The 250,377-nt window shown below is 41.6% G+C and overlaps 7 protein-coding genes across 8 annotated transcripts; 5 read left to right on the forward strand and 2 right to left on the reverse strand.

The window, feature by feature from the left end:
• Positions 1-53,032: 53,032 nt before the first annotated feature.
• Positions 53,033-56,161, reverse strand: LOC140358193 (neurogenic differentiation factor 2-like). Its single transcript, XM_072442881.1, has 2 exons — positions 55,624-56,161; positions 53,033-54,375 (listed from the first exon to the last, which is right to left on the reverse strand). The coding sequence occupies exons 1-2, from the start codon at positions 55,644-55,646 to the stop codon at positions 53,346-53,348; spliced, it is 1,053 nt and encodes a 350-aa protein (XP_072298982.1). The 5' UTR covers positions 55,647-56,161; the 3' UTR covers positions 53,033-53,345.
• Positions 56,162-82,749: 26,588 nt separating this feature from the next.
• Positions 82,750-130,192, forward strand: ppp1r1b (protein phosphatase 1, regulatory (inhibitor) subunit 1B). 2 transcript variants are annotated; one of them, XM_072442892.1, is made up of 5 exons: positions 82,750-82,910; positions 117,002-117,091; positions 119,367-119,442; positions 122,809-122,925; positions 128,111-130,192. In XM_072442892.1, the coding sequence occupies exons 1-5, from the start codon at positions 82,803-82,805 to the stop codon at positions 128,299-128,301; spliced, it is 582 nt and encodes a 193-aa protein (XP_072298993.1). In that variant the 5' UTR covers positions 82,750-82,802; the 3' UTR covers positions 128,302-130,192. The 2 variants fall into 2 exon arrangements, with proteins under 2 accessions (XP_072298993.1, XP_072298992.1); XM_072442891.1 differs by lacking the exon at positions 122,809-122,925 and having other exon boundaries at positions 128,126-130,192.
• Positions 130,193-134,615: 4,423 nt separating this feature from the next.
• On the forward strand, positions 134,616-154,750 carry stard3 (StAR related lipid transfer domain containing 3). Its single transcript, XM_072442882.1, has 14 exons — positions 134,616-134,825; positions 136,342-136,425; positions 138,807-138,884; positions 140,012-140,068; positions 146,023-146,143; positions 146,248-146,349; positions 147,304-147,359; positions 147,784-147,876; positions 148,230-148,292; positions 150,895-150,990; positions 151,067-151,146; positions 151,294-151,398; positions 151,494-151,587; positions 151,807-154,750. The coding sequence occupies exons 1-14, from the start codon at positions 134,616-134,618 to the stop codon at positions 151,927-151,929; spliced, it is 1,362 nt and encodes a 453-aa protein (XP_072298983.1). The 3' UTR covers positions 151,930-154,750.
• Positions 154,751-156,105: 1,355 nt separating this feature from the next.
• On the forward strand, positions 156,106-162,065 carry mreg (melanoregulin). The gene is made up of 6 exons (XM_072442156.1): positions 156,106-156,231; positions 157,339-157,549; positions 158,777-158,939; positions 159,658-159,748; positions 159,823-159,986; positions 161,254-162,065. Exons 2-6 carry the CDS (start codon positions 157,452-157,454, stop codon positions 161,455-161,457), a joined length of 720 nt encoding a protein of 239 aa, XP_072298257.1. The 5' UTR covers positions 156,106-156,231; positions 157,339-157,451; the 3' UTR covers positions 161,458-162,065.
• A 16,108-nt stretch (positions 162,066-178,173) lies between these two features.
• LOC140358195 (toll-like receptor 13) lies at positions 178,174-181,511 on the forward strand. Its single transcript, XM_072442883.1, has 3 exons — positions 178,174-179,133; positions 179,852-179,969; positions 180,987-181,511. The coding sequence occupies exons 1-3, from the start codon at positions 178,281-178,283 to the stop codon at positions 181,228-181,230; spliced, it is 1,215 nt and encodes a 404-aa protein (XP_072298984.1). The 5' UTR covers positions 178,174-178,280; the 3' UTR covers positions 181,231-181,511.
• A 6,182-nt stretch (positions 181,512-187,693) lies between these two features.
• Positions 187,694-189,318, forward strand: tcap (titin-cap (telethonin)). The gene is made up of 2 exons (XM_072442885.1): positions 187,694-187,939; positions 188,936-189,318. The coding sequence occupies exons 1-2, from the start codon at positions 187,791-187,793 to the stop codon at positions 189,309-189,311; spliced, it is 525 nt and encodes a 174-aa protein (XP_072298986.1). The 5' UTR covers positions 187,694-187,790; the 3' UTR covers positions 189,312-189,318.
• Positions 189,319-236,325: 47,007 nt separating this feature from the next.
• On the reverse strand, positions 236,326-237,486 carry rprml (reprimo-like). Its single transcript, XM_072442886.1, has one exon. The coding sequence runs from the start codon at positions 237,193-237,195 to the stop codon at positions 236,860-236,862; it is 336 nt and encodes a 111-aa protein (XP_072298987.1). The 5' UTR covers positions 237,196-237,486; the 3' UTR covers positions 236,326-236,859.
• Between the last annotated feature and the right edge of the window lie 12,891 nt (positions 237,487-250,377).

Consider the following 250,377-nt stretch of genomic DNA (forward strand, 5'->3'; position numbering starts at 1 on the left):
AATTTCGCTTTGTGTTTGTAATTGATGACATCACGTTAGGACATTATCCAGCAAACACTGGGCAAAAACTCATCTAATGTCACAGTTTTTTCTATTTGACCAAGAAAATGTATGAGAGCGACTTTATTTTGTTGAATTAATGTTAAGAGAGTGTCAAAAAAGCTGTTTATTTGAATAATTTATGCATAAACTTTGACTGGAATGAGTGTCCCCAGTGTGATGTCACTTCCTGTCATTTTCTACAGATTTTTCAACAATTTCTCCACAAATAGCTACTCGATTGGTGTAAAACTATCATTTATGCATACAACAGGTAAAAATACACCAAATAAAGTCAAATTTTGAAAAGCGTAAAAACCTGTCACGGGCCCTTTAAATTGAAATGTACAAATAAATCTTAATCTCACAATGAGGCATGAGCGCGTTTATACTAAATAAACACGAAAACACACGCCGCAAAAAACAACAACATGGTGCCAAAATGGAACCCTAATTTTGTAGCGTCACACTTTTCAAACGCAATCTACTTTTGCCATGGAAACGGTCAATTAATCTCCCCTACCTATCAAAAAATTAAAATCCCAAGATTGAAGTTTTTGCCTGCAATTACGCCTCGCACCTCCAGCGGATTCTCTCCCCACTCGCATCCCTCGCTCCTCTTCCTGTTTGTTTGTTTATTCATTCATCCCTATCAGACTCGCCTCTCTAATTTATTAATCCGCCGCCGCCGTTTGAAGTCGCCTGTCAAACGCGTACGTACGTTTTTATTTATTTTTCTGGAACGTGCAAAGCGTGACAGCGTTGGCAGACAGCGGTTTCTCTTCTTTTTTGTTCGCGTGCGTCCTTATTATCTGCTACAACGTAAACGCACACAAGTGATCAGCATTCTGTCTCCTCACTTTTGGTCGGGGGTTCGAGGGCTCGGTGTTCAAAACGCCGGTCGTGTTCGGCGGCGTCTTGTCGATATTCGTGTTCGACTCGTAGCCCGCCATGTCAAAGATTTCCTCGGCGATACCGCAAGTCTCGTTGACATGCGAGCGGCGTTGAAATTGAAGTCGGCGTGGGTGTCGGTTTTTTTTTTGTTGTTGTGGTGTTTTTCGATGGAGGAAAACAAATGAAGTGCGCGCATGTCATACTGAAATCTGCGTGTGTTGTGTGTGTTGTGTTGTGTGTGTGTTGTGTGTGTGTGTTGTGTACCAGCTTGTGTTCAGACAGCAGCAGTTTGCAGAGGGAGAATAAAAAAAAAAAAAGTAGGGAGAGGTGCCAAGTTAGTCCCCGGAGACGCATACAGAGGAAACGGAGAGGAGAAAGGGAAAATAAAAAACGCTTTTTTACGCAAATACATGCACCCGCGCTCGCACAAAAGAAGCCCCCCTAGTATCATCCTCCGCTGAAAATCTGACTCGTCCCGACGCGATTAGGGGAGGTGTGTTTTCCGATCGAGTGTCAAAAACAAATCCAAATATTGACACATGGGTTTTTTTTGCTAATTGGGTTCATTGCAATAATAATTAGTCGGTATTACGATTGCTGCAGGGGGTAATTGCTGTGGATGTGGATGTATTATTTATTTACATTGCCTCGTCACGGCCCCGACCAATCCGCCGAGGTTAATTGAGGGGCTGTAGTCGACTCGATGCGTTCTCGGTCGACCAAAGGCAAGCGCTGTGGCTCGATGAGGGGATTGGATGCGTGTTTAAGCGTTAAAAAGCGCTCAAAATAATCAGGATCTCATGCAAAAACTGCTACAGGAAAGTACTATTAAAGGGCCTATGACAGGTTTTTATGATTTTCTAATTTTGATGTTATTAGGTGTATTTCAACCCGTTGTGCACATGGATAATAGTTTTCACCAATCGAGTAGGTGTTTGTGGAGAAAACGTTGAAAAATAGGTAGAAAATCACAGGAAGTGACATCACAATAGGGACATCCAAAGTGTGTGCAGATTTTTTTTTTATTTCTTTGATCTGCTAAACATTAATTCAACAAAATAAAGGTGATCTTGTATATTTTTACTGGTTAAAAAAAAAAAAAAAAAAACATTAGATGAGTTTTGGCGGTTATTTCCTAGTGTGATGTCATCAGTTACAGGAAGTAAAATAATAAACCTAAAAAATGTGCTTTTCTGGGATAACATTTTTATAATTTTTTTGGCATTTTTTTCAATAAAGTTCAATGTGTTGTCCAACTTGTCGTAGGCACTTTAAACAGCGTCTTCATAAGAGAAAAGGCAGAATAAACTCCAAAAAGTCCAGCTAACTCACTCTTTTCTTCTGGGTTCCATACAAATCCTTTTAATACTAATAAAATGATTAGTTAATAGGACACTCGGTCAGCTAAGACGTTGACCGATTAATCAATTAAACGACTAAATAACTACACCAATTGACTGACAAAACCCTTTTCACACATAAATTTACAAAGTACAATGTGTTGTTCCTAGTTCCCCATAATCATATCCAAGTTGAGTTTTACCTTAACAAGATGGACGCCGATGCTGACGCTTTGGTGATCAGTATTTTACAGATACTATATTATTTCTTAATATTTCACATTTTATGACCTAAAGTGCACTCAACTTTTCTGGTGGGGTTGGAATTGCCTGGAATGTCCCATAATATGGCAGTAAACATCTCCTATCTTGCATTTATTAATTTATACGAGACAAATTGCACCTTCCGGATTATGTGCACTGTTGCCAGTAGAGGGCAGAATGAAGAAGTATAAATGTGGCTAACAACATTCAATAACAACAGCGCTGAATTGGTCTGAATGTATTACCACTGGATGACATCATGCAGAGGGGCCAGGCATTTTAAGGGACTGTGATACTTTATTGTTCAAATGTATGTGAATTGGGGGAGAATGATTTTTAAGAAATACCTAATTTTTACAAGTTTTCTGAGGGGCATTGTAACTAAACAAAAGTAACTCTACGAATGTTTTTAATGCAGTAACAACTTTATGCTCACAAAAGTCGGTTTAGTTTGTGCGGATTAGTTTAGGGCTTGGAATCACAGGCCCGTCACGAGTCGATACTTGGCTCACGATGCATTAATAGCACAATATTGCGATACATGCGACGATTGATATATTGAAATATTTCACTGTTTCAAAAGGAACAAATGCAGTTTTACTCCAGTATTTCATCGTCAAACCACGACATGCACATAAAGTATACTCAAGTGAAGGATCAAAACATTGAACGTCTCCAATGTCAAGAAAAAAACCCAAATTGCGACCTTAACCGCACAATTTACCGTATTTTCTGGACTATAAGCCTTTTTTGCGACTTTTTTGTGATATTATTCGTTATTTTCACACTGGCAACCGCATTTCACATGTCAATTATTTTCACACTGACAGCCACAAGAGGGCGCTCTAGGCTCTAAGCGACGCAGAAGAAGAATCTGCACTTCCTCTACCTCCAGAGTTTGTGGAGTTGTTTAGAAGTGACACAGAGGAAGAAGAATTCAATGGATTTAGTGATTTGGGGTAAAACTGATGCTTTGGTAAACTTGTTAGCATGTTCTTTATGCTATAGTTATCTGAATAACTGTTCATATGTTACGTTAACATACCAGACACTTACCACAGTTCTGTCTGTGCCTCATGTAGCTGAAGGTGTTAGCGTTAGCATACGTACACCTATTCACCATGTTCTCTAATCTGTTATTATTTTAAATTGTATTTCAAGATAAGATGTCTGTTCTTGGTCCTGGATTTGATCAAAATACGACTTATACTCCAGTACGCCTGTTTTTTTTCTTCTTATGCATTTTTTGGCTGGAGCGATTTATAATCTGGAAAATACGGTATTCTCGTTTCATGTACTGTAAATTGTGTCTCATTCCAACCCTAGTACATATGTTTTCTTCCTCTAATTAATCAATGTTTCGTACTGCCACAACGTTTTTTTTATTCATTTCTGTTGTACCAAATGTATGATCTTGGTATTTTCATCTCTAAAGTAGTTCACCTTCTTCTAAACATGTTTTGGCTTTGTAAGTCTGTCTAGCATCTACCATTGTCTGGTTCATATTTCCCACTCTCAGGCCCGCTTCCAGAAAGGCCCTGCTGTGTTCCTCCTCGCTCTGGTCCCCGTGTTGCACTTGTAGACACTGTGGAGCTCCTGTCTGACTCCGTCACCTCTCCTCTGTCCTGCCTATGTCTGTCTGGAGCTCACTGACAGAGCTAACGCCGCACCGTCACCTCCCACTCCCCGCATCGCACCTCTGCCCCCTACTGGGCCAACCCTGCCACGGCGGTGCCCAGGCGGTGCCAGCAGCTCCACGTCCTCCTCCTCCTCCTCCTCCTCCTCTTGCTTTTCTTGTCTGTTGCATCGTCGTGTGAAGAACTGGCCGCCAGAAGAAGAAGAAGGAAAATAAATCACTTTACGTCGTCTCGCTCGTTCACGGAGCTACGGAAAAGAATATGTGCGTTTGTTTTTTTCAGGAATAATTAAAGAGGTTGTTCTCAAGATGTTGTTTTGAGTAGGGAGGTTTTTTTTTGTTTTTGTTTACAGTTGCAAAGAAATATTCACAAAAATCAGCGTTGAATTTAGAGTTTCGTGGATAATTTTCATTTACATCTTAATTCATGGTTGAACGTTTTAATAAAATCACTAAAGTGTACTAAAGTATTGAAAAAATATATACTAAAAACTGAAAAATTAATTCTTGACTTCTGAGCTTTTCAGAATAAAATGTCTAGCAGGCAAGACCACATGTAATAAGAAACTATTATGTGACTGAAGATGTGAAGATTGAAAGTTATTTGAACATTTACTGTACTTCACTGAAGGACGGGTCAAATGCAGAGGAACAAAATCACTATAAAAGTGTGCCTAAAACTATTACATGCTATTTTTGTGAGTGATTTTTTATACTGATATTGAGCCTTTTTCTTAGTATTGAAATTGAGTTGCTTGATAAGCGTCTGATCAGCATAATGTACCTTTGACCAACTCTTCCTTTTAGTGTGTTTTACGTTTTTAATGTAGACTTCCATTAATTATATTTACATAATTTTACTCAAATCATGGATATCCTGATTTAAAGAGAAGTATTATGCTACGGTCAGCTTTTAATGTGAAGTGTTCTCCACCCACATCCCTGAACTTAGGCCAGGCCACAGCGTAGTAAGCTCGAATCCTGGCTCTGACATTTTGCTGAATGTCGTCCCTTCTCTCACCTCCCTTACACTACACTGTCCTGTCTAATAAATGTACTTAAAAGACTCCTAAACACCTAAATGACAATCTGCCATGGTAACACTGTATGATAACGACACCTTAATTAGCCTTAATAAAGCATGAACAAAGGTTATTAAGAGTGATTCAGGTTTAGTAACTACTTAAACTGAAAAAGTGTGCTGTAAAAGTGCAGATCTTCATTCTCAGTGGGAAATAGCAGACTCTTGCTCAAATAAAAAAGGTGTCACGGTGGAGTTACAGATAGATCATCTCTGGCAGCATGTTAAAACTGTTACGTACCATGTAAATATGTCACTGGAGGAAACCCGCGTGTTTATAAATGTGTTTTTGTCTCAAAGCTAAAGGCTAACATACATTAACTTACATATGAACTGTGATAAAAGTACATAGAATGCAAAGGTGAGTGTTTTTGTAAACATGTTTTTCAGTTTGAGGTGTTATTTTAACAATATTGATCATATGTATTGTATGATAGCATTAGCTTTGAGACAAAAGCTCTTTTATTAACATTATAAACATAGCTGTTTCCTGTGAAGTATTTACATGCCACGTAAAGGTCATAACATGCTGCCTGTGATTATCTGTAACTCACTTTCCGCTTTGTGTTAATTAATAATTGATTTATTTAGCAAGACTCCGCTAGTTCCCCATAAGGAGGGAATGGAGCAGGAAGTGGTGCTCCGCATTTTTAAGGCAAACGGAACCAAAACAAAAATACATGGTTAATCCCCTCATTCTTTACTCTTTGTTAATTATGAATTAAGTCTATGTTCATGCTTTTATAAAAACTACATTTACTTTGAAGTGTTACTCGTGTCAATCAGTTTCGCTTCCATTATTTATCCATTTTAGATCAATATTACTGTTTGCTTTGTTAGTTCAGCACTAATATGTATTCTTTATAAACACTGTTAATACTTAATGAGTGTATTGAACTCTGTCCTCGCAGTCTTTCTTTTGAAACACTAATGTCATCTTTCCTCCGCAGTGTTGTTAGTTCGAATCCCAACTCTGACGATTCACCGCGTGTCCTCCCCTCGCTCTCATCCCCCATGTCACACTATCCTCTCCCGTCTAACAAATGACCTACGGGCCACAAAATCTCACTTTCTGACCTCTTTTCAAACCGTGTGAATGGCGGGATCCGGAGCGCCTTCACTAGTGGCTGTAATGGATGCAGGCCCATGTCCGTGGCCCATAGACGAGTCCTCCAGCACTGCGCACTCTGCCCACAATCCTACTTGGGCCTTATGTCAACGCCTTGAGCTTAATTCCCCCCCCACCCACCCGCGCACTCGTCCCGGAGCCTCTCGATCGGCCCCTCTGCTCCGTCCCCTCGCGGGGGTCTGTCCTGAGACCACTCGCTCGGCCGCTGTCGGATTGAGACACGCGAGCGTTAGTCGGTGTCGGGAGTAAATTAGGGGTTAGATCTGTTTTCTAATCAGAGCACAAGCATCGTGTTAGAGGAATTAGGCCGACAGCTGCTGGGACGAGCTCTCTCTCACTCTCTCTCACTCTCTCTCCATCCTTCCTTCTCTCTCTCACACACATCAATCCCTCGCTTTCTCCTGTCTCTCTTCCGTCTCTCATTTTCTCTCCCCTCCCTCCCTCCCTCCGTCTTCTATGGCTTCGTCTCCCCTCTCCCTCTGCTTATTCTCTACCCTGCTCTCCCCTCTTTTCTCTTTCCTTTCTCTGTCCTCTAGCGTTCATTTCATCTCTCCCTCATCTCTCTCGTTCTTCCTGTCTCCTCCACTCTTTCTCTCTCGCTCCTCCCTTCCCCTATTCCCAATCTCTCTCTCTCTCTGTGTGTGTGTATTTCTCTCCTCTCGCCTCTTCTCTCTCTCCCTCCCCCTCTTCTTTCTCTTGCTCTCCTCACTCGCCATCTCTCTTTCTCTCAGTCCTCTTATGTCATCTCTCGCTTTTGTTCCTGGTTCTCAAAGTCTCTCCATCTCTTACTTCCTGTCTCCTCTGCTTCTCTTTTTTTGTCTCTCACTTGCCCTATTCCCCACCTTTCTTTGTTTCTATATTTCCTCTTCTCTCCCCTCCTTTCTTCCCATCCTCATTTCATCGCTCCCTTTCTCTTCTCTGTCCTCTCCTCCCTCATTCTCTTTCCCTCTCCTCCCTCTCTCTCTCTCTCTCTCTCTCCTCCCTCTCTCCTCTCCCTCTCCTCTCTCCACCCTCATTCTCTCCCCCTCTCCTCCCTCTCTCCCTCCCTCTCTCTATCCCTCTCTCCTCCCTCTCCTCTCTCCCTCCCTCTCTCTCCCTCTCCTCCCTCTTTCTCTCCTCCCTCTCTCTCTTCTCCCCCTCTCTTCTCTCTCCTCCCTCTCTCTTTCTCCCCCCTCTCTCTCTCTTCTCTCTCTCTCCTCTCTCTCTCTCCTCTCCTCCTCTCTCCTCCCTCATTCTCTTTCCCTCTCCTCCCTCTCTCTCTCCTGTCTCCCTCTCCACCTCTCTCCCTCTCCTCCCCCTCTCTCTCCTCTCTGCCTCTCCCATCTCTCCCTGTCCTCTCTCTCTCTCCTCCCTCACACTCCCTCTCTCTTCCCTCGCTCAGACCTCAGCTCGGGGACCACCTCTTTACTACAGCCACCTGTCGCCATGGCTGCTGTTCATATGTGTGTGCAAACATCACACTCGTACAGAGGAGCGCTGCATCAGCTTCACTGCTCATCAGATCTACAAAACAAAAAGTGGTGGTGTTTTTGGATCCGGGAACTGTCCTGTTTTGTCTGGAAAGTTCCACAAAATGACAATATCCTTGGAGACAAACGGCTGACTCCACCCAACCTAACCATTAGTGCCTGTAATTGAATAAATATTAATAAATACATTCAGTGTCATGTAAGTGTGTTTAGTTACAGAATACTGAATACCTGTATTAAAATGTACTTTGTAACATACTGTGTATTCTGAGCATTTAGTTACTCTCCAACACTTCTTGTACCACACTGTGGAACCTCTGAGGCAAAACAATCATATTTACACGACTGCTTTGTCAGAATATGCATCTGGTGTTAAACTTACAATTTGTCCACCACTCAAATAATTATTTCAATAAATCTTCCCCTATGGTAGTATTTTATAGCAGATGTGCATATTTTAATGTATTGAGCCAAGACTGTGAAATAATGAGATTACATCAACAGGTTTTACATTATACTATAAATATCTTAAATATATATTTATTTTTGCACGGTGGCAAAGGCGGTTAGCGCTCTTGGCTCCCAAGGAGGAGATCATGGGTTCGATTCCCGGAGCAGACCAACATCACATGATCTCTCTGGGTGATCTCTCCTCCCACAATCCAAACACATGCATGTGTCATCCATTGGAATTGGCAACTCTAAATTGGCCCTCGTGAATGAATGTGAGAGTGACTGGTTATCTGTGTCTATGTCTCTGTGTTGACCCTGCGACGAGTTGGCCACTGTCCAGGATGTACCCCGCCTAAGGCCCGAAGTCACTGGGATAGGCTCCAGTCACCCACGACCCCGAAAGGGAACAAGCGGTAGAAAATGACTGAATTAATCTTTTATTTTTTTACAAACACAAGGTGAACCGCTTCTGTGAAAAGAAAGACTTTTAAAAAAAGCATTTTGTCCGTCCCAAAGGCTTATTGGACAGGACAGTTGCAGTGTGAAATGGCGAGACAGAGAGGGTATGGACATTCAGCAAATGGTCCAGGGCTGGAACGACCACCTGCAATGCACAGACAAGTCAACGGAGCACAGCGTGAACGAGGAACGAGTACACGGAAGTCAAACAACCTCAGAATCATTATTTCTTCCTGATCGCACACAGCACTGTAGCGGCCAAGATCATTTGAGACATTTAAAGTTGTTCTTTTTGTGAATACAACAAATGCCCTCCTCCAGCTTAGATATTAGTGACACCGCAAGTTTTCTAGGCGCGATTTGTGTTATTATTGTGTTTATTTTGTTACCATGGGGGGAACAAAACCCTGTATGCAACATTAGTCTGTTCAGCTCTGCAGGTGTTAACAGCTTTGCCATTTTTTGGTAATTTATACTGTTTTTTGAGACCAGAAAAAACAGATTATACTAAATGTAGAGCGTTTCTTCTTTGGAAACAAGCTTTTGGACTGATGAGACGAATTGTTTATCTGCGCAGGCCTTTCCTGACCCGTCCCTCGCTGACCCAAAGGGCACAGTCTGTCTCCTGGATGTTAATGTTTCTGTCATTAACTCCATGCCATACTGTGAAACATTCGAAGGGAAAAGCAGTGTTTTCTGTTCTGGCTCGTGTCTTCCTTTTGATAGTTAGACACGATGGAATTCATACACATTTGTTTGTTTACAGCGGCGTTGCCAATACGCAGGACAACCTTGTCAAAACCTGTTACGCGCTCAGCAGCAACCCCTGTTTTCCTGTGTTACTCTGTAGCTTTGCCAGAACACAAATTCCCGTCCAAAGACACTTCTCATCCTTCTCATCATTATTTCATAAGTGCTGATTAAATTGTTGGCTGTGCATTTAAGGCTGGAAGGTGCTATTGGTAACAAAACTCTATCCCGATAACAACTGGATTACAGTATTTTAACTGTAAGTCGCCCCGGGGTATAAATCACACCAGCCAAAAAACATATATAAGTCGCATTTTTTTGGGAAATTTATTTGATAAAATCCAGGACCAAGAACAGACATTTAATCTTGAAATGCAGTTTAAAATCATAACAGATCATAGAACATGGTGAATAGGTGTACGTATGCTAACGCTAACACCTTCAGCTACATGACGCACAGACAGAACTGTGGTAAGTGTCTGGTATGTTAACGTAACATATTAACAGTTATTCAGATAACTATAGCATAAAGAACATGCTAACAAGTTTACCAAAGCATCAGTTTTACCCCAAATCACTAAATCTACTGAATTCTTCTTCCTCTGTGTCACTTCTAAACAACTCCACAAACTCCAGAGGTAGAGGAAGTGCAGATTCTTCTTCTGCGTCACTTAGAGCCTAGAGTGCCCTCTTGTGGTTGTCAGTGTGAAAATAATGAATAATATCACATATAAGTCGCCATAACGCGGCCAAAACTATGAAAAACGACTTACAGTATATTGATTAAAAGACAGATTTACTGCATTTGACTTCACAAACTTAATTACTTTTTAATAACTTTTTAATATTCCTCTGCTGCTCGACTGGATGTCTGTCACAAAAACAATTTCCCTTAGACAGTAATTCTGTTAATTCTATCAGAAATGTGCTCATCGTGCCTTTGAATTATGTCAACGTTGATGTTCAAGTATTGGACAAAAAGTCCAATAAACAGCTTAAAGTGCTATAACATCGGCTTACATCCTTGTTTAGAAGAGGCAAGTTTATAGTCTTTATCGTTAGCTTTTTTTGTATCTTTATCAGAATAGAAATTACATGGGTTTTCAAAAAATCAATGCCACGAATCAATACTAGCAAATTTGATGTTAATTGTACTAAAAAATGTACATAATGTTTACCTTTCTTGAATAGTTTCCGTATGTTTTACTTGCTGTATAAAATAATTAGTATAAGACCACAACGTATAAACTACCGTATTTTCCGGACTATAAGTCGCGAGTATAATAATAGCACAATAGAGAAGAAAATAACATATATAAGTCGCACTGGAGTATGAAATGCAGTTGCAAGTGTGAAAATAACATGTAATATCACATATAAGTCGTTCCTGAGTATAAGTATATAAGTATAAATATAAGTATAAGTCACACCCCGGCCAAAACTTTGAAAAAGGGTGCGACTTATAGTTCAGAAAATACAGTATTTTGATTTTTGTTGAAAATCACACTGTATGAAACGGTATGTCAGAATCAGTACTTTTCCGAGTTTCTTTTATTTATTTATTTTGTATTGTGACATAATAAGACAGCGTTTTCTAATTCTATAATCCTATCTTTTTTCCTGGCGCTCGGAGTGGTGCGCTCCGAGCCCCGGTTCGGAGCGACAGCGCGGGTTCAGGCGAGTGGGCTGAGGGCTGTGGGAGGGTGAGAGCCGGAGGAGGTGCCGATTCACACCGTGTCACACACTTCGCTGCGGAAATGTCACCTCCGCCGCAGAAGCCACTAATTTATATACTTAACTTCATGTGAGGGCAAAAAGCTGCACACTGTGACATAAAGGAAGTTCAGGCGGCACAAAGTTGACTGAAGACGAGCGTTGTGGAGTGCATTCATGTTAAGTTATGCATTATATACATACATCCTAACAGTAGCGGAAAATGTATGAATTTGAATTATTATCGTGGATCGTAAACGTTGCATTGCAGGCCTGGAACGGAGAAAACGTCCAGTTGTACTTTATTCATTGCATGTTGGCCTTTTGTGTACTCAACCTGCATCTCATTTATGTCTGATCATTGTCTAATTTCTGTGGTGTAATCAGATTATCGAAAGGTCTTAAATGAACAGTTAAATCGGATGTGAATAGTCTGGTTTCTCTCCGATTGTGGTTTTGACGGGGAAAATTACAAACTAAAAGAAAATTAATGTGGCAAAAACAAAATTTGAAAAACATTTAAAAGATTGACATGCTCTATTTTCCGGACTATAAGTTGCACCTTCTTTCATAGTTTTGGCCGGGGTGCGACTTATACTTATATTTACTTTTATACTTATAATATAAGTTTTTATACTTATACTCCGAAGCAACTTATATGTGATATTATTTGTTATTTTCACACTTGCAACTGCATTTCATACTCCAGTGCGACTTCTATATGTTTTTTTCTTCTGTATTATGCATTTTTTGGCTGCTGCGACTTATACTCCAGTGCCACTCATAGTCCAGAAAATATGGTAGTAACCTTAAACTCTAACTCTTTTAACTAACTTTTGTCAGTTAGTTAAAATCTGCTAATTTCTCACACATGTCACCAGGACGTTTGGATGAGCAGATTTAACTTGGACATGTAAATAAACATCAATAAATAAGCTTTTATTTTCTTGTATTGAGATTTGTTTTAATGTTTGAACTTTCCATAAAAGTCTTTTTATGGTTTTGTAAAGCAATTTGAGCTGCTTTTTGTTTATGTATTGCTATACATATACATTTTTATTGATTGATTATAAGATCTATGATAATTACGGGGTTGTTATTTAAAAAAAAAAAAAAACATGACAGTTTTTATGAGTTAAATTTACTGTTTTTTGGTAAAAACTAAAAAGAAAAATATAGTTTCAAATAATTATTCTGATCTTTGTGGCAAAAAAAAAATGCAAATATGTGTTGATGGTGGTATGTTATTTATTTTGCGTGCTTAAGTTCTCAGTTTGTATCTGTTCATAATTATACATTCTTTACAGCAGAGGTTAATGCATTCATAATACATGTTAAGTAACCTCTCAATCTAATGTGTTAATGAGTTTTCTCAATAAAAAAATAAATATATATAGCCCACCTTTGCTGCTTTTTATATATGCAACTTTAATTCATCCTGCTGCATCAAAATAAGTTATTTTTCCACCATTATTTTAAGACAAAGGTTAAGCGCAAAAGCAAATTAAAAAAGCCCTTATTTTATCGCTTCTTTACACACTGTACGGCAAGTGCGATGGCTATTTAAAGGCACATTAACATGGCCTTATTGTCCAGCATTTCACATTTAGCTCGAAAACTAGCATCACACCCACGACCGCCGCTTTATAACGCAAAACACGACCCCGGGTTCAATTAACACAGCCATCATATTGACCAAGTGTGGCGCTCGGCATGCTGGGAGGAAACAAAACACACGCACAAATAAACAGGCTATTATTACCTTGCGTGTTACATGTGTTTTAACTTAATTTAGTGTTTGCTCCTGTGCTTTCGGAGGCTAATTTGCGATTGGCCGCGTTCTAATCGGGAATGGCATGCATCTATTCGCCTCCTTTTTCTTCTTTTTTTCCCTCTCTTTTTTTTTCTGCACACGTCCCACACATGTGCGCCGCAACACACTGTCATAAATAGACAGACAGTGCCAATCTCGGGCCTGGACGGCAGCCAGCTCTGCAGCAGCTCAGTAGTTAAATTATTAACACCAACTGGGAGAGAGACACAAAGAAAGAGATGGCACGACGAGATGGAGGAGGAGGAGGAGGAGGAGGAGAAGGGAGGTGGTGGACGGATTGGATGCCGTTTTCTCCCTTTTGTCGGTCACGGTCGGCATTATCGAACTGGTCACAATGGTGATCTGGTAGGGCTTTTACGTCGGATGCCCTCCCCGAAACGCCAGAACCGCATTGAGAAACTGGGGCTGGCGAAGCGTTTTGTCCAACGGAAACGCAGATCATTCATGTTCGTCTTTCTGTCGAGGTTTGAACCGACGACCTTCTCGATTGGAGGTTGAATGCTCAACTCACTGTCACACAACAACATGTAGGTCTTTTACATCAGATGCCCTCCCCGAAACGCCAGAACCACATAAAGAAACTGGGACTGGAGTCGAAGCGTCTTGTCCAACGGAAACGCAGATCATTTATGTTCATCTTTCTGTCCAGGTTTGAACCAACAACCTTCTCGATTGGTGGCTGAATGTTCAACTCACTGTCACACAATGATTTGCAGGTCTTTTACATCAGATGCCCTCCCCAGACCACTAGCCATATCACACAAATATAATGAGGGGGCGTTTTTGTTCAAGGGCAAAATCACAATCTACATTAGGAGTCAAGGTTTGAACTGGTGACCTTCCCGATCGGAGGGTGAATGCTCAACTCACTGTCACACAATCGTTTTCAGGACTTTTACATCAGATGCCCTCCCCGAAACGCCAGCCATATCACACAAGTATAATGAGGGTTTTTGTTCAAGGGCAAAATCTCAATCTACATTTGATGTCGAGGTTTGAACCGGTGACCTTCCCGATTGACGGTGCGAACGCCGAACCCCCTGCGCCACTCCCGACATCCCACTCGAACCGAACGGCAAGCGCCAAACCGCGATGAAGATGGTCAAAGATGGTCTGAAAGATGGCAGCGTGCGCCGTAGATACGGGCGCGGGTTTGACTCCAGATCCGGAGAGCGGTTTGTGAAAGGTGTGCGCGGGGTTTAGCGAATGCTGAATGCTAATGCCAGCGAGCGGCGGGTACTTAGCAGAGGGAGGGGCGGGAACGGAGCGATGGAGAGAGATCTGGGGATGTTGGTTCCGATCCAGGAAGTTAATGTTGCGCTCATTGATGGATATGGTGCCAGCCGCTAGCCTCCGTAGCCACACAAGATGGATGACGCACCAACTTTGTAGCGTTCGCGAAAAAATGTTTGTTGTCTTAGCGTCTTGGAGGATTTTTTATGTGTGTGTGTGTGTGTGTTTTTTTTTTTTTTTTTTTTTTGTCAAAGCTAAGCAGTGATCAGAAGTTTTGCAGTCGGTGTCAGTATTGTTGGCAAGGAAGCGTTTGGAGTAGAAATGATCAGAAAGCAGCGGGCTACACCTGTAATCACTGCTCTGATTGAAGCACACAAAGGCACTTTTGAACAGCGCTGGCATCACTGGGGAGCCCGACCACTGGGGAGCTCGACCACTGGGGAGCCCGATCACTGGGGAGCCCGATCACTGGGGAGCCCAACCACTGGGGAGCCCGATATCGCAAAAGTGCAACGAATAAAGCGGTGATCATGTTAAATTATGTTTAGAGTTCTCTTCGTTCATGGTTTAAGTCAATTCGTTTGCGCAAAATTGCTCCAAAACATGCACAATGTCGCTTTCAGAGTATTGCACAGTGCGCAGATTGTGGGTCAAACTAAAACTATTGAAAAATTATCTAAAAATACTGGAAAATTATCTAAAAATACAGAAAAGTTATCTAAAAAACAGAAAAATATCTAAAACATACTGAAAAATTATCTAAAAAAAACACTACAAAAATACTGAAAAATACACTGAAAATACTGACAGATTATCTAAAAATACAGAAAAATGATCTAAAAATACATTCAAATACTGGAAGATTATCTAAAAATACTGAAAAATGATCTGAAAAATGCACAAAAATACAGAAAAATACACTAAAAATATTGAAAGATTATCTAAAAATACTGAAAAATGATCTAAAAATACAGAAAAATACACACAAAAATACTGAGATTATCCGAAAATACTGAAAAATACTCTAAAACTAACAATTTCTTTCATCACTGAACTTTTGTAGTTGCAGATTGTCAACTTTCCTCAATTCATCTTGAAATGAGCCTGAACTTAAACTAAATTGAAGAATCTCAAAGACGGCGGTCGTGGTTGTTCTATGACCAGAAGTTTGGAGGTCTGGGAAGAGTGACTTTAAGACTTTATAATACTCTTTGGATTTTCTTTTCTTTCCAAAAACTCACCTCAATAAAGTCACATCTCGGGGGATTTCCAGTCCACACATTTTCACAAAAGTATCTCAGCCGTACTGTGTTTATTCCCAAGTCGATCCGGTGTATTTGTTTATGTTTTTCTGTCCGTATGAGTTAAACAGCTGCTAATCTTCCCGCGTATCTAAAGTGTACACATACATGAGGGACATATAGCCACGAGAGCACATTTAAGCTTCAAACAGGATTTAACAGAGCATAAGAAAATGAGTAACACCACGCAACTATTAATATCCCGCGTGTGCACTTACCATGAATAATGTACATAAATTAATGGGTATTAAACATTTCAAAAGATGTCACTCGGCACATATGCATTTTGTCAACTAGGTTTGTCTCTTCAAGTCTGCGAGATGGTTCCTGTCACGCGGTGTTGATCTGTTACCACGGATACGCTGATAAGTGGACGCTGGACTGTCCAAAAATATGGATACGTATTAAAAGTGATCAATTCTAAAAGGAGATATTCATTTGAGCATGTATCGATAGTGAAAAAGGAACATTTTGACCTTTTCTGAAAGGATTTAGAAGAAAAGATCACAGCTAGGTTTTATATACATGATATTGTAAACCTATATTTTTTATTATCATTGTTGTTTTAAATCCTGGAATAGTAAAACAATAATGGATTTTTCAAAATGTGAACAAAACTAGGTGGCACCCAGACTATCACTTCCATTTACAAATATATAAATATTTATTAGGCTACAACATATTATTTTCTGTGTAAATGCAGTCTTTAAAAAATAATCCAACCCTGTTTTTATCAATGAATCTTACTGTCTGTATTTTTCTTCTTCTTTTTTAAATCTACATCATAAACATACATCTTAATAAATTATAGAACAAACTGTACATGTGTCACAGCCGTAATAGTAAAATTTAACAAAATATAAATACCTTACTTGAATATTTGAATATTTTTGTCTTTTATTCATGTATTATGTTTTTGTTGATTGGAAAATGATCTACAGTATTAAAAGTTCAAACTTGCTGGTGACCAAAAATGTCATTATTTACTCTTGACTTATTGCTTTATTTTAGTACGTTATATGAAAATCCAATCGCTGAATAAAAACAACTTTGATGAACTTTAAACCATGTTTTAACCGTGTTCCTTCATCGTTACATTCACACATGTTTGAATAATCCCCTTCCGTCCTGCATTAGAAGCTTGTGTGCGCTGAAAATGTCTGTGTTCACCTACCACCTATCCCTGCCCACAGCTTTTTTTCTTCTCAGACTCCGCGTTATAAATGTAGGGCTAAAAGAAGTCATGTTTACGGTGAAATGATATGGAATTCTGCAGTTTTGAGCAAGAAGTAATTTCAGATCAACATCGTGTTTTACAGTAAACACAATGTAAAGTAAAGATCTATGTATGTTACAGTTTAATACAAAATACCATAAAACCATGTCTTAAAGCCGGGCCACCTGATTTTCTCACGCAATCACAGCTTAAAGGACTTTTTTCAGAAGGCAAAGTGAAACTGGGGTGGTCCGCCCCAGCACAGCCAATCAGAGCGCTGCTTCCAGCTCTTACTTCCTGGTTGACGAGACGTAGGATACTTTATTAGATATAGACGGCGTACAGCGGTCTCACTTTCATCACATACGTCTGCTTTTACAATACTAACTACATTTACTCATGTACAAACAAACAAACAAACAAACAAACAAACACAAAAGCCTCATACTTCAGCTTTAATGCCCCTGGAGCTGTTTACAATGTGCACTTTAAACCAAATCCTTCTTTGCAAAGATAAAGTTATATCGCAAATCTGATATCAATATTTGCAGTAAAATTGCATTTAGATTTTGAATTCTTTCCAAAATAGTGCTGTCCCCCAGTGTTGTCCCTCAGTGTTGTCCCTCAGTGCTGTCCCCCAGTGCTGTCCCTCAGTGTTGTCCCTCTGTGCTGTCCCCCAGTGCTGTCCCTCAGTGTTGTCCCTCAGTGTTGTCCCCCAGTGTTGTCCCTCAGTGCTGTCCCTCAGTGTTGTCCCTCAGTGTTGTCCCTCAGTGTTGTCCCTCAGTGCTGTCCCTCAGTGTTGTCCCTCAGTGTTGTCCCCCAGTGTTGTCCCTCAGTGTTGTCCCTCAGTGTTGTCCCTCAGTGTTGTCCCCCAGTGTTGTCCCCCAGTGTTGTCCCTCAGTGTTGTCCCTCAGTGCTGTCCCTCAGTGTTGTCCCTCAGTGTTGTCCCCCAGTGTTGTCCCTCAGTGTTGTCCCTCAGTGCTGTCCCCCAGTGTTGTCCCTCAGTGTTGTCCCCCAGTGTTGTCCCTCAGTGTTGTCCCTCAGTGCTGTCCCCCAGTGCTGTCCCTCAGTGTTGTCCCTCAGTGTTGTCCCTCAGTGTTGTCCCTCAGTGTTGTTCCCCAGTGCTGTCCCCAGTGCTGTCCCTCAGTGTTGTCCCTCAGTGTTGTCCCTCAGTGCTGTCCCTCAGTGCTGTCCCCCAGTGCTGTCCCCCAGTGCTGTCCCCCAGTGCTGTCCCTCAGTGTTGTCCCTCAGTGTTGTCCCCCAGTGTTGTCCCTCAGTGCTGTCCCCCAGTGCTGTCCCCCAGTGTTGTCCCTCAGTGTTGTCCCTCAGTGTTGTCCCCCAGTGTTGTCCCTCAGTGTTGTCCCTCAGTGTTGTCCCCCAGTGTTGTCCCTCAGTGTTGTCCCTCAGTGCTGTCCCCCAGTGCTGTCCCTCAGTGCTGTCCCTCAGTGTTGTCCCCCAGTGTTGTCCTTCAGTGTTGTCCCTCAGTGCTGTCCCCCAGTGTTGTCCCTCAGTGTTGTCCCTCAGTGCTGTCCCCCAGTGTTGTCCCTCAGTGTTGTCCCTCAGTGCTGTCCCTCAGTGTTGTCCCTCAGTGTTGTTCCCCAGTGCTGTCCCCAGTGCTGTCCCTCAGTGTTGTCCCTCAGTGTTGTCCCTCAGTGCTGTCCCCCAGTGCTGTCCCCCAGTGCTGTCCCTCAGTGCTGTCCCTCAGTGTTGTCCCTCAGTGTTGTCCCCCAGTGTTGTCCCTCAGTGCTGTCCCCCAGTGCTGTCCCTCAGTGTTGTCCCTCAGTGTTGTCCCCCAGTGTTGCCCCTCAGTGCTGTCCCCCAGTGCTGTCCCCCAGTGTTGTCCCTCAGTGTTGTCCCCCAGTGTTGTCCCCCAGTGTTGTCCCCCAGTGCTGTCCCTCAGTGCTGTCCCTCAGTCATCTCTGTCTCTGCTGATGCTTGCTGGCTCTCCCTCTCTCTCCCTCTCTCTCTCTCTCTCTCTCTCTCTCTCTCTCTCTCTCTCTCTCTCTCTCTCTCTCACTCTCCCTCTCTCCCTCTCCCTCTCCCTCTCTCTCACTCTCTCTCTCTCCATGTCTCCCCCCTGCTCCCTTTAGCCCCTCCCTCCACCTTCCTCCTCTGGATGCCAGCCGACGGCCCTCACAGTGTGGCACGCCATCTGCTACGCCCCCCCCCATCCCTTACCCCCCCATCCCTTACCCACCTCCCCCTCCCCCCCACCGCAACACACACACACACACAACCACACAGAGGCGTGTTGAGCCCCCCCCCACCCCTGCAGACAGCCACAGCGCACCAAACAGGAGGCTTTAGCACAGATCACTTCACCCCCCGATGCCCCCTCCGCCAGAGCCGAGGCAAGACGAAGGAGTTTGTGTGCGTGCTAAAGGCAAAAACAAAAAAAAGAGAGATGGGGGAGGAAAAGGGGGGTAAGCGACAGTATATGAGGAGGATTTTTTGCATGTAAATAAGTGCGCACACTGACTGTACATGGTTGAGCGCACACGCACGTACCACAAACACATGGCAGAAAGAGTTCCTCGTGGTTTTTTTAGGAGGTCGTTTCTTGCTGAAGTTGCATTTGTCAAAAACAGGCAATAAGAACACACGCGCGCGCATATGTTTAAAGTTTTGCTGCTTATTTTTAGCTTCATTGTCTTTTTTTAACAGAAAACTAAAATGATTAAATAAATAAATACAAATCTACAGTTTTTTCTTTCATTATTAATCTCTGTCTTTGCAGTACAAGATGATAAATGGAGATTAGGGTTAACAATTTGATTAATTTTGTGTTTTAAAACATGCAAACCAAGGGCTTAATCGGGCCATAACATTTCTTTTTAACTAATAATTAAAATTTCTGCATCGCAATTCATTTTCAAACAATATGTGCCATTTTTTAAAGCAATCGAGACTTTTGAAATATTTGGATTCTGACCCACCAGTTGAAATTCCTTGAACATTTTTAATTTTGAGACAAATCTAATAATGTTTTTGTCCTTTTTTGTGTAAATGCTTATGTAAAAACAGCCTTTTCAGGGTTTAGTGTCATTTTAGACCTGATTTAGTCTCATTTTAGACCATGTTTGAGCCAGATATCATCCAAGTTTTGGTCTGTTGGTACCAAAGTGTAGTAATTGGCACCATAAAACTAGCACGGAACAAGACACTAATTCGAACAAGTGTCAATGCTAAAAAAACATACAAAAAAAATAATATATAAATCGCAAATAGGACCAAATTTGACCTTTCCTGAACAGTCGATTGGCTTAAAGACATAAAAGTTGCGACAGGAAGTGCATCTCGCAAACTGACACGTAGATCACTCCAAAACCATTTCTCGTGGCAAACTTCAGAGCGAACGCCAAAATAAAACACAAAAAACTGGTGCATAGTATAGATTGAGAGATGCCAAATTCAAAGTGTCTTCAAAGTAGAAAGTGTGGGAGAGACTCGTTTGAAATTCAACAAAAAGTTAGCTAACGAAACGCCATATGCTACGTGCCAACTTTGTGCTTTGTGCTATGCAAAAAGAACAGTGCTGGCAAATGAGAGGGTAATTTTCAAATAAGATGAATAAATGATTAGATAGTGGGCAAACTCTTGGCAAACATTAAGAACAAAAGTTTTGGAAAAATAATGTGCTATGTTCAGGTGTTCAAATGCCATGTTAGCTTTGATTGACGGCCGTGATTATTATTAGTGGTTAAAAACGAGCCAATTATTATCCAAAACTGTTCTCTTTATTCGTATGAAACGACTTGAAAATGCACTTGTCGACCCGCCCAAAGTCTATGTGCCCAAAATGTCACAAATTTCACATTTCCTTCTTGTCCGGGTGGAAATTTAGCTGTTGGCGATAAACTTTTTTAAAACGTACTGATTTTGTTTTTAAACTGTGTCCTATGGAGACAAAAAATAGAGGAATGTCAAACAAAACCTATCAAATTACAACGGAAAAGCAACACATCATCTCCAACAACGTATTTTACTACTGTTTATTTGATTTTAGTCTGAAAAACACATTTTTTAGATTAAAATACAATAACTTTTCTCAAACCGTTGCAGTTTTGTTTGCCGCTTGTCGCTTTGTTTAAATGGACGACAGCTGTTTGGATTGTGCAGTAATATGGCAAAATATGTCCCGTTTATGATTTATGATGGGTAATGTAATCAGACGGACAAAACATTAAATAATGCACGGATTCTTGTATTTCTAGATAAATCAAACGGTAAGATGTGAGAAAAACGAATGTGTGATTTAATGTAGTTCACACAAAGCGTTAGTCACTATGTCATGTTACAGCTTTAGTCCAAAAAGGATTAGATTCATTATGACAACTTAAAGGTTGTTAGAATTCTTTTCAAATTTGTTAAAAAAATAAATGAAAAATAAAATCTTATTGCCATGACTCAAAATTGAGCTCAAGAACATTGTTTTTCCACTCATCCTCCTTGAGATACTTCCACAACTTGACTGGAGTCCACCTGTTGTAAAGTCACTTGATTGGACATGATTTGGAAAAGCCCACACCGGTCTATATGAGCTCACAGTGTCAGAGCACAAAACAAGACATGAAGTCTAAGGAATTGTCTAGAGAACTTCAAGACAGGATTGTATCAAGGCCCAGATCTGGGGAAGGGACAGAAACAGCTCTGAAGGTTCCTCTGAGCTCAGTGGCCTCCATCATCTGGAAATGGAAATAGTTTGGAACCACCAAGGCTCTTCTCGAGCTGAGCCCGGCCAAACCGAGTGATCGGGGAAGATGGGCCTTAGTCAGAGAGCAAGAACCCGATGATCACTCTGACAGATCTCCAGCGTGTCTCTGAGGAGAGGAGAACCTTCTAGAAGAACAACCATCTACAGCACTCCACCAATCAGGCCTGCAGTAAAAGGCACATGACTGGCCCCTGAAGGACTCTCAGACCATGAGAAACAAACATTTCTGGTCTGATGAAACAAAGATTGAACTCTTGAATAGCAAGTGTCATGTCTGGAGGAAACCGCTCATCACCTGGTCAGTACCATCTCTACAGTGAGGCCTGGTGGTAAGCACACAGGCAGGGTAACAAAGGAGTAGCTAAAGGACAACTCTGTGAATGTCCTTGAGTGGCCCAGAGCCAGACTTGAAGCCATTTAAACATCTCTGGAGAGATCTGAAACTGGCTGTGAACCAACGCTCACCATCCAAACTGACAGGGGTTTAGAGGTTCTGCAAAGAAGAATGAGAGAAACTGCTGCTTTTTTGTTTTTAAGAACACAAACAACCTTCTTTCCCGTTGTCAGTATGGGTGTATTGTGTGTAGAATGTTGAGGGGAATAATGAATGGAATCAATTTTGCAATAAGGCAAATGTGGATAAAGTTGTGTATGCACTTAACTCACAGTAGGAAGAGCAACCAAAACCTTTACTCAAGTAAAAAATACTGTTCCAACGAAATATTACTCATTGGAACATTGAGTAATTACTCAAGTAACTCATTAGTAGTCTGGAGTCAGAAAACTAGTCTGAAAAGTACAATGTTTTTTTTAAAGTAACTACCTGCCTCTTTTGTCAGGTTTTAGTTCTTTCTAAAGCTAAATTATATTAAAACTAGTCAGAAATATCATGAAAGTTAAAAAGATAATTTTATCCTAAGCAATTCAAAATAACCAATGGTAGAAATTAATCAAATCCAAATTAATCTTGTGATTTCATGTAATTTCAACTCAGGCTACACATTTTTTTTGGCAACTAACTATTAAAAATAATCATCACATTTGTATGATTGTTCCATCAATCCAAAACCTTTTTACAACAAAGACGGTAGCAAAATTAAATCATAATGTCAAAAAAGAAAGACATTTATACATAAATGTCTAGAAGCCTTCAGTCATCATATTTCAACAGTTTTGATTGATTATTTATTTAAAAGTAAATTTATTTTATGTAAAATAGAAATAATTGTTTGATGCTCAGAAACACGGGACTAGGATCAATAAAGCGCTGCAGACATCATCATCCCACTCAATTTCAGATATACGTTTTTGGGGCCTCACAACTCCCTCCATGGATACAACCAATGGATACCTCTGGAACGTTCTCCTGGCTGCAAGGGAAAAAGACCACCACTCAGAGAAATGGATGACACAAACTCCACCAGTAGTGAAGGACTGGACCGACATTCAAATTCACATTCGAAATTTATGGGACAAACGTATCAGTTACTTTGGACCAAATGGAACAACTTTGAATTCGGTCTCTGTGTCTCGTTCTGCGTTTTATTGTTAGTCGCAGTCATTTGAAAAATTGAAATATTGTTCGCTGTGAAGTCTGACATTTTGACATGTCTTTGGATCCGTCGTTCGCGGCTAATTGCGTCAAGGACCAAACTGGGAGCTTAAAGTCTTTGAACTCCAAATCCCCCCCGTGACCTCTGACCTCCCCTTCTCCATCATCTCCCCCGTTTTTATTTCTGGTCGGGGATTATGCCACGAGTCCGGGCTGCGTCGTCCCCGCGGCACGTCGGCGTCTGGGGGGCGGGCGGTGGGACGGCCTCTGACAGAAGGGGAGGGCACCGGGGTTGGCATATGCAGGCCGAGGAGTTGACACGGGGGCGGTGACGAGTGCGACAGGATTTTGGCAGGGTGCGGGTCCCCGAGACTGGCACCGGAACGGCCCCGGCGCTGGCAGCGGGTTAGTGAGAGGTGCCGGGTGCGGATCCTCGCCCCGTCGCAGGGGTTACGGCCGGGCTTGGCGTCGAAGAGCGTGACGTTAAGCCTTTCCGAGTGTGCCGGCGACTGACAGGCGAAACAAAGGAAAGGAAAGAAAGGAGGAGAGAAAAGGAGGACGTGTTCGGTCGCGAGTTTGAATGAAAGCGAAGCCTGTCGGGGAGTTATTTGTGTTGTTTTCAGATGATGCACAGCTTGTATTCTGCTTCTCAATAAAGAAAGCTACAGTCAGTCCTCTTTTAATGAACACAGATGAAGTGTTTGTCCTGTTTATGTCCAGGAAACTAATCTTAAAAGACATTGTATATGTTGCTAATGAGTTAAAACATGTAAATTGATCAATACACCCAGCCCTATATTCTATAATCATCCTTTATATATGATTATACTCACATGTTGAAACCGATCGTGACAAGCTCCATTATTCTAGTTATATACTGTATATCCAGCTTCATTAAAGATCTTAAAGGTGCATTATGAGAGTTGTTGCTTAGTGCCTGCCCGGGATCACCCTGCCCTACGTCACGCCTCGAGTAGACCTCAAAACGTACGGCACAATCTGACGCGTTTATATCCAGGTGAGTGCATTTGTCCCAGAACACGATCTCGTCTTCTTCTCTCACCTCGCATGAACGACGAAGTTTTTCAGGCCCCGTGATATGTTTTTCTTCCATGTTTCTTTCGACGCGGACGGACCACGCGTGTCACTGATTGGCTAATCCCACTTGTCGATCAGTTCTCTGCATTTGACCCATCTTTACACCGGTGTCGCTGGTGTGGTTAAAGCCGTGGAGGACACATCTCCACGTGTGGAGCTGGGCCTGGTCAGGATTTAAGATGGCAGACTTGACCTTTTGTGTATGTTTTGTGTTTTGGTGAAACTGGAGGAAACTCACGCAGGCACAAGGACGAATATAAGCTCATATCTTTTTTGCATAATTTGTGTCATTAGAGGAAAAACAAACCCCACACAAAGATTCAAACCCGTGAAATACATCAATCTCACGTGATGACATCTGTGACCGAGCACTTGATAAGCAAATATATTTCATGTATATCAGTTATGAGTATGTGAATTTAAAAGTGAGTGAATGATGGTATAATATTTAGATGAGGATTATTTTCTTTAACTGTTGTTGTTGCTATGTTAATAATTGCCTAAACTTCATCCAAAAAACATCCTGCAGTTGTGTTCTGTTTCCTGTTTGAGTTATCCTCTCTTTTGCTCAACACAAATCATCTAAAGGCATGTCTGTTTAACGTATGTTATTACAAATGATCTAATTTAACCCGTAAACATCAAATCTCATATTTCAAAAATGGTCCTGATGCACATATTAATTATAGTCACAAGTTGCACGGTGCGTAACTTTTATGAGAAGAGTACAACACTGTATAATCCACAATATGGCATTAAATGGAATTCTAGCATTTATTTTATTACAGGTATTTTTATCATTCCAAAACATGCATTCTCACTGTGAGCACGGTCTCCTCTCCACAGATCTGATCCATAATTCAGCCTTCTGGCACCATCCACCCATAACACATCCATCCTGCAGTGAGCACACATTGGCTTTTACATAGATTCAGATTTTCTGGAATAATCTCATCAAATACGTCTCAATATGTAAAAAAAAAAAGATGATAATATTCAGTGACAAAGGGACAGTTTGTCACACGTTCTGAAATCGAGCCTCACCGAGAGCACAATTTTACGATTATTATTTGATGTGTTGAGCGGGACAACAAACAATAGGCTACTTGTTATAACATCTGTGAATTTGAGTGGATGCTGTCAGCCCTGACCGACACGAGCTCCACAACACAATCTGACCGTCCAGATATTTCATCCAAAGCATCGTTTTCCGCGGCACGTTCGCTCAGCAGCTCATTCCTGTTGAGGTGCCCACGTTTGGCAGATTCTGTGCCTTCAAAAGGACCTGCCACCTGCTGTACCGCACAGAGATGCTGTTTGTCTGAATGTTCCACAGTATGGCATTACACTTGGCCCTCTTTGGAGACGAGCAGGGCAGTTTTTTCACCCTCCGCAGTAAAAACAAGTGACTATGAACAAATGCAAGAAGTGTATAAGGTCGTTTTGTAGAGCATTTGAGGAAAAGCGATGGCATTTTAATGGTTTTGGACTCTCAAATGTGTAACTGAATCTTCAGGAAGACTGAGCACGTACTATAGCGCGAGAATCGAAGCCTCAAACTCTGCGTTCAGAGGTGAGAGCGACATGGTACTCTGAGTGGGACAGAGGCTCCGAGTGTGGGACAGAGGCTCCGAGTGTGGGACAGTGTGGGACAGAGGCTCCGAGTGCAGGACAGAGGCTCCGAGTGCAGGACAGAGGCTCCGAGCGCGGGACAGTGGCTCTGAGTGCGGGACAGTGGCTCTGAGTGCAGGACAGAGACTCCGAGTGCGGGACAGAGGCTCCAAGTGTGGGACAGTGTGGGACAGAGGCTCCGAGTGCAGGAAAGAGGGTCCGAGTGCAGGACAGAGGCTCCGAGTGCAGGACAGAGGCTCCGAGTGCAGGACAGAGGCTCCGAGCGCGGGACAGTGGCTCTGAGTGCGGGACAGTGGCTCTGAGTGCAGGACAGAGACTCCGAGTGCGGGACAGAGGCTCCAAGTGTGGGACATTGTGGGACAGAGGCTCCGAGTGCAGGAAAGAGGGTCCGAGTGCAGGACAGTGGCTCCGAGTGCAGGACAGTGGCTCCGAGTGCGGGACAGTGGCTCCGAGTGCGAGCAATGGTCAGGCAGTAAGTAGTACAGTAGTAGTACAGTAATTAGTACAGTAGTAGTACAGTAGGTAGGGCAGTAGGTGTACAGTAGGTAGTACAGTGGTAGTACAGTAGTAGTACAGTAGGTAGTACAATAAGTAGTACAGTAGTTAGTACAGTGGTAGTACAGTAGTAGTACAGTAGTAGTACAGTAGGTAAGGCAGTAGGTGTACAGTAGGTAGTACAGTAGTAGTACAGTAGTAGTACAGTAGGTAAGGCAGTAGGTGTACAGTAGTAGTACAGTAGTAGTACAGTAGGTAAGGCAGTAAGTGTACAGTAGTAGTACAGTAGGTAGTACAGTAGGTAGTACAATAAGTAGTACAGTAGTTAGTACAGTGGTAGTACAGTAGTAGTACAGTAGTAGTACAGTAGGTAAGGCAGTAGGTGTACAGTAGGTAGTACAGTAGTAGTACAGTAGTAGTACAGTAGGTAAGGCAGTAGGTGTACAGTAGTAGTACAGTAGTAGTACAGTAGGTAGTACAATAAGTAGTACAGTAGTTAGTACAGTGGTAGTACAGTAGTAGTACAGTAGGTAAGGCAGTAGGTGTACAGTAGGTAGTACAGTAGTAGTACAGTAGTAGTACAGTAGGTAAGGCAGTAGGTGTACAGTAGTAGTACAGTAGTAGTACAGTAGGTAGTACAATAAGTAGTACAGTAGTTAGTACAGCGGTAGTACAGTAGTAGTACAGTAGGTAAGGCAGTAGGTGTACAGTAGTAGTACAGTAGGTAGTACAATAAGTAGTGCAGTAGTTAGTACAGTGGTAGTACAGTAGTAGTACAGTAGGTAGTACAATAAGTAGTACAGTAGTTAGTACAGTGGTAGTACAGTAGTAGTACAGTAGGTAGGGCAGTAGGTTGTACAGTAGGTAGTACAGTAGGTAGTACAGTAGTAGTACAGTAGTAGTACAGTAGGTAGTACAGTATGTAGTACAATATGTAGTACAGTAGTAGTACAGTAGGTTGTACAGTAGGTTGTACAGTAGATAGTACAGTAGTAGTACAGTAGGTAGTACAGTAGGTAGTACAGTAGGTAGTGCAGTAGTAGTACAGTAGTAGTACAGTAGGTAGTACAGTAGTAGTACAGTAATAGTACAGTAGGTAGTACAGTAGGTAGTACAGTAGTAGTACAGTAGGTAGTACAGTAGGTAGTACAGTAGGTAGTACAGTAGTAGTACAGTAGTAGTACAGTAGGTAGTACAGTAGGTAGTACAGTAGTAGTAGTAGTACAGTAGGTAGTACAGTAGGTAGTACAGTAGTAGTACAGTAGTAGTACAGTAGTAGTACAGTGGTAGTACAGTAGTAGTACAGTAGGTAGTACAGTGGTTGGCTGCTGCTTGAGCGGATCCAGCCTAATTTTGTGATGCTTGTGCTCATAAGCTTTTGTGAATCTGACACGGAGCATCCCGTATGCGACGTAGCGTAATGTGATGTGGATCCAAATAAAGATTATGGCCACATGAACAGATAAATGTGTCCATATGCACGCAATTAATATCAACCCTATGATTTTAATTAGAGCTGATTGGTTTGGAAAAGACCAAAATAACACACGGTCCAAACATTTTTGCGCTGGGCCTCGATCGGATAAAACTGTTCTGATATCAGAGATTCAACTAATGAAAATATGATTCAATAACTGACATTTAATTTATATATGATTTGTGTTGTAAGGAAGAAAAACACCATATTCAGAGGTGGGAAGTGTATCAAACATTATGAGTAAAACGAGATTCCAAATGCAAAAAGTTATATGTATGAAAAATAAAAGTGAAAAGTGTTAGTACTGATATGGCACAGGAAATAGGAGTTTTTCTTAAAGCTTTTGAAATCAATAAATGGATCAAAAAAACAAACTCAATGGTTTGTTGACTGGAGCTGCCATTTGTTCAGAGCAGATTTATTCACAAAGGCCTTTTATCACCTTTATTTTCACATTCATTCACTTTTTGTACGTAAAATATGGGCTATTTTATTTCCTTTTTTAACCGTACAAAAAATAATCCTAGTTTGTAAATCGCAATATGCCTCTTTTTGGCATATTTTTATTGGAACGTATTCAAATATGATTAAAAATCCACATTACAACCAATTGTTTGACTAGTCGACTGATCAAAAAGTAAATCCCGAACTAGTCGATTACTAAATTAAAGTTATTATTGCCCCAAAGTTTATTCAAAACTGAATCTAGATTATGCCAATGGACAACTTTTTCAATAAATTAACTTCTTAAGCATGAAATTAAAACTCTTTATACAACTTCAAAATCAATGCAACCCAAATAAAAAAGCCCCCTGTTTATTCCATTGTACCGAACCCCCAATCGTACCGTCTTCGCTCCGCTCACCCTACACAATATTTACATTAAAACAGAGAGAAAAATGCACCTTTTCTCAGTGCCTTCCGTGGCCCCCGGGAGCGCCGTATGTTTACGCTTTGGCGAAACGACAAAAGCGCGGCACCTCAATATTTCATTCTCCGTTCACCGACACTAACCTACATTTCCCATGACGACACGCGCCCGACGCATCGGAGCGCGCCGCCGGGTCATTCAGGTTGACCTAGTTGGTTGCATCCTCTAATACACAGTACGACCTGCTGCCTGCATCGTGGCGCCGCCGATCGAAGCTATTGTCATGGGGAAGCGTCTGGGGAGGTTTCAGAGCGACGGGAAAACTGTGGATTTCGCAGGTGAATGGGCCTCCGCTCTTTCTGCGTTCATCGGTTCGGTTTTGGGGGGGGGGGTTCACCTGAAAGCGTTGTCGGGGAAGCAAGTCTCCGTCTCCGTCTAATTAAGGTGCGGGTAGCAACCGGCTCATCCAGCAGAGCGTGCGCACAGACGAAGGCACGACTCGCTGCTGCTGCTGCTGCTGTGCTGCTGCTAGGGTTGAACAGATGTTGAGGAATTTAAGATGCAAAGGAGAAGTGGGACTCACCCCCCCCACACACACACACATACCCACTAACCCCGGCCCCGCCCCCTTCCCCCCCCACGACGCTTCACATAAACACAGCAGCCCGCCGCGCTCCCGAATCTGCATGCAGTACATTACGGAGACGATGTATATCCGACGATCTTGTGTTAGCGTAAATGTTAGCCGCGCTGATTGGAAGGGCCCAGGTTTTTTGTTTTTTTTGTTCTGTTTTTGTTTCGAGTTCAACTTTGGTTTGAATGTGAAGCGTTTGCGCGTCAAACTCGGGCATCGCTTGAAGTCACCGTTGACGCTTCCGAGGGTAATCTGGCGTTTTTTTACCGTCAATGCCTCGAAATTGACAGTTGTATGCATTTCAGAAGCACTGTAAACGATGCAAGGAACGCGCCACGTCGAGGTAGCGATCATGCTAACGTGTAGCCTAAATTGTATTACAGAGTCTGATTTGTATAAAGTGTACGAAATCATATTGTTGCATTGACAGGAATTCAACTTACTCTGCCCCGTCCACTTTTAACCGCACTTCGTGTCTTTCTCGAGCTTCTTTGCTGTGGAGATTGATAAGAATAATAATACTAGCGGAAGGAGGGGCATGATTAATGGCAGGTGAAGGTGAAGATAGAGCCAGACTCCTGATATGACTGAGCTGTAGCAATAAACTGCACTGAACAGGTAAAGATCAGACCAAGATCCTCAATCCGCACTGAAAATCAGCCTGAATTTTGCCAGTCAGGCCTGATTACCAAAAAGACTAACTTAATAATAATACATTGGTTTTATATCGCGCTTTTCAAAGGACGCAAAGACGCTTTACATTATTGGAAGAAGCAACCAGGACAAACAGAACACGTAGAGGAGTAAAGCAGTCATTAGAGGGGATTATAGGTGCGTTTTGAGCTGTTTTTTGAACGTGGTCAGTGAGTCCGACTTCCTGATTCGGGGGTAGTGAGGTCCAGAGGTTGGGGGTATATACTATATTAAAAACAATAAAAAATATATATAAAAGCTTATCTTATTATCAAAAGTGAAACAATGATCTTTTCTTCCTTTTACTATTCTTAATGAACCTTTAATCGCTATTTCACTCACTATTTTCTGGCAAGCTTTTCCAGTTCAAGAACCGTATTTTCTGGACTATAAGTCGCACGAGCCAAAAAATGCATAATAGAGACGAAAAAAACATAATAAGTCGCACTGGAGTATGAAATGCGGTTGCAAGTGTGAAAATAACAAAAAGTCACTCCGGAGTATAAGTATAAGTATATAAGTATAAATATAAGTATAAGTCGCACCCCGGCCAAAACTATGAAAAAAGGTGCAACTTATAGTCCGGAAAATACGGTATGTGCCAAGTGAAGTATTATTCAACTTAATAATGGTAAACATGTAATTTGCTGCCACTTTTTTTACACCTCCTCATTTTATATTCCAATGAGTCAATTGTCCCGTCGAAACAATCCTTTTTTTCATGGCAAACAGTTCAAATTGCGAATCGAATTTATCCTTTTATCATTTACCTCGTTCACAGTCGTCCATTCCACCCTCAGAGCTGTTGTCAGTGGCAGCCTCTAAAACCAACACTCGCACCGTTTGTGATGCGTGACGTCCCTTTAAGCGTGCCCTCCTTTAGCGTGTGCTCTCCGTGTACAGTGTGCAGAGGAGCAGACACAACAACACGTGCCCATCCTGGCCTCGGCCCCCTCCAGGCCCGTCCCGCCTCAGAAGGGGGCACCATGTGGCACTCTATTCCCTCTGGCACCAGCTCAGACTCTGCCAGCTCCAGCATTGTCCTCTGCCCAAACCCTGGCCCCTTCTCCGGCTCTCTCTCTCTCTCTTTCTCTCTTTCTGTCTGTCTGTCCCGCTCTCTCTCTCTCTCCTTCCTCACATTCTTCACTTTTCAATCTGTCTGCCTCTCTCTCTCTCTCTCTCTCCTTCCTTCCTTCCATTCTTCACTTTCTCTCTCTGGCTAATTTCTAATTTCAATCTGCCTGTCTGCCCTGCTCTCTCCTCCTTTTCTTCCCTCAATACCTTCAATATTCCTCTCTCTCTCTCTCTCTCTCTCTCTCTCTCTCTCTCTCCAGCTCTCTCTCTCCTCCTCACATTCTTCACTTTCTCTCTCTGGCTTATTTCAATCTGTCTACCTCTCTCTCACCTCCTTTCCTTCCCTCCATACCTTCAACATCCCTCTCTCTATCTCTCTTTGGCCACTTACTCTGTCTCTTCTTTCTTCCCAATTTATATTTCTCTCTCTCTCTCTCTCTCTCTCCTCCTTTTCTTCCCCCCATACCTTCAACATGCCCTCTCTTTATCTCTCTCTCTTTACATTCTTCACTTTCTCTCTCTGGCAAATTTCAATCTGTCTGCCTCTCTCTCCTCCTTTCCTTCTCTCCAAATTCTCTGTTTGTCTCTTTTTTCATCCCAATTTATATTTTGTCTTTCTCTCTCTCCCTCTCCATATTCTTCACGTTCACTCTATGGCAAATTAATTTAAATTCTCTCTCTCTCTCTCTCTCTCTCTCTCTCTCTCTCTCTCTCTCTCTCTCCATTCTCTCTCTCTCGCTCTACTCTCCCTCTCCTTACATTCTTCACTTTAACTCTGACACATTTCAATCCGTCTGCCTCTCTCTCAAATCCTTTCCTTCTCTCCATACCTGGCCAGCTTCTCTCTGTCTTTTCTTTCTTCCATTCTTCCCAATTCATATTTTGTCTCTTCTCCCCATATTTCTCGTTTTCTATTGTACCTCTCAGTTTCAATTGGTCTGTATTTCTCTCCACCCTTTATCTCCCCCTTACTTTCTGTCTCCACTTTCCCATCCCTCTCTCTCTCTCTTTCTGACCAGCTTTCTCTCTCTCATTCTCCCATTGTCACTTCCTGTCTCTCTCCACCTCTTTTTCTCTCGTCAGTCGACCTTTATACTCACGACCTCTATACCAATTTCAATTTGCCATCCCTCTACCGTCTCTCTCCCTCCTTACTCTGCTCCCCTTTTCTCTCTGTTTCCCCCTCTTTTTCTCTCTCTCTCTGTCTATATCGCTCTTGCCAATCTTTCTGTTTGACTCTCACTACCTTCCCCTCTTTCTCTCACACTCTCTCGGCAGTTTCTCTGTCCATTTATCTCTCTTTGCCCCCCAACTTTCATCTCTCTTTTTCTCCCTGTATTCCCTTCCCTCTCTCTCTCTCTCTCTCTCTCTCTCTCTCTCTCTCTCTCTCTCTCTCTCTCTCTCTCTCTCTCTCTCTCTCTCTCTCTCTCTCCCTCTTTCTCCCCTTTAAAAGCATTTCCTCATGTTCACCGCAGTCGAACCGAGATGGATTCATTTGGGTCTCGGAAGTGCGCCCCCCGAACTTAAGATGAATGGGCTGTGTGTTCGGGACGGGACGCCGCTGGGAAATCTCCGCGCTCATTGTCTCTTGCCTCGGGGTCTAGCCAACTTTCGTGCAGGTTTTCGTCCAGCTGAAGTAGTAAATATTGTTGTAAAACGCTGGCGTCGGCGCGAGCAAACTTGGCGCCGGTCGGACACCAAACAACAACAGCGACAGAACAAGCAAAACTAATCGTGTTTCCAGCAGCCTCGACGACAACCCAACATCTATTATGGGCCCCGCTGAGGGATTGATTAGTGGAGTTGGAGAGGAATATCAACAGCCATTTAGAACTATTGCGTCGGTGCCATGGTGGAATGTAGCGTTGCCAAACCATATATGAGGCTTTCCATTGTCAGCATTGTCACACTCTGACAACTTGGCTTTCGTACTTTTTACTCCACAGCTCTCAACTTCACGCAAACTGCACGTCAAGGCGACATGAAAGGAAACACGAGTCAGTATTGAGCTTTTAACCATACAGCGTTGTTCCCTCAACAAAAGCACACATGGAGTTGTTTCTAGCTTCATTTGCGTTGGTTTTATTTATCCTTTTTACGAGATCGCCGTCGCTCTGAGCCTCAGAACACTCCTGGTTTAAAATTTCCCAGATACGTAACGTCCTATAAATCTGGAGGTCTCCTTCTGTTTCTGTTTTGTTTTACATTTTTTAGACTGTAAATGAATACACAGACGCAAAAAATGGAAAATACCGTCTTTTCCGGACTATAAGTAGTCGCACCAGCCAAAAAATGCATAATAGAGAAGGAAAAAACATATATAAGTTGCACTGGAGGATGAAATGCAGTTGCAAGTGTGAAAATAACAAATAATATCACATATAAGTCGCCCCAGAGTATAAGTATATAAGTATAAATATAAGTATAAGTCACACCCCGGGGAAACTATGAAAAAAGGTGCGACTTATAGTTGGAAAAATACGGTAATGATATGTGTTCTTTTACATGAACTACTTCAAAGGGCGACAGTGGTTCAGAGGGTGGAGTGGTCATATTCTGAACAAAATGCTGGTGGTTCAATCCCGGCGTTGCTTGTTGTTGCTGTGTCCTTGGGCAATACTCCCACCTTGCCTTTACCACTGTGATTTATAAACGATTGCTCGCTATAGGGATTGATTATTCTTGATTCTTGAACATTGAGCCCACATCCACGGATTTACGATGTTCTTAAGTCAATCTTCACATATAGGCCAGCTGACAAACACATCCTTTTACCCTTTACCATCGTCTTTGAGAGCTCGAAAAGTAAACTGACGCTTCGCCAGAACATCTCGTCTCGCCTCACGCCGCGTACCTGACGATCGCTCTCCCTTAACCGCAGCAATCCTCTCGTTAATCCCGCTTTTGGCCTGCTCCTCCGCGGTTCGCAGGGAGAGCCACGCAGCGTCGTCCCAGAAGACTCCCTCTCCTCTCCCGCTCTCCACGCCCCAGCTGCTCGGAGGAGGAACCCCGATCCGCCGGGCTCTCCGCGCGCTCGGGTGAGAATTAGCCAGCTTTAGCGCTCGCCTCGCCTGCTAATCCCGCTAATCTGAGGAGGCTGAGGAGAGGAGCCAGTGTGTGTGTGTGTGTGTGTGTGTGTGTGTCAACCCGTGTCCTCACGTCCTCCGCCGAAAGCGCCGAGAAGTTGGAGCTGTGGAGTTTAATAAATAGACTTGTTTAGATATTCGGCACGGGGGGATTAGTGCCGTGTCTGTCAAAAGGCAGCAGGAAAAAGAGAGTGAGGCACAAGATGGTCCTGTTTTTAAAAGGGCTGCACTCGATCGATGCAGCGATATATCGTCTCAGCGATACGTACGATATGAGATGTTTATTTTCATTGTAGGTATTTTTTGTTTGTTTGTTACTTTTTGGGGAGGATATGTTGATATAGATGAGATAAGATAAAATGAGATAACCTTTATTTGTCCCACAATGGGGAAATTCCACTGTTGCAACACAGATTAGACTCAGAAACAGATAAGGTGCAGAAGTATAATTAAAAAAAAAGTTGACTTAGAAAAAAAACTCTTATAACCGCTTATCCTCTTAATAAAAATTATGCTCTTATTTACAGCTGTTATATGGACAGAAAATATTGCACCAAGATGATTGACATGATGTCACAGTATTGCGCATGATTAGTAGCTTGGTGCAATCCATCATAAATCTGTTCAAATGTGCCAGTATTTTCACTTTGATTACGATTAAACTATTGCTCAAAAAGTGAATAAACAGTAAATTATACGCTGCCTGTCCAAAAAAACATTTTTGAAAAAAAGGGCCACACGCTCTAATATTTGGTGGGATCGCCTTTAGCTCTGATGACAGCACACATGCGCTGTGGCGTAGTGTCAATAAGCTTCTGCAGTATTAAATGATTTATTTCCATCCAGTGTTGCAGTATTTGTCACCAGTTGCTCTTGTATTGATGATGGAGAGAGTGACCTCTGCACAAAGCCTTCTCCAGCTCGTCCCAAACACTCTCACTGGGGTTCAGATCTGCAGTAGATTCACTTCTGCTTCTCCTCTGACGTTTTCTCTGCTCGATGCCAGTGAATCGCCACTTCTCAAACACACTGACATCTCATCCATGACCGCGGGATTCGTCTTTTCACATAGTTGTGTCAGAAAAGAGAAGCCGCTCACTGCATCAGTTGGGTTTAAATACTGTGCAGCAGCTGAAAGATCATCACCTGCAGCAGTTCTACAGCAGGAGGAGAGGAACCTGCTGGATTTGTTTAGCTAAAATAGATAAAAGTGTTGCATTATAACCATATAATGTATCATGCATATATTCAAAACAACAATATATTAAAATAACAATAGTATGATCTTATAATCTTTAAAATGTGTTTTATTGTCGTTATTTACCTTTGTTTTACTGTGAAATATATAGTGTAAACTGACCTGGTAAACATGAATATACATGAAAATTAAGACCAAAACTCGGGTCAAGGGTCGTGTGCATTTTGTGTCGCATAAAATGTTTAGGACAAGAAAAAGCTTGGGCCACTGTTGAAGAAAACATGTCGTTGGCCTTGTTCTTAATCTATGTGAAAAAAAACAAATGCTACATAATAAGTGGTATTGAAATAGTTGGGAAAAGCTAGTATTTGTGTTTTAGTTGAAGTACTTATTGAAATACTTGAAATACTGTTTTAAGTCTCACCGGTCAGTGACCAATGGCTGCCTCCACTTTGTTATAATAATGTCAGCGTTTGTGAGTGCTGACACGCTCAAACGAATTGCCAAATTGAGTGACAAATGGGGTCAACACATCATGACCCGACCTTTGACCTTTAGCCTTTCTGCCATTCAACACAAAAGACTCCCACCAAATTTGGCTTGATTGTTTTTTATCGGCCGTTTTTAGAATCGAACGAGTGGGGGTCCGCCACCTGCTCGTCTCCATGCAGACGCTAGTGCTTTGCCCGGAACGTTCCACAGTGTGGCATTAAACACGTCAGACTTGCGTTCACTGTTAAAAATTACCTTGAAACGCGTGCAATCTGACTGTGAGCGTGGTCACCTCTCCACAGATCTAAACTGTAACACTTGTTTTCTTACTGTAAACAACTACCCCATTAGATTTATGTAACTACACAACAAATTATATGTTTGCAACTGTCAATTTTTACAAATGTTTCCTTCCCACAACTCAACGGACAACTTTGAGGAGCAAAAACAGACGAGTGCCGTTTGATATTGAAAGCTTACGATTGACTCCTCGTGTTTTCTAAAGCAATTCAAATATTATTCCATCCCTTCATGAAAACGTGTTCTACTTTTGCCCATTCAAAAGATACAACATTTAGTTTTGAATAGGAAATTGCCATGGCGGCGGTGCTAGGTTTTCATCTCTGTGGAACTCACTGGTATAAATAATAAAAGATGGTTTCAAAAAGGAATAAACTGCAATATATGTTTTGGTTTTTTTTTTTGCAAATGAATTCTTGGTGTATACAGAGCGATGACATCATCCGAGACCCCGTCATTACCCCCGAGCCTCCACCCCGCGTGCGTTCACTTCACCCTCGCCATCACGTCCCATTTGACGCCCGTTTGATCTGTCTGCAAAAATACGAGTATTAGACAAACGACAACTGACAATTACCTGATGACAAATTATGGCTGTGGTAATGATCTATGAATAACAAAGCATCCCGACGTGTTAACACCGCCGTAGCCGCGGTAACACAGAGGGGAGCGCGGGGCTGGTCCTGATTGTGCAACCGCATGCAAATGAATGGCTAATGCGCTGGTGCGGTGGATACGCTAATGCTAATTCTAATTCTGTGCGTGTTCCGCGCCGGAAAGGCCCGCGTGACCCGCTCCGGTTCATCCGCACGCTTTATAACTCTTAATCGATTCATTTGAACTGCGTTTTTTTTCCCAACCGCGCCTTTAAATCGAGCGTAAATACGTATCGCCAACCTGTCATTGTCGTGCGTGATTCGCGCTCCATACCTGCCACACCTCTCCACCACTCTCCCCATTCAGAGTGACATATGTGAGCGCCCCGAGCGAGATTCTTCCCCCTGAGTGGCATTCCAGAGCAGGACGTCCCACGGGGGAAGACGGGGAGGCATGTCCCAGGCCGTGGAGGGGCTGAATGACACTGAGGGGGGGAGGGGAAAAGCTAAGGGGTATTGGGTGATGAAGAACTGTAAGAAGATTCAGACCAGGTAGAAGATTGAAGAACGTTTTACAGATATAAGTGCAGGAGGTTGAAGTAGGAGGACAAGGACAAGTTATTTTCACATATATTTATACGTATAAGTACTTTTGACACAATACTGGACATATATGGGTACAAATAGATACACTTCTTGCTGGACAATGACACCAACGTTGCCTGGAGCCTCTGTTGAAGACGTCTCTGTGGATAAAATGATCAAATGTAACAATAAACTGGCTAAAGATGCAGCGAAGTCCAACAGAAAGTAGATCCACCTGTAATAGTTTGTCAAACACGATGAAACTGAAGCAAAGTAGAGCTTGACTCATATGAAAACATGCCTTACCTAACTTTTCTCTTTTAAAAGTGTCTGCAGATTTGCGGATGCGATCGGTCTCGTTTGGTCCCGGTTTGAGCGCGGTTTGATCCTGATGTAGACTCGTTTTGATCCAGTTTTAGGCCTGGTTTAGCCCTGGCCTTCCTGCACGTGCTAAGTTCAGTCCTAGTTCAGTCCCAAATGAATGCGTTGTCTAAGTAAGAGCAGCACTAAACTTGCAATAAGAGTTGTGTGTGTGTCGCCGTACGATGCTTTGGGGTGAGAACTGTTTCACTTCCCTGCCTGAAAAAGCTTTTCTAAGTCTGTGCACGCGTCATAAAAATGTGTGTACGGGAATAATAGCAAAATGAGACTGGATTTAAACATCTACTTCCTCATTCCACAGTTTGAAAATCAGGTTCTCCAAGGTTTAATGTTGAAAAAATGTGACTTTTACATGCAATATTCACACGTTATGGGTCAAAATCAGTGCCTTCGTTTAGCTGGTTTATCACTAAAAAGTAATCTTGCGATGCTAGCTGGCAGAGAAAGCAGAAAGCATCTAAACAGAAGGTTATGGTACAGGAAAATAAATGGATAAACGTTGGCGCTCGAGCCCAATGCGCTAAAGCGAGAGTGTAATAGAATTAGTAAGGGAATCGTATCTGCATTGCATCTGCGATAATCGTCCGACTTTCAAACATTTAGACCGTCATGCGGCGTTCAAATAGGACAAGAAGCTGCGATTACTTTTTAAATTCAAAATACTTCATCGTAATACTTCAGTTGTCTCATGTACTGTATAAAATATGCCTCATTTACTCCACCGCCCCAACAAACTTCAACCGTTGCCGTCGACACTGCAAAACAAGGGATCGAAACGCTTCATCCGAGTGTTTCAAACTCGTCACGTGACCGAAGTCTTTTTTTCCTCCTAATGAATTCAAAAGTCGCTGCTCGTCTGTTTCGCAACGTCCCGGCGGCGTTGTTTTTTTTTTTGCGCGAGGTGTGGCACTCTTTCTCTATCAGCGAACAATCCAGACAGAAACATCTTCATGTCGAACAAACTGTTTCCACGCTCCAGTGGCTTCAAACCCGGGCTTTTCACGCTCCTCTTCCTCTCACGCACGCTCATACACGGATACAGTATGTTTTGCCTGGCGGATTTCTTTTGGTACTTTTTTTACTCTTTAATATTAATTACTTACTATTGTACTTTTACTGTTGGCGCTAGGGTTTTATACTACACTATTCTGTCCATATATTGTATATTTAAGCACTTAAAATCAACTCTGTTTTGGATTCTACGTTCATTTTGTAGCGTTTTTTATACTCACTTAGATTTCTGCCCTTTTATTATTCCTTATAGGTTTTTTTTAATTTTATGTTGTATTTTAGTCCCTTTCGTAGGGGTGGGACGAGATACAATGTCCACAAGACGTGATTTGAGATTAGATTAATAAAAACAAGATAAGATGACCTTTTTATATAGGAGTTATATCAATTAATCAAGCTCACTAACAATTTTGTATTGATTTATTTCATATTGTTGTCATTCAAACCTTTTTCGTTCAATCCAAATGTGAAAAATCAATAAAAAATCATTTTCACGTCATGTCACGATCGATTTTGTCTCGCGAGATCTCGTCCCATCCCTACTATTTAGTGTTTTTATTCTAAAGCATTTACATTGAAATAATAAAAACGCAATAGTTAAGACATAAAGCGCTGTTGTCATTGCATAATAATATAAAGGAACGAACATGCAATGAACGTCTAGCGCCATCTCGACCGCTGTAAAACCACGTGTTAAAACGGCACACACACAAAATAATCGTAAACATGTTTCTTGGCCTATTTCAATCCTTACTCATCTTAAATACGGAGCTCATTTTGTCCACTCTTGATCCTGCTCCTCGCATTTACAACGATGCAGTTCCCCCCATTGTCCGACGCATAAATCTTCCTCATCTCAATCCTGTTTCTTCACTATTTCATGAGCAAAGTCGCGGTGCACGGGGACATTTTTGTCACATTTTATCTTAATCTCCCACCATGCCCGTTCTTTGTCCTGTCTTGCCGTTTTCGCGTTGCCGCTCGCGAGTTGCTGTTAATATTTCATTGGCTGCGCGGCGGTGGAAGCAGGCTGGTACATTAGGCAGCGGTGCCAGTCGAGCTCTCTGCTTGTGGCTGGCTGTATAAAAATAAACACACTCTTGTTGTAATGAACAGATGTCACCGAATTTAAACGTGCCTCGCCCCCTTCCTCGCTCCTCTCGGCGGCAGCTCGTGCGGAAAACGTGAGGAAAACGCTCGCATCAAGGCCGCAGTCGTCGAGATCAGGCTGGAATCTGAAGTGGAATGCTAGAGCGATCGCAGCAGTAACTCAAGCCACAACACTTGACTCTGATGTTGACCGGCGTTTAGCATTTCCACACTGCAATTTAAGACAAAATGTGCATTAGAATGAACTAGACCAGGACTAGAACATAACCAAACCAAGTCAACGTCAGGACTAAACTGGCGTAGGTTGGATCGCATCGATGGATTTCGGTTACCAGCCCGACCAACGTTATTGTGTTTACACGACATTTATGGCTAAAAAAGTAATTCTGATTGAAATACGTACGAAAATATAAGTTTGAAGTGCTTGTGTTCTGTGTGAAAAGATGGCATTCATACACACATTAATAAAGTAATCCCCCATTACTCCTTGATCGATCCGTGGTGATTTCAACAGTCATCTGCATATGATTTCGACTCCCAATCTGAAGTTATGTGTTTAATCTGAAGCTGAATTATAATTGTTCTTATACTAGTATGATAACATTAAAGGTGCACAAGGTAACTTTTCTGGCGGAGGCTCGGCCACCTGCCTGTCTCCGTGGATGTTATTGCTTTTCCTGCACATTTAATCTCCATTAAGGCATGCAGGTGTTGTTATGGTGACGAGGTGACTTCCCGCACAGTAACGCTGAGAGGTTTGTTATTTTCCACTTGGACATAATGAGTTCCGACTTGAGAGCGTTTCAGCCGAATTAACTCGAATGTAAACAATATGGCTGAAGACGAGTAAGTGTTAAACAAATACAGATTTAACCTTCTCCATAAAACTCATCGCCTTCACCTTTCGTTCTTTACATCCCGTTTTTGGTGCACGGTCAATCTCCCCTCCTTCCGTCCCTCCTCTGTTCTCTTCTCCTCCTCTCTCCCTTTCTTCTCCTGCTCCCTGTTTGCCAGCTTGCTCGTGTTTTCTGGCTGGTGGGCTCCGCGTACAGACGATTGTTCCCGACGTGCCCAGGGACCCTCCCCTGCCAAGTCTGGGAACGAGCTCCTGTCTTTGGTGCTAACTCCTCACAGTGTGTGGCATCTCGCGGCGCCGCTCTGCTGGGTGGGAGGGTGCAAGCGGGCTAAAAAGTCACTCTGTTTTACACTAACGCTGCAACAAAATCCATTTATAGCAAGAGCGCACTCAAAATAAACCCCTCTCTCTGATGCACAACACGGGGGCCGACCAGTTGCTTACCAGAGACATTTCAAAGGTAACGTGTTTGAGGCTTTTTTTTGTACTCAAATAACATTGCTTTAATTAGTAGTAGAGAGGATACAACACACTGGGAGTTATTTTTATTTTAACTGTGACAAATGATACGCACTATAGACCCTTTCCGGTGTTTGTGAACAGAACGCCTGCATGGTCAAGGCTGGTATCGTTCCATAGATTGTTCCAAACATCACAAACTATGAAGAACACGGGACTGTTTTGGAGGACTGACAACCACTCAACCACATGTGAGTGACCCCAGAGACTCATTAGAAAACATTACAACGCGAAGAACAGTTCTGTATTATTGTGATGTATAGTGTAGATCGTTAGCGTCAGAGATTAGCAGCACCAATAAATTGTTTTGCTTTGTTTCAACAAGAGCCACAAAAATGGAGCTGAAAGTTACACATCAGCTTTAAGACTTGTTAATCATTTGTTAAATATCTTGTTTTTTGTAGTGTTTTTTTCTGCCTTGTTAAAATTAATGGGATAGAAGGTTTACATGACTACCTCTCAGCCTTGGAAGGGTCGATGAAGCAAAGAACCTCACGTTCAGAGTTATAAATTGGCTGCAGATGTTAAATAATAATTACGCTGTGCAAATGTTGAAAATATTAAAATAAATATTGTTATAAGAATTCAAATTCGGGTCAATGAAGAGAGACCGATATTTAACATCTCTGTTAAATCCTCACACTTTTAAGACCTATAGAATGAGAGAGACAGAGAGAAAAACAGGAGATGGCGAGAGAAGATAGACGGGAAGAGAGGAGATGGAGGAGCTGGTCGGACGGGAGAGGGAGAAAAGGTGAGAAGGGAAGAGGAGCAAGACGTTGGAGACAGAGACGAGGAGATGTAAGAGATCGAGACAGAGGAAGAAGAGGAGGAATATGAGAAAATTATGCAACAAGAGACAGAGCAAACACGAGACAGGGATAGAGGAGGCGACGGAAGGCGAGAGAGGAAGGAGAGAGAGAGACGTAGAGCTGGAGGACGAGATGAAAGGCTCAGACGGAGGTGTGGAGGTCGTCCGGGGGGTGAGCAACGAGCTGGACGTGATGCTGTGTGACAGGTCCAGCTGGGAGAGTGCCCGCCCCCCAGCGCTGCAAACTGGTCAATATGGAGGCCAATTACTGCTGCCCATGTGACCAGGGCATCATCCAACCCTATCATAACACACGGGCACGCGCCCACGAGCACGCACATGCCATCTGTGCAGACCAGCAACAACGCAAACTCCCCAAACTCGTTTCCCCCCCCCCCTCTCTGTCCTCCCTCGCTCCCCCATGTGATCCAGCGGTGTCCCAGAGCGCACGCCTACTTAACCTCTTAAACTGAGGCCAGACACACCCCCTTTCACTGGACAGGCACATGCCACGACCGGGCGGAGGGCCGGGTGGAGAAATGGTATGTATTATGAATATTTTGTAATCAACCAGGTTTGTTAATCTGCTTGAATGGACAATGGCAAAAGAGGACTGAATAAATTATAATCTAAAATGTAGTAATTCAATATTTTTTTGATGTGTGATCTTTGGATCTTCACTTATTTCTGACCAAATTCATTCAGAGACCTATTATGAAACTTTTCGGGTCCTGAACTGTTTGTCGTTTTGGAGCTGCAAAAACTCTAGAGCAGCCCAAAGTGAACCTTGAATTTACTGTATTTAGATTAATTTTAAATATTCATTAAATCATTAAAAATCTCCCAAACAAGGGTATAAAGTGATATTGCTGTAATTGTTGTGGTCAATTCACATTTTGTGCTAGACTTGAACCTCATCCAAGACATTTACAGTCACATTTGAGCATGTTCTTGATGCATTATGAAACCGTTTCATCCCCTAAACCAGAAGTTCTCAACTGATCTCAATTCCAGGGGGTCTCCAGATGAAGTGAATGAAAAATGGAGAATGTATATAATAGACTCAAACGTAAATCACATCCTTCAAATGCAGCTTCAAAGGCAGATAATTATTGACTGACATTCCAAAGTCATTGATCTTTTCCATATCCTCAAAATAAAATCAAGCATTAAACATGAAGCTATATTATCACTTTAGCTGTAGTATACTTTTATGTTTGTTATTTTTTGGTCACGGCTGAAATAGGTTGAGAACCACTGCTCTAAACAATTCTCACAGATCTCTGAAAACATATCTATGTGTCGTTCTCTTTGCTGTCCTCTTTCTCGAGCTCACATTATACGCCGTTCTTATGACACCGCAATGAACGCAACTTATTTGAATGTAATTAGCATCCGCCAACCTTCTCGTGAGCTACTGTACATACTTCCACTGGTAATTAATGCAACACTTCATAATAAATTACAGCTTCAAAATCTGATCAAAAATCTTCTGGGTCAACATCTGGCACCAGCCAAACCCCAGTCAAATATCACGTCTCCGCACTCTGGACTCCTGCCAAGTGTCTCCTGCCCGCGCTTCTCTTTCTCTCCTTCACTTCATCTCTACAACTCTCCTTCTCTCCATCTCTACAACTCTCCATCTCTACAACTCTCCATCTCTCCTTCTCTACAACTCTCCTTCTCTACAACTCTTCTTCTCTACAACTCTCCTTCTCTACAACTCTCCTTCTCTCCATCTCTACAACTCTCCATCTCTACATCTCTCCTCGAAGCCCCTCTCTACATCTCTCCTCGAAAGTCGAAGCCCCCCAGTGGAGGCTGGGGGGCTTCGACTTTCCTGGAGTCCACAATTATCTCCACCGTCTTCTGGGCATCGAACTTCAGGTTGTCATGGCTGCACCAGGACACCAGCCGCTCCACCTCCCTCCTGGAGACAAACTCATCCTTGTCTGAGATGAGCCCGATGAGGGTGGTGTCGTCATGGCGATGAGGGTGGCGTCGTCATGGCGATGAGGGTGGTGTCGTCCGCAAACTTGATCAGTTTTACAGAGTCGTGGCTGGAGGTGCAGCAGTTTGTGTACAGGGAAAAGAGCAGGGGAGAAAGTACACAGCCCTGTGGAGCTCCTGTGCTGATAGTCCAAGTGTCTGAGACATTCTTCCCCAGCCGGACGCACTGCCTCCGTCAGGATGTCAGTGATAACAGCCATAGAATATTAATTGTATTTGCACCTATCATCTGTCAATCTCCAACACAGTCCAATATTATGTTTGGACTGACCACCTACTTAAACGAAAGGCCTAATGGTTTATTTGAAAACTACACTTTTACATATTACACTGCTCTGTTACAGGTTAGTAGTGAAACACGGCTGTCTAAAAAACGTGAACATAGCTATCATTTGTCTTTATTGCTTCTGTAGGACCACACATGGACAGAAGTTGAGTTTTTGGTCATTACAAATCACTTATTTTGGGGGAAAATGATCAATTTGATAGAAAAATTGACATGACATCCTAACATTCATCCGGCCTACTATGTAATTGAGAGGAGACGGACAAAATGAGGTTTGCTACGGATAAGAAATAGTGGAATGACCTTGTCTGAAGTACATAAAAAAGGATTCGGTTCAATCGTACAGACGGAGAATACTGTATAACTGAGACGTGGAGCTGCGTTTGAGCGCGTGACGTGCCACAGTCTCTCCACACGACCCCTCGCAGTGACGCGCGGAGTATTTATAATCTGCGTCTTACACTTCTTCGAGTCTTCACCTTCTGCTGCCCTCACCCACTGCCCGTGTGTCTCTCCCCCGGCGCGACCCGCGGGCCTCCGAACGCTCTTGGTTTTAGCTCGCTCCGCGTCTTCTGCCCCGGCGCCCGCGCTGTACGCCGCGGCCCCCGTCGTGCCCCACCGAAACAGATGTTGCAGAATCTCTGTCCGGACGAGCCCGAGCCGTGCCAGCGACAGCCGCGCGTCTGTCTGGCCCGACGACGGGGGGGTGGGGATGGGCACTCCGGCGGTAATGCCCCGGAACGTTCTGCTGTGTCGAAAACGATGGGACAGTTTGTTTTCGTCTGGGTTTCTCCACTGACTTCTGCATCGAGACATTTATAAACGTCACGCGCCACCGAGAATTCATTGATTTCATTCCGAAGAGAGAAAACATTCCATAGCCTTCAGTTGTTGATATTCAGCAAGTGTGACATTGTAACAAATTAAGAAGTAGAAGTAGAAGTAACAATGGGAAAAGAGAGAAACGTGAACATTTGTTTTTTCACACGTCGCCTTTTGAATTTGTGACTGTTAGAATCGGGACTAAACTGGGATTAAACCAAGGAACTAAAAAATGGAACAACATTTGGGCTGGATCAGGACCAGACCAGGACTAGAACAGGACTAAACCAGGACTAGAACAGGACTAAACCAGGACTAGAACAGGACTCGAACAGGACTAAACCAGAACTAGATCAGGACCAAACCAGGACTAGAACAGGACCAAACCAGGACTAGAACAGGACCAAACCAGGACAAGATCAGGACCAAACCAGGACTAGAACAGGACCAAACCAGGACTAGAACAGGACCAAACCAGGACTAGAGCAGGACCAAACCAGGACTAGAACAGGACCAAACCAGGACTAGAACAGGACCAAACCAGGACTAGAGCAGGACCAAACCAGGACCAAACCAGGACTAGAACAGGACCAAACCAGGACTAGAGCAGGACCAAACCAGGACCAGACCAGGACTAGAACAGGACCAAACCAGGACTAGAACAGGACCAAACCAGGACTAGAACAGGACCAAACCAGGACTAGAGCAGAACCAAACCAGGACCAAACCAGGACTAGAACAGGACCAAACCAGGACCAGACCAGGACTAGAACAGGACCAAACCAGGACTAGAACAGGACCAAACCAGGACTAGAACAGGACCAAACCAGGACTAGAACAGGACCAAACCAGGACAAGATCAGGACCAAACCAGGACTAGAACAGGACCAAACCAGGACCAAACCAGGACTAGAACAGGACCAAACCAGGACTAGAACAGGACCAAACCAGGACTAGAACAGGACCAAACCAGGACTAGAACAGGACCAAACCAGGACTAGAACAGGACCAAACCAGGACAAGATCAGGACCAAACCAGGACTAGAACAGGACCAAACCAGGACCAAACCAGGACTAGAACAGGACCAAACCAGGACTAGAACAGGACTAAACTGGACTTAAACCAGGACCTAAATCCGATGCTTTAGTTTAAACATTTTTGTTCCCGATCCATAAAGTGAATTCCAGAATAACGTTTTTCTCAGCCATTCCTTTTACTGATTCTATATTTGTCCATCAGTAACAACTACAAATGTTGAATAAAATTACTGAACAGGTCAATTATGCAACTGTGTTAATCATAAACATTTCTCAGCAACGTTTATGATGTGAAATAAAACCATAGCAAAAACAATGAAAACGACTCAATTTTCCCAGTAATTATTACAGACGTTTTGTTAAAATAAACCTAGATGAACCAGAGCCTGTTTTTTTTAGAACTTTTATCATGAAATGTGTTGTTTTTTATCCAATCAGCATGTCTTTTACTGCCCATAATTCATCTCATTTCAGACGTATTGAAAAAAAAACTCCCTTCTCATAACGCAAATTGACTCGGGAAGGGCATCCAGCACAAAATCTGCACCACAACAACAACACCAACAACAACAAACCCCATGAAAAGACTACTTGGAACGCTTGAGATTCGTCGATTTATCAGAAAACGGCGCGACACAAACCACAAAACTCAACCCTTCCACTCGTCCCATTGTCTGCATAAATTAGCCACATTTTTCAACAACTTCCAACTCATTTGCTTTTGAAAATCACTCACAGATTGCCAACCAGTTTATGCCCCCTCCCTCTGTCTCACCCCCCCCCCCCCATATCTATAAAACTGTATCATTCGCAAAATATATTATACGACCAGATATTATTTTAGCTTGATGTTAATTGGAATTCACACCATAGTACTTGTGACATTTTGATAATCGCACTATTGACTGTTATGTCGGACAAACACTGTGTGGAGTTTTTTTTCTTCTCCTTCTTCTTCTTTTTTTTCTCCCTTCCCTCCACCAAGTTGAGTGAGAAAAGAGTGGGCATTGGAGATGATAATTTAAACAGCGAGATTCATTCAGTCACTTTCCACTTTGCAGAGCAGCACACGGCGTCGGCGCAAAAACTTGTGCGCGGACGGCGGATTGGAGTCGTCTCTTGAGTAGCTGGCTCCGAGTGAACTTAGTAGGACTTTTTTTTTTCCTTTTGGAGGAGGGAGAAGAAACATTAGTCAATAAATAAATTAAGTAAATTCGCAAAGGAAGCCGGCCAGGGCAGTTTGCAAAATGTGCAAAGTGTCAAAGTGGCGAAACTCCACGGTGTATATTAAGAATGTGCTGTTGTTTGTAGAGGCTTTTTCTTTTCTTTTTTCTTTTAATGTATTGAATAATGTGTGTTTTTTCATTCACAATTAGATTTTCCAGCACACTTCTGCAACGATTCCCAACTGTTGGTTCAGCGTCCAAAAGTGGTCAATGTTGTGCTTTTTTCACGTCTAAATTACGAGTCAAATGTGTGTCACAGCCTCATTAATATATAATAATAAACGTATACTTTTCAAGAATTATTCATTTTTCATCTTCCTGATACAACAAACACACTGAGCTCCAAATGCAGTGAATAAAGATCATGTTTTTCAACCTTTTTTGAGTTACGGTACACAAAGGTTAGAATAATACCGATTCACTTTTGGTAATGCTTTACAATACGGTCTGTATAAGGTGTTAAAAAGCTCTAGTTACTTGTTTTTAAGCACTTAGTTGATTACTAGCGTTTGCAGATGGTCTTTAAAACCTTATATAACCTTATAAACCTTATAAATGTTAATAAACCGTTCACCAAAAGTTTAGTTTAGTTCAGTTTAGACTTTATTTGTCTGGGACCAAGTACAAAGTCATTCATCTTCAAAAAAAAGATGATCCTTACCAGATTTAGTGACTTCTTTCCATCTGCAATCCGTGTGTGTGTTTTAATAAACCATGTTCAAAATGTTTGTGATAACCTTAATAAACTGCTTATTACACTGCTTATTACACTATTTTCAAGTGGTGCTAGTAATGCCTTATACGTGCTTATAAATAAATAACAGCTTATTAATGCATTATGAATAGTTTACTGAGGAGCCTTATTTTAAAGTGTTGGCGTTGTATAACATATTAACAATTTCACTGCGTCTGGTTCTTTAAATTTGGTGATTGTTTTGTTTCCTTTTTATGATCAGAAGTTCGTTCAGAAAGCTCCAAAATAGTTCAAATTGAATCCACGTGTGATTCTGTGAACTCAATCGTGAGGTTTTTGAAGGAGCACCTGCAATCCCCCGAGGTGCTCCTGTTCATAAATATTACATTCAGACAAGACAGGTTCAACAAAAAAAAGGATGCGAAGAGGTTCAAAACTGAACTGTACATGTCATGATTTATTCTCATTGAACAATCACACAAAATACTTCCAATTAGACTGAACTGTTGTGGGGAAATAACTAAATATTCTGGAGAAAAGTGACCTCTGCAGTGGGTTAAATCTCCAGGTGCTTATCACGAACACACCGTCTTGTTAATCCTCTTGTTTCTGTGACGTCTGACCGATCTCAAGCCAGAACAAGACAGGAAACTAACAATAAGTACAGTAAAATGTATTAATTGTAATTGCAGATGTGATTTAAGGCCTCAAACTCTTTCACATTGATGGATGGACTTGACAAACTGGACTTTATAGTGTAACCAGATTCTAACTGTCAACTTTCAGGCCTTCCCAGTCTTGCCATCGATCTATTAGTTTTATAACTGTGTGTGAAATGTGTCTGAAAAGTTGCTTAATTGATTCTCGTGCACTAACATTTTGCATATTTAATGAGCTTTGTGTATCTTAAATAATGCACTAATCATCCATCAGTTAATATATTCAACATTGCTAGAAGTTGACTGACGTGTAAAGTACAAAACCTGCTTAAGAACAATGGCTAAGTATCTGTTCTTTACTTTGTAGTTTGACAGCGCCTGAAGTGATTGAGGAGTTAGTTTATTTTAACGCTTTCATGGTCAAATCCAGCCTTAAAGTTAAGTTCAGTAAAGTCCCAGCTTTGAGCAGACAAAGCATTGTAAGTGAAAATGTGAAGAGAATTAAGATATCGATCACATAACTTCTTCTGTTGATAAAAAATCTGCTCAATTCTTCATCAAGATCACTACATATGACACTTTAACTGTTCTCAAAGTACTTTCTACTCTACAGAATGGGTACTTTAAAACATGTACTTAAGTATGCTTTAATTGTATGTGTGATATGTGCCTAATTTATGATCATATTATATATCTTTTTGAATGGACTCGTTATGGAGTTATAGTTCCTCTAGGTTAGATTATGTAAAATAAAGAAACAGAAATGATCACAAATAACAACTAAGTTAACATCATTTTGACATTGGTCCGCAACCCATTTGGAATTTGTCTAGGTCTATAAACCGCTTTTTGCAACGTTTTGGAACGAACGCGGTGCCGTGCGACCTCTGTTAAACGTGCAAATACGCGCTATACTTCTGGACGCGCCGCGGCTCGTGTACTACACAACATTAAGGCGCGTGCATGCATATTCATGGGCCCAAAACTCTCTGCTCTGAAGCCTCTCTGTGCTCGGTGTGTGTTGGACGGAGCGGCCACTGACTCGGGAAGAGCGCTCTCCTTTTTAAACGTCCTGGATAATGAACAGATGCTGCAAAAATTAGGAAAGAAACCTCGGCTCCTCCCAGCAGTGCCACTTTGGCCCGGTGAACTGGCACACACACACACACACACACACGCACACACACACACACACACACACGCACTGCTCTCCGGGTCGTCCTCTGCGGGGCTCGCGGTGCCGCTGCTGCCGGGGGAACATTAAGGGACTTGGCACGGTTCTCCTGTGCCAGTCTGCCGTGCCAGCCCCAGCCCCAGCCCCGGCCTCTCCGGACCGAGGCGAGAGGACGAAGAGGAAGAAGAAGTCCGGGGCTGTGTTGATAGATGCCCTGCCTTGGACTTCTCCTGGACTCGGCGGCGCGCTTTATTGATGAGGCCAAAAATAGCTAAGGCCCGGACACGGCAGACAGTGATGTTAAAGTGTTGGGACGGCGCGCGGGAGCGGGCCCAGGCCTGGAGCGGAGCAAAGCCGCTCTGTCAGAATCCCAGCGGGACATTTACAGGTAGCCGCCCCGGTGCCAACGGAAAACGCCTTGTTATAAGCGTTTTACATTGAATTGCGTGACCCACCCCCTCTCCCCCAAAAAAGACTACGAATTCAAGATTGTTGAGTGGGAAAACCAGTGCTTCCCCTTCTTCTGATGCAACGTTTGAGGAATGATCCAGCTCAGCGTCGCAAGTAACGCGTAAAATAAACGTACACGCGTGAAATGACAATGAATTAATGTATCAAGAAGACCCCATTAAATGAAGTTTGTCATGTCGCCAGGTCGTTATTTAAATGATGTATTCAAGAAACGGATCGGTTTGGCTGTGTTTGGCATCATCAAGGTGATACTGAAATTGTTTTAAGAGCCAGCTCTATTGTATAGTAATGGCTCAAAATGCATTCTCCTTAGATAATGATTAATAAGATAAGATAAGATAAGATAAGATAATCCTTTATTGTCCCACTAATATCAGTGTCTCATGCATAGATACTTCTGCATTTTGAAATATCTATAGTAGTAATAATAATAATGCTCATGATAATTCCCCGTGTTATTGCTGCTGAGTGATTTCCAGCGCGGAGCTTTATAAATATTAAAGTTTTGTGGCGACTCGTTTGGCCTTGACCTCGCTGTGGTCACGCGTTCTCTCTTATCCGTCTGTGTTTGAGTCTGACCGATGATCAGTGATAAGTGACAGCCGTCTCCAGCCTGGTCTGAGCTCGGAGGAGTCGTGTGTGTCCTGCAGCGGCACCGGGACACTTTGGGAACATATGGGTCCCGGGGCAGCGCTCCAAACGCAGCCGGGTGGCGACGGCTGCCCCCTGCACCACGAGTGTCACTCTGTGTGTGTCAATATCACAAGGTTTTACTCCTGTCTGATGTAACTCCACATGAGAGAAGAGCCCTCTGCACGCCACTTTTCTCTTCATAATCTAAGTGGGTCTGGAAAGTAGGGAACTGAACCTTTGATTTAACGTTAAAACAATGTAATTTAACATTAGTTCCATATTTCTATTCTGCTTCTGTTCTTCAACTCGGCATTGCAACACTTTAATTTCCCCATTGTGTGACAAATTGTTAAATTTAAAACCAAAATACACACCGCATATAAAGACGTTTGTTAAAGAATTCTTGCCATGAAATGTATTCCATTATTCCAGGTTAAACTGTGAAAGAAGAGTCTGCGGATAGTTTATGTGCAATGTTTAATTTAAAACAAGAAAGAAGATCAAAGAATTACACATACACCTGTGAACTTAAGGATGAAAATGGAAATTGTGTATTTAGCAACATTGTTCTACATTTGCATTTCCGCGTGAACGTGTGCAATTTAAAACCAATTTTGGGAGAATATTGTCTTGGGGGAAATGTGTCAACTCAACAAGTAGACTAACGTTGCCCTAAATTTGCAATTCCCCCCCCCCCCCCTGTAAAACGGTTTAGTTTTGGGATTATTTCTGTTCAATGTTGTAAAATGTTGGCAAATACACGAGGAACTGGTTTATTTTCGGTTCTAGCTTTTAGTCACGTTATAGAGCATTACAAAAAAAACGTGCTTTCCCGGCTCCAAATATGCCCAAAACATAATGAGTATCCAATCTAATGTTGCCAGATGCACCCGTCGTGATGATGCTGGATCCGGACCAGCTTTTTAAGTCAGACCGTCATGAAGCAAACGGGCTGCTGAAGGAGCTCTCCGCGGTGCTGAACCACGTCCCATTCCCATTTTGCGTCTTAATGGTCAAAAAAGGCACTAGACCTTCACTGTTATCGCCCGCGCGACCTTGAACCGAAGCGCTTGGCTCGAGTTAATGCGATTTATTTGTTTACTGCGGGTTTAATCACGTGGTACATCGACCAACTGGTTAGAGCAGAGCAGAGCAGCGCGCCGGGTTCATTTCTAATTTTCCCGATATGAAATTATTAGGTTAAAAAGGATTAAGTTTGGGGGTAATGCAACTGCGTGCCATGAAACGTGGGACGCGTTCGCTTTAAGAGGGAGCTGGCCGTCCTCTGCGGGTTGTGAGCTGTTGAATGAAGGCCCAGAGCTCAGCGGGTTGCTGCACGAGGCCTGGCCACGCGCAACACATCCCATAATGCAAAGGGTTCGACATAAGGTTCGCCAAATAATATGTGTTTAACGAATATGGCCGGTACAAAAACGAATTAGCGTTAGTAAGTCGTTTATACTTTGGAATCCTTGATAAAACAAAGGGTCACTTCTTGTGCCTTTGGGGCTTTTAAATCGACATCTTAAAATTAAAAAAAGTCCAAATCCACAATGTGACTCATTTACGTTTATTTTACCACACAGTTGGTTGAATACAAAGATTGAAAGACTTGAATCTTCATGAAAAAATGCTCAGAGAAACACACTGGGATCCCTTCAGTTCCACAGACTATTAACATTAATTACAAAAACAACACAACAATAAATACGTGCAATAATAATAATAATAATAATAATAATAATAATATATAAATATAAATAAATAAATAACATATCATGAACATAAATTCAAATGTGCAATGGTTTACAATAAATTAATGAAAGTCAAACTAAACTAAAGTGGCAGATGTTGGTTGTAGTGGATGTGCGCGCGCGTGGACAGTGCGATGACACGTACAGTGACAGTCCCATGGGCCTCGCGCCTCTCCGGTCTGCTCGGGTTTTGCATAGATGCGAAACGATTGATTTGAAAACAGCCCAAGCACAAAGAGCATTTCACAGTTCATATTTTCCTTCTCAGCCCGTGATCCTCTCGACCTTCAGCAGTTTGTTTGATCAGAAACCACAGGATCCAGCTGCAGCAGTGCTCGAGGTCATTGCAGAGCAAAAACACATTTAAGACATAGACAGCTCAAAACATTTGATTCTGATTCATTTTTGCTCAGAGCTCGTGATATGATTGGCCCATCATAGATTTCAGCCTTAAACGCTGGATAGACTCTATTGCGCAACAGTGGATTGTCCTCCAGAACTTCTCTGACCAGAGCTCTGACACGAGCTGGACGTCCTGACGTCAGCCGTCAGTGCGCCGGGCCAGGGCAGATTCAACACACGCTAGTTGTGAAAGAAGGCGTTAAGTTCATCGTAGACCGGGGCGCGCTCGTGATGTAAGTGCATGTCGTGGTAAGGCAGTACGTTTTCAGAGTGAACACCACTGCGCGGCCCCGAGGAACCAAACACCAGGTTGTGCGCACTGGGAGCCCGGGGCCCGGCCAGGCCCGAGTAGTGCATAGAATAATGGTAGGGCTTCTCCTCTGCTGCCGACGCAGAGCCCGTGTGTTTGACGCACAGCGGCGGACTGAGCGCCTCATACTCGGGGCTATTGTACTCCGGGCTGGCGCCGTACACGGAGTCATAAGAGTAGCCGTGCGTCCGCAGCGCGTGCGTGTTGGAGCCCGGTTGGCAATGCGGGCTGGAGAGGCGCGCGCACTGGTACGGGTATGAGTGCACCGAGAAGGAGCCGGAGGGGTAGCGGCTCCCGTCCTGGCACTGCTGCTCCGTGAGGAAGTTCCGCGAGTTGAGCTGCAGGCAGCCGGCCACCAGGTTCGTCGTGGGCTGAGACAGGCCTTTGCACAGCGTCTGCACGTACGAGACCAAGTCCGGCCGTTTCCCAGAGCGCAGGATCTCGGACAGGGCCCAGATATAGTTCTTGGCCAAGCGCAATGTCTCAATCTTGGACAATTTTTGCGTCTTAGAATAACATGGCACTACTTTGCGAAGATTGTCCAACGCTGAATTCAGGTCGTGCATTCGTGTGCGTTCCCGGGCATTGGCCTTGACCCGCCGTAGCCGCGAACGCTCGATGCGCGCCTGGGTCATTTTACGCTTCTTTGGACCACGTTTCTTGGGCCTGTCTCCCTCGGTGTCCTCCCCCTCCTCGTCCTCCTCCTCCATGTCATCGTCTTCATCGTCCTCTCCCGCGTGCTCCGAGTGCGTGCGGAGGCTGTCCATGTCATCCTGGCCCTCTCCGTCCTCCTCTTTGATCTTGGAGTCATCGCCGTCGCTGTCCTCGGCCCAGCCCGAGTATTTCTGCACGTCCGGCAGCAGCGAGGGGTCACTGAACAGCCTCGTCAACATCACGCCTCTGCAACAAAAACACAATGTTAGAAATGTCACTAAAAAGACAAAGGAGAGCTCAAATATCTGTGACAAGTCCAAATTAGAGCGCTCTGCTGCAGGTAAAAGCTCCCGGGTGAAAGGTCACTCGGCTCATTAACAGCTGACACTCCAATGAGCGGCATTTTATTAAACTCTCATTTAGCTTTTGTCTTGAACAAAACCTCGTACTTTCTTTTGTGGTAAATAAGGTGGAATAAATAAACGCCACGGAGAGAAATGGTCTTAAAGCTGAGCCCAGGGCTCCATCCAGACGGATCCCCTTTTAATTCCCTGCTGTCATCCGTGTGCCCTGCCTCGTCCTCGCGCAGCGGGTCCCAGCGGCGGGGGCCACATTACAGGTCCCATGGGGGCCCCCACTCTCTCACTCCTCCTGATGCCCGCAAATATACCCCCACAAACCGCCTCAGAGCTGGCTACATTCCAGCAGTATTCACTGCTCTCCGTTTTATTTAATTTATAACATGTAGATGAAGTGGATTTTTGATCTTAGCTGATCCTGACACAAAGGACGCGTCTCACAGTGAAGGCCACAAAACAAGACCGCAGATAAAACGAAAACGCACGCGTCTGAAGCTAACTCAGTATTTTGTGGTAAATGCAATCGTACAGTTTGTAAAATGTACATAATAAGGGAGTTCTATTGGTGCGTATTTAAACTGTGCCAATATGAATATCTCTAACACCTGTGTCCATGTTTAAGATGCAAGAATTTGCCCTGTCCCAAGGCCGGTGACACCTGTCTCAAGTAACGGTCAGGATCAGCATAAGATCCATCACCCGTAACACCATTTCCTGCACACTTGCGACATTGTCTAATTCAATTCTGTAGATGTCATAAAATATGCACTAATTTAGATCGGATCCATTGTAAGCGACTTGCATAATGTCTTATTAAAACCCTGTTCTGTTTTACTGTATAATTTTAAACTTAAAATTCTGAAATGTATTTTAAAAGTTGTAACACAATCAAAATAATTGTATTTGTCTCATTAGTTAATCGTATTGAATTGTATCGTTAAAATATATTTTTTTTAAATAACAAGCATTATTTTACATGCAAAAAAACTGATTTTTAATTTACTGCATGCTGCAAAATATAACTTTCCCATCAGAATAAATCCTTTAAAACTAAATGATTGAAACATTTAAGTCGCTAAAGTCACATCCTTCCTTCTCTGTGCAAAGTAGTTGTAATTAGAGGTAAATGTCCTACCGCTCGCAGTGCGCGCGCTCCATCAGTGAACAGCCAACTGAGATGTGTGACAGCTCCAATAACTCTCCATTGGCTCGCTCCTTAACACGTCTCCTGTCCCATCTCTTATCATTACCACTACGCACACCCCGAGCGCGCGCTTAAGTAAGGTAGAGCTGTGTGTGATGGTTGGTTAATTATCTCGGGGGGTGTGCCAGGGGCAAAATCTACTTCTGAAATCTCAGGCTCGGGAGGTTTGCTCAATTAGATGTTAGGGGGAAAAACACAACAGCAACGTTTAATTAACAGACCGTGCAGTTACACGAAATAGATTTCACACATAATTCAGTATGCAAGAGTGCGCATTTCCGCAGCACCTTTTTCGCACTGGCTTTTACAGATGTAGCCTTTTAGCCCTCGTTAAAAATAAAAATACTTTAAAACGCCTGATCCAAAAAGGAAACAAATACAAGATAAATCACGGGCTGTCACACACTCAATGGCGCTGTCCCACCCTTTCGTTTGCTCCGAGATTAAACGCGCAAATCAGCAACAAAACCCGTCAATAAATCTCCTATTGCGGCTCGAGGACGTCCTTCAGGCTCGCGCCGCCACACAACCCGTGAAGGAGCAGAGAACTGGCACTGAACAACCATCAGTGTTCTCTGTCTTATCTTTTGTTTGTATCGCGTCTCTTGATCAAATGAGTATCTGGACTGGACCTACGCGTCTGCTTCTGTGTCGACAGAAGTCACGTAGAGAATGCAGATGCTGTCAAGTGCAGTGGACAGAGAAGTCTATTTTTATGGGTGTCAAAAGTTGAAGGGCATCACTAGGAACAATGATTAGAATTGGCTCTTTTACACACGTTGGTAGATACCAAAAACCCAGTTAATAATAATAATCCCATATGTGTTGAATCCAGTGCATTTACAGGCCTGAAAACATTAAAACGTCCCCTGCAATCACTGCATAAATTAGATAAAATTAAATACATTGTCGAATTGTGCACGTTTATTTGACTTAAATAGCCTGTAATTCAACTCACCTTTGGCTCGAGCTCTTTGCAAGAAACGGGAGGTTTAAAAAAAAAAGGAAGGATGGAAAAAAACTTCAGACCATCTTCAGGGACCAAACGACCCGCCGCTTCTCGTCTGAGTGAGACGCGTTTCTCTCACCGTCAGCTCGTCGTGGCTCTCCCGCAGCGCGCGCGCACCGGACTGAGAGCGTGAAGCCCGCGTGAACGAACCGTGCGTCTGGAGCGGGGCGCGCGGAGAAGTGCGCACAAGTGCTGTCTACGTGTGCGAGCCGCGCGCGTGTGCGTCTGCGTGTGCGCCTACCGGAGGACGAGGTTACATACCAGCTACGGTCTGTGATGCCAGCGCCCATATGGCTGGCACGTCACCGGCAAGAGCCATCACATGAGAGCGCCGTGATTGACATGCGCCCGCATTCGGAGAGATCTGCCCTCCCCGGGGGAAGAGAGAGAGAGAGAGAGAGAGATAGAGAGAGAGAGAGAGAGAGAGGGAGAGGCAGAGGAGGAGGAGGTGGAGGAGGAGGAGGAGGTGGAGGTGGAGGAGGAGGGACTCGCCATCTGTCACCGCGCTACCGCTCACACACCCAGAAAACAGGAGAAAATAAAATGGTGGAACAACAAAACTCATCGCAGTTGACCTGCGCTGTTGCTTCTGGGGAGGCTGCGGCTATTTCCTACCCAAATCTGACAATATGTGATTTAAATACGGCTGCATTGGCATGGCCTCGGCAGTGCTAAGTGAATCAAATCAGCCTTGTCAAAATAGTCTGCGGAATTAACCTTGTGTGGATTTTCCATTTTCCGTTTAAAGATGCTCAGTTTGTGGATGAGACTGTGGAACCAAGACACAGTGAAGACTAATGAGCACGAGGCATCAGAGCCACAACCAAAGACAGTTCAGCAGTCAACTAGTTACTGGTTCGTTTTTCGATTAGTCAAAGAGTTATTTCTATTGCACACAGAGGCTTTTAAAAGACATTATCAACTAATTAAAGGGTGAAATACAGTGATTTTTGGACAGAAAATACTTACAAATCACGCGTATTATTGATGAAATCCTGAAATAGTTAATTATCCTTTGACATTTTGGATTTAATAATGCCGCCGTCTTTGTTCATGTGTTTTTACGAGTCTGTACAATCCAGCTAACAATGATCAAAATACACTGATTATTATTTTAAAGTCAACTATAGTTACCGATTAATTTTTCGATTAGTCAAACAGTTATTTCTATTGCACAAAGAGGCTTTTAAAAGACATTATCAACAAATAAAGGGTGAAATACAGTGACTTTTGGACAGAAAATACTTACAAATAACGTGTATTATTGTTAAAAACCTGAAATAGTTCATTATCCTTTGACATTTTTGATTTAATAATGCCGCTGTCTTTGTTCATGTGTTTTTACAAGTCTGTACAACCAATGATCAAAATACACCGATTATTAATTGAAAGTCAACTAGTTACCGATTGATTTTTCGATTAGTCAACCAGTCAAAGAGTTGTTTTTATTGTACAGAGGCTTTTACAAGACATTATCAACAAAATAAAGGGTGAAATACGTTGGCTTTTGGATAGAAAATACTTACAAATAACATGTATTATTGTTAAAAACCTTGAAATAGTTCATTATCCTTTGACATTTGGATTTAATAATGCCACCGTCTTTACAATCGATGATCAAAATACGCCGATTATTATCTGAAAGTCGACTAGTCACAACTAGTCGCTTAACCGTTGCATCTTTACCAGACATTACCTCACAATTTTCAGCGATATCGTGCGTTGGGGTGTACTTTTTCCACTCTATTCTATATTCCAACTGCACAGTGCCAGTATCAAGCCTACGCCTCATCGTGTGCCACTTGTCCACGTCTATAAATAATCATTAATGGCTGAAATCTGTTTGCGGCGCGCACGAGGGCCACTATCCATGTCTTTATTTATGTAATGCCGCAGCCTCGGTATAGTAATTACCCTAATAGTGTTTATCCATCACCTTACGGCCACTTAATGTGTAAAGATCTGTTTAATGGCTGCAGACTCTTCACGTGTGACCCTAACGACCAGTCGCCGGGATAACACTTGGATTAAGTGTAGATCCCATCATGACGTTATTCCCACGCATGATTATCGGGGTTTATCTTAAGTCGGTGCGATCGCTGGGCAGTGGAAGCGATGAGAGGGGTGAAGGTAGAGATTCCCATGTAGAAAGAAATAAAGAATAAACGTTGGAAACAATTCAACGCTAAAGTAAAGAATGACAGATTTGGTAAATGTGTTGAATGATAAATGATAAATTTGATGAAGAAAAAGGCGGTCGTAACGAGATTGTGCCTTACTTTTAACGTGGACTCAACTTTTACTGTATACCAGATAGATTAAAGGTGCTCTGTGTAACTTTTCTTGTAGGGGCTTCATCGCCTGTTTGTCTCCATGGAAATACTTACCGTACTTTCCGGACTATAAGTCGCACCATTTTTCATAGTGTTGGTCGGGGTGGGACTTACACTTGTATTTATACTTATATACTTATACTCCAGAGCGACTTATATGTGATATTATTTGTTATTTTCACACTTGCAACCGCATTTCATACTCCAGTGCAACTTATACATGTTTTTTTCTTCTCTATTATGCTTTTTTTGGCTGGTGCGACTTATAGTCCAGTGCGACTTATAGTCCAGTGCGACTTATAGTCCGGAAAATACGGTACTGCTTGTCTTCACGTTCGATTACATCCTGTGGAATAATAGTGCACCTTTAAACAGAAGAACGTTGACTCGATATTGACCGGTTTATCATGGTGTTGATCAGTCTCTTGTGTGTAGCCCTCCTCAAAGCCCACAGTTGCAAGAATTAAGAGCATAAAAGGGAAAAAAAAACTGTAACAAACAGTGAATGTTGTCATGTCTGTCAAGTTTAGTCCCCGAGTGGTGTTAAAACTGCTTTGCAATGACACAAATGAGCGAGCCAGATAAATCATTTTAGCGAAAAATTACAACTGAATTACACGATTTCAGAACCAATCAAATTAATGTGTTTATGCAATAGCTAAAGTTCCATTTTTTAATCCTTTTACAAATTCCATGTCTAGCTGCGACACGGAGCCAAAAACACGTCCATGGACAAATTTGCTCGAAACAACTGCATCAACTATGAATAAAAACACAGAAAAATGATGTCGTATGAACGGGCTTTGGCGTCAGAAACAAATTTTACAACTGTTTCGGGGACAAACAAATGTATCACTTTCACATTTGCTGTAATGTAATTATTAGTCAGTCTCTTGTATTATCCAAATTGATGATTATGGTCCGTGCAAATATGCTTTATCTGTTTGAGAAGATTATGTGTTAAGTATATTATTTCCGCCCCTAATGCAATTACATTTAATAAATACTTTGCAAATGAAAGGTGGTGAACTGCAGGGTTTAGCGCTGGGAGGCAGCCTGGGTACACTTGGAGGGGGATGGGGCGGCATTATAAGTGCATTAAGGCCATGCAACAGAAGGCATATTGTTTATTTATTTACCTAATTGGATCAAATTATGCCTCCATGTATTCACGGGAACGACAAGCTAAACCGATTCTGATTCGCTCCGACTCTTGTGGGGCTCGCCGTGACCCACTTGCCGAAGCCGCAAAGGTATAGCGTTACATAGGGCCACTGCTGTCGGCTGGGTGGTGGTTGGTGGCCAAGTGTGGAGCGCCAGTGTTTTTTCCACGGCCGGGTGGTGCTCTGCCAGGCCTGGTGTGTTCCAGCCCGCGGGGGGGGGGGGCACGGAGCGCAGAGAGAACAGAGTGAGCGGGAGCGGGGACCCAGGTGTGCCCCACTCACTGGGGATGTATGAAAAATGAGGAAGGAGATCGGGGGGTGTCATGGTTTGGAGCTGGCAGAGGTGCCCGGGATTTCAAAGGCATGGTTGGCATCGCAGCGTGGCAATAATTCCTCCTAATGCCGAGCACTTTCGACTGATCGAGGGGCGCGGTTGTGCCGGTGCTAAGCCTGGTTAACTCACGGTAAAGGTAAACATGCGTAATCCTCTCCGTTCTGCAGACACGGCGTACGCGGGAATCGGATGGGCGAGGGTGTGGGTTTGCCAATGGGCCGAGCTAGGCTAACCCACGTGTTAGTGGCGGTCGGGGAAACGTTAGAACCTGCTGCACATGCAAAATACACAAGGAAACACCTCGCACTGTTCAGGAATGGTTGAACTTGTCGTTGATCTTATATCTGCAGTTCATTCTTATCGACTTGTTGTCCATTGACTTGCGTGTTTTATACGTTATGTGGAGCTACAAATGTGGTTATGTGACGTTTTCTGAATCTAAATCCGCTTGATGTTGTGCGAAAGTGCTAACAAATGTGCTACTGTGCAGCCAAAATGAAGACTGCTGTGCGGAGCCAGAATCGGCCATTGAGATATTTAAATAACTGCGAGTGCAATTGAACAGAACCATTTTTGTAAAGTTGTGATTTCATTAGAAGAGACTTTAGCTTTGCCCATTCCAACAACCATCCATTCAGAGCAACGAATACGACAAAATATTCCATTTTAAGAACAGTCAAAAGTTCTCAAAATAGCACTTATTCACCTTATTTAGGAAGTTGCCATGGGCGCAGTCATTATCTGTGGCCCTCTTTTCGGTCGTGAGATTTTGCACCGGGCTGACATCTCGACAGCAAATGCATTATTCACAGGCCACTCAGAGGAAAGCCGCATTGTTGACTCGTCGGTTCGTATGCATTTTTTACATTTTTTCGCAAATACTTTATACAACATTTTAGCCGCGAGACTTTTCTCTGGTTCAGGAATGCGTTGTCGGTCAAATGTAAACGTGCACTGGGTGGAATCGTGCGAATTACAATCGAAACCTACGCAAAAGCTGTCACTGCTTTCACTACCCAGTTCACCCTTTCGTCCATGTCCAAAGTCGTGAAACGGCCTACTGTGATCGCAACGCAAATCGACGCCCTTTTGCTCAGTTTACTGGACAAGCCAAAAGGAAATACCATCTTCCCATTGTGCTGCTCGGAGATCTCTCTATTTACCCGACATTAGTGGAGTTAATGTGGGAGAAATGAGCATGATGACCACGGCGTCCAACTTGGCACCGACTTGGGCGTGGACCTGGGGACCTGCCGGCTGAGAAATTGCTGATGGCGGAATCTTCTTCTTTGTGTCCTTGCGCCGCCACAGCTAAGGGATCATTTACCAGGCGGCGGGGTCATCCCTGGGGTCACCGGTCGCGTGGCAGCTGCAGGGACGGCCGCTAATGTTTCCCCCGTCCCCAAATGGGACGACGCTAACCTGGCACGAGCACAAGCGACGCCGGGCGATTGGGTTTTTTGTTTGTGTGTGCATGTGTGTACCGAGAAAGGAAAAAAAAGAGGATAGCAAAGGCATTAAGCTTGATTCTGGCCAAATTGCTGCCCTATCCTACCATGGCGCACTTCGGGGAGCTTTGGCGTACGACGGGAGATTCGCAACAAGTCCCAAACAACCTTCGCGTCACCTTGCCAAAATAAATGCTAAATGTCAACAGCGAGGCTTTAGCCAACGCCGGGGCCTCGCAGAGAGTCCAATTTAGGCAGGCTTTGATGTAATATTGAAACGCTGGAGGAGAGCTTGTTGGGAATTATGATATTTAAGAACGACTTTTCATGGTGTTTGTTTGTGGATTAGACTTAAGTAATGGCCACCTGCCGCGCTGGTTCTCCTCGACTAAGTCCACACGATTGAAATGCGAAGGCTCGTGTCGTCTTTTCTTTTAGATATCGAATATTTTCACTCCATTTTTTTTTTTTCCGGTCCAATGCTTCCAGTAGTCTCTCAAGTCCCCAAGCCACTCATGAGACCATTGCGAGATAGGGACACTGCTTTACGAGGTCGCTAAAGCATTGATCACACAATCCGAGGTGAAGAGCGGTGCAGAGATCAGAGCGTGGATCGAATCTCATACTTTTGTGTGAATACTCAATCTATGTTCTCTTAAACGGACAAATATATGCAAAATATACAAAAGTTAGACCATATCATTGATCTGGATCAAACCAGCTTTAATCTAGAGTTAATTTAGAACTAAACAAGAGTATCCTTCGTCCAAAATACATGTTTGTACACCACATGTTAGCAGAGCATATGGCCAAAACTACTGCAGTTATCACATTTGGTCTGCTATTAACAAATATTTTAGTACTTGACTATTCAACAATTGTCAAACTAGGATTTCTATTGGACATTGAGACTTTTCAAATACATTATAAAGGTTGAAATTTGAGGATTGAAGGCCTCTGGATCGTGAATATTTAAAAATAAAGTGTAAAAAACGATTATGATGATCAAATAGTCACAATTATTATTTTTTTATTGCCGACTAGTCACGATTAGTTGATTAATAATAATAATAATAATAGTAGTAACAATGATAATAATAATAAGGATGATGATAATAATAGTGATAATCATCGTTGCAGCCTTTCATATAACACATTAAAATATCAATGTATTTGATTCAGAAAAAAAGTTAATAGCTTTAGTAAAAACATAGTAGACGCTAACAATTCAGGCCAGTTATTGCTATACTGTCAACAATAAGTGTGTACAATTTCAAAACTCAAAGTACATTGTTATTGTGCATTTTATGATATATTTTTTGATTGTTTTTCCTGGTTAAAAGACATGGAAGTGCTCATGACATTCTCCTTCTCGTTCCACCTCATTGACGTCTATAAGAAGGTGACAACGTTTCCTTTGCCTTTCTGAAAGACGTAAAAAAAAAAAGACATCTTGCACATAAAAACAGCTTACACCCCCAAAAAACACCCTCCCCCCTCTCCTCCCACCGTCACCAGGCTCCCGGACCCCATCTGCACTCGCCTCTCTCCAGCCCCCTAATTGCATATGCACAAATGCAAATGCCTATTAATTAATTACTTGACTAATTAGTGCAGTGGTATTTTCGAGCGATAAATCAAGTGGAGATGGGGCAGAGGACGGTTGGGGCAGGGAGGAGGGTTCGCACGGAGCATCCACAATAAACCCTACACGCGAGGGGGGGTGAGAGAGAGGGGGGGCTGCACTGGTCCCATTGAACAACTGGCTCTCTGACTGGGACGGGGCGATGGGTAAACGAGAGCTCTGATGAAGCTCGTGAAGTGAAGAGGCGTTCGAAATCCACCCAGGAAGTCTGAAGTGGCAGCGTGTGAGAGTGGAGGGACTGGGAGTACGTTTGGTTTTAGGTGTAAAGAAGAAGAGGGAAAAAAGCAGAAAACGGAAGAGGAAATGTGTGTTTGGAAATGATTGAAATGAAAGAAAACAGACTTTTAGAGCCGGTCCCAAACCCAGGTATTTGAAAATCGCAAGGGAAAAAGATTGTGCCATGCAGCTGTATAAAAGTGACACAATCAACCAGAATTCTGATTATTTGCTGGATCAAAAATAATGCACAGTTTGCACAGTTGTAAACCTTTTTATTTTGTTAATTGTATTAATAGTATTTATTTTATTTTATGTATTTTATTTATTTTAGTTATTTTAGTTATTTTATTTTACAAACAAACAACAGAAACACATACGGGTAATTTGACTTTAAGACATTATTTGATGAATGTCTCTCACTCCCCCTCCCCCATTTGAACTTTATGATGTCAGCCAACCAAATGCTCGGTATTGATTTGTATGTTTACGAAACTAATTTTGTATTTTTGCCATTTTGTTTCATTTGTGATTGTGAGGACGGAACCAGGACCGGGACAAAACCAGGACCGGGACAAAACCAGGACCGGTACAAAACCAGGACCTGGGCAAAACCAGGACCTGGGCAAAACCAGGATCGGGACAAAACCAGGATCTGGACGAAACCAGGACCTGGGCAAAACCAGGACCTGGGCAAAACCAGGACCGGGACAAAACCAGGACCGGGACAAAACCAGGATCTGGGCAAAACCAGGACCTGGGCAAAACCAGGACCGGGACAAAACCAGGACCGGGACAAAACCAGGACCGGGACAAAACCAGGACCGGGACAAAACCAGGACCGGGACAAAACCAGGATCTGGACAAAACCAGGACCTGGGCAAAACCAGGACCTGGACAAAACCAGGACCGGGACAAAACCAGGAGCGGGACAAAACCAGGATCTGGACAAAACCAGGACCGGGACAAAACCAGGATCTGGACAAAACCAGGATCTGGACAAAACCAGGACCTGGGCAAAACCAGGATCTGGACAAAACCAGGACCTGGGCAAAACCAGGACCGGGACAAAACCAGGACTGGGACAAAACCAGGACCTGGGCAAAACCAGGACCTGGGCAAAACCAGGATCTGGACAAAACCAGGACCTGGGCAAAACCAGGACCGGGACAAAACCAGGACCGGGACAAAACCAGGAGCGGGACAAAACCAGGAGCGGGACAAAACCAGGACCGGGACAAAACCAGGACCGGGACAAAACCAGGATCTGGACAAAACCAGGATCTGGGCAAAACCAGGACCGGGACAAAACCAGGACCGGGACAAAACCAGGATCTGGGCAAAACCAGGACCTAGACAAAACCAGGACCTGGACAAAACCAGGACCAGGACAAAACCAAGACCGGATGTTGGTCTTTACCAGGACTCAGGACTAAATCTAGATCAGATACAACAAAATCCAGATTGGGTCGGGACAGCAGCCTTAAAAATAATATGTTTGTCTTTTTTGTTTTGTTTTGAAATGTAAAGTGTGTCATAAAAGTAAAAAAAACAATTATAAATTATGACACGCTTGGATTTTACATTTCGTTCATTATAAACCACAATATGGAGCTTGATAACAGAAACAGATCTGCTGCTGCCTCTTCTCGGTGGCATTTCCCTGTTATCGTTGACCCCTGCGTGTGACCGTGAATTCTGCAAGTACAGCGCAGTGGGCGGAGATAGTGGATAGGTAAAAACGGTCCTTTTCTGGGACTCTAAATCCATCACATTACAGCTTTGAGCGAGCTATGACGAGGAAGCATCGTTACAACTGTATATATATATATATATATATATATATATATATATATATATATATATATATATATATATATATATATATACAGTTGTAACGATGCTTCCTATATATAGTTTTCTACTTAATACGTCCCCTTTGATAAGGAACAGTCTTACAAACGATGTGTAGTTGTAAATGTTTGGCTCCTGAAGAACTAACACAGTCAGGTTCTTCAGATTCTTCAGGTTTTTCAGATTCTTCAGGTTCTTTAGGTTCTTTAGGTTTTTCAGATTCTTCAGGTTCTTTAGGTTCTTCAGGTTCTTCAGGTTCTTCAGGTTTCTTCAGGTTCTACAACTTCTTCAGGTTTTCAGGTTTCTTCAGCTTCTTCTGATTCTTCAAGTTCTTCAGGTTTTTCATGTTCTTCAGGTCCTCCAGGTTCTTCAGGTTTCTTCACCTTCTTCAAGTTCTTCAGCTTCTTCTGGTTCTTCAGGTTCTTCTGGTTCTTCAGGTTCTTCAGGTTCTTCTGGTTCTTCTGGTTCTTCAGGTTCTTCAGGTTCTTCAGGTTATTCTGGTTCTTCAGCTTCTTCAGGTTCCTCAGGTTCTTCTGGTTGTTCAGGTTCTTCAGCTTCTTCAGGTTCTTCTGGTTCTTCAGGTTCTTCAGGTTCTTCAGGTTCTTCTGGTTCTTCAGGTTCTTCTGGTTCTTCAGGTTCTTCAGGTTCTTCAGGTTCTTCTGGTTCTTCAGGTTCTTCTTGTTCTTCAGGTTCTTCAGCTTCTTCAGCTTCTTCAGGTTCTTCAGCTTCTTCAGGTTCTTCAGCTTCTTCAGTTTCTTCAAGTTCTTCAGGTTCTTTAGATTCTTCAGCTTCTTCAGGTTCTTCTGGTTCTTCAAGTTCTTCAAGTTATTCATGTTCTCCAGGTTCTTCAGGTTTCTTCACCTTCTTCAGGTTCTTCAGCTTCTTCAACTTCCTCCCTCATGCCGCTCTTCTTATGCCAGAGTTTGGCGAGCGTAAACAGTTGGCAGTGTTTATCCTGATGTGATAATTGTGGCGTCTGTGATTGGGAGGTGAAGAATCTTGGCAGCTCTCGCTCTCTCTCTCTCGCCGCCGCTGTACAGTACGTGTGTGTGTGTGTGTGACTGTGTGTGTGTGACTGTGTGTGTGTGTGTGTGTGACTGTGTGTGTGTGTGTGACTATGTGTGTGTGTGTGTGACTATGTGTGTGTGTGTGTGTGTGTGTATGTGCGTGTGTGTTTGTGTGTGTGTGTGTGTGTCTGTGCGTGTGTGTGTGTTTGTGTGTGTGTGTGTGTGTGTGACTATGTGTGTGTGTGTGTGTGTGTCTGTGTGTGTGTGTGTGTGTGTCTGTGTGTGTGTGTGTGTGTCTGTGCGTGTGTGTTTGTGTGTGTGTGTGTGTGTCTGTCTGTATGTGTGTGTGTGTGTGTGTGTGTGTGTGTGTGTCTGTCTGTCTGTCTGTCTGTCTGTCTGTCTGTGTGTGTGTGTGTGTGTGTGTGTGTGTATGCAACTGTGTGCCAGCCAGAAGACCCCCGCCGCCCCACCTTAGGTACCCGCCGAGATCTCCGGACTAAAATATTCATCCTTGTTCACTTGCCCAGACAGTGTGGTCCTAATTGCTGCATCAGAAAATTCCACCTCTTTTACACTCTCTCTCTCTCTCTCTCTAGTCTGTCTCTTTCCCTCTCCTCTTCTCTCCTCATCTTCCTCTATCCATTCTTTCTCTGACTTCCATTCTTTTCACTCTTCAGGTTGTGCTGTAGCTCTTCCTCTGCATGTGCTGCTGTAGCTCTTCCTCCTCTGCATCTGCTGCTGTAGCTCTTCCTCTGCATGTGCTGCTGTAGCTCTTCCTCCTCTGCATCTGCTGCTGTAGCACTTCTTCCTCTGCATCTGCTGCTGTAGCACTTCTTCCTCTGCATCTGCTGCTGTAGCTCTTCCTCTGCATGTGCTGCTGTAGCACTTCTTCCTCTGCATGTGCTGCTGTAGCTCTTCCTCCTCTGCATCTACTGCTGTAGCTCTTCTTCCTCTGCATGTGCTGCTGTAGCTCTTCCTCTGCATGTGCTGCTGTAGCTCTTCTTCCTCTGCATGTGCTGCTGTAGCTCTTCTTCCTCTGCATCTGCTGCTGTAGCTCTTCCTCTGCATGTGCTGCTGTAGCTCTTCCTCCTCTGCATCTGCTGCTGTAGCTCTTCCTCTGCATGTGCTGCTGTAGCTCTTCCTTCTCTGCATCTGCTGCTGTAGCTCTTCCTCTGCATGTGCTGCTGTAGCTCTTCCTCCTCTGCATCTGCTGCTGTAGCACTTCTTCCTCTGCATGTGCTGCTGTAGCACTTCTTCCTCTGCATCTGCTGCTGTAGCTCTTCCTCTGCATGTGCTGCTGTAGCTCTTCCTCCTCTGCATCTACTGCTGTAGCTCTTCTTCCTCTGCATGTGCTGCTGTAGCTCTTCTTCCTCTGCATCTGCTGCTGTAGCTCTTCTTCCTCTGCATGTGCTGCTGTAGCTCTTCCTCTGCATCTGCTGTTGTAGCTCTTCTTCCTCTGCATGTGCTGCTGTAGCTCTTCTTCCTCTGCATCTGCTGCTGTAGCTCTTCTTCCTCTGCATTTGCTGCTGTAGCTCTTCCTCTGCATCTGCTGCTGTAGCTCTTCTTCCTCTGCATGTGCTGCTGTAGCTCTTCCTCTGCATCTGCTGCTGTAGCTCTTCTTCCTCTGCATGTGCTGCTGTAGCTCTTCTTCCTCTGCATCTGCTGCTGTAGCTCTTCTTCCTCTGCATGTGCTGCTGTAGCTCTTCCTCTGCATCTGCTGTTGTAGCTCTTCTTCCTCTGCATGTGCTGCTGTAGCTCTTCTTCCTCTGCATCTGCTGCTGTAGCTCTTCTTCCTCTGCATGTGCTGCTGTAGTTCTTCCTCTGCATCTGCTGTTGTAGCTCTTCTTCCTCTGCATGTGCTGCTGTAGCTCTTCTTCCTCTGCATGTGCTGCTGTAGCTCTTCTTCCTCTGCATCCGCTGCTGTAGCTCTTCTTCCTCTGCATGTGCTGCTGTAGCTCTTCCTCTGCATGTGCTGCTGTAGCTCTTCTTCCTCTGCATCTGCTGCTGTAGCTCTTCTTCCTCTGCATGTGCTGCTGTAGCTCTTCTTCCTCTGCATGTGCTGCTGTAGCTCTTCTTCCTCTGCATCCGCTGCTGTAGCTCTTCTTCCTCTGCATGTGCTGCTGTAGCTCTTCCTCTGCATGTGCTGCTGTAGCTCTTCTTCCTCTGCATCTGCTGCTGTAGCTCTTCTTCCTCTGCATGTGCTGCTGTAGCTCTTCCTCTGCATGTGCCTTTACATTTTATTTATCTATGATTTTTCATTGTTTTATATTGCCAAAGCACATTCCCAGTTTGTTATTTTACATAGACGAGGAAAGTTTATTTGTAGAGCACAATTCATACACAAGGAAATTAAAAGTGCTTCACACAAAAGGAAAACATGCATTCAAATCACAAAGACTTGACCAAAATCACGAAACAGTTTAAGTCCTTTCAGTCATGCACAGCTAAACAAAACTGTTTTTAGCTTAGATTTGAACATTGTCAGAATAGAACGTGTCTTACATCTTCAGCAGGAGGCCGGTCCATGTTTAGTCCTGACCCTGGCACCAGCAGGAGGCCGGTCCATGTTTAGTCCTGACCCTGGCACCAGCAGGAGGCCGGTCCATGTTTAGTCCTGACCCTGGCACCAGCAGGAGGCCGGTCCATGTATAGTCCTGACCCTGGCACCAGCAGGAGGCCGGTCCATGTTTAGTCCTGACTCTGGCACCAGCAGGAGGCCGGTCCATGTTTAGTCCTGACTCTGGCACCAGCAGGAGGCCGGTCCATGTTTAGTCCTGACTCTGGCACCAGCAGGAGGCCGGTCCATGTTTAGTCCTGACTCTGGCACCAGCAGGAGGCCGGTCCATGTTTAGTCCTGACTCTGGCACCAGCAGGAGGCCGGTCCCTGAGGTCCTCAGAGTCCGAGATGGTTCATATGGCACTAACATGTCTGAGATGTACTTTGGTGCTAGGCCATGGAGAGACTTGTACACAAGCAGAGCTGCTTCAAAGTCTCTTCTCTGAGCCACAGGAGCCAGTGCAGAGACCTGAGAACAGGACTAATGTGATCATACTTCCTGGTTCTAGTCAGGCCCGAGCAGCAGCGTTCTGGATGTACTGCAGCTGTTTTACAGCTCGTTTGGAGAGACCAGTGAGCAGGCCGTTACAGTAGTCTAATCTACTGGAGACAAACGCATGGATAAATCTCTCCAAATTGGTTTAGACACTATATTTTTGATTTTGGCAATGTTTTTTAGATGTTAAAAAGCTGCTGATGTTATTGATTTGACGTGGCTATTAAAGTTCAAGTCTGAGTCCATTATTACCCCCAGATTTCTAACTTGGTTTGTAGGTTTTAGAGCGAGACTCTGGAGGTGACCGCTAACACTTTCACTTTGTTTCTGTGGGACAAAAACAAGGATTTTAGTCTTGTCTGACTTCAGCTGGAGAAAGTTGTTTTGCATCCACAAACTGATCTGTTGGATGCAGTGACAGAGTGAATCCACTGGTCCATATTCACCTGCCGATAGTGAAACATAGATCTGAGTGTCGTCTGCATAATTGTGATAGGACACATTTTCACTGCGTATCAGCTGACCTAACGGCAACATTTTTGAGCGTTTGAACAGAAGGGTCCCAGGACTGACCCTTGGGGCACTCCACAGGTCAGGGTCATGTGGTCTGAGACACAGCTACCGGCATCAAGACTGCTCTTCTTTAGGAGAGGCTTTATGACCGCAGTTTTCAAAGACATTGGGAATGTTCCAGATTGAAGCGACATGTTAACTGTGTGAGTGAATGGTGCTAACAAACTTTTCAGCACAGACTTTAGAAATCTGGTGGGTAACACATCGAGGCAGCATGTAGATGAACTCAGACTGGTGATGATCTCATGGACAGTTTTGTCAGTTACTGGTGCAAAGTGAGTTAGCTCTAAGTGTCTTGGTGGTTTTAGGGTTATTTTTTGCATTGTGGGATTGATAGCATTTTTAATGCCCTGAACTTTGTCATTAAAGAATAATGCAAACTCATTACACTTGGATGTGGAAATGAGTTCTAACGGCAGCTGAGCTGGAGGGTTTGTTAATCTGTTACTGTGGCAAACAGGACACGCCAGTTGTTACTGCAGCTTCCAATTATTTCCCTAGTTCTACATAAAATGAGGTTGTACATGTACAACTTCTCTCTGTAAATATCATTTTGAACCATAGTGCACCTTTAATGTAGTTGTATCATCGCTGAATAAGTTGAGGAATACTTCAAGGTATAAAGAAATGCGCTAGCTGTTCACACACAAAATTAAAGTAGTAAAAGAGGTGAGTAAACGTTTAAAAAGTGCATTATTTGTGGACAAGAAATGTCAAGTCAAGAAATGTGCACATTCAATGCACCGATCAAGTATGTTATATCGTCAGAGAAAAATACAATGTGTGTGTGTGCAGCAGTTACCACCAACCTATTAGCTTATTGGTTTCAACACGTTTTGTAATTGAGAGTTGCTGTAATTTGCCAGACTCAAACTGTGATGCTAAATCTGGTGATATAGTATTGAAAGTGTGGGCCGCATAATGAAGTATCACAGTTATTTTGTTGTTTGTTTAGTGAAAGAAAACTTATTTATATATATTATTTTCACATTAAGTTTGTGCGAGTAGTGATTTCATGAGCAGAATATCATGGGCATTATACTAGCAATGCAAAACATTGATATTATCGTATAGTGTGAGTGGGAATGTTACGATTTGAAAATGTTACGATTTACGATTATTATTGTGAGAGAAAACAGTGAAACCTTTCATTTTCTTTCATTCCTGTGGTCTAACACGTTACAGTCCCTCAAGTTTGTGAGTGGCTTTACCAAATCAAACTTTCTGACCGACAAAATAAAGTTACTGTATTTTCCGGACTACAAGTCGCACCAGCCAAAAAATGCATAATAGAGAAGAAAAAAACATATTTAAGTCGCACTGGAGTATGAAATGCGGTTGTATATAAGTATAAATGTAAGTATAAGTCGCACCCTGGCCAATACTATGAAAAAAGGTGCAACTTATGGTTTGGAAAATACGCTAAATGTGATAAAAACAGATACAAAAAATAGTAAGTCACATTTTAGTCAATTTTTGGACCATAGATTGAACTCAAAATACAAAAGTTTCCTTCTAATATTGTCAGCGTTATTATTTTTCCATTCTCATGATTGCATCGCCGACCTGAAATGATCGATTAACCCAATAACCTCTCTAAACCTGTGCATCCCAGCTCTTCATCATTGCTTCCTTGGTTACCGCGGGCCTGGTGTTTTTGACGTCACAATAGCCCTCGTTTGTGAAGCTCCATTTTGGCCACTTTGCCTCTCCGGTGCCTCTGTCTGTCAGTCTGTCCAGTGCAGGCCTCTTTCCCCATCAGGTCTCATGCCAGCGCTCGCACCCTTCGCCTCATCCTGGCCAAGCTCAACCATCTTGAGGGATTTTTTGGCTTTTAATTATAGTAAGAGAGGATTAATTATGCCAGTGGAAACAAGGGCCCATGCATTATTGATGCTATGAGTGAAAGGGCTGGAGGGTAGAGGGTGCTAATTAAATCAATGCCCTACTGCCACGTCCTCCTCTGTCACTGCGTACGCCGCGTGTCCCACCTGCTACGTCCCCAACACCTACGCCCGCCCGCCGCACCCACCGTCGCACAGCACCCATAGTCCCCGGACATGTGGAAATATAATTGGTCTTTTTAGCATGCAGTCGAATGTAGGAGCTATAGATGTAGTTAAACTGTCAAAAAACTTCACTGACAAGACTCAAACACTCGTTTGTAAGAGTGTTTTTCTACCACAAAAGGTTTTAGAAGTCTAATTTGTATCTATTGATCACCTTTTTGAAGACAAAGTGCACGAAAAAGAAATACATAGGATTCTGGCATGTGGATTGTTCAATGTGTTTTAAAATATCAGTGTTATGAAAAGGGGCAGATAACATAAGATTGTTCTTCTTTCTGCTCATTTTCATTCATTGTTTGTGTAAATGTATGTCACTGATAATGTATTGTATTATCAAACTTCACAGGCAAGACTCAAACTACTACTTCTGTAAGAGTGTTCTTTTCTCCCCAAAAGTATGTTAAAAAAAACAAAAAAAGTTTATATATATATTGTTTCAGACAGAGTTCATTTTTTGAAAACACACCAAAAATAAACACATCGGTTTTACGTTTATGGTGCGTTCACACTTGGTTTGGAACTAGTTTGAGTCCAAATGTAGATGAACGTCTAGTCCTAGTTTAGTCCTGGTCCGGTCCACGTTTAGTTCCGGGGTTAGTCCCAGTTTAGTCCTCATTGTATTGGAGATTGTGTCATCTCTTGTCAATTTACAGTCCCGCAAATCCTATGAGAGGCTGCCATCTACTGGACAAAGCATGTCACAACCTGCATCTTATTACTTACAAAAGCCAGTGGAGAATGTAGTCAATTAAACATTAAACCAGGTCAATCACAATCAGAATCAGAATTAGAATGTGTATTATTTGTAACACAGATGATTTTGGTTCATTGAGAGCTCTAAAGAATTGACTCTCTTTACACACTGCAGTAACAAATTACGGGCTTGCAAACCAGACAAAAATAACTTTCAAAACCTGTCATCTAATTTTGGAAAGTAGTTTATTTAAAATACTTTAGCACGGATATTTTGTCCAAACTACAGTAATTCATGTATCTATTGTAATGACTCAGTACAGCCACAAGAGGGCACCCGTGTCATTTCTGCAACCAGAAAATGCAATTTAAGTACTTTTTAGAACTTTTTACAGTACATTTCGATGATTGATATGTTTTTATTAGTTTGTATTGTGATGAGTGATGCATATTTTCTGTGTTTACCAATTTTGCTCTACAAATAATGTGTTGTTTTGTAAGAAAAAAACACCTCATCCGTCTCCAGCTGAAGCTACTGCAGCTTTTGGGTTGACAGGGCCTCAGTTCTCTTTTCATTTTGGTGTTGAGTGCGTGGCAAACTGCAGACACTGTTCCATTGTACCACTAAATAAGAGTTTAGTTGAGCTTTTTCCCCCTTATTTGTGGGACCGTGTACAAAAGAAAAGGCGACCTGTACTAGATTTACTGCTACTTTCCAACTATTCTGCTGTTTTCCTTCTATAACTTGGCTCCTTCTGAACCTCGGCACAGTAAACTTACTCAATAAAACATCAGCGTTTCAATATGTTAGATGTTTTCCTAAAAATACCTGCAAATTCATACAAATAATAAGTAGTTATGTGAGTATTACAAGTACAATTTAACTTGACTAAATGTTAAAAGTCAGTGACATGATGAAAGATGTTCAAGGAAATGATAAAAAAACAACTTATAAATGTTCAGAAACACTTTATCCAAAGGGAAATTAAGGCGTGTCTGTTTGTGGAGTTAGAATATGGAACTCTAGCATGAAGATCTTAAATGTGGTAAGAAGTGATCATAGCAACAAATGCAGAAGGAACTCAAGTTTGTACACGTAAGTAGACTAAGCAGTACATTATATTGTATTTAAATATATATGACGCTTAATATATCAAAGAGATTTATCAGTAAATTAGAATCAAACATGGCAGTGGTATGATTATTGTTAAAATACTGTGGGTGAATATGCGTTTGCTTCTTCCCACTATACTTTTCAGAATGTTTTATTAGTTGTATTATGTTCTTGATTGAAACAAAAAATAAGTTACCCAGATATGCTGCATATAACTTTTTAGTTTGTTTTAAATGTAAGAAATAATTCAAAATATCTGAAAAATCAATCTATTTATCTGACATAATTAAGGTTTTGCAAACAATTTCAGACTGCTTTGCAACATTATTCATACTTTTGAATGGGGTTCTTGGATTTTAACATATAATTAAATGATCTGAGCATTTTGTGTGTGCGTTTTCTTTTTGTCTCGTACTTTTAATGCCAGATGACTTCCTGCCTCGCTCCAAAGCTGATCAGGTTACACACTTTTTGATGTTGGCATTGGTTGTATTGTGGTCGTGTTTTGTGTTTCCCAGGCTGCGATTGTGATCTGAATTCCCGTCTAACAACAACACGTCTGTGATACGGGCGAAACCTCACGCGCGGCTGAATCAAAAGAAACAAACGCGAGCGGGTCTCTGGTGGACGAACCGAAGCCAAATCCCAAACATATCTGCTCGTTTGTATCATTTTTCTACAATAAAATCAGTTAAAATGGCATTTATTTCCATAGACCTGTTAATTAACTTTTGGCATTCAATTTATCTTTATTTTAGGCACAAAAAGTACATGTAATATCAATATACTTTCTTATTTCGAGCACATTAAGGCCTAAAAAGTAAAGCCAAACTTGTCAAAACTATTCAAATCAATCATTACTCAAGTTATTATGGATCAATGATTTTTATTACTCTTTGTTAGTAATAAAAATCATCTAAAATTGAGACTTTTCACAAATTTAGGTCACTACTGGTCAATTTTTCCATTTTATCCAATGCTGATTTATTATTTTCATCTCTTTTCACCCTCTAACTCCACCCGAGCCTCTTCTGGAGACCATGGACGGTCAAAAACCTCCCTCGGGTGAACGCTGTTTTGGGGGATTTACCAAAACCTCTCTTGATTGAACTGATGCAAAGACAGTTTTATTCCATTGTCCTCATTGTGAGTTTTGGGGGCTTTAATCTGCCCAGTGTCTGTCGGGACGTGTGCCACACCAGTTCACCCAATAATCCGGAAATGAGACGATGACGAGCAGTAGCTGGAGGAGGAAATGTAAATGAAATGGAAATAGTTGCAGTTCATACTTTTTATTCAACCAAATGTGTTGTTTTCTACTTATATAAATGTAGTTAGATCTCATCTCTGTAAATGCTGCTGTTGGATCTGTGTAAAACTGGGCACATGTCACTGTAACCGCTGTGATTTGGGCCACACAAAATATCCCCAACGCTGTTTCAATAAAATGAGTTAACACAAAAAAATAATCACTGATAGATTCATTTTTTTTTGTGAGAAATAACAAACAAATTACAAAATTGCCCCGAACAAGAATTAACCCAGAGCCAGACTAGGACCAACCAGGTCTGAACCAGGACTAACCCTGGATCCAAACGGGTCTAAAGCCGAGTTAAACCGGGACTAAACAAAGACCAAACCAGGTCAAAACTAGCGCTAACCCTGAATTAAACCAGTAAACAATATTTTTTTATTGTTTTAATATTTGGAAGCTGGGTCGTGGGCCGGATTAAATCACTTGGAGGGTGTGATTTGGCCCCTGGGCCTGATGTTGAGTAGCCCTGGTGTAAATGAACGAGTGAATGTGTTTTACAAGTTTGCACATCTCTAAACCTGAGAAGAACTGGGTCAAACCAAGTCATAGTCAAGACTAAATATGGACACAAACCAGGACCAAACCAGGACAAGTGTGAGCGCTGTCAGCCCCGGGGCAGCTGTGGCATTGCAGAAGTGACGACCTCCTCCAGTGAATTAATGTGTCATGTTAGGGTTTATAACACTTAGTGACAACTCCTCTCTTAGTAAATTAAGGAGTAAAGGTATTTATGAAGTCGCTCACTCATTTGTTCATTATTAAGTCTTTGTTCATGCTTAACTAGGACTAATTAAGGCACATTATATATATATATATATATTAAGGGCGACCATGCTTAAACACTTTATTTTATTTTAAGAGAAAGGCCATTTCAACACAACAATCTTAAATAACAGTCAAATAACGCAACGTGATGTTTACTAAAATCAGCGTTTCTTAAATATCCCGATGTGGTCTTTTATTTATGAACAGAAAGGACAAACTATCGATTTTTAAAGACATTCATATTTTAAGTGACAATTCATCTGGATAGGACGGTTAATATTATAAAGTAAGTCTTGTTTTCTGCCACATCTTAAAACACACAGGCCAAATATCACTCCACACTAAGCACCGGATCATTTATCAAGCAAAACTCTTCTCTCGACTCTTAACAATCGGCTCATTGTTGTGCTTTTCTTCTGCTTTTCCTTCGTCACTTCATTTGTCATGGCCCCGTATCACCCAAACATGTTTTTCCACTTCGATTAAACACTTACTTGTGTGCGTCTCGCTGACCTATTAAAGCGGGCTTATTACACATTCCTAATGACGTTGTGCAATTGTGGTGATGAATGCTACTCCGGTTACGCAACGGTCTGAAGCGCCGCCAGAAATGCCTACGAGGCCTTTGTGCCGGGGGAACGTTGCCGAGAGAGGACGCCGGCGTTAGATAAACCGGGGATGGGGTTTGCTTTGATAATTTACTTTCCAATTCGATGGCAGCCTCGCGATCGACAGAAGGCGCCGCCTCCGTCCCGCCAAAGAGACAACAACGGTTTTGGCCTAAAAGTTAAAGCTGCGCCGTCAGCTCGTTTCTCCGTTTGTTTTTTTGGATTTCTTTGGCGCAGTCGGGTTCATGGCGGCCCGTGTTCCCGCTCTGAAGCGCCTGGCTCGGCGTCGTGAGGCGGGAGACTTATGGAAACGCGCCTAAATCGGTCCTAAATAGAGCCATTTAGTTCTTGTTCAGCCCTAGTCCTATAGTATAAGTACTTTCTGGAGTATAAGTCGCACTGGAGTATAAGTCGCATTTTCTGGGGAACTTTATTTGATAAAATCCAAGACCAAGAACAGACATTTGACCTTGAAATGCAATTTAAACTAATAACAGATGAGAGAACATGGTGAATAGGTGTACGTATGCTAACGCTAACACCTTCAGCTACATGAGGCACAGACAGAACTGTGGTAAGTGTCTGGTATGTTAACGTAACATATTAACAGTTATTCAGATAACTATAGCATAAAGAACATGCTAACAAGTTTACCAAAGCATCAGTATTACCCCAAATCACTAAATCCATTGAATTCTTCTTCCTCTGTGTCACTTCTAAACAACTCCACAAACTCTGGAGGTGGAGGAAGCGTCGCTTAGAGCCGAGAGCGCCATCTTGTGGTTGCCAGTGTGAAAATAACTAATAATATCAGAACAGAACATTATTTTCAGTTTTGATCTGCTTGTTGACATCTTGTTTTTGAGTGAATGGTCTTTCTCTCTTGTCGTATCATCTCGTCGTGAAGCTCCTCCTCACGGGCTTTGCATCTCTCAAATGGGCCGGTTATAAATAAAGAAACATAAATACATCTATTAAAAAAAGAATAGACAAATAATAATAAATAAACACATAATAATAAATAAATGCATAATAATAATAATAATAATGAATAAATATACAATAATTAAATAAATACTAAATAAATGAATGAATGAAAAATATTTCCAGTAATATTTTAAATCCAATTCAAATGAAATGGTTCCGATGTTAATGACAGAAATGAGAAAATAAACTGCTTAACATCTTCAGGGTTTCAGACAAACCATCCGCCCAAACAGAGCGAGACATTACCGTATTTTCCAGATTATAAGTCGCACCTTTTTTCATAGTTTTGGCCGGGGTGCGACTTATACTTATATTTATACTTATATACTTGGCCTCCGGAGCGACTTATATGTGATATTATTTGTTATTTTCACACTTGCAAACGCATTTCATACTCCAGTGCAACTTATATATGTTTTTTCTTCTCTATTATGCATTTTTTGGCTGGTGCAACTTATAAAATATGTTTAATGTTACACGCAGAAATAATATGTTTCATACGAGGCCACAGGCTGCAGCTACACCTCGACTTTCAAGTGTAGGGACAGCTCCTCCTTGCCCCTCCTCATCCTCCTCTTCCTCCTACCCCTCTTCCTTGCTCCTCCTCCTCTTCCTCCTCCTCTTCTGACCTAGCCCCTTCTCCTCCTTCCTCTTCCCCTCCTCTTCTCCCTCCTGCTCCTCTTCCTAGCCCCTCTCCCTCTTCCTCCTCCCCCTCTTCCTCCTCCTTCTCTTCTTCCTAGCCCCACCCCCTCCCCCTCCTCCCCCTTTTCCTCCTCCTCCGCTTCTTCCTCCTCCTCCTCCTCTTCCTAGCCCCTTCTCCTCCTTCCTCTTCCCCTCCTCTTCTCCCTCCTCTTCCTAGCCCCTCTTCCTCCTCCCCCTCTTCCTCCTCTCCCTCCTCCTCCTCTTCTTCCTAGCCCCACCCCCTCCTCCCCCTCTTCCTCCTCCTCCGCTTCTTCCTCCTTCACCTCCTCCTCCTCTCCCTAGCCCCTCCCCCTCCTCCTCACCCTCCTCTTCCTCCCCCTTATCCTCCTGTAAAGCTCTTTCTCGTTCATTTTTGCTGCTGCCAATGCAAAATCCACTGCTTTTCACTGAGTCCAAATCCCTTTAATAACGGCAAGAACCTGGAAATAGCAAAGCTGCTCCAGTAGTTTAAGTCCCACTCAACCTTTTCAATGAAATACACATTATTTTAGTTTGTTGCATTGCCATGATGGTGGGAAATATGTCTAAAATGTTGACGATATTGCACTTGTTGTTTTGGTGATTAAAATTACAATATAGAGTGTTTTGTCCATAACTGAAACTATTACAAATGACCTACAACAGAATATAAAGTGATGTTTCTTTTATTTTACTGTCCAAAGGGGCTGCACAATATTGGAAATTATTGCGATTTGCAATATAACTGTTATGTACGATGTCGATATTTGAATATACACATAAATATCCGTCACATTAAAATATATTCATGCTTTAAAACTGTCAAAATAAACTGAATAAGGAACATTTACGTCATTTACATTTATAAATAGCACATTTCTGTCGGATGGAAGACCTTGTTCTCATTGCGATATATTTAGTCAGCTGCGATATCGATTATTGCCTTATTCAATATTGTGATATCGATACTTTTACCATATATTGTGCAGACTCCAAATCAACGAAGACATTTACAGGCAAATTTAAGCGCTTTGACGTTATTTAGATCATATAAACAAATGTTGGGATATTCATTTTTGTCGTCCTTTTATTGCAATTCCAAACCATCAATTTAAGGCGAGACACAACAGGTGAACAGGAAACATCTTAATCTTAAATCTAAAGATATCCTGTAGTTTAGTTTAGTTTGGTAAATTGTATTACAAGTTTTAAATCATGTAATCAAGTTTTCATTTAGAAATAAGTAAAAATGGAATTAGCACCTATTTGGGACATTTAAATCACAAAAATAGTCAGAGAGGTTTGATTTGTTGATGTATTAAACACACAAATAATTACAGAGATTTTGGATTTATTTTAACATTTCTGATTAAACTCTGTCTGAAAATTGGCCTAAAATGTCACATTTTGCTCATTTTATTAAATTAAACTAGTAATAAATCAGGCGTAGAATTATATATCAACAAGTCTTTCTGTACTTTCCATCACAATCTTGTTCAGTACAAGAGTAAAAGTAAAAGTAAAGTTTGCTGTGTGTAGATACTACTTTAATTGATGATCTTTACGTCCAAACAGGATAAAAATGCATTTTAACAAACACCCTTTGAAGTTACAAAAGAAATTCTGCTGCAAGTTGATTAGAATAAATCATTTAAAACATGTCGGAGTGGATTTGACAAAGTTGTTAGCCTTTATGCTGAAAGAGCAAACTGACTTAAAAATAAAAAATGTAATAAAATAAATGTCTTGTCTGTAATGTCTCAAATTAATAATGAAAATGCACTCGTCAAAATACAAAATGGAAGAGAATTTAACACATTTTACATCACTATCTCCTATTTCATAACTAAATCTTGTAGCTGTGTCCTCATAATAATGTCCTCTGCCCTTTGCAACCACAACCGGACATATCGATGGTTACCGTGGACACGTAACATCGCTCCCCGTGCGTTACACTGCGGGCGTCACACAGAGGGTCCACACTTCTGCTCTTGTTGAGTTTTTTTGATCCATGAAGCTGGATTAGGAAACACTTCATCTCGCGCACGGGTTGAGTTTTGATGTGATAAATGTGATATTACGAGTCTGTTTTCGTCTGTGTTCTTGTAACGGGGCCAAGGACTGGATCATTTATTTTATCAGCCTCACAGTGGAAAGATTCACACGCCATCGACACAAACGAAACAAAAACATAGAAATATGAGTATAATGGATTAGTAGATAAGGACAAAAACACATGCAGAATAAGGAAATGTAGATAACCAAAATCGACATGCAAGTAGGATTATTTAACTTGTCGCCTCGTCCGTAATTGTTCTTTTTTGATTAGTCGACTGGTCAAACGGGTAATTTTATTGTACAATGTGACTTTTTAAATACATTATCGTTCAAACAAATGTTGAACTATGATGTCTAAAGACTTTTGGAAGGAGAATATTTACAAAGAAAGTGTATATTGATGAAATTCTACATTATTTTATGAGAGTTTGACTTAATAACGCCACTTTTTTGTTGTAAAAAAGTCTTTTTGTATCTGTTTTTTAATCTGTATCGTCCGAAGTCGACTGTTACACAAGGAAAGTTTATTGTGGAACAAGAATATATGCTTTATAAACACAAAAAACATATAAATACATAAGTAATCATTATTAAATGTACTTTTAAAGTGGAGAGTCACGTGCAGAGCTGAACAGAACCGTTTGGAGCCACGTCTTCAACAGTCCCAAAAGACATTTCAGAAACGACATCACACGTAAAATAGCAAAGTACTTAAGTTCTAGTACATTTTCTGGAGCAGTTTTGGTGGTAAATCATCCAGTATTGCGACGTAAGACCAGCCTGGCTTGGCTTTTTTATACGTTAGACTAAGACAGACTTAATTCGATCCACAAGGAAAACGACGTGGACACAGTAGCTCACGCGAAGCTGTAAAGCCTTTAGTCTTTTAATTACGGTAACTGGCTGATGGCGTATTAGCCGAGTATTTAATTATTTCATTAAGATTATGAGAGTTTATATGGGACGACAGCAGAAAAGAGAAGGAGCTATAGATTTGGGTGCGACTCGTGCACTTAATCTTCACTTTTTACATCGAAACGAAGTGTTTCCGAGTACTTTTTTGAATAAATTGTTGTTTTTGTATTGTCTTATGAGTACAGTTTCACAATATCTGCAATATTCGTCGACAGAGAAGTGCTTTAGTACCACAGCCCATTAGAATATAATGACTAAAGTAAAATAAGTGGAAATTCAAACATAATCCCACATGTTTATAGTGCGCGTTTAAGTCTGACATTTGCATATATTAGCTAAAAAAAAACTGATCGACTTAAGTCACGCTCTACACTTCGGTTAGTCGAATAAAAGGGGCAAAAGCTCTCCAACCCATCGAAAAGAAGACAAATTGCACTGACAAAAACAAACAATTGCACATATTTGTACAGAAATCACTTGTAAACTGTGCATTCATTAGTAAAAAGACTCGCAAATTAACTCCCAAATCTCTAGCTAGCTCGCCGCTTTCCCTCCTCTGCCGTCGCGAGTACAAATCCCTTGAAATCCGAGCCAAAAATGATGTATCGGTCAACCGCCACACCGATTATCAACCGATTAATTGACTGGACGACTGTACGGCCGTATTAGTCACAACCGTATGACGTCAAATTAGACAGAATAAACACGATTAAACAAAACCGCATCTCATTTTGTTGATCCCAGCGCGCAAATCTCTCATTCACAAATAGGGGCCGGGAGCGGCTCAGCTGACGTGACAAGATTAATATTCTTTTTATTTTTTTTTTTTTTATTTTTTTTTTTGCTGATTACAAATCTACCTCGTGGCTTATGTGGAGGAATTCTGCCCGTCCTCCATCATCCCGTGCGGCCAATACACGGTTTTTCTCTCCTCTTTTTGTAACCCCGCCCGTCGCGAGTGCAGCCACGCCCCCCCTTTGCGGCAGCCACGCCCCCCTTCGCGCCGCGGCTCCTCCCACGCGTCTGCCTCGGCGCCGGATCAACGGAGACGCTTCATTCTGAGCCAGCGTCGGTGCGCACTGCATTCAAGAGTTGACAGCTTTGACTTCAAGCAGACTTTGTTGTTGTTGTTGTTGTTGTTGTTTTTTATTAGTTTTTTTTTGGACAATCCATCAATCTCCTCCTCCGCCTCCTCCTCCCTCCGTCGCCGCGGGAGGCTTGCCCTGAGACGCGCACATCTCCGGGAGAAGCGCCCCCGTCGTCCTCCGCCTCATCCGCGCGCACCAGAGCCATGGAGCCCGCCGTGTCCGCAGAGGGAGAGCCCAAGGAGAGGAAAAAGATCCAGTTCGCGATGCCGTCCTCCGCGCCCACCAACCTGGACCCGCGGCAAGTGGAGATGGTGAGTACAAATACAAATACAGCGCGTGTATTTGTGTGTGGATGAAGTTGATTTTTGCTCCATCTCTCATTTGCATTTCAACTTTCAAGCATGCGTTGACAAGAAAGCATTGCAGGTCTTCCATATCTTCATAAAATAACTCAAATCCTTGCATTGATTGGGTGAAGCGCATTGCAAAGTGGTTTAAGAAAGTGACTTCTCTAAACTATGGTCAGAAGTTAAGTAAGTTCCTTCTTATTTCTTGCCTATTGTAATGTGGGTTAGGCTCATTTCACCTTGTAACACTTTCAAATACGCGTGGTTGTTTTGGTGCAGCACAAATTTGACTTCCTTGCCACGGGAAGTCAAATACTGGTAAAATACTGGTAAATACTAGCAAATAGTGGTGAAATACTGATAAATACTTTAAATACTGGTGAAATACTGGTGAAATACTGGTAAATACTGGTGAAATACTGGTAAATACTGGTAAATACTGGTGAAATACTGATAAATACTGGTAAAAACTGGTGAAATACTGGTGAAATACTGGTGAAATACTGGTAAATACTGGCAAATACTGGTAAATACTGGTGAGATACTGATAAATACTGGTAAATACTGCTGAAATACTGGTAAATACTTTAAATACTGATGAAACACTGATAAATACTGGAAAATATTGGTGAAATACTGGTAAATACTGGCAAATACTGATAAATACTGGTGAAATACTGGCTTATAAAAGAGAGTTGTTTTGCAGTGTAGCCACAACTGATACAAGCACGAGCCGAAATTGGAACCAAATATCTGCGGAAAAACACTTCACCTTTGCACAAGGAGCTCAGAAGTATTGGTTATATTGTTATTGTTATCTTCTGCCTCTGATGTACTTGACTAAAACGATTTGCACCGCTGCTTTTGGAGATACTTTTGCACTTTTGTCACTTTTCCAAGGTCAAAAATAGTTCAACATTGACTCACCGAAGTTCATAGTGTTCATTATCACTGTATTGCAATACTACTTCAGCTGTATTACCACTCTCCTGCGTAAAAAAAAAAAAAACTGCACATGTTGATAGAAAATCTTTGAATGTGTTTCAGAATAATGAGAAATTAGGGCCGTTGCGATTTAAAATTTAAAATATAACACAGTATAGTATCTTTTGAATGGGGGAAAAGTCTTTTAGATAACAGGAAGCTGAAACATCACATTCTTATCTATACGGATATATTTTTGTTTTTGCATGAATGTTCCACAATATAGCATTAAACTTATCTCGCTCCATGGATATTAGCGTTTAAGTAGAATATATACTGTATTTTCTGGATTATAAATTGGAGTTTAAGTCGCACCAGCCAAAAAATGCATAATAGAGAAGAAAAAAACATATAAGTCGCACTGAAGTATAAGTCGCATTTTTGGGATAAAATCCAAGACCAAGAACAGACTTTAAATATTGAAATGCAATTTAAAATAATAACAGATTAGAGAACATGGTGAATAGGTGTACGTATGCTAACGCTAACACTTTCAGCTACATGAGGCACAGACAGAACTGTGGTAAGTGTCTGGTATGTTAACGTAACATATTAACAGTTATTCAGATAACTATAGCATAAAGAACATGCTAACAAGTTTACCAAAGCATCAGTTTTACCCCAAATCACTAAATCCATTGAATTCTTCTTCCTCTGTGTCACTTCTAAACAACTCCACAAACTCCGGAGGTAGAGGAAGTGCAGATTCTTCTTCTGCGTCGCTTAGAGCCTAGAGTTCCCTCTTGTGGTTGTAAAGTGTGAAAATAACAAATAATATCACATATAAGTCACTCTGGAGTATAAGTCGCACCCCGGATCGTGAAGTTTTTTCCCACAACAATCGCAACACTAGAATTCGACATAGCGACGTCCCTGACCCCAGAGATACTTTAGAGTTCTGAGAAGCGTTCTCTACGAGCCCTTGACATTTCTCCGCCGTAACATCTTTGTACAGTCACTCCCGCCCGGGCGCCTGACTCGGCAAACTCGTGTCGACATTTCAATCATCGTCGATGCTTTTGACCCTAATTCCGGCAGATCTTATTTTAGAAAGTAGGACAGAGCGGGCGTCGGCCGCCGGAGGTGCCTTGAGGACCGCGGCGCTCCTTTTGGGAACAGCAGAGGTGAGAGAGAACGGTATCGGTCTTACGCGGTGGAAAATGACATTAATAGATGATAAGATGAAAAGATGAAGACCTAACCTTTGTTCCGTATGGGTTAATTCTCTTTGCGTCTGTCCTGTTTTTTTTTTTTTTTTTAAAGGCTTTAATTTGCATTTTCAACTCATTTCCCTGGAGGTTACGCCGTAATCTCAGAAGGTGACGGCGTTATTAAAATGTCCCCGTCGTATTCTATCCCATATCTGAACCTATATTTGTGCCGTGATTGTCTTCTCTGTCGCGCTAAAGAAGAACGCCTGGGCGATGTTGACGAAAATGCATCATTTCGATGTCGATTTTCCAACGATATTTCAATAGCGCTTCAGGAATGTGCTAAAATGTGCCCGGTCAAAGTTCAAGTACGGCACGAAATGTGAACAAACCATGAAACGAGCCACAAACGTGCAGAAATATCACTTTATCATACACTTGTTTGGGAGATTACACCAGATGTTTTGGTTGATTTTATATTTAATCAGCAAATTTGTACGTATTACCAGTATTAGTTTAGCAATGTATTGAAATTTAGATCATATATTGTGAATGTTGTTTTGAATTAGGGATCAAAGTTTAGTGTTGCAATTATTGTGAGTAAAAAACGTCACAATTTAACGATTATTCACGATTATTGAGACCAAACACCTGTGAAATCTATAATTTTCTTAATTCATATTGTCTATACAGTTTCTGTTCCTCAAGTTTGTGAGCGGCTTTGCAAAATTTAACTTTCTGAAAGACAAAATAAAGTTAAATGTGACAAAAGCAGCCAGATAAATGACGTTTTCTTTTACATTTACGTCTATTTGGCTATAAATTCAACTAAAAAGACTTAATTTTGCTTCTAAAATTGTCAAGATTTTTTGGGTTCTTGCGATTATAGTGTACAGAGGCTAAATCTGACTATCGAGTTTATCGTTCATAGTGAAAAATGTACAAAAAATAGCTGATTTAAAAAAGCTAAATTAGAGTGAAAGTGTTCAATTTGACATAAATGGCAAGATATGAATGCATTTTACGTTTAGGTTTACTTTTTGAGGAGAAAGGTCTTAATTTTTCTGCTAAAATCGACACATGTCTTCACATTAATTTAACTAAAAAACAATTTGTTTAGTTTGAAAAAATGTCACTTTTCTGCAATTTGAATTTTGTGAAAAATATTTTCTCTTCTCTTCACGATTCTCATTTTTTAGTCTTTACGATTATATTGTGACTTAAATTATCACGATTATCAATTATAACCATAAAACGCTGAACAAGAAGAAGTAAGCTAATAATCTCGACATCTCTTGTTTGGTCTCGGTTTGAGCCCAGTTTAATTCTTGATTTGGTTTTATTTTAACCCATAATTAGCTCCTTGTTGTAATGTTGTAATGTGCTGTTCGTCGCGACTCAACTGGGCACAAACCAGGACCGAGCCGGCACAAGAGTGAAATCGTCCTGACATAACAGAAACAAAAACCTGTCGGTAGTTTGCATAAACACAAATGATTATAGCGGCGCTTCCTGCTGAAATGCCCTCGTAAACACCCGTCGCTACGATTCCATTTCACTTCCAAGAAACGGCGGGACATGGATTGGCCAAATGTCAGCTGTTCTTATGTATTTCCCTGCGCGTGTGTTTTACTTCATGTGGGAGGTTATGTTGTCACGGCGATATTTGCTTGTGCTGTTCAAATTGCTCCGCTTCATTGGACCAAAACCAGTGACGTTTGTGAATTTAATTTGTATAAAGCGCTATCTCATATTCATATTTGCACAACATTTCCCTGTGGCTGCCTGTGTTTGAAAGAGTTTGAATGGATAAGGTCCATAACTATATGAGAAAATACGGCTTATGGCGATAAATAACTTGTTTTGAATGGAGTTAATATTGTTCTTTTGTAGATATGTCAAGAATATTCGGCCAATCAATAATTGTGAGGATTCAGCACCAGGGACGTCACGATATCGAATGTTAGTGTTGCGATTATTAAGAAAAAACATCACGATTTGAGTTTGCAACCGAATTTTCAACTGAACTCTCTGAAAAAATAAATAAATTCAAATGTGACAAGAAAAAAGATTTAAAAAATAAATAAAAAAATAAACCAAAAATATTGAAATTTTCACGATTAAAATTTTTTGGTTCTTTCGATTGTATTGTAACCTGAATAATCACGATTATCGATTAACTGAATAATCTTGACATCCCTATTCAGGACACAACATAATCATAAGAACTGTAAAATAATAATAATCGTTCCATTTCAGATGCAAAGTTAAGTAATTTAAGTTAAATCTATTCTCTAAAGCAGTAAACCTGAACGTAATTTGGCTGTTGAATGAATGGAGTTAATATTCTGCTGTTGTAGATATATATATATATTTGTGAGGATTCAGGGCACAACATAATCGTAGAAACTATGAAATAATATTAATCTTTGCCATTTTAGAAGCAAAGTTAAAGTGCCCCCTACAGGTCAGACGACACATTGAACTAAAATGCAGTTAAGATTTATATATTTTAAATGTTGCTAAAAATGACAAAAATGTGTCCCAGAATAGCTCGTTTTTTAGGTTTATTGTTTAACTTCCTGTTTGTGATTAATGACATCACACTAGGAAATTACCCAACAAACACTCGGCAAAAACTCCTCTAATGTTACCATTTTTTTAAATTGACAAATACAAATATATAAGAGCAATTTTATTTTGTTGAATTCATGTTTAGAGAGTCAAAAAAAGTTGTTTCTTTCTGTAAATTCTGCATAAACTTGGGTCGCTTGGATGTCACTTCCTGTCATTTTATACAGATTTTTCAATGTTTTCTTCACAAATAGCTGCACAATTGGTGTAAAACTATAATTTATATGTACAACAGGTATGAATACACCAAATAAAGTCAAAATGAGAAAATCTTAAAAACCTGTCATGGGTACTTTAAGTCATTTCAATTAAATCTATTCTCTAAAACAGAAAACCTTTTGGGACAAGTATTCTATCGTCTAAAATAAGCCACTATAGTTTTGAGTGTAGTTTTGATTAAATTGCTTTTTCAACCAGTTCTTGAATTTTGTATATTATTTAAAATCGTCCCATACAAACACATTAATGGCTGCGATCAAATTAAAATCGCAATTTGAATGAACAACTGTGATAATTAAGTGACATAATATCCTGTAAACAACAACATATCCTCTTATTGTGTGTAAGACCTGCAAAACACTAGACTTTTTGGACTGTTTTTCTTACAATGTTTAGGAGTCTTCTCTCAAATGTCAGTGCAGATTAAAACTGTGAACTTTGAACAGAATTCTATTAAAACACAAATTGCGAATCGTTGAAATTCCCAGATGGTTCCTATGACTTTCTGCGCGTGACTTGAACAAACAACAGCTCAGAGGAAGTTTGTTTGGGCCGAGAGGACGTGTGTGTTTGTGTTTTCACATCTGATAACTTGTCAGGCGTCCCAAGGGATTTACTTAAAATCAGAAGCATTATTTCATTCCTGTCTCCTCCCAAAGCCAGCACTGGTCACTAATGAGCTGACCACTGTTTGTGGCCTCTGTTGTTGTTGTGGTTATTGTTGTTGTTGTCACGACATTTTAACAACCAACTGTCACTGACTCAATGGTTTGTCTCCTTTGACATTGAAGAGGTCAGCTTGAATGGAATATGGCAAAGTTATTGGCGGCCCGCGGGCCAAATCCACTAAGCTATAAGGTCCAGCCCATCATGATATAATGGGCCATGGGCCGGACCACATTGCATTTGTCTTCAGTAGAATCAGATGTGGTAATCTCAGTTACACTTCAGATCTTAGTCCTGGTTCAGATTGTGGGGTTTTATCCTGTGGTGTATGTGATCCAAAGAGAGCAGCAGGTTTAGGACCAGGTCTCGTTCTACTTCTGCTGCTTTGTACTCGTTCTAATGGTTACTAAGCAACACAGGGTTTGTCCTGCTTTAGGAGTGAGGATGTCAACATCATTTATGATTATTCAGGCCACATGGTAATCATAAGAACTGAAAAGAAATAATTGTGCCAATTTTAGAAGCAAAATTAATTCAATAGTCCAAAAAGTCCAGAAGGTTTTATTTTGTAAATCTGGTCAGCGTGTTAGTCAGCGTGTTAGACAATGTGAATGAAAGAAAATAAAATGAATGAGATCATTAGTCATGGTCTCAGTAATTAAGAATAATTGTTAAATTGTGATGATTTTTCTCACAATAATCATGACATGTGAACAGCCTCTTGTTCTCACCAGAGGTCAAATACCACTCTGTGACAGAAGAAAGACTCCTCTGTGTGCCCAGGCAAACATGTTCATGATAAAGTGTTCCCTGAAGTGAAGTGCTCTTTGTTCAGAGCCTTCTCCTCTGAACACGGCTCGTCTGGTGGAACGATGGACCTGGGACCTTCTGCACCCTCACAGAGGATGATAATGACTCTGCTGAGGGTGCCCAGAGGGTGCCCAGGTGGCATAGTGCCACTCAGCTGTTTGTGGACGCTCACATCCCCATCTTTAAGGCACATTTGACAAATTCATGCAGAGCCTGGAGGTATCTGAAATTGCTATTATAATGACCCTGACCGACCCTCAAATGAGCTCAAAACACTGAGACTACAATCATCCAGAATTGTATGAACCAATCTGAACGTATCTGTCCTCTTTTGATTATGGACCACCTTTGTGTCTGAAATAAAGTTAATCAAATATCATACTTTGAACTGTGCGTCAACAGGAGCCTCTTCTTTTGCTCATGTATGTGACGACTGGGTAAGTCATGTGACGTGTTGCACAGTTACAGCATGAAGAGGTCCAGGACAAAGCTGTCTCTTTACACTTGTACTAGAAGACGAAAGGTTTATTATGCCAATCCACATATATTATTTTCTTTTTTTTTTCATTTTAGTTTTTAATCAGCTTTTTTTTAACACTATAACTGATGTACTCGTTATTTAAATTTTGCACATCTTCAAAACAACATTCCCAATATTTAAACACTGGTATATTTCCCACCGCTCAGTCATTTATTTGATGTCTGGCTAGCGACCTGTCATTTTTGGACCGGTCAGGCCTGATTCCAGCTGAATAATCCTCACATTTTCTTTTATTTGCGCAGCCAGTTGTGCAAATAATGATTAGATTTAGCCAAGAACTTGCTGTCCTCAAGGTGATGCCAGCGCAGGATACCCAAAGGTGACATTATTATGTAAAAATTACTTAATTTTTAACCATTTTATAACGGCGTACGGCGGTTTGTAATTGTATTTCGACTGATTCATGCACGTTGAGTAATCCTGTATTGTATTGTGAATTTCAGTTTTCACCTACCCCCCACTTCTCTGTATTCACTCGCAATTAATGTAAAACTTGTAGGGTTCAAATTCACTGCTTGCTTCAATGAAATGCTTGAAATTCTGCAGTTTTGAAGAGGGAAATGAGTGGATTTGTTTCTATTATTACGTCTTTTTAGAACGAAAGATAAAATATTGATGCAGTTTATTACTTTAGTACGTTAGACGGCTCATTTTAGTCATCAAGGAACCCATTCATTTCAACTTAGAAGAGCTGCTCTGTCGCTCACTGTTCAACAACTACAAGCGCCAACGGCCGACTTTAATATACCGTATTTTCCGCACTATAAGGCGCACCGGATTATAATTCGCACTGTCAATGAATGGTCTATTTCCGATCATTTGTCATACATAAGGCGCGCCGGACTATAAGGCGCATTAAGCAAAACAAAACGTGAACCACACAAAATCGCTTTGAGGTCAGTGAGCACAACCAGAATGAATCCATATATAAGACGCACTGGAATATTAAGCGCACTGTAGTTTTTTTGAGACAATTGAAAGCTTTTAAGTGCGCCTTATAGTGCGGAATGTACGGTATATCTTGTGCCATATCCGGACACGAAGACACAGGGGAGGAACAAAGCGGTCGAAATGCCGCAACGCTAGTGCCGCCCACCGTTTTTTCACATCTACAGAACAATCCGTTTACTTTTCTGAGGTAACGCCGGGTCAACAAACTACATTAAGACTCAACTTTAATTAGTTAATACAGAATTCACCGGGAAAGGTGAATTAAACGAGTGAAAACGTTGCGCTTCCTATTGCGTCGACGGCAGATCACGGCCCCTCGACGCGACGCGCTGCCGACTGCATTAAGAGGAAAATGTTTGACCTTCAGGAACATTTACAACTTCCGCTTGGGTATAATCTGACGAGTGAAGAATGACGAGATTCTACTCTGCAGTGATAATAAACAAAGGAGCAAATACCTTCCCTTGACCCAAAACAAGCCAGTTCTGTTGCCTAAACGTGAACACGTTAGCATTCTGACCTTGGTGCTGTGACGCTAACACCACCTACTCTCACGTCCCCGGGCAAAGGCTGCAATTATTTAGGTAATATATGACCCAAGGCAGAGGTCTAAATTAGTCTCTGCGTCTGCACTGGGGTATTGTTACTTGTATGAGCCTTAGTAACCTCGCAGTTTCAACAAACAAACAGCAATCGTTCTGAAATGCATTTGATTTTTGTAGCAGGGACGAGGGCTTTGGAGCAAAATATCTAATTGTGATTTTTATTTTGATTCAGTTTGCGGTTTGTGCTTTAGAACATTTACAAAAACCTGAAATGAACCGACAAACCAATGAAAGAATGACATATATATGCTAATCTAAATGACGGGATTAGCAGTTTTAAAGTTGAGTAAGAGCAGATACTTTTGTGTCAGCGATTTTTCACTGCGACCACGATTAATCTGACAGCCCCACTAATAAATCTTGATTTTTTCAACCTAAAACGTGACGTAATCGCAGGTAGTTTTACAAAAATTGCGGTTAAACCTTGTTAAATCTAAATGACAGGATTCGCAGTTTTAAAGTTTGAGTAAGAGCAGATACTTTTGTGTCTGTGGAGCAAGTGTTTGTACTTTGCAATTTGCCAGTCGTACTGCGATTTTTCACTTCGACCACAATTAATCTCGCAGCCCCATTAGTGAATCTTGATTTTTACAACCTAAAACGTGACGTAATTGCAGGTAGTTTTACCGAAATTGCGATAGAACCTTGTCGTGGGTTGGTCCTGCGTCGGTTTAAAGAAAGAACAGAAGAGTGGCTGACTAAACCCTCATGTTTTTGCTCTTACTTTGCGCTTTTATGAACATGAATAACGACAGGAGCATATTTTTAGTGCTGACTCACAGGTACAGTACAAAACAGCATTCTGCAGCGGTGCGTAAAGGACATCGATTCACATCAGTCCCTTCAATTATTTTATTTCACACGACTATGGGCATTTGTAGTTATAGTTGTAGTTGTGCGGCCAGATGGTGCGATGCGGCCGTTTGAATATGCTTTTTGACACAATAATTTAATTAAAGCTGAGACATCACTCTAGGCTAATTCAGACTAAAAATCAAGGAAAATTCTTAGCTTTTTCTCAATTTTTTAATCTAAAAAAAAGTTTAAAAAGCGTCATTGCAATATTTTAATATACTTTTCAACACAATCATTTCAGACCTATTGATGATTCTTTACAAATCAGAGAAGAAAAAAGATTGACAAAACCAACATGAATACAAGCCAATTTAGATCTGAAGGAAAATGATGAATAAAAGGTCCCGTTTTCTTTTACAAACGCACATTTAGATTTTAAAAACAGTGCGTTTGTGACTATCTCGACCGCTGTGTCTTTGCGATACATTTAGTTTGTCGCACCATCGATATTGCATTCGAAATATTGCGCAAACTTCAAATATTTGCACGATTCATTGTGTGAAAGTCTCAGGAAGTACAAACAGTTCTATGGTTGAAATACATGAGTGATGGGGCATACTGTACATTTGAAAAGCAGAAATCCATACTTTATTGAAGTGTGGGACCGTCAGATATCAGATGTGGGTTTATCGAACGGCTCATATGGATTTGTACTCATAGACGCGTGCGACGGAGACAACGGTGCGGCGAATGAAGTGAATCCATGTGGGCACGTGTCAGAATATTATAGATTAAACGTTGCAAACGCAGAGAGTAACACGTTTCAAGAATCCACCGTACTTTGAGTTCATTGGACATCAGTTTAACAGTCCTTAAAGTGCCTATGTTCTAATTTTGATTTTATTTGGTGTGTTTACATCTGTCGTACATATAAATTACAGTTTTACACTAATCGAGCAGGTATTTGTGGAGAAAAAGTTGACAAATCTGTAGAAAAAGACAGGAAGTGACATCACACCAGGGACACACATTCCAGTTTATGCATAATTTACACAACGAAACAACTTTTTTGACTCTCTAAAGTTGCTCTCATATATTTGTTTTCGTCAAATTAAAAAAAAATGAATTTGCTCAGTGTTTGCTTGGTAATTTCCTTGTGTGATGTCATCAATTAGAAACAGGAAGTGAAATAATAAACATGTGCAATTCTGTGATGTTTTTTTTTTTTTAATCATTTTTAGCCAAATTCAAAATATAATTATCTTAACTGCATTTTTGTTCAGTGAGTCGTCCGACCTGTAGGGGGCACTTTAAAGATGCACGGAAATGTTATTGGTTTGCCCGGAATTTTCCGCAGCATGGCATTAACCGTTTTTCATGTATTCTGTTACGAGTGTTTTTATTGCCAAAACAACAACAAAAGACACAGATTGCTCACTTTTTTATGCAATTTTGTGGAATATCACAGGGAAAAGAATAACATCTTCATGGAGTCTTCACTTAAAAAAGCTGTTCATTTGAATTTTTTCCATTTTGCTGATATTTTTATGCCATTTTTATACGTTGCAGATTTTCATAATTTTATCATAAGGAAAATAATATTGATAGTTCTAGTTTTCCACCAATCCAATGCCATGTTTTACCACTAACACATAAGGGAGCTGTGCATTTTGTGCTCTGCTTTCTTTGCACTAAAGACTTCAAATAAATGTCTTCCCTTTAATGTCGGCTCAAGCTAAATATCGACTTTTCCTGAAGATTTAAGGTGTCAAAAATATAAATTAAAGTGTCTCTCTTTAGCCAGAAAAGATGTAATGTTTTGATGCTCACGGTCTCCTTCTTTGACTAAACATGCATTTTATATTGTGTAACAGTGATCTTTATTTCATCTTTGTTGAAATTGATTTTGACAGCGTTTAACTTATTTTGTCTCTATTTGGACTTAATGTTAGTGTAACAACAGTATTAAATTATTGTTAATATTGCAAACTAGATCTAGGATGGCGTTTTTATCAGGCGCATTCAGGCCTGTCACAGTAATTACTATCTTGACTTATCGTTCAAAATATGGTACATGGAACGTTGTGTTTATGTACTTTGCGTGTAGCTTCACTTTTTGTAATATCACAAAGATAGACATATGGATAAAAGTATGTCAAAATATCAAATTTTAGTGTTGCAATTGTCGTGAAGAGAAACGTCACAATGTTATGATTATTCGCGATTGTTTGACAACTTTGACAACTGTGAAATTCAATTCAAGTCCAGCTGTATCGAATCAAACTTTCTGAATCGAAAAATAATGATATTGTCACATAAACGGCAAAATAAAATGTTATATTGTTAAGTGAACAATTATCGATCAACGCAATAATACTGACACGCCCTGCTGATGAAAGACCCCGCCCCTGCCTTCTCTCCCATGTGTCACCGCACTGCAGCCCTCCCTGACCCTGACCCCGACCCCTGCGCCCTCCCCGACCCTGACCCCCCGTGCCCTCCCCCTCCCTGAACACCCGATTGCGCCCTGCCCGCCTCCGGCCCCGCCCTCTCTCCCGCGTGTCACCGTCCTCTCTGTGTTAAACGTTAAACAGCGACCTTTGAGGCGCGCTCTGTTTGTGGGCAAACACCGAGCGACTAGGGGACTGTCAACACGGCCGGACCAAAGCACGCCGCACGCTCCACCCAAAAGCATGTTCAAAAAGCGCCACGTAAAAGCAAAGTGGGATTTTTACACAATTAAAGGATCGTTGTGATGTTGTAGAGCACACATTTGTTATAAAATGTACACTTCGCTTTAGGCTTCAGAGTTACAGAGGTGGACAGTGAGTGCTCAGTTACTTCTGCAGAACTTTTTGGGAAATGCTTCTTTTTCAGACGCCATACTTATACTCCTGCTTGAGACATTTTTAGTTTGAAGTAACAAAAGCTGCTGATAATATAAAATCATTTGAACGTTGGCGTTTCTTGCGTTGCTCTTAGTTTTTCTCATTTTTGTGTCGGCCGGTACTTTGAAAACACCATTTTAAGCTTTATTTTGTGTTTCGTCCCTCAAATTATAAATCAGGCAGTTACAGTAGTTTCCACAAATACTTTTTTTACTCTTACTTTCTTCGACCACAACTGTGTACTCTTACTTGAGAACTATTTTTGGCTACTCGACCCTCCTCTGCAAAGTTATGATTAAATCTAAAATCTGATTTTGGAATAAGTCAAAGGGGTGGGGATATTATTGTTTTTTTTGTGATGTTCCACAGATCTATCAGACATCTATTGGCGATAGATCGACAAAAAGGTCAAGGTAATTTTCTTCTGCAATTTTTTTTTTTTTTTTTTAGAGCAGAATTTGCACACCAAGGAATTCAAATTGCTTCGCAGGAAAACAAATGCATCCGTTTCTCTCTTTGTTTTCGGGACTCTTTTCCAACAAATGTGAGCTAAAACCTGCCGTGGGGCGCCTCCATGTTTGTTTTCCTCGTTTGGTCAACTGTCCAACTGACTTCGAGAGCCCTGTGGCTATTTAACAAAACACAGCCTCGAGATTAGAAACGGTGGGAAGTGGGAAAGGAAGTTTCAACTGAAGCACGTATCGCGAGCGCACGGAGCTGTTTACGCAAAGAAAAAGTAAAAAAAAAGTGTCAAAAGTATGATAAATGACCCTTTACAGCGAGCAGGCCGTTACAAAAGTCTAATCTACTGGAGACAAATGAACACGTTAATCCATGTCCAGTTCACACACTTAACCTTTGATCTCTGCAATGTTTTTTAGATGGTAAAACGCTGCTGATGTCATTGATTTGACGTGGAAAAGTTACACAGTGCACCTTTAAAATCAAGCCCTGATCATGACTAACCTTTCCCACCATTTGACCAATATTTAAATCGAGTTCTCCTTCCGTGACGTCCGAGGAGCTTTTAGCCGTCTCTTTTTAAGCGTCCAAAACGAATTGCAGAGCGCTGACACTGCATGTTGTGAAGTGAGTTTGGAAACCGCTCACGATTTGTCTGTTTGTGTTTGTTTGTTCTTGTCGTCGACGACCGGCCAACGTTTTGACGCGTTAATGACTTTATATTAGCAATGTTACCAGCTGCCATCAACAATTTAGCTCAGAATGTTGCGTCATGTTCTTGGTTGACCTCGAAAAGCGACACTTTTAAGGCATCATTCTTTTTACAGCCTAATATAATAGTAATAATAATAATAACGTGAAGATATCCATACGACCTCTGTAAAAACGTTTGTGAATCAAGTCTTTTAACTTTATCAGTCTGACATTTTGGAGGGAAAACGTACACAAACTGACAATGCATTTGAAGACAGGTCATTATTTGCACATGAAACTATATATTTACCAAAAACCCTGCTTAATTTTCCTTAGTTTGAATGTTTTGGTAAATTTAAAGTGCCGATCACAGGTACAGATTATGGCACAAAACCACTGGCTCTGGCTGGGCGTGTGAGCTTTGGAGAGGTTCTGTGCGATGTTCTGATAAAAAAGTAAATGGTATGATGAGTGTGAAAGATGATTTTATGCCTCTGAGAGAATTGAATGAGGTTCCAGAATTTTTACGATGGACTGGTCATTATTGTATATTTTTCCTTGAATGGTTGTAGCAAAAGATTCTGTTGTAGTCATCTGGACATCTGTTTTTTTAATAAAAATTAAGTGTCTTTATTTGACACTCCAAACGTCCCCAAAAATCTAATTATAATTGATTTTGGGCCTAACTCACACAAGAGAACGAGAGCAAACAAGAGCAGCTTGTCTTGGAGTTTGACCTTTGACCTTCTGCGCTGGGTGGAGGCTTCTGTAGGTGTTCAGAAGAGGTTTTGTATCCGACGAGCACGGTTCTGGAGAAAAGCTCAATCTGGATGTGAGATGAACCAAATCAGGCAAATGTTCAGTTAAAACAAACATTTACAGCATTGTACTGGGCCTGTAAGTCACACAGCTGCTTATGGGCGGGTTCACCATCGTCCGGTTCGTTTGGGTAATTGTGAGTGCACCATCGAACTCTGATAAAAAATAGGTCTAAAACTGATAAGAATGAAACAAAAAAAACAAAAAAAAGCTTAAACTAGCTTTAATGTGGAAAAATGGCCTGTGTTTATAAAACAGCTATGATTTTTATCACATTCTCTTTACCCTGGGCATTCCATCCGGCTCATACTCGACTGTCGCAAAAATAGACTGTCTGGGCCACGTAAAGGGCCAGGTAGTGCACATATGAGCCAGGTAGTGGGCCAGGTAGTGCACATGTTAGCTAGGTAGTGGGCCAGGTAGTGGGCCAGGTAGTGGGCCAGGTAGTGGATTAGATCTTTAAAGGAATGAATTATTAAGAATTAATCCAAACACTACTAAAGTCCCACTGCAAGTTTTTGGTGTTGTTTGTTTTTGTATCAAATGAGACAAATTATTGATATGGTTGATTCTATGGTTGATTCTATGGTTGATTCAATAGCTGATTCTATGGTGGTTGATTCTTTGGCTGATGCAGCGCCTCTACAGTCGAGGTGTAGATGCATATTTCTACAAATTTGTTTTGATCGATAAAAGTATTTTTTTTTTATGTTAACCGACACAGCTCAGAGAAAAAACATGTTACATGTTACAACTGTGATCCCCAATCGAACCGAGACAGCTTCAATTTGTAGTGTGAAAGCAACTTAAGTCACTGGGCAAACAAACATGTTGTTTATGTTGTTTTGTGAAAAACAGCTATAGGTTAAGATGGTTAACTTTTCAAATCCTTGCTGACTTGGACTGGTTTCTTGAAGACGGTCCAGACCACATTCTCCTGACAGTCGGGCGTGGTGTGGGAGCCCGGGTAATGATTACAGCAGAAGGTCATCCAGAGATATGCTGGAGCTCATGGAGCGGGACTGGCCTCAGGACACATGCAGCAGACATACATGTGATTGAATGGATTGGACTGTGATTTACTGTAACACTTTGCCAACTTTCACTGAAGAATATTCATGATGTTTTGAAGTAAAACCACTGACTTTGTCATTGATACTTGTATTGTAGAAAGGCTATAAACACATGTCTAAAGATCAGTTTAAGAACCATAATATGTTATGTTTGATGTTAGGAAGCTGTGGCCCATGTTCCATGTGTAGTTGCTTTTTTGCCTGTCACATTTTAAACCCAAGCGCCTGCAATTTCACAATTCAATTTCACATAGTTAGTTTTGTAATTTTGTAATATAGGGCAGGAGGGAGGTGAGAGCCTTCAAGATGCAGTTTGTCCAGTTTTTTTCATCCACCTACAAAATTTAAATATTATATAAATGTATGTTTTAACATTAACATTATGTGCAACACTATAAACCACTGCGCCATCGACACCTTTACTGACTTTCCAAGATATCTAAAACATATGTCTGTAAAACATGTCCAAAGTACTTTTCACAACTACAGAATATAGTACTTTTTTATCTCAGGGAAGTAAATGTGTTTGAATTGATGAACAGTATTAGACTGTTGTATGTAAATAAAAGTCCCACATTGACTGTCAAAGGCCTCTGAGTATGGATGCTGTGCAGGGACATACTTCGCATGCCTTGTGTCAGCTCACGGGTTCACTAATGCGTGATTGTGTTTTTCCACCTCCAGCGGTGCTCAGTTGGCTCCGGGCAGCTGTAGAAACACAAAGCACCGGCCCCTCGTCATTAGTGCTCGAGTTGGAGACAAGTTTAAACTGTGGCTAAATATATATAGCTAAAATGTAATGTGTCCCCTGTACGTGACCCATCCTCCATTCTGCTGGGACCGCCCGGAGCAGTGTGTGACCGCACTGTAGTACCCGAGGGACTTACAGACCTTCAGCCCGGTTGTTGGTCAGGAGTCGAGCTGGGGGCGATGTTTTAGGCCAGAACAGTCGTAATACAAAGAATCAACGCTTACTGTTTTAATCATTATTTTGCAAAATTGCACTTTCTTGAGCCGTATAAAACGCACACGTCATATTTTTCATTCAACTTTTAATGCTGTCATCATATGGACTCACAGTAGGAAGAATAGGCAAACGGTTTACATAAAAACTGTTACTACATTTTGCTCATGTAGGAGTACAAGTAGATGGGGCCGAGAAGTACATTTTCCTCAGTACTTCCTCCTGTCATTTCACCATACAAGTAAATTAGATGTCCCCATATATTTGATAAAACCCACAAATGAAGTAAAAGCACTGATTCTTCAAAATAATAGAAGTGAAAGTGATATAATGAAGGAACACAATGAACAAACTGGCCTGATACTTCCTGCAGTGTCGTCAAATCCAATTTTCCGTCACACACAAATAAAGGATGAAACCAATGCCCACGTTAAAGTATTTTTTTATTCATTTCTTTCCGGATAATGATGTCATTTATCTGCTCTCCTCGCCAGTAAAATGTAGTGGTCACTAGAAGCACACAAGGGCAGACATTTCTATTTAAAGTTAGATAGACTTTGCTCAGATGCCAGTTTTAAACACGAATTATCATCTAAAACAACACACCGGGCTAATGCTAACAGCTATGAGATAAGATAAGACCGCGCCGGAGTCCTTCAACTCTTATCAGACCAGTTGCTACGTCATCGAAAGATTTGTATATGTGGCCATTACATGTGGGAGATGTATAATGTTGCATCTGTTGAAATCTGTCGTATTTGATTAAAATGATTAAAAAAGCCCCAAAAGGTGTCTAGGGTAATCTCTCAAACAAGGATATAAAGTGATATTTCTGTCCTTTTGTGGTTAATCTAATAGTAAAACCTAAACCAAGATATTCACAAGCACATTTTAGCACAATCCAGATTATTTGTGTCTGAATATTGACATCAAGATTATAAAATATAATCCACATACCGTATTTTCCGGATTATAAATCGCACCAGCCAAAAAATGCATAATAGAGAAGAAAAAAACATATATAAATTGCACTGGAGTATGAAATGTGGTTGTAAATATGAAAATAGCAAATAATATTACATATAAATTGCTCAGGAGTATAGAAGTATAAATATAAGTATAAATATAAGTATAAGTCGCACCCCGGCCAAAACTATGAATAAAGGTGCAATTTATAGACCGGAAAATACGGTATGCATTTATCGCATTTATCGTCAATATCGCCCACCGTAGTATACAGAATATTCCATTAAAACGACAACGACAACAACAAAGATCCGGCCCATATTTTCCCTTGTGAAACGGCCACGCTAACACACAAAATGTCAATTAGCATTTTGCGTCGCTTTGAGGCAGAGAACGAGAAAGCCTGTTGTCACATTATAAAGTCAGTGCCTGCAGCTCCGTGGCAGTAATTACATTGTATATTATTGGAAATGCCCCCCCCCCCCCCCCCCCCCCGTCCGGTTGATCGAGTTCACCTGCGACCTCCAAAGTGTTGCTGTTAATGCAAATGAGCGTGTGCTGTGCAGCCGTTTTCAACTCGAGGTCAGAGATTTTGCCTTTTAAAAGTCCTTGACCCTGTGCGAATACTTTCCTGAAGTACCCAAAACGTACTCAAGTGATAGTATTAGTAATATCAGCTTTGACCTTTAAAATAACAAAGAAGTAGATTATTATTATTATTATTTGTCTCTTTTTTTATTAAAGAGTATTAGAGGTTTTTTTAAAGAGTTTTGCAAGTGCTTTTCTACAATATCTGTTTTTTATTATTTACTTCTGCACCTAATTTGTGTTGCAACAGTGGAATTTCCCCATTGTGGGACAAATAAATGCTTATCTTATCTTATCTTAATACATATGTTGACTGGAACTAGTTATTCATTTTGAGTAGTTTCTGTTGACTTGTATTTGACTTATTCTGGCTGGTTTAAATACTGTTTACCTTGTTCTTGTTTCATGTTTAGGAATATTCTATTAGAGAAAACTGAACAAAAATGTGATTGCAGCTGGGACTAAAGATGAAACCAAAATCATTTAGATTTTAGGCCTCTCTGTCATACATGTCTGGCTTTCCAAGATCTAACCCAGGCCTGTAACAGCATTAAACCAGGTCTAAATGAGACATAAAATCCATGTAAAGGCTAAATCATGACCAAAGGAGCTCTAAAGGATTACTAAGCCAGAGCAGCACAGATGCCCTTTGAGAAACACTGGTTCGAGCCCTTGTAATCCATCATATCCCAACTAAAAATCAATATTTTTAATGTACCCACTTCCATTTTGTACCCTGAAACCTGTGCGCGCGTCAAAAACAACACAAACGTAACCGCGGGTGCACGTGACACATCGGGCCTCTGCGGCGTCCGTGCCCGCTGCAGGGACCACCGCCCGCCGTGACCTGCTTTCGCCCGTCATTCGCTTTAATCTGCCGACAGATTAGCGTGGCAAAACAAACAAACATGCGGCGAATCACGGCGCGCGGAGGCATGTCGTCGTACTCGTAGTCAGCGTTATTTACCCGTTTCGATTTCGCAGCGATATTGTGAAAAAAACGTCAAGAAATTAGAGCTGAATAATACTGGAAATGTTTATTAAACGACCGCTAATTGCAATTTACAGTCAAGTGTACCGTATTTTTTGTACTATAAGTCGCACGGGAGTATAAGTCGCACCAGCCAAAAAATGTATAATAGAGAAGAAAAAAACATATATAAGTCGCACTGGAGTGTGAAATGTAGTTGCAAGTGTGAAAATAATAAATTAAATCACATATAAGTCGCTCTGGAGTATAAGTATATAAGTATATGGCCAAAATTATGAAAAAAGGTGCGACTTATAGTCCGGAAAAATACGGTAGTTTAAATTCAGTGATTTGATGTGTGATGTATGTTTAAACACATCCAGGAGCTTTAATACTAGTGAGAAGACTGAAAGATGAATTGCTAAACTAATACAATCATACAGTGTAGTTTTGAAGCGGTCTTAACAAGCTTTTTTATTCTCTTGGCGACGCCTCAGAATGTCCTCAAACTGTCGCACGTAACAGGAAACTGAATTGATTTATTTTTACAAGTGCAATGTTGGTGACCCACTTATTTCTCCTTCTTCCTTATTTTCTTATATATAAAGAAATGGTTTCAGAAAGATGACATTACGCTTTTTGATGTAGCATTGGTCATCATTTTCCATTTGGTTCATTGTAAACTGGTCGAAAATGACTAAAATTAAACAGGCCCATTGACTTCCTGCCTGACATTTCATTGTTGAAAAATCTGCGGATTCTAATTATTTTTTCACACTTTTTTAATTTAAAACAATAGTGGCCACCTGACATTTTAGAACCCTACACGTTCCACTCTTGAGTCTTCATTTTTAAAATATAATTGCAACTAAGTGCACGCAGGGATGTGGGCGGGGACGGGGGGTGGGTGAAGCGACATTTCTGAGCACTCGAGCCTCAAATGCACGATTCAATTAAAACACAACTTAAGACGCAATTTTACGACAAGGGAACTCTGTTATAACAAGATGTGAACTGTACAGGAAATCGTTAGAAACAGGAAATGCTGTTGTTTGTACAGAACATGCTGCTTTATGTTCTCTTTATACGAGATGAAGATGGACGAATAAGATCGAGACTGAGGTTAAAAATGTACAGAGAAGGGAAACAGGAAGCAGGAGGACGATTTTGACTTTCTCTGACTTACTCCGATTGGATAACTAGCTGGTTAACCTACCGTACTTTCACTTTCATCTTGCACAGTAGTTTTCTGTTTACTTCGGCAATGCAGACTGTATCATTTGCATCGCTCTTTGGACCAATCAAAGACGGCACTGTCAAAACTCACCACCGTCAGTAGTTCTTCTTGTGCTGCTGCAACTGGGTGAAAGTTCATGTATATTATAGTTTAGTACACGCGATGTATACTTTATTTAACTACTGCTTTTGTATTTTTTTATTCAAAGCGATGCAGAGTCACAAATAAAGCAGCTAAACGTCCAAAAATGCCCACAATAGTCGATTTGACAGCTCAGATAAAATGACCTTGACGTGGACTGTGGTGTTTCCAGTTCAGGGGTAAATGCTCACACTACAAAGGAAACGCCTATAAGTTTATCGCACGGTGGTTAATTGTCTGTTTCACTGCAGTGGCTATGTTTATATAATCGTGATCTGATTGCTGGAGTTATCAGATTATTGAAATGTCACGTAAACGGTTGCGTCTGATGGGAGTAATCGGATTACTTTTGGATTGTTCATGTTTATGCAGATTTTGACAGGGAAAATTGTGAAAAAAAATAGAAGAATTAAAATATGAATGATGTGGCAATAACAAAAATGAAAGCGAAAATTTCAAACGCTATTTTAACACTGAAAAGCCACTGATTCACCGACGCGTGTCATCAGGTGTTTTTGATGATCACATTTGCTGTTAAAAAATCTGATTTTGTGTTCACTGCTTATTCTACTTAAATAATGTTGTCGACCCGTGTAAGTGTACCCAGTGATACAGCTCGATTCCAACTAGACTTTATTTAACTTTCACAATAAACGTACGATATTACAACCGACTTTATTGTTTGCACATTGGCACTGTCGAGCGTCGAACTGGTTTGTGGGACTGAGGCCAAGTCAAAAAGCGTCTTGCCCAAGGACATGAGAAGCGGTTTTGAAACTGTTTGTGGACGACCGCCTGGTCAGTAGCGCTTTGCTTTTGTAAACTTCTGGATCAGACCCAATGAGCTGCACAACTTTGAAAATGTACCAAAAAGCTAATACCGTGTCTTTAACGGGGTTCCAATTGAAATGATATCTTGATTTTCCCATGCTGTGCTGGACGTTGGGGTCACACCGGGGACGTGGACGCACTTCTAACGCGGCGTTTGTGATCGCGCTCGAGCCAAGCCTCTCCAAAACCCCGAGCTTCCCCAGAGACCACTGCGATCTAGTTTACTGTGTCCTACTGCGGCTTTTTATAGGAGCCGGCGGTCGCCGCGCTCAGATCCGGGGTCTTCGGGGAGCAGGCCCATATCGTCCACAGACTCCACCAGCAACAAGCGCCGAGCACACACGCGCGGGTCAGCGTTAAGCCAGCTGCAAATCAGGGGTCAGGTCGTTCGAAAGATCTCACGACCAATGACTCATCTGCTTTTCAACCCAGGCAAACTTTACTGAGCCACGAGGAAAATTACTTTGACACAGAAGCTCAAAATACGATACGAATCAATTCCTTCATCTGACTTTTGTAATCGGGAAACTCCAGATTGTGGCCCCTCGTACCCTCTAGCACTCGACCACGCGGCGCACCAAAGAGTCAACATTGGGCCCTGACTGCAGACAGACAGACAGGAGTCCAGAGTCCAAAATACGACAACGAAATCCCTCTTAATCCGTTCAGTCACCGCGCTGTAACTGAATAAGGTTTGATCAAGTGGGCGTTTGACATTTTGCCGTGGAATGAATGAATGGGCAGATTGTGTAAGAACAACTTTGACATTTCGCTGATTAACCATTCAAAGCTAATGAAATTTTGAATTGTGTTTGGAGGTCGGACAAACAATTAGCATTTAAGAACAAGCAATGGAAAAATACGTGCTTTTTCCGTTGCTTGTTCTTAAGGGTTCATGCGAGGGAAAAGTTGCATCTGGAGGGGAAAATAATCATGATAAATGTCACAAATGAAGGGCATCTTATGGATTGAAAATGAAATGCAGCTTTATTGTGTGATGAAGGTTTTGTTATTGCTGAATTTTAGGTTAGGGTTCTACGCTTTTAATGTTTGGTTAAGAGCACTGCCAATTAGAGGTGGCCGACGTCGACAAAAATGAATGTCTCTGTATTAGCATTAGCATTAGCTCGATAACAATATTCAGTGCATCACAGAAACGTGTCAAGTATCGCACAAAACGAAACAAAAAACAGTTTGTACTTTTTACCAGTCTGTTTTAATGTATTTTAACAGTTTTAATAGAAGGCAATATACTAGATGTTAAACTGTTGTCCCTCCCACATTTCACAACAGAATATAATTCAAGTATTGAAGAAAAGGGGCGGAGCTAATGCGTTTGTTACTTTCTCCCACTCCTCTTTTTTTACAAGGAGAAAGAAAAAATGCCATCAAGTCTGGTGTTTCACTTAACTGTTGTTTTGCACTGTCCAAAAAAAAAAAAGTCGCCACTTGGATTCAACTGAGCAAATCCAGCAGGTTCCTCTCCTCCTGCTGTAGAACTGCTGCAGGTTCTTCATCTTTCAGCTGCAACGCTGTATTCAAACCCGACTGATGCGGTGAGCGGCTTCTCGTTTCTGAAACTACCATGTGGAAAGACGAATCCCGCGGTCATGGACGAGGTGTCAGTGTGTTTGAGAAGTGTCTGATCACTGGCATCGAGCAGAGAAAACGTCTGAGGAGAAGCAGAAGCTAATCTACTGCAGATCTGAACCCCAGTGAGATTGATCAATACGAGATCAATCAATGAAACATAAAAGCAACACTGTATGAAAATAAATCTATTGACATCGCAGAATCTTGCTGAAAATTTGTCACTTTTTTTTTCTGTAGTGACCTTATTTTTTGGACGGGCTTTGTATGTTATATATATATATATATATATATATATATATATATATATATATATATATATATATATATATGTTATATTGTTTTTCTCTCCCCATATCATCCAATAAAAGTCTTTCTTTCATTCATATTGTATCAAATCGTTCCAGACGCTTGAAAAACAATATCTACATTTTATAGCCGTTATTTCGACTGCAGCTGAATCCTCCATAATTAGTGTCGCCTGTGGCCCACTTTCACTTCAAACGTTGTACTACTGTAGCTGTAGTTGTGTGTTTACATTTCTACTCAGTGTCGCTTCGTGAAACAGTCCACACTTTCTTCAAATGCGTCAATGCAAACCTACTTTTCCTGGTAAAAAACAAGCAAAAACGCCTCCGTCCGCTGCCCTGGCCCTGACGGACGTTTGACTTTTAGCCGGTCCCTTGTTGGATTTTCCGCCTCGGGGGTTCATTGTTGCCGTTTATTCTTCCCGGGCAAGTCGCATTGATTTGCGCCCAGTGGGGGGGCTTGTTTGGAGAGCTTTTAAACCGCGCCGCGTGGTACGAGCTCCACTGCACGGAGATGGAAAGGGCAGCGCTGATGTGGGGCTATTCGGGAACGGGCCCAAACTGCCACGTATTAGGGCTTTTGAAATACTTTACGGCTGGCGTGGTTTTGGAAAGAAAAGAGAAAAAACAATGTGACAGTTAGATATTTATGTTTTCAAAGTTGGATTCTGTTCAAAGTGCCTGTTTGAAACACTGACATTTGAACTGCTAAACAAGTACAAGAATGCGTTTGTGAACATGATCGTGGATGTTCAGTGGTGGGAAGTAACAAAGTACAAAAATAAAAGTAAATATTGTCGTATCTGAGCATGATGTATCTTTTACAGTGGATACTTTTTACTTTTCATGTCACTGCGTTTGAGAGCGGATGTGTGTGAGCAAGTCTGAAAAAGTACTTTCTGAAAGGATTTAGAGGTTATTTTATAGTGACTTTCGGGCGTAAGTTTTTGTTTTGGCAAAAATATTTAAACATTTTCGAAAAAGTGTAGAAATGTTGAGAAATTTATTGACAATTCGAATAGAACATCACCATAATTCACCCTTTAATAATCTCTGCAAAATACGTTTTTACTCTGACAGTAAAAATAACATTAAACATAAATAAAACATGAATTTTTCACTTAATTTGTTTTTTCTGTGTGATACTTTTACTTTTACTTGAGTACATTTTTGCTCCTGTATCTGTACTTTTTCTTGACTAACACATTAGGGTTTGCACATTTTCTGCATAAACAGATAATTTGTTTATTGCAGGGGGCATTACTTAAATAATTGCAGCCTTTGTGATTTGATAATTTTGCCATTTCAAATTGCAAATCGATTGCGATACAGTATTCCTTGCACTATTCATTCAGTAACACGTACTTGAGATTTAATTTAAACTTTCTTGACTGAAACATTTGGTCATAAGTTTCCCTTCAGGCTGTATTTGATCAAAAATAGGGTTTCTGCAGATCTTCACATTTTTTCAACGGAAATATGAATAAGTAAAAAGAAATAATAATAAAAATAATAATATAAATCGCTTGTTCTACATAACTCTACCGTCGCATGAAATAAAACTTTACTGGCGCAATTGAAAGGGAAAAATATTGAAAAAACTCTATTTTAAACAATGGGCAGTCATTTTTAACACTGAATAATACTCCTTTCTTATATATAACTTTCTTAAATATAAGTTCATATTTTGTCCTGTTTATGTGATTTCCTTTATTATCGATAGTTGTTCAAACATGTGTCATTCAGCTTCGTAATTATGTGCAATACTGTCATAATCATGTGCAATACCGTCATAATCATGTGCAATACTGCCTTAATCATGTGCAATACTGCCATAATCATGTGCAATACTACCATAATCATGTGCAATACCGTCATAATCATGTGCATTACTGCCATAATCATGTGCAATACCGTCATAATCATGTGCAATTCTGTTATAATCATGTGCAATACTGCCATAATCATGTGCAATACCGTCATAATCATGTGCATTACTGCCATAATCATGTGCAATACCGTCATAATCATGTGCAATTCTGTTATAATCATGTGCAATACTGCCTTAATCATGTGCAATACTGCCATAATCATGTGCAATACTGCCATAATAATGTGCAATACTGTCATAATCATGTGCAATACCATCATAATAATGTGCAATACTGTCATAATCATGTGCAATACCATCATAATCATGTGCAATTCTGTTATAATCATTTGCAATACTGCCATAATCATGTGCAATACCTTCATAATCATGTGCAATACTGTCATAATCATGTGCAATACTCCCATAATCTTAAAGTCAATCATCCTGGTACAATATTTTCTGTCCATATAACAGCTGTAAATAAGAGTGTTATTATTATTCTTAAAAGTTTTTTCTAAAAGAGGGTTTTTATAAGTTATCTGTTTTTATTATTATACTTTTGTGCCTAATCTGTGTTGCAACACTGACATTTCCCCATTGTGGGACAAATTAAGGTTATCTTATCTTAAATGAGTTTCGATACAAGTTTCGGTATTGATTAGTGTCTGATTTTCGATACCTTTGACAACCCTGCGTTTCACCATTCGGAAGGTTGTTTGCCGTACTTGTTTTCCAGTGGAGTGTAACTTTTCGTTTAAAGTGCCACAAAAGATCAGCCTCAGCTTTGACGAGCACAAAATCCCTCCTGTTTTTCTGTCCCGTTCCCGTCGCGTTCAAATGGACAAAAACAAAGATGTGGTTTGGGAGATCAGGTGCATCGGGGCTGACGGAGGGCCAGTGGAGGGGGCGATAATCTGCCCCGCGAATTACGTAACGCGGCCACGGCACGAAGGCCTGGATGCTGGAAAACTACACGATCGCCGGACCGATGCCGCTGCCGTCATCGCCCTGCGTGTTGGAGGAATAATACAACACGACCTGTTGGCGATGCGGGTCAATGTTTGGCATTTACACATATTTATACGATATAAAGACTAACAATAATAATAATCATTAGTTTTTCTTTTGAATTTTGCTATTAAAACACATTAGAGGTGGACAATGCATCAACATTTAGATAATATTGTGAATTTAGTTTTGAAGATGTGCAAAGTTTGACTATCGAGAACGTCATTCATAGCAAAAAATGCAATTAAAAAACCTGATTTAAAATACTGTTGAGTTGGAATCTTTCAAATAAGGTGATATTTCTGCACTTTTATGATTAATTTGGCAGACACTTCACCTTTTTCTGATATTTAAACCTCAACTAATGTTTAAAGACATGTTTTAACACATTACCGTTGGATTGGCATAATACTGTCTGGATATTACAAAAAGTATCTACATTTTTGTCAATATCATCGACGAGACAGCCGTTTATTAAGAGACATTTAATACAGACAAAATCAGATTTAGTTCTTCCAAAGTCTGATCTCTGCTCCAAAAAAATAAAAGACCAGGACTGTAGACCTCGCGATGACTGACTATTTGAAACTATTGGATATTGATTTAATTAAAATTTGCTGGGACATGATCTTGTACCATGAGATCTCACAAGATATATGTTCTTTAGATCGTGATAGGTCAGCAAATATTTGTTCTTTTTTTTTACAATATTAGCACAAATAAACAACTAAACACACATTTCTTTTCAACAAAAAACTCTAAATTTACTCGTTCCCTGTTTCATTTGAGTGTAATTCCTGCTGAGTCATAAAACCTCTTCTCTCTGCACATGTTATGGAGTCTGTGTAAAGTCCAGATCACAATTACTAAATTAGTTGCGAATTGATTGTGATTATTCGATCAACTTGTTTCAGCTCTTGTGTGAAAATCTCGTCTCTCTTACTATATCGGATACGATTGAAATAATGACATGTACCACCAGTCGATACACGGGTATTTGCTCAGTTGTACTTGTAAAATGTCTCGGTTGAAGTTCAAATATTGCACAAAAGTGAATGACTTGTAAAATTGAACCTCTAAGAGCAGAATTTATTTACACCCTTACAACTTTGTGAGAAATGACCGTACGTTTTTCTTCTTTTTATTGCTTATCACATGTTTTTTTGTTTCTTTTTTTAATCAATGGTGACACGCTGGATATTTTAATTCAACTTGTGTGAATGTCTGTGCTGCAAATCAACATCAATGCGCTGCTTTGGTGTTCAATTTAGCCGTTACAAGCTAGAGAACGATACAATCTGGAAATGTAAGCGCAGTAAGTTTAAAATAGTAGTTCATTTTTCGCATTACTTGTGGTCGGGGAAAAAAACAAAACTATTTACTACAGTCAAGCAGCCTTGCCTGTTTTGGACTTTCTTTGATTCAACACCTCCACGCTGCTCTAAAACAAAGACCGTATTATTCTGTCAAATCCCATCTTGACTGAGCATTTAACGACATGACAGACAGACGTACGTAAATTGTTATGGGCCCTTTAAACCACGGCGTAACACAATGTTGCTGTTGATGGGAGTTTGGCTCCGAGGTTTGGCCTTGCACAGATGTGGCGTCTGCTTTCTGTTCGTGTCACTCTGGGGCTTCCTGTAGGGGGAGATCACAGGTCCGAACGGGCCGACAGGGACGACAGGGGGACGACGGGAGGCAGAGCGACGCCAGCGAATGTGAAAAGGAAAATATGTGTGGAAAGTCTGAGTATTTGTGGATGCTATTTAAAGGTAATCAAAAGGTGTCTGTGTTGGATCCGAGGTTGTGCGGTTTAAAGGTCGCTGCAAACTTCACTCCCGCTGTACTGTAATGAACCAGTAGTGTAACGCAGTACTATGGAAATACTTAAGTCAAATACTGTTACTAACAAAATACATAGTTAGTTACACGCAACACTAACAACAATGCTTGAGAAGAGACCAAAACCTCTCAGATTATACGTCTTGACAGGTCTAATTTTCTTTTAAAGCATCATAGAAGTAATCGTTTGAACAAGTCCACCTTAAAAAACCTACAAAATAATCAATAGTTGCAAAGAGCCAATTTTGAATGTTTAAACATTAGACCTGTAACAAGGAGTAGAAGGTGTAAAATATTGTGTATACTGTAGGTGGCATTTCAATCTATTGTGTCCGGGTGTGTGTGTATATTTATTTATTTGCAATATATCAATCCAACATAAATGTCTTAAAACATGTTTTTAAACCTATTAGTTGAGGTTTAGTGCAGAAATATTACCTTATATTCTTTTACTACAGACGTTTACTACATAACCTTTTTTTTCTTCTTTTTTTTTCAATCAATCATTTTTGTAGCATTTTTTAATATATATAGAAATGATACAACCAATATTAAAATGTTCCATAATTTCAAAACAATATTCACAATATCCCTCTTTATAGGCAATGTCAAACCTTCAGTCATCTTATTCCTTTATTTCCCTTAATCAGACGGCCACAGAACCACAACTAACGCGACATATGGCTCTGTCACGGCTGCAGATGCTTCTTCTGCCCAAAGGTGTTGGTCTCAGCTCCATCTGCCTCACCAGAAATGGAAATAGGGTAAAACAAACCTTTTTGTCTGAGGACGGTCTGTGGCCTATAACCGATATCTGCTGATATTTAGAGTTTAAAATCCACAGCAAGACACACACATCTATTTATTTATTCTATTAAATTGAAGTTCACAAAATAACTTTTTGCTTATAAATGAATAACAACAACAAATATAACAGAATGTATTTCTCTGGGACTTAAAATAATTAGTTGCCTGATTGTGTAACAACAACACGTCTTATTTTTAGCCTACAGTACTTGCTTGTCTAGTTCAATTTCATTAGTCTGGTAAAAAAATATTGGCGCCTAATATCGTCCATTTTTTCCCTCCGATATCGCCCAGAAATATCGACCATCCCAGTTATTATACCATTTCAATAATTTCACAGTTTTAAAGCACGTAAACACAGCAGAATAATGTCACCGTGATGCTGTTGAAATCGGTTGCGTTTCCTTACCACCTCCTTTCGACTCCGAACAACCTCGTCAAAAGCAATCACGCGCCGCCGCCCTCGCCCCTCTCGGTCTCTCGGCCTGCCGTACGTAACGTTGAGATTTCACCGACAGATATTGAAAAGCGCAGAACAGTGAACACACGCAGCGCTTGTTCCTCCAACAGCAGCGACGTGAGAGATTTCCACTGACGATACTGAGTACTGAATGCGCACCTTAGATGATGCTTAACTGTTCCTAAACGCCGGAATTTACACTTTTATACACATTAGTACACAAGGCAGCACCTGTACCAAATAATCTGTGTTTATCCGAGGTCGTTTTAATAGTCCGAGGGCGTGCTATGTTACTTTTCACGCCGACGCTGATCTAATCGCCGCTTTCTCTCTGCCGTTTCTGCCCTCTCCTGATCATGGCAGCGTCAGGAACAATTCGTGCTTTCATTTATTCATATATGAACATTTTAATACTGATAATTTGTGGTTTAAATGAGTTGGTTCTGGTCAGGTCTGTAGATTGCGGGTTTGGTCTTACTTAGTCCCGGTTTGGTCTTTGGTTTAGTTCTGGTTTAGACACAGGCCTTGTTTGTGATGTCTGTTTTGAATCCCTTTGTCTTTAAATAGTCAATGTTAAAATGTCTTCGTAATCGAATATGTTTTCCAGATGTTTGGGAGGCTCTACTATATATTTTAATCCAGGTCTTGACAATATTTTTTCCGATCTTTTGGAGGATTTCATCAGGGACTCGGCCGACGTATGATCGGAAAATATGTGGGATTCTTGCATCAGTTGACCAGGTCGTACAATCGGTTGGATATTAATAGTCTGGGGATGTCACAATATCAAACTTTATATATAATTCATAATTATTTGAGACAGTAAGCAAACAGCTAACAGTGAAATCCTTGCTTTTCGTCCACTTGCGTGGTCTGAAAGAGCACCGTTCTTCTCGTGCGTGACCGCGTTTGTGAACTCAAAACATGCTGAATGATAAAGTAAAGTTACTGTGACATTAATAGACAGATATTTTTTCCCTTATCCTTTTTTTCTTTGAGATCCGATTGAAGTGACATGACTAAAATTGTCACGATTATTATGTTTTAGTCCTTAGAATACTCACTATTAACCGAATACTCTTGACAACCCTATTTTTTGGACGTATTTATTCCAGATTTTAAAACAAAACGATGGCAATTCTTTACCAAAACTATGCAGCTTTGACATATATTTCCTTTTTTCAGTTGCATTTTCCGTACATTTTTGTGCCTTTCTTTGTTCTCTTCTCCATAAACTTGAATGTATATGAATGTTAAGTGTCCCTGGCTGCTGGTTTGCACTATTTACACTGTAGTAAACAGCTCTGTCACAGAATAAACACAAGTAAATGAGAAACTGGCCCAGACACACCCCACGTGGTGCTCCCTGGAGAAAACAGGTTCTTAAGGGTTCGTTTGGCTCATGTCGGCCCACACAGTCCCCTCTCTGTCTGAGGACAAACGGCCTCCACAGCTGCAGGTCGAACCAAATCGTGCCCCCGACCTCCCCCGACCTCCCCCGACCTCCGCCGCTCAAATCTGGCACCCGCTCGTTTACAAAAGTAACAAACATGTCAAGGATATGTTTGCGTTTTGGACATTGATGTATGCGATATGTAATGGAATTGAGAAAGGTTACGTGTAAGGTTCAGATTGTAATTGCCATTTGATTAGTTTAATGCGACTGATGTGGAAAAAGTGCTAAACTAATGCCTGAACAAGCATAAAAGCGATCTCAACTAAGACTAAATTGCCCAAAAATGAACAAATCCAGGTCCAAATCAGGTCAAAGGACTAAACCAGGGCACAAGATGGACCTGTTTAGAGCTTTACACATTTTGTACTTAATTGTCAGGTATTTGAAAAAGAACATTGCACATGAATCAACATCAAAAAATGTAAATGTTCCAGACTCAGCTGATTTGAGCTATTTTGCTATGGTATTCCATTTGCCGTACTTTTTGTTTATTTCTTTGTTTATTTATTATTTGTTTATTTATTGTATTGTGAAGACAAAAAATAGGTTGTTTTTTAACCTTGACATGTTTTCGCTGAGCATCTGTCACCTTCTCAGAAGCATCATCCGACTTCTGTGACTTATCAACTGATCTCTGGAAATGACAGATCTGCCAGACATTGAACAGAGACAAAGGAGCTTTCATGCTCCCACACACTTCTCCAGAGACCACCGGATGGCAGGGGGCGTGGCCAGTCCTGTGAAGAAGAAAAATATACAATCAAAATATATATATAAATAGAGAAATACAAAGTCTATAATGAAGGAATTATTCTGCAATTTTTACACAATGTTTTACTTGTGTCCATAATATGCTAATTGTATGCTATGCTAAAAAAAAACGTTGACCACATTTTTTTTTTATTTTGTCTTTCTCAAAATCATTGCAGCTTTTGGCTTGACAAATGTTTTACTCGTAAACAAACTGTTGTAAATGTAATTACTGAAAGGGCAAACAACAAAACTATTCACTTTCAATATGTCTTTATGTCCTTTTATTTTTACTTCACTTAAAGCAGTGACTGCCTTTTCACAATCTATCTGGAATTGTTTAACCTTGTAAACTGTTGGAAAAAATGGCAAAAGAAAATCAGACCATGAAGCATATAAATCACACTCTTATGAAACTTTTGGGGCTTTACGTTTGAAATAAGGCACTGCGACCCTGGACATTTCCTGCCCGTAAAAAACCCATAAACTGCTGACATATTGTATATAAAACACCTCATTGGAAAAGTGCTCAACCAAATGAATTAGTGTTTCATTCCAGATGAGTGAATCTGGCAGTTCTCACAAACTCTGTATTGACTTTTGTGCGTGTCGCCGTCCGACTTTGCCAATTCATTTTACGTCACTAAAGAGTCACTTTGTACTGTACACGGGCTTTCTGTGTAACTGCTCTTAGGTGACTTGCGTCCTTGTCCTGCTGAAAACACTGCGTCACCACACGCTCAGCTGTTGCCAAAGCAGAGACAAGCTGCTGTCAAACACTACAACAAAACTACAAACACACTGATGGCTCGTGGATCTAGCTTTTATTTGTCTACGCACAGACACACTTTGACTGCAGCTGACCTCTCTTCCTGCCTAGCTTCCTTGTTATGGTTCATTCTGTTCTGTCTTATCTATGCTTTGGATAGTGGCGGTATCACTATACCGCCACTATCCACCCCCCCGGCCGGCGCCGTACCGCGTTTCCACAAAGGAGGAACTCATGAAACTGCGGAGAACAGTCGTCTTACCCGGAGATCGTCACGTTATCCCGTCGCAATACTGACCTAACCTAATACTGATGTGCAATTCTGTCGTATGTGCAATTACTGTGAAATTCATGTGCAATCTATGTGCTGTCGTGACACATATTCATGTGCAATTACTGTCGGGATCACATGCAATGGTATTTATTTATTTATTTGTCTATGGGAGTTTTTATTTATTTATAGGAGATCTTCTACTGAAAGTGTTTTTCAGACTTCCTATAAGTGATCTGTTCTTCTGTATCTACCTCTGTATCTACCTGCGTTGCACCAATGAAATTTCCCCATGTGGGACAATAAAGGATTATCTTATCTTATCTTATCTTATCTTAGAACAAATATCACAAAGCTGGCTTGTAGTTGTAAAAGGTTGATTTTATGTGTTGTCTGACAGGGTGTGCCCGGGTTACCACACCTCTGATGGCGAGCTAAGAGCCCCAAACGAACTTCAAAACTGATCTGAACTCAGCTCTTCAACCTTCTGCCGTCTGGAAGCAGGCTGTCCACTCCAGAACTTTCTCACACTCAAACTCTGTTACTTATAGACTTTTCATTTACACGGACAGTCTGGTTAAGCTGGTGGACAATTACGACCACATCGCTGTGGCAAATTCATTTTCTACTTGTGTGATTTGTTACGTCACTATTGCTGCGGCTACACCGTGTGTTAGATTCTATTGATGCTGTTGTTTTGTTGTTGAAGAACATGTGCCTTTGAGGTCATAAATCATTTTATCTACTTAAACGTGTCATAATTTGTGTTTTTACAGGTTCACTAATCATTGAAATATGGACATTTTAGAGTCCCTCGATAAAAATCAAAATACCAAACGCAGTTATAGCGTGTTGTGAACCAAAATGTGAAGTTGATGAGATTGAGGAGTTTCTGCTCCTGATGCACTAGAGAACTCAGCACTTTGTTTAACTCACCTGGCATTGAACACCATGAAATACCAGTATTTTAGTCTTACAGAAGCTGATGACCCAGATTAACAAAGTCACCAAACTGTGCCTTCTGTAAGCACCACCAAGTCAATCCACCAGAACTCAAAATGCAATTAACAACATGGCCGCCTTGGTGAGAGCAATATGAATGATTAAGCCTAATTATCCATTTTACATTACATTTGACTTACTTTGTGAAGGCTGTTGTCACTCTCCTCAAAATGCACTGATAAACACGCAATAATACTGTGAGTCAGTTCTTCATATCTGACCTGTAACTTGGCTGTTACCTTGTGCCACCTGCTTGTCTCTACGGCAATACGTTCAACGCCGTACTGTGGCACATAAGCAAAGTAATAGCATCTTGGAGACGAGCAGATGAAACGTTACATCATTTATTATAATATTCTTTGTTGCCAGAACATTTTTAAGTGAATGATACATGCAATAACATCTTCAGGGAGACAAATAGGTGACGCCTCCTATGCCAGAAAAGTTGCACTGTGCACCTTTAAAGCAACATGCGCGTTCCGGGCCAAGTAAGAACGGCTCCATGGCGACAAGCCCGTGGCAGGCCCTTCACACAAAAAACATTTGAGCTTTGAACCTCTAAACGTGACTGTGGAGGTCTAAGCTACAGCGTTAGTCGTATACATTAGAAGACAGATTGTTGTGTGCAGGGATTTCACTGGAACAATTGCAATAGTTGTTGATTGTGACCATCTTAACATGGACACATTTTAAGCCTTAATAAAAAATAAATTGACAATATTATTTCCTATAGGAACCTGAGTCCTGAAGTGCTCCTCTCGTTGTTATTGTTGACAGCCCTTAATGACTTCAGGGCTGAGGTTTTAATGCGACTGATGAGGCTTTGTGCTCCTGCTGCTGCTGCTTTTAATAATGCACAAATGCTCTGTACACTGTCTTATTTATTGATGCCTTAGTCTGAGTCTGTGCGTTTGTTGTGTTTGTGCAGATCCGACGCAGGAGGCCCACCCCTGCCACGCTCTTCAGAGTCGCAGACCAAGCCTCTCCAGACGACGACCCGGCCTCGCATCAGGTCAAGGTAACGTCACAAGGCTTACTCCTGGTTTACCCGCTCTACTGCGTTCCTGTTTGCTTCTATGTAGTGGTGTACGGGTATCGTGGCAAAAAATAATAAGAATAATCACAAATACAGAATAAAAATGGCTTTCAGTATGGATTCTAGACTTTTATTCCGTGCCATTTAACACAGAAATAGCCTAATTTCTTCCTTCAAAGTCTAATCTCTGCTGCAAATCACATGCTTTTACTCACAGAGGACTGACTGTGGACCTCTCGATTAAACAAACACAAGCGTATCATTGACGATTAGAGATGACTCAATGTCAAATCTTAAATCTGACGCATTGTCCTGCTTTATAATGTGTTATTCATTCTGATTCAGTCATTGTGATGGATTAGATAATACACTCGCTGTAGAAGGTTTGGTAGACAGTTTGTTTTAGTGTCAAGTGTTAAGTAGCATTCAACTTGTGTACAAGGAATGCACAAGCACAAGATTTAAGGATTTTTGAAGACCAATCACTTCCACGTGTATCATCATATATCAATCATTCAGTTTGTCTGTTTTGCACCACCTCTTTCGAGACCCCGACGTGCTCCACCACACACGCTACGCAGCCAGGACGATTGATATAGTGTCACATGATCCACGCGGAGGTGATTGGTCCTTAGAAATCAACAAATATAGCTATAAACACGCACGATGCACATTGCTTCTAGTGGCCATTGGAGGTAGAACAGCGCTATACAGTATACAATGTGTATTTCCCGTTTAAAGGAGAACTAAGTAACATTTTGACCTCATTAAACATCTTTGTATGTCCCTGTAATGGTTCATAATTTATTTTTGGGGCGTTTGATGTGCGCGTTGTCTTCCCCGGCTGTCTCTGGGGGGGAAACCAGCCTCATTTACTGACATCGACCCAGAGAGAAGTATCCTGGGAAACCCTGGCTCATTTGTTTCATATTTGGCAGTGTTAAATATCTTTGTATGTGATTATACTGTGTTATTTCAATTAATAAAATGCACAAACAAAAAACAAAAAAAGAGGAGAAAAATGTACAATGTATTTTCACAAGGGAGCTGCAGGGGGAGCTCTATCACTAAAGTGACATAATTCTTCTTTAAACGCATAATGTTTGCTGTATTTGAATGTGTGTGTAGCTTTTCTCATGGAGATCTTATTGCTCTGCATGTAACGTTCCACAGTATGGCTTTAAACTTTTATATCTTGCAGTGTTTTTACTGTTTTACTCCTGCTTGTCTCCATGGTGACAGATAAATGTAATGCTATGGTGAGATACATTTCCGGCAAAGCGATGACATTTCAATGGAGAAAAGCAGGTGGCGTACCTCTGGATATAGTATCTTTAACAGAGTATCTTTAACTTAGAGTATCTTTAACAAAGAGTATCTTTAACATAGAGTATCTTTAACATAGAGTATCTCTAACTTAGAGTATCTTTAAGAGTATCTTAGAGTATCTTTTTGAATCATAGACATATTTAGACATATCTAATGGTTCATACTGTTTGTAGTTTTACCTTCCAAATAACAATGAACACAAAAATACAGTACACGAAATACTTTTACTGGAAGAAAGACCTCGCTGATATGATTAACATCCTCGATATCTGACCGTGACGTATTGTACTTTCCGGCACTACTTTGTTTTTCTTCACATTCCTAAGACGTTCTGTACCAATAGAGATCTGCAGCACATCAAAACTATTTAGAGTATCTCTGGGATTTTGCTTGTGGCCAAAAGCAAAGCCCAAGATTTGTTACTTTATTGTTAGCACATACTTCAAATATACTTCTTCTATTCGGGTCATAACTGTGAGCAGACGTGACCTCACTTAAATAGTGAGTACAAACAATATTTAGCATTTTTTTATGAAGTGAATAGATAATGGACCAAGCTAAGTTTGTTTTCTACCATATATTGTCCAATAAACTCAGTGTTCTTATTTAGCATTTTATCCAATAACATTTAACGTGCACTATGTAACTTTTCTGATGGAGGGTCCGCCACCTGCTGTTGCTGCTTTGCCTGAAATGTTCCACAGTTTGGCGTTAAACTTGCCTATCTCACATGATGATGTGTTTTTATTGCTACAAATCTTGAAAACATGCTCTCTGACGTCAGCTGGCTCGCCTCTCCACAGACGTCTTCAGTTGCAGGGCGAACATTTTCACCGCTTTATAAAATAACTGACATTTTCACCACATTTTTATTCACTTTACGTGTTCTCTCTTTCGTTTACTCCTCCTCCGTGTCTGTTTTTTGCAGTGGGTGGTGGGAGAAAACGGCATCCTCAAACCAAAACGCATCAACCAGAACGTGTACCAGCCTCCGTCACTCAAAGGTCAGTGCCTTGTACGGGGCTGTAGGTGGCGCTGTGTTATTAGTGTTGTCTTGCTTTGCTGCTGTCTTGCTCTTCACGCTTTCAAATCAAATCAAATCATCAAATCAAATCAATTTATTTTTGTAAGGCCCAAAAATAAATTTATTTGATTTGATGAAAGCTTTCTGTATGATATGGCACTAGGGCTGTAATGGTGGAAGAAGTAAGTTGTGTATCTGTACTTAAGTAAAAGTACAGATACACAAGCAAAACATTATCCAAGTAAAAGTAAAAGTGTGAAATGGGGCTGAAATGCCAACTATCGATTATTGAGATAACTGATGACTAATTTAGAAATGGAATAATTGTTATCTGGACTATAAACAGACTCTTAAACCTGAAGTAGAGTCATCTTAACTTCATCTTTATCCAATTTAGTAAAAATCTGATATTTACAGGCCTTTCGCATTCAAAACCACTTGCAGGCTAATCGAGCAAAATTATTTGCAGCCCTAGTATAAAATTAAAAAAGAACCAGGTGAAAAATGCACTTTTAAAGTTAAAAAAAAGTTTATTTCAGACAGATTTTGAGAAATGTTATTTTTAATTTTGATTTATTTTAATTTTTTTTTTTTTTTAATTTTTAAATTTTTTTTAATTTGTATTTATTTTATTTATTTTATTTATTTTATTTATTTTATTTATTTTATTTATTTTATTTATTTTATTTATTTTATTTATTTTATTTATTTTATTTATTTTATTTATTTTATTTATTTTATATTGCGCTTTCAAATCTTTGTATTGGTAAATATAAGATGTAGTTTCAGTTGTTTACAATACTGACAAACCTGATCAAGTTAAAGGTGCACTATGTAACTTTTCTGGTGGAGGGGCTGCATGTCCCGTAAGTTTAAAGTGCCTACAACGGGATTTTATGTTTCTCTGAAGTAAAATTACAAACCGTAAACAAAAAATCTGTAAAAACGTCCAGCAAAATCTCAAATACATGTTAACGCTCTGCAATGAGACCTGTAATGTCGGTATGACGGAACACTTCAGGGGAAGGAATCTCGTATCCATGGAGACGAGCGGTCGACGAACGCTCCACCAGAAAAGTGACAGCGCCTCTTTAACACAGACGTTGTCGTCACGGCTCCCTTTACGCGCATTTCATTGTGTTTTTTTGCACAGTTTTGAATGATACAGAGAGTCAAAGAGATTAGGCCGTGTAACAGATGTGAGACAGTGAGTCTATGAAGCGCGGGATGATCCAGGATTACAGCCAGAAGCGCCGGCACACACAATAGAGACGCACGACCATGACCCACGTCTGCCTCTACGTGCGCTCATCAGGTGGACGACGTTTCCCCACAGAGCTCGGTTTAAAGGCGTTTTTTTAGATCTGTGCCTAAAAATTGCAATTGTGAAAATCCCGACTTGCGCCATAAATCGACCCGTTTGCTATTGTAAGATCTTGCGGCGTCCAGGTGGCACAGAAACGTCGCAAAAGGTTAAAGTTTTGTAAAAAAAAAAAGGAAACGAGAAGAGAGCGCGGGCATCGCTTTACCTGCTTATCTCATGGTTTTGTCTGAAATGTTCCGCATTATGGCATTAAACGTACCTATCCTGCATTTATTCAGTTACAAGTGTTTTTTTATTGACACCAACATACTCTGAAAAATGTCTATTCTTACTACGGATCTGTTCTGTTAGTCGACCGGCTGGCGTCATGGCGATAGATATGTTTAATGGAAGTAGAGCATTCTGGGCAAAGCAATAACATAAGCATAAATAAAGCAAACGGCGGACCCTCCTCCAGAAACGTGCACCTTTAAAATGCATCGTAGTAACACAAGTTGCGTGTTTGGAATTCGTTTTTTTGCTGTTTCAATCCAATTTAGACATTTCCAGATGAAGTATTTTGTTTGTAATTGTTAATTGTCATTGCCCCTTTTTTAACTATTACATGTTTCAATTTTTGTGTGTGTGTCACATTTAAGAATTTGCGGACCAAAATCAAGACACTTCTCTAATAAGAAGATTAAACATATTTGGGACAGGTCTCATTTTGTCCTCGTATTGTACATAGTTTTGATATAGTTTCAGTATTTTTACCTTTTATTATGTCGGTGTAATCCCTCATTCGTCCAGGCGTGTTCCATAGTAGAAAAAGCTTCAGTTGTAGTCATCTGAACTCAGTTAGAAAAAATTGACGTTTCGACTCTCATCCAAGAGTCATTGTCTTGCCTTTTATTGACAATGACTCTTGGATGAGAGTCGAAACGTCTATTTTTTCTAACTGAGTCCAGATGACTACAACTGAAGCTTTTTCTACTACCTTTTATTATCATGTTCACCAGATTCTAGAACGTTCCCTCGGGTGAAGTGCTTCATAACATGGTGGACTTAAAGGTGGGCTTAAAAGTCCTTTGAGTGCATTTATGAGTCAGCAGTATGAGTACAGAGGAAAGGAAGGGGGCGTTGGGGTAGTCCAGGTCGTGCACAATTATTCGATGGGACAGAAGCTTTAATGTACATTTAATACAGTAAATCTGGAAGCTTCTGCGTCTCGCTTCTCGCTTCGTCTGTTGCACGTGGTGTTTTGGTGAAAATGGTTGTTGTCCTTGTGGTGTGCAGATATATATTATGTACAGGTTGTTTTCACATCTTTCATGCACGTACTCAGTGGTGGAGAGTACTGAGCATTGCTACTCAAGTAAAAGTACAGTTACAGGGCTAAAAATGTACTCAATTATAAGTAGTACTGCCAAATTTGTGAGAGTACATATGAAAAACACAACTCAAAGTGCTAGTTCCTTGCTTTTAATGCTATTTTAGTAGCATTTTAGCCCCATATTTATTTATTGGCTTGATTAACTATTCCGTTTAATGCTGAAATAAGTTCTGGTACTCAAAAAAAGTACAAATATTCAAAAAAATCGACATAATTGCAACGTATAGTTGAATACTTACATTAAAGATCCAGAGTAAAAAATAACAATCAATCAATCAATCAATAAATCATGTTCAAGTAGAAGTCAAAATAGTGGTCCAAGAATTTACCCAAGTAGGAGAAGGAGAAACTGCTACTTAAGTACTGAGTAACAGTTTGGACTGTTCTAAAATCTGATTTATTGACTAATGTAATAAGACAAGAAAGGACACAAAAAAATACCAAAACAGATCATATCAAATGAGAAGAAACAAAACTTCTACTCAAGCAAGAGAATCGTTACTTAAAACAGAATATAACTTCAAAGTAACCGTAGGGCGACTCGTTGAAACCCGTGAAAACAGCCTGTGCTCGTGGTGACTCCAGCCCTTCTCCTTGACGTCCCTGTGTGTGGTTTGTGTCCGTCTCTCTCCTCCCGTGTGCTCCTGTAGCCGTGCAGAAGATGGCCGAGGCGCACATGCAGAACCTCGGGGTGTACACCGCCCTAGAGGAGCCGTATGAGGGCGACGAGGACGAAGACGGTGAGGTCCAGAACGTCCCGGCCACTCAAACAGTCCACATTGTGTTTGACCAATGACAGCTTTCTACTTAACCCTATATATGTATTTTATCTTTTAGGGGTTATTTTTTGCCAAACATATTGTTTTACAGATTTTTTATTTATTTTTTCAACTCAAGGGGTCGTGCAGAAGTGTAAAATTCAGACATTAAATTACTGTTTTAAAAGAGATATATTGTGTTTTTTAATGGGTTATTTTTTTTTGCCTTTTTTTCAATAATAAATCAGCAACATATGGTTTTATAGATTCTTTTTATCCAACTCAAGGGGTCATGCAGAAGTGTAAAATGCAGACATGAAATTAACATTCCTATTACTGTTTTAAAGGAGATATATTGTGTTTTTTTGCAGGTACTTAGTCTTGAACAAAAACATAAGTAGATCAGTATTTCACATTTTTGTTCCTCGTAAACGGCAATATTGATCGAAAACGGCTTGATAACAGAAACAGGTACATTGACTTCCTGTTCAAAACCGCAGAACTGATAAGCTCCGCCTCTTCATTGTGTTAAGCTCCGCCTCTTCACAGTGACGTTTCACCCTAACAAACAGCGGATTGTCAGTGACATGTTTTTATGTTTGAAAAGTGGCTGCGTGACATTTCATGACTCTGCCTGTGTCTCTAAAGTCTTCAAATAATCACAACAAAGTACTGGGAAGTGGGCGGGGATAGAGGGAAGGTGAAAATAGGACTTTTCTGTGCACTCGAGCCTCAGTTGCAGGGACAATACAGGATTAACTTAAACATGCAGGAATGAATTAAAACACAACTTTTGACTTAAACTCATTAACATTGAATTTAATTGATTATTTTGTCGCCTCAAGGACAAAAAGTCACGTGAGAACTATTTTATTTTCACTCTTTTCTCTGTTTGTAATGTTAATGTTTACATTACAAACAGAGAAAAGAGTGAAAATAAAATAGTTTCAATGTTAATGTCATGGTACTGTAAGTATTTAACAGATTAATCCAATATTTTAATTTAATTTGTGTTTGTTAAACATTTTATGGTGTTGAAAGTGCACATTTGGGGTATTTTTTCCTCTTTTTTGCTTCATGACTATGATATTTTCCCAACATAATGATAACAAAAGGGTCGATAACTGGGACAATATTTAAAAAAATAACTAAATTCAAAAATATATAAATACTTTTTCTTATACTTTTAATGTTATATGAATAAATATTATGTCTAAAAAAGAGAATTATACTTTGTTTTACGTGAAAACAACGACGCTCTAGAGGAAAACATGATGTATATGTCGCAGCTTTGTCCTGGCGGTAAAATGACAATTATCTTTGTTGGTGATTATAACAATTATGGCCTGGGCTTTTACAAAACGTACGTTATTGTCCAGCCTTTTTGTCCCGTGCCCATTGATTACCCAGAACCACCTCCAAGTGTTGTTTTTGTTGCATCAAACATGAGCAGACGCATAAGAAAAACGACAATACGACATGAAATTATACAGCATTTACCAAACAAAATATAATGTAAACGTGATTGTCTTTCTTTGATTTCATTTTCAATTTCCACCAGAGCCAGTTTTAATCAGTGTAAAAGTGAATTTATTGCAGGTTTTAGAGAGGAAAATTCCACCTGAAGAGAGTGAAAAGCAAACATATGGCTCTCTAATCCTGTCATACTTTGTTCCTTTTCTTTAATCAAATATAATAAGCTCACGGTTATATATTATAGTACAAAACGCAGTTGAGTTGCACATGTGTTTTGACTGTGCCGCTGAGCCACACAGGAATGCCCACTGATGGTTTTATTTCCTTTCATGCCTTTAATCACTGATCATTTCGCGATTATTCCAACTGCAATACTGCGAGATCAGGAGCTTGCCTAACATTGCATGATTGATAATTTATTCAAATATATTCAAGCCGTCGCCCACATTATGCAACATTATGGAAATTACAGACGCTAATTGCTCTGGTCCTTTGCCACAAAACAACAGACTCATGCAAACACGTGTGCAGAAGGAGGAACGTCATAAAACGTTTGCTGTTCATTGTTATTGTTCAAAGCATCGATTGTGACGGCGATAATCGAATTTCGCTAGTTTAATGCCGGAAAATGGCCAGTTTTCAGTTTTCTGTATGGCATTTAGAGTTGATTAATGAGTGATTATTATTATTATTTTTCATTTATAACAAAACAAAAATGCGTTTACTTTTTACATCGTTTTGGCCAGGGTGCGACTTATACTTATATTTATACATATATACTTATACTTATATACTATGCGACTTATATGTGATATTATTTGTTATTTTCACACTTTCAACTGCATTTCATACTACAGTGCGACTTATATATGTTTTTATCTTCTCTATTATGCATTTTTGTGGCTGGTGCGACTTGCATTATAATAAAGTCATGAAGTGAATCGATGAAGCAATGTCAAGCTTTGAACAATAACATGAACTGTAACATGTAAAATGTAACATGTAAAATGTAAACTATACGATATTAAATTTAATAAATCTGATTAATCTAAAAAAAATCGAATAAAAAAAAAAAAAAAAAAAAAAGATCTGATGAATCTATTAAATCAAAAAATCTGTTAAATCTAATACGTCTGATAATTCAAAAAAAAAATGTTTTGAAAGTTAAAAATGTACTTTATTCTGTGTAAATTCTGTATAAACTGAAATGAGTGTCCCTAGTGTGATGTCACTTCCTGTCATTTTCTACACATTTTTCCACTTTTCTCCACAAATACCTGCTCGATTGGTGTAAAACTATAATATATATGTACAACAGGTATAAACACATCAAATAAAGTCAAAATTAGAAAATCATAAAAACCTGTCTCACGCACTTTGCTTTTATAACTTTATCAATACTTTATCAATATTTTAATCCAACACAGGCTTTAAGAGCAGTAAATAGCATTACGTTGTCGATAATACATATTCATTCATCATTATTATCTATATCTAATTAGCTTCCTTCCAGATTACGTTCACGTCACTGGAAAAAAAACCTGATTAATGTCGGTGAATTAGCAGCAAAAAATATGATCGCTGTCAAACTGTGTATCCGTTTGTTTCGGTTACGTCCGGCAGCGCAAATTAAAAACACATGTCATCCGGAATAGAGTAACTGAGATCGAAAAGACGTGGGAAATGTGGCGGGAATAACCGATTTGTTCAGCGTGCCATTTTAGAGAAGGATTCAGAGGCTCAAGCTGTTACAACGTCACCATTACAGAAGCATTTAATGTTCTCCAAAAGCTTTCAGTGTTTAAGGCAAAAGTGAAAGCTTTTTTAGGTTGAATATGAGACAAAACTGGTTGAAATCTGTCTACATGCCGTTATATTTTCTGCACAAATGAAGCTAAGGCTGCGACTGATGATTATTTTGCCCATCAATTGATCTAGCATTTACCCGTTTGATGAAATTATTAGTTGTTTAAATCGCGAAAGGCCAGATAATATGAAATTGATACTACCATGTTTCCGGAGTATAAGTCGCAGCAGCCAAAAAATACATAATAGAGAAGAAAAAACATATATAAGTCGCACTGGAGTATAAAATGCGGTTGCAAGTGTGAAAATAACAAATAATGTCACATATAAGTCGCTTTGGAGTATAAGTATATAAGTATAAGTATAAGTCGCACCCCGGACAAAACAATGAAAAAAGGTGCAACTTATAGTCCGGAAAATACGGTATATTTGACCCGGATGAAGTGCTGCAGCTTGTAGTAGAAGTACTTCATGGAGCCAAAAGTGATGCAGAATCTGATATATTTGTTATTTTTACCCCAATAGTATTCACCAGCATTCTGTTGTCGAGTCTGATAAGCGTTAGTTTGGATTCAACCAACCATTTCCCCATAAAAGAGGAACTTACTCGTGACAGAAAAGTGACTTCTTGTGCCGCTTTGTCGCCGTTTTTCGCAACCCGACGGCGACAAAACGCCGAAAAACTCATATTTTACTGCAAATGTAATCTCGCGACGTCTGTGCCATGTTGATACTTCACAGCGCATCGTTCTTATCTTTAGTTTGAAAAGCGATTATGGTTCGTCTTTGTTCGTTGTTCGTCTTGTTCGTCATTTCACAGTGAATTACGGCTCTGTCATAAATCCCTCTGTGTCGTTCATCTAAAAGACTAAATGTCCTCCGGTCTGGACCCGTTCATCAGAATCGATTTGTTCTGAGCGTCTCCGTGGGGATCGTTTTATAACCGAATAACATCACCAAATATGGGCAACATGTCGCGACTCTAAACAGCCTTTTTACTCGTCCCGTTCTGTGTTACGGCTCCGGAATGTGTTCTGTTTCATTCACACATGTTTGAGGAAGCCTGCATTGGTTTTCGTCCAAACTAGCAACATTTGAGCAGTTTTTATCTATAAACCTAAATTTAAAGTGGATATATTGTGCAAAAAAACACTTTTAGAGAGCTTTTAACCTTGTTTCAACAGTTTTCGTTAGTTTACTCAAAGTTATATTTGGAGTCGTGTATATTTGAGTTAATCCTGTATTTCTTGCAACTGTGGTTCAAGTGCTCAGAAATGTCCTGTTTTCACCTTCCCCCTATCCCCGCCCACGCCCCTGTATTATGTTTCGATTACCGTATTTTCTGGACTATAAGTCAAACCTTTTTTTATAGTATTGGCCGGGGTGCGACATATACTTATACTTATACTCTGGAGCGACTTATATATGATGTTATTTGTTATTTTCACACTTGCAACTACATTTCATACTCCAGTGCGACTTATATCTGTTTTTTTTCTTCTCTATTATGCATTTTTTGGCTGGTGCGACTTATAGTCTGGAATATACGGTATTTCAAAACTCGAAGTGACGTGTGCAGGGTTCTAAAATGTCACGTAGACAGTTTTCAAACGTTAAAAAAAAACATGGGAATTAAAACCCGCTGCTCGTTACGGTGAAATGCCACTATGAAGAGGCGGGGCTTATCACTTCTGCGGTGTTGAACAGGAAGTCAACGGACCTGTCTCTGTTACTAAGCCGTTTCAGACCGATACTGTGGTTTACAATGAACAAAATGTGACATGACAATCTGCTTACGTTATTGTTCGATACTAAGTGCCTGTAAAAAAGCACTATACGTCTCCTTTAATGTTGTTGTTCAAGTTAAAATGTTGCACTGTGGACCAATCGCTTCTTTCTCGCTTTGACGCCACGTTTGTTTCCGCAGATCACCAAGACACAGCGGCCCCGGAGCAGCTGGACCGATTCAGTATCAAACAGATCCAGGATGCGACGGAGAAGGACGAGGAGGAGGAGGAGGAGGAAGAGGAAGAGGAGGAGAAGAGCTTTTCCAAACACAACATGAAGGGAACCACAGAGGAGCAGCGCCGAGGCTCTGACTGAAGTCTACACTAACGGGACAGGATGCAGGGGGCACTGAAAGGGTTAAAAACTGAAGGAATGTGTCTGAATAATTGAGTGAAGCGGAGGTAGTAATGTAACGTGTGAAGTCACCTCTGCGCGGGTCAAAAGAAAGACAAGTTAGTCCTTTATGAGGAGGTGAGGAGTGACGCACTGACAGGGCAGGCTTCTTCTCAATGTTTCCCTTGTTTTTAGTCTCAACTTCAGGGCTCAAGGTCATGTCCAAAGATAATGGTACGAACAAAATTCACACATGTTTATTCAAACTTTAGAGATGTCTCAAAATTCTCACTAGTTTGTGGGTTTTGCTCCTGGTAAAGTTTAAACTATTGAAATCTGTATTTTGCTTTGAATCATTCTGACTCTTGGATTTACATGTCTGCACTGACATCTTGTGGCCATTGCTTATAATTACAAGTCATATTCTGAATTTAAAACACATCACAGCCTCTATAGTAGGGCTATTTAACATCAGGCCCCTCAAGCCATTTAATCCAGCCAAGACCCATCTTTAAAATATTTAAAAAATAATATTAAAAATATGAATGTGTTTACTGGTTTCATTCTGGGTTAGCACAAGATTTTACCTGGTTTGTTCTTTGTTTTGTCCTTGTTTGATTCCATTTTAGACCTGTTGATTCTGGGTTAGTCCTGGTTCAGACCTGGTTGGTCCTAATTCTGGTTCAGAATTAAACTAGGACTAATTTGCAAAGCAATTTTGATAAAACATTTATTATTTCTCACAAAAATCAAATCTATCAGTAGTTATTTTATTGTATTAGCTAATTTGCTGAAACTGTGTTGGGGATATTTTGTGCAACCTTGTTGTGCACTTCCGGCCCAGAGGCCCTCATTAAATCTGGCCCTCATTATATTGACCAGCCCTGTCCCATAGCCACTCCCTTTTAAACAATATAATATCCATCCATGGGTTTCAAAGTGAAAACCATCTTCTGAATGTGCAAAAGTCCCCAAAAATCACCCATAAACAGGAAACAGAAACACATGAACACAATCTCCTGTATTCATATGTTTTTGTAAAACAAAAATGTGCAGTTAGACCTTTTATTTTCACTTTTCTTTCTTCACTAACTTAATTCTTGCCACTGTACTGGACGAACAATCGGCCAAAAATGTACAAATTTCAAGCAATGAATATCACAGAAGAATGTGTCAATAATAACTAACGTGTCAAAAAGGGATTAAGGCCTTTGAGTTAACTATCACAGTGGAGTCTAAATAAACTGCCCGTGTTCAAACTCTTACTCAAACAAAGCCGGTCTGTTTTACACACACAACGGTCAAAGTCCTCCATTAAACGTAACAAGTGTAGCCTGATTTTATTATAACACCGACGTTTCTTCAGGTTTTAAGGGACCAAACTCAAGTTTGAACACCGAAATAACAAGCAAGCAGTGTAACCTTAAATAAATAATACGGTTAGTTTTAGACATAACTGGGGTAAATTCTATAAAACTTACTCAAGAAAACTGACCCAAGAAATTAAACTTAAATTAACACTACCTCTTCTCGTTGTGCTCATAATGAACATATGCGAAACAAATTGTCATAAACATAATATACATAATAACTGACATTTCCCTTTTGTAAATGGACTATTTTCTATGGCTCTTCGTAGTATGTGTCACAAATTTGTCATGTAAGAAGTATTTTTCTATCTTGAAGGTTGCTGTAGTCTGCTCTATCCTGTTTCTACTGTATTTTGTGTGCATTAACTGGGAACTGATTTCTGGAACAAAATAGTGGTACATTTCTGTCAAACGTGTTTTATTTTTTTAAACCCGTTCGTTCATATTTAGACTGTTCAGTGGAGGGTGAGTGAGTCTTTGTGAAGCCTGCCTGTGATACAAACGGACGACAGATTGAGCTCCCCTGCCCCTGGTTCTCCTCACCGCCACGGGAACAAACGTATGACATTTTATGAAGTTTTATTTTTATTTTCCATTTTTTGGATTTCTTAATGTTTTGTGTTTTTTTTTTTGACATTAATGAAAAATAAACAACTTTTTTCGTTTCACCTTCAAACTCGTTGTGATTCTTATTAATGAGGTGTTAACACATATTATATAATGTCTATGTTTAAATTAAGCTCTATACTATGAAGGTTATTTTGTGTTTTATTAAAAAAAAAAAAAAAATTACATCGAATGAAAAACAAATATATAGATATATTGTACTTATTTACAATGAATATTTTTTACTAGATTCGATGTAAAAAAATAAATAATTCGATGTAAAAAATCGTAAGAAAAACACAAAATAACCTCATACTACACCTTTTTCATTGTAGAAGTTGTGAAATCTTAATCTTTATTCACTTAATATGATACTTCTATGGGTATGACACGTGGAGGTCTGATAGCGTTGTTTACTGGAAACGCTTCGACAAACCCGAAAGTAAAGGGTCATTACTTTTCTTGCTTTGTTTGCGGCTCTTCAGATGCGCGTGATGTTTTTGTGGAGTCGGACGTTTTGATTGAAATCACCTAATCAATATTTTCCAATCAGCAGGCTTCTAAAGAGAAACAAAATCAATTAATAATGTTCAATGTTTGAGTTTTTTTTTGTTTTTTTTTGTTTCCATTGCACGCAAAAAAAGCATCTAATGACTTAATGTTAAAAATATTCACGGATCGTAAACTCTGAAATAAAATAAACTTTGATTGACCCATGCACTCCTGTCACCTGAGGGAAGGCCAACTCTAGGAAAACGAAACTACTGTAACCAACTTAAACACGCACCGTTCCGGACGCCATGTTCTAACTGTGAAGTCTACTCAAGCACTCATGCAAACTAATCCTTGGGGTTTTCACAATTATGAGAAATTAGCACTGTTGCCATACCAACCAAGAATTCGAAACTACTTATGTTGCATTTTCAGTGAAATAACAAAAGTCCTCAAAATGTTGCATAAAACAGGAAGCTAAAACCCATGAATTGGAAGCTGTCTTTACACTAGTAAGTTTGTCCTCTTGGACTTTTTGGGTTCTTTCTGCTGTAGTTCTGTTTTACAGTTCTGACCACTCGACAATGGAAAGAGAAACTATGTGTTTGTTCACATAATTCTAAAGTGTCAGGAACAATAGTTAATGAGCTAATGAAGGAAATAAAAACTAAAATATATTGTATCTATTATTTATCATTTATTTATACAGGATAAACCAAAATGAGCTTACCTCTTTTAAAAATAAATAAATACATAATACATCCTTCTTTTATAGTAAAAGACGTAAAGTACACAGAATAATTATCAGTGTTTGTGTCCATGAACATAGCTGGCCTAGACCAAAGAAGAGTTTGTAGTTTAGAATCAGAATCAGAAAAGGTTTATTACCATTGTCACTGAACACAGATCTCAAACATAGGAACTTGTTTCGACGTTAAGGTTCAACATAAAACACTGAAAAATAAAATAATAATAATAGCAACGTTTAGAATCAAATATGGCATATACACATATACAAAAGAATATACTTATAAAATAGGTAAAGAAATACACTTGGTCTCCATATGTACACAGATATTTACACAACAATGTAAAGACATTAGAGGGTAAATTAATGTTCATAATTTGGAGAAACAATATCCTGACAGACACAGGTGATGTTCCCTCTAGCACAACTATACACTTCATACATTTAAATCCTTGAATTAATTAATACATTTTCTGTTCCCGTTTTTGACATTATTTTGGGATTTTTGCTGCTCTGACAACCACAAGATGGCCGCCGCAGTTGCCATGGCAGCAGAACCCCCGTCGCGCTCTAGCTGTTCCACGCACCACTGCGCACGACTCCCGGAAAAGCTGCAGCGCGACGATGATGCGGTGAAGCGAGCGGCTGGAGTCACACAAACTGGGCATTTTCAACATGTCCCGGGCCTTTTCCGACGGGCCCGCGTGTACCTCCTCCTGGATCACATCCCCGGGTCAATTTATCTGAGGTACATCCCTTTCATTTCTGCGTTTCCCCCGTGATTCCCCCCTTGTTAGCATGTGCACTTAAACAGAACCGAATGGTACGTTAGCCCCCGAGCTAACTGGGGCAACATGCTAATAATAACAGCTGACTGGTTAAGCAAGCTGCACCCGAACAAAAGATATCCATGTCAAAAAGTGCTTTATTTAGAGATGATTCGAGATTTAAATGAGCTGACGAATATTGTGGCGTTTCATTCTCCTAAAGCACAAGTTAAGTCTCACGAGGAGTGCTAAATATCTTCTTGTTAACACTATTAATTTAAATTGATTAACTTATATTGATTTGACTGATTGGTTTGACGAATCTGCTGTTGTCAAGCACAGTTTCACCAAAACAACGACGGTCCCGCTGCTGTTGTGATGTCATAGTTTCACACTGTAAATTGACAGAAGTACAAGATGAACTTTAGTCCTTCACGTATAAGAAAAGTATCACATATTATACACATCTGTAGTGATTTAAGTTTTGAAGTATGAGTTTTGAATGACCCTTTTAAATGTGCACAGATTATGTGGAAAAAACTATTAAAGCGTCAAATGTAGTGATCTTGATTAAAGTGCCTCTGACAGGTCGGACGACTCATTGAAATAAAATGCAAGTACGATAAATATATTTTTAATTTAGCTTAAAAAAAAATCAATTTCACTTCCTGTTTGTAATTGATGACTACACACAAGGAAATTACCCAGCAAACATTGGGAAATGTCAAGCTTTGTTTGAGGTACTTTGTTTTGTTGAATCATTGTTTAGAGAGTCAAAAAAGTAGTTTATTTTGTGTAAATTCTGCATAAACGTTGACTGGAGTTAATATCCCTAGTGTGATGTCACTTCCTGTCATTTTCCTGTCAACATTTCCTCCACAAATGCCTGCTCGATTGGTGTAAAACTATATTTTCTATGTACAACAGTTATAACTACACCAAATAAAGTCATATGCACTTTAAGTATTCAGCTGACTTTTGCTCAACAGCCATGACTTAGTTGATTTCTTGCTTCTTCATAAATGACAGCTACACACCTAAGGTTAGTTCACGGGATGATAAATGATGGAGGAAGCAAAGAGTTCTGCGGGAATGTTCTTATGTGACAATATGTGAAGGCCATGACCTGGTTTAAGTTTCAAAATATCTGTAATTATGGCTCTTTAAAATGCACTAAACAAAAGAGTTTACGTGCAGTTGCATAAATTAGTTATGATTAGTTTCCTTCACTACAGCATTAGAAAGCGGTCAGAATAATCAAAACTGCAGTGACTGATGTGTTAACTGAGGATTAAATCACACCGTTTATGGATCCAGTCAACGAAAGGTTAGATCAATACGGCTGCAGCTAATGATTATCTTTGAGTATTTGGCCAGACAAACAATTATTTCTATCGACAGTGACATTTTTTACAATATGTTGCTGCAGTTCAGAGCAAACATTTGTGGATTCTGGACAAACTATTCTCTAAACGCTGTCGTGTGTCGCGTGTGCAGGGACGTCAAATAGAGAAAAAATATCACGATTTAGCAATTGTTCACGATTATTGAGACTGCGACCAAACAACAGTGAAATCTTTCATTTTCTTTCATTTTCTGACATCCAATCCAACTTTATTTGTATTGCACATTTTACCAATACAAAGTGTCCAAAGTGCTGCACAGAGTACAAAACAAGCACAAGTAAAATATGTTCAAAAATAAATAGAAATTAAATAAATACGTACAAGCCAAATAAAAACGAATTAAAAACAACATAAAATATATAAAATCAAATAAAAACTAATTAAAAACAACATAAAATATATAGATATATATAGAGGATCTCACAATTCTCATTCACACTGTTACTCAAGTTTGTGAGCGGCTTTACCAAACTGAACTTTCTAAAAGGCAAAATAAAGTTAAATGTCCCTCGCCACCACAGACATTGTCTGACTTCATCGCCACCACAGACATTGTCTGACTCCATCGCCACCACAGACATTGTTGATTCATTTCTCCCTGTGGCCCTCAGAGGCAACTGTTGTTGTGATTTTGGGCCTTACAAAAATAAATTGATTTGATTTGATTTGATTTGATTTGATTTGAAAAACAACCAGATAAAAAGAGTGTATTTTTTGATTGAGGGATTGAACTAAAAACACTTAATTTTGCTTCTGAAATTGTCTTGTCACAGTGTCTTGTTCTTACGATGACACTGTTACCTGAATAATCACGATTGTCGATTGTGACCCCATAATCTTGTCGTCCTGGCGGCGTGTGGCGTGTTCCAGAGCGTGTTCCAGAGCGCGGTCACCTGCGAGCGCCGCCATGCGCGCCGGAGAGCTCCGAGAGTCGGGCAGCCTGCCGGCCATCGCCTCGCTCAACGCCTCCTACTCCACCTCCATGTCCATCCCGTCGCCGTACATCTTCCTCCCGCCGTCCGAGCGCAAGGCCATCTCTGACGTCCGGCGCACCTTCTGCCTCTTCGTGACCTTCGACCTCCTCTTCGTCACCATGCTCTGGATCATCGAGCTCAATGTGAGTCGTAGGAGCCGCAAAAAGTACCGTATTTTCCGGACTATAAGTCACACCTTTTTTCATAGTTTTGGCCTGGGTGCGACTTATACTTATATTCATACTTATATACTTATACTCCGGAGCGATATGTGATATTATTTGTTATTTTCACACACCCACATTTCATACTCCAGTGCAACTTATATATGTTTTTTTCATCTCTATTATGCTTTTTTGGGCTGGTGCGACTTGTACTCCCGTGCGACTTATAGTCCAGAAAATACGGTAGTTTCATTCGACTGTTTTGAGGATTTAGAACGAGATAAAAGACTTTGGAACGCCAACAAATTATAACCTCTCTGACCTGGAAGAAAACACTTCCTTATTTACTGTTTGTGCCTTTTCACTTCACTTTTTTTTGGTTTGGACGGCTGGTAAAATGTAGTAAATGATTAATAAAAAAAATTAAAAAAAGATTTTTTTAGTAACCATTTTCGTGTACAAAAAAACCACCACATTGTGTCAATTCAAAAATACCAACGGTCTCTTAACCCCTCCCACTACCTCCTTCCCCGCCCACTCCCCCCAATCATTTATTTATTTTTAAGTATTTTTGCGTAAATGTGTTAATTCATTTCAGTTTTGACCAAAAATAAAGAATTTGTATTAAAAAAAATACGGAAAATATCAATTAATAAATACTAACACATAATGTTTAGTTTTGTTTGGCCTATAGGCTTTATTAGACAGGACCACTCTGCGTGAAACGGGGATGAGAGTGAAGGGAGGACATGCAGCAAACTGTAAGATTCGAACTCGCAACACAAGGCCACACATATGTTCTCTAAACTATGACTGTAGGCTGAATTTATTTCTACTATTTAATCGGTTATTAAAGTGATTTCTGTGTAAACAAATCCCACAATCAAAATCCCACACGTTTCACCTCGTCTGAAAAGGAAAAACACAAATGACTGCCAAATTATACTTTTACAGTGTCAAAAACTTTATAATGACAGTCAAGTGGGCGTATAATAGATAATAATATAATAATAATAATAATAATAATAATAATAATATGATAATAATGACAACAATAATACTATGATAATAATTTAATATTAATAATAATAAAAGCCAATGTTGTTACTACCGTATTTACTGGACTATAAGTCACACCGGAGTATAAGTCGCACCAGCCAATAAATGCATAATAGAGAAGAAAAAAAACATGTATGTATGAAATGCAGTTGCAAGTGTGAAAATAACAAATAATATCATACAGAAGTCCCTCCGGAGTATAAGTATATAAGTATAAATATAAGTAAGAGCAATAAAAGATCAAAACAAGTATATGATAATTCAAGGCAATTAAAGAATTTTTGGATTTGCATTTACGTTGGAGCCACAGCCAGAGACAGATTTCATCATTTTATATCTGTGTATTGCTTTAGAAAGAAGGAGACGTCTCGTTGTTTTCTGCTGCCTGTCAGTTATCTGTCAGTTGTTTTATCGCTGATGTGTTTTGACTCCGCAGTATTCGAACACCGAATCCATCTGGGAACGTTTGAGCCGAGAAGTCGTCCATTATAGATTTGAAACGTCCTTCTTCGACATTGCTGTGAGTCACCCGAGCTTTATTTAATGCCAGAAATTCAGATTTAGCTTCATATTTACAGGAGGAACGCTTATTCTTCATATCAATACAGCGTTAACAGTCAGTGCAAATGATAAAATAACAGATGCAAAGTCAAAACAGAGAACCATCATATTTGTCAAAACTCAACTATTATTTAGATTTTTAAAGTTGCTATTATCTGATTAATCGTCACAGCCCTAATAAGCAAAACGTTCTATTCGTTTAACTAATAAATCATAAATTATAAAATGCACCTTATTGCGTGTCATGAAAATGCTGGTAGTTGTGCGTAGTGGTGTTCAACTTGTTTCATTATTGTACAGCCTAAAACACTAACACAATTTAGTGAAATTATTATTATACATGTGAAAGACCTCAACAGCTTCAGGCCAGTGGCTCTCACGTCCCACCTGATGAAGACACTGGAGCGGCTGGTCCTGGACCACCTCCGCTCCACCGTGAGCTCAGCCATGGACCCGCTGCAGTTTGCATATCGGCCTGGCATCGGAGTGGAGGGCGCCGTCATCTCCCTGCTGCACCGCTCTCTCTCTCTCTCACCTGGAAAAGCCTGGCAGCTCTGTGAGGATCCTGTTCTTTGATCTCTCCAGCGCCTTCAACACCATACAGCCGCTGCTCCTGAGGGACAAGCTGGAGACGGCTGGTGTGGAGTATGACCTGGCAGAGTGGATCCTGGACTACCTCACAGACCGACCCCAGTTTGTGAGAGCCAGGGACTGTATGTCTGTGTCCTCCCCCATCTCAAGTCCCTCACCTCCTCCCTGCTGGACCCCCTGCTGGACCCCCTGCAGTTTGCCTACAGAACCAACAGGTCTGTGGATGACGCTATCAACCTGGCACTCCACTTCACCCAGCAGCACCTGGACTCCCCGGGAACCTACGTCAGGATCCTGTTTGTGGACTTCAGCTCTGCATTCAACACTTCCTCCCTGCTCTGCTCCAGGACAAGCTCTCCCAGCTCAACGTGCCTGACTCCACCTGCAGGTGGAGCACTGACTCCCTGACAGATCGGAGGCAGTGCGTCCGGCTGGGGAAGAATGTCTCAGACACACGGACTATCAGCACAGGAGCTCCACAGGGCTGTGTACTTTCTCCCCTGCTCTTCTCCCTGTACACAAACTGCTGCACCTCCAGCCACGCCTTCGTAAAACTAATAAAGTTTGTGGACGACACCACCCTCATCGCCATGACGACACCACCCTCATCTCAGACGGGGATGAGTCTGTCTACAGGAGGGAGGTGGAGCGGCTGGTGTCCTGGTGCAGCGGTAACAACCTGGAGCTCAACGCCCAGAAGACGGTGGAGATGATCGTGGACTTCAGGAAAGTCACAGCCCCCCCTCACCATCTCAGACTCCCCCATCACCACTGTGGACTACCTCCACTTTCTCGGCACCACCATCACCCGGGACCTCAAGTGGGGCTCACCATCAGCTCCCTCATCAAGAAGGCCCAGCAGAGGATGTACTTCCTGCGGCAGCTGATGAAAGCCAATCCGACAGCGAAGCTGATGGTGCAGTTCTACACGGCCATCATTGAGTCACCTCACCTCCTCCATCACTGTGTGGTACGCTGGAGCCACAGCCAGGGACAAACGGAGACTACAGCGCATTGTGTGCTCTGCTGAGAAGGTGATCAGCTGCAGACTTCCATCTCTGCAGGACCTGTACGTTTCCAGGGCTCTGGGACGTGCAGGTCGGATCACAGCCGACCCTTCTCACCCTGGACACGGACTATTCGAACCACTCCCCTCAGGAGGGAGGCCATTCCCCTCAGGCAGGAGGCCACTCCCCTCAGGCAGGAGGCTACGGTCCATCCGGACCAGAACCTCCCGTTACAAGAACAGTTTCTTTCCCTCTGCTGTTGTACTCATGAACACTGCCTAAGCACTTTGCACTCACTGTTCACTTTTTATTGCACTACATACTTTATTTTATGTACATATCATGTCTATTTTTAACACTACTTACCTATTTTTATTACCCGGTAGTTATTTATTGTCCATTGTTTTTGTATTCATTGTTCAGTGTTTGATGTTTGTGAATCCTGTTCATTGACAAATGGCAATAAACTTTATTCTGATTCTTTAAAGAGTGTTTTTTAAAGTTTTTTATAAGTTATCTCTTTATTATTTACTTCTGTACCTATTTTTTGTTGAAACACTGGAATTTCCCCATTGTGGGACCAATAAAGGCTTATCTTATCTTAAATGGCACCTTTAGTTTGAGTATTACGGTAGTGTTTTCTTTTAAAAACTTGTCTTCCTCCAAAACTCTGTCTTCACACTCGACACGTGACGCGCATTTGAACACACTTTGTCGTTTTTGTTCTTCTTCCTCGTCTCAGATCCTCGCCCTGTTTCGCTTCCTTTGTCTGCAATTGGGTTACGCCGCCTTCAAGCTACGGCACTGGTGGATGATCGCGGTGAGACGGCACGCAAACGCCACGTACAAGCGCAAACGCCCCGCGCAAACGCCCCGCGCAAACGCCCCGCGCAAACGCCCCGCGCAAACGCCCCGCGCAAACGCCACGCGCAAACGCCACGCGCAAACGCCACGCGCCACTAATGCCACGCAACTGTCACGCAGACTTCACACGCACAAATGCCACGCGCAAACGCCGCAACGCCACGCGCAAACGCCACGCGCAAACGCCACGCGCAAACGCCACGCGCAAACGCCACGCGCAAACGCCACGCGCAAACGCCACGCGCAAACGCCACGCGCAAACGCCACGCGCAAACGCCACGCGCAAACGCCACGCGCAAACGCCACGCGCAAACGCCACGCGCAAACGCCACGCGCAAACGCCACGCGCAAACGCCACGCGCAAACGCCACGCGCAAACGCCACGCACCACCGCCACGCACCACCGCCACGCACCACCGCCACGCACCACCGCCACGCACCACCGCCACGCGCAACCGCCACGCGCAACCGCCACGCGCAAACGCCACGCACCACCGCCACGCACCACCGCCACGCACCACCGCCACGCACCACCGCCACGCACCACCGCCACGCACCACCGCCACGCACAACCGCCACGCACAACCGCCACGCACAACCGCCACGCACAACCGCCACGCACAACCGCCACGTACAACCGCCACGCACAACCGCCACGCACAACCGCCACGCACAACCGCCACGCACAACCGCCACGCACAACCGCCACGCACAAACGCCACGCAGACTTCACGCGCAAACGAATGCCACGCCACGCGCTAACGCCACGCGCTAAGAAACGCCACGCGCTAAGAAACGCCACGCGCTAAGAAACGCCACGCGCTAAGAAACGCCACGCGCTAAGAAACAAGAAACGCCACGCGCTAAGAAACAAGAAACGCCACGCGCTAAGAAACGCCACGCGCTAAGAAACAAGAAACGCCACGCGCTAAGAAACGCCACACACGCAGAAACGCCACACACGCAGAAACGCCACACACGCAGAAACGCCACACACGCAGAAACGCCACACACGCAGAAACGCCACACACGCAGAAACGCCACCCGCTCAGCCCAAAGTGACTATCTTTTCTGGCCTTTCAGGTGACCACTCTCGTGACCAGCGCCTTCCTCGTGGCCAAAGTGGTCAGAATCTCTCATGTGAGTTTGACTTCTTATTTCAGTCTTTTTGGACTTTACATAACAGATTTCAGTTCCTCGTTTTGACTCTGCCCGGCTTCGTGTCTGACCTTGTGTTACACTGTTGACTGGAGATGATGCTGTTTATCAAATAATAGGGTTATTCAGGTCAAGGAATAATAAAAAAACAAAAACAAGTAAAAGTGTGTTTTTAACTGGTTGTTTATGTAATCAAAATTGCGGCATCATTCAGAAAGTTTGATATTACATTCCAAATCACGTACTATAATCTCACAATCACTCAAATTGGATTTCTCTACAGTTTGGTAATAATACAATGTAAGATGTGATTGACTGAACTCAAACGCAAAAAGGGTCTGAAAAGACTAAGATCATCACTAAAGCTGCAGGAAGATGCCTTGGAGCAAAAGGTCCTGAGAGGGGAGAAATAGAAAACGCGCTGCATCAGAGAAGAGACATCCCGTCAGCCACCGTGGAACCACAAAGAAGAATAAAGTCTAAAGTCTAAGATGTACAACTACAGAATGAAGTCTGGCCAACCTCCATAAAACACCAAAGAAGAAGAAGAACCCCAAAGAAGAAGAGGAAAGCAACTACAACAATAACAACAAAAGAAGAATAAAGTCTGAGGTCTAAGACGTAGAGCTAGTGGGTGGCGGTAATGTAACGCCATAAAACTCTTCTTTGTTTTTTTGTGGCGGTTGTTATCCAAGTGTTACATTACCGCCATCTACTGTAGTTTTACTTCTTAGACTTTATTCTTTAGACTCCCCCCGCCCCTCAAAGAATACACGGAAGAAGAGAGCGCGAAAGAGCAGTCTGGCGGTAATGTAACCCTTGGATACCAATCGCCATGAAAAGCCGAAGAAGAAGATGAAGAAGAGTTCAAAGCACATGAGGTAGAATAGAATGCAAGCTGCGTCTTATGGCCTGACCACAGCTGGAGCTGTGTGCAAGGTCGTGTGCAAGGACGCGACTCAGCAACGGAAGGCGATTGGAACTAAACGTCTGGGTGGAAAGGACATTCTTGTGTCTGATGCTGAAAGAAACACGATCAGAGGAGTTATCGTAGGCGTCCCTACGGCGACGTCTGTGGATGAAGTAAAGGAGAATTTGACTGGACCTAAGGTGGTGGACGCTAGGCGGTTGAAGGTGACCCGGTTTGGGGTAAGATGTGACAGCTTGTCGGTAATGGTAACACTTGAAGGGAGGTGCCTGCCTAGTAAGGTGTTCATTGGGTTCATGTGCCATGGCGTTAGGCCATATGTTCCACCGCCCCTGCGTTGCTTTAAGTGCCAGCGCTTTGGGCATATTGCAGCGGTCTGTAGAGGGAGGCAAAGATGTGGTAAATGTGCAGGAGATCACGAGTATGGGAAGTGTGACGTGGGAGCAAAACTGAAGTGCTGTAACTGTGGGGAAGAACATAGCTCTGCCTACGGGGGATGCAAGTTTAGCAAAAGAGCTACTGAGGTGCAGAATATTAAGGTCTCTCAAGGTATTTCCTATGCGGATGCAGTCAAGACGGTTTCAAGTAATGAGGTTAGAGTAAATACAGAGAGAGGAGCCAGCGCTGCTCCCAGCCAGAGCGAAGTGAGTGAAGCCAGCGTGGCTCCCAAGAAGTGTGGAGGTCCCAAGTGTGGAGGTTCCAGAATGAATGAGAATACCCTGGTTGTGGATAGAGAGGATTTTGTACTCTTTATGGTGGATGTTATAAACTGTGCTGCTCAGGCTCAAAGCAAAACTGAAAGGATCAGGATCATTGCTAAAGCTGCAGGGAGATTCCTTGGAACAAAAGAGCTTGATTGGGCAGATATAGAAAACAGGCTAAAGGCGCTGAGTGTGAGTCAAAGTGATGGGGGTCTGCTTTTGGGGAGTCAGAGTGATCATAGTGACGAGATGGGGGTGGGGGTGGTCTCCTGTCCTCGTCCAGTCTCGTAGATGCACGGCTACCAAGCAGCGACATCAGTGGAAATATCAAAGCCTAAAGAATGAAGCCTAAAGAATAAAGCTGTACGGTGGAAGCACCGAACGTCAAAGAAGGAGAGGAAGATGAAGAAGAGTCAGCCCTGGAATAAAGCCGCTCGGACTCTGAAACAACAAAGCAATGGAAGGAGTACTTTTACGGACTACGACAGAGTCTGAGGACTACGACAAAGTCTGAGGAATAAAGTCTGGCGGTAATGCAACACTTGGATGCCAACCGCCACAAAACAACAACAACAACAACAACGACAACTATTCTACGACAAGGTCTGAGGGGAAGAAAGACTTCTAAAGGATACAACAACAAAGACATCTCATGACCTCATGGGTTTTGTAACACCAAAGCAATGGAAGGAGTACTTTTAAGGACTAAGACAGAGTCTGAGGACTACGAAAAGTCTGAGGAATAAAGTCTGGCGGTAATGCAACAATTGGATGCCAACCGCCATAAAACAACAACAACAACAACAACAACGAATACGACTAAGTCTGAGGAATAAAGTCTGGCGGTAATGCAACACTTGGATGCCAACCGCCACAACAACACAGCTGGAGCGCCCTCCATTGGACACTCCACAAGCTACAAATGCATGCCAGAGAGTCTTTTGTACAAGTTTAGTAACTATACAAGTTTAGTAATATTAAAAGAATAAGAAAAGTTGGAACAGGATACATTTCCCTCTTTTTTATAGGCCACTTAAACATTCATGTAAATAATGAGCTGCTTTATATATTGTTTAAACATGTTTTCAGACGTGGACCAATTATTTTAAGCCACAAGAGACATTTCTTGCAGCAGTAATTGGTAATGCTGCAGTGACAATTCCTAATTAGTAATTAATGACTTAATGTCCGAATAACTCTGATTTGATAATTGTCTCTAAACCAAATTAAACGGGTAAGTCCAGCTATATTTGTTTAATTCTCGTTAAAAGAGCTTGTTGTACGTGCAGTTGGAGCTAGTTGTACGTGCAGTTGGAGCTTGTTGTACGTGCAGTTGGAGCTTGTTGTACGTGCAGTTGGAGCTTGTACTTGCAGTTGGAGCTTGTTGTACGTGCAGTTGGAGCTTGTTGTACGTGCAGTTGGAGCTTGATGTACGTGCAGTTGGAGCTTGTTGTACGTGCAGTTGGAGCTTGTTGTACATGCAGTTGGAGCTTGTTGTACGTGCAGTTGGAGCTTGTTGTACGTGCAGTTGGAGCTTGTACTTGCAGTTGGAGCTTGTTGTACGTGCAGTTGGAGCTTGTTGTACGTGCAGTTGGAGCTTGTTGTACGTGCAGTTGGAGCTTGTACGTGCAGTTGGAGCTTGTACGTGCAGTTGGAGCTTGTTGTACGTGCAGTTGGAGCTTGTTGTACGTGCAGTTGGAGCTTGTTGTACGTGCAGTTGGAGCTTGTACGTGCAGTTGGAGCTTGTACGTGCAGTTGGAACATATACGTGCAGTTGGAACTTGTACGTGCAGTTGGGCTTGTACGTGCAGTTGGGGCTTGTACGTGCAGTTGGAGCTTGTACTTGTAGTTGGAGCTTGTTGTACGTGCAGTTGGAGCTTGTTGTACGTGCAGTTGGAGCTTGTTGTACGTGCAGTTGGATCTAGTTGTACGTGCAGTTGGATCTAGTTGTACGTGCAGTAGGAGCTTGTTGTACTTGCAGTTGGAGCTTGTTGTACGTGCAGTTGGAGCTTATACGTGCAGTTGGAGCTAGTTGTACGTGCAGTTGGAGCTTGTTTTACGTGCAGTTGGAGCTTGTTTTACGTGCAGTTGGAGCTTGTTGTACGTGCAGTTGGAGCTTGTTGTACGTGCAGTTGGAGCTTGTACGTGCAGTTGGAGCTTGTACGTGCAGTTGGAGCTTGTACGTGCAGTTGGAGCTTGTACTTGTAGTTGGAGCTTGTTGTACTTGTAGTTGGAGCTTGTTGTACTTGTAGTTGGAGCTTGTTGTACGTGCAGTTGGAGCTTGTTGTACGTGCAGTTGGAGCTTGTTGTACGTGCAGTTGGAGCTTGTTGTACGTGCAGTTGGTGCTTGTTGTACGTGCAGTAGGAGCTAGTTGTACTTGCAGTTGGAGCTTGTTGTACGTGCAGTTGGAGCTTGTTGTACGTGCAGTTGGAGCTTGTACGTGCAGTTGGAGCTTGTACGTGCAGTTGGAGCTTGTACGTGCAGTTGGAGCTTGTTGTACGTGCAGTTGGAGCTTGTTGTACGTGCAGTTGGAGCTTGTACGTGCAGTTGGAGCTTGTTGTACGTGCAGTTGGAGCTTGTACGTGCAGTTGGAGCTTGTACGTGCAGTTGGAACATATACGTGCAGTTGGAACTTGTACGTGCAGTTGGGGCTTGTACGTGCAGTTGGGGCTTGTACGTGCAGTTGGAACATATACGTGCAGTTGGAACTTGTACGTGCAGTTGGGGCTTGTACGTGCAGTTGGGGCTTGTACGTGCAGTTGGAGCTTGTAGTACGTGCAGTTGGAGCTTGTAGTACGTGCAGTTGGAGCTTGTACGTGCAGTTGGAGCTTGTACTTGTAGTTGGAGCTTGTTGTACGTGCAGTTGGAGCTTGTTGTACGTGCAGTTGGAACTTGTACGTGCAGTTGGGGTTTGTACGTGCAGTTGGGGCTTTTACGTGCAGTTGGAGCTTGTAGTACGTGCAGTTGGAGCTTGTAGTACGTGCAGTTGGAGCTTGTACGTGCAGTTGGAGCTTGTACGTGCAGTTGGAGCTTGTACGTGCAGTTGGAGCTTGTACTTGTAGTTGGAGCTTGTTGTACGTGCAGTTGGAGCTTGTTGTACGTGCAGTTGGAGCTTGTTGTACGTGCAGTAGGAGCTCGTTGTACGTGCAGTAGGAGCTAGTTGTACTTGCAGTTGGAGCTTGTTGTACGTGCAGTTGGAGCTTGTTGTACGTGCAGTTGGAGCTTGTACGTGCAGTTGGAGCTTGTACGTGCAGTTGGAGCTTGTACGTGCAGTTGGAGCTTGTTAGTGCAGTTGGAGCTTGTACGTGCAGTTGGAGCTTGTACGTGCAGTTGGAGCTTGTAGTACGTGCAGTTGGAGCTTGTTGTACGCGCAGTTGGAGCTTATACGCGCAGTTGGAGCTTGTACGTGTAGTTGGAACTTGTACGTGCAGTTGGAGCTTGTACGTGTAGTTGGAGCTGCTTGTACGTGCAGTTGGAGCTTGTTGTACGTGCAGTTGGAGCTTGTAGTACGTGCAGTTGGAGCTTGTAGTACGTGCAGTTGGAGCTTGTAGTACGTGAAGTTGGAGCTTGTTGTACGTGCAGTTGAATCTCGTACGTGCAGTTGGAGCTTGTTGTACCTGCAGTTGGAGCTTGTTGTACCTGCAGTTGGAGCTTGTTGTACCTGCAGTTGGAGCTTGTTGTACGTGCAGTTGAATCTCGTACGTGCAGTTGGAGCTTGTTGTACGTGCAGTTGGAGCTTGTTGTACGTGCAGTTGAAGCTCGTTGTACGTGCAGTTGGAGCTTGTACGTGCAGTTGAAGCTTGTTGTACGTGCAGTTGGAGCTTGTTGTACGTGCAGTTGAAGCTCGTTGTACGTGCAGTTGGAGCTTGTTGTACGTGCAGTTGGAGCTTGTTGTACGTGCAGTTGAAGCTCGTTGTACGTGCAGTTGAATCTCGTACGTGCAGTTGGAGCTTGTTGTACGTGCAGTTGGAGCTTGTTGTACGTGCAGTTGAAGCTCGTTGTACGTGCAGTTGGAGCTTGTACGTGCAGTTGAAGCTTGTTGTACGTGCAGGCTTCACAGTGCAGTTTGATCAATGCCGTTTAGAAGGTCCTCTCCCTCCGAGCCCCAGAAAACACTCCATTCTAATATTCCCAGTACTTGAACCTATGCGAGTTAAAAAAACAAAAAACTTCTTCTGAGCACTTCTGCCGTCAAATCCCGCTCATCACAGCCGCATTAGCGCGACGGCGGTCCAGGCCAATAACGACACAGATAATGCATCATGTTTGTCCTCTGAGTTTGAATGGTGTCTGCGTGTCCTTCCAGGTCACATCCGACAACAACGCGTTCGGCTACGTGCTGCTCATCACCTCCTTTGTGCTGGCCTGGTTAGAGACCTGGTTTCTGGACTTCAAGGTGCTCTCTCAGGAGGCCGACGATGAACGAGGTGAACATTTTTACCGACGGCTTTTAACCACGGAGCAACGGATCACGCGCAGACAAAGCGTTTCTCCCCGTTCACCTTCACACTTCTGCACTTTGATCCTCCAGCGTACTTGGCGGCGGTGAACGCGGCGTGCGAGCGGGCCCCCATGATCTACCCCAGGGCCGTTTCCGAGGGCCAGTTCTACTCCCCGCCCGAGTCGCTGGCAGGTACGGTCGAGCACGAGCGGTGATTAAACGCGGTGCGACTTTTCTGGCAGCGGTCGTTGTTAGTGATGACGTTCGCGTCCTCGCTTTATCCTCCACGTCTGGGCCATCGCACCCGATCGTGACACGTGAACCGTCAGAACCGGGCAAAGTATCGAAAATATTAGTCATATATATAACACAAATCCTGTCTTAAGAGCTGGTGAAACGTAAAAACCTCAAACATCGGCTCAAAAGGAAATGTTTAACTCTAATGTTGTAATCTGTAGTGAAAGTGTTGTTTTTTTGTGGCATTTTTGAGGCATTTCAAATTGTAAGTAGTACTATTGTCTGAATAATATAGTTCTCAAGAGACTCCCAAAAATATCCAGACGCAGTTCGTTTCAGTCGATATCGATCCACTTTCATGCACCAGGCACTTTATCATGTGAATGCTGTTTACAGTTACACTAAATCAAGAATGATTGATTATTTGCATTTTTATGCTAACGATGTCACAGTGTCAAAATCTTTCGTTTCAGTCTGATTATTGTGAGAAGAAACATCACTATTAGATCGCAGAAAAAGTCAAAACACAATCGCAATTGAACAGAAATCCTGTAAATCTCTCCAAATCATTTATTCAAAGTTTCAGAATTGAAGAGTGGATGAATTTTTTTTTTACAGATCCAGTACTATGACTTTTCTGTTGCATGAATTGAACTGAACCTAATGATCTCTGCTTCCTAATGATTCTCAAGATTATTATTTTTGAGGTTATATTGGTATCTTTACTCTATTGGCTTAAACAACAATGTAGCTCGACTCTTCTGCCCGTTTGTGGTTCATTTCATGGCTTTTCTCGTTTTGTGTGTTATTGATTCACATTTACAGGCATTGACTTCATTTTTGTCAATATTGCCCTCCTTTAACCATCTGTTTAGTAACACTTTATAATAATGTGTTTTTTGTCTTCAGGCTCAGAGGAGGACCTGGACGAGGAAGGGCTGGGGCGTCGTGCCGTCACAGCTCCGGTAAAGACACCACTGTAGTTATAATGTCATAGAAAAATCCTCTAAAACCCTCTAAAATCTACTTAAACCTTCTAAAGTCCACCAAAACCCTCTAAAATCTTCTAAAATCCTCTATAGCCCTTGAAAATCCTCTAAAACCCTTGAAAATCCGCTAAAATACTCTAAAACCCTCTAAAATCCGCTAAAATACTCAAATCCACTAAAACCTTCTAAAATCCGCTAAAATACTCTAAAACCCTCTTAAATCCTCTACAACCCTCTACAATCCTCTTTAGCCCTCTAAAATCCGCTAAAACCCTCTTAAATCCTCTAAAACCTTAAATCCTCTAAAACCTTCTACAATCCTCTAAAACCGGCTATAACTATCTACTATCCTCTAAAACCCTCTAAAACCCTCTATAATCCTCTGGACTTGTTTGTGCAGGAGAAGGAGTTTGTGCGTCAAGGGCGAGAGGCCATGTCCGTGGTGGAGCAGATTCTGTCTCAGGAGGAAAACTGGAAATTTGAAAAGAACAACGTGAGTCTAACGAGTTTTTAAATGGATAAAATCACACGTGTTGTTTTGGAGATGAGCAACATTTTGAATAGTGCAGAGTTGTGGGTTTTTAGTCGTGTAGATGATCGGTTGATGACGGATGCACTTTTTAATACTTTTTGATACTATACTTGTGTGATCTCCTGTGAGCGCTTGTACGTGCAGTTTGGGGCACATATTCTGTCAGATGATAGAGATACTTACAGCTCCGCACGACACCCTTTGCACGCATGTTTTTTGTCGACTACAGCCTTCGTATATATCTACTAAAATATGTTAAAAAAAAGTCGACTTGCAGTACATTTTGTTGAAGAATGGTATGATTGTGTGTCCAGGAGATGGGCGACTCCGTCTACACTCTGGAGATTCCCTACCATGGAAAGACTTTTATTCTGAAGGTACAGTGGGTCCTCAATGTCACTTTTTTCAACTCTTTAGTACAAATAGTTACATTTTATTCGTAACAACCTTAAGCTTAAGCTTGAATAGGCACAAAACAACAAAAGGAAATGGATTTGTGTTGTTCTGGATTTACTTCCTTCAAATCTTGTGTTCTTCCTCTTAATATTTGAGCATACTTTTAGCAAGTAGAATAAATAAATGGGTGTTTGTCCTTGAGCGTAACAAAACATTGATGTAATTTCTTGCCTTTATAAAATGTATCACTAAAACATCAAATCTAACTTGCTTTGGACAGGCTTTCCATAAAACATTTACTGCTCCTACGCACATTATTGGTAATATTGTCCATTATCTGTTGGACGAAAACAAAAAGGCATATATTTTGTATATTTTGTCTGCTATGCAGTTTTACTATATTTTGGACATTTTAAATCACAATATTGACCTAACCCTATTCTGAGATTATTCCAACAAGCATGATTCGCTCTGAATACAACTTTAAGTCTGAAAATGACAAACAATTATAAAACAAATAAAACATTTATAACATTGTTCAAAGCTCCTAAAAGCTGATTTTGCATGTCTGAAGTGTCATTTGTAAACTTTTGAATTGACATCAGTAGTGCTGCAGCTATCATTTCTTTTAGTAATTGATTAATCTATCGTTTTTTTCTTCGATTAATCGAGTAATCAGTGAATTTTTCTTTGTACATTCCGTAAACCATCTAAAAGCATGTTAAATTGTTTTTTAAATAAACGTTATAGTTCATTGTAATAAACAAATTGAGTTTCAGCCTAAAAAAAACTGATTTTATTCTTAATTTCACATAAGTTTGTCCCCAAAACGGCAACATTTCACTTCACCAGTACAAGTGTTCTGTTTGTATATAAAGAATATATAAAGAATATATAAAGAATATATAAAGAATATATATAAAGGGTTAATTAACTTGTTGTTGACTGTTAACAGTGACGGTATGAATTCATTTGCGTTTCTGTCACACAACTAAAAATAAGACATTTGTTTTTGTGTGGGACAGTGACGCTGGTGTTTGGAGCGGTGGCTCTACATTTAGTATTTTGTCACTTTACGGCGTTGGCTCCGTGTCATCGCGGACTTTCTGTTTCACATGAGATTATTATAACACGGTCGTGCTCCTCCTGCTGTTTCCATGGATGTATTGACCGTTTCAAGGCGCCGCAGACGAGCGTGTGGCATGTTTGAAACGTACTGGGAAGCAGAGTTGGGAGCGCGAGTGTGGAGCGGGGGACGTGGAGACTCGTTGTGGTGGTTGCTCGCAGCAGCTCGCGGCACCGTGCTCTTTTACACAACAAAACTCTTCCCGGTCGCATCTATAATTGATCCATGGGTCGCACTCGCGAGTTTAAAATACGCCGCTCTCTCTGTTGTGCTTCAGTTGCTTCAGGAAGAAGCTCCGCGGGAAACACAAGCGCCACAAGTCGTTCCGTGCGCTCAGCGCGCCACAAATTCATGTGTTTTTAATAAAATATGTAAGTTAAACAAAGCATCGAGGCAATAAAATAATAATCGAAGCATTTTTGTAATCGAATTATTCGATTAACTCGAATAATCTTTGCAGCCCTAGACATCATTTATTTATTTGAGATTGCTGTTGGTTTAATTTAAAGTCAGTTTAAAATACTGTTCACTAAACTGCATGAACAGAACTGTATCCAGGTCTCGACACATTTCACTTTTATTGTTCAGCACTGGAGGCGATGCGCGCTGCAGTATGTTTATATTCAGGGGATTTCCACCACACAATCCTGTAAAGTCGTGTGTCATTAAAACTACAGTGTAGCCATCCAGGGTTCAAACCGTTGTCATTTTGCTTCCTGTTTAGGTAAATCCATAACTATTATCGAGAAAACGCACTGTAAACAAGGACCAGAGCTATTCACACAATTGTATTATCTTTTATTGGCAGAAAAGTATGTTGGTTGCGCACATTTCCCCTCACCAGTTTGAACTCCGCTTCCTGTATTTAAAATCGTATCACACACATGTATTTCCCCACCAAACAGACTACTGTATTTTCTGGACTATAAGTCGCACCAGCCAAAAAATGCATAATAGAGAAGAAAAAAACATATATAAGTTGCACTGGAGTATGAAATGCGGTTGCAAGTGTGAAAATAACAAATAATATCATCTATAAGTTGTTCCGGAGTATATAAGTATATAATATAAGTATCAGTCGCACCCCGGCCAAAACTATGAAAAAGGGTACGACTTATAGTCCGGAAAATACGGTAATCACCAAAAAAAAACATTGAAGCATTTCCATATTTCAGCTAAAACGGGCTGAATCACATCCGTCTGCGCTCATGTTTATTTCGGTTGGTTGTGGTTCATTTCGACTGGTTTCCGGCCTTGAACCGCGACGCTGCCCGTGATTGGTCTGAACCTCTGGCGGTCCGGGGCCAATCGCAATCGACCCCCAACGGCGAGAGCCTAAAACGATGGATTCTCTAAAATTCTAAACTCGCACAAATCGTGAGAATTCAACTCGTCGGCAAAGTGAGATCAGAAGAGTCTTTATTATACGTTTGTGTTCATGTTTGTTCTGTTCCTAGGCGTTTATGCAGTGCACGGCCGAGCTCGTGTACCAAGAGGTGATTCTACAACCAGAAAAGATGGTGCACTGGAATAAAACCGTCTCAGCTTGTCAGGTACCTCTTCATCCAAACGCCTTTTATACACGTTTATTACGTTTGTTAAAATGTAAACGCTTGTTCTTGACGACAGATATTGCAAAGAGTGGATGACAACACTCTGGTATCGTGGGACGTCTCGGCTGGAGCAGCAGGGGGCGTGGTCTCTGCGAGGTACACGGCTTTAGTTATTGTTTCTAATTGTGAACCAGTTGATTATGAGCCTAACCCTAGAAAAGAACATATTTCGATCGCTAATGTTTTACGAATGCTTTTCAATTGCTAATTTAAATACACACCGTTTCGCGTCTCCTCCTTCAGGGACTTCATAAACGTTCGCCGGATCGAGCGTAGAAAGGACTGTTACCTGTCCGCCGGCATGGCAACGGAGCACGGCGCCAAACCCCCGAGCGGCCGCTTCGTCAGGTCAGAGTCCGGCTTCACCCCGCCGCGATTTTTGTCACCCTTTTTCTCATGTTTTTGTAATTGACGTTTCATTCTGTGCGTTCCATTTCCCTCAGAGGCGAAAACGGCCCCGGGGGGTTTGTGGTCCTCAAGTCCAGCAGCAACCCGTCCGTCTGCACCTTCATTTGGGTCCTCAACACAGACCTCAAGGTGAGACGGAGAGACATCCACCGCTTTCTTTCCGAGACTCTTTCGGAGTTAGAAGACATTTTTCATTTAACCTTTTAAATGGGTGAAAAGTACTACGCGTCGTTCATTGTCGCTTTGTGGTGGACTAGATCTTCTCTGGCGTTATCGGTCGTAGATCTGACGAGGTATAATGCCCCGTAGACGTCTTTCGCCTAACTTTTCTCTCTCGCATCCCCCCAGGGCCGACTCCCGCGCTACCTCATCCACCAGAGTTTGGCCGCCACCATGTTCGAATTCATGAGCCATCTACGCCAGCGCATCATCGAGATCCGGGGCTCGGGACGGTCCCATCACCACCCTTGACGATGGCGCAAACGCCCGCCGTGGAGCCCGCCGTGGAGCCCGCCGTGGAGCCCGCCGTGGAGCCCGCCGTGGAGCCCGCCGTGGAGCCGCCGTGGAGCCACTGTGGAGCCACTGTGGAGCCACTGTGGAGCCACCGTGGAGCCACCGTGGAGCCACTGTGGAGCCACTGTGGAGCCACTGTGGAGCTTTTCACCGCACTTTTGTTTGTCATCATCGGCCTGAACTTCACATCATGAGCCTTTTTTTGTTTTTTTGTGTTGCATAAATGGACAAGGTGCCACGGATATCGATGAACTTCTCGTCATCTTTCTCGACGAAGAACATTTCTGGGCCTTACTCGATCAGCTTTTAATTCTTTAAAATGAAGGCGGCCATCTTGTGTCAGAACGCACTCTCGTAAAGGAGTTTCGCCGGGACGCTGAAGCAATAGCGTGACTGAAAAATGTCCCACCCCCCAAACTATTTCTGAGCCTTAACTTGCAGCAAGCACGTAAATCCAGTTATGATTTGCCTCTTTTGTTTTATTTTTGTTGTCTTATCTTTGTAATTGTTCGCCATGACACAGCCACGCCTTTTCCACACTGTTTATCATTATAAATACACTGGTTTGGAGTCACGCGTTGGCACTGGAGCGACCACTAGAGGGCAGGGCCACTTTATCAACTGAAAAACATCTCATTATTCTGTGTTTTTAGTCTCATATTGAGGTGAACAGCCAAATTTAGTCACAGCGTTTACACAAAAAAACATTCACTTTTGCATGTTTTCGGCGCATAAATTCACTTGTATAATTGTTCTTTTTCACGGGAGTAAACCGCTCATATTATCTCTGTTTTATTTTTAAGAACAGGACGAATGGACTTTGTGAAGAATGCTGACATTATCTCTATTTTTGTGTCCATGTCCTCTAGTGGCCTTTGCAGAAAACAAGTCATTATCGCCGCCCTCAATTATCATTAGCTCCGCGACCACAGGCTACGAACGTGGCTTTCACTACAGGGTCTCTGTGTATCCTTTAGTGTTTTGAAGCATTTTGATTAGCTGAAAATCCATTACCTCGTGCGAAAAAACTAAAAAAATCTTGCCCAATTTGAGCGAGCTGTATATCCTATAGGTTGGGTTCACGTGACATTTTCAACAGTTTAAACCTCATTTTTTTTGAGCACTTTTAACCATGCAGAAGATAAACTGTGCGTGAATGCTGATGTTTTGACCTCTGACCTCACAAAAACATGGCACGTCTTCTAATACTTTTCTCACAAAGGGGTTAAAAGCACCACAAAATGAACAAAAATGAGGTTTAACGTTTGTTTTGGCGTCTTATTTTGTTCAAAAGCAGTGAATCGTCATAAATTGAATGTAATTGGCAAAACCCGCCATCTTCCAGAGAGCAGGAAGAAAATCAGCCAAAACAATGAAAGTCTAACAAAAGAGCGACGGAACAACCTCATTTTGTGAAAGAAGAAAGGCACAACTTTTGAATGAGCGCCAAATCTGCATTCATTAAACGTTAGGTCAGTTTGGCCATTTCTGCGTCAAAACCATCTTCTTGCTTCTTATTGACCCCTAACCTTTGGTGAGTGTTGAGTGACGTGAACACAACCTTTTAGGCCGAGGATATATCCAAACCATAGTCAAAAAGGTGAAATGGAACAGCGTTTGAACCAAAAGTACAATTTACAGGAGTCATGCAGTTTTCATATTAAACAGAACGTTACCTTTGATAATGCGCCGAGACATAGACTCAAGAGACAAGTGGGATTGTTGATTGAATTTATGTCTTATTTAGCTACTTTTACCACACAGCGCACGATTTAAAGAGTGTTTATTGTTACGAGAATGAATCGAAATCAGTTGAAGTCCCTTTTTTTGTATGTGAAAACAAGATAATATTCTGTATTTTCCACACTAAGTCGCACCAGCAGAAAAATGCATAACAGAAGAAAAAAAACATATATAAGTCGCACTGGAGTATAAGTCGCATTTTTGGGGAAAATTGATTTGATTTGATCCAAGACCAAGAACAGACATTTCATCTTGAAATGCAATTCAGATAACTATAGCATAAAGAACATGCTAACAAGTTTACCAAAGCATCAGTTTTACCCCAAATCACTAAATCCACAGAATTCTTCTTCCTCTGTGTCACTTCTAAACAACTCCACAAACTCCAGAGGTAGAGGAAGTGCAGATTCTTCTGCGTCGCTTGGAGCCTAGAGCGCCCTCTTGTGGTTGTCAGAGTGAAAATAACAAATAAAATCGCATATTAGTCAGGCTAAACTATGTAAAAAGGTGCTTTATAGTCTGAAAAATACGGTAGTGGGCTAACAATTGGCAACCCAGCTTACTACCAAAGTCTGGGCTTGTTTGGCGTGAGAGACGGCGCTTAGCATGAACTCTAGACTTAAAAAGCTCGTGAACCGCAGATCTTAATGGAGCGAGCGTTCTTCCTTGTGCTTCCGAGGTCAACCGAGATGAAAGCACTTGTGTCAAATACATCGAGCGGGCGAATGACGAAGCGGAACGGTGCGTGACCAAATGCACCACGCCATTGTGAACTTCCGATCTCTTCTCTTCATGTCTTTTGCATATCTTACGTTTTGCTGTACAGTCGACAATACGGTGCCTTTCAAATCTGCCTTTTTGAAACGTTTCTGGAGGAATCATCGACGTTGAGCTCGAGCGTACTGTCCGTATTGTTTGTAACGGTTTACACTTGCCTGTACTTGCATCAAACTTAACACGAAGCCATCTCACGACCAAATGTTTTAAGTCTTACAGATTTTCTAATGTTGATTAAAATGGTCAAATTGAAAAACTGCGTGTGCCATTTTCAAAGTTTTGTTCTTGTGGTTTTGTGTCAGAAGATCAATTTTCTTAGTAACAAAGCTCGAACTGACAAGCTCATCAAAGAATCGGGATGTTTTGTGGTTTGTGGAGGGAATGATGGTACTTCAAAGACATTGGCCTTTGCAATTTGCTGATTGAAATCTTTAAAATGTCTATTCATTTGTGATTAATCCTGCCGCCCTGCAACGAACTGTATCTGTTTGATTTAGCTCGATGCTAACAAACCCTGCACAGATTTGTTTGCAGTTTCGGTGTTTACTTCATTTTGAGTCGGATTCATCCACAATTTTGTTCTCCTTTGTGTTAGTCCTTGTTTCAGAAGTACTTTTTACTGCTTGTAGAAGTACTTTTTACTGCTTAAACCTGGAATCGTCCTGTTCTAAACCGGAGTTGGATCTGGTGGAAAGTTGAAAAGCAAAATGATTTTAAGTCACTTTTTTAATTGAAAGTATGGCGCCCGATGTTGGTCTTGTAAAATGAGTCAAATAATAGAATTAAATACAAACATATTCCTCCTTTCACAGTTTGAAAATCGGGTAATGCAGCTTTAAAGTTCACTTGTTCCATCGTCGTGTAAACTCAAAGGTCGCTCTACTACAGCTTCTTCATAATCATCAGTCGTCCCCCGAGGCAACTGCTGTTGTGATTTTGGGCGTTACAGAAATTAATCTAATTGAATAATGGCATAAAAAATCAATATATTATTTATTATAATATCGCCGAGCGAGTGTCTCCCCAGCTGTGTGTCTCCAATGGGTTTTTTGTATCGTCAATAAGGCATTTATTACATTTCTGATCTTTTTGTTGCTTAAAATACCTTTAAAAAAAACATGCATTCTTGCTGTGAGCTGTATCGCCTCTCCACAGATCGGACCTGTAACAATCACAGAAGCAGATAGACGGCGCTTTACCAGACGAGTCGTTTTTCTTATTGTAAAGCGTCCAAAAAGTGTCCAAACAAACGCTGTATCAGTTTGAAGTTTATTATGTATTATTAGTTACACCTTTTAACTGAGACTAAACCCGGGGCCAGACCAGGCTTGAACTCGGCCTTGAACGGGACCGAACCGGCTCTACAATGGCCCCACAATGGCCCCTTGGTCTTCTTATCCCCGCATTTTGCCCACATTCACAGTTAAATAGCCGCACATAACACGATCGACGCACATTCATAGACTCCGTGTGTCTAATGATGCTGTTCAGAGACGGGACATCCCGGGGGCAAAACACCAGGCAGGACCCGAGCGGCTGCCCTCATGTGATAAGGCTGTGACTGTCTCCTGAGCCAGTTGGTTTGTGTCTGAGGGGAACGAGCCGGCCTTCACTGTCTCCATTGTGCCTCCACGTGAAGCCAAAGAGGACGGCTGGAATCACAGATCTGGCCCGGACCTGCTTCTGGACCCAAAACCGGACGGCGTCACTCTGCGTGTGACGATGGAGAGCTGAACAAAGGTCTGGCGCTGTTCTGTGTTCTCTTGTTGTTTCGTCTCAATCTGCAGAAGTAGAGGAGGAAGTTGTGGTTATTATGGTCTGTTATAACTAGTTTGTGACCTCGTTAATCGTGTCAGTGCTCGGTTATGGTTTGTTTGGCTTGGATTTACTTCTACTTCCACTTCTTAGTCCTGATTTAGTCCAGTTTTTCTTCTGTTCAGGCCTGTTCTGGTTAAGACTTGCGGTGCGTTCTCGCTTGTCCTGGTTTAGTTCAGGGTTTAGTCCAAGTGAAGGTCTCTGTGCCAGTTTGAACACATCCTTAATCTTGGTTTTGACGGCCTAAACTTTGTACCGGTTTAGTCCTTGTTGAGTCCTGGATTAGTCCAGTTCTTTGGCCTGGTTCAGATTGGACTAGTTAGCTGTTTCAGGCTGCGTTCACAGTTGTTATTTAGTCCTAAATTGAATACATTTTAGTCGTGATGTGGACTTGATTTGGACCTGTTTTAGTCCTGGTTTAGTCCAGGTTTAGTTTTGGGTTTAGTCCTGGTATAGCCCTGGTTTAATCCTGGTTTAGTCCTGGTTTTGTCCTGGTTCAGTCCAGGTTTAGCCAAGGTTTAGTCCAGGTTTAGTTCTGGTATAGCCCTGGTTTAGTCCTGGTTTAGTCCAGGTATAGTTTTGGGTTTAGTCCTGGTTTAGTCCAGGTATAGTTTTGGGTTTAGTCCTGGTTTAGTCTTGATTTAGTCCTGATTTAGACCTAGTTTAGTCCCGGTTTAGTCCCGGCTTAGTCCTGGTTTAGCCCTGGTTTAGTCCTGGCTTAGTCCTGGTTTAGCCCCGGTTTAGTCCCGGCTTAGTCCTGGTTTAGCCCTGGTTTAGTCCCGGTTTAGTCCCGGTTTAGTCCTGGTTTAGTCCTGGTTTAGCCCCAGTTTAGTCCTGGTTTAGCCCCGGTTTAGTCCCTGTTTAGTCCTGGTTTAGTCCCAATTTTCCTGAGGTTAATGTGTGAGTGTGAACTTCCAGATCAAGTCCAAATCAAGGCCTTATTTTACATCCTTTGTTTATAGTATTTTTAAGTCCAACATGAATCATTTTGGGCTACGATACATTTGAACTCATTTCTCGGTCTTTGTCCAGGATTCTGAACCGTCACAATCTCAACTCCAGCCTCTCCTGGAAGAAGACCAAGACCTCGAATCCTGGAATTATTCAACATTTTGCGGCCCTCTTTGGCATTTGACCGTTTGTAGATGGGTTCAGCGTTCGGTAGATTCTGCATGCAGTTCTGCTGCTGCTGCTGCTGCGTCACAGACGAGGAGGATGAGGACGAGAAGGAGCCACTGTTGCCGTGAGTAACAACGACAAACCCCAAACACTACGAGCACAGAGAAACAAAATGGTAACATTGTGACACTAAATTACAACTACTTGAAACCTGAAACTAAACCTGGACTGATTAAGGACTAGAACCAAAGGACCTAGGACCAAACCTCGTCTACGTCAGGACTAAACTGGACTAAACTGGACGAAACTGGACTAAACGACTCAACTGGACTCAATTTAGGACCAAATGACAATAACTGGTCTAGAATTAGTAGCATTTTCCTTCTCCAGTTTTGGCAATACCGAATTTTTAAATATACAGTGGGATCTAAACTAAACTGAACCAAACTAAACCAAAACAAGCTAAACTGAACCAAACTAACCAAAACTGAACCAAACTAAACTAACCTAACCTAAACTAAACTGAACCAAACTAAACTGAACCAAACTAAACCAAAACAAACTAAACTGAACCAAACTAAACCAAAACAAACTAAACTGAACCAAACTGAACCAAACTAAACCAAAACAAACTAAACTGAACCACACTAACCAAAACTGAACCAAACCAAACTAACCTAAACTGAACTGAGCCAAACTAAACTAAACTGAACTTTACTGACCTTAACTATTCTAAACTGAACTGATCGTAACCAAATGAGCAAAACTAAATTGATCTTTACTGAACTAAACTGAACTAATCCAAACTAAACTAAATTGAACTTACCTAAACTAAATTGAACTAATCCAAACTAAACTAAATTGAACTTACCTAAACTAAACTGAACTAAACCATACTAAACTAAACTGAGCACAACTAATCATAACTAAACCAAACTGATCTTAACTGAACTAAACTAAACGTAACTCAACTGAACTAAACTGATCTTAACCGAATTAACTAAACTAAACTGAGCTTAACTGAACTAAACTGAACTAAACTAAACTAAACTAAATTGAACTTAACCGAACTAAACTAAACTGAGAGTAACTAATCTAAACCTAACTTAACCAAACTAATCTAAACTACACTAAACTTAACCAAACTAAATTTAACTGAACTCAACTATTCTAAACCAAACTGAGCTTCGCAGAATTAACTAAACTAAACTGAGCTTAACCGAACTAAACTAAACTAAACTACTGAACTGAACTGAACTGAACATCTAAAAACAAATCTATAAATATAAAATAATGCAAATGGAGTTTATTTTGAAAAGCTCTGTTGTTGTTTCCTCTCTCGCTCGTTCAGGCCTGATCCACTGGAGTATTTTAACCGTGAAGTCCAGAAACGCAGAGACGAAGAGACCAACCTGTGGAGCACCCCAGGGGACCCGAGCCACTCCGAGAGGGCCGACGACCGCACGCTCTACACCCTGATCCAGGCGCGGAACCACACGCCCATGGGGTCTACGGTAAGAGGGCCACGACCGGACACCCATGGGGTCTACGGTAAGAGGGCCACAACCGGACGCCTATGGGGTCTACGGTAAGAGGGCCACAACCAGACGCCCATGGGGTCCCATCCAGACGCCCCAGGGGTCCACAGTAAGAGGGCCACAACCGGACGCCCATGGGGTCTATGGTAAAAGGGCCATTACCACATGCCCATGGGGTCTACGGTAAGAGGGCCACGACCGGACACCCATGGGGTCTACGGTAAGAGGGCCACAACCGGACGCCTATGGGGTCTATGGTAAAAGGGCCATTACCACATGCCCATGGGGTCCCAACCAGACGCCCAAGGGGTCTACGGTAAGAGGGCCACAACCAGACGCCCATGGGGTCCCAACCAGATGCCCATGGGGCCCCAACCTATTTATGTACATATCATGCCTATTTCTAACCTCATTTTAACTTTACTTACCTATTTTTTTTATATATATGGCAGTTTTGTCTTCATTGTTCAATGTTTGTTGTTTGTGTTGCACCAAATCACCAGGACAAGTTCCTATGTTTGGGAATTTTGTTCATTGACAAATGGCAGTAAACCTGTTTCTTATTCTGGATGTGTAGATGGTATAAAGTTGGCTTTTTGGTGCTCTTCAGCGAAGCAATCGGTCGAATAAAAAAGTAGAAAGAACATGAGACTCTCAAAAAGGTCAATGTTTTTGTCTTGACGTTCTCCTTCAGGGTTACAGACGTTTAAGTGTCGACATTGAAGCCATGAGAGACACGCGACGAGAAGTTCGGGACAAGTGGAAGACAATCTTGGAGAACTTAGGTGACGCAGACCTGATCCAGAACACTGTGTATGTGTCCTTGTGTAAAAAGTCCTGACTGTTCCGCTGTCTTCAGGCTTCATGGCAGAGGCTGACGCTCTGCTGACCGTCTCAGCCGGAGCGTCACAAGACCGAATGAGGGACGCCCCCGCGGCCCGGGCCATGCTCCACATGCTCCACACCGAAACCTCCATCTTCGACAACAAGGCGCCTCCTCCAGAGAGATACATCTTCATTCTGGTGAGACATCCGGACGTGTATTTGAACTGGTGAGACGTGTGGGGGGCAAGGTAAAGACACAAAAGCAGGAAGCAGTGTACGGAACAATTTAAAACTTTTGGAAGTTAAACATGCTACAGGGAATTCAAAAGATAAGAGGGGAAATGCTCTTCACTAAACAATGAAGACGATATACAATTGTGCTTTACTGTATATAAGCCACTCACCATCACCAGTGCCTAGAGAGAGGAAGAATCGACTTGACTGTGCCTCATATAGACCTCAAGAGTCCAATTCTGAATGTGGATCATGCATGCACCTCAATTATGTCCAAAAGAATGGAACACACTCAAAGACAAGATCACATTAGATGATCTTTACACATAATGAACCTTTTACAAAAACAGCAAAACAGCAGTAATAAGTGTGGACGCTGAAAAAGCTTTGACTCTGTTCGCTGGCCTTATATATTTAAATTAAAATGACCGGTCACTTGACAACCCCCCTGACCCTGGAGCGAGGGGTGGGGCAAGGCTGTGCTTGGTCCCCGCTCTTGTTCGCTTTTTACTTGGAACCATTGGCCCAATATATTAGACAATTAGAAACAATCCATGGTACAATTCATGAGATGGAACATAACAAATATTTTCTATTGTTTTTGACTAAACCAGAAATGTCCATACCTAAAGTGACGCATTTCCTTGATAATATTGGTCCAATTTCTTGATACAAACTGGATACAAACAACTGAAATTCTTTCTTACTGGCGACTTTGAGTTTTAGAAAGATCCACCCATTTAAATGGCAAACAGAATCCCTCAAATATCAAGGTGTGGTTCTCCATAAAGACAATTTTAGACAAAAACTATACGTCCCTTTTTCCTCCATGAAGAAAAACCTTGAAAAATCAATCCCTATTTCATATTTCAGACTAAACCAAAGGCTTGAAACTCTAAAAATAAGTGTCTTTCCATCCTCAGTCGGCTCTTTTATGAGTGGAGTATAACAATCTCTAGATTTATATGGCTTGGTAAAAAAAACTTGCATCTGATTCAAGACCCTACAACTTAACTTAGAAATAACGTAATAAATAAAATGACTTGAATGATTTAACTGAGTTGAGTAGATTCTATGAACATCACTGTTAAAAATGCCGTCAAGGCCTTTGTTTTTCATTTCGGCTTCTGTCTGGGCAATTCTGAATTGTCAGACTTTCATAGAGTTTGGTTCAGTACTGAGAACAATCAAACACATTCTAATCTCATTCGATTTCTCTCTCTTTCTCCAGGATCGCCTCATATACTTAGACATTGCTGAGGATTTCGTGGCCAAAGCCAAACGCTTCTACCCTCCCCGAGGCGACGACGAGTCCGACGAGGACGCCACGGGGCTCGGGATCAACCTGCCGCTGCTGCTCGCCCGGATGAACGCCATGAACGGAGCCCCGGGTGACGATGAGGAGGACGAGAGTGACGGGAGTGACAGATCCTAAAAGCTGCAGTTCACCACACAGACGCCGGGGGGCAGTAGTTTACAAGCTTGAAGACTTCAGGAATTGACGCATACCTCCGAGTGTTTCTGCTCCCTAAAATAGAACTCTTTACACCCCGCATTTTCTTATACGAAAGTTTTATTCTAGTGAAATGCCAACGGTCATCTACATGCATTTTATCATAGAAAACTTGGGATTTCTCTAATAGTTTCTCTCTCTCTCTCTCTCTCTCTCTCTCTCTCTCTCTCTCTCTCTCTCTCTCTCTCTCTCTCTCTCTCTCTCTCTCTCTCTCTCTCTCTCTCTCTCTCTCTCTCTCTCTCTCTCTCTCCTGGAGGGCTGTTCTGTTCTTTTGACTTGCCTTTTCTCCTTTTGTCCTATGATTATCAGCTCCTGCTCCAGCAAAATCACATGATCAGGAATAACCATCCATAAATATCACAAGTCTACAATAGCGCCTTTTAATTTGCTCCGGAGTAAACGGCATTAGGCAGTGGAGGTGTACAGGAAGTCAATCATTTAAGTGGTGTATTTGAGAAGTATGTCTAGGTTTATTCAATTGTGTGCTCTTTGTAGGTGTGTAATGCTGAAATAAAGTGCAAACAGGTTGTAGTAACCTCTGAATGTGTTCTCACACTCTCCAGCCCTGAAACAAAACATATGTTCACATTATTTCAAGGGGAAAAAACACTCCATTCAACACTCTTTTGTACAATAATAAGCTGAAAAGGAAAATATATGCAATAATATAATACAACAATAATAATATACATCACATAGTTTACTATATGATGTACTTACATATATGTAAGTATGTGACATTTAAATAATGAAACCAAATTTAGGTATTAAAAGTTTTTCATCATGTGAACATTTTGGATGTATTGGCATTTTATGTGCCAAAACATTTTTCACATATTTTGTGACATGATTTAAGAAAAATAACATTATTAGTTGACATTTTAAATAAGACTACATTTGATTGCAAAAAGCAACTCAAGATTTTTGTTTTTAATCTAACTTTTTTAAGGATGTAAACCTGACCTGGGCATTTGCGGGCCAGATGTGGCCCGCGGCCTGTTTTAATTAAGATAAGATAAGATATTCCTTTATTGTCCCACATGGGGAAATTTCATTGGCGCAACGCAGGTAGATACAGAGGCAGATACAGAAGAACAGATCACCCATAGGAAGTCTGAAAAACACTCCTAGCAGAAGATCTCCTATAAATAAACAAAAACTCCCGTAGACAAATAAATAAACAATAAATACATAAATACCATTGCATGTGATCACAACAGTAATTGCACATGAATATGTGTCACGACAGCACATACATTGCACATGAATTCCAACAGCAATTGCACATATGACAGAATTGCACATCAGTATTAGGTTAGGTCAGTATTGCGAGTGTTCAGTACTAACAGTTTTTGTTATAAAGTCTGACAGCAGCAGGAAGGAAAGATCTACGGAACCTTTCCTTCACACAGCGAGGGTGGATCAGTCTCTCACTGAAGCTGCTCTCCAGAGAGGACAGAGTGTCCTGCAGGGGGCGACACTCATGGTCCAGCATAGATGTGAATCTACCCTCCTGTTCCCCACCTCCTGCACCGAGTCCAGAGCACAACCCAGGACGGAGCTGGACTTCTTGATGACTCTGTCCAGCTTCTTCCTCTCCCTCTCTGTGATGCTGTTGCTCCAGCAGGCCACACCGTACAGGAGGGCTGATGCCACCACAGAGTCGTAGAAGGTCTTCAGGAGTGGCCCTGTCACTCCAAAAGACCTGAGTCTCCTCAGGAGGTAGAGCCGACTCTAGCTCTTCCTCTACAGTGCGTCAGTGTTATGAGTCCAGTCCAGTTTGTGGTTCAGATGAACACCCAGGTACTTGTATGAGTCCACTCTCTCAATGTCCCGTCCCTGGATGTTCACTGGTGAGGGGGCAGTGGGTTGGCGTCTGCGGAAATCCACCACCATCTCCTTGGTCTTCCCCGCGTTGATGAGGAGGTGGTTCCGCTGACACCAGTCCACAAAGTCCTGCTCCAGTCCCCTGTACTCCTCGTCATCGTCGTCCGTGATGAGTCCGATGATGGCAGAGTCGTCAGAGAACTTCTGCAGGACACAGCTGTCCGTGTCATGTCTGAAGTCTGCAGTGTAAAGGGTGAAGAGAAAGGGCGCGAGGACAGTGCCCTGGGGCGCCCCCACACTGCAGGTCCGAGTGTCAGACACACAGTTCCGGGCTCTCACAAACTGGGGTCGGTCTGTGAGGTAGTCCAGGATCCACTCTGCCAGGTCATAATAATAATAATAATAATAATAACTTTTATTTATATAGCGCTTTTCAGTGACCCAAAGACGCTGAACATAATAAAAAAAGGGGAGGGTATTTACAGACAGGGGGGGACAACACGTACAATACACATTAATATACAGATAAAATGAAGACAGACGAAGTAGAGAGAAAAAGATGGGGATGTAACAGGGGGTAGAAGAGTAGGCAATGGGGTAGAGGAGGCTAGGGGTAGGGGAGGTCATAGGCTTGGGTGAAGAGGTATGTTTTTAGGCGGGATTTGAATGTTGTGAGTGAGGGAGAGTGGCGGACAGGTTGGGGGAGGGAGTTCAAGAGTCGGGGTGCTGTTCGGGAGAATGCTCTGTCGCCAAAAGTTTTGAGTCGGGATGTTGGTGCAGTCAGGGTGAGAGAGGAGGAGGATCGGAGAGCTCGGGAGGGGCGGTGGGGGATGAGGAGGTCAGACAGGTAGGGGGGGCAAGGTGGTGAAGAGCTTTGAAGGTGAGGAGGAGTATTTTAAAGTTTATGCGCTGCTTGATGGGGAGCCAGTGGAGAGAGCGGAGAACGGGAGTGATGTGATCACGGGACCGGGTGTGGGTGAGGAGGCGGGTGTGAGTGAGGAGGCGGGTGTGGGTGAGGAGGCGGGCAGCGGAGTTTTGGACCATTTGGAGTCTGTGGAGGGAATGGGAGGAGATGCCAGTGAGGAGGGAGTTGCAGTAGTCGAGGCGGGAGGAGATGAAGGCATGGATGAGGGATTCAGCAGCGGGGAGGGTGAGGCAGTGTCGGATTTTGGCGATGCGGCGGAGGTGGAAGTATGAGGTCTTGACGATGTGGCTGACATGGGGAGAGAAGGAGAGGGTGGGGTCCATGATGACACCAAGATTGCGTACCAGGGTAGAGGGGGTGATGGTCGAGGTGTCGATGCTGAGTGAAAAGGGACCAGTTTTATTGAGAGTGGATTTGGTGCCAATGAGGAGGAGCTCTGTTTTGTCACTGTTCAGTTTGAGGAAGTTGAGAGTGAGCCATGATTTTATTGTAGAGATGCAGGTTTCGATGTGGCTGAGGGGAGGGTTTTGGGTGGATTTGGTGGTGAGGTATATCTGGGTGTCATCAGCGTAGCAGTGAAAGTCCAGGTTGAGTTGGCGGAGGATGTGACCAAGGGGGAAGATGTAGCAGATGAAGAGGAGGGGGCCGAGGACTGAGCCCTGGGGGACCCCTGCGTTACTGGGGAGAGGGTGGATGAGTGACCGGAGAGGGAAATGAACTCTTGCCTGTTGGTGAGGTAGGATGTGAGCCAGTCAAGTGCAGAGCCCTCAACACCCAGTTGGCGCAGCCTTTGTAGGAGGATGGAATGGTTTATAGTGTCAAAGGCTGCGCTGAGGTCTAGTAGTAACAGGATGTTGAGGGCCCCGGAGTCTGCAGAGGTGAGGAGATCGTTGAGTACTTTGACCAGGGCTGTTTCAGTGCTGTGAAGTGGGCGGAAGCCAGATTGGAGGGGTTCATAGAGGTTGTTTGACTGGAGGTGGGTGTGAAGTTGGGCGGCGACGATGCGTTCCAGCGTTTTTGAGAGGAACGGCAGGTTGGAGATGGGGCGGTAGTTGGAGAGGTTGGCGGAGTCTAGGGTGGGTTTTTTGAGGATGGGGGTGATGGAGGCCAGTTTGTAGATGGAAGGAACATGGCCGAGGGATAAAGACTGGTTGAAGAGGGTGGTGAGATGGGGGATGAGAGCAGGGAGGCAGGCCTTGGTTAGAGTCGTTGGGAGGGGGTCGAGAGAGCAGGTGGTGGTTTTGGAAGCGGTGATGAGGTCTATGATATGAGAGGAGTTAACAGAGGAGAAGGTGGTGAGGGGAGGGAAGGGTGGGTGGTCAGGGAGAGGGGGGGACAGGGGTGGGGGTGGTGATGGAGTTAATAGAGACGGCAGTCATGGAGCTGTTGATTTTGGAAATTTTGTCATTGAAGGCAAGGAGGAAAGAGTTGCAGAGGTCAGGGGAGGAGGGTGGAGTGATGTCCGGTGGCTGGAGCAGCTTGTTGACGGTGGAGAACAGGGTGCGAGGGCTCCGGTGGGAGCTGTTGATAAGGGTGGAGAGGTGGGCAGATTTGGCGGCTTGGAGAGCGTCACGGTAGGAGGAGATGTGTAATTTGAAAGCTTCGGCGTGGACGGTGAGGCGGGTTCTTTTGAGGAGTCGTTCAAGTTGGCGGCCAGTCTGCTTCATGGTGCGGAGTTCAGGGGTGTACCAGGGGGCGGGGTTGATGTATGAGACGGAGGAGGTTTTCCAGGGGGCTAGGGAGTCAAGGGAGTCGGAGAGGGTGGTGTTGAGCATGACAGCATAGTCGTCGGGGGAAGAGGGGGGGGAGTCAGGGGGGAAAGCAGAGGATATGAGCTGGGAGAGCGTGAGGGGGTTGACTGACTTGATATTGCGGTAGGTGATGGTGCGTTTTTTGGGGTTGTGGGGCGAGGGTAGGGGGGCGGAGAAAAGGATGCAGAGATGATCAGAGAGTGGGAAGGGGAGGGGGTGGGGCTTAGATATGGGTAGGAGAGAGGAACAGACTAGGTCCAGAGTGTGGCCTTTGGTATGGGTGGGGAAGTCAATATGTTGGGTGAGATGGAAGCAGTCCAGGAGAGAGAGGAAGTCGGATGTCAGTGGGGCGTTGGGGCAGTCAATGTGGATGTTGAAGTCACCAGTGAGTAGGAGGCGGGCAGAGAGAGAGGATGCGATGGTGAGGAGTTCGGACAATTCAGTGAGGAAAGAGGGGTGGGGCTTTGGGGGACGATAGATCAGGATAGCGGTGATGGAGTTGGGGAGGGAGAAGGCGAGGTATTCAAATGATGAGATGGATGGAAGGTTGAGGTTCAGTTCAGTGATGGATGTAGATTTTTTATGAATAACAGCAAGACCTCCCCCACGCCCGGAGAGGCGGGGTTTGGCAGTGTAAGTGTAGTTGGAGGGAGTGGCTTGGTTGAGAGCATAGAAGTCCAGGGGCTGTTGCCATGTTTCACAGAGGAGAAGCAGATCAATGTTATTGTCCAGTAGCAGTTCAGATATAACAGGTGATTTGTTGGAGAGGGAGCGGCAGTTCAGCAGTGCAAGGGAGATGGATGGGGGCGCGGAGATGGATGGGGGCGCAGGGGTGGGGGGGGCGGAGGTTGCTGAGGTTGGCAGTGCGGCAGGTGGGGGTGACGGGGGGGCGAAAACTAGTCCAGAGTGAGGGGATAGGTGAGCCGTCGTTGGAGTGTTGGTTATGGGAGAGACCAGAGCCCCTGTGGATGTAGCGGGGCCGGCGAAGAATCCCAGCTGAGCTAGCTGCAGAGGCAGCAGCAGCTGGGAGACGGTGGTTATGGTTGAGGAGGTGAAGGTCAGCAGCGGCGTAGGTGAGTAGGCGAGAAGTTGGTGGAGCGGTGGCCTGGAGGCGCGGGAGTGATAGTCCGAGGAGGAGATGGAACGTAGCAGCAGATGAGAGTAATCCAGTTAGAATGTTGGCGGTGGCTAGAAGCTGGTTAACTAGAAGCTGGTGGGCAGAGAGTTGTGAAAAAGCAGCAGTGGACCGGGTGTTGAAGCTGGTGGAGTGAGTGGCGTTGGTTGCCCCAGATCTTGTCTGCACAGCAGGGAGGCCCCGCGATACCATGACGGACCTCAGCAGGTGTTAAGCCAGCTGTTAGCTGGCGGCTAGGGCAGTAGATAGTCCAGGAGTGAGGGAGGAGATGAGCGATGGACGGTGCAGTAATGTCTGATGAAGTGAAGGAACAGAGATGTAGACAGAAGACAACACAGAGACGCGGGAACAAAAAAAAACAATGGAAACGACTAACAAAACAAAGACGTTGGGACAGAAGCGGCAGTCCACATACCAGACGCCGGCGTTGCTCTAGCCCAATCAAGACGCATTTGAGTCCAGTTTTGTGACCAGATCGCCCCCGTCTGTGGAGCGGGGAAAGCAGAGAAACAGGGCTGTACCTTGGTTGTATGGGGCTGCTTTTCGCCGGGTGGAGCCGGTGCCCCGCTCTCCGTGTCTGCTCCTGTGGCGGGCTGGGGCCACACCTTCGCCCAGGTACAGACCTCCGGGGCGGCGGGTGCGGGAGCGCGGAGCCGGTGTTCGGGCGTCGAAACGCCGATGCAGCGGAAGAGAAGCTGAGCCGCGTGCGGCTCGTGGCGGTGCGTGCCGCTCGTGGTGGAGCCGGTGATCGGACGTGGAAACGCCGGTGCAGCGGAGGAGAAGCGGTGCCGCGTGCGGCTCGTGGCGGTGCGTGCCGCTCGTGGCGGTGCGTGCCGCTCGTGGTGGTGCGTGCGGCTCGTGGCGGTGCATACTCCACACCAGCCGTCTCCAGCTTGTCCCTCAGGAGCAGCGGCTGGATGGTGTTGAAGGCGCTGGAAAGATCGAAGAACAGGATCCTCACAGAGCTGCCAGGCTTTTCCAGGTGAGAGAGAGAGCGGTGCAGCAGGGAGATGACGGCGTCCTCCACTCCGATGCCAGACCGATATGCAAACTGCAGCGGGTCCATGGCTGAGCTCACGGTGGAGCGGAGGTGGTCCAGGACCAGCCGCTCCAGTGTCTTCATCAGGTGGGACGTGAGAGCCACTGGCCTGAAGCTGTTGAGGTCTTTGGGGCGCGGCGTCTTAGGCACAGGTACCAGACAGGAGGTCTTCCAGACCTGTGGTACCACCCTCAGCTTCAGGCTCATGTTGAAGACATGCTCCACGACTCCACACAGTTCATCTGCGCAGGACTTAAGGAGCCTGGGGCTGATGCCGTCAGGTCCTGCTGCCTTCCTCACTTTAATCCTCTTCAGCTCACTCCTCACCTGTGCTGCTGTGACAGTCAGTGGTTGGCAGGGGGACCGTGTGCTGGGGGGATGGGTGAGTCCAGGCAAAGTGGGGAGCTGATGGTCCGGGGCAGAGAAGCGAAGAGGAACAGATGCAGGGCATTGTCCAGCTGTGCAGGGGGAGGGGCGGGTGACCGATCAAACCTCAAGAAGTGAGCATTTAAATCATTCACCCACTGTAGATCCCCCTCTGTCTGGGCAGGGGGGATTTTGAAGCCCGAGATGGTTTTCAGGCTCCTCCACACTCCCTGAATGTTCTTTTGCTGCAGCTGCTCCTCCATCCTCCTCTTGTAGCCGGCCTCAGCCTGCCTGATCTTCCTCCTCAGCTCCTTCTGCACAGTCCTCAGCTCCTCCTTGTTCCCTGACCTGAAGGCTCTCTTCTTCTCCTTCAGCAGAGCCTTCAGTTCACGGTTAATCCATGGCTTGTTGTTTGGAAAACACCGCACCGTCCGGGAGGGAACAATGTTCTCAAAACAGAAGTTGATGTAGTCCGTGATGCACTCTGTGATGGTGTTGATGTCCTCCCCATGTGGGTCATAAAGCTCAGTCCAGACAGTGGTGCTGAAACAGTCCCTCAGAGCCTCCTCGCTCTCAGCAGACCACATCCTCACCTCACGGGACACCACAGGCTGCCTGCGCACAATGGGTTCATACACAGGCCTCAGATGTACAAGGTTGTGGTCCGAGCTGCCCAGGGGAGGGAGGGGGGAAGAGGAATAAGCCTCCTTGGTGTTGGCAAAAAACAAGTCCAATGTTCAATTCTCTCTGGTGGGGCAGGTAACATACTGGGTGTATGTTGGTAGAACAGAAGAGGGAGAAGCGTGGTTAAAGTCACCAGAGATGAGGAAGAGAGCCTGTGGATGCTGTGTTTGCAGCCTACAAGTGCAGGAGAGCAGTGCTTCACAAGCATTTTCAGCATTGGCAGACGGGGCCACATAGACTGCGATCAAAATCACATGTGAGAACTCCCGGGGCAGATAATATGGCCTCATGCCAATAGCCAATAGTTCAATATCCTTGTTACATAGCTGCTCCCTCACTGTGCAGTGTTCGGGTTTGGACCAGCTCGTGTTCACATACACCGCCAGACCTCCACCTCTTTTCTTTCCGCATTCTCTCGTTCTGTCCGCCCGCAGCAGATGAAAATTGTCCAAACCTACAATAGAGTCTGGCATTTCAGCTGTTAACCAGGTCTCTGTGAAAATCAAGACGCTGCTGTCCCTATAAATCGTCATTTTATTTTGAAGGGACCTCCTAATTCAGCCCCCCTCAAGATTTTAGTTTATATTCTTTATGCTTTACATTGTTAACCATAGGTCTCACTGAAACTGAGGTTTAATAAATCAGCATATCAACAAATTCTTCTGTCCTATCCATTTCAAAAGTACAGTTTTGTGTACTTTTAGAGGTCATATTTATGTCCATATGGGACAAAATGTTATTTTGAACAAAAAACAAATTTACAATGTTCAATGTCCCATAAATCTGTGGATGTGAGTTGATAAATTTAATAATAAATAATAAAAAATAATAAATATGTTTCAGTGGAGATAGGGCAAAAATATAAATGTATTTATTTTCTGATTAACAATGTGACATAAAACCATACTTATTATTACTTAATAATTGATCATTTTTGTGTCATTGGTGATCCACAAAACCAGTATATTTTAGGTTTTAAAACATCTTTCTGGGAGTCTTTTTTACCAAGACACAAACTTTGTTCAGTTTAGATCGATGGTGTTATGCTCATTAGCTGCAGTTTGAAGCATTTTTCTTAAAATAAATCAATTCAGAATCAGAATCAGAAAAGGGTTTATTGCAGTTTGTAAATGAACAAAAATTCACAAACATATGAACTTGTCCTGGTGATTCGGTGCAACACAGACATTGAACATAGAACACTTTATACAAAAAGTGCATGATATGTACATACTAAAATAAAAAATTAAATTGTGTAGTGCAATAGAAGTGAACCGTGCAAAGAGTGCAAGGTGCTAGGCAGTGTTCATGAGTCCAACGAGGGAAAGAAACTGTTCTTTTGACGGGAGATCTCGGTCTGGATGGACCGTAGCCTCCTGCCTGAGGGGAGTGGCCTCCTGCCTGAGGGGAGTGGCCTCCTGCCTGAGGGGAGTGGCCTCCTGCCTGAGGAGAGTGGCTTGAATAGTCCGTGTCCAGGGTGAGAAGGGTCTGCTGTGATCTGACCTGCACGTCCCAGAGCCCTGGAAACGTACAGGTCCTGTAGAGATGGAAGTCCGCTGCCGATCACCTTCTCAGCAGAGCTCACAATGCGCTGTAGTCTCTGTCCCTGGCTGTGGCTCCCGCGTGCCACACGGTGATGGAGGAGGTGAGGATGGACTCAACGATGGTCGTGTAGAACTGCACCATCATCTCAGCTGTCAGATTGGCTTTCCTCAGCTGCTACAGGAAGTACATCCTCTGCTGGACCTTCCTGGTGAGGGAGTTGATGGTGAGCCCCACTTGAGGTCCTGGGTGATGGTGGTGCCGAGAAAGCGGAGGGAGTCCACAGTGGTGATGGAGGAGTTTGTGATAGTGGGCGGAGCCGGTCCACCTCCCTCCTGTAGACAGACTCATCCCCGTCTGAGATGAGCCGAATGAGGAGGATGGTGTCGTCATGGCGATGAGGGTGGTGTCGTCCGCAAACTTGATTTGTTTTACAGAGTTGTGGCTGGAGGTGCAGCAGTTTGTGTTCAGGGAGAAGAGCAGGGGAGAAAGTACACAGCCCTGTGGAACTCCTGTGCTGATGGTCCGAGTGTCTGAGACATTCTTCCCCAGCCGCACGCACTGCCTCCGATCAGTAGTGAACTGATACAGGCTTGATACAAAAATTTAACTTTTGAGTTGACAAAATAAAGGTTACAAATATCATCATAAGTGTCACTGTCTGCATCCACTGTGTGTGAAGGGGTGAGTGGTCGTCCACTGTGTGTGAAGGGGTGAGTGGTCGTTTACTATGTGTGAAGGGGTGAGTGGTCGTTCACTGTGTGTGAAGGGGTGAGTGGTCGTCCACTGTGTGTGAAGGGGTGTGTGGTCGTTCACGGTGTGTGAAGGGGTGTGTGGTCGTTCACGGTGTGTGAAGGGGTGTGTGGTCGTTCACTGTGTGTGAAGGGGTGAGTGGTCGTCCACTGTGTGTGAAGGGGTGAGTGGTCGTCCACTGTGTGTGAAGGGGTGAGTGGTCGTCCACTGTGTGTGAAGGGGTGAGTGGTCGTTCACTGTGTGTGAAGGGGTGAGTGGTCGTTCACTGTGTGTGAAGGGGTGTGTGGTCGTTCACTGTGTGTGAAGGGGTGAGTGGTCGTTCACTGTGTGTGAAGGGGTGAGTGGTCGTTCACTGTGTGTGAAGGGGTGAGTGGTCGTTCACTGTGTGTGAAGGGGTGTGTGGTCGTTCACTGTGTGTGAAGGGGTGAGTGGTCGTTCACTGTGTGTGAAGGGGTGAGTGGTCGTCCACTGTGTGTGAAAGGGTGAGTGGTCGTTCACTGTGTGTGAAGGGGTGTGATAAAATGTGAATATATGATTATATTTCTGTGATGTATTTTATCTGCATAATAGTGATATATTATCTGCATCATTAGTCTAAGAGAAAAACGGGTGTGTGACAGCATTTGTTTGTGAAGGTGTCGTAAAGAATGTTGCCCCGGGGGGGGGGGGTGTAATGGCCCAGGGGGTTTGGGTAAATATTACCCAGGCTTTATCTCTACGGAAACTACCAGCTGTTGTAAAAGACAAGTGCCTTGATGTGAAGCTGACCAATGAGAAATGTGACCCGCCTATTCCAGAATATCTAATAAAACCAACCAGCATGAGAAAAAACGGTGTGAGAAGCAGGAGGATCACGCAGGCTGCTTACAACAGCCTGCGTGATCAGTCCCGCCGTTTTTCCCATGCATGCCATACAAATGTCTAATATTTCTGTGTCGTTTCATATTCTAAGTTGAATTGTGTTCTCTGTGTGTTAAGGAATAGCATTGGTGTATGTCTCATTCCATGACACAAATCTCACAACTATACCTCCTTCCCTTCTTGACCAGATTATTTATTAGCACAGCTGTGAGTGTCATAGCGCCCCCTACGTACTGAAAACACATTTAGTTTTTACAACCAAAGGTTAAATTCAGCACAGACAGTCTCACCTTTTGGTGTGGTGGTAACGGCCTTTTATTATGCACTTTGGAAATGTATCAGTCTCAGCTGGAAATAATAATACTCAACTCGTGAAGGAAGCTCGACGACTGAAGCTTTTGCCACATTGTACATCGAAGTCTTGTTTTTTTAAACAATGGTAGTATACCATTGTTTAAAAAAAAAAAAAGAACTAGCAAGGGGCTAATGAAGCTCCATGAAGTAATGGGGTGTCACAGCCCATTTCTTCACAAACATTTCAATTGAGGCTTCAGTTTAAGGTTAAAATCAGTTCTATCTGCAGTCCAAATGAATGTTTGCCTGTTTTATCATGACATGAGCGTGAATGTGGTTAACTACAGATTTCCATTTAAGGTATTCTGAGACTTTTAAAGGGAAGCTTTTGTTCTCACTTCCTTATAAAACAAATTTATTCAAGGAATTTCAGCTTCAAATGGCCATTCCAAATGCATTTGAGGTGAGGAACGAGAGCACAGCTGAAGAACTACACAGTAAGTAAAGGCGGGTAGACGAGGTTATGCTTCTAGACCCAAAACCATATACAGTATATCTCAATATGCATCTCCAATGGTTGTGTTTGTAGTTTGGCAGTTGTGAGTTTTAGATTTCGTTTTGTCTTGTGGTTGTATGATAGCTGCACATGCATTGATGTTTAAGTTTTTTGCATGCTTGTCTAAGTTGGTCAAGTCAGATTTGTTTGAAGGATTTACAGGAAAAGAAAAACAGCGTAGCAGCGTAGCTAAAGCTGTGGGTTTATATTTCTGTTCCTAACTGGTCTGACCATAAGCAATTTCAAAGAGGAACGTTTTAAGCCTGGACTTAAATGAAGAGACTATGTCAGCATATTTAACATGGGCCAGGAGCTGATTCCATGACACAGGCGCTTGGGAGCTAAACGCTCCACCTCCTACAGTACTTTTAGAGACTCTTGGGACCACCAGAAGGCCAGCATTCTGAGAGCGAAGAGCTCTGTTTGGATGATATGGTGCTATAGCATCTTGAGGTAGGATGGGGCCATGTCATTTATGGCTCTGTAGGTCAGGAGTAGAATTTTAAATTTGATTCTAAACTCGACGGGGAGCCAGTGAAGAGACTTCAGCACCGGCATAATGTGCTCTCTTCTTTTTGTTCCTGTTAGTAGGGTTGCTGCTGCATTTGAACCAGTTGAAAGCTTTTTATGGAGCTTTTAGGACACGCTGCGAGCAGGAGTTACAGTAGTCTAATCTAGTCGTTACAAATGCATGGATAAGTTTTTCAGCATCACTTTTAGGCAGGATTCTTCTGATTTTGGCTATGTTGTGCAAATGGAAATAGGCCGTTTTACAAGCTTGATTTATATGAGCTTTAAATGAGAGCTCCTGGTCAAATAAGACTCCAAGATTTCTTACAGTAGAACTGGAGGCTACACTAACATTGTCCAGTGTGACTATCTGCTCAGATAGAGCGTCTCGTAGATGTTTAGGGCCAAGCACAATGACCTCGGTTGTGCTGGGGCCGGCCCTGCCTGTGGCACACCGTAAATTACTTTAGAGCTTGGTGAGGAGCTCTGGTTTACATTAACAAATTGGTACCTATCAGATAAATAGGATTTAAACCAGCTGAGGGCTGTTCCTCCAACACTTACATCACATTCTGACCTCTGCAGTAGAATGTTGTGGTCAATGGTGTCAAACGCTGCGCTGAGGTCCAACAGAACCAGGATTGAGACCAGTCCATCGTCAGCGGCTAATAACAAATCATTATTGACTTTAACTAGTGCAGTTTCAGTGCTGTGGTGGGCTCTGAACCCTGACTGGAAAACTTCAAATAAGTTATTGTCCTGCAGGTGGTGACAAAGCTGTTTTACTACAACTTTTTCAAGGATTTTAGAGACGAAGGGAAGATTTGAAATAGGTCTGTAGTTTACCAATAGGTCGGGATCTAGATTAGGCTTTTTCAGAAGAGGTTTAATGACTGCATTTTTGAAGGACTGTGGAACATAGCCACTTTCGAGTGAAGTATTTATTATAGTAAGGATAGGGTCTATAATTAAGGGGAGAATGTCTTTGAGGAGTCTGCTATTTGACATGACCGTGGTTTTTTTTTATGTCCAAAATTGAATATTTTACATTAACTGTTTAAATACACATTTTAAATACACATTTACAACTGAATGAATTAAGTAAACACACTTTATTTCCACGTTTAGTAATGATAATACAATGACTTATATAATTATACTATTTGTGAAAAAGGACATTTTACACTTTATAAAATATCAGATTGAAAATAGCAAAACAAAAATCTCAGTGATACTGTAACTTATAGTGCGCATAATAGCAATTACTACATTAAGAGGAAATAAAAAAATATTAGTGTTTCATAAAACAGCTTCTAAGTGCCATTAGTTACTCTGAACTGCATGTGTAACATTTTACATTTTTATATTTATTCATCACATATTGCTGTATGGAAAGTTAAAGACATGTCATTTATAGCATTCTTTCATAGGTTTTCTAATAACCAAAGCATATTTTAATTTTTTTTATATTATAAGTTAGGCCACACTTAATGCATATAATGCTTTAGCCTTATCCAGGTAATAAACTAATAAAACACTCCTCTTTGGTGTGTTTGTAGTCAAGGTAACGGAGCACGAAGTTTGACACATCTCGGACTGATATGAAATCAGCCGCTTTCACTTCAACATGAAGTTTCTATTCACAGCAGCCACAGTCGAGCAGCTCATTCTAAATCGTTTTGGACGTACCTTTTGTACACAGACGTCTGTAGATGCAGTTGTAAGACGTAAACACGAAAAACACAGCTGTGTCTCCAGCGTAAACTGTGTAGCTCCGTGGCGTAAACACTACACTGAAATGGGACAGACAGTCCCATCAGACAGTTTTCCTACGACTTTTCCCATAGTGACTTTTCCCATAGTGACTTTTCCCATAGTGACTTTTCCCATAGTGACTTTTCCCATAGTGACTTTTTCTCGGAATGTGATTGGCTAAAGATTCCCATGTATATACACATATATACATACATATATATATAATTATTTTACACATTTAAACTAATAACAATATAGTATCATTCTGAACAAATTATATTGTTTTTTGACAAAACAATTGTTGAATACCATTTGACATAATTGGCTGATTGCCAGCAGGGTCGTCGCCCCATCGCCCTTAATGGACCAGCCACCACTGCAGTCAGATAGTAGCTTACTTGCAACAACAGCAAATTAAAGTCTTGACTCTGGAGGGGAGACATAGAACGTGTTTTTATGCTAAGGAGAACCCACCACTACAGTGATCTATCTTCATGTTCAACCAAAGCAGAAGAGCATTCAAATTCCACGCAGAAAGACCTCGACTGTGAGTCAAACACCGGCTTGAATCATAACATCATATTCACTCCAAACACAGGTTGGGTGCGACTAGGCATGACATCTAAAGCCAGTGAGGTGTCTGGGTAAAAGTCTGCAGAAAGAATCACAAGGACAATGCAGACTTCTAGAATAGTATAGTTACACGAGTAATCAGCGTTATCACATGAACCCAGGTGAAACTGTAGTTTGTGTGACTGACAGCTCAAAAATATGTCCGTGTTCAGTGTGAACCTGGTGTTACTCTATTTTCACAAAACAGTGCTATTTATAATGTATGATAACATAAAAGGTCAAATAGAGGAGGAATGGGCGCTGCATGGTGTTTGGGTGAAGTACTGTACAGGAGGAACTTGTGATGTGAAGATGAGAACAACTATTTATCTAATCAAAGTACAATATTTGGATTCTGTAACCAAAAACATGCTTCACAAAATGCTACTTATGTTACACTGCACTCACCTCTGAATGTTGCTGCAGAGTATTTACTTCTTTTTTTCTGTAAATTCCAGGAGTCAAAGCGGAAGTGGCACTTTTTCAAGAAATGGACCATAAGTCAAAAGATGTGAGGTCCATCATAAAAGACCTGATCGTTGTTCTGCTTCTGGGGAACTGTGTTCTTGGTGCTGAAGGATACAGCATTAAGGGGTGTTACATCTATGAAGAGAAAGCCAACTGCTTGAAGCAGAAACTCACAGAGGTTCCTGCAAACATCCCTTCTTCTGTAAAGAGCATTGATCTGACCAAAAATCATATTACAAAGTTACAAGTTTTAAACTTCACAAATTTCCCCAATTTGACAACTCTTGACTTAAAACAGAACTTAATTTCATATATTGGCAAACAGACTTTTTATAATTTACTTTCCCTAAATCGACTATTATTGAACAGTAATAAAATCGTCAACCTTGAAGATTATGTGTTTGATGGTTTGTCCAAACTCACAGAGTTATATCTGGGCTCTAATCATATTAATGACGTGGCGCCGAATGCTTTTAGATCCCTGAGCAGCCTCAAGATCCTTGAACTGTCCAAGAATCATCTGCAAACCATTGAACAAGTTCATTTTGCCATACAGCACATGCCGCTGTTGAAAAACCTGCAGATTCAGGACAATGGAATAAAGACTTTCATTTCCAAAGATTTGACAAACTTCTCGACCAACATTTCATACCTCCATCTGTTTGCAAATCCACTTGAGAAGTTTGAGGTTACAGCTGCTGTTTTTCCCAAGCTGTCTTTCCTGAACATTGGGGGGCCATCTAAGAAGCTCAACCTGACGTGGGCCACACAGAGTGAGGTCGGGAATGTTACGACTTTGGACATCAGCGGAGTTCGACTCACGTCCAGCGATGAATGGAAAAGATTGTTTTCATCATTTAACTCTTCCTTGACGTTCCTTAAGTTAAACTCAATGAAATACAAACCCACTGCGCTAATTAACATGTCCTGTTCCATCCGCTCGTTGTCGAAGCTGCAACTGCAGAACAACGAATTAATGTTTATCGCCTCATCTTTTTTCCAAAAGTGCCATAATATAACTGAGATAGATCTCAATAATAACAATATTAAACACATTGAAAATGGCTCTTTTTCCAAACTTGATCTCTTACAAGTCCTGAGCATCAAACGTAACAAACTTACAAGTGTCCCATTTGCAACAAGAAATCTGCATTCACTTCAGAAACTTGATCTTAGTTTCAACTTTATTGGAATAATTGACTGTCAAGATTTTGCAAAATTGACAAATCTTATAAAGCTTAATTTGCAGAAGAACAATCTCACAGCTCTAAGTAAGTGCTCTTTTGTCACTCTGTCCAAGTTGGAAGTGTTGAAACTCCGTCTAAATTTAATTTCCAATCTTGGTGGTGCATTCGAAAATAACTTGCCAAACTTAAAAGTCCTCCATTTAGATCAGAACAAACTGGTTGCTATCAGAAAACATGACTTCATGGGCTTGACTTCACTTCTGAACTTGTCATTATTTCAAAATGAAATCCAAACCCTTGACCAGAGCTGCTTCTATGGTCTTAAAAGCTTGATGTTTCTGAAATTGCAAAATAATGAGCTCAGAATAGAAGTGCTTGGCCACAATAGTTTTAAAGATTTGGTGAATTTAACATGGCTAGATTTAACAGGAAACCATCTTTAAATACGTGTCGAGCAAGCCTTTGAAGGTGCCTCCATTTATGAAGCTGTCTCATTTAAAAACGTTATTGTTTTCTGCGCAACACTCCAAGGGGAAAGGCTTTTTCCCTTCAAACTTCCTCCAGGGTCTGACAAGTCTATCAACTTTTATTTTCCATGCAAACCAACTTTTATCTTTTCCCGATGACTCCTTCACCCACACACCTTGTCTCACTGACCTGGACATCAGCAGCAATCAACTTTTGGACGTTTCGCCCAATCTTTTCATTCCAATGCCCAACCTTATGCACCTTAAAATGAACAGCATTTACCTTCGCTCTCTAGACTTTCTCATCGATGCCAACCTTACGAAGCTAAAGTACCTCGACGCAATGAAAAATGCCTTTTCCGTGCTCAGTAAAGACATCATCCAATCGGTACCAAGTCTTTCGGTGTTGGACCTGAAATTCAACGGCTTCATGTGCGACTGCGACAACTCCTGGTTCGTGGAATGGATAATAAAGAATGATCAAACTGAAGTGGTAGACGCTCACAGCTATACGTGCAGCTACCCGCCGCAAACTAAGGACAAAAAACTTCTGGATCTCAAGGTCCAGTCCTGCATTTTGGACGTTGGCTTCATCTGTTTCATCACCACAACCTGCACCAATATCCTGATTCTCGTCGCTACTTTCACCTACCATTTCAGCCGATTTCAGCTGATCTACGCCTACTACATCCTCTTGGCATGGCTTTATGACAACAAGTACAGAAATAAGCGAGCGGCGAGTCAGTACGACGCTTTTATCTCGTACAATACCCACGATGAGCCCTGGGTTTACAGAGAACTGGTGCCCCACCTGGAGAAGACGCAAGGCTGGAAGCTCTGTCTGCACCATCGAGACTTCCTCCCCGGTAGGTACACTACACTGCACAAAACATTTCTGCTGTTTTAATGAATTTGCACTCGTAGTATCCCTGACGATATTTATATTTAGAGAAGCTTTATGTTTGAAAGAAGCGCTATAAAGTTAACCATTTACTTAGTATGTATGTGTGCCCTCTCACATGTTTGCAGAAACGTTCTTGAAATAGAATCTGCATATGTCTTCGGCAGACTTTGGTCATATCGACTAACGATACCTAAACATGCAATGGACTAAGAAAACTGTATTTCCAATGTCGTACTTGTCTCCTGTCCGAGTCCTTTGCCTTCCATTCCTTCCTAAGCCATTCCTATAAATAAACTAACTCTTCTCCTTTATCTGCTCCCTTCTCTCCTCGTGTATCTCCATGGCAGCACCAGAAGCATTAGCCGCCTCAGCCTTTCCTTTTATTCCTCTTTGTCTGTTGTTGACATCTCTAACCTCAAGAAATGTAAATATGTAAATAAATGTTATTGCTTTGTCTAGAATGTTCTTCAGTATGGTATCACCATGGGCACAAGCATATGACGCCACTAGGCCAAGGTGCTTTAAAAAAAAATATGTATGTACATGTATTTATTTTAGCAATAAAACACCTGCAATTGAATGAAAGCAAGATGGATCAGTTCAATGCCGTTCTGTGGAACATTCCAGGTAGATCACAGTGGGCACTTTTAATAGTTAATTGACTGAATTTCCATCCACAGGGAAGCCTATTGTGGAAAATATCGTTGATGCCATTTATGGAAGCAGGAAAACCATCTGTGTCATCAGCCGCCGATATCTGCAGAGCGAATGGTGCTCCAAAGAGATGCAGCTGGCCAGGTACTGCACTATGTCCTAATGTACATCTGTACATCTGTACATTAATGTACACAGGAGGTGTGTCTCTAAACTCAAGGATTCAAGGAAACTCAATTGTCATCCTGACATAAATCTTGAAAACAAGTCAATGTAATCCCTCATTTGTCCAGGGGTGGTCAATGGTAGACAAGGGTTTCAATGGTTGTCATCTGGACACTGTTTTAGGAGCCAAGACATTTAAACTTCTGTATGATAACAAACCCAAAGTGTGAAACAGTTCAACTTGGGCAAGTATCAGTTATAACTCCTCTCTTTGGACAGGGTCTAATTTGAGCACAGGTGAGTTTAATGCTGCTTAAGCCATTTCCATCACATTGAAAGTAACTTTCTGATAGAAGTTGAAAAAGATTTCTAAAACAGTAGCTCCATTGGTAGAGCGCTCCCGACACAAACATGGAACATCGGTAGAGTGGTACGATCCACTGACCCACAGGTTCACAGTGCGCTCCCAGCTTCCACAGGGGAATCCTGCCATCGTGTCCTGGGGCAAGACACTTACGTCCCCAGTGTCTCCGTTCTCTGGTAGGTGAACGTTTGGGAGGCTCCTCGATGTAAAGCGCTTTAGGTGCTTTGAAGATCGATAGATTGATTAAGATTATTTGATTCCTAATGGGCAATTCTAGCGCAGAATTTCAGCAGGGGACGGTAAATGAGGAGCAGGATACAGTTACGCAATAAGTTAGTACAGGTAAAGGTAAAGCGCAGCAGTGACAAGAGTTATTGAGAAGGCCAGTAGTCGTAGGGGTAAATGTGACTACTTCTTTTGAAACGTCATATGTCTTGAAAGAACAAAAAAAATGTGCCATACCAACATTCAGATTAAGTACAAATCAACCGTCTCCCTTGAACAAGACATATTACTCGTCTTTCTTCCCATGTCTACTCGATTGGTACGCGAGTAGTTGGGTGACGATATGAACGTCAAGGTTTTTTTCTACCATTTCACAAAACCAATTTAGCTGCGCCTTTGCCTTGCAGTTTCCGTTTGTTCGACGAGCGCGAGGACGTGTTGATCCTGGTGTTCCTGGAGGAGATCCCCTCGTCTCACATGTCCCCTTACTACCGCATGAAGAAAGTCCTGAGGAAGCGGACCTACCTGAGCTGGCCCCGCGCCTCCGAGCAGGAGCAGCGCTTGTTCTGGGAGAAACTACGGCAAGCCCTGAGGTCCACGAACACGGCGGCGGAAGACGTGCTGCTCCTCACCGTCTCTCCGTCGGCCTGATGCTGCTTCCAGGGGCAGAACGTGTACATAAGAACAGCACAAGACGTCCATTTCGCTTTGCAGAGGAGGGTCTTGTTCAGCTGCATGGTTTTATTGGGGGTCCCTGACTGTAAAGTTTGAGAATCCCTGGTATAGTTTTTTTTTCCTGGATTTTGTTCCGCCCATGATATTTCCAGTTAATGCTTGGTTTGCATTTGAAGCAGCTTATACCGTATCATTTTATCCCCATGTGAAGTTTATAATATAAGACGGGACAGTGAGCAGTGAGAAATGAGGGTGAAGAGTGGGGAGAGACATTCAGAAAATTGTCAGAACTGCCGTACTTTCCGGACTATAAGTCGCACCGGAGTATAAGTGCACTAGCCAAAAAAACGCATAATAGAGAAGAATATGACAAATAATATCACATATAAGTCGCTCCAGAGTATAAGTATAAATATAAATATAAGTTTCACCCGGCCAAAACTAAGAAAAAAGGTGCCACTTATAGTCCAGAAAATGCGGTAATCGATCTCACCGGGCCGATGCCAGCGCAGATCCTCGTTTGGGTTGCGGCTCAAACCCAATATAGTAAATGATGTGCATAACTGTAATTGTTGATAGAATTACTTTCATTAAATGCGTATATGTTATCTATACCTTTCACATTTACTAATCAACTTTTTTTTTGTAATACAATTGAAGAGTTAATTTGCAAAAAACAGACACGTGACATTTTAATAGGACATCGGAGGCTTAAAGTTTACTCTTTGTTCAACTCTAGTGTTTTCAAAAGCCAAACGTATTTTACTGCAATCTCATTTTCAATCCGTCCCTCCTTAATTAAATCTACTACGATATTATTTTCATTGATGATATCTAAATGCTTTTTGACAAAACACGGAGATATCTGTTCATGCAATTTAACTCTTCAATTAGATTTTAGTTTTAGAGCTAATAATCATTTTATTCTGCTGTGTATTGCTTTTTAAAAACATTGTACATTAAAAAGGATTTCTGCTTTAATTGTGTCATTGCTGTGGTCTTGTGATATACTTTTATACCTGGAATAGGGTTTTCAAAAGTATCAAAAATGAAATACTTTACTAAAACTAGTATCAATTCTAAATCTAAATCGATTCTAATTTCAACAAGAATCGGTATCGCGAAAAAAACTCGTGAAACATGACTTTTCCGACAATTTATAGCAAATTATCTTAAACTGGTAGACGACAACATGGTATTATGAAAGAAACTACGATTACTTTGTGTTCAAAATGGCAAAATGACATAATTTAATATTCAATTTATTGTCAATGTCATATTAAAATCAGTATCGAGCCTTTTCCTTTGTAATGAAATCAAGTTTGAGCATCGTGACAACACCACCACAGCGCAGTACTACCGTATTGTCCGGACTATAAGTCGCACCGGTCAAAAAATGCATAATAGAGAAGTAAAAAACATACATAAGTTACACTGGAGTATGAAATGCGGTTGCAAGTGTGAAAATAACAAATAATATCACATATAAGTCGCTCCGGAGTATAAGTATAAATATATAAGTACAAATATAAGTCTCACCCCTGCCAAAACTATGAAAAAAGGTAAGACTTATAGTACAAAAATACGTTTTTTCATCTCCAATTTGAGTAGACTTTTTCATTTAGATGTGAACTTCAGTGAGGAAACCGTTGCTCGTCAAGTGTATTCGAGCACACTGGTCTTGGGGGTTGGTTCAGGTCGTCCTGGCCCTCACGTTGTTGGCAGTGGGAGCTCCACATGTGGGCAGAGGTCCACTGTCCTGTCCTGTCCTGTCCCTGGCTCCAGACGTCCTGCTGGGACCATGAGGAGGGCGGCGGCCGACCCCCCCCTTCTGTTTTGGTGATCAGCTGTTGTTGTGGCTGTTACATAATACTGCATGAGAAGGCCACATGTCTGCCCACCGTGGCACAGACTGTGAACGCCACTCAACACATTATACCAAAGACTTTAATGACATCTTATGAGCAAAAAGGACTTTCTTGAGATTTTAACCACGTTGTAACAGTGTTCCCTCGTCAAAAACTTACCTGCTGTTGCATTTAGCTTCACATGTGCTAGTTTGGAACATCCTCTTCTCTCTGGACGTCAAAATAAAGCTTCTGTGCTGTTTGAATCCATAAATCCTCTCATGACCAGCCCTGAGCATTACTATATGAGAAAAGCCAGCGCTGTGATGTCATGTTGGTTTTGTAAACTTTTTTATTTCTTCTAAAACATAACAGGCCAAAGTAAAGGTACTCAAGAGCAAGTTTAAAGGCCAAGAATACACATTATACATATGTTTTGTTCTTAAAGATTGGAGGTTTTCACCCAGACACAGTGCCACGAATGTCACAGAAAATAGTTGTAACAAAAGACTATTATTTTTGGATATAGATTGAGTCTGCAAAAAAATAAAAATTGCATTATGTTTCAATCAACACTCAGCATGTCCTTCTCCCCCTGTCTCCACCCCCCCCTCTTACTCTATCTCCCCCCTCTGCCCCCCTCTCTTCCTCTCTCTTCCTCTCTTCCTCTCTCTCCCCCCTCTGCCCTTCTCTCTCTCTCTTCCTCCCTCTATCATCACAGTTGACTCTTTGCCTGTCGCAAATACTGTGTTGCCTCTCTCTATCCCTCCCTCCTCTGCCCCTCTCTTCCTCTCTCTCCCCTATCTGCCCCTCTCTCTCTCTTCCTCCCTCTGCCCCTCAGTCTCTCTTTCTCTCTCTCTTCCTCCCTCCATCATCACAGTTGACTCTTTGCCCTGTCGCAGTGAGACTGTGTTGCCCCTCCCTCTCTCTCTCTCTCTCTCTCCCCCTCTGCCCCTCTCTCTCTTCCTCTCTCTCTCTCTCTCTCTCTCTCTCTCCCTTCCTCTCTCTCCCCCTCTGCCCCTCTCTCTCTCTCTTCCTCCCTCTCCCCCCTCAGTCTCTCTCTCTCTCTTTCTCCCCCTATCATGACAGTTGACTCTTTGCCCTGTCGCAGTGAGACTGTGTTGCCCCTCCCTCTCTCTCTCTCTCTCTCTCCCCCTCTGCCCCTCTCTCTCTCTCTCTCTCTCTCTCTCTCCCTTCCTCTCTCTCCCCCTCTGCCCCTCTCTCTCTCTCTTCCTCCCTCTCCCCCCTCAGTCTCTCTCTCTCTCTTTCTCCCCCTATCATGACAGTTGACTCTTTGCCCTGTCGCAGTGAGACTGTGTTGCCTCGATCTATTTCTCGAGCAGCCGAGGCATTTGCTGTTGCACAACTCAGAGTTCATCTTAGGATCATCTTGTCACCGCTGACGACCAGACAAAACACGGGACAACAAAGCAACAAGGGAGTCTCACGACAATATTTGCTTATTTATTACTTTGTTACTGCAAATTATACAAAAAGCTGACATTACCTTGTTTTGTTATTATCATGTCTTTAAGCTTCCCTTATACTAATACTTAAACATACATAAAAATGAATATAGTATTATAAAAGTATAGCACAACTTACAATTACATGCTTGAATTAATAATAATTACTTAAAATAAAAGTAATAAAAGAAAATATTTTGTTGTATTGTATTTTGTGTGTGTTTGGAATATCAAAAGGGAAGAAAAAAAAGAAAATCTACTTAAATCGAGAGAAAATCATTGTTTGAAGTAATGTTGACTTGCCTGCATACTTCTTTTAGCAGTGTAGCACTTTGCAGGATGAGAAAGTGCCTCTTGTCACTGTGATGAGGAGTCATGAGAGGAAAAATAGCTGCACTGGATACAACAATCTCCTGTTATGTCATAAGATACAAGACACAAAGGGCACAAAGCATGGATATGTGTACCTGATGGCCAAAGTACTTACAGCTCATATCTGCTGATGCTATGTCCACATTTCCTTCACGACTGACTCATTAGTTTTGTAGATGGTCCAGGGGATGTGTCTGTAGCATCAGGTTTATTTTTCTAGGTGGCAGAAGCATAAGTTTATCAAAAAGGATTGTTGAGCTGCAAAATAGAATATTATTATTTTAAACAAACAATTGCCGTCATGTTCCTTTGTGTGCAGTTGGTATATTGAACAAACAGCACAGACTTATTAATATTCTATTTTGCAAATCCACATTCATTCTAATTCATAGTTCCACAGTTCAATATGCTTCTGAAATCAACCCACGAAAACAAAGAGAAAGTGTTAGCAGTCTCCTCCAGAGTCTCGCTCTAAAACCTAGAAATCAAGTTAGATATCTGGGGGTAATAATGGACTCAGACTTGAACTTCAACAGTCACATCAATAACATCAGCAGCTTTTTTCCATCTAAAAACATTCCCAAAATCAAAAACATAGTGTCTAAGCCAGACTTGGAGAGATTTATCCATGCGTTTTTTCTCCAGTAGATTAGACTGTAACGGCCGCTCACTGGTCTCTCCAAACAAGCTGTAAAACAGCTGCAGTACATCCAGAACGCTGCTGCTCGGGTCCTGACTAGAACCAGGAAGTATGATCACATTAGTCCTGTTCTCAGGTCTCTGCACTGGCTCCTGTGGCTCAGAGAAGAGACTTTAAAGCAGCTCTGCTTGTGTACAAGTCTCTCCATGGCCTAGCACCAAAGTACATCTCGGATATGTTAGTGCCATATGAACCATCTCGGACTCTGAGGACCTCAGGGACCGGCCTCCTGCTGGTGCCCAGAGTCAGGACTAAACATGGACAAATTTTACAATTTATCAGTAAAAGTACTATTTGATCCACAGTTCATGTATATGTTTGATATAAATATCAACATCGCCCCCATTAACTGACTCACATCCAGTTTCATTTGGGATAAATCAGATCCAGCACATTTGAATGACATGAGCTCATTCAGAGTCCCTCCTGACTCCTCTGTCACTGATACATATGATGCGTATAGACGTGTGGGATGCAGTATGTATGTGGTGAGGGCAGTCCCCAGTAGAGATGAATGATTCACTCTGGGAGTCGTAGTAACATGGTCGGACTGTCCAAGGTCCGTGTCTGAAACCTGATCTGGACATGCACTGTGTTGACTGGAACAGAACTGTCGTCCATCACTCATGGGCCGCGCTCTCTACCTTTGCCATAGACAGCATATTTTATTTGGCACCCGAACGGGAAGTTTGATGGAGTCACAAGTTACTATTAATATATATTGTGTAAATTTCATTGCATGTCACGTAAGCCCCGTTCCCACATTGCTGCCAGTAAATTGCCAGGTGCAGATTACCAGAACACTCTGCTCTGACCCGCGTTCACACAGTCAAGACTATTGCAGGGAAAGTGTGGTGTGAATAAAGCCAGAAAAATTGCCAGTGCACTGCTTGTTTTTGTTGGTTACGATCTTGGTTTCCCAGGTTACAGTATGTAGTTACGTTCAAATTAAATTAAATTACATTAAATTAGATTAAACAAAACGAAATTAAATTAGATCAAATGAAATGAAATTGAATTGAATTAATTGAATTGAATTGAATTGAATTGAATTGAATTGAATTGAATTGAATTGAATTGAATTAAATTAAATTAGTGTGAACTGATCAAACCTGGCAATGTTCTGGGTTTGAAGCTTGTGAGAATGTGGGTCAGAGCTGAGTGTTCTGTAATCTAGACATGGCATTTTAACTTTAAAAATCTGATGTATGGGTTAGGGATATATATATATATATATATATATATATATATATATATATATATATATATATATATATATATATATATATATATATATATATATATATATATATATATATATAAGTATATATGTAAAATGTATGACGCAAAGAACTTATTCATCAGAAGGACTGTTCAGAAGTATGGTTTTAATTTCAATTTCCATGGAATCATGCAGGCGACGTGCTTAATAAACTTATATTCTGTTGCTTTTAACTTGTGTAAGGATATACCTGTCGCTATTTGATTCCAAAGACAAGGAATACATACATTTAACTGTATGGCTACACACTAACATTCCCTTTTAATGATTGTTCTTAGCTCATAACTCATAGAAAACCATCTAAAATCCATCAAAACGTGAATATTCGAGTCATTTTAAAGACGACCTTGTTCTATATTCCTGTACCAAAGTGCTCCTGGTACTTTACCCCACAACAGCGTCCTTCACACTTTGATCTTTTATCACTCTAATCCCATTCATTACGAGAAAAACAGCTGTGTTGTCACAATCTTTCCACATCAGCTGCGAATTAGCACTCGCTAGCATCCGTATATCAACACCAAATCCCCTCAAATCTCCAAAGACCAGCGCAGTGATCAAAATACCGGACAAAAAATGAACATTAACGAGGTTGATGTTCAGTTCAGTTTGGCAGCGTGACACTACCTCATCTCCCGGCAATGACACGGGCAGAGCGGGTGTCCCGTGTCGGTCGCCCAGTTGTTGCGGAGTGACAACATGCGTCCAAAATAGCAACGGGGCCTCTACAAAAGCCGGACCGGAGCCCCCCGCAGACGGCACAAGAGAACGAACGGACATCAGGAGCAAACACGCCTTCGAATACCGCACAAGGGTTTTTTGTTTTCTAACCGTTTTTTTCGGTGACAGGTGATCGAGGCCTAGCCAGGATGTCAGTGTGCACGGTTTTGCAGAAGAGCGACGGCGCCGTGGTGGGAGCGGAGTTGACCTGCAGCGTCCGGGAGGAGAACAAAGCGATGAAGGAGAGCTACAGCGCCGACTGGCAGAGCGTCAGCTTCAAAACCAGGCCGCACGACAGGTGAGAAGGGAGAGGGCGGAGACAGGGAGGTGGGCGAGGGCTTTTGACGGTTTGTGAGAGCTTTTTGGCAGTGGATTCACGCAAATAAGCAGATTTTTGTGTGTGTTTAGGAACGTTAAAAGCTACAAAGAAGTCAAAAAAGTATGCAAAAGTCTGAACGAAAAGAAAAAAAAGTTATAATAGGGTTATCGGGATCGGCCAGAAGGAAATAGGCTTCTCACAATTATGATTTTGAGATGATTTTTTAAGTATTTTTATGGCTTATTTGGTTGGATTCTTTGGATTGTCATCTGAACTGTTGCCATAGCTATTAACAGTTTAAAACAAAACATCATTATTATTTTGAATGGGGAAAAAAGTCTTCAAAATGTTGCAAATTAATAGAAATATTTCAACTAAACGAAATAAAAGTTCTCCATTACTCTCCTCGTCACAAACACAGTGCTCAAGATTATTCCTGAAACTGTGGGCTTTAGGCAGAGTAAACCTTGAACAAAGGTCAATAGTCTCATACATCAAACGCAGGGGTAATTTATGGTCCTCTTCACGCCTCAGATAACTGTACTAGAAATAGTAAAGAGTAAAAATGTATCATTGTTTTTGTGCACGGATTACTTTGATTTGATTTGATTACGATTTGCGTAATCGAGCTTTAATCAGAGACAACAAAAAAAACATTAAAAAGGATCAAAAAGTCGTAAAATAGCTCAAAAAGGACATGGAAGTGGTACATTCTATTATCTCCCACTTCAAAAGTAAATTATACTGTTTCCTTTTTTCATTTCACAAACAGCCAGTCATAGTTTATTGGAATACAATTGATATCTGTCATTTTTAAAGTCATTAATTTAGCTCCTTTTCTAAAACCGTTCTATATTTGGACATTCCTTGTTACATTCCTTGGACAGAAACACAGCCACTTACTCTTCACGAACAGTAAAACCTCCCTCTTCACTTACTCTCCTTCTCTTTCCTCTTTGTGCTTGTACATTTCAGACAAACCATGAACATGAACGACACATCCCGCAGAGAAACCCTGTCCCGACAGTGGCGAGCTCGCACCCTCTTCCAGACCTGCCCCTCCGGCGTCGTCCGAATGGGCACGGTGGAGACGGGCGTCCGAGAGCACCAGCTCCTGCCCAAAAGGAACACCCTGCCGCTGCCCATCTTCACTCCGACCGAGCTGGGCGTGCGGTTCGGCCGCGGGGCCCCCCACACGGAGGCGGACCTGTACCCGTACGTCGTCCCGGACGGGGTGTGTCCCACCAAGAGGTCGGTGGACGAGATCACCAAAGACCTGCCCCCAGTCAAGCCAGGCCTCATGGAGCGGGCGCTGGGCAGATCGGTGTCCCAGGATGCGCAGAGAGGCTGAGCGAGGAGGCTGAGCGAGGAGGCTGAGCGACGAGGCTGAGCGACGAGGCTGAGCGAGGAGGCTGAGCGAGGAGACGAGCGAGGAGGCTGAGCGAGGAGGCTGAGCGAGGAGGCTGAGCGAGGAGGCTGAGCGAGGAGACTGAGCGAGGAGGCGAACGAGGAGGCTGAGCCAGGAGACTGAGCGAGGAGGCTGAGCGAGGAGGCTGAGCGAGGAGACTGAGCGAGGAGGCGAACGAGGAGGCGAACGAGGAGGCGATGTACAGCCATGTAAATAGTTAAAACAGTTCCAATCCCAAAAACATACTTGTGTTTAGTTGCGTGTTTAGTTTATACCAGTGGTGGGAGACATACTCATATTTGTAATCATAAAATAAAAAAATAAAAAAAATACTCAAGTAAAAGTCAAAATATGACATGTACTTTGTTACTTTGCGCCACTGGTTTATCCTAACGTTGTACATGACAGTCATCGCTAATACTTATATTTCCAACAGCTTGAAACTGCGTAGTCATTTGTGCCGGAAAAGAACTTACGTCTGAGATTGTTTTGTAAAGTTATCAATGTTTGGCCTGTAAAGGATGGAAAACGATGACGCGCATGAGATTATGATGGAAGGAGCGTGAATGGAAACAGAAACAGATACGGAGGGAGGGGGAGGGGGAGGAGGCAGGGGGTGGGGGAGTATCTTTACGTCATGAGTGACACGTGCCGAACATTATTGCACATTTGCTTTTGGAATAGACTGTTTATGTTTTATCTTGTGACGATGTGTTAAGTTATGTTTTGATAGTTTGATACTTTTATTTATTTCAATAAAATAATGCTGCTAAGATCCGCCTACTTTGTTCTCCATTTCTAACGTCGACATTCATTTAGAACAAAGAATCCAGAAAAGAACTTTGGACAAACCATGACAGAAAACACACACCGCGCTCGTATGAAACAACAATAATCAGTTTGTCAGGTTCAGTTTAGCTGGAATGTTTATTTGATTAAACTCTTATTCTTACCCTGCTCTATTTTATACAAGAATGTTATTTTCGGTCTCTTCAAATCTACTCCAGCTCCGACTAATTGATCCCAGAGGAAGCGGGAAGGAGGAGCGTGTCTGCTGGGAATTAAACACTTACATTTCAGCAAGAGTTCGTCTGCAAAAACAAATGAGTCCCATTCGAAAAGAAAATGAAATAAAAATAGGTTTATGGCTTATAATTGTCAATCTTTGTCTCGAAGTATTTACAAAGCCAAATCTATTTTAGTGCAATACAAATGTTATTCCACCAATATTTGAGCAAATCCCTTCAATATGATGGTTAGAATATGTGAAAATTGTGTAAAACGGAGATATAATTACCGAATTTTCCGAACTATAAGTCGCACTTTTTTCATAGTTTTGGTATGACTTATACTTATATACTTATACTCCGGAGTGACTTATATTTTGACCGGTGCGACTTATACTCCGGAAAATACGGTAGACTTAGTTATATTTAATGTATATATCAGGAAGTAACAGGATTTACTATTTAATTATATATAAGTCAGAATTCAAGCCAGGACACAGACTCTTTCATCTTTTCTCTTGTTGTTCGTGGTTGGAAACTGTTGCCTAATGTTTCCGTCTGTTGCCCGGGCGACAGAATCCACATTGGTCTTGATTGAGCTCTTGATCCTCATCTTTTATCAGCGATTAAGAAGCTCCGCCCCCGTGTCCTATCTATAAAACTGCCCTCTGGAGATTCTTTCCGATGCCGAAGCAGCAGTTACTGGATTATTGCTCTGGCATTTTCACCTTTTCTCACATTTGGACTGATTATACCGCCGTCGCTAACGCTAACACATGGACTGATTATACCGCCGTCGCTAACGCTAACAAATGGACTGATTATACCGCCGTCGCTAACGCTCACATTTGTAACTCTTGCCTTTTTTTAAACTATTAATGAACTGAAAATGTGACCGTTCACTTCGAGTACCATCTGTGGAACCGTATTTCCTCTATAGGAGACAGTGTTCTGCAGGATGAATAAAAACGCACCATTTTAACCATTTTAAATTAGCTTTTCCCTCGAGGGATGCTAAAATTGGAGGTGTTTCCATAAGTACAAACACTCAAACACAAATATGAACAATTTGAACAATATGCACATTTTGAATTATTTTTTTTTAAACAACCCACCATTTTTATGTGTGGCAATCTACAGACAGTCTTTTTGTCCTCCAATTTTATGTAATTTTAATCAATTTTACACAATTGTTGTAAGATGATTTTTAACCAGTGCTTTTATTCAGCGTATACATATCCTTTTTGACCCTAGATTTTTAAAGCAGTCTTAATTAATTGGCTTTTACCCAATATGTTACGCAGCCATCTCATAACAGTGGACACACCCCGGATCTGGTCATGATCGGTTCTCAACTTGTTTTTGAATTGGTTTTATTACCACAGTGAGGAAGCGTCTTCGGACCCAGAGCGGCTGCAAATGTTGGTGAAAATAAATAAAAATATAGCCGCAAGCGGCAATGATCGGCCCTCGCCACGCCGCCGCCACACCGCCGCCACGCCGCAAGAGGAGGGGGCGCTAACGCGCCCCAATTGTCCTTTTATTACGCTAAACATAACTAAACATTTAACCTCCATATAAAATCTGTAGGGGGCGCTGTGGCGCCAAATGAATTTATTTCACTTCAAGTAGGTTTAGGGCAAAGAGTTTAACAACTGATTCTAATTTGACGCAATTCGGACTTTATCTGCGCAAACGGCAGAAATTTTAAATATGGGAGATTTCTGAAATTCTAGCTACAGTTTGCGGCTTCGCCGCACAGAGACCGTGAGAGGTATCAATGTAATTTGGATAACTTTTCATGTCCCACTCCTCAGTAGCATTTTCACCAAATTTCAGCTTTTTAGGGCCAACGCCCTTGGAGGAGTTCGTAAAAGTACGACGTTTGGAAAAACTCCGAAGTCATGTTTAGCCATTTTTGAAGCAATATGGCCGACATTTGGTTGGGCGGACGGCGTTGCCGTAATAATATTTTTTACTTCTCTTGTCACCATCTACCTCTGCGCCAAATTTCATGATTCTACGATCATATTTTTTTTGGGTCATTTCCCATCTCTCAATGCATTTTTGGTACATTTGGGGGCGCTGACGCGCCAATTTTTTTTATTTTAGAAAAAGGAAATAGCCAGAATGTAGAGAGGCACGATTTTTAGAGGCGTGCAAATTTTTGTGACTTTTCGTCAATGTTCACTGGGTGAAAAATAGGGGGGTTGGTCCCGAGAAGAAGAAAGAAAGAAAGAAAGAAAGAATAATATTCCGATGCGAAAACAATGTTTCCCATTTTTCAAACATCATAAACTATACATTTTCGGAAAGCGCTCGCGCTTTCCTACCTCATGGTGTGGGTCCCTGGTCACTGACGGGTACTTTCGATAATTTTGAGTGGGCTCCGCCCACTTTGTGTTTTTGGCCCTCTATACAGTAATAATGTTCAATTTTTGCATTACATGCTTATATGCACGGAACATGCAAGAGATGGGGAACGTATTCGTGAGCTACTTAGCGCAAATGAGTGCTTTATATGGGGATGACGACCGCTTCGCGGTCGTCATCCCAATGTAAAGTGCTCGTTTAGTGCGAACTTTTGCACGGGCTTCGCCCGTTTACAACGGTAATGTTCCATTTTCCTACAACTAATTAGTATGCACGGGGCGTGCATGAGTGGAGGAGTGCGTTAGTGAGTGTTTGGAAGTGGGCGAGCGCTTCGCGCTCGATTTCGTGCGCACTACGTGTGCACTACGTGCGCACTTTCGCAGCCGTGCTTCGCACGGCCTTACGAGATTAATAGGCCTCTCGCCAGCTTGTGGCGCTCGGGCCTAATAAATAAAATAAATAAAATAAATAAAATAAATAATTTTTTATCATAAATAAATATAAATAGTTAAATCAATCAATCAATCAATCAATCAATCAAATAAATAAATACAAACTCAACCTAAATCAGGGGTGGGCAAACATACGGCCCCGTTTGTCTTTATAATCCGGCCCGCCAAACATACCAAGTAATATTTTTTTTTAACAATTTTTTTTTTATTTATTTTTTTGCCCTTAGGCCAGATCTGGGCATTTGTGGCCCCATGGGCAAGATGTGGCCCTTGGCATGTTTAAATCCTTTTAATTCTTTTAATAGAAAGATTTTAGTTTCTATTTTTTAACGGTCTGTAACATCTGCACTTGTATCCTTAATAAATAATATATTCAATAACCTGTATTTGACAGAAAAGTGATATTTTATTTGATATTTTGAATAATTTTTTTCACACTAATGATCGCGGGCCGGCCCTCCGCTACTTGCCTGGATTCGAATTTGGACCTCGGAGGAAATTAATTGCCCACCCCTGACATACATGGAAAAAGCTGAATGAATTAAAGAGAGTTTTCTGAATACATATTTTTGGTACATGTATTTAATCCCTAATGCTGTTAATAATAAACATATTGTTTACTCTTTAAACTGTTTAATAGGCCTTTAAAGCTTTAAATGTTGCTATGTTTGGATTCTGTAATCATTTAACCTCTTTAACCTTTTTGAACAACACTTTTTTACGAAACTATAAAGTGTCACCAAACTGCACAAGTGCGGGATCTGCTGCTTTGTTGCTATGTCAAAGTGAAGTCTTCTCTGAGCTCTGACGGTGTATTTGGGTTCAGAATCCTACTCGGAACGGGCCGGTTACAGGTTCAAACACTCGCAGTGCCACATTCTCCACAGCCGACGCGGGTAAAAGCGCGACCGTGTGAAACCAACTGCTTCGACGGCCCGTAATCTGCCGCGTCGGCCGTGGTTTGATAGCTGCACCACAAGACTTTAAAACCCCCGAGGTCACTGGTTCAAGTGGCTCACAATGGCCCTGTTGTTGCAGCTGTGGGTCACGGAACAGCTACGGCTCACAACAACCGCTAATGTCACACACGCACGGACGAAGAAAAGTCAGCAAGAGTCGACCGTGGACATTTTACCGTTAAGATTAGTCCTACAAGTTGTCAACGTTCATATTTAAATTGGCCAAACAGGACTTTTATGAGTAGCAACAGGAGCAAATATAGGCCTATTTGACCTGCTGTTAACTTTTAACCTTTCACCTTTCACCTTTGGCCTTGGGAAATGTAAATGACAAAATGCTTGCACAGCACTTTTTGTTGTAGCACTTCTTATTTGATTAATGTTTTTAAAAAAAAATTACCTGGTTAAGTAAGTCATTCTATTTTTGATTTTTGTTCCATTTTTTTTTTGTCTGATAGCTTATTGTTATTTAACCTATTCATTGTTTTATTGTTTTATGTTGCACCGAATCACCAAGACAAGGTCCTATTTTTGTGAATTTTGTTCATTGACTTAAATAAATAAAACCCTTTCTTATTCTGATTCTAAAAAATATATATCAGCAATACACTTATTTAAACATATTTAGACCGTACCTTTTTACATTTGGATTTGGTATCATGCATTTTACACCGGATGCCCTTTCTGCCCCAATCCGGGCGGGCTGACTTTGGATTGTAGATGTATTTGATCACGTCTGAATTTAAATTTGAGATATTTGTTTCATCATTGCAGTTACATTTATTATCGTAAATTCAACAACTCTGTGCATCATTTCAAAAGGCCTCATCCTCTATCGTCAGTTACTTCACGCACTTGGAATGCTCCTCCTCACACAGTTGACCTCAGCACACGGGGTTATTCCAGAAAAAGACGGTTCCCAAGGTGGAGGTCACGACCCCCGGGGCTGGATGACTTGGAAGATATATGATTTTAAAATTAGGACACTGCTATTTTTGAAATAGGTAACGGTAAGGTATCGTCTAGCAAAATTAGGCCAAACAATACACTAAACTACTCAAATAAATACAATTAAAACTACAACTGGAAAAGGGAGGCTGAGATTGATCACACAAAAGTCAAGCACTCTTCGGGAAAGTGGACAAAATAGCAATTCACAAGGTAGAAAAAGAGTAATACAAGGCTATATTTTAAGTTTATTCATTTTATTTTATTCATTTCAAACCTGATTTTAAATGTTTTGGCAACTGAAAGGTTAGGGGACCCCTGTAAGAGCACGGACATGTGGAGTGCCCCATGAGAGTTAAAAAACATTCATGTTCACTTTACTCTTGCCTTATAACATGTGCTGCTGCCCCCTACTGGACACAAAAGAAATGCCAGTTGCTCCAACATGTCGGTCGTTGTGCATAACATGATCATGAATCGTCATTAAACTGAATCATATCACTAATATCGCTCTTTACGTCAAGTGCTTGTGACAAATTATACCTAAATATATGATTTACTTTCAGGCACGAACCGGTTAAATAAAACACCTAAACCGTGGGACCTTTTTTCAGTTCGACTTGGTTCAAACTAAAATAGAAACAATTAGCATCTCTCTTCTCCGAGAAACACATTCACTTTTTAAGCATTCTGAATTATCTTTAATCTTAAACCAGACAAATCCAAACTTTACTACCGTATTTTCCGGACTACAAGTTGCATCTTTTTTCATCGTTTTGGCCGGGGTGCGACTTATACTTATATTTATACCTATATACTTATACTTATACTCCAGAGCGACTTATATGTGATATTATTTGTTATTTTCACACTTGCAACACATTTCATACTCCAGTGCAACTTATATATGTTTTTTTCTTCTCTATTATGCATTTTGGCTGGTGCGACTTATAGTCCAGAAAATACGGCAAACATCACAATTTCACCCCACAAAAAGGCATTTTTAATATTCAATATGATCAGGCACATTTATGCCTCTTGTTATTGGAAACATTTACAATCTCAATCTCGACAGTTGTTACCGTGGTTATAGTCCTTTTGTTGTTTTTTTCCTTTGGTTGTTTTTTTCCACGACTTTTTTGCGATACCCTGACGTATTTGACGAGCTCGCCTCCCCGACCGTTCACAATGATCAGCCCTTAATCAGCCCCTCATCAGCATCTGCTCACAGCGAGTACAATCACAGCCAACTCGTCAACTTCACTCATCACCTGCCCCGGGGCCCCCGTGACATCACCGCCGCAGCCCGGCCGCCCGATTGGCTGTCGAGGCCGCTGTTGCCGTGATGGATTCACACCTGTGGTAGAAACGTGGGTCCCGTAGTGGAGGGTCTAACGCGGGTAAAGATGGAACGACAGGGATATAAATACTTTAATGAGTGGGATTCACGGGGAAGTGAGATGATAATTGTTTCTATTTTAGTCTGAGCGAAGTGGAAGTGATTAGATGAGTGTATTTGTACGAGCAGAGTAATAACAGGGCACGTTGTTGTAGCAGGAAAGCAGAAAGAACCAGAATCAGAGAAGGTTTGTCGCCATTGTCAAGGAACAGAAGTCGCAAACATGGGAACTTGCTTTGGTGATTCGGTGCAACATAAAACCATGAACAAAAGTATAAATTAAAATTAAATTAAAATAGACTATAAGATGAAAAATATGTACCAAAAAAAAATACAGTTGAATTTACATATGTAGTGCAGAAAGTGAACAGTGCAGTGGGTGATTAAATTATGGTTAAAGTGGCAGTGTTTAGGAAGTGTTCATGGGTCCAACGGCAGAGGGAAAGAAACTGAAAAGTACACAAGTAATCCATTTTTGAATATTCTTAAATATACACAAATATGTATCGGGCTCGTTTCCAGCCGTGGTGCCGGACTTGCCCCAACCAACTTCCAATATCTGACCGGACTGGGCAAATGAAACGTTCCACAGTGAGGCCTCAAACGTCTCCATCTGCTTGGCACCACCAGATCTGTGGAAAGGCGTGCCCACTCTCAGTAAGAATGCGACTACTTTTTGATTGGGTTCGCCTTCTTTGTCATTGCACAAGCACGACGAAACTAGTGTGTACATCCGTGGTACCAGAGTCACCCGTGCAACCCCATCACTTACGCTCATGTTCATTCAGTGTTCATTTCTGTCAATTCAGTTCAACAAAGCAGAATAAATGTGAGCTGGATACATTTGTTAGAACATAAAACAACAAAAACAACAGAATAGTATATAATAATAATAGTTTAAAAAATAATAATATACAATATAATAATAATTTGTATATTTTCAAGTTGAGTCCAGAAGTTGTTTTTTTCCATTGTGCGTATGCCAGTTATGATATTAATGAGGTTTGAGTCATTAGTTTATTCGTGGGGCCTTCTTCCCAGCTGCCAGGAGCATGTTCCAAGCATATCCATCCACTGTGTCCATGGCGGGGGTTTTGAGGCCCAAGTACATTATTCCAAAGTTAGAGATCGATAAGTTTGATACCGGCCTGTACAATGTTATAAAAGCAATAACATCCTTGTGGAGACAAGCAGGTGGCGGAAAGTTACACCATTTTTTTCAAATCAATATACATAATTACTACTACTGTTAATTATTTGTATAAAAAAATAAGCACTTTATAGACACATTGCAGCGTACAGGGGCTGGTTAAGATATGTGTTACTTCCGATGGAAATATTTTGATTTTAAAATAATGTTACATACTTTTAAAGCTTTTAAAGGACATGTCTACCCCAGGACTCAGCAGGTCACTAGTGGACCGCGCCTTCTCTGTCCATGACCCCGTCGCTCTGGGACCCTCTCCCCATGATAATAGACCTTTTGACTTTTAAGAAGCATTTGCAAACTTTTCTATTTAAAAAGGGACTTGACATTGTGTAGCTTTTGTAATTTATTTGCATTTTTTGGTTCTGGACTATTTTTAAACCTGTGTCTATGTTTTTTCTATTTTGATTGTTTGATTGTGTGTGAAGCACTTTGAAACGTTCAGAAAAGCACTGATTATTATTGTTCTTATTAATATTACATAGGAAAGTGTAGTTATTAGTGCCTTAAATGTGTAGTAAGTAAATGTAAAAGATACCACCAGAATGACAGAATCCCATTCACGCTGCAGGCACGAGCTGCAACATGATAACGAATCCAAACACACCATCTGAGGCTGAATTTAGAGCTTTAACCGCTCGTTGTGAAAATAATCCGACCGCTCTTTCAGATACGTTTTTAGACTTTCACTGGAGCCGACTCTCTCCGTCTGCAGTAATGTCTGGCCGGTGAGTTGCTCTGACCTGTCTAAGTGCTGCTGCAGAAGTGATGAGCGCTGCACCCGGAGGCAGGGACCCGCTCCGCACAAAATCATGATATTTTCATCATATCAACTTCAGCATGAGTGAGACACAATTGAGTTTCTCCACAGGCTGTGCAGAAATACATTTGCTTTCATAGAAACGTGGGTTCGGAAGAGTCGAGTGTCATCGATATATTAAATCAATCAATCAATCAACAAGGCATTTCTTCCACATTTCCCAAAAGTTTTAAAGAATATAACATGAATCTATTCTAAATACCACTGTGAGGAAGCAAAGGATGAGGGATGAACCATTTTAACACAAGTAAACTGCATTGATTTTGCATAAAGTGTCATTTTATTTTACATCCAGTCTTGTGAAATTAAACAATTTGGGAGAATGTGTAATAGATTTTTTAAATTTAGGATTTCAAAATCAGGATTTCTTGAACACATTTTAAACATTCAAGATCAGAAGCATGAAGCAAGACTGAGATATGAAACGACAAACTACTGCATGTTTTAGCAGTTTCTATACATTAAAATCCCATTAAAATATTCTTTGCAGGACGTTTAGAACTATTTTGAGTTGATTTGAGTCCTTCTTGCTTTTCCTGGTGGCTGACATGTCTTAGTTCTTGCTTTTCTTTCGTAAGTCTCTGTCATTTCTGTTTCTTTCTCCTTCTTAATGACACTAAAATCTTCACAGCGCGACTTTTTTGTCAGGCTAAAAATGCCCTACTGTCAGAAAATGTTTTGGTGTGACATTATTCTTTACCACATATGACTTATAGGCTGGCGTGGCATTGGCATTTGTTTATTGAATGTATTTATTAACCTTTATTTATCCAGATAAGAACCCATTGTGAAAAAATATGACAGCACTCAAATCCTAAAAACACTTACACAATTAGAAAGTATTTAAGAACAAATAAAACCGGAGTTGACGTTTAAAAGCGGAGATTTTTTATAGGATTCCTTTTTTTTTTTTTTTTTAATTTAATAAAGCTCCTTTTTGCAGATTGGATGGTAATTATCATATTTTTGTGAAAATATTCTGATCCATCAATATCTCCCAATAATTTTTAGTTCGATGAACTTAAGATAAAAGACTATTATATCTGTTATATCTGTTATGTCTGTTATATCTGTTATGTCTTTTAAATCTGTTATGTCTGTTATGTCTGTTATGTCTGTTATGTCTGTTATGTCTGTTATATCTGTTATGTCTGTTAAATCTGTTATGTCTGTTATGTCTGTTAAATCTGTTATGTCTGTTATGTCTGTTATATCTGTTATGTCTGTTATGTCTGTTATATCTGTTGTCTGTTATGTATGTTCTGTTGGTTATGTCTGTTATATCTGTTATGTCTGTTCTGTCTGTTATATCTGTTATATCTGTTATATCTGTTATGTCTGTTCTGTCTGTTATATCTGTTATGTCTGTTATGTCTGTTATATCTGTTATGTCTGTTAAATCTGTTATGTCTGTTATGTCTGTTAAATCTGTTATGTCTGTTATGTCTGTTATATCTGTTATGTCTGTTATGTCTGTTATATCTGTTGTCTGTTATGTCTGTTCTGTTGGTTATGTCTGTTATATCTGTTATGTCTGTTCTGTCTGTTATATCTGTTATGTCTGTTATATCTGTTATGTCTGTTATATCTGTTATGTCTGTTATATCTGTTATGTCTGTTATGTCTGTTAAATCTGTTATGTCTGTTATGTCTGTTATATCTGTTATGTCTGTTATGTCTGTTATGTCTGTTAAATCTGTTCTGTCTGTTATGTCTGTTATATCTGTTATGTCTGTTATGTCTGTTATGTCTGTTATATCTGTTATGTCTGTTATGTCTGTTCTGTTGGTTATGTCTGTTATATCGGTTATATCTGTTCTGTTTGTTATGTCTGTTATGTCTGTTATATCTGTTATGTCTGTTATATCTGTTATGTCTGTTATGTCTGTTATATCTGTTATATCTGTTATGTCTGTTATATCTGTTATGTCTGTTATATCTGTTATATCTGTTATGTCTGTTATATCTGTTATGTCTGTTATGTCTGTTATGTCTGTTATGTCTGTTATATCTGTTATGTCTGATATGTCTGTTATGTCTGTTATATCTGTTATGTCTGTTATATCTGTTATGTCTGTAATATCTGTTATGTCTGTTATGTCTGTTATATATGTTATGTCTGTTATGTCTGTAATGTCTGTTATGTCTGTTATATCTGTTATGTCTGTAATATCTGTTATGTCTGTTATGTCTGTTATATCTGTTATGTCTGTTATGTCTGTTATGTCTGTTATATCTGTTATGTCTGTTACATCTGTTATGTCTGTTATGTCTGTTCTGTTTGTTATGTCTGTTATATCGGTTATATCTGTTATATCTGTTATGTCTGTTATATCTGTTATGTCTGTTATATCTGTTATATCTGTTATGTCTGTTATATCTGTTATGTCTGTTATATCTGTTATGTCTGTTATGTCTGTTATATCTGTTATGTCTGTTATGTCTGTTACATCTGTTATGTCTGTTATGTCTGTTCTGTTTGTTATGTCTGTTATATCGGTTATATCTGTTCTGTCTGTTATGTCTGTTATATCTGTTATGTCTGTTATGTCTGTTATGTCTGTTATATCTGTTATGTCTGTTATGTCTGTTATGTCTGTTATGTCTGTTATATCTGTTATGTCTGTTATGTCTGTTATATCTGTTGTCTGTTATGTCTGTTATGTCTGTTATATCTGTTATGTCTGTTGAGAATGATTTCACCTTTAAAAAACCTTTATTACAAGTCCAGAATTTTTTTGGAGCCATTGTATTCCACATTAAACGTCAAAATCACAAATGCAATGGGCAGGGCAATTAATACAGTTTTAATTGAGATGGACATTCAATGGATTTAAGTTGGCGATGATAAGCGGTGATTTTAATGTGCACGTTCACGGTCAATCCTCTGTGTTTGGAGTTCAAACTTTTGAGTAAGAAATGTTTGACTCTCTTTGTGTCGAACGGCAATTATTAACATTCTGTCTCCTTTAAGTTTATGAAATCAATACTGAAACCCATTGGTATTTTGTTTGTAAAAAGTAAAAAGTAAATTTGACTTGAAAATCTAGATGAGGAAACAAAACCCAGCCTTACCTCCACACAGCGCCTTCACTCCAAGACATGTATACAAATCTGACAAATTGATTATGTTTCCATTCAAGTTATTGCTATATTTTGATACTTTTACCAATTTAAAATGGTACTTTTTAGAATGTATAGAGGGACTTCAGGATAATTTGAGCCAACACGGTTCTGTTTGCTCATTCATTGCATTTTCCATGTGTTAAAATGAACCCGAACAAATGATTAGCTTTCTCTCCCTGGAAACAGAAATATATTTGCGTATTTCTGAATTGTACATGCTTTCAGTGTATTGTGATTATAAATAATTGCTTTTTTTCCACTCAAACTGATGCAACAGGCAGCAACCGCCTCAGACATCAAATTCAAGAATTATTTAGGAATATTTGCATCAACGTCACTTAAGTTTATTATTAGCAAAACAAAATATGTATGTTTTCTCATTTACTTTTCTGCTTAGCAAGTTTAATTCTACAATAAACACGTCTCTCATTAACTGGCACCAAGTCTTCTAATTAAATACTTTATGTGGGTTATTTTTATAGTTTTATCATATTCTCATCCATTTTCTGTCACCAGGTGTTTTCTCACTGTAGCACATTTCAAAAGCTAAATCAAATTAGTCCTATTTTAGTCACAAAGTGTGTGCTCAGCAACACACATCCTGGCACTGACATTTTGGGGACTAGAATGACTCTGTTGGTCATGTGTTAAATGTCTGCCAGGTATTTATAGTCTCGAACCGCATGTTGTACATTCACAGTCTGGGTTTGGTCCTTGTTTGAGTCCAGTTAAGCTTTGGTCTCGGTTGTAGCTCTGGTTTAGGCCTAATCCAGGTTTAGTCCCAGTTTTTATGTGGTGCATGTGCGAGTGTGAACGCTTGGTTCAGTAATATTCATGCAGTTGAACTTCATTACCAGCTCATAAAATTAGTGTCTTCAGTCCACACTCGTTGATTCTGTCAATAAAAAGACTCAAAATAAAGGATTTCTCTTCTGTAACATCCCCAAAGACCCTGTTTGTTCAGAAATGTATGATTGTGGGACCAGTGGACTTATTATATAGCAATTACTCCAGACTGAGGCTGAGCTGTTTGTTTCAGGTAGTTAGCAGCAGGCTAATAAGATAAGATAAGTCTTTATCTGTCAACACAATGGGGAAATTCTAGTGTTGCAACACAAGTAGGTACAGAAGTAAAAGAACAGATAACTTATAATGCCAGTTTACATGACGCATGGCTATGCTAATACTCGTTAGTCTACTTGCAGACAGTTTATCCAGTTTATGTAAAAGTCTGGAGACTTACTAGTCGAGCTAGCCAGCCGCTCTGAGGAAGTAGCCTATGTCTTGAGTTCTAAAAAACGTGTCCAGAGAATCGCTTTGAAACCATTTAGTTTGGCTGTGCGAATGTGGCTGAAGTCGGTTCATAATATCCTTGTATTCTTGAGTAAGACACTTCATCCACTGAATGTATGAGTGAAAGTCTTGCTGTGGGCAGTTAGGACAATAGATGTAACTTACCACCAAGTGACTGAAGAATGAATGTAATAATATAATAAAGTACTAAAGTAAACTTGTAAAATACAAGGTAAATAAAAATTCTTCATCCTGATACATTTAATAATGTTAATAATGGTGTCTCTAAGAGCACTTTAAAATAATTGAATCCAAATAATGACTCAAGAGTAAAGTAACTGAACTCAGATTTGTGAAGTGAAAATTTAGTTTCACAAATTATTTTCTTATAACTTGCACTTTTTGTACACAGTGCAAGTTATGTACACATATATGCACAAGATGTGAACAAGATACTGTACGTTTAATGCCATAGTGTGGAACATTCCTTGAAAAGCAACAAGTGGCGACATACCCGGCTTCTTTATATAGAACCACAAACAAAACAAAAACACTCAACCACAAGTACCGCCCAAACACGCCCACATATCAGGTGCCTGCCCCTCAGATTGAAACCCACCGCACTTCTTAATAATTTGAGAGTAACGGCAGGTGTACAGTCCATAAATAATGTACGATTCCACTCATGAGCTGTCGGAGCGTGACAGGCAGTGGAGCGGAGCTGAAAATGCTGAGGTTTAGGTTTGGTTTGTTGTGACAGTTGTGCCACATTAACTTGACGTGACCACCGGCCTAATGGAGGGAGCGGAGGCAGGTGCAAAGCATGCTGGGAGCTGGGGGTTTGGTGCGGAAGTTTTACAGTGCGGTGGGCTGACGCTGAGGCCGGGGAGAAGGGAAGAAGAGAGGTGTAATGAGGAGCCAAGCCGGAGGCACAATGGCTCACGATGTACCGCAATGTACTTGTACCAAAGCACTGAGGGGGACGCACGGGGGGGGGACATGGGGGGACGCAGGGAGGGGGGGACGTGACCTATTTAAGACAGGATTTTAGATTTGGTGAAAGAGATTGAAACAGATGGCACTAAAGTACGAGTCTACATTGTATTGGTGAAAAGAGTTGCATGTTCATTAAAGTGCCTCTGACAGGTTTTTACAATTTTCTCATTTTTACTTTCTTTTGTGTATGTATACCTGTTGTACATATAAAGTATAGTTTTACACCAATCGAGTCAGTATTTGTGGAGAAAAGTCGAAAAATCTGTAGAAAATTACAGGAAGTGACATCACGTTAGGGACACTCCAGACTAAGTTTATGCAGAATTTACACAAAATGAACTCTCTAAACATTAATTAATGACAAAATAAAGTCACTTTCATACAAATAAAAACAATGGTGACATTAGATGAGTTTTTTCCCAGTGTTTGCTGGGTAATATCCTACTGTGATGTCATCAATTACAAACAGGAAGTGAAATTAAAAACCTAAAAACTTTGCTATTCTGGGATAACATTTTTATCATTTTTAGCAACATTTTAAATATATAAAACTTAACTGCATTTTAGTTCAATGAGTCGTCAAACTGAAAAAAATAACAGCAAAAAAAACAACAAAAAAATGTTTTGTATAAAGCTTTTCATTGCCCTCCTCTTATGGATCTAATGTGTGTGCAACTGATTGATTGATTGATTGATTGATTGATTGATTGATTGATGTTCTAATGCAGTTTTTGTTGTTACTTTTGACAGTATCAATACATTCTCACATCTTAATGTCACAAATCCTCCAATAAAGAGCACAAAGCTACAACTGCTTTGCCAAAACTAAGTGCAACAACTTCTTATGTTTGAGCTAAGCATAAAATCTGCAGAACTTGAACATTTCTGATCAAAGATGTCAATGTCGTGTATTAAGAAACACATTATCTGACAAACTGGCTTTATCGCGTTATAATGCTGAACATGTTTGCCAAAATGCAGAGGCAGTAAAAGCAGATTGCCAACTCATCAAACGTGTTAATCATCTCGCCCACGCAATCTTCTCTTTCTTTTAATCTAAAGTTTGAAACTGTAAAAAGTCTTATTTGAAATGCCCACACAATAACCCGCTATAAAAAAAGCATCCTCCCCCAACAACACACTAGATCACAGTCAATGTAATTCGATTTTCACATTTTCTTTAATTGGAAAAGTCTGTTGCGAGCTGAAACAAGGTAAATATCTAATTTAAGCAAACGCATTAATCACAAGTGAGCCACTAATTGTATTGTATGTCGCTAATGAGCAAATAAGCCACGATGTCTGTAACGCTATAAAAAACCTTTGTTATAAGCTTTTATCACTTGGTTGTATAGTTTTATAAGGCTCTTACAAACACTGTCTCTGTCCGATTGATGGAGTATTTTGACCTTTAAAAATATATAACATTTTGTCCTGACACTACCGAGAGCTAATGAACTCTAACGAAATATAGCATCAATCACTGGGCAATGGATAATCAATGTGAAATGACAGAAATGCATGTTAGTAGAGTATAATTTAAATTGCATGGCATATTGAATCAATACATTTACCCCAAACTTTATCCAGTGAGAACAATTTGGGCTCGGTTTCAAACACCGATCCGTGATAACAAACTACAACCGACGTGCTTTGACTCGGTGCGTTTTACAAGTGGCTCGTGTTACGTTTGGACCCAGTCACGCATTAAATATTCATAGCCCGTCTAATGGCTGACAATCTGACTGAGACGACACAGAGCGGGCGGTAATCAACGACGCAAGCACGATCACACTCACAATGGCACCGACGCTCAGGTTTATGCTTAACACGATTTTAGTGTTTTTAGCGCAGTGAGAGTAAACTGAATCGCGCACGGTTTCGCATCTCTTTTTTGGCATGTTTTACAGTCACCGCGATGTACTTTTAAATGAAGAACGACTGGATAAACATTCATTCAGACTCTATTTTGCTCACGCACTAACACACCGAGGATAGTTGTCAGTACGCACTTTTGTTAGCACTTCGGATCACACAATCAGAGACAGTCGTGCCAGAAGAAAAGTGTTGTTTGTTACAGTAACATCTTGTAATATTTGACATCTCACAATGGCTCTCTAGCTATAAGGGGTGTATTATGTAGTGAAGTAAGGTTGAGCAGTGGCCAAAGTACGCGTCACCGTCTGCAGTCTTGCCTCCTGCTCTTGTCTCTCACCTGTCTCCCCTTTTCCCTCCCACCTGGGCGTGGCAGGTAGCAGCGGTACGAGAGGTTCAGCTCCACGGCGACTCCATGTCAGTTTTTCTGTCGTTTCTTGAGCAAGTTAGTACACGTTTGAGCTCCAGATGTCTTGATGTTTTTGGAATTTCAACTCATAATTACTTTTGCCCAGGGCTGCCGCTAACTTCCCGGCTCGTATATGTCTGTCCTCGTCTCCAGGCCGTACCCATCGCCAATAAATCTGACTTTTGGGTCCCGTTACTAAAGCGTGACAATATGATGGCTGGACAAGAGAGACGAGTTCAAAAACGCTTTTCCAACTCTGCAAGACCGGTCCAAGGAAGGAAGGAAGGAAAGAAGGAAGGAAGGAAGGAAGGAAGGAAGAGGAAAGAAGGAAGAAGTACTGAAATCAAGATACTAGAGACCAGCTTAATGTCTACAAAATGTTCCAAATCTTAACTCTCCTAAATCTAAAATGCAGTGTGAAAAACATTTGGATACATGGATACATTCATTATTTATTCTAGTATATCATAAATAATGTCAAAGATGTAACAGATGCATATTCTCCAGCTCACTCAGACCTGAACACATTAAATAAAATCAATTGAATACTTTCTCATCAACTTTTGTCACTTTTTTTCCCTTCTATTTATTATTTTTTAAACACACAGCAACAACACTTACATAACACAAACTAACCTATATAAAGAAATAGAGAAGAAAACAGTAAGTCACATATATCCACATTATTCACAACTTTTGTCAATCGTTGTAGCGTCAGTTGGAGAGATGCCGCGCGCTAATGTACGTCACGAGATGTAACGGACGATAATGATCCCTTTATTACAGTAACAGATGTACAAACATACTTTTGGTGTAGGTTTCTCTCTTCACATTGTTTTAGAAAATCAAGATGTCTCGACTCCCACCCCTAAGTCATTTTCAATCTAATGGGTAACGGCTCTAATAGTTTGAGCACCTCGACAGCTCTGAGGCGGAGGTGTCCAGACCTCAATGGGCCTTAATGACCCAAGCTGTAAGTTTGAAACGGGCAGATGTGTAAACAAGGGCAGGGCATGTTTCAGTTATAACTCCTCCCTTTGGGCGGGACCTATTTGAGCTCAGGAGAGTATAAATGCCGCTGTTCTAACCATTACAGAAAATGAAAATGACTTACCGACCCAAGGAAACTGCCTTTGAAACCTCACCATGGACTCCTCCTGGATGAAGAAGGGATTACACTGACTTGCAACAGGAAGTCACTGTTCAATCTGGCAAGGCAAGGCAAGTTTATTTGTAGAGCACATTTCATACACAAGGCAATTCAAAGTGCTTCACAGCAGGAAAAATGCATTCAAATCACAAAGAAATTACAGAAACAGAAATACAATAAAATTAACTAAATTAAAAATTATCAATCCAACTGATTTTCTAAACTAATAAAATCACAAACAAAAGAGAAGAGTGCAAAGAAAAAATCCTTTCAGTCATATGCGCAGCTAAACAAAACTGTTTTTAGCTTAGATTTGAACATTGTCAGAGTAGAAGCCTGTCTCACATCTTCAGGAAGACTGTTCCAGATTTTAGCTGCATAAAACTGAAACGCAGATTCCCCATGTTTTGTCCTGACTCTGGGCACCAGCAGGAGGCCGGTCCCTGAGGTCCTCAGAGTCCGAGATGGTTCATATGGCACTAACATATCCAAGATGTACTTTGGTGCTAGGCCATGGAGAGACTTGTACACAAGCAGAGCTGCTTTAAAGTCTATTCTCTGAGCCACAGGGAGCCAGTGCAGAGACCTGAGAACAGGACTAATGTGATCATACTTCCTGGTTCTAGTCAGGACCCGAGCAGCAGCGTTCTGGATGTACTGCAGCTGTTTTACAACTCGTTTGGAGAGGCCAGTGAGCAGGCCGTTACAGTAGTCTAATCTACTGGAGACAAACACATGGATAAGTCTCTCTAAATCTGGTTTTGACACTATATTTTTGATTTTGGCAATGTTTTTTAGATGGTAAAAAGCTGCTGATGTTATTGATTTGACGTGGCTATTAAAGTTCAAGTCTGAGTCCATTATTACCCCCAGATTTCTAATTTGGTTTGTAGGTTTTAGAGCGAGACTCTGGAGGTGACCGCTAACACTTTCTCTTTGTTTCTGTGGGCCAAAAACAATTATTTCAGTCTTGTCTGAGTTCAGCTGGAGAAAGTTGTTTTGCATCCACAAACTGATCTGTTGGATGCAGTGACAGAGTGAATCTACTGGTCCATAGTCACCTGCCGATAGTGAAACATAGATCTGAGTGTCGTCTGCATAATTGTGATAGGACACATTTTCACTGCGTATCAACTGACCTAACGGCAGCATGTAGAGGTTGAACAGAAGGGGACCCAGGACTGACCCTTGGGGCACTCCACAGGTCAGGGTCATGTGGTCTGAGACACAGCTACCAATTTCAACAAAGTACTTCCTGTCTTCCAGATAGGACCTTAACCAGTTTAGGGCAGTGCCAGTGATGCCCACCCAGTCCTCTAGTCTCTGTAAGAGGATCCCATGATCGACAGTGTCAAAAGCAGCACTCAGATCTAACAGAATTAAGACTGAGGCTTTGCCCGTGTCAGTGTTCAGGCGGATGTCATTTGTCACCTTGACAAGAGCAGTCTCAGTGCTGTGATGAGGTCTAAAACCTGACTGAAAAACATCAAATGAGTTGTTTATTAAGAGGAAATCTGTGAGCTGTTGGTAAACAACCTTTTCAAGGACTTTGCCCCAAAATGGCAGATTAGAGATGGGCCGGTAATGACTCAGTACTGCGGCATCAAGACTGCTCTTCTTTAGGAGAGGCTTTATGACCGCAGTTTTCAAAGACATTGGGAATGTTCCAGATTGAAGCGACATGTTAACTATGTGAGTGAATGGTGCTAACAAACTGTTAAGCACAGACTTTAGAAATCTGGTGGGTAACACATCAAGGCAGCATATAGATGAACTCAGACTGGTGATGATCTCATGGACAGTTTTGTCAGTTACTGTTGCAAAGTGAGTTAGCTCTAAGTGTCTTGGTGGTTTTAGGGTAATTTTTTGCATTGTGGGATTTATAGCATTTTTAATGCCCTGAACTTTGTCATTGAAGAATAATGCAAACTCATTACACTTGGATGTGGAAATGAGTTCTAACGGCAGCTGAGCTGGAGGGTTTGTTAATCTGTTTTCTGTGGCAAACAGGACACGCGAGTTGTTACTGCAGCTTCCAATTATTTCAGAAAAATATCTTTCCCTAGTTCTACATAAGATTAGGTTGTACATGTTCAGCTTTTCTTTGTAAATCTCTTTTTGAACCTGGAGCTTTGACTTGCGCCATTTCCGTTCGGCCCTGCGGCACTCCCTTTTCTGTGCCCTGACCGAATCATCATTTCTCCACGGCGCCTTCTGCTTATTTTTAACCATTTTAGCCTTTATAGGGGCGATGGTGTCCAGAACATTCAAAACACTAGATGTAACAGAGTTCAACAAATCATTTACATTAGAACATGAGACATTTTCAAAGTTTATCATTTACATAAACAGTGCACCTGTGCCATCACTTATGTGTCTCCTCTGAACAACTGCAGGACCAACCGGAGGTTTGGGAGAAACAGACAGGTCAAAGAAGACACAGAAATGATCAGACAGAGCAACATCGATCACATTAACATTTGAAATATTTACCCCCTTTGTAATTATGAGATCTAGAGTGTGTCCTTTGCTGTGGGTGGGGCCTCTCACATGCTGAGTAAGACTGAAGGTTTCAAGGACAGCATCAAGCTCTTTAGCGTTTCTGTCACAAATATTATCAACATGCACGTTGAAATCACCTGTAATGACCAAACCATCAAAGTCTGTGCATATGACTGAAAGCATCTCAGTAAAATCATCAATAAAACTTTGGCAGTGCTGGGGTGCTGCTTCAATACAGTCGCTCAAATTGCCAAAGATGCTAATTAAATGTTTGATTGTGTTAAAAAGGTGTTTCCATGGACTGGTCACACTAAAACACATTGTAAAACTTTGTCCAGGAGAGTGCTCCGAAACCTTTACCGTGAACCCCTGCTGGACGAACGAGAGATTACATCAACATTAAACTGCAAAAACTGAATCCAAAACTCTCTTCTCCGCCAGAGCTCCGTACAATCACACAACAAAACGACATTTTCATATGCAAATTAACTGCGAGCGATCCGTGCGAAGCAGTCGTCGTCTCTCACCTTCCGTCACTCCTCAAACACGTGCCAGAGCGACAGGTGTTTGCAGACGTTTTTTTTGGAGCGACGCCCGCGAGCTAATGCGCGGTTACGACGGGAGCGGTGTCTCGATCACAATGGCGGCAGACGCTAATTATCACTTCACTTTACATCCAGCGGCCCCGTTCCCGCGCGGGATCCCTGTCACGCCGCGCCCACGTCGAGTCGCCGGCGCTGTAATTAAAACGGTATAATCCAGGAGCGACGGGGCTATTTTCAAAAGAGCCCCTGTCGCAGCGTGGGCGTGGAAACACAATGGGAGGAGACCTCCGAGAATAACGATGGCAGAGGCAGGTGGCGACCGGCTCAGAAAGGATGTGCTAAACTGATCAACTGCGGTGGATAATTGGCGTTTAGATTGAAGATAAGTCTCAGCTCGAGTGTCCGACACGGCCCACGCTTATGGAATATGTGTCTAATTTTTTAGTTTTTTTTCTGAAACTTTTCTGGGGGGAATAATATAGGTTAAGTTTAACATAAAAGTGAACTAAACTTAGAGACAGCGACAAAACCTCCCCCTGCTTTACTTGATTTACTAATCGAGAATTATTTTAGTTGGCGATAAGTTTTTTTGATTGGTCGACTAGTTTTATTAGTTCTATTGTAGCTTAAGACTTTTTAAATGCATTTCTTACCTAATAAAAAATGAAATATGATGACTGAAGGCTTCAAGAAAGAGAATATTTGCAAATATTTACACATTTTTCAAAAAAAGAAAATTAAGAATAAACATAGAACAGAGAATAATACAGAAAACAACAAGACCAAAGAGTGAAAGTCAAAGGAAGACCGCAAATAGTCATCTACTGAGAATGGAAAAAATAAAACAAATTAAAACAAATCACGGTACATTTAAATTAATATAAAAGTCCAACTTAAGTCCCACAAAGTTGCACTCTCTAGAAAATCTAGAAATCAGGAACATTAAAAGCTCTTTTATGGAGACAAGAGTGACAACCTCAACAACAAAAAAGGGTGAACATTTAATTGTTCAACAACACACACAAAATAAATATGAACATTAACATTTTTACCCATTTTTGTGTTTGAGGATGTGTAACCAGTCCATATATTACTGTATAATAATTACACAAAATTATTATTCGAGTTGATTTTTTCCCTGTGGCTCAGAGAATATACTTTAAAGCAGCTCTGCTTATGTACAAGTCTCTCCATGGCCTAGCACCAAAGTACATCTCAGACATGTTAGTGCCATATGAACCATCTCTGACTCAGGGACCATCTAGGACCTCAGGGCCCGGCCTCCTGCTGGTGCTCAGAGTCAGGACTAAACATGGACCGGTCTCCTGCTGGTGCCAGAGTCAGGACTAAACATGGACCGGCCTCCTGCTGGTGCCAGAGTCAGGACTAAACATGGACCGGCCTCCTGCTGGTGCTCAGAGTCAGGACTAAACATGGACCGGCCTCCTGCTGGTGCAAGAGTCAGGACTAAACATGGACCGGCCTCCTGCTGGTGCCCATAGTCAGGACTAAACATGGACCAGCCTCCTGCTGGTGCCCAGAGTCAGGACTAAACATGGACCGGCCTCCTGCTGGTGCCCAGAGTCAGGACTAAACATGGACCGGCCTCCTGCTGGTGCCAGAGTCAGGACTAAACATGGACCGGCCTCCTGCTGGTGCCAGAGTCAGGACTAAACATGGACCGGCCTCCTGCTGGTGCCCAGAGTCAGGACTAAACATGGACCGGCCTCCTGCTGGACCGGCCTCCTGCTGGTGCCAGAGTCAGGACTAAACATGGACCGGCCTCCTGCTGGTGCCCAGAGTCAGGACTAAACATGGACCGGCCTCCTGCTGGTGCCAGAGTCAGGACTAAACATGGACCGGCCTCCTGCTGGTGCTCAGAGTCAGGACTAAACATGGACCGGCCTCCTGCTGGTGCCAGAGTCAGGACTAAACATGGACCGGCCTCCTGCTGGTGCCAGAGTCAGGACTAAACATGGGCCGGCCTCCTGCTGGTGCCAGAGTCAGGACTAAACATGGACCGGCCTCCTGCTGGTGCCAGAGTCAGGACTAAACATGGACCGGCCTCCTGCTGGTGCCCAGAGTCAGGACTAAACATGGACCGGCCTCCTGCTGGTGCTCAGAGTCAGGACTAAACATGGACCGGCCTCCTGCTGGTGCCAGAGTCAGGACTAAACATGGACCGGCCTCCTGCTGGTGCCAGAGTCAGGACTAAACATGGACTGGCCTCCTGCTGGTGCCAGAGTCAGGACTAAACATGGATCGGCCTCCTGCTGGTGCCAGAGTCAGGACTAAACATGGACCGGCCTCCTGCTGGTGCCAGAGTCAGGACTAAACATGGACCGGCCTCCTGCTGGTGCCCAGAGTCAGGACTAAACATGGACCGGCCTCCTGCTGGTGCTCAGAGTCAGGACTAAACATGGACCGGCCTCCTGCTGGTGCTCAGAGTCAGGACTAAACATGGACCGGCCTCCTGCTGGTGCCAGAGTCAGGACTAAACATGGACCGGCCTCCTGCTGGTGCCAGAGTCAGGACTAAACATGGACCGGCCTCCTGCTGGTGCCAGAGTCAGGACTAAACATGGACCGGCCTCCTGCTGGTGCCAGAGTCAGGACTAAACATGGACCGGCCTCCTGCTGGTGCCAGAGTCAGGACTAAACATGGATCGGCCTCCTGCTGGTGCCAGAGTCAGGACTAAACATGGATCGGCCTCCTGCTGGTGCCAGAGTCAGGACTAAACATGGATCGGCCTCCTGCTGGTGCCAGAGTCAGGACTAAACATGGACCGGCCTCCTGCTGGTGCCAGAGTCAGGACTAAACATGGATCGGCCTCCTGCTGGTGCCAGAGTCAGGACTAAACATGGATCGGCCTCCTGCTGGTGCCAGAGTCAGGACTAAACATGGACCGGCCTCCTGCTGGTGCCAGAGTCAGGACTAAACATGGATCGGCCTCCTGTTGGTGCCAGAGTCAGGACTAAACATGGACCGGCCTCCTGCTGGTGCCAGAGTCAGGACTAAACATGAATCGGCCTCCTGCTGGTGCCAGAGTCAGGACTAAACATGGACCGGTCTCCTGCTGGTGCCAGAGTCAGGACTAAACATGGATCGGCCTCCTGCTGGTGCCAGAGTCAGGACTAAACATGGATCGGCCTCCTGCTGGTGCCAGAGTCAGGACTAAACATGGACCGGCCTCCTGCTGGTGCCAGAGTCAGGACTAAACATGGATTAGCCTCCTGCTGGTGCCAGAGTCAGGACTAAACATGGATCGGCCTCCTGCTGGTGCCAGAGTCAGGACTAAACATGGACCGGCCTCCTGCTGGTGCCAGAGTCAGGACTAAACATGGATCGGTCTCCTGCTGGTGCCAGAGTCAGGACTAAACATGGACCGGCCTCCTGCTGGTGCCAGAGTCAGGACTAAACATGGATTAGCCTCCTGCTGGTGCCAGAGTCAGGACTAAACATGGATCGGCCTCCTGCTGGTGCCAGAGTCAGGACTAAACATGGACCGGCCTCCTGCTGGTGCCAGAGTCAGGACTAAACATGGATCGGTCTCCTGCTGGTGCCAGAGTCAGGACTAAACATGGATCGGTCTCCTGCTGGTGCCAGAGTCAGGACTAAACATGGACCGGCCTCCTGCTGGTGCCAGAGTCAGGACTAAACATGGGGAATGTGAGACAGATTCTACTCAAATCTAGGCTAAAAACAGCTTTGTTTAGCTGTGCATTTCCCCCCGTCGTGTGAAGCTCTTTGAATTGCCTTGTGTATGAAATGTGCTCCACAAATAAACCTGCCTTGGCTATTATTGTGTTGAACATACGTGGAATATGATTTACTGCTCTGTCTCGGTCCTCCAGTCTCTACTACTTCCCCGTGCGTTCCCCTTGGCAACACTCGTATACATGTCGTACACTCGTATACATGTCGTGACTTCCTCTTCCCTTTTTGTTCGTCCCGTGTTGGGAAGAGGCCTGTCATCCCTCGTAATCCTTTGTTTTTTAGTGTCCTTTTGTCATCATTTTGTCTTCATTCGTCACTGTTATAATATCACAGGTCTGTTTAAGTTTGTGCCAATACAAAGTGAGCGGTCGTGACAAATAAATAAATGCGGTGCTCTTTGTTTTCCAGCCTTCCAGCCGCACACGAGGGAGCTATTAATAGAAAAGCCCATTACCGCTGGCCTTAATGCATAGATGATATATGTCAAATATAAATGAAGCTCTGGAGGTTTTCAGGGGCATGGGAAGCTCTCTGCAGTCAGTAATATTAAATGACAAAAGCACACACACACACACACACACACACACATGCACACGCACACACACACACACAGAGATATGAGTGGTTTAACGCTGAGCTCATCGTTCAATCATCTATCATTCATAATCCATATAGCGAGGACTCAGAAGCAGAGCTAACCACACAAACGTATATATTGATTAAAGCTCGAGAGTCTGATTGTCAAGCCGCAAAAGGAGGAAGTCGGTATTTCTCTATCGCACAATGACGTAAAGCGGCGGCGAGTCACGCGAGCGCAGCCAATCGGAGCGCTGCTTTTTTGGACTCTTACTTCCCGGGAAACTTTTGACCGTTAAAAATCTATAATATTTAGTTTTTCAGTGCGGTGGCAACGGTGCTACATTTTCGTCGCTCTGAAATCCACTGCGATTAGTTCAAAATGTTAAGCTAAATGGTTATGCTGAAGGCCCACTTTATTGTACTCTTCATTTGACCCATTTTCCATTTGCTTTAGGACAATAATCACACAAAAAGTATTTCTGTTTTTCTCCTGGTTATTTCGCATAAAAATAGTCTTTGTGAGTGTAATATCGTCACAATTATGGAATAAACCGTGCGATACCAGAGGTTTTTTTTTCCACGTGTGATACAGAACTGGGACGAGAATCTGAAAAACACTATAAATGAACTGGACATGTGTTAAGTTACAGACCTGTTCAGACGTGTGGAGGTTGTGTTGAGGTCCGGCAGCCTCACTGCTCTGCACCTCGGGCTCCTGCTGCTGCTGCACGACTACACACACTTTTACTGAGCTTCAATATTCAATACTTTGAAACCACACAATGTAAATACGAAGATGCAATATGATGTCAAATAATTATACCTTTTAATACGGCTGAAACTTTTATTTTGAAGAGCTGTACAACGATTACTGAAAGTGTGAACGTCAAGACCTCAAACGTGTTAAAAGTCAAAGAAAACAGATTGAATTGAACGAGTTTTCCTGAAGTGCAGAAGTTCTGCACGTGACGTCACGACGAGGACCGCGGGCCGCACTTTGAAGGAAAGGAGAGAATAAAGAGTCTGTCACATGGAATCCTCCTGAAAGACACGAGCGCTTCTCCTCCCAGCTCTTCCTTTCTTTTTCTCTCCCTCTCCAATCTCTCTCTCCTCTCGCTCCCTCTCTCACCTCACACCTCTCTCCCTCTCTCGTCTCTCTTTCTCTCACCCCTCTCTACCTCTCTCACCTTACACCTCTCTCATCCCTCTCATCCCTCTCTCCCTCTCACCTTACTCCTCTCTCTCTCTCCCCTTTCTCTCCCCTCTCTCCCGCCCCCCATCTCTTCCTCTCTCACCTCGCACCAATCTCTCCTCTCTTCCTCACTCACCTCGCACCTCTCCCTTCCCTCCCTCTTTCACCCCTTTCTGTCATCTTTCTCACCCCCCTCTCTTTCTCTGTCTCTCATCCCTCTCTCCTCTCTTCCTCTCTCCTCTCTTCCTCTCTCACCTCGCACCTCTCTCTCATCCCTCTCTCCTCTCTTCCTCTCTCCTCTCTTCCTCTCTCACCTCGCACCTCTCTCTCATCCCTCTCTCCTCTCTTCCTCTCTCCTCTCTTCCTCTCTCACCTCGCACCTCTCTCTCATCCCTCTCTCCTCTCTTCCTCTCTCCTCTCTTCCTCTCTCACCTTGCACCTCTCTCTCACCTCTCTCTGCTCGCCCCTGTGGCAGATTCAGATTGTAGCCATTACCTTTTTCGTTCCTATGGAAACTGCCCTCAGCTCTTCAGCTTGTGATCACACTATCTGTGCAATGTAAACTGATATTATAGCTTCTGATAATACAGGCAATAATCATACACACAGGTGCCACAGGAAGTAAATGCACAGATTATATATTTCAAATACTGCTGCACCTTGTTCTGCCCTTTAGCTCCATGACATTAAAGGATCCATGGGATTCACTGGAGGGAAAAGACACATCTGTTTGGGAGGCTTAAACCATGCTTTTCTAGAACCATAGCTCAATAGGTTGTTAAAATAAGATTATTGCAGTTGAAGAACCTTAAATATAGATCTTTTGTATCAAAGGTGAGGGTGCATTTCATGGAGGTTCAACTGGACTGATTTGATTCATGGGCAATGTAACAATACAAACCAAATCCTGTGGTTTAGGCTTTTGTGGTGACAGTAACTAGTGAACTTGCTTTGGCATCAAGGTGCTACATTGAACATAGTTATGTATTTATAGTAAATAAATAAATAAATAAATAAATAAATAAATAAATAAATAAATAAATAAATAAATAAATAAAAGCGGCAATGATCGGGCCTTGCCACACAAGATTAAGGCGCGTCGTCCTTTTATTATCCGTTTTTTACTGTCGCCCTCGGATTTGAATTAGATATTACACCTACTGTCTGTCAGATCTGTGGCGCTATTGCGTTCAATATTTTGGGCACTCGATTTCGTGCGCTCCTTCCAGCTTGTGGCGCTCGGGCCTGATAAAAATGAGAACATGCTAAATTAAATGAAATTCAAGAGCGTCCTGCCCAGGAGGCAGCCAAACTTCAGTCCACAAACAGCAGCAGAGCTTTGGGACGATCATGATCACACAGCGACCAGCAGAAACCAGCACCAGACATTCAAAGTACACATTTCATTGAAAAAAATTATAAACCAGATTATAGATAATTTGCTAAATAATTCCATGAAGAAGGTGCAGTAAAACTAAAAGACTTTTTATCCAGCTCAGTTGTGACTGGAGGGACCACATGCTCTGAGGGGCCGCGTGTCCATCTGGCTCCTGGGCTCTTTTGCCTTGAAAGAAAAACAGCATTTCATCCCTTTGAGTCCCTACTGGAGGTAGAAAGCACAATTTAAATACATTTACAGCTTATTTTGGTGGTATAGTTTTAGTTTTTATTCATTTAATTCTCCACTCTTTCCTCTGAGGAGTCCTTTGCACCAGGGGCTGTCGACAGTTATTTTTGTTTCAATCCAATGCCAAGTAAAAGTCGTGATTTGGATCCGATACCAATGTGTTTTGTATAAAATACATTGAAAGAGTATATCCTCTTGTGCTCCTCACTTACTTGATCTGAAAAACTGCAAGGTTCTTGTATAAAACACTGATCTAACTATGAATGGTGCAGGGAAATAAACATATAAACAGTGATTAAAAATAAGAAGTAAAAGAAAGACATTTTTCAGTATTGAAATATCAATATTTTAATATTGATCAATCCATCAATAATGCAAAGTGCACCATTTCATCCACAGAAACTCACACTCATGGATTTAATTTATTGCAGCGGGCTCAGAATGTCTGCCTCTAAAACTAGAAAACTCACTCCATCAAAGCTGAATCGTCAAGGCAACACAACTCATCTATCCAGAGACCTGCTCACTTACATTACATACGGCGATAACATTATTTTATTTTTATTTTGGAGGATATAATTTAAGTATTGTCACATTTTCAGATTCGTCTTTTGAATCACGAAACAGACGAACTTTTGCCCAGCGCCTCTCTGTTCCTCTATTCATTTATATTCCTCCTCCTGGCATCACAGCGATCGTTGCAAAAAGTTCCTCTCCAAATCCTTTTCGTGTTTTTTAAAGCGAATCAGAAGAAACCCAGTGAGATGAGAAGGGCCGATATCCTGTGCCAAGACTGACACCGCCAAACCGAAATAGCTCAGGCCGCGCACAGTGTGATGGGTGAAGACTGTCGCTTAAGTCCAGTCTGGCATGTACGAATGAACCGTAAGACTGGGATAAGCTGCGTGCGATAAGACTGTGTCCCATTGGCTGTTTCCATGACTCCCTGAGGATTCCAACTGACAGACACGCTTATTATTATTAAACTCTTATTCCCTCCTTTCCCGAAACTGGGATTGAGCAACGGATTCAGAATTAAATATATCAACAACATTTTGTATTTCATCATTATAGTTAACAATTACCGTATTTTCCGAATCTGCACTTCCTCTACCTCCAGAGTTTGTGGAGTTGTTTAGAAGTGACACAGAGGAAGAAGAATTCAGTGGATTTAGTGATTTGGGGTAAAACTGATGCTTTGGTAAACTTGTTAGCATGTTCTTTATGCTATAGTTATCTGAATAACTGTTAATATGTTACGTTAACATACCAGACACTTACCACAGTTCTGTCTGTGCCTCATGTAGCTGAAGGTGTTACCGTTAGCATACGTACACCTATTCACCATGTTCTCTAATCTGTTATTATTATTATTATTTTAAATTGCATTTCAAGATGAAATGTCTGTTCTTGGTCCTGGATTTTATCAAATAAATTTCCCCCAAAAATGCGACTTATACTCCAGTGCGACTTATATATAAGTTTTTTTCTTCTCTATCATGCATTTTTTGGCTGGTGCGGTTTTATTTTGACCTTGCAGCCTCTTTTACAATACATCTCTCCTGTAAAACAAAACACATTTATTAAGTATTCAGATAAGTAAAGACACATCCTCTTTCCTGACTGTTAAATCCTCTTATCCTCAGTCGATTCTAAACCGCCAACTCGAGCCAATTAAAGCGTCTCTTGCACACTTACTAATATATTATGAAGAGTGTCTGGCTATAATAGACCCCAATTTGTACCATTTGAAAGAAAGTGGGTGGTGATTTGTGTGGGCTGCAATCGCTCCGTGCGGTTTACAGTCAATGCGAGTAGGTTTTTATTGGATATCAATAGAATCAGACAGTGAAAAGAAGTCTCCCCCGAGGAACCATTAGTGAAAGCTGCATTAAAGCCACAGACAAGGCCTCCATCTTGTTGGCTCATAGCTCTGAGCTGATTGGTCTCACGGGATGGTCCACATTATCAAACATTCAAGCAGGTGTCACTGTGGCTGATGAACTCCAGAGACCAAACTAACACGGTATTTTAGGAAAGCATTATCCTGGGGTGTTTCTTTAGAATCTAGCCGTGTCTGTAATTAGGTTTTTATATCAATGAGCACATTATAGTGATACGAGGTAGGCTACATTTGACTAAATCTGTGTTTTGCAAAGCATGGTGACTGGCTTGTACAGAATATACTTTTATCAATCAAAGACACCAAAAACAAGAAACAAAAGCCAGTTTATGACAATCTGGCTTTAAGATTATTCCTCAGCTCTTGTAAGTGTTTGTTGAAGGAGAGTTTATCCAGATCCAGATTTGTAATGGAGTACATGTTCAATCTTTTTACCACCAAGCGGAACAGGATGCATTTTGTTTTATTTGAATTCGTTAATAATTTCAGATTAACACAGTTTTGTTGGATGGAGTGTAAATCCTTTTGAATATTTTGAATCACTTGAACACAGGAAGGAGCCTTATTGTACAGAATTGCATCATCTACATACAAGTGGATGCTGCTGGGTTTTAGATTATGCCCAATTGTGTTTATATAGATTGTAAATAACATTGGTCCAAGGACGGAGCCTTGAGGAACACCTTTATTAAGGTAATTCAGATTGAAAGCCATCAACAGAAACAGCTTGAGCTCTATTTGTGAGGTAATCTGAAAACCATTTTTTAGACTTTGTATCAAACCCAAAAGCATCGAGGTTATCCAAGAGAATACTGTGATCTACTGAATCAAAGGCCCTTGATAGATCGACAAAAACAGCAACACATTCTTCATGATTGTCCAATGCAATAGCAATTTCATTTATAACTTTGGAAGCAGCTGTGATCATTTATAACTTTTGTAGCAGCTGTGCCCTGGTCTAAATCTAGACTGGCAGCTATTTAAAATTGAATATTTGGTTAAAAAAGCACGCACCTGGTTACTTATTATCTTCTCCAAGAGTTTTGCTAAGTAGGATAGTTTTGAGATTGGATGGAAATTATTCAAATCATTTTTCTGGCCTTTGTACAAAGGGAGAACAAAAGCAGTTTCCAATAGTAATGGGATACTTTCCATGTGAATTGTGAGATTAAAATATTTGGTAAACTATTTACTATTTGTGGGGCTGATAACAAAAGTAACTTAGGTTCAGGTGTCGGCTCCAGTGGACTTTTTGGATCTATAGACAGCAACATATTGAATACTTCATACTGTGTAAAGGGCTTAAGGGAAATACTTGATCATCAGGTCTATTCTTATGTATTTGGGAAACAGCAACAGATGGAGCAGCAGCATCAAAGATATTTCCAGTGTCAGCAAAGTGCTGATTAATGTAAAGCTCTTTTTGTGCCTTGAAGGTAGAAATGTGTAAATCATGAGAGAAAACCATTATAATATTCTACAAATTCAGCATACGTCTTGTTACAAACTTCTGATCTTGCGCTACTTACAAAACACCATCTTTCCTCAGGTTGTACTTGGTGGGAAAGGTTTGGGAGTCTCCATAATGGTATATTTAGTTCTTGTGGATCTTTGAACAGCCATGGAAGACCAGCCCGATCCATCATGTCTCCCTTTAACCATGTGTTGAATGGATCCGTCCTGTTAGAAAAGAAACATCCATAAAAAAGCATTAGTGCCGGCTAATTCTCCCCATCCTTCATAAGAATTAGATTTAACACAGAGTCTTATTCTGGCTTCTTTCAGTGGGCGGCGGTTGGATAAACTAATACTGATACTTTGATTTCCATCGTGCAGAGAATAAAAGATGTTTTGTGCATAACCTTGAACCTGGGCTGTGAACAGAAGCAGAACAACCAATGCATTTATTGGCATAATCATTCCGTCTACCACTTTGGAATATGATTAAAATATTAAACTCATGGTGAATTTATGAGCTAAATCTGAGTACTTTTTCCTCACTTTACAGTGATAGTACACTTGTCCTTAGTCAGAGTTGTGTATTTCTTATCTGGAGCATCGGGAAATATATTTTTGCTGGACAAAGGATGAACCTATTATCATGTGTGATGCCTTTTTTGTTAATTAAGAGTTCTGTAACGCTGCATATTATAGGATAAAAACCTTTATTTGTTTGGCAATGGGGAAATGACAGTGTTGCAATGTAAAGTTGAAAAACAGAAAGATGAAATTCAAAATCAAGGCGAATAACTGTTAAAAAATCGAACTGAAATACTAGAAATATTTTGAATAGATTTAGTGCCCCCTACAGGTCGGACGACTCAATGAACTTAAATGCAGTTAAGATAAATGTATTTTTCAATTTAGCTAAAAATATGTTTTTTTAAATTCAAAGAATAGCACCATTTTCAGGTTTATAATTTCCCTTCCTGTTTGTGATTGATGACATCACACAAGGAAATTACCCAAACACTGGGAAAAGATTTTTACAATCTTTTTATTTGACAAATAAAAATATAGGAGAGCAACTTTATTTTGTTGAATTATTGTTTAAAGAGTCAAAAAGTTGTTTCTTTATGTAAATTTTGCATAACTTGACTTGACTTGTCATTTGCCACAGATTTTTCAACATTTTCTCCACAAATACCTGCTCGATTGGTGTAAAACTATAATGTATATGTACAACAGGTACAAATACACCAAATAAAGTCAGAATAAGAACATCGTAAAAACCTGACATAGGCACTTTAACGTTACATCGTGTTTCTTGAGTTTATTTCATTTCTATTATGCATAAATCTTGCAAAGTTCAATAAAAGAAGGCTGAGTTATAAGTAATTTATTTATCAAAACTGTAAAACGATCTCCCCCCTCACGCCTAAACTGCAATTTGAGAAAGGGACATATCTCATGAATACATTATGCTATTACATTTCTTTGCCTCTCCACGTGAACACAGACTACTTACTGCGCATTGGGTCAACATTAACATTGTCCTTTTGCAGAAACGCACCTCCTCAATTATACATGATGTTTTGTCCCTGAGCCGGACTGACTGAATAAACCGTAGATTACCCGGTGCACGTACCGGGACGGGTGCGTCTAATCCGGTTGTCTACCTGTCTCTCTCTCTCTCCACAAAACCACCCATCCCGTCCCCGGCTCCTCGGCTCCTCGGCTCCTGAAGAGAAATCAGATACGGCTATAGGATGAAATGGGATTAGCATGTCTAGGTCTGTGCAAGGTGATGATCACTTGATATGAGTTTGAACGGTGACACTTTACTCACTTTACTTTACTTGTTTACAGTGTAGTGTTGTAGTGTGCTAAGGGAAAATAGAGCTACTGTCTAAAGTTTAAAGTGTCTAAGACAGGTTTATACAATGTTCTAATCATGACTTTATTTGGTGTGTTTTTACCTGTCGTTCATGTAAAGTATAGATTTACACCAATTGAGTAGGTATTTGTGGTGAAAATGTTTAAAAATTTTGAAAAATGAAAATGACACTCATTCCAGACAATGCATATTTTACACAACTTGTTTAACTCTCTAAACAATAATTCAATAAAATAAAGTCACTCTCATATATTTTAATTAATAATTGTCAAATGAAAACATTGTGACATTAGATGAGTTTTTGCCCAGAGTAATTTCCTAGTGTGATGTCATCATTTACAAACAGGAAGTGCACCCACACTCTGCATCACACTCTGCATTGGACCCACCCACACTCTGCATCACACACTGCATTTGACCCATCCACACTGCATTTGACCCACCCACACTCTGTATTGGACCCACCCACACTCTGCATTGGACCCACCCACACTCTGCATGGACCCACCCACACTGCATTTGACCCACCCACACTCTGTATTGGACCCACCCACACTCTGCATTGGACCCACCCACACTCTGCATGGACCCACCCACACTGCATTGGACCCACCCACACTCTGTATTGGACCCACCCACACACTGCATCACACACTGCATTTGACCCACCCACACTGCATTTGACCCACCCACACTCTGTATTCCACCCACCCAGACTCTGCATTGGACCCACGCACACTCTGCATGGACCCACCCACACTGCATTGGACCTACCCACACTCTGCATTGGACCCACCCACACTCTGCATGGACCCACCCACACTGCATTGGACCCACCCACACTCTGCATTGGACCCACCCACACACTACATTGGACCCACCCACACTCTGCATGGACCCACCCACACTGCATTGGACCTACCCACACTGTGCATTGGACCCACCCACACTCTGCATGGAGCCACCCACACTGCATTGGACCCACCCACACTCTGCATCACACACTGCATTTGACCCACCCACACTGCATTGGACCCACCCACACTGCATTGGACCCACCCACACTCTGCATTTGACCCACCCACACTCTGCATGGACCCACCCACACTGCATTGGACCCACCCACACTCTGCATCACACACTACATTTGACCCACCCACACTCTGCATGGACCCACCCACACTGCATTGGACCCACCCACACTCTGCATCACACACTGCATTTGACCCACCCACACTCTGCATGGACCCACCCACACTGCATTGGACCCACCCACACTGCATTGGACCCACCCACACTCTGCATTTGACCCACCCACACTCTGCATGGACCCACCCACACTGCATTGGACCCACTGACACTATATTGGACGCACCCACACTCTGCATGGACCCACCCACACTTTGCATCACACTTTGTATTGGACCCACCCACACTGCATTGGACCCACCCACACTGTATTGGACCCACCCACACTCTGCATCACACACTACATTTGACCCACCCACACTCTGCATGGACCCACCCACACTGCATTGGACCCACCCACACTCTGCATCACACACTGCATTTGACCCACCCACACTCTGCATGGAAGCACCCACACTGCATTGGACCCACCCACACTCTGCATTTGACCCACCCACACTCTGCATGGACCCACCCACACTGCATTGGACCCACTGACACTATATTGGACCCACCCACACTCTGCATGGAGCCACCCACACTTTGCATCACACTTTGTATTGGACCCACCCACACTGCATTGGACCCACCCACACTGCATTGAACCCACCCACCCTCTGCATTGGACCTACCCACATTCTGCATTGGACCCACCCACACTGCATTGAATCCACCCACACTCTGCATTGGACCCACCCACACTGCATTTGACCTACCCACACTCTGCATTGGACCCACCCACTCTGCATTGGACCCACCCACACTCTGCATTGGACCCACCCACACTCTGCATTGGACCCACCCACACTCTGCATTTGACCCACCCACACTGCATTGAACCCACCCACACACTGCATTTGACCTACCCACACTCTGCATTGGACACACCCACACACTGCATTGAACCCACCCACACTCTGCATTGGACCCACCCACACTGCATTTGACCTACCCACACTCTGCATTGGACCCACCCACTCTGCATTGGACCCACCCACACTCTGCATTGGACCCACCCACACACTGCATTGGACCCACCCACACACTACATTGGACCGATTGGTGAGGCAGGATCTTGGTAAGAACCTGAACTCATCCAGACTCAGGGACAAAAGCTCCACCAGAGAAATGATAAAAACCTGGGGCTTTTGTAGAAGAGTTCAGTTGTTCACCAAAGTCAGAACATTTTGTACTTTTGGGTTTGTACAGCTATGATTGAAAAAGACTAAGATTAAGAAGAAACTTTCATTGTAGACACATTTATAACTTAAAAAAATAAAAATAAATGTATAGAATAACACTAGCTAAATTACATGTTCTGTTATTTGATGATTAATTGATCATTGTACATTTAAGTGTTTGTTTTTTCTATATGCTCAAAATAAACTTAAAGGTTGTATGGACGATTTTTTTCAGCAATTTTTTTTTTATCATATTTCCTCGTGGCGTTGATAAATCATTTGTCCTGCCACGTATCAATCATAAAACGCACCTATCGCTCACCTGCAGCCGCGTCAGGCTCGTCCCCACGTTTCCGCGTGCCTAAGCGCATGGATCTATCATAATATAGTTCCCTCAGTGTACGGGGCAAAATGAAGACGGAGAAAGACAGTTCGAGCTGACGCAGAAATGGACAGAAATCTACGGGAGACGAGAGATGCGATGCGCTCCGTTGCACTAATAAACAAACGCACGTGTGTGTTGTATCAGTCCGCACGGGGGAGTGCGCATGCGCACTTCCGCCTGCGATCTCAAATCGCCGAAAAATCGTCCATACCGCCTTTAATAAAATAAAAATAACCCAAAATAAATAATAATAATATTTTTAAAGCACTTACAAAACTTACAAAATGTATGTTTGTGTAATTTAGATAAATAAAAAAAAAAGATGACCTGAAATGTTACCAAAGCAACAAGCGTTTCGGTTTTTTTCTTGATATGGTTCATGTGATTTTTCACTTTTCGTGCTGTTGCTTAGGAGTAGGAGGCAATGATGAACAAATTATTGAAAAGGAAGTTTACATGTGTTGCTTCGGTTAAAAATCCACTGTTTTGGGTCAACTTTGAATCGACTAAAATGTGTTTGTCCAAAGTCTGTAAACTCTGCTCCAAACCACTCGTCTTTAATGACAGAGGATTGGACGGAGACCTCGTAATTAAAAGACACAAGTTAATTGTGAACGACTGGAAATGTACGTTATGCAGCCTGAGAGTTGTATGAAGACTGGAAATCTAATGCAGAAGAAGTTTCTTCATCATTTCACTTCTAGACCTGAGACCCAAAGACTTTTATCTCCACTCAGCACATTGTTGTTTTGTCTTTACAATTCTGTCTGTTCTTCTGTTGTTTCAGCTCTGATGACATCGGCCAAGACAACGACAAGACAACGACAAGACAACGACAAGACAACGACAAGACAACGACAAGATAACGACAAGACAACGACAAGACAATGACAAGATAACGACAAGACAACGACAAGACAACGACAAGATAACGACAAGATAACGACAAGACAACGACAAGACAACGACAAGATAACGACAAGATAACGACAAGACAACGACAAGATAACGACAAGACAACGACAAGACAATGACAAGACAACGACAAGACAACGACAAGACAACGACAAGATAACGACAAGACAACGACAAGACAATGACAAGATAACGACAAGACAACGACAAGACAACGACAAGATAACGACAAGATAACGACAAGACAACGACAAGATAACGACAAGACAACGACAAGACAACGACAAGATAACGACAAGACAACGACAAGACAACGACAAGATCACGACAAGATAACGACAAGACAACGACAAGATAACGACAAGACAACGACAAGACAACGACAAGATAACGACAAGACAACGACAAGACAACGACAAGATAACGACAAGACAACGACAAGACAACGACAAGACAACGACAAGATAACGACAAGATAACGACAAGACAACGACAAGATAACGACAAGACAACGACAAGACAACGTCAAGATAACGACAAGATAACGACAAGACAACGACAAGATAACGACAAGATAACGACAAGACAACTACAAGACAACGACAAGACAACGTCAAGATAACGACAAGATAACGACAAGACAACGACAAGACAACGACAAGATAACGACAAGATAACGACAAGACAACGACAAGATAACGACAAGACAACGACAAGACAACGACAAGACAACGACAAGATAACGACAAGACAACGACAAGATAACGACAAGACAACGACAAGACAACGACAAGACAACGACAAGATAACGACAAGACAACGACAAGACAACGACAAGACATTGACAAGACAACGACAAGATAACGACAAGACAACGACAAGACAACGACAAGATAACGACAAGATAACGACAAGATAACGACAAGACAACGACAAGATAACGACAAGATAACGACAAGACAACGACAAGACAACGACAAGATAACGACAAGACAACGACAAGACAACGACAAGACAACGACAAGACAACGACAAGACAACGACAAGATAACGACAAGACAACGACAAGACAACGACAAGATAACGACAAGATAACGACAAGACAACGACAAGACAACGACAAGACAACGACAAGACAACGACAAGATAACGACAAGATAACGACAAGACAACGACAAGATAACGACAAGATAACGACAAGACAACGACAAGACAACGACAAGACAACGACAAGACAACGACAAGACAACGACAAGATAACGACAAGACAACGACAAGACAACGACAAGATAACGACAAGATAACGACAAGATAACGACAAGACAACGACAAGACGACAAGACGACAAGACAACGACAAGACAACGACAAGACAACGACAAGACAACGACAAGATAACGACAAGATAACGACAAGACAACGACAAGACAACGACAAGACAATGACAAGATAACGACAAGATAACGACAAGACAACGACAAGACAACGACAAGATAACGACAAGACAACGACAAGACAACGACAAGACAACGACAAGACAACGTCAAGATAACGACAAGACAACGACAAGACAACGACAAGATAACGACAAGACAACGACAAGACAACGACAAGACAACGACAAGACAACGACAAGACAACGACAAGATAACGACAAGACAACGACAAGACAACGACAAGACAACGACAAGACAACGACAAGACAACGACAAGACAACGACAAGACAACGACAAGATAACGACAAGACAACGACAAGACAACGACAAGACAACGACAAGACAACGACAAGATAACGACAAGACAACGACAAGACAACGACAAGACAACGTCAAGACAACGACAAGACAACGACAAGACAACGACAAGACAACGACAAGATAACGACAAGACAACGACAATACAACGACAAGACAACGACAAGACAACGACAAGATAACGACAAGACAACGACAAGACAACGACAAGATAACGACAAGACAACGACAAGATAACGACAAGATAACGACAAGATAACGACAAGACGACAAGACGACAAGACGACAAGACAACGACAAGACAACGACAAGACAACGACAAGATAACGACAAGATAACGACAAGACAACGACAAGACAACGACAAGACAACGACAAGATAACGACAAGACAACGACAAGACAACGACAAGACAACGACAAGACAACGACAAGATAACGACAAGATAACGACAAGATAACGACAAGACAACGACAAGACAACGACAAGACAACGACAAGACAACGACAAGACAACGACAAGACAACGACAAGATAACGACAAGACAACGACAAGACAACGACAAGACAACGACAAGATAACGACAAGATAACGACAAGACAACGACAAGACAACGACAAGACAACGACAAGACAACGACAAGACAACGACAAGACAACGACAAGACAACGACAAGATAACGACAAGATAACGACAAGATAACGACAAGACAACGACAAGATAACGACAAGACAACGACAAGACAACGACAAGATAACGACATGACAACGACAAGAGAACAACAAGACAACGACAACGACAAGACAATGACAAGACAATGACAAGACAACGACAAGATAATGAGAAGATAGCGAGGGCTGAACTGTCACAACATCAACTACTATACCTTCAGTCAGGTTTGTCTGACATAGGCACTTTAACGTTTAACCATTATGTTCATGGAAACGATCATTTCATGTTTCATTATTATCACCATCATTATTATCATTATTATTATTGTATTGTTAATTATGTTAACTAAATAATAATAATAATTGTCATAATAAGAATATTTTTAAAGCACTTACAAGACTTATGTTTGTGTCATTTATATTAAATAACATGACGTACCCAAAATTTTACCAAAGCAACAAAGTAAATGATCATTATTATTATTATTATTGTTGTTGTTGTTGTTGTTGTTGATCTTAATGTTTTCCCAGATTTCCAGTTCAACCCAAATCAATCTGTGTTTTTATTTTTAAATTAACTACCCACAAGTCTAATATTGTCCCCTTTTTCTTTAAAGTTAAACAAAGCTCTGACTGAACACAACCAAACTAAGATTATCCCACATTATAGTCATTAGCTCTGATGAATTGATGAAGAGCGAGCGACTCATTTACCAGAATAAAACCTCACTCAGACGCTGCGCATTTGGAGAGTCATGTCGAAACTCTCCAGAGTCAAATAAAGCTGACAACGTGAAGTGCGGCTGAAGTTTGGAGAGAAATGGCCGGAAAAACTGCCTCGAGCCGACAACTGCCAGCGCCGGAGACGTATTACAATATCAACAACCGCAAATTGGAGAAACATTGTGCAGCTCGAGTGCGAGAGTGGAGATATGCAGCGTTTAAGGTGAGGCCATTAGAGGATTCATAACTCAAATCTGCCTTCATATTTAATGCATATATTCACTGTCACAATCTTTGCTGCATTTGTCGCGATTACAAATGGATAAAGGAAGAATGATGGAAGAAAATATGGGCTAATTGTGATGTTCTTTACGGTTGAAAATGGCTGTGGTTTAATTTGCCTTAAAGGTGCACTTAAAGGTTTGCAGATAGCGCGCTGATATGGGAAAGAATCAATCTAAAAGTCATGTGTTCATCTCGGAGACGCCTGTCATGCTGGTAATGTCAAATAAATATGGGAAAGAGTGTCTGAAATGCTATGTATGTGGTCTGTAATTTCTTTGTGATTTGAATGCATTTTTCCTGTTGTGTGAAGCACTTTGAATTGCCTTGTGTATGAAATGTGCTCTACAAATAAACTTGCCTTGCCTTGCACTATGTAACTCTTCTGGTGTGGGACGCTTTGCCCGGAAAGTTCCACTATAATTATGTCAGTAAACGCATCTATCTCGCATTTATTCAATTACTGGTGTTTTTGTCGCTAAAAAAGACCCTTTAAAGTCTTGCATTCTTACTTGCCCTCCAGCAGAAATGTTACACAGTGTGCCTTTAATGTCTGGGTTGACTGTCCAGATATGAGTCGAGATCTTGGTCCAAAAAAAGCCCAAATCTTCACGTTTTACGGCGTTGGCGGCCGTGGAATCACTTTCTACCGTTGCCATTTTGTTTCCCACTGTCCATCACCAAATTAATCCCAACGTATAACTGAATATTAGCTTTTTATAAATGGTTCAGGACCAAAGATATCAATTCCCAGAGGATGCACGCCCGACACAGGGAAAACAGGCGTAAAATCTGCAAACAATTCACTTATCTCATCACTTTTATGTTGAAGCTACAGTTATATATCCTCAATAAGCTTGGGGCTAATTTGAATTCACAAGAAGAACAAGAAAATATAGCCGCAAGCGGCAATGATCGGCCCTCGCCACGCCGCCGCCACGCCGCCGCCACGCCGCAAGAGGAGGGGGCGCTAACGCGCCCCAATTGTCCTTTTATTGCGCCTACTGCTGAATCTGTGACGCTGTCACATCTTCTCCCCTTTGATTTACCATCAAAAAGCAATTTTATTTTGAATTCTTGGCACAATGTGCGGGTTTGCCGCACAGACACCGTGACTCTTTGAATAAAAATGTGGATCACTTTTGATGGTCCACCCCTGAAGATGAGTCTCACCAAATTTCAGGTTAATAGGGCTAACGCCCTAAGAGGAGTTTGTGAAAGTATAAAGTGTAAACATGTTCTGGCGATTTCCCCATTGGAATAACATGGAAGGTTTCGGTCATCGTTACGGCAACGCCATAACAATTATGACATGGGTCTCATTGACTTTTTTGATGGGGATGCTAAAATTGAGTTGTGTGTCAAATTTCATATAATTTCGCAAAACTAAACATTTAACCTCCATATAAAATCTGTAGGGGGCGCTGTGGCGCCAAATGAATTTATTTCACTTCAAGTGGGTTTAGGGCAAAGAGTTTAACAACTGATTCTAATTTGACGCAATTCGGACTTTATCTGCGCAAACGGCAGAAATTTTAAATATGGGAGATTTCTGAAATTCTAGCTACAGTTTGCGGCTTCGCCGCACAGAAACCGTGAGAGGTATCAATGTAATTTGGATAACTTTGATGTCCCACTCCTCAGTAGCATTTTCACCAAATTTCAGCTTTTTAGGGCCAACGCCCTGGGAGGAGTTCGTAAAAGTACGACTTTTGGAAAAACTCCAAAATCATGTTTAGCCATTTTTGAAGCAATATGGCCGACATTTGGTTGGGCGGACGGCGTTGCCGTAATAATATTTTTTACTTCTCTTGTCACCATCTACCAATTTCATGATTCTACGATCAGATTTTTTTTGGGTCATTTCCCATCTCTCAATGCATTTTTGGTACATTTGGGGGGCGCTGACGCGCCAATTTTTTTTATTTTAGAAAAGGGAAATAGCCAGAATGTAGAGAGGCACGATTTTTAGAGGTGTGCAATTTTTTGTGACTTTTCGTCAATGTTCACTGGGTGAAAAATAGGGGGGTTGGTCCCGAGAAGAAGAAGAAGAATATTCCGATGCGAAAACAATGTTTCCCATTTTTCAAATATCATAAACTATACATTTTCGGAAAGCGCTCGCGCTTTCCTACCTCATGGTGTGGGTCCCTGGTCACTGACGGGTACTTTCGTTAATTTTGAGTGGGCTCCGCCCACTTTGTGTTTTTGGCCCTCTATACAGTAATAATGTTCAATTTTTGCATTACATGCTTATATGCACGGAACATGCAAGAGATGGGGAACGTATTCGTGAGCTACTTAGGGCAAATGAGTGCTTTATATGGGGATGACGACCGCTTCGCGGTCGTCATCCCAATGTAAAGTGCTCGTTTAGTGCGCACTTTTGCACGGGCTTCGCCCGTTTACAACGGTAATGTTCCATTTTCCTACTATTAATTAGTATGCACGGGGCGTGCGTGAGTGAAGGAGTGCGTTAGTGAGTGTTTGGAAGTGGGCGAGCGCTTCGCGCTGGATTTCGTGCGCACTACGTGCGCACTTTCGCAGCCGTGCTTCGCACAGCCTTACGAGATTAATAGGCCTCTCGCCAGCTTGTGGCGCTCGGGCCTAACAAGCAGGGATTCTTTGATTTGACAATGATTCACTTAAAGCAGTTTGAGGCAGATGTTTTAAGGTGAAAGACGAAGTGACATCTGATTCACAGTTTAAGAGATGAAATGATGCCGCCGTTCTCGCACTTTTTCCCATTAGACGCTGATTGAGGAGGCTCTGAAATGTCACGGGATCTGACAAACTCACTCAAACATTTCAATCTTGAGCATCTCCGTCACGTATGAGTCCTCTTTATCCAACCGTTTATGTCCAGTCTCTCTTTTAGAGTGAATTTAATGCGTTTATACCCTTAATTAAGCAGTATTTTGTTCAAAAACGCGCACATAATGACGCTGTAGTGGATGAGAAAGTGGACTGTGCTTTTCTCTCCAACTGGATTTAACGCAATTTACCGTATTTTCCAGACTATAAGTTGCACCAGGCAAAAAATACATAATAGAGAAGAAAAAAAAACATATATAAGTCGCACTGGAGTATAAGTATATAAGTATAAATATAAGTCGCGTCGGAGTATAAGTATGTAAGTATAAATATAAGTCGCACTGTAGTATGAAATGCAGTTGCAAGTGTGAAAATAACAAATAATATCACATATAAGTCGCTCCCGAGTATAAGTATATAAGTATAAATATAAGTTTTACTCGCAAAACTATAAAAAAAAAAAAGGTGCGACTTATTGTCCGGAAAATAAAGGTACATGTTTCCGCTTCTTCCGCTGTTCGACCAATCAGCTTGAAGTATTTTTTCAACGTCCCGACAGCTTTTGGACAGACTTCCCCAAATGTAGCAGCGATTGTATGAAAAACGAAGGCTGCGAGTGATACAATAAAGGGTTCTAAAAATCAGTTTTGACCACGCCAACAAACCGGTTTCTGCCACTGAGCCATTTTCGATTTGTATTGTGGTTTAAGACATCACACGTCTCCTTTAAAATTAAAATAAAAAAACACGTGAAATCATACGCGTTTCTTAGATTATAATTAGCCGTCCCGTCAATCCGAGCGTCTCCTTGTCGCGCTATCATCGTCTCCATTGCCACCACATTGTCGGAGCGTTATTATTTCCGATTTGGCGAGCGCGCGCTTCATTATTTTGTTATGAAAGGTCAGTTGTGACACTTCTCGACGGGGACGTGCACGTGGCGTCCGCCCTCCCGTCGTCAATTAATTCGCCCGTTCGAGCGCTCGGACGCGGAACCCTCCCGCCCGCCACGCCGCCTCATTTGCGACACTGCGCTTTAGCCTCCCCGAAAGACTCACGCAATCAGAGCCGTAATGGAGGATCTTTAACAGCCCATGTGTTCGGGACAGATTGCGGATGGCTGGGTGATGCTCCGCGCTGCACTTAGGCATATGCCGTCTCGAAGTGGGCGAATCGGAGTGACTGGAAAGTGCAAAAAATCCTACTTCTCAGTGATATCCCCGAGCTGAACAGGCACATTCTCGAGCCAAGTCTCACCGGTTTTGCGCTGACTAAATTACTATCATTAGGGCCTGTTACTGTTAGGGCCGAGCACATAACAAGACATAACAAGAGCATTATTACGGTATATTGACGTTGTGGGGGGGATTGTGTTCGCTAAATTCACTCAAAATAAGCAAGTTGTGTTGGAAACTCAAGAGCAGGCGGCGTTGATGTAGCTTGGGGCCATGTTTTTAAAGTCCAAAACATCCAATTGCTTTCATTTTGACTGCAAACGTAACTACTTTGTCACTAATATGTGCACTTTTTTCAGTCATCTTGCAGTTTAGGCTTTTTAGATCCACTTTGGTTCTGGCTTGGGCCCGTTTTACTCATAATATCTCGTCTTTGCTGCAGCTTCAGACCTGGTTAAAGCCTGGTTTGGTGCAGTGCAATTGTTCACTTATGGATTAGTCAGTGGTGGGAGGAAATGTACTGAAATGTGTGCTCAAGTTAAGTTACAGTCACAACTAAAAATGTGCTTGCGCTTCCATTTTAAAGTGCAAAAAATAATGAAATGTAACTCCGTTGATAGTTCCGGTGACAGTTTCTGAATGAACAGACGTAACTAGCTAAAGATACTCCTCACTGCATTTTAGTTTTGGTGTAGTTCTGAAGACGCTGCCTGGATGAGTGCGAAATATAATCACTGGACGACTGATAGATAGACCGTTTATCTCCCTTCCTGACATCTTTAAAAAATACAAGAATAAAATACCAGTGACTAGTGGCTTTTTAGATCAGTATTTTGTCTAAAAACTTTATTAATTGAGCTGTTAAATGGATTCGGAGCAGAAGATGCAGCGCTGTTTGTCAGATAACAGTGAGACTTGTGCTTGTACTTGTGCTGTACTTGACTGAGAATTACATGACCAGAATTATACTCAATTATAAGTACATGTATTCAAAAAGGTACAATCACCCTAAAAAAATGACACTTACTGTTATGCAGTGTATTTGTAATCACATATAATACATATACTACTACTATAGATTTAGCACATGTTTTAATCTAGTTTAATACAAATTTTCCAGACTATAAGTTGCACCTTTTTTCATAGTTTTGCCCGGGGTGCGACTTATACTTATATTTATACTTATATACTTATACTCCGGAGCGACTTATATGTGATATTATTTGTTATTTTCACACTTGCAACCGCATTTCATACTCCAGTGCGACTTACATATGTTTTTTTCTTCTCTATTATGCATTTATTTTTGGGCTGGTGCCGGGAAAATACGGTACTTTAAATCACCTTAAACAGTAACACATTTTCAAATACATTTCTGAACTACAAAATCCCCCTCCTCGCGTGTCGACCCCCCACACTCCACGCCGTTCATCCGCTGCATCCAAACTGCCCTTTTCTCCTGACGAGCTTTACTTATTGATGCTGTTTTTCGGCGTTACTCTGAGTGGATGTGAGAAAGCGCTGGTCTGTTTTTTTTTTTTTTTGCTCGATCAATGCTCCACACGTGTGAACGCACTGCTGTCTTTCTAAAGGATTCATCCGTGGCCCGGGCTCTCCTAACAAGTGCTAAAATAATCATGAGAACATCGCTTCCTTCTGAGGGGCAGTGGGAGACGGTCCAAGCGGAAGAAAGTCAAATTTGAACTCGCAAACCAACCAACCCCCCCCCAAAAAAAGTCTCGAGCTGACACCTTAAATTAGGTCTCCTCTGAAAATAGACAATTTGCACGCTCCCGCTGTCGAGATGAGCAATGGTTTGACTTAATTAAAGCTGTTCATACTTCATTCTTTCTCGCTAAATAAATCTGCAAATATTTATGTCCAAGATATGAATCATTTGGAATAAAGGATGATATATCCCGCTGATATAAGCTGTCCGTAGACAATCCGTGCCATTTCTATTCAACACTTTACTTAATGTAGTTTGTGATATTGCCGTTTGCTGAAAAATGTGCACAATATTGCATTCAGATCCATTTGTCGGAGCTTTATTGCTCTGAAAGCTCCACTGTCATTTCAGACTTGTATGCTACGAGCCAGGGGCATTTTAAGAAAGGAGTTTTCAACCAGAATGGACTATTTCGAGGGACAATTTTGACTTAAAATCAGAGGCAAAACACCAGAAGGACACCGCTTTACGGTTACGACTTGTTTACAACCATTGCAAATTTGAAGGAAAAAAAGGTCCCACTGTCCTTTGAAAATGCTTTTACTGTAAATGAATAAATTAAATCGAAATAAGAAATACATAAACAAAATATAAAGACCAAAAATGTGCATTCTTATATTCTTATATGTCTTCATTTCTATTTTTACTTACAGTATGAGAAGGCACAGTCAGATGTCTGTGTTTTGTGCGTATATGTGCTCCAAAAATGACACGATTTGTTTAAGTTTTTTACTCAACCCTTCATTTTAATATTCAAATGTCATGCTGCACTCTTCAAGTTAAATTTGGTACAAAATAATCCATGCAGCATCAGTGAAAAGTGCAAAACGTCTCAGAAAATCACTTACATGTCAAGTGTAGCGAGCATGCCAAATAGGACACTGATCACTCCACAAAGCTGTGAAAGACTCGGTTCAAAACGTGCAAAGTGTAAGTTACACAAAGGGCAGAAATACTTTGTGACAGGTCCATTGTAAAATACCTCACTCACTGTAAAACTATTACTCACAATCATGCGAAGAACATTCATGGATCTCAAAAAACTAACGCAAAACATTATGAGGTAACAACTTGTAAACATTTCTGTGATTTTTGTTCAAGTTGGCAATTTCAAACGCACTGCCCCATCCTCACATGTAAACGACCGACCGCGTTTGACGCACGGACTTTACGCGCGGCTTCAGCGGCCGGACACAGCAGTAGTCACGGGGGGGAAGTCTTTGCATATGCGTCCGCCGGGAGCGGGACATGCAGGAGTCCTAGTTCAGTCCGATCATCACCGTCTCCACGTCTTTGGACGGTCTCCGGTCCTTCACCAGGAAGTTGATCATGCTCTCAGACTTGATCATCAGGTTGCAGCCGAGGAAGAAAATCCCAAAGACCACGGTGAGGGACAAAACGCACAGCACCGCGATCTGCACCACGCGCATCACAAAGAGTTTGCGCTCGTCCTGGAGCAGGTTCTGGAGACCGGCTCCGTCCGCGGTCACCACAGTGTCCGTGGCGTTCCCGGTGTAGTTGGCCAGAGTCCCCGCTATGGTCTGGCTGCTGTTGTACAGCGCGCCCTGCGTTAAGTCAAACAAAGACACGTTCATGGTTCCTTATTGTCACGAAATGGACTCCACCTCAAAACCAGAACTGGAGACTAAACTTCGCGTCATGTGCGTAGGCTTCAACAAAATAACAGGCTGACATAAAACATGTGTTTTTGGCGTCAGGAGTTATGGATAAACCCCCGTGCGTAATGTCCCCGCCACGGTCCCCTGCGCGTCTGGCGGTGTGAGTCCTGCGCGCTCCGGTCTCTCCCCGCGGTGTAATAAGAGATGGTCCCCACGCGCGTCCTGCTCCTCCGCGAGCGAGTGTCCCTTTTGAGCCAAGTCTCGGGTGCGTTTTAGAGTGACGATGGTGATGGGGATGATGATGATGGTGATGATGGTGATGATGATGATGATGATGATGGGGATGATGATGGTGATGATGATGGTGATGATGATGGTGATGATGGTGATGATGGTGATGATGGTGATGATGGTGATGATGGTGATGAAGAGTGCCCCGCGGGGCGCAGCGGGAGGCGCTCAGGTGCGGGTGACGACACACCTCCCGTTTCTAATTACACATAAGAACCGCACATTTGCAGATGACAAATCAAAGATAAACGACATGTTTCATTTAGAGGAAAAGTCTGACATTTGTCTGTGACTTAAAACTTACAAAAAATCAACAGAATTAACATTTCTAAAATACTGCCTTTTCTCTTTGCTTGTGAACCTTGAAAAGAGTTAGATCTTTTAATTAATCAGATCAGAGGCAGCACTTTTGAAGGCAATTGATGTTTACTTTTCTCCCCTTTCTAATTAAGACCTTCTTCCATTTAGCTGTTGCCCTTTTTATGTCCTGCAGATAATGATTTCCATTAACTCTAAAAGCCTCTTGTTGTGTTTGAATGCTGCTTGTCACTACGTAAGGTGTACATTTAATACTTAAATATTCTAAGTATGTGTTTTCAGACTAATCCATTTGAATGACTTTAGATTAGTTTTGGTTTCATCTGTACCTGATTTGATCAGGTTTGTGTGTATTTATAGACTTGTGTGCTTGTTGCTGAGGAAACTGTCACTGATGCTGTTGAACGATGCAGGACGGATATAGAAAGTGTGAGGCTAAAGTCAGACATGAAGCATGAATTAATAAAGTGATTGAACCACAGCAAATATTTGTCTGAGTTATTGGCTCCATGCTGTTGGGCAGATGTCCATCTTTTGTAATGAAAGCTGTGGTTCCATTGGCTGCTGTTTTATTCAAATGAATATTTCAACATCAGTGTGTTTCATTTGGGCATGAGTCATGTGACTAATGGAGTAAAGTTGAGCCTTAAGACTGTCCATGTCTCACTCACTGACACAGTCCATATTGATCACTGATTGAGCTGCGTGTTTATTGATGTTAGCCTCAATCAATCAATCAATCAATCAATCAATCAATCAATCAATACAATTTATAGAGCATAATTTGTACAAAATGCAATTCAAAGTGCTTTACAGCGTTAAAAACATATTAAAAACACAATATAGTGTAAGTCATGATAAATAAAATGTAAAAACATTCAAAAGACAGTCAAACATAGATCTGTGCGTTGTCAGCATGATTGTGATAGGACACACCACTGTTTTGTATTAGCTGTCCCAACTGCAGCATGTACAGATTGAACAGAAGGGGTCCAAGGATTGACCCTTGGGGCACCCCACAGGTCAATGCCATGCTCTCAGAGACACAGTCACCAATCTCAACAAAGTATTTCCTGTTTTCACGGTAGGACTTCAGCCAATTTAAGGCCATACCAGTGATGCCCACCCAGTCCTCTAACCTCTGTAGAAGTATCTCATGATCAACAGAGTCAAATGCAGCACTGAGGTCCAGCAAGACTAAAACAGAGGCCTTGCCATCATCAGTGCTCAGACGGATGTCTTTTGTCACCTAAATGAGAGCCGTCTCAGTGCTGTGATGCGATCTAAAGCCAGACTGGAAGACATCAAAGGAGTCACTAATTAGGAGGAACTGAATAAGCTGTTGATAAATGACTTTTTCAAGGACATTCCAAGTAAAAAGGCAAATTTGAAATGGGTCGATAGTAGTGAGATCCAGACTGCTCTTCTTTAGCCTCAGCTTGATTACCTCAGTTTTCAAGGCCGTTGGGAATGTTCCAGATATTGACATTGTTGACTATTTTATTATTATTAAGTCTAGTGGGCAACATGTCAAGGCAGCAAATAGAAAAACAGTTTTTTTCAGCCACATTTGCAGCTGTTGAATTGGAGTCATTAAGAAGCGTCGCCTTTGACCATTTGCAGTTGATTAGTTTTACAACTGTTCAAAGAAAAGACGATGATGACAGTGGCAAGCCATTAATGCGATTGCAGCTGACCTATTCTGGATGGAACACAAATATGTAATCAACCACACAAACAGTTTAAGATATGAAAAACATCCGCTTATATAAGATGTTTAATTGTTATTCTACTTTAAAGTTTCACAGCTTTTTTATGTTTTCACTTTTCTTTAGGCAATTCTTCTTATTGTAAAATGCTCTGCGAATAAAATATCTCTAGAAAAAGTACATATTTTCTTGACTATTCCATATTTACATAGTTGAAGTAGAAAGACTGAGGTCGAAAACCGTGTAACTCAAATGTAACTCGTGTATGCAACTTGTGCAGTGGACAGTTCCTGGTGCTGAACATTTTGACTTGGTTTGTTTCTTCTAATCTCATGAAAACAAAAGCCTTGAAAATCAAATTAGACCCCTGTTTATGTCTCAGTAAGTAGCGCTCAGCCCCTGATTGTCAAGTATTTTGGCAAACAACAATTACCGCACACACACACACACACACACACGTACACGCACACAGACACACAGACACACACATTTCCGCGCCCATTGTGACTGAAAAGGTTCAAACAGTCGAGGCGCAAACACATTTTCATTCATCCTTTGACTAAACAATCCCATAAGCCCCGGCCCAAGTTGTGAATTAATTTGCATTGTGTGAGTTGGTATTAGCAGCTTTTTGTGTCAACATGTAAATCCGTTAATGCGGCGCAACAGTGCGGCCCTGTCGGGGTCGAATTAAAAGGACATGAAGGAATTGTAAAGAACAACAATAGAATCAGTGTAAAAATGTGTCGCGTTGCTTTAAATCCACCGTTCGTTTTAAATTTACATAACTCTGTACAACTTTATAATAACTAGCATTAATAAAGTGCGAACGAAGGCTCAATTCATAATGGACATAACAGCAACTACTTATTTAAAGCTACAGTATGTAACTTTCTGTAGGTCGCACGTCACTCCAGCGACTGAATCATTCCCCTCGACGATTCCACGGAAAGAGAAAGTTGAAACAGTAATTTTGAACATTGTCCCTTCGAGATAGATGAGTTTAATGTGTAAATAAAGCTATACTGTGGAATATTGTAGCTAAAAGAGCATCGTTTCCATGGATACAAGCAGAGGGGAGGCTCCGGCAAGTACGAATCAGGTTTGTGGAGAAGCGCTCTCATCGAAAAGATACAGTGCATTGTTCAATGCAAAAAGATATTTATATAATAACTGAATTTAAAAATATGCTTTTATTTTATAGTCTAAAAAAGTTACGTACTGGGGCTTTAAGCTGTTACGGTTAGGATTTCGGGTTAGGGTTGTAATTAAGTAGTTACTAAGCCTGAATTAATCGTAATAAACAACTTGCTCATTAGGATAAAGCTATTAAAAGTGTAATTGTGTCCCTTTATTCAGTAAGTATTTCCATGGCGGCCGATGACAGTGTTCCTTTCCACGTCACAATCTCCCGCTGTTGTAATCAGCCGCACACACAGTGACGGCGCTGTAGTTCTGTCAACAACGTATTATCATCTAGAGGCGACGAGACAATGAATAATATATTGTGCCTAGTTTGTTTGTTCAGAAAAAAGTCACAAGTCTGTGTTAAGATTGTTTAAATGGTCTGATGATCTCTGTACGTGAGGCATCCTAACTCCGGACACAAAGGGGCGGTTAACGCACAGATTATTCATTATTACGTGTAAATGTTTAGCCTGGTTAAACCCGAATGGAATCCTCCGTGTGGGATTTACAGTCTGGTCATCAGTCGCTCTGTGGCTGGACTCAAACAGAGCTCAAAGGTTTGTTTACTTCGGTGTCGCCCGGGAAACGAAGCTCATTGGTCGTCTGCCGTTTAGAACACACTGACACTGAGTCGTGTAATGTTTTTCAGTCCTGGTATTTTGTTTTTTTACATGTAAAAGACAGTGGCTGAAAGTGTGAGTACGTGCAGGACACAAATGGTTTTATAATCCTGATTTATTGAATGTACAGTCAATGTAATGGTGAACAAAAGACTCATTTCAACTTTGGTGTACAATAGAATAAAGTATAAAGTGTAAAAAAATAAGTATAGTCTTGATTGAGACATAAGCATACACAGATATTTGTATATTTTTGTTAAGACTTTATTTTAAGTTAGTTTGAAACCACATATTAATCTCTAACCAACCGCAAAAGACATAATAAGTGCTCAGTTTTGTCTATTAGTATTTATAAAGCACATATTATTGCTCTTTTGGTCGATAGCAATAGTTTTCAAGTTAGTTCGTAGTTCAGCCTTTAATGATATTTTCTTACCATTTATATTGTTATTTAATATTATTATTATCAGTATAGGCTTTTGTACACGCATTATAATCTTAATAACCACAAGTGTTTAATAAATACAAATTTATAGCTGAACAACAACTAACAATCACCACTTAGTTAGTTAATAATGTGCAGTCTCTAAACTAAAGTGTTACCATTTTTCTTGTGATTAAATTATAATATTTACATTATCAGCATTGGTGCCACTTTATACTAACACCTTAATTAGCCTAAATAAACCATGAACACAGACTTAATTTATAACATATCGTTTGTTAAGAAGGATTCAGGCTAAATAACTACTTAATCAAGATTCGAGAAGTTAAGGTGTTAATGAATTTGTTACTACGTCTGACTCATTCTAAATAAACGATTCATTCATTAAGAATTCAGTCTGTGTTCAAAGCTTCGTTAAGTCTGTCAAAAGTGCAGTAATTAGTGATAAAGTCTCTGCGTTTTGTTTTTAGACGAAGACCATTTGTTGCCGCGTGAACCCGACAATGGCTCGTGTTTGTTGTCGACGCCGCGACCAAATACCCCGACAATTACATGAACTAAACATGAAGCAAATATGAGTTTCTGACTTGTTCCTAAGCAACAGTAGACCTGCGCGCCCAGTGACAGATGGTTGGTGAAGTTATTTTGGTTTAGACAAGAAGAAGAAGAAGAAGAAGAAGAAGAATAAGAAGAAGAAGAAGAAGAAGAAGAAGAAGAAGAAGAAGAAGAAGAAGAAGAAGAAGAAGAAGAAGAAGAAGAAGAAGAAGAAGAAGAAGAAGAAGAAGAAGAAGAAGAAGAAGAAGAAGAAGAAGAAGAAGAAGAAGAAGGCAGGGAGCGACGCAGAGGGGGAGGATGGACAGGAGAGGAGTCAAGGAAAGGAGGAGAGGGGGAAGTTTTTTCTCTTTTTTTTTCTACTTCAACGCGAGGGAATTGGCAGCCTAGCAACGCAAACTAAGTGAAGAAATCCCTATAGCAACAGGGAGAGGGTGCCTGACCCCACCCGCAACCCCAGCGACTCGGTTCAAGTTCAATCAAAGCAAATTTCAAAGCCATTTCTGAAGTTATGACATGTAAGATTATTGACTGAAACACAATATTTAGGGTTTTTACTCATGTGTTGCCTATTTTTCCCCAGTTTGTCAGCGTTGTCAAGTTTATAACTGCACTTCCTGTCCCAAAATCCATATAAATTACTCCATAGTTATGATTTGATGAATAATAATACCTGATAACACCTTTATTTTTGTTAAATTACTGTTTAAACTGTCAGAAAAATGTGTCAGTTGTGTGAGAATTGTGTCGTAATTTTGGATGAAACGACATCGACAGAAGGATTCAGTTTCAGGACTCCACTTCCTGTAATTTTTCCCCCCAATTTTCTTCACAAACTGCCAGTTGTCTGATGCAAAATGACAATTAAATATTTCACCCCAAAGTAAAGAATACTTAGAAAAATATTACACTATAGTTCTGGCTGCAGTACTTGTGCTTAGTTGTAATCAAGTGCATTTTAAGCTGTGTAAATGTACTTTTAATTAATATTTCCATGTTTCCACTGTTTGGGAATGTCAAAATAAGATACCAATGAGGGCAGGACATTTGAGGATATGAAGAGCGCAACTTACTCAATTATACATATAGTACAAAATATCTTGGCTTGACTGTTTGGTTTGAAATTGTCAATATTAGCGCGCGTCAGACTTTAAGTTATGCATTCTCACAAAATGGATCTTATTTGCAATTAAGGGATTGATTCAAACCGGGACGAATCGGCGAGATTAAAGAGCGTTGCGTGGCTATAAAAAGGCGATACAAACAGTAATTAGTGGGCAAGCTTCTGACGCTGGAGTTGTTTGCTAACGCCGGACTTCTAACGTTGCAGAGGTAAATTCAGTCATTAATTATACGTCTGCCGTGACTCAGGGGCCCACGCGGACCCCCAAACATCCGTCATTACGGCTATTTTAGGAACTTGTCCCTGAACGGTGGGATTAGCCTAAAAAGGTCACAGGCGGATGGATACTTGTAGATGTATTTCGTGTATTCGGGGCTGGGAAAATACTTGAAAACATGTATTTGGTTGCAGAATACTTGAATGTATTTTGTACTGTATGATTTTACCCTCTGGATACGTCAAATACTTTCACTTTATGTTCCATTATATAGCAGTAAAAGTGCAACGAGATTGAAAATGGCTTTGTCTGTCACAGTATTTGTGCATAATAATAACAATAATGCATTTTATAATGAAGCGCCTGACAAAGCATCGAGGACGCTGTAGAACAACAAGTTAAAAGAACCAAAAAGAACAGAATAAAACAAACAAACTGGATGATGATTGTGTGAGAGTAAGTTTTGAGTGCGGATTCGAAGAGCGGAAAAGTCACTGAGATATAATTATTGATAGTTGAGAGCGAAAAATTACAAATGAACGAGAGCCGTGTTATCTATCACTTACATGCATTTTGGGGGCCATCGTCACCCGCTCTTGCTTTGCCCGGATTGTTCCACAGTGTAGCATTAAACAGCTACACTGCCTGTCGAAAGAAAAATATGGATATCAATTGGCATTAACTGAGCAAATACAGCAGGTTCCTCTCCTCCTGCTGGAGAACTGTTGCAGGTGATGATATTTTAGCTGCTGCACGGTATTTAAACTCGACTGATGTGAAAAGACGAATCCCGCGGTCATGGATGAGATGTCAGTGTGTTTCAGAAGTGTCAAATCACTGGCATCGAGCAGAGAAAACATCTGAGGAGAAGCAGAATAATAATAATACATTTTATTTGTAATGCACTTTACATTCCAATGGAATCTCAAAGTGCTACATAACAGAGGCTAAAAACAACAAGCAAGTCACATAGTTAAAACAATAAAAGCATTCACACACAGATAAATCATATACATTTTAAAAGGCTTTTTTAAATGAAAAATTCTTAAGGCCTTTTTTAAATGCCTCGACACTCTGTGGGGCTCTTAGGGTCTCTGGAAGGGCGTTCCAGAGCCGTGGGGCGACTGCCTGGAAGGCCCTGTTTCCCATGGTGGAGAGCTTGGCTCTGGGCTGGTGCAGGCGGTGGGTGGACATGGTGGAGCGGAGGGTTCTTGGGGTGGTGTGTGGTGTGAGGAGCTCACTGAGGTCGGCAGGGGCAGTTCCATGTATACACTGGTGGGTGAGGAGACAGAGTTTATATTGAATTCTTTGTTGAATGGGCCAATGAAGGGATCTGAGGACTGGAGCAATGTGGTCATATTAGCAGAAGCTAATCTACAACAGCTCTGAACCCCAGTGAGAGTGTTTGTGCAGTGGTCATTCTCTCATCATCAATACAAGAGCAACTGGAGACAAATACTGCAACATGGAAATAAATCTTTTAGTGTTACAGAAACTGCGCCACAGCGAATGTGTGCTGTCATCAAAGATAAAAGCGGTCCAAATAATTATTATAGTGTATTTCCTTTTGGTAGTATCTTGTTTGCATCACCTGCTTGTCAATAGATGACTTTAATAAGATAAGATAAGATAACCTTTATTTGTCCCACAATGGGGAAATTACAATGTTGCAACACAGATTAGACACAGAAACAGATTAGGCACAGAAGTATAATAATACAAAAAAACAGATAACTAACTCTTACAACAACAAAAAACTCAAAAAAACCTCTACTATAAAAAAAAAAATTCATAAAAAAAGCTCTTGTAAAAAAAACTCTTATACTGTTAATAAAAATAACCCTCTTATTTACAGCTATTATATGGACAGAAAATATTGCACCAATTATGCCATATTGTGGAACATTTCAGGCAACTCAACAGCATTTCCATGGAGACGAGCCGGCGGCGGACCGTCCAATCCAGTAGCGACAGTGGCACCTTTTCAACGTCAAGACTCTTTCGAATATAGTAACGTTCGTATCATAAAGTTTGTCAGATAGTTTAGTAAATCTCCTCTTTCACCAAAATCCTCCCCCGCGCGCAAACGTATTCAGATCGCTTTATTTGAAACGTTTCCACTTGACCTCAAACCCGGTCAAACTACAGTCTGCGACGCCTATTATTATTAACCAATCACTCGTCTCTCAGCACTGGGCACATAAGGACTGCAGATGGCTTCATATGTGGTCAGGACCTATCTCTCCCTCTCCCTCTCACCCTCTCACCCTCTCTTTACCTCTCTCTATTCCTCTCTCAACTCTCCATTTCCCTCTTTTCTTGTTCAGCTTTAATTGGCTGCCATTTGACCTCAGTCTCTTGCTTGTTTTCTCTCACTCTCTTTCTCTCTCTCCGCACAGACCAACCGCTGCAAAACTTTTCCCCCCCCGAAATGCCATTCAATTTGAGTCAATAATAGTCCATGTAGTGCCCTGGCGGATGCGCGCGGTTACCTGTGCTGTCCGCCCACATGGAAAGCTTAATGTCAGCTCAATTGTGGCGACTATATTCGCCTTTCCCAGCCATTTGTGTCAGTCCTTTCAATGCAAGGATCAGGACTTAAGGTGGCAGTAACTTAGCAACTGTGGAAAATGAGGGGGAAAAAAGAGGACATGTGGATGAGGATTTGATATAATGGTCAAGAGTGTTTTTCTGAGCACGCTCACAGAGAAACTGATATTATTTTGTGTGTTATTGGAAGCTTCATCGTCAGATAAAGTTGATAATCTAGTCTAGAGATGGTTGTTGTTGTTGTTTTTGTTTGTTTATTTGTTTGTTTGTTTGTTTGTTTGTTTTTGTTTGTTGACAGCAAAAATGATTTCAATTAGTCTGCAGTTACCCGTGTTATCCACCAGGGGTCTCACTATCACGCGCTATTGCTGGACATTGAACGAGTCAAACTATATTTATTTGCATTTATTCAATATATTTTTGTTTTGTTTTCTAATTTGGACTCCGAGTTTGTAATAAAGTTATGATGATGCATATAATTGACTTGCATAATTATAAAAAAAAAATACAAAAATAAAGCAAAAAAAACCCAAAAAAAGCTATAAATAAATGGCCTGTAAATAAATAAAGATCTACAAATGAAAATAGCATGATTGAATTAAAAGTTAAAGTCGTAGCTAAACATTATATTGTCGTAAACAGCCCCATTAAATAAATAAATGGATGAAAATTGCCAGAATAAATTAAAAGTTGAACTCGTAAATGAGGAGAAATAGCCAACAGCAAATTGCAATTGATTAAAAAAAAAGTATAAATAAACAAATATCTACCAATTAAACATCTGGATTAGATTAAATGTTAAAGCCACACATGAGTAAAACATAAGCAAGAATACAGTACATTGTTGAGAAAAAATAAATATATATATATTTTGTCATTTGCATAAACCAAAACTTACAATTAGCTCCAAAACTAAACGTGCTTTAATAATTACGAGATAGCCACATGCTTCTGATGATTATCATCCATCTATTTCTATCTCTTCCTCGTCTTAATAACTCAAACTCTGAAGCCGCAGCTTGTCGCGTGCGCGTCCGGTGCGTCCGGTGCGTTCGTCCGACGCGTTATTGCTCAACCGCGCGCGCGTCTCGTCAAGAATGAGGAAAGACGTTGCAGCTCCAGAGCTCGTGGACCAGAAGACTTGAGGAGCCACTCATCCGCGCGCCGCTCACGTCTCCACACCTCAGCCCAAACATGGGCCCTCTCCTCCCGCACCGCTGGCCCCTGGCGCTCCTTCTACTGTCCGCCGCGCACCACATTTTGGGTAAGAACACGTCGTTGTTGTTGTTTTCTTTTCCCTCACTCTCTTAACTCTTAACTTTTCTAACTTTCACCTGCCCCGCTCCGGTGCAGAGGGTGGTTCCTCCTCTGGACGTTGGCTCCACAAGTTGGTCGGAATGTTGCGGGATGTACGGAGCCCCGCGTCGGTCTTTCTTTATAAATAAAAAAAACGTATTTGTAGTTTTTTTTGGGTTGAATGAGTCGGTGGATCGCGGTTCAAAGAGCTTCAACCTTCTCTCCTTATAAGGCCGTGGAGCTGCGCGCTGGGATGCGTTTCCTGACAGGGACAGCGCCTGCGGGGATGATCCAAACCAGCAGCTCAGACATAAGTCATGCTTTTTACTTCAAACGGAGAAGAAAGAAAGTCTAGAAGTGTCTTTTTGAGCAGATTTAAGTCTGGATATTGACTTGGTTTAGTCCTGTTCTGGTCCAGATGTCGCTCTGTCAGCGTTTTGTCCCAAGTTTGATGTGGTTTATGTACAAAATGTGAACGCGCCTAAGTCATATTTAGTATTCTTTATCTTTTATTGCACTTTACTTGACTTAACACGTGGATTTTCCCCAGTGTGTGACAAAAAAACACATAAAAATTGCCTTCTTCACTTTGCTTAAAATATCAATCGCCACGGTAACAAGCCGAAGACGCCACCCAGCCCAGTTACAGGTCAGATCTGTGGACTCGGCGACTCTGCTCACAACAAGAATGCAGATCTCTCGAGGTATTTTTCAGCAGTAAAAACACCAGATGCTAAATAGAAGCGCTGAATTCCATACGTTGAAACTTTACGGGCACCGCAATGGCATCTCCATGGAGACAAGCAGGTGGCACGCCCTCCAACAGAAAAGTGCACCTTTAAGCCCTTTTGATGAAGTTCTATTTCATTTATACTATACTGTATTACTCCTTGAAGTTATAGCAATTACTGACTTTTATGTCGTAGTAGTAAATAAGTAGTAGTAGTAATTTGGATGTTTATGTTGTTTATTGAGTCTAAATCCCTTTTTTCATGACTACTTTTGAAATATTTGATACCACTGACCACTGATTCAGCCCAGCGTGCCGGAGAACGCTGGTGCCGTTTTGAGGCACTGCCAGGTTTGCCTCGGGGAAAAAATCCAAATGGAGTAAACAAACAATTTCACTGTTAATTACTGCAATAATTGGCCTTTTTGGAATGTCCTCTTGAGCGAATGTCTGAGCCAAAAAGTCCAAACACACGCGCAGAAAGGCCAATTATTACACAATCACAGTGCCAGACGCCGTGACACACACATTACTTTGTTGGAGGGATCTGATAGCACTCCACGTTATCTTTGCAACGATGAAAACTGTGCCGTGACTCAAAAGAAGGTCGGAAAACACTTACACGGAGCGCTAATGAGGATTCATCGTGCGGCGCCAACTGTCTTTGTGTCCTTGGGCAAAACACTTGGCCCGTTCCTCTTGTGTATGAATGTGTTTGTCGGGTTGGAAGTCGTGCTTTTGTCACTCGACCCCTGGGGAAGCTTTGTTTGCAGAAGTAGTTTAGCACAGAATATAAGTGTGGAATCAACAAATGATGCACAAGATGGTAGAGCAAGAGGACGATGACATTAACAAAATGTGAATTGAATAATTAATCAAGTATGAGCAAAAGTGTGCGAAAACGTTGATATCCTGGTTGAAGTTTAATAGTGCTCGAATATTGACTGGACTGTAAAGTGAACCTCATTTGAATCGCTTTTACCATATCTAAACTGCAACGATTAATTACCTAAAAGTGACAATTAGGGATGTCGAGATTATGAGTTTAATTGTGATTTTTCAGGTCAGAATCAGAATTAGAAAAGATTAATTGCCATTGTCAATGAAATTCACAAACGTAGGAACTTGCTTTGGTGATTCAGTGCAACATAAAACGATGAATAATAATAAAACACATATAAAAATCTAATCGTACAGAATTAAATAATAATAATCATGATAATCAATTTTATTAGCAAAATTATTTTTTTTAGTTCAATTTCTTGTCCAAAAAATAGACATAAAATAGAGTATTTGATAGTATTTTGATGGTTGTAATCGTTATCTGGACTAGACTCTAGAACTCAAACAAACAGAAGCATTATTAAATCAAAATGTCAGAACAGAATAAACTATTTCACATTTTCCTCCATTAAACACTTGATCAAGAAACCTTCATTCACGACAAAGAAATAGAAATACTTGTAAGTACCGAAATAACCCTTAACATACTCAATATTGTAAGTTTGCGTACCTCCAAAACAACAATAATTGCAATATTATAAACTCACTTCTACCTTTATTGTGAAGAAAATTCCCATTAACTAACAATAATTCACGTTTGATCTACAAGTGAGATTACTGCAACACAAGCTCATGTTTGTCGAGGGGTCCAGAGCGCCGCCTTTTCATTTGTGAGAAGATATGATCAGAAGTGTTATTGAAAACTGCAATTCAACCTCGTTTGTCTCTTTGGAAACACGCGGAACAGAAAACACGCCGCGGTGTTAAACATTAAGCGGAACACACCCATAAGATGATAAGAGAGCGAGACGAGGCTTTGCAAAGTGTTGAAACGGCTCAGTGCAGTCGGCGTTAATAACTTTAAAACGGTGAATCACGTCTGTGGTGGATGTGCACATCAAACGCAGACTCATTTATTAAAGCCATAAGGGTTTAATGCAATAGGATTGTCATGCAAAGTTGGAAAAAATATTGTTCACTGCACGATTGTTGTTTGCTCTCCCGACTCCAGGTGGATGGAAGTCGTATTGCGTCAGAATTAATACATTTAACCATAAAAAATAAGAGATTATAATAGCAATAGCGCTGCAACAATAATCTTCCAGACTAATAATCG

The sequence above is a fragment of the Eucyclogobius newberryi genome, unplaced genomic scaffold (assembly GCF_026437365.1).
Source record: "Eucyclogobius newberryi isolate DKJ021-1_F unplaced genomic scaffold, fEucNew1.0.hap1 SCAF_13, whole genome shotgun sequence".
Taxonomy (NCBI): Eukaryota; Metazoa; Chordata; class Actinopteri; order Gobiiformes; family Gobiidae; genus Eucyclogobius; species Eucyclogobius newberryi.

What these genes read in the sequence shown, in the direction of transcription:
- tcap (XM_072442885.1), top strand. Translation starts at nt 187,791, where the DNA reads ATGTCAGTGTGCACGGTTTTGCAGAAGAGCGACGGCGCCGTGGTGGGA. An exon ending in AAAACCAGGCCGCACGACAG is followed by an intron (nt 187,940 to 188,935) that starts GTGAGAAGGGAG and finishes TGTACATTTCAG; the next exon opens with ACAAACCATGAACATGAACG.
- ppp1r1b (XM_072442892.1), top strand. Translation starts at nt 82,803, where the DNA reads ATGGAGCCCGCCGTGTCCGCAGAGGGAGAGCCCAAGGAGAGGAAAAAG. An exon ending in CGGCCTCGCATCAGGTCAAG is followed by an intron (nt 117,092 to 119,366) that starts GTAACGTCACAA and finishes TGTTTTTTGCAG; the next exon opens with TGGGTGGTGGGAGAAAACGG. An exon ending in CCAGAACGTCCCGGCCACTC is followed by an intron (nt 122,926 to 128,110) that starts AAACAGTCCACA and finishes GCTTTGACGCCA; the next exon opens with CGTTTGTTTCCGCAGATCAC.
- stard3 (XM_072442882.1), top strand. Translation starts at nt 134,616, where the DNA reads ATGCGCGCCGGAGAGCTCCGAGAGTCGGGCAGCCTGCCGGCCATCGCC. An exon ending in AAGTGGTCAGAATCTCTCAT is followed by an intron (nt 140,069 to 146,022) that starts GTGAGTTTGACT and finishes GTGTCCTTCCAG; the next exon opens with GTCACATCCGACAACAACGC. An exon ending in GAAAGACTTTTATTCTGAAG is followed by an intron (nt 148,293 to 150,894) that starts GTACAGTGGGTC and finishes TTCTGTTCCTAG; the next exon opens with GCGTTTATGCAGTGCACGGC.
- LOC140358193 (XM_072442881.1), bottom strand. Translation starts at nt 55,646, where the DNA reads ATGGAGCGCGCGCACTGCGAGCG. An exon ending in GAGCGCGCGCACTGCGAGCG is followed by an intron (nt 54,376 to 55,623) that starts GTAGGACATTTA and finishes TTTTTGTTGCAG; the next exon opens with AGGCGTGATGTTGACGAGGC.
- mreg (XM_072442156.1), top strand. Translation starts at nt 157,452, where the DNA reads ATGGGTTCAGCGTTCGGTAGATTCTGCATGCAGTTCTGCTGCTGCTGC. An exon ending in ACACGCCCATGGGGTCTACG is followed by an intron (nt 158,940 to 159,657) that starts GTAAGAGGGCCA and finishes GTTCTCCTTCAG; the next exon opens with GGTTACAGACGTTTAAGTGT. An exon ending in AGAGATACATCTTCATTCTG is followed by an intron (nt 159,987 to 161,253) that starts GTGAGACATCCG and finishes CTCTTTCTCCAG; the next exon opens with GATCGCCTCATATACTTAGA.
- rprml (XM_072442886.1), bottom strand. Translation starts at nt 237,195, where the DNA reads ATGAACGTGTCTTTGTTTGACTTAACGCAGGGCGCGCTGTACAACAGC.
- LOC140358195 (XM_072442883.1), top strand. Translation starts at nt 178,281, where the DNA reads ATGAAGCTGTCTCATTTAAAAACGTTATTGTTTTCTGCGCAACACTCC. An exon ending in CCATCGAGACTTCCTCCCCG is followed by an intron (nt 179,134 to 179,851) that starts GTAGGTACACTA and finishes TTCCATCCACAG; the next exon opens with GGAAGCCTATTGTGGAAAAT. An exon ending in AAAGAGATGCAGCTGGCCAG is followed by an intron (nt 179,970 to 180,986) that starts GTACTGCACTAT and finishes TTTGCCTTGCAG; the next exon opens with TTTCCGTTTGTTCGACGAGC.